This window comes from Corvus cornix, chromosome 13 (genome assembly GCF_000738735.6).
Source record: "Corvus cornix cornix isolate S_Up_H32 chromosome 13, ASM73873v5, whole genome shotgun sequence".
NCBI classification, from domain to species: Eukaryota; Metazoa; Chordata; class Aves; order Passeriformes; family Corvidae; genus Corvus; species Corvus cornix.
The window spans coordinates 12,495,041-12,709,738 of NC_046343.1; the positions used below are offsets into that span (position 1 = coordinate 12,495,041).

General features: G+C 52.1%; 9 protein-coding genes, 2 long non-coding RNA genes and 1 other non-coding gene across 32 annotated transcripts; 7 read left to right on the plus strand and 5 right to left on the minus strand.

Annotated features, from left to right (window-relative positions):
* Positions 1–2,882: 2,882 nt before the first annotated feature.
* On the minus strand, positions 2,883–6,873 carry SMIM33 (small integral membrane protein 33). Of its 2 annotated transcripts, none has more exons than XM_039559799.1 (2): positions 5,194–6,873; positions 2,883–4,708 (listed from the first exon to the last, which is right to left on the minus strand). In XM_039559799.1, exon 2 carries the CDS (start codon positions 4,690–4,692, stop codon positions 4,282–4,284), a length of 411 nt encoding a protein of 136 aa, XP_039415733.1. In that variant the 5' UTR covers positions 4,693–4,708; positions 5,194–6,873; the 3' UTR covers positions 2,883–4,281. The 2 variants fall into 2 exon arrangements, with proteins under 2 accessions (XP_039415733.1, XP_039415732.1); XM_039559798.1 differs by having other exon boundaries at positions 6,115–6,325.
* Positions 4,207–25,376, plus strand: ECSCR (endothelial cell surface expressed chemotaxis and apoptosis regulator). Of its 2 annotated transcripts, XM_019292352.3 has the most exons (12): positions 4,207–4,287; positions 7,459–7,605; positions 16,493–16,534; positions 17,068–17,118; positions 18,463–18,579; positions 19,044–19,097; positions 20,939–21,007; positions 21,545–21,643; positions 22,400–22,498; positions 23,110–23,146; positions 24,102–24,201; positions 24,729–25,376. In XM_019292352.3, the coding sequence occupies exons 1-12, from the start codon at positions 4,245–4,247 to the stop codon at positions 24,735–24,737; spliced, it is 867 nt and encodes a 288-aa protein (XP_019147897.2). In that variant the 5' UTR covers positions 4,207–4,244; the 3' UTR covers positions 24,738–25,376. The 2 variants fall into 2 exon arrangements, with proteins under 2 accessions (XP_019147897.2, XP_019147896.1); XM_019292351.2 differs by lacking the exons at positions 4,207–4,287; positions 24,729–25,376 and adding an exon at positions 7,192–7,366 and having other exon boundaries at positions 20,939–20,986; positions 24,102–24,722.
* Positions 25,377–27,007: 1,631 nt separating this feature from the next.
* DNAJC18 (DnaJ heat shock protein family (Hsp40) member C18) lies at positions 27,008–41,699 on the plus strand. Its single transcript, XM_039559693.1, has 7 exons — positions 27,008–27,126; positions 27,248–27,393; positions 28,745–28,930; positions 31,633–31,745; positions 33,508–33,617; positions 35,462–35,634; positions 39,119–41,699. Exons 1-7 carry the CDS (start codon positions 27,089–27,091, stop codon positions 39,241–39,243), a joined length of 891 nt encoding a protein of 296 aa, XP_039415627.1. The 5' UTR covers positions 27,008–27,088; the 3' UTR covers positions 39,244–41,699.
* Positions 41,700–44,200: 2,501 nt separating this feature from the next.
* PROB1 (proline rich basic protein 1) lies at positions 44,201–50,330 on the plus strand. Its single transcript, XM_039559677.1, is given in 2 exon segments — positions 44,201–46,131; positions 46,134–50,330. Coding segments are annotated over 2 exon segments (4,398 nt in total). The 5' UTR covers positions 44,201–44,993; the 3' UTR covers positions 49,394–50,330.
* Positions 50,325–58,118, plus strand: SLC23A1 (solute carrier family 23 member 1). 9 transcript variants are annotated; one of them, XM_039559683.1, is made up of 18 exons: positions 50,325–50,522; positions 50,809–50,915; positions 51,076–51,180; positions 51,259–51,901; positions 52,355–52,426; positions 52,614–52,718; positions 52,808–52,965; positions 53,040–53,128; positions 53,205–53,272; positions 53,357–53,538; positions 53,639–53,759; positions 53,863–54,019; positions 54,196–54,343; positions 54,439–54,544; positions 54,621–54,750; positions 54,960–55,103; positions 55,246–55,341; positions 55,460–58,118. In XM_039559683.1, the coding sequence occupies exons 4-18, from the start codon at positions 51,692–51,694 to the stop codon at positions 55,705–55,707; spliced, it is 2,034 nt and encodes a 677-aa protein (XP_039415617.1). In that variant the 5' UTR covers positions 50,325–50,522; positions 50,809–50,915; positions 51,076–51,180; positions 51,259–51,691; the 3' UTR covers positions 55,708–58,118. The 9 variants fall into 9 exon arrangements, with proteins under 9 accessions (XP_039415617.1, XP_039415616.1, XP_039415620.1 ...); XM_039559682.1 differs by having other exon boundaries at positions 53,210–53,272; positions 54,196–54,544; XM_039559686.1 differs by lacking the exon at positions 55,460–58,118 and having other exon boundaries at positions 53,210–53,272; positions 55,246–55,336.
* Positions 50,331–51,433, plus strand: MZB1 (marginal zone B and B1 cell specific protein). The gene is made up of 4 exons (XM_039559856.1): positions 50,331–50,522; positions 50,809–50,915; positions 51,076–51,180; positions 51,259–51,433. Exons 1-4 carry the CDS (start codon positions 50,331–50,333, stop codon positions 51,431–51,433), a joined length of 579 nt encoding a protein of 192 aa, XP_039415790.1.
* PAIP2 (poly(A) binding protein interacting protein 2) lies at positions 57,948–66,722 on the minus strand. Of its 2 annotated transcripts, none has more exons than XM_039559688.1 (4): positions 66,600–66,722; positions 62,668–62,827; positions 60,259–60,438; positions 57,948–59,061 (listed from the first exon to the last, which is right to left on the minus strand). In XM_039559688.1, exons 2-4 carry the CDS (start codon positions 62,803–62,805, stop codon positions 58,996–58,998), a joined length of 384 nt encoding a protein of 127 aa, XP_039415622.1. In that variant the 5' UTR covers positions 62,806–62,827; positions 66,600–66,722; the 3' UTR covers positions 57,948–58,995. The 2 variants fall into 2 exon arrangements, with proteins under 2 accessions (XP_039415622.1, XP_039415621.1); XM_039559687.1 differs by having other exon boundaries at positions 62,668–62,833; positions 66,600–66,702.
* A 2,674-nt stretch (positions 66,723–69,396) lies between these two features.
* Positions 69,397–95,593, minus strand: MATR3 (matrin 3). 6 transcript variants are annotated; one of them, XM_039559931.1, is made up of 15 exons: positions 95,138–95,212; positions 86,121–87,203; positions 81,728–81,789; positions 81,082–81,123; positions 80,728–80,831; positions 80,077–80,129; positions 79,466–79,591; positions 78,748–78,873; positions 78,393–78,563; positions 77,009–77,140; positions 75,694–75,737; positions 74,834–75,224; positions 72,837–73,230; positions 72,135–72,256; positions 69,397–70,669 (listed from the first exon to the last, which is right to left on the minus strand). In XM_039559931.1, the coding sequence occupies exons 2-15, from the start codon at positions 87,009–87,011 to the stop codon at positions 70,619–70,621; spliced, it is 2,709 nt and encodes a 902-aa protein (XP_039415865.1). In that variant the 5' UTR covers positions 87,012–87,203; positions 95,138–95,212; the 3' UTR covers positions 69,397–70,618. The 6 variants fall into 6 exon arrangements, with proteins under 6 accessions (XP_039415865.1, XP_039415863.1, XP_039415866.1 ...); XM_039559929.1 differs by lacking the exon at positions 95,138–95,212 and adding an exon at positions 94,775–95,060; XM_039559932.1 differs by lacking the exon at positions 95,138–95,212 and adding an exon at positions 94,966–95,002.
* A 2,537-nt stretch (positions 95,594–98,130) lies between these two features.
* LOC104696052 lies at positions 98,131–99,700 on the minus strand. Of its 2 annotated transcripts, none has more exons than XR_005603090.1 (3): positions 99,590–99,700; positions 99,047–99,292; positions 98,131–98,437 (listed from the first exon to the last, which is right to left on the minus strand). It is a non-coding gene; the product is annotated as an uncharacterized LOC104696052 (long non-coding RNA). The 2 variants fall into 2 exon arrangements; XR_005603091.1 differs by having other exon boundaries at positions 99,042–99,292.
* Positions 98,580–98,782, minus strand: LOC120410772. Its single transcript, XR_005603095.1, has one exon. It is a non-coding gene; the product is annotated as a small nucleolar RNA SNORA74 (small nucleolar RNA).
* A 546-nt stretch (positions 99,701–100,246) lies between the features above and the next one.
* LOC109146077 lies at positions 100,247–111,898 on the plus strand. The gene is made up of 2 exons (XR_002047860.3): positions 100,247–100,925; positions 104,679–111,898. It is a non-coding gene; the product is annotated as an uncharacterized LOC109146077 (long non-coding RNA).
* Positions 111,899–113,107: 1,209 nt separating this feature from the next.
* Positions 113,108–210,378, plus strand: SIL1 (SIL1 nucleotide exchange factor). 4 transcript variants are annotated; one of them, XM_039559898.1, is made up of 10 exons: positions 113,108–113,144; positions 134,432–134,546; positions 138,364–138,499; positions 163,676–163,796; positions 168,422–168,518; positions 170,656–170,847; positions 175,376–175,497; positions 205,574–205,670; positions 207,766–207,930; positions 209,920–210,378. In XM_039559898.1, the coding sequence occupies exons 2-10, from the start codon at positions 134,442–134,444 to the stop codon at positions 210,268–210,270; spliced, it is 1,386 nt and encodes a 461-aa protein (XP_039415832.1). In that variant the 5' UTR covers positions 113,108–113,144; positions 134,432–134,441; the 3' UTR covers positions 210,271–210,378. The 4 variants fall into 4 exon arrangements, with proteins under 4 accessions (XP_039415832.1, XP_010408458.1, XP_019147888.1 ...); XM_010410156.4 differs by lacking the exon at positions 113,108–113,144 and adding an exon at positions 117,268–117,415; XM_019292343.3 differs by lacking the exon at positions 113,108–113,144 and adding an exon at positions 120,133–120,291.
* The last annotated feature ends 4,320 nt before the right edge of the window (positions 210,379–214,698 follow it).

A 214,698-nucleotide genomic window follows, 5' to 3' on the forward strand; every position in this document is an offset into this window, starting at 1 on the left:
CAGGACACCGAGGCCATGGACACAGGATGGACCCTGAGGAGGGATGGGCTCCTCCAGGCTCAGCTCCACCTCAGAGAGGCTGCAAACAGAGATGGAGCAAGCACAGGCACGGCTGCTTCTCACCATTCCCCACGGATTGTGAGGTTTATCCCGCAGCTGGAGCGGGTTCCCTGGGGAATGGGCACGGCCCCGAGGCTGCCAGAGCTGCAGGAGCGTTTGGACAGCGCTGCCTGGGATGCCCAGGGTGGGGTTGCTGGGGTGCCTGTGCAGGGCCAGGAGCTGGGCTGGATGATCCTTGGGGGTCCCAACTCTGGAAATTCTGTGATTCTATGAATTTTCAGCCCTTCAAAGACAGCCTTTGCTCCCCTTGAAGAGTCACTCCCTTTTCAGCAGGACAGCAATCCCTCCCTGAGCATGAGGTGTGTGAGGAGCTGGGTGCAGGCGCCGCTGCACAAGGGAGCCCAGAACCTTCCCCAGCCGCCTGCAGGGACCTGGGAGGCTCCTGGGGCCCTTTCTCAGGAGGAAGGACGTGATTCCCCCTCTCACACCAGGCACAGAGCTCTGCAAGAGGTGGGGGGACCTTCTCTCGGGGGTGTCTGGCTCTCCCTGAGCCCACCTTCTCCGTAAACCCAAGCAGGTGACTCTGGCCGAGGGTGACCTCCACGGGCCACCCGCGCCAGCCTGGCCGGGGCTGCTCCTCCTTCCCCACCCCACGCGTTCCCTGGCTGGTTCCTTGCGGGCTCCTGCAGCTCCCGGGCCGGGGAAGGCGCAGCCCCGGCGGTGTCCGCGCTCTGCAGTTGGGTCCCTCCACCACGAGAGCCCACTGCTGCTCCGCGCTGCGCTCCGCCGCCGTCCCCGCCTGTCCCCGCCGCGGCCCGAGGGTGCTGAGCCCCCCAGCTCTCCCCACACAGGGGATGCGACCCCCCTCACCCTTTCCCCCCGCGCCCCCAGCCCTGCGGGGAGGCTCCGCTGGTGCTGCAGCTGCCTCCCCTCCGTGTTCAGCGGGTGCTCTGAGTGCCTCCCTCAGTTTGGCACACGTTTGGGGTGTTGCCCTCGGTTTTATACGGTTTTAGGGTCGTTGCTCTGGGTGCCTCCCTCAGTTTGGCAGTTTTGGGGTGTTTCCCTCGGTTTTACACGATTTCAGGCAACTCTGCAGCACCACGAGCAGCGTCTCCCCCAAACCCCGCTGTAACCCCCCACTAAACCCTCCCCTGGGGGGGTTATAAAGGTGCCTCCCTTCTGCAGGGCAACACCTTAATTAGGAAGGAAATAAAAGGGGGTGCAGGCGGTCCCTGATCAGGACAGAGGTAATTATTGATGCAGCAGCTCCTGAAAGCTTCCCCAGGCAAAGACCTGGCTTTGAGCAGAGCAGCTCCTGCCTGCCGTGCTCCAGGAGCTGCCCTGCACAGAGGGGACGATAAGGAGAGTTATCGTTGCTCTGTGCTCATAAAAGGATTATTATTAAGGAGGGGAAGAAAGTTACAAGTGAAGTAAATTGGGCCAGGCTGGGTGTTTGAATAGAGAGGAATAATGTTATGGTAATGTCATGCACGGCTCCGCTGCTCCAGGACCCTGACGTGTTTTATAAAGCCCTGTGCTACAAAAAGCAATTCTGTGAGCAGAGAGAGGCAGAGCTGGCCAAAGAGAAACGAGGAGAAGCTGTGAAAATGATGTTTTATTGTGTGGGAGAAAGCAGTGAGTTGAGATCTAACCCTTGATGTCCTTCTGGAGGAGAAAGCTGGCAGCATATTGTCACTCGCTTGTATGATTTAATTTGCTATTCTGAGTCTTGCAGTAATTTCTTTCCTGTGCTCCAGAAGCTTGTATGGAAATTTCTGTTTGCAAACGAAACACAGGGAAGAGCTCCCCAAGGCGGGGGCTTCAGTGCTGGATCTTTCCAGAGACGGTCGTGTCGTGCTGACAGGATGGGAGCACGGGGCGAATCTGGGGACACTGGAGCTCCCTCGGCACCACCATTCACTGCCAGTTTTATCTGATTTTAGTTTGACACCCCGAAACACCTGAACAACAACCCAGGGTGAGTGATGGATCCGGGCCACGGCACACTGTGACATCAATCAGACCTGTACGAGTCCCCAGCGGCTGCAAATCAATGAGTGCCAGCAATAATTACCCATTTTATCTTTCTCTTTATTAATATTTAGACGTTTTTAATCTTTTCTCTCTAAACACGAGGTTTCCCTGCTGTGGGTGTCCTTCAGGAAAGCTCCTGTCCCTCCAATTGAAGGCTTTGTGCTGCTCCCTGAGCTGGAATGACACAGCCACCAAAGCTGGGGGACAACTCTGCTGCCTCACCCTGGGCGGGTGACACCAGCTGATGTCCCCAAGAGGAGGGTGCAGCCTCTCTGGGGCCACAGTGCAGATCTTGTGATGGTCACATGGAGGTTTCTCCAGCTCTTGGTGTGGGTGGCCACAACCCACAGATGTCATTTAAGGAGATTGTGGAATGGTTTCGGTTGGAAAGGACCTTAAAGCTCATCCAGTGCCAGCCCTGCCATGGCAGGGACACCTTCCACTGTCCCAGGCTGCTCCAGCCTGGCCTTGGACACTGCCAGGGATCCAGGGGCAGCCCCAGCTGCTCTGGGCACCCTGTGCCAGGGCCTGCCCACCCTCCCAGGGAGGAATTCTTAATTAGGAGAAGTCCCCAGAGGTGATTATCTCCTCAGGGGTGCTGTTAGGGTTGAACACATTGCAAACGAAGCTCTGTTTTGACATGCAAAGGGGAGCAGGACTCCCTGATTTCCAATGGAATGACAGCCCTTATCTCCTCTAACAGGGCTGTGGGAGAGCTGATAATGCCCTATCACCCCTGGAAAACAAACGGGAACAAAGTCAAAACAGAAAACAACCCTCCCAAAAAGTAATATAAATTATGTTTATTGTGGAGACAAAAGGTTTTCAGCAAGTCCAACCACTACCCAGCCTTAAAGCAAGAAAGGGGCTGGAAATAAGTGAGAGGAGGGATCCTGGGGCATCTGCTATGTTGGGAATACCCCCAGAACCTGGAGGAACAGGTAAAGCCCATCTCTTGTCCGGCTGTGCCCACAGGGATCTGAGAGCAGACACAGACCCAGCTTTTCCAGAGTGGGAGAGGTGGGAGCTGTATTCTGGGACTGTCCATCAGAATAAATCCTTGTGGAGGATCCCAGAGGCTGCTCCAGCCCCAGGCACGGCACACACCGAGGTCCTGCTTCCACCACGGGAGGAGAAACTGGGACTGAAGGGATCCCGGTGCCTCCAGCAGCCGAGAGCCCAGGGCTGGACAGGGACCACGGTCTGACACCCCCAGGAGCCTGCAGAGCTCAGGAGGTTTCACCTCTCCTGCTCCCCCTGTGCCACCTCAACACCACCCCAGTGCAGGTGCCACCGCCACCAGCGCTCCTTGGGACAGCAGCCAGGGATGGGGATAGAGAGGTGGCCACAGTGAGGGTGACCTCAGGTCTCCCCATCCCTTGCACAGAGAGCTGCAGGCTCTGCCCAGAGTCACGTGAGCTTCCCCTCTGGTGCCAACCCATCCAGATGTTCAGCCAGCTGTGATGTGTCATTATCACCTCTCTTGCCTGTGCTGTGTCACCGCTCTTCTCTCACCCACCTCCACTGGGGACAGGACACGTTGTCCCCTGTCACTGGCTCCAGCCAACACGGAATCAGGAGCTGCCTCCTCTGCTCTCCCCTCCTCTGGCTGTTTGCCAGAGGGGCTGAGGGGGCTGGCAGGGACAGGACGATGTTCCAGCCCCCAGCGGGGGAAAAGGGGCTGTGGCATGAGGCAAAGAGCGGCTGGAGAATTCTCTGTGCCGTATCAACAGTGTAATGAGGACACTGCATGTGGAAACATCTTTCATTGGAAAACAATTCCGGGTGATGCAACTTCCAGCTGCTGCCAAGGGCCCGAGCACAGCCCCAGAGCTCCCCAGCTGGGGCAAGGACCAAGGCAGCTCTGCTGGCCACTCCCAGGCAGCGTGGGACAGGTAAAACCAGGGCAGGTAAAACCAGAAGAGATGCTAAAGCTGTCCCACGTAGGCTGAGCTCGGGCTGGGACCCAGCTCCTGCCTGGGGACGGCGGGACCCCTGGGCTGGACTTTGGGGGCCGGTGATGGGTCACTGAAGCTCCTGGCTGAGCATTCCTGGGGCCAGCCACCTCCTGGGGAGATGCAGGTCCCTGTGAGGGCAGCGCTGAGTCCCGGGATACACGAACATCCCAGCCACTACTTTTCCAGTGGGACATGTCCCTTGAGCCCTGCCCAGGTGCCCAGGGCCGTGTCACAGGTAGGTGATCTCGATGACATTGGGCTCAGCACTCCCCTGGGGAAGGTGATGGTTGCAGGAGCAGTGGCAGCTCACGCCAGCCGAGTCCATGCCGGGCAGATCCCAGCCCGGCAGCTTCCTGTGGGAATCCAGCTGCCTCCAGTCCGTGAGGAGCACGCCGCTGTCCATGTGCTGGGGCATGGGCTCGTGGTACAGGGTGATCTGCACCGTGCGCAGCTGGGGCCCGTAGTGCACCACCAGGATGATGAACACGGCCAGCAGCACGAAGAGGGCGACGATCACCGAGATCACGGGCAGCGCGTCCGATCTCTTGGTCACGCTCTTGACGATGGAGACGGGGGTGAAGGCGGCCACGTCCTGCGGCTCGGGCTGTCTCAGCTGGCTGCCGGGCAGCGAGGCGTTCATGGCTCAGCGGGGCCACCTGGGACAGGGACACGGGGAGTGACCACCGAGCCAGCCCGTCCCTGTCCCTATCTCCCGGCCTCGAGCCCGCAGCTCCCGCCTGCACTCGCAGCTGCCAGGGAATGGGATGATCCCATAAGTGTTCCGTCCCTCGGGCTCGCAGCACGGGATCAAATTTGGTGGTTAAGTCTGGGGCTGCAGGATGAGGCGGTGCCCTGCATCCCCGTGTCCTGGGCACCTTCGGCCACCGCACCTGGCTCTTGTGGGGAGCCCTCTGCCCTCCCCTCTCACACCTCAGCCCCACGGTGCTGATCCAGGACCAAACCCCACGGGGACCTCCCAGGGGAACCCAACCCCGTAAGTCGTTCCCCGCCAGAGGCACGACCCCGTGGGAGCCAGCACGGGTGGGAGCCAGCACGGGTGGGAGCCAGCACGGGTGGGAGCAGTGGGCAGTGGGAAAGGAAAGAAGAAAGGAAGGAGAGCCCTGCCAGCCCCACGGGGTACCTGGGCGTCCTTGCTGCCTTAGAATCATCGTCTCCAGCGGCGGGGCTGGGAGCTGCCGGCGGGGCGAGCAGGGCGAGCTGCGGGCTGGTTCCCCGGTGAAGGTGCAGCCAGACTCACCTCGGAAGCTGCCACGTCACGGCCCGGCCCCGCAGCCGCCGGGGCTCCCCCGGGCACACGAGGAAGCGCCGGCTCATCCCGCGGGCACATCCCCCGGCTCAACCCCGGCCCTGCCCGCTGCCACATCAGCGCTGCCGCCCCTGCCCGCGCCCCGCGACCCTCCTGTCCCCCGCTGCGGGACAAGGGCCCTTTTGTCTGGGGACAAGCACCCTCCCCCCTTCGGCTGCAGGAAACCTCCCTCCTGCCACCGGCGGGGCGTGAAAATGTCCTGCGGCGAAGGAACGGCTGTAAAAAATCCCCGCTCTGCCCGTGGGCTCTTTGCAGAGCCCGGCACGGTGAGCCCAGGCCGTGCTCCGGGCTGGAAGGGCCCCGTCCCGAGGGGTGGCACAGCCCGGGGATGATTGTCCCTGCCGGGGGTCCCATTTGCCAGCACGGCTGCGGGGTGAGTCCATGGGGAGCTCCGGATGCTTTGGGCCTCCAGCCCAATGGTTGGACTCGATGATTTTGGAGGCTTTTCCAACCTAAATGATTGCGTGACCTGCCGGGGGTCGCGGGCAGGAGGCAGTGCCAGGTCAGGGCTGGCACATCCCTCCCCCCACCCGCCGGCCGTGGCACAAGGCTGCAGGGATGCCCTCCAGGCACACAGGTACATCGGCCTGGCCCGGGGATGCCGTGTGTCACACCCTCTGCCACTGGGAGTGACCTTGAGCACATCTCAGAGCGGAAAACATGGATCCCCCGGAGTTTTAGCCCTTACAAAGCACATCTTCCCACCCTTCCACCCCACAGCACCACTGCTCTTACCTGCAGGCTCTCAGCAGACAGGCTGGGGTGAATATCTGGGCTCTGTCCTTCCCACACGTGGGGAGGACAGGGTGGGAAATGCCTTTTCCACCACCCAGCCGAGCATCCAGAAGAGATTTAACTGTGTGTGAGAGCTTCTGGGTATTTGCACTCATTTCAGGATTCAGTAAAACCTTAATCTACTGCATAATCTCTGAACATCACATCTGTGCAAGGGACAAAAGGGTGGGGGGGCTGCTGGCAGGGGTTTCTCCCAGCAAAGGCTGCTGTGGAGGCCGTCAGCCTTGGGCCTGGAGGTTCTCCTGGGGGGCTGGAAGGGTTTGAAGAGACCCACGGAATGTGAGGAGCTGTGCCATGCACAGGGATCATTGCCTCCAGTCCTGCTGCTGTCTGCCAGCTGTGGGAAGCAAGGATGCAGTGAAGGAGCAGCTCCTCTGCCTTTTGGCTGAGGCTCTGTGGCTTTTGGGGGGCTGTGGGAAGGGGCTGGGCCAGTCCTTCAGACCAGGAGACAGAATTCCGTGGCTTTGCATCCTGAACACCCACATGGACCCCCGGAGAAGGACACAGGAGCCTTTCCCACATGGGGACACTAAAACCCTTCTCCTCCCCCAAGCACCCACTGACATCCAGCACAGGATAAACCAGAACCTGTGGAGTTCACAGCGTGACAGGCAGGACCTGCACGGACCAGCACAACACAGGGCCACGGCCAAGAAACCGAATGCCTGAACCCCTTGGGCTGCATGGGGGCAGAACCAGCCCGGGTTTCCAGTTCCTCCCCTCCTCAAGGAACTGGGGATGGGGTTGGTCCAAGCCCAGCAGGGTTGTGTGTCCTGCAGGGAGGGAGGCTGTGCTGTCTGAAGAACAGCATCCCAAAGCCACCATCCCAAAGCTGGCATGTCCCGGTGCCCAGACTCGCTGGAGCTGCCCAGGGAGGCCCAGGGTGCAGGGCAGATCCAGCTGCTGGGCTACCCTGGCCCCACAAGGAGCAGTTATTCCCAGATTCCTCATGGATGGATAAGAAACCCCCTCTCAGGTGGTGGGGAGGCTCCTCCAGCAGCTCCTACCCCAGGGAGGCCCAACACAGCCGTCATGTGCGGGGAATGGGACCTGGGGGCACATCCTACCCCACGCAAACCACCTCCCAAAAACCCCAGCAGCACAAGGAAGCCGCTGAGGCCCAGAGCAGGGCATCCCTCCGTGCCGGGAGCCGAGTCCCCAGCAAAGCTCGGTGAGGTTTCCTCTGCCGCCGGTAAGCGATGTCTCACATCCTCCCCGGCCATAATGGGCTGAAAAACACAGTTCCCCTGTGGATTCAGCCCGTTTCCTCCTATTCTTTAACAGGAAGCCGTGTGAGAGTCAGCCCAGGCGGGCGAATCGCTGCTCGCGGTCCCTCCCGGGATGGCCAGAGGCTCCGCGAGCCACAAGCCAGCGCGGAGATGCTGCTCCCGTCCATCCATCCCTTCCTCTGGCTCCTCCTGCTGCTCCCAGGTGAGCTGCTCCACACACCCCGGGGAGCGCGAGGGGGATTTGGGGGGCCCGGCTTCACGGGGGGCTCCCAAGGGAAGCGGGCAGAGGCTGGAAGGTGTGGGAGCTGCCACTGGGAAGCTCAGCCTTTCAGCTCAGGGGTGGCAGGAGTCAGGCTGCTGGGGAAATGTGGCTTTGTCGGGTTTATGGGGTTTGTTTGGCAGTGCTGGAGTACAAAACTTTGTTTCCTGGTTAATGAAAGGAGTGTTTCTGCTGAGGGCTGCGATGCTGAGGCATTTGTAGTAGGTGGCTTTTGTCAAATCAGAGTAAAGGTGGAATGTTTAAATGTATAGGACATTATTTTCCTCAGAAATACTTTTTATTTGCACTTTTTCCTCTCATTAATATAAATACAAAGCCCACGTGCATGGCTCGTGCAGAGCACACCTCGTCCTTGCTGTAATAATTCTGCTGCTTTGGGGTAATTCCGCTTTAACTTCTCTTTCTTGAGTGGAGGTGTGGGATGAAGGAGCTGGTTTCCTGCTCCAAAGAATGACAGGTTGCTTTTCCCTGCATTGTCAGGCACCTCTTGCCTTGCTGACAGCTGTAGTAGCTGGGAGCTGGAACACATCCAAAGGAATATAAAATAATGTGTCTCCAACTCTGAGGTTTTATCATTAAACCATAGAAGTTGCCTCGGGTTACAGCCACTGTGCTGGTAATAATGGGATTTTTAAAAGGCAGAGAATCATAGAATGGTTTGTGGTAGAAAGGAAAGATATCCTCGTTCCATAGAATATAGAAACCAATTCAGTTTGTAGCTGTATAATTCCAAGAAATAAGAGCATGTGGATTGGAAATTTTTCTCTCTTCATTAGAGGGCAACACTGCTGCCTTCAGCAGAGGGGGGATGTGCGCCTGGGATTGGATCAAGGATCAGATCAAGAGGCTTTGAGTGCCTTGGCCACCCTGTGACACTCCTTAGTGCCCACCCAGAATGCTGTCTTCCCTCTTAAAACTCCTTGGGAGGGCTTTTATGGGACAGGAACGCCACAGAGGGGTGAGCCCCCTTCCCTGGCCCGTCTGCACCACGCCGGGATCCACAGAGCGGGACTCCCAGAAGCACTGCCCCGAATTCCAGCTGCCAGCAGGACCTGGCGGCTGCAGCATCAGGTGGGTGGGATGCCACCCTCCATCCCTCAGTCCCAAGAGCATCACTCTGTCCTCTCAAAGCCACCTGGCTAAAACCACCCCCCTCAGTCACAGCACCGTCACACCTCTCCCACCAAACCACCGGCCTTCCCTGGAATGTGTCCTGGCTCCCTCTTCTGCGCTGACCCAACAGCTCCAAAAGGGCTTTTTAATTCCATTTTTAATTTTACAGCAAGTCCCTAAGGTGCTGCAGCCCCTGGGGAAGCTTCTGCACAAGGCAAAGCAGCAGCTTAGCGAGAGGGGCAGAGGGCTCCGTGATGCCGCTGATTTGCCGGCACACAGGCAGCTGGAAAAGGGAATTAGGGGCTCTGGAACAAGGCTGCCTGCCCTGCGGGAGATGGAGGGAACCTTGAGGAGACAGAGAATTAGCTTTGGCTGGACACTACCACCTGCCTGTTCCCATACAGGCCTTTCTTGCTTTTGCTTGGTGCAAATTCAATAATTTATTAATTTATCATTTCCTAAATTAAACTTCTCTGTTCTCAAGGTTATTTCTGAAGGGAAGCTCACATAAGGGAGGCTCAAACTGTTGTTTTGAAATTGCTGAAGCGAGAAGGTCTGGCACATTTCCAATTTGGTTTTCCTCCCCCCAGAAACACTTAGCAGAAAATTTGTCCAAACAAACCTCTTCCTATGGACCGTTCCCATTACAATGGGCAGGCGTTTTCCAGACAAAAGATTTCCACTGAAAAAATTCCCCCTCAAAGCTGATGAAAACCCAGCAGGATTTCCCACTGTTGTTGTTCCATCCACTGCTCTCCTTATCTGTGCCACAGCCTGTGGATGGATAATGCCATGACAAATGTGGGATTTCAAAAACCAGACATGTATTTCAAGATATATTTTTCGATATAATCAAAAAGATGGGGCGCAAGTCAAGGACAGGCACCCAGATTCCAGACTTGCATCCTCAAACCAGGGCATCCCAGGGCAAATTCCTCAGCCAAGGGCGAGGCCAGCCCAGCCCTGACGTGGTGAACAAGGAAGAGAAAGCAGGAGGTGGTTTGGAGAAATGTTTGTTCGCACAACAAACTGCTCCCTTCGGTAACACGAAACCCTCCGGTGCCTCTGCAGATCTGACTGCAGCAGCTTCCAGGAATTATGTCCCATTTACAATAGGTGAGTCAACAACAGGTGTCCTTGGAGGAGGTGCTGCTGGTGTCCCAAAGCAGGAACGCTCCTGCTGGGAAGCCAGGCTGGAGAGGGGAGCTGTGGCTTCTGCAGCACCAGCAAAGGCCCAGCCCCAGCTGGGAGCTCTCCTGGCCCCACTTCCCAGAGGAGCCCACCCACCATGACCTCAACAAGGGAGAAGCTCTCATCTGGGTCCAGAGCAGGCACCAGGATGGTCAGAGGGATGGGGTAGCTCTGCCATGGGGGAAGGCTGCGAGAGCTGGAGGGATTCACCTGGAGAAGAGAAGGCTCCAGGGAGACCTCAGAGCCCCTAAAGAGTGCCTAAAGAGTGCCTAAAGGGGCTCCAGGAGAGCTGGAGAGGGACTGGGGACAAGGGACGGAGGGACAGGACAAGGGGGAATGTCCTTAAGCTGAAGGAGGGCAGCTCTGCAGGTGGGGTCTCACTTGAGCAGGGCAGAGTCCCCCCTCCCCTGCTGCCCACGCTGTGGCAGTGTGAGATATGGGGGAATACATAAAGAGTTACAAAATGTGGGAATAAAACCTGGGTGATATCACCAGGCTCATTCACCCAAAATCTGGACTCAGAGGAATTGTCAGGCCAAGATGCTTTACTTGGCCTGTAGCTGTTGCTTCTGTGAGACTGGAACCTCTTCCAAGCAGGGTTATCCTTCATCTCTCCTGGCACTCAAGCCAGGACACCAAAGAAAAGCAGGTGGAAAGAACAGGGATTATGAGAAATCCCTTAGCCACCAGCCCCTTTCACACCGTGTCTCCTGAACCAGTCCCAGCAAATCACATTCCTGCTTGGTGGTTCATGAGCACCACAGAGCAGCACTCAAATAGACCTGGGGAACCTCAGAATTACTGGAAAGGATAATCAGTTTGGGGAGAAACTTGGAAAGTCTCCTCTGTAAAGTGCTTTGAGCTCTGCTAATAAATAATATTATTAAAAACTTGTAGGTAGGCAAAAAGCACAGGCTGGGCTCCAGCTCCAGTTGAGCCTGGATTGGTGGTGCAGCCATTTTTCATTTGCACTGGGCATAGAGTGATTTCCCCTTCAAAATCCCAGACCCAGCTCCAAACCTGAGGAACAGCACAGCCAGGAGAAGGGCAGGACCCACATCACCAGCACTGCAAACAGCAGGAGCAAACCCAGAGCTCTAAAATAAGCAGGTCAGGAGGAAACTGGGACCAGCAAGCAGCTGGGAGGGTGATGGAGCAGCAGCCTGGTGGAGCAGTGGTGGTGCAGCCAGGAGAAAAGCCATGCTACTTTTCCTTCCAGGAACAGCCCCTTTGCATGGAAAAACCAGCCCTGGGCACCACGGTGGTGCAGCAGAGCCGCTCCCTGCACGCAGCTTCCCCACATTGTTCGTCTCCTGCTGCTTTCTACATCCAAGTGGGTTTTAATTGCCTCCCACTAAGATCTGCTTCCAGACCGGCTCACCAGAGAGGAGCATGGAATGTGATGCTTGGAGAGGATGCCCAGGCCCAGGCCCAGCCCTTGAGGATGGGCAGAGGAAGGCAACGATTAATTTTAATTGCTGATGAGATCCGGGATTAATTCCTGGCTCTCTAAACTTTCCATAACACTTTGACTGAGTCATTACAATTCAGAACCACTTGGCAGTGAGTTGCCAACCCCCCCACACCATTTGGGAGTTAAACACTTGAATACCTCTGTGGATCTGGCCCTGATTTAGGCTGTCAGTTATCCAGCCTGCAGAACAACACTTTTCCTCTCTCTCCTCCACAATTCCCACCCCACGTGTTCTGCTGTGAGACCCTCAAGGCAGAGACACCTTATATAGGCACTTAATAAAACAGGACCTAGGCTTTGGCAGAGCTCTCTGCTTTCCAGGGTTCCTAACAGAGGATTTTTTCCACGTGGAAGTCCTAGGAATTGGGTGCTGCTCACTGCTGCCATGTTTCACCCAGGAGACAGCTGCACCTGTGTTAAGGGGTTGGTATTTTTTTTGTCGTGAGTCATCTGACAGAAGTGCCAATATCTGACTTGAAAAGCCTATTTTTAGGTTTCTGGATCTCTTTTCTGAACACGTTTTCAAGTGCAGGGTGACACTGAGGTACAGCACTGCCCCGTTGCCTCTGCAGGTGGGACATCCCGCCAAAAACTGCCAGGGAAGGGACAAGTGCAGGGTTCCTTATCACTGGGAATAGATGGTCCCTCCCCATCAGCAGTTCTGAATGGACAGGACCAGTCCCTGTGACTCGACACCAGTGCCAGAGGTCCCCCCCAGTGACTCCAGCCCTCTATGAACACAGGCTGAACACCTTGAGCCTGATCTAAACCCTGCTGAAGCCTTTCAAAAAGCTGGCTCAGGTCTCTATAGGAGGCCCTGGCAAAGTTTGGGGGTTTAAAGTCAGTCCCTCTCTTTGGTCAGCACCTGGAAAAACCATGCTTTAGATGTCTACAATTGCCAAAAATAATACCAAAGCAGAAACACCTAAAATTCACCTGTCTTTTGGTTGACATCATCCTCTCTTTGTGCTGAGGAGTGGGGTGAGCTGCTGGCTTTGGGAATATCTCAGTTGCCACAAGAGAAGGCTCCAGATCAGTCTAGACACACCTAACCCCACAGAAAAACAACTGCCAAAACCAGAAATCCAAAATTCTCCTGTTTACCCTTTGGAAAAATAAACCAGAAAGCAGCAAGCACCAAGTGCCAAATGCAGCCGCGGCTCCGACGTGCTCCTCTGCAGCTCCAGTGGGTAACTGGAGCTTTCCCAGGACAGCACGAGCAGAAAGCCGTATTTCCCATGGTAAATCCCTCAGCCAGCTCCGAGTCTCCACCCAGGACTGCACAGCCCAGCTGTAAATCCTTTGCACCCAAACACGCAACAAACGCACTGGCAGTGCCTGCGCTGGTGGAAGGGCTTTGATGTTTATTGCAATTGCAGCTGTACAATGCTGATTATTGCTGCTGTTTGTACAGCCAGGGCTCTCCACGCTGGCAGCAGCGCTGGGAGGGAATGGTTTCCAACTCCAGAATCCCCTGGGATGCCTGCAGGGAGCCGCGACGCGTGGCGCGTTTTGTTCATCCCCATCCTGCTGCCCAGCCCCACAACGGGAGTTCAGCCTCATCCTGCTTTGCACAGATCCATCCCGCTCCTGTGGGATCAGGGATGCTGAGCACCCTCCCCAAAAGAAAACACCCAATGGAACGGGGCTTTTGCTTATTTGAGTTGGCAGGGAAGGCATAACAAGCAGCAGCGGCAGCCAGAAGTCAGAGCCAGGCCTGCTCCACTTTGAAATGAAGTGTGGATGCGTTTAGAGAAGCCAGGGCTGTTTATTCCGGAGCAGAATGCCAGAAGGGGATCTCCATCCCTTGGCCTCTCCACAGCAAGGCCGGGCATTTCTCCACAGCAACACTGCAGAGCAAGGCAAGCATCGGCCCAGCCACAGGAACTCCGGGAACTGAGCACTGGGAAAAAACGGCTTTTTCATCTTTTTTACAATAACCCCATGGTTTAGGTTTGCGAACAGAGAACTTCAGAAGTTCTCCAGTGTGACCCTCAGTGACAGGACAAGCTGCAGTGAAACTGTCCCATGGATGGTCCCATCAGGGATGGCAGAACAGGGCAATGTCACCTCCCTCACCCTCAGCTTCCTCCCATCCCTAGAGGCTCTGTTCAAGCTCTCAGATTTCTCCTCATCTGCACCAAAAATGGTGGAATAAATGGCCAGCTCAGCACCTTCATTCCCCTCTTCCTGTGGCTGAGTGCAGACAGCAGCTCTTTCTCCAGCGATTCTGGGTGCTTCCACATGCCATGACCATGAAAAAGTACCTGTGATCATTTCCATAAATGTGTCACAGCTACTTCTCCCCGTGGGAAAACAAGGCAATGGGTCCTGCAAGGGAGTTTTGGAGAAAGAGGAGCTGTTTGAGTCTGGCAGCTGCTGGAGGATACTGACCCCCCATGATGATCTCAGCACTTTATTTTTTGTGCTGAATGTAGAGAGTATCTTAAGGCATTTGCAAACCAATGTCCAGGATCATCCCCCGTCCTCAAAAGAAGCATCGCCACCTCTTTAGGAAGGGCAAACATGCCTAAAACACTTTTTTCCCCCATTATATTAATTGATTTAGTAGGTGATGGTACAGCTGCCCATAACCCTGTCTCTTGCTGTCCTGATACTCCTGTGACTTGCTCTTCAAAACCCCTAGGGAAGGATATCCCATAAATTCTCCAACACCATCACTCCTGGCACCTCACTATCCTTGTGCTAAGGCAGGTTCCTAGTGCCCAGCCTCCCTTTTCCTTGCTGCACATAAAGGTCCTTGTTTTCTGATCCTGCTCCAAACAGAGATAGGAAACCAGCCAGTCCCTTCCTCTCTGTGTAATCAAAGATCTGCTCCTGTCTCCTCTTCCATGGACTGAACAGGACAGTTTTCCCAGCCTGCTGCCCAGTAAACTAGAAGAGAAAAACATGGAAAAGGTCTGAAAAGTCCGGTCTGATTTTCACAGCCAAACCGTGTGTGGGAATAGACCACATTTTATTATGTATTCACCATGGTTTACACACTTCCTGTCTGGCTGGGATCATTGTCATAAAGCCTCAGACACAAAAGCAATTACGGCTCCAAAGCAATTCCATGAGGAAAATGAGATCAATCAGGAACTTGCTACACCCAGAGGGTGCCGAGGGTGAGCTCTGAGCCAGGCCCTGGGAAACCACACTCAGTGCTGAGAGTCGCCTTCCAGACACCCCTCCCTGCAGGGCCCTCAGCCTCTCCAGGCACCAACAGCTCATGGACCTACCCAAAGTTCATCTACATCACCCCTACAGCTCCTGGTATCAAATCGTGGAATCCCAGGCTGGTTTTGGTTGGGAGGCACCTTAAAGCTCATCTCATTCCACCCCTGCCATGGCAGGGACACCTCCCACTGTCCCAGGTGGCTCCAAGCCCCAATGTCCAACCTGGCCTTGGGCACTGCCAGGGATCCAGGGGCAGCCCCAGCTGCTCTGGGCACCCTGTGCCAGGGCCTCCCCAGCCTCCCAGGGAGGAATTCCTTCCGTATATCCAAACTAAGCCTGCTCTCTTTTGGTTTGAAGCCATTATGGGGTGTTGCAGGCTGGAGATCTGAGACAGGTCAGAGCTACGGCGTTTTAGAATTGCCTGGTCCCCTCCTTGGTGAGAAAAGGGGCCTGGGGAGGAGCTCTCTCACAGCTGGCTCAGGAGAGATGAGAAGCAGCAGCTGAGCTGCATCTGCCCCCAGAGGGCAGGTTCTGGCTGAAAAGGGGCACTGCTGTGCCCTGGCCAGTGCTGCCTGCCTGGACCCTCCCCTGCAGCTCCTGCAAAGGCACTGCTCCCACCACAGACCACTGAGGCATCGTGAGGGGACAGCATGCTGGAGGGATTCAACCTTCCCTGCTGTCCCTTTCTGTCCAAATCCTTTATCTCCCATGGGGCTCTAGTGAGATGGATCACCAGTGGAGTCAGGTTCAGCTGCTTTCTGTACCTGTAGTGTCATTTCTTTCATTAAACTTAACCACAGAGAGCACCAGGGCCACCAGCAATAACCATTTTAAAATCCCAATTAGGATGTGCATTCCAGCAATGACAGACTCAAAGTCACCTTCCCAAAGTTAAACCAGCTGGGTTGGATTTGAGCATTTAAAGTGTATTTACATTTTCCAGGTCTTGTCCTCAAGTGTGGGGCATTTCTTTCTCCCATTTTCAAGGGCAGCATTTTTAATTGGCATCGCATCTAACCCTTGGGGTTGGACTAGATGGCCTTGAAAGTTCCCTTCCGATCCAAAATACTCTGCTCTGTGATTCCATGAGGACAGGACTTTGGGAGCTGGGGCTTTAAGGAAAACATCACAGATGCTGAGAGTAGGAAACATGAGGGATTGGGGCAGGGATGCTTTGCCATGAATCCAAAAGAAAAGCAAACAAATACACCAAAGCAAACAAAGCCACCTTTCAGTTGAGGAACTGGGGACCCAGTGAACACCTACTACCTCGTATGGACCTACAGGGCTACCCTGCCCTACAGGGAAGGCAGCTGTGGTTCCCTCCAGACTCACAGCCACAGGCTTCAGCCAGCTCCCCAGGATACACAGGACAGGAAGGAGAGCCAGTCCCTTCAGCTCCGGGAAGCCTTTACAAACCTCATCCATCCATTCCTTAAGCTCTCAAGGGAACAAAGTGTCCAAATGTGTGTCTTAACTGTTTGAATAGCACCAGGACACAGGTCACACCCTTCTCTGCCAAGGCTGAGCTGAGGCAAACAGCTCCCAGGGAGGGAATGACCCCGTGGATTTCTATGGCCCCCACAAAGGGTTTGGCTCCAGCTGGGGAGGAGGACATTTATCCTGGCTGGATAAACTCCAGTACTAATTTACTCAGAGCCTGATAGCTTTACACTCAGTAAAACTCCTTTGCTACTACTTCTCTGCTAATGCTTTTGGGGGGATCCCATATTTCAAAGTCATTCTGACAGAAGGTGAGGAAAACCCAAGCCACACAAGGAACAGGAGCAGCAGTGCGTTAGTGACCGTCACAGATCCTGCACCACTCACGCTCCTGCTCTTTCCTTTCAGGTCCTACAGCTTCCACAAACTCCTCCAGCCCTGCTGGAACAGGTACCTCTGGCTTGTGATGTTCTTCATGTGTCTGTTTGGATGTGGATGCACGTGGAAATGGGGGTTTGCAAATGGACAGGCCCCAAATGGGACCCTGATTCATAAGTCCCATCTGCTGAGGGATCTTCTCCCAGGATCCTGCCTCTGCCTGCCCCATCCATCACCATTCCCCCCCAGATCTCCAGGGGACATGGAGGGTGCTGTGCCCCAGAGGGTGGCCTGGCTGGGCTCGTTTTGGAAGGGAGCAAGGCTGTGTTCCAGGGAGCCTGGAGAAAGCAGAGGAATTACACCTTACCTTTGCTCCCTGTTTTCCCCAGCTGTTTCCTAGCAGCTAGGGATCCATGGAGCTGCCAAGCTCCCTCTGGTCCCGACAGCCACACTGGTGACAAACCCTCTCCTTGGCATCTCTTGTCCCCCTGACCCTTTCTGCTCTCGTTGGCTACTGTGGCCCCTTTCTGGCCCATCCTTCAACTCTCCCTGTGGGATCTCACCAACCTGGAAAAGTCACCTCCGTGCCTCTGTTTGTGTTCCAGGTCAATCCCAACCAATAGAACACAGCCCTGAAGTGAAGAACCACAGCTCAGGTAACGCTCAGCTGGAGACCGAGGAGAGCGGCTCGGGGACATCCCAGTGTGTAACTGGTCTGACCTCAGCCCGACTGGGCCACCCAGCAGTAGCTGGGGCTGTGCAGAGGACAGTGGTGAGGAGGAAGGAAATTTTGTGGTGTCAGGGCTTCTGATGCAGCCAACTCACCCCACAGGGATCAAGGCACAGGTGTGAGCAAAACCAGGGGGGGAAAAATCACTAAATTGAATAGGGAGAATGAGATGATCATACAATCATGGAATCCCAGAATGGTTTGGGTTGGAAGAGATCTTAAAGCTCATCTCATCCCACCCCCTGCTATGGCAGGGACACCTCCCACTATCCCAGGCTGCTCCAAGCCCCGTCCAACCTGGCTGGTCTTTAAGATCCTTTCCAACCCAAGCCTTTCTATGATTTTGTGACATGTACAGAACACCAATTACACCAGAAATGGTCTCTCCAGCTCCAGATCCACATCTGTTAGTGTCCACTTGGATCTTTGGAGTCAGATCTCTTCCTGCTATGTTTCAGGGAAAAAAAAAATCTAAGCATAGCTACCCTTCCAGAAGGACCCCAAAAATATCAAGGAATAAGATCTCAAAAAGATCTCTGCTCCTGCTTCCAAACCTTGTGGGAAAAAAAGAAACTTAAAAGAAACTTTATCTTAAATTCTAATATTTTAGTGAAGCATTTGGATAAAGGGGGGGAAAAAGCCCACCACACTAACCTTGAAACCATTTCACCATTTTTTCAATTTACTGGAAAGCCAAGAGAAGTCTAGACAAGGAACTTGCCTATAAATTCCCAGCTGGTGATCCACTCTTCCTTGCAGAGGTTTTTTGAAATCTTTTTCCCCCACATCTTGCTCTGGATCAGGTGCAGTTTGGAGCAGCAGGTTGAGGCAGAGGACAGAGCCCCCAGACCACTTCAAGAGCTGAATTATTTGTGCTTGGAGACTCTCAGCGAAATGAAATGTGAAAGTTGGCACTTCAGAGCACAAGGAAATGATCATGTGGGTGCCAGGCAGCTCCCAGCAGCTCAAGTGTCCAGTGACAAAACACCTTCACTTTTCAAAGCAGGGAAGGAAGCAGTGGCAAACCCCTGACTCTCTCCATGTGTTTGCTGAGCTCCACCAGCTCGGCATCTCCCCACAGTGAAAAGAGCAAAAGTGAATTCCAAAGTACAAGAGCTCCTTCACTCTGAGCAGTTGAAGGCTATTTCCATGCTTTCCCTAGCAGATTATTCCTAACTCTCAAGGAATTTGATGATTCTGCAATAGCTGTGCCCTCTCCAGGCTGTTTCTGAGTTGAACTTTTTGAGGTAACGCTACAATTTCCCCACAGAGCCGTCAGTAAAATCAACACCAGTGACCACCCTGAACCTCACCTCTGTGGGTCAAACCACTACACCCAAACCCTCCCCCATCACTACAACAACCCTGACAGCAACCACTGAGCGAGGTAAGGATGGAAAACTCAAATATTTGCTCAGGCAGGACCTGTTTGTGCCTCCCTCCTTACCCAATCCAAACTGCGGGCATCAGAATATTGGGCTAGTCCACACTGTGCTGGTTATTCAGCAATTCTGCAAATATTGAATTTCTCTGAGTCTTTGCTGAAAGAGCAGCTCATTCCAGCTCCCCAGATGGACACAGCCAGGCCAAGCCCATATCAGAAAATCCAGATCATGCTTTATCAAATATTGGAGCAGCCCCAGCCTCCCCAGCCTCCCTCGCCAAGCTCACCTGTCGGGTACACTCTGAGCTGACTCCACACCTTGCTAACCTGGCATCCTGATGTCTGTCTGGAGGGAAAGTATCATGCAAATAAAGATATTTACTCCATAGACACCCAACAGCTCTCCACAGTGGAATCTGTAGTGGCTTCACAAGTTAACTGTCCTCTCCCATGTTTTCTTTATCTAGATGATAAATCCAGCGGAAACAGAAGCACGGCAGCTCCTTCTCCAACACCTCAAGGTACTTTGTCCTTTTGTAGAATAACAATAAGATCAGGTAATTTCATGGCAATCAGTGGCACAGGTTCTCTAAGCACAAGTCTTTTTTTGGAGTTGAGCCACCCAAAACCACATCTGGTGTCCTTATAAGCAGTGATAAAACACAAGAAAAATGCTCTTAACATCCTCTGCTGGGATGAACTTGCACAGCTGAACAATGGATCTATGTTTAGGAGAAGAGAGCCCTTTTAAAATCCTTTTAAATAAATACAATTTTGCTTTTGACAGTTTGCTTAACCCAACCTGTAAGCACAAATTAGAGAATACAGTAAGAGTTTTCTCAGAATAAGGGCAGAATCCAAGTGACTGGAAGACTGGAATCTGACAACTGAGCTGATTCCCCAGTAAAGATTCAGCCTCAAAAACCTGCAATGGTCTAGAAACTGCTCTGCCTCTCCAAGTACCTCTCAGATCTCTAAGACAAGCAAGGTGAGGAACCCGTGGCCAGCTGTGCCCACACAGATGCCCACCCACCATGGTTGTCCCCTGTTAAGCCAGGAGCCCTTTGCTCAGAGCAGATTGCTGTTCATTCCAACCCTGATTTACCACTGGGAAGCCCCACACATCTCTGACTATAGATGCTGATGCTTCCAAAGGCCAGGTCTCCCATTGGGTGAGACCCAACATTTCCCAGGGATGGGGTATCCGTGGCAGGCTCGGCAAACCACAGCTTCTGCCCGTGGCTAGAAGAACAATTTCAGAATGGAACAAAGAATTCGATGACTGGGGAAAAAACTGTACAGCAGCAGACCCTGCTTCTCCAGACTGTTCTGCTCTGTGTGGCTTCTGAAACAGTTAGATTGGTTAGTTCATGCCTTTTCCCCTTTTTCTTCTGGCTTTTGGCAAAATCCCATTCCAAAGCAGGGCTGTTTGCTGTGGGACAGGACCTGGGTTCAGCTGCTGCCCAGGGCAGTGCCAGGAGCTGTGCACAGCTCTCCAGGCACCACATCCCTTTGGCCAGCACTGCTGCTGGGAACGTGCAGATGGGAAAGCAGGGAAGAAGATCCTACTTGACCTACAAATGATCTTCTGAAGCTCTGAACTGCCACTTTTAGTCTCCTGACAGGGCCTGTAGCCGCTCGTTAAGGTCGATGCAGACACTCTGGCTGTTCAACAACAGCCTGGAGGCAGCAAAGGATGTTTTTTCTCAGTACAAGTGAAACACATTTCACACATTGGCTTTACATTTCCTTGCACAGGCACTGGAAGCAGCTGTCACAAACCAAGCAGCTTCACACAAGGCAGTTCATCCCACTGAGAACTAGAGTGCTTGCTTGGACAAACCTCTGTGCTGCCACAGCAGGCCTACATATGGTGTACAAGTTAGCCCACCTCAAATGGGTTTAGTTACTTCTAGATAACCTAGGATAGCAAATCCACTCATTTCAAGCCCAGGGACAAGCCAAATAGTCAATCCACACCCACATTCTGCAACATTTCTTCCCCTACGCAGATTTATTTTAAAGTCTCAATGTTTATGACCTATAGCAAATCTATTGCCTTCCCAGCTCAGTCTTCCAGCCTCCCCTTGCTGTTTCCGCCCCAAATCTGCACCTGGGACTGCAGACCCTAAAGAGGTTACAAAAGGGTATTTGAACTTCAGTTTCCTAGGTTTCCATTTGGACATGGAAAATAGTACAAAGTATGTTTCATGGGAAGCTTTTAGTATGGAGGTGGGAGTATTAATTCCATGTTTCCCCGGCACTACTGTGAATCCATTCTCCTCTCCAGGTGCCCATTAATTCCTTTGGTTCTTAGATGACACTGGAGGTCAAGACTCACATTCTGTGTCTCTCTGTGCAGGTCAGGATCCCGTGAGGAACGAGAGCACCACGACATCAGTGACTCAAGGTGCTTCCTCCTTGCAGAGAGGTGATTCCTGCTCTGTATTTTATATTCCTCTGCACAGCCAGCAGCAAGGCCATCACACTGCTGTCTTCAAGGCAGTGTGGAGAAAGGCCAGTGCGTACCTGAGGCAGGCTGAACATCCCATCCAGCCCTTGAAAAGGCTGTAAAGCTCGGCAGAAGCAGCACTTCAGGGCAACCTCTTGAGCCTGGGAACAGCAGGAAAGGTGCCATTATGTCAAAAGGTTGTAAAAGGAGGGAGACTGGACAAACTTCCCCCTCAAACTCACTGCCAGGGCTGACCTTGACCTTTCCTCACTGGGATCCCAGAAGGAAACCCTGTGGGTGTTCTCAGCTTGTCCATAAAGGGGGCCCCACCACGGCAATGATTCCACACAGGTCTTGCTCACTTTGCTATTAAGATTGATGGACCTGGCCAGGATCCAAACTTGGTCTCTCCAGTGAAGTGCAAGTGAGAGTTAGGTCCTCTAGCATTGCTAGGAATCCTCTTCCCAGCCGTGGAAGAATGACTTTTATGTAAATCTACCTTTCTCCCCTCTGTAGGCACCTCAGAGCCTGTCACCCCAACACCAAACCCCTCCAGCCACTTACCCCAGCCCAGCCCGACAGACGAGAAATCACCGCTGACAGTGGCAGCTTTTGGTAAGGTCTTGTGGCACCTGGGGAGAGGAGGGGGCTCTGTTTCACCAGGCCACGCTGGTTTGGACACCCAACTTCATGAGGCCCTGGCACAGGGTGCCCAGAGCAGCTGTGGCTGCCCCTGGATCCCTGGCAGTGCCCAAGGCCAGGCTGGACATTGAGGCTTGGAGCAGCCTGGGATAGTGGAAGGTGTCCCTGCCCATGGCAGGAGGTGGAACAAGATGAGCTTTAAGGTCCCTTCCAACCCAAACCATTCCGTGATTCCATGATTCTAAGTCCGAGGGATTCTTAGCAGGACAAATTTCCTGTACAAGGAATTGTTTGATTTATTGAGACCTGATGTCAGTATCAAATCTAGAGCTGATTTAAAGTGTCTAAACATGGTTTATGGGACAGATAACATCACCCACAGCTCTAGCTTGTCTCTCCCTGTTACATTACTTATTTATCTGGCTTTACACTTTTGGGATAGGATTTACCAACTGTAGCAGGAACATACTGACTCCTATCAATCCCCAGTGTAATCAGCTGACTTCTGCCTTCCTGGCACTGCCTTATCAATTAAGTATTTATTGACTAAGTATTCAGAGAAGCCCTCTGAGGTTAAAACACAGGAGGATAAAGCTATTTGTTCTAACAACTATTTGCTTCTCTGTCTATTACGTACCATGCTTACATTAATGAAGATATTGATTTCCTACCCAAGTTTTGATGTCAAAGTCTCTCTGCTGCTCAGACAGTTCTTTCCTCCATCCCCAGGTGTCATCAGCTTCGTCGTTATCCTGATAGTGGTGGTCATCATCCTGGTCAGCGTGGTCAGCCTGAGGTTCAAGTGCAACCACTCCAAGGACCCGGAAGGTATTTGTCTGGGGGAATCTGTACTTCCCTAACCAACAAGTCACCAGTTTCCATGTGGATCTGGCAATTCCTAAAAGATGTCTTTGAAAAGCTTACACAGTGGTGGGGAGATTTGGAAGCCAGACTGGAACATGGATTGAGTAGTCAGGAACGCAGCGTGACCTCCTCGCTAGAGCCCCAGCCCAGCCTCATCTGGACATGGCTTCCTGCAGCCAGTCTCAAGCTTCCTGCAGCTCAAATTCCAGGAGGTGGGCAGCTCTACCAGCAAAAATCATGGCGTTTGACAGTCCTTTACCTTAGGAATCCCATTTCCCACAAAGCTGTGCCCACCAGAGGGCAAGGCTGCTCTGCAGCAAGGCAGACACCTTCCTAAAGCCCAGAGGATGCTGGCGACCGAACGGGCAGCAGGGCCGGCAGGTCCTGCCAGTATGTCCCCTTAGCTGAAGGGTTTTCTCTAATCAGCTCCCACGTTCCCCCCACAGTGTCTCCAATCTCATTCAGATTTCATTTACATCCCTGTACAATGTAATTCAGAATAGAGCTGACTTATTTTATGGCTTAGCTGGGATGATTTCTCACCTCCACATCACCAACTGCTTTTCTCCCCCCAGACAAACAGAAACCAGGAACCTCCATGGTGTCAGAGAGGTAAGGCTGCTCACACTACCCACATCTGATGGAGAGAGCCTGATTTATCCCAGAGCTAACTTTAGCAAGGCAAAGCGTCTGCTTTGGTTATTTCAGGTGGAAGGAAGCATGTCAAGACATCTTTGACAGAGAGTTAGAAAAGCAAAATCAGCTTTGATAACACTTCAGCCTCTGATAGAGAAATAGGTAGAAGGTCAATATTAAGGGGCCTCATTTCAAAGCTGCTCTGAGAGAAGACTTATCACCTTCCCAAAGCAGATTGCTTGTCTTTGTCTAGACACAGACTTGAGGTCTAAACTCACGTTTCTGGATCTCAGAGCAGTCTTAGATATCTTCCAAGATGGCCATTACTGTTTCCCACTGCTAGTTTCCTACCAAATAAATAAACCCTGCTTTGGAAACGGATAAGGGACACAGGGAGCAAAGTCTGTAAGTGTTTAGGTGCCAAATTTCCATCAACATCAGTGGTCACGAAATACCCTGAAAGATCATCATCCAAGGGATCTGAAGCCACTGAGGCAAAACATGCCAGAAAATGGGACAGTGCCTAAGGCTCCCTGATCACCAAAGTTATCCAGTCTTCACTGGTCAGGAATGCACATCCCAGCCCTCAGGGTAGGAAAAAAGGGGAATTCCATCTTCCTAAGCCTCGTAACTCACTATGGACGGGCCAGAATCAGGACAGCAGCTCAGTGGGCAGTGGAAACCAAAGCTGGTCTCCTGTACCAGCCTTGGCCTTGCCTGTTTGCCTCCAGCTGTGTGCAAAGAAATTTTGTCCCTGGAGGTGTCCAAGGACCACCTGGACATGGCACTCAGTGCTCTGGTCTGCTTGACAAGGTGGTGATTGCTCAAAGGTTGGACTCGATGGTCTTGGGGGTCTTTTCCAACCTCAGTGATTCTGTGATTCCCTGTCTTGTTTCCCAGAGTAATTAATATCTCCTTCTCTCCTGGGCAGCTGCTCGGCAGACACGAGCCAGAAGGGGAACAGCATCACTCTGATCTCCATGAAGAACATCAACACCAACAACAGCATGAGCTACCCCCCGTCAGAAAAGGTTTCCCTTTTCAGCCTTGCTTATTAGGGAGTCAGCTGGGGATCATTTCTCTGGCTGGATAAGAGCATGCCTTGAGGTATTTCTTTGCTCTTTTATTCCTTCAGAAATATAACAAAAACCAGCTGCCACCAAACTTCTAAAGGTCCAAACTGCTTCCAGTGAGCCCAGTGAAAAGTGTGGGTGCCCATCTCAGGTTTACCTGGGCTGGCTGAGCTCAAGGTGCCAAGTTTACCTCACGCACACAGGTGACATCACCTGTGGCCAGCTGCAAAGCTGGAGGGGTTTGTCATTAAATGAAGAGGTCTGTGAGAAATCGAGGTCTCACCCTCCAGCCCAGCTTACCCACTCCTGCCCCACACATGGTTGAAGCACATCCCCATTGGTGCTCTCAGGTCCATCCTACATGAGGAATTCACATCATTTTTAGTTGTTTTAAAGCTGGGACTGAGTTCAGGAGAACACATTGCTGTACTCCCTTTGCCAGCCCAGCCAGGCTGCTGATGTCCCACGTTTTGTTCTTTTGGCAGGTGCTATGAAGCCAAGAGCCCGGAGCTTGAAGCTGACACGTGACAACCAGCAGTGGCTTTCTAGGTTCTTTATTTTTTTCCTTCGGGGAAAGAGCAAGGGTGGACTTTATATATAAATTATTATGTCCTTTCTGATCAGTACATTTACAGTAGTGTCCTACATAGCTTCCCCACCTGGGGCCTAAGGGCTTTCTCCAGTTACAGCCTGCCACGCTCGGTGGTTGATATCTAACTCTATTTTTGATATGCCTTCAAACACTCAGATAATTCCAGCAGCAAGAAGCACCAAGGCACCATCTACTCCGCTAATAAACCGCTGCCTTACATTAATGGCCTTTATAGTCTGTGCCAGGCAGTCACGGGCTTGTTAATCAGCGTAGCCCCACATCGAGCCAGACCCGTGCGTTGGGAAAGCCTGATCTGAAGCTGAAGGCCTGATGGGACTTAAATGCCCAAGTTCTAGGTCAAATCCCAGCATGACTGCTCCAAGCCCCTTATCCCCGGTGCCCTCATTGTCCCCACAGCAGTGGGATGGTCACATCCACCTACCTCACAGGGTTGTTGTGAGGCCTTGTTAATCCATGTCTGTAAAGCGTTCGGAGAGCCGTGAATTAAAGGCGCTGCTGAAATGCAAATTGCCATCTTAAACACTTTGTTATTATTAATAAGAACGGAGCTTCAGGAAGGGAGATCATTATCTCCCCACATGCTCAAAGACTCAGCTGAAGTGTAAGGAACAAAGTCCCTGCATAGACCAGGGTTTATGTCAGTGTAAAATGAGTGGTCACAAGCAAAATGCTGAGCTGCTTCAGCTCCTGGAGGCTGGCAGCCCAAGTTTGCCAGGAGAGCTTCCATCGTCTCCACCACTGCTTTCCCAGAGCTTCCTGGAAGGCCAGGAGAGCAGCATCGCCTTGTGCAATGCAGGAGGCAGCTGTGCTTTGCAGCTGGCAAGGAAATGTTCAGCAAAATAAATGCAACATTTTCACAGCTCCTGGTAAGAGCCAATGCACTTTCAACCTCTGACACCTGCACCAGGTAGTTCGATAAGTTGTTTTTTAATAAATGAAGCTTTTCTGGTTACATTCATGAAAAGTAAAAATTGTCACTCACCCAGGCTCCACCAGACTGGTGAATTTGCTTAACACAAAATCGCAGGTGATTTGCAATTGGACAAACCCAAACAGCTCCAGTTCCCAGAGACCTGTAACTCCACACATGGAGCACTACAAGTAGATTTTTAGTGAATGCAAAGTTATAACAAATCTCCCTGGATCTTTGAGATCCCATAGGATCTCACTGCTGCTTTCATTTTCCTTCCTTTGACCTCCTTCCCACAGGCCCTTGAGGGTCTTGCATTGAGGGTGGGCAGGCCCTGGCACAGGGTGCCCAGAGCAGCTGTGGCTGCCCCTGGATCCCTGGCAGTGCCCAAGGCCAGGCTGGACATTGGGGCTTGGAGCAGCCTGGGACAGTGGGAGGTGGGATGAGGGGAAACCAACAACAGCAATGCTGAAAGCAACTGGGAAATGTCTTGCAGTGAGGGCCCAGAACTGGACACAGCCCTCGAGGTCCCCCAGCAATGCCAGCACGGGGACGGGCACTGCCCTGATCCTGCTGCCACCCCAGGGATGGGACAGCCCAGGGGCCAGTGGCCTCGTGCCCACCTTGGGCTCATGTTCAGCTGCTGTCACCAGCGCCCCCGAGGCCTTTCCTGATGGGATCTAAAGCTGTTGGAGAGTGTCCAAAGGAGGGAGCCGGGGCTGGGGAAGGGTCTGGAGGGGCCGCCCGAGGAGCGGCTGAGGGCACTGGGCTGGTCCAGCTGCAGCAGAGGAGCTGAGGGCAGAGCTCCCCGGGGCTGCAGCTCCTGCCCAGGGCAGCGCAGGGACAGCTCCGAGCTCTGCTCCTGGGCCAGGGACAGCACCCAGGGAGCGGCTGGAGCTGGGCCAGGGCAGGCTCAGGCTGGAGAGCAGGGAAAGGTTCTTCCCCAGAGGGTGCCGGGCACTGCCCAGGCTCCCCAGGGAATGGGCACGGCCCCGAGGCTGCCAGAGCTGCCAGGGGTGCACAGGGTGGGGTTGCTGGGGTGTCTGTGCAGGCCCAGGAGCTGGAGGGATGAATCCTGGTGGATCCCTTCCTGCCCGGGACATTCCATAATTCCATGACATTCCACAATTCCACGACATTCCGTGATTCCATGACCTCCCACCTCCCGCTGCCCTCAGAACCGCTCATGACGTCACCTCCCCTCGCAATGACGTCACGCCCCCGCCAGCCCCGCCGGGCCCGCTCCCAGCAGCGCCCGCGCACAAGATGGCGGCGCGGGGTGGCGGGCGGTGAGCGAGGGGCGGCGGCGGCCGCGGGCCGACATGACCTACACGGCCGAGCAGCTGGACGGGGTGCGGCGGTGAGCGGCGACGGGGGGCCCGCGGGAGCACGGGGGGCGGCGGGCAGCGGGGCCGGAGGGCCTGGGGAAAGGCGGGGAGCGGGGCCGGGGAGCCCCGGGATAACCCCGTGTGCGCCCTCAGGATCAAGCGGTGCCGGGATTACTACGAGATCCTGGGGGTGAGCCGGGACGCCGGCGAGGAGGAGCTGAAGCGGGCGTACCGCAGGCTGGCCCTCAAGTTCCACCCCGACAAGAACCGCGCACCCGGAGCCACCGAGGCCTTCAAAGGTGAGCGGGCCCGGGGGCACCGTGAGGGGCCGCACCCGGAGCGCCGGTGCAGAGGCGCCCGCCGGCCCACGGAGCCGGGAGGGGCTGCACACACAGCAGCGTCCTCACAGAACCCCGCTGCGGCTCGGCAGGGCTTGCATTTCCGTCTGCAAAATACACGTCTCCCTTAGAAACGATGGGAAATGTATCCCAGGTCGCAGTCCCAGATGCTTTTGAGGAACTTGACAAGGGCCTGGAGGGACAGGACAAGGGGGAATGGCTTCTACGCTGCCAGAGGGCAGGGTTTGATGGGGTATTAGGAAGAAATTCTCCCCTGTGAGGGTGCTGAGGCCCTGGCACAGGGTGCCCAGAGCAGCTGTGGCTGCCCCTGGATCCCTGGCAGTGCCCAAGGCCAGGCTGGACATTGGGGCTTGGAGCAGCCTGGGATGGTGGGAGGTGTCTCTGCCATGGCAGGGGTGGGATGGGATGATCTGTAGGGTTCCTTCCAATCCAAACCATTCTGGGATTCCATGATACTGCAGAAGGTTCAGAACTTGGAACTGACACTGCCCATGCCAGAGTGTGGGATGTTTGTCATCAATAACTGCTCCTTGTGATGAATAAATTTTTATTTATATGTATGGGAATATGAAATTTAATCCAATAGGCTGTGTCCAGAGTTCTCAGTTATGTTGCAGCGTAAACTCAAGCATATTTTCCCTTTCCATGCAGCGCAGCACGAGGAAAACAAGTGATCATTCACAGTCTGTTAAAACAAGGAGCTTCTGAAGGGATGTTCTTTCTTTCTTTGTGTTTGGGTTGTATTTCTCTATGAACTTGTTCTGTCAGAGGCCAAAGAAGAAGATGAGCCAAACAAACACTTCTGAGTGGTTGGATGTGAGGTGTGAAATAGGTGTGCCACACAGCTTCAGGAGCATCTCTGCCAGCAGGAAAAGCTTGGGATAGCCCTCTGCATTTTAATTTGTCCCTGCAGTTATTAACTTTGTGTTAATTGTATGTGGTATATGGAGGTGCACTCGGACCAAACTTGCATTTGGTTTGAGCTGATAAAATGCTCCATTCTCACCCAGTTTCTTGGCTGAAGTGAACTCTCACATCAGTTTTACAAATATTTCAAGTCTCTCCATATACTTGGACACTTTTTTCTTTCTCCTGGCATCAGTGACAGCAGGAAGTGGTTTCCATCACAGGTAGTGCCAGAGCTGTTACACATCTTGCTGTTACAAAAGTAACTTAGTCTTTGGTCAAGCACAAATTTCCTAGGCTTGTTTGGGGATTTTTTGCTACTCCACTTATAAAAGTGGGACATGTGACACTGGAAATGTAACACTGGTTTTAATTCCCTCTCCAGCAATAGGCAATGCTTTTGCAGTTCTGAGCAACCCTGAGAAACGACTCCGCTACGATGAGCTCGGGAGTGACCACGAGCACGTCAGCACTGGCCAGGCCAGGCACTACAATTACTACACAGAATTCGAAGCAGACATCACACCAGAAGAAATATTCAATGTGTTTTTTGGTGGGCATTTCCCTACAGGTCAGTACCTGTCCGCAGGGATTTTGAAGGGCTGTGGACTGACTAACCCCGAGGGAGCAGCTGGAGCTGTGTCAGGGCAGGCTCAGGCTGGATTCTGGGAGAAGTTTCTTTCCCCAGAGGGTGCTGGGCACTGCCCAGGCTCCCCAGGGAATGGGCACGGCCCCGAGGCTGCCAGAGCTCCAGGAGCGTTTGGACAGCGCTGCCAGGGATGCCCGGGGTGGGGTTGTTGGGGGGTCTGTGCAGGGCCAGGAGCTGGGCTGGATGATCCTTGGGGGTCCCTTCCAACTCAGCATATTCTGTGATTCTGTAAATCATGAGGAAGGTCACTTTCCCTTGGGACTGCTCAGGGAGTTGATCATACGTCTGAAAAGAGCAGAAACCTTTTCACATTTGATTTCTGCCTTTCTTTTATTCCCTCCATCATCTGAAGCCAGCAGTGGTATGGGAGCTGAAATAGGGTGTGAATGAGAAGGAATCAGAGGTGTCTTTGGTGATGGTTGAACTCAGTGATCTCAGAGGTCTTTTTCAACATGAACAATTCCTTGATTGGGTTGTACTTGAGGCACCTGACAGCATTCCAGGCCAGCACGGCCCAGCTCCTGGAGCTGTAATCTCAGGGAAACAGGAGCTGCTGTGCCTTGCAGCAGCCTGTGCTGTAATGAAATTACAGCCTGGGAGCTCAGCAAGTGCTGCCTGCCAGGAGAGGATCCAGGATCCAGTGGATGTGCAGGATCCAGTGACACAGCAGTGGAGCTGTACCTGTAGTAGCTCCGTGCATGTCTCAGTCCAGCCTTGGCATTTGGATTTGCAGGAGAAATAGATCCTGCAGGATCAGTGGATTAAAAGGAAATCTGAAAGGTGTGAGGACTTCAAGGGCCTTCTGGCAGCAATGAAAGAATTGCTTTAGCACTCCTGGGAACTTTCCACCTCCAAGCTGTCACGAGAAGTGAGGTGCACACCAGTTACTACAGCCTGAAGACACAGAGACAAGTAGTTAATTACTAAACCTTGCTGTGAGCGGTGCATCTTGCAGCTAAGGGGACCTCAGATTGCTCCCAGGCTTGCACCAGTGGATATGCAAAGTGAGCCAACCCCAGCATGGTGTAATTCCAGCTGGAGTCTGCACGTTTTCCATTTCTGACTGTGCAAGGAATTGCACCTGGATGTGCCTTTTGTGGGACATTACCCTCATGGAATGGGCCTGTGGGGAGCAGGGTGCTTGGAGTTGAGGACAGGAGATTGAGGAACTCTGGGAGGAGTTTGGGTACTGGGCATGGCAGGTTTAACAGGGAGAAAACGGGAATTTTTGGGAAAGCAGCAAAGAGTAAGAAAATAAAAATGCAATTTTGTAGCAGTGGGTGTTGGTAGTAAACAAGAGTTTCCTCACTGGGCTTTTGAGGGCAGGTTTATGGCTTTGTTTTTATGGAGCAGTTTTCCTCTATGGATATTCAATGGAAAAATAGTTAAATTTAAAATGTTAAATGTGATTAAACTCAAAGGAAACTCCACATGGCAGAGTGTTGCAGTTGTAAGGAGGAGAGGCTACAAGTTCTCATAAAAAATAAATGCCCATGGAACAAAAGAAACTGCTGGCAGAAATTCTTGGAGAAACTTAAAATTTGGGAAAACCTTTTTTTTTTAGGCACCCCTATAAAAGCCATTCTTCTTTTCCCACGCTGGCTGCTTCTCTTCACAGCTTGATAAAATCCTGTCTGAGCAATATTGAGGGATAGAAATTAATTTTCTTTTTTCCCAAAAGAAACTTTCCTCCTTGGAGCCAGCCTGGCTTGGCTTGGCTCGCTGTTGGAGCTCTGACTGCACACATGCCTAGAGCTTGGAAAATCTTCGAACAAGCAGTGGAACAGGGGTTTTGACACAATAGCAGAGGTCACCTTTGCCCAGGTTTCTTGCAGAATTCTTTGGGAAACTCAAAAAAGGACAGGATAAGAGTATAAAATAATGTGACATCTTTCCCAGGGCTTAAAAATAGTTTTGCATTTCTGTTGTGATGATAAGCCACAGATTTCAATTCTCTAACACAAAAGACATTCTGAATTTCGAAAGAGGAGAGCACAGCTATTATTAAGATATTCATATGGTGATAAAATCAGATCCTGAGCTTCAAATTGAAGCAGCAAATGCAATTCTTCCCTCATTGTAGATTTTTTAAAAATAAATCAATCGCATTCCATGTGCAAGAAAGAAAATCCTGAATTGTTCTCCTTTTTTACTCTTTTAAAAATCTCTTTCCTTATTATAAAATAATTAAGTGAAATTATTAATGGCTTGAAGGCAGAGGAATTAGAAATGAGGGTAGAAGACCACATTCAGTAATTATGGGAGACCATAATTCATAGCCCAAGCCTGGTGAAGCAAATTCATTTTCCTGCCACAGCCTTGCAAGTGAGTGTGACAAGAACAGCATTAAAATATGAGATACAATCATAAAAATCAGAACATGTTTCTGCAGCTTGATTTAAATTAAGATGGATTGGAGCACAGTACAATTTCTCTGATAGGCTTTTTCGAATAACATTGTGGTGGTGTTTAATTCTGATGTGGTTTGTGCTTTCTAGTCTCAGACCTCCCAGCTGTAATTCAGGCTGTGGAGAATAAACCTGGATAATTAAATAGAAACTGAGGAATCCTGGTGAGTTCCAGCAGCTGGGTGAAACACAGGTCTGTCCTGGTTTCTTTTCCAGGGAATATCCACATGTTCTCCAATGTAACCAGAGATGCTCACTATTACCCACGGAGGCACCGGGCTGAGAGGGCGTGGACACAGGAGCCAGAGGAGGAAGAGCACAGGCCACAGGTAGCCAGCAGGAAGGATCTCCACAGCTTAAATATTTAAATATCTCAGCAGGGTGAGGGATCCTCTTCCAAAGCCAGGACAAACCTTCCCATGCTTGAGTGCTCAGTGTTTATCCTCAAAGGCTGCAGCCGCAGTGGATATTTCCTTTGTCATGAGATTGGCTGTTATTAATCACTGCTGTAGAGATGCATTGTGTTTATAGGATTACAGGCCCTCCAGTTTCTGTCACGGAGGGTTTTGCTGCTGCTTGGTTTTTGCAAGCTCCAATGCTTGGTAATCCAACAACAATTAGTCCAAATGAGGACTGGTAACGGATATGGAAGTACTGGCTTGTGCTCAAGGTGTATTTTAGCACCCAGGGGCTGCACAGGCTTCTTCCAGCTGGGGACAGGATGGGTGTGGGATACATTTCTGCCAACTGAGACCTCCAGATGAGACACAAGGTGTCCTTTGTTGTCAGTGCACATACACACCTGCCACCTGCTTTGGCAAAATCTTCCTCTGGAGACAGTCTGTTAACCTCCAGGGATCATTCTCCAGGGAAGATGAGTTTTTCCTTGTGAGTCTCAGGCTCAGAAAAAAAATCTGGTACAGCTGACAGACAGCTCAGCTGGGGGAAGTGAATCCAGCCCCTCACTGCAGAAAAGACCCTGAGGGGCTGGAGCGTGTCCAGGGCAGGGAATGGAGCTGGGAAGGGGCTGGAGCCCCAGGAGCGGCTGAGGGAGCTGGGAAAGGGGCTCAGGCTGGAGCAAAGGAGGCTCCGGGGGGACCTTGTGGCTCTGCACAAGTCCCTGACAGGAGGGGGCAGCCGGGGGGGTCGGGCTCTGCTGGCAGGGAACAGGGACAGGAGGAGAGGGAACGGCCTCAGGCTGGGCCAGGGCAGGCTCAGGGTGGACAGCAGCAGGAATTTCCCCATGGAAAGGGTGCTCAGGCCTTGGCAGGGGCTGCCCAGGGAGGTTTGGAGTGCCCATCCCCGGAGGTGTCCAAGGAAGGGCTGGAGGTGGCACTCAGTGCTCTGGGCTGGGGACAAGGTGGGCATCGGGCACAGCTGGGACTCGATGGGCTGGGAGGGCTTTTCCAACCTCAGTAATTCTTTGATTCTGTGAATCCCACCTACTACTGCATCAGGAATCCTTGTTGCTATCCCAGGGTAGAGGGCAGTGTCTAAATAGCTGCATGTGATATTTCCCTCTGCATGAGAGAAGGCATTTTAAAAGTCGGTTTAGAACGAAATGGAAGAGCAGAAGGAAAGATCAGTGTTTTCTCTTTGATAATGCTTCCAGTCTTTTGTTCTGCTAAATTAATCCAAACAAAAGCCCCAGTGCTTGCATCCTGTCTGAAGTTACACTGCATGTGAGCTGTTAACCCTTTACTGCTCAACCATTAAATGCAGTGCTGAAGCAGAGGCTGAGATCTACAATGGAGAGCAGATTCAGAGGGTGCAGGAACGCCGTAGGCACACGGGAATTGCAGGCTGGATTCGACACTTGCAGGTACAACAGTGCTGTAGGCACTGTGAGGGAAGGGGCAGAGGAAAAGATAGTGGAAAGGAAATGGTGTTCAAGAGTGTTCTGATATTATTAATAAAGATTATTTAGAAATTACAGTGTCATCCCTCTCAAAATCCCAAAGTCCTTTCTCTTTTTTCTTCTAAGTTTCCATGTAACAAATTGTTGATCTGTGATTGATAGCCTGGCTTCTGTGAACAGATGCCTTTTTCCATCTCTGTATTTTCTTGACTGCTAATCCTTGTACTTTTCAGAATTCATACTCTGCATTTATCCAGTTGATGCCAGTTTTCATCATCATAATTGTGTCAGTTATAACCCAGCTGATGGCCACCAACCCACCCTACAGCTTATTCTACAAATCGTAAGTCCTTTAAAACCACATTTTTCTGCTCTTGCTGTTTGCAGTATGAAGGCAGATGGAAGTTGGGTTTGATAGCAAAATGCATGTTAATGTTTTGCTCTTTGTAGAAAATGTTATCAGTTTGTAAATAAGGAAATACCAACAGCCTGCACTGGTGAGTTCTCCTGAGCACTGTGGGGTTGCCTGTGGGGAGCTTTAGTGCACAAAGAGGGTCAGAAACCTTCCTCAGCTGGTGTGAAATGGCTTTGCACAGTGATACAGGATGGGGAACATGGGTGTAGATCAATCTCTGATCTGCCCAGCCCCCAGAATCTGTGGACCACCCCTGAGGTTCCTCTGGAAAGCAACAAAAAAAAGAAGCCTGTGGTTTGCAGTATAAATCCAAACCTTTAAACCCAAACCTTCTCTGGAGCATGAATTCTACTGGAAGCTCCACAAATTGTTAAAGCCTTGAAATGCCCTGGTTTAACCTCTGTAGCAAAGCAGGGCCCTGGAGGCTGGTGGGCTCTGGGAGCAGAAGGACCCCACCAGAGCTGCTGCACTGGCAGCTTGTGGGGCAGGGGAAAACCCACATGCTCCTGTCACATCTGGTGCTGGAGGTCACATCTGGACCTGGGCTGGCCCTCACTGAGAGAGGAGTGGAATTGGCAGGTCTGGGACAACCAGCAGAGTGCTCCAAACACTCCCCTTGCTCCCTTGTAGGAGTAAAACTGCTCAGGTCCAGCCTTCCCCTCCCCTCCTCTGTCAGAGCAGCCCAACACCCCTCACCATTTTACCACACGATGTCAGAATGAGGCCCTCAGAAAAGAACAGGAGGGTGGATGTTTTTAGGGTGGTTTTTTTTTTCCAGGGAGTGTTTTTGCTATCTGCCAGTCCCATGTGAAACCTCCCACGCTACCCCCACAGCAGCTGAGCTGCTTTTCTTCTCTACCTCCCCTTCTCCTGGTGATGTGAGATAGTCAGGCCTGAGCCTGGTTCAGAGTTAGGCTTAAAACAACTGAACAGCCTAAAAACTAAAAGAAATTGGGGACACCTCTGAGACACAGGGAAAGAGAAGGAAAAGAGGAGTCCAGGAAAAAGGGGCAAACGGGATTCCTTTGAGTAGAGTGTAACCTTTGTGTTTTGGCTGCCTGCCTCTCTCTGTGGGCAGTGATTTGAGCAAAGGCCTGGGTATCTTTGCTCAAATAAGGAAATTCACTCCAGGAGTGTGGTTTAATCCAGTGACTGTGTCAGAGGGGCTGAATCTTCCTACAAGGTATTTTCCAGGCTGTTCCATGCCTCACTGTGCTTACTGATGATTATAAAACCCTGAAGAAAAGTGTAACTAGAATCTCCCCTGCTAAGTTTTATTGCTACTAAAGGATCCAAAACAATGGGAAAATCCGGATCCAATTGCATTGTGCCCGAAGTTTTTATAATCTCTACCTTTGTTATCAATCCCTGTGGGTTTCTGCACCGAGCTTGCCAGAAATCACCAGCAAACAGAATAAAGTGTTTGCAGAGTTCATAGATAAAATTTGCTCTTATATTTTAGAAGGGTCTTGACTGAACTGTTGGGAATGAACACAGTATTTGGAAGGAACTGTGTTGATACCTCTCCATCTGGGATTTTCTCCTGTGGTTTTAGCAGGAGGATGGATTCTCTTTGTACTGCACAGCTTGCTGTCCCTGAGACTTGTAATTTCCTGACTGGATGGTTGAGGGAGCCATAATCCTGCAGAAATGGACTGTACAAACATTGCTGTAAATATCATCCTCTGGAAATGCTAATATGGAGAAACAGCTCTTGATTTCTTGAGGTCTGAACTGCTGAAACATCTGAATTCTCCCTGCTGTTCCCACAGGTCCATAGGCCACGTTGTCAGCAGAGAAACAGAGAACTTGCAGGTGCCTTACTATGTTGATAAAAACTTTGAAAAGAATTATCAAGGAGCAGAACTTCAAGAGCTTGAGAAAACAGTTGAGAAAGATTACATAGACTATATTCAGACCAGCTGCTGGAAGGAGAAACAGCAGAGTAAGTTATTTCTGTCCCACGTGTGTTTCAGAGCTGGGGGGTGGATGTGCTTCACAAAGCTCTGCTGTTTTTAGCCTCAGTTTCCAATCCTTGTAACATCTCAGCCTTGCACTGGTTTAAGGTGTCTCACATCTGCTCTTAACACTGAATTTTCTGTTCTTGAGATCTGTCAAAATACATTTTAAGTGATTCTGAGAGACGAGTGGAAAGTAGACTTCACCATTTGAGACACTTTTTTCCGCTCAGGTTTTATGCTTGAATAACTCTTAGTGATGTTTTAAACATACAACCCACCACATTTATCCAGCCCTGACAGATTGCTAGGCTGAAAAAGATCTTGAGACATCACCTATTCCATGTTTCATTTGCTGGAGCAGAATCAGTTTTGCTTTGACTGGCTCCACAAGAGGTTTCTGTAACTTTTTCCTTAAAATTTCTCCAGGAGAGTCCAGAGCTTGTCCAGGTGCTCTTGGCCCTCTTGCAGTGGGCCGTGTTCCTGGTATCAGTTTTCAGAGCATGTTTCCGTGCTTTGGGTGTTATTTGCATTTTCTATCTTTAGCTGAGTTGGAGATCATGTTTTTCACCATTTTCACGTCTTTCAGACACAAGAATTGAATGCAGAAAGGGAGAACACAGATGTGAGCATTCAAAATCGTTATTCTCACTCAGCCCTGAGTAGATCAGTGGCACAAATAAAGGCATGTTAAGCCCATATTTTATTACTTCTTAATTGCTACTAATCTGGTTCATTGAAGAGACAGCAAATTCCTGCTGCTTGCAGAATGGTAAAAAATAACAAATCAAATTACGAGGAGTAGCTTAGGCTGGGATGTTGTGACTGATTTTATTCACTGATTTTATTGACCTAAAGAACTCATCACCTTCAAATGAGTCAACAGCAAGCAGTGCTGTGTGTAAAGGAAGCTGGAACATGAAGCTGTGAATGTTCAGTAGCAGCAGACAAGCTGCTTTCACACACTGGTGGGGGTTTTAAATTGCTCTGTGCAGAACAGTCCTCAGCACGCTGCTAAAAAGTGCCTTTGCACTTGTTTTCAGTTTCTTGACCAATTGCATCATTGTAGAAACACAGTTTGTCTAAACAAGACTCATTTAATCCTACAGGAATAGTGTTGCTGATTCCAGACTCTTTACAGGTTTTTGATGGGAAGGCTTGTTTTGGCTTATTTTACATAAAAGTTACCAATCCTGCTTTTCAAGAGAAATAAAAAGGTGTAGGCTCTGAATTTAAAAAGGAAAAGAACCCATAATATAAGACCATAAAAATCCTGAAGTTTTTGGTGTGCTTGACTTGGGAACTTTGAGTATCTGTAGCTGGCAAGAGCAGCCTCCAGGGATAACGTGGCTGTTACTACTCATAAATGTAGGCTTGCTACAGGGAGAGGCTTTCTTTCTTACAGAAAAATCTCTTTAATTGACCTCATGCAACTGAAAGTCACCACATTGTCTCTTTCACAGAGACCTGGAGCTGAGGAGAGCCCAGCTCCAAAGAGGGGGACAGGGTTTGTGAGTCTTAGAGAGCCCAGGAGTCAGAGAGGGGAGATGATCCAGCCCGGAATGCCAAGTGCCTGCCAAACAGTGCTCCTCCAGAGCTTTGTACACTTAGGGATTGTGTTAGTCACCAGCTGCAAATACATTTACAGCAGCCACAGTTAGCATAGCCTGAGGACAGCGCTGTCAGTAAAAGTAACCATTTTCTGAGTGCCTCCCATCCAGGCCATAGCTGAGACTGGGCTGACCTTAGGACAGTCACGTTTGTAAAAATAAACTCTGAATACAGGACAGAGTGCTGGGGAAAAGTTCTGCAGATGCTGAGGCCGTTCTTAGTCAGCTGTTGCTGCACAATGTTGGTCCCTTAATCCTTGCTGAAGTGTTGGACTTGGTGTGAGGAGCTTTTTGACAGTTGAATGTCTATTTATAGTACATTTGTTGTGTTTACTGAGGGCACATCTCCCTTGAGCACCAGCAAAATGGACAGAGATGAGTAGTTCAGGAACAGTTTGGTTTTTAAAGTCCTTGATTTTATGACTTGAAAAGTGTTACCTGGTGTCCAACAACCTTAAGGAAAACCTTAAAATAATGGATTGGTTGGTACTTTGTTCAGCCAGTCAGTTTTACAGTGCTGCACCAGACTCCTCAGCAAAGCGGTCTGTGCAAGTTGGCTGTGCTGTGGGTTTGGATCTTCTGAAATCTTTGGCACAGTTAAGTTCAAAAAGCACATCCCAGGTTTTTACAGGAGGTGTTTCAGCTGGGATGCCACAGTTGTAAAGTGAGGCTGCAAAGAGCTCAGGGTCACAAAGAGGCAGCTGAAAACCGAATCAGGATAAGTAGCATAGAACCATGGAATGGTTTGGGTTGGAAGGGACCTTAAGGCTCATCCCATCCCACCCCCCACCTTCCACTATCCCAGGTTGCTCCAAGCCCTGTCCAGCCTGGCCTTGGACACTTGCAGGGATCCAGGGGCAGCCACAGCTGCTCTGGGCACCCTGTGCCAGGGCCTGCCCACCCCACAGGGAAGAATTTCTTCTGTATATCCAATGTAAATATAGTTGGAATTGATATTTTAGAACCTCCTTGAAGAAAAGGCTTCAAAGGAACTAGTCTGTGAAAGACTGAAACCCACAAGGAGCAAATGTGATGGAATGAATGCTGTTGAAAGTGCAGGGAATAATTTTCCCCAATTGGATAAGTGTAAACTGAGATTCTCCACTGCACAACTCCAGGGACTCTGGGCTCAGGGACAATTACCTGAGCCTGTTTTTTGCTGGAGGCTTGACAAAGCTGTGCCCAGCACTGCTTGAGTGGCATTTTGGTTATAAACCTGTAAATGGATTCCTGCTCTAAAATGAACTGTTCCTGCCTGTCAGTTTGTGAAGCTTTTTGGTGAGTGGGAGGAGGGTTAAATAGCTTTAAATTTCAGTGGGACAGGGACAGAGGACGTAAGGCATGAAAGGATCTATTGAAGTTCTTTCCACTCTGAATAATTTTGTAAAATGAGGGGCTTGTAAGGTGTATAAAAGCTCTTTGAAAAATTGAGTGTCATCAGGTAGCCTGTGCTTACGGAGATGTTGACCTTTTCAGAAGTAAATTACTGCTGTTCTCCTCGGTGCATCTAATCCTGCAGCCAAATTATTCTTCAGGGAGAAACCTATATTAAGACTTCCTCAGCTAATCAGCAAAAGAAACTTCTCTGAATTACTGGGGGGAAATAATTTAAACAATGGGATTATTTCAGTTTTATGTGGCTTTTGAGAAGAAGAGGAACAAAATGCAAAGTACCTTTGAGATTGTTAATGAAAGGGCAGGGAGGCCTTCCAGACGAGTCCCTTGGGTAGTTGTTCACCTCCCTGGCTTCAGTACCCACCAAAATTAAAAGTGCTGCAAGGATAACAAAGCACTGAGAAACAGTTCTTTAAAGGAGGCTCACGACTTCATCCTGATACATCTTTTTTTCTTCATCTTTCAGAGTCTGATTTGTCAAATTTGGCCAAGCTCTACAGAGATGAGCGGTTAAAACAGAAAGCAGAGTCCCTGAAACTTGAGCACTGTGAGAAGCTCTCCAGTCTGATCGGGATGCACAAAGGGGGCTGACCAGGACGGGCACGTTCCGTAGTTTTACTTATTGCTGTTTTAACTTATGTTTTTATTTTCCTTCATATGAAAAGGGAAGGAGTCTGTTGTAAAGAGTCTGGACATTGGAGTCCTTCTGCAGGTAGTGCAGAGAGAGGCCATCCCGAGCTGTTTGCTGTAGTATATCCTGTACATTCGATTTGGTTCCAAGGACCAGTGGCACTTTGTAAATGAATTCCCCAGGACGCGCTCTGAGTTCGGAACCCGTCTGCGTGGGCGGTTTGTCCGCCACCCAGGCTGTGTGTGCTTCCCAGGAGAGCAGGCACCTCTCAGCTTCCCGTGTTTCCTCTGGACCTGCAGCTCCCTGGATCCCTGGCAGCGCCGCGCTCGGGGCTGGGGGTCACTCCCGCTGTCCCTCGGGGCTGTGCCACAGAGCTGGGGGGTTGTTGCAGTGCAGGAGGGACAGGTCCCTGCCTCAGGTGAGCCCCTGAGCACATTCCCAGCTCTCCCACTGCCCCAGGGATCATATCCCGTGCTGCTCCAAGGGAGGGCTGTGCCCATCCTGGCACCAACATCGACCAGATGATGGGATTCTGGGAATTGCACCAGTTCCAGTGTCTGGCAGACCGTTGGGAAAGGAGAACTGTGTTCATTCCCTTGTCTGTTTCCAGTGGCATATTTTGAAGCTGGCTACTCCATTCTGGTTTTTATCTGCACACTTCCCCAGCTCTCCCAGGGTCCTGCTTTTTCCGGTACAGTTCTCATGTAGCATATTTTTACTCTGTTGAGCAGCTACGAATGTTTCACTGTAGACATGATAATGCAAAGAAAAAATCCATGTGGCAATGTCCTGTTTTTTCTTGATCTTCCTTTACACAGCCAGGCCTTGAAGGGCAGGCTGAGGCTGGGTCGTCCTCATGAGGAGCAGACCAGTGTTAGACCAGTGTTACTCCAGTTAAGCACTATTAACCCCCTGAGGCAGTCTGGTGTGTGCCCTGCATGGAATGACCTGCTCTTCCAGGGAATACCTGCCCGGGGTGGGGGGCTCACAGACCAGCACTGCTCCCCTCTGACCTTGGCAGTGTGAGTCAGTGAGACATGAGCAAGGCTCTGCTGTTGCCACATTCCTGAAACTGGAGTCACACAGGATGCACAGGTGGCCTTGGCTGAAACCTAGGGAGCAAATGCTCAAAAGCGGGGGAAATGCCAGGATTAAACCTGCCTGTAAAGCTCAGACTGTCCCTGTGCTGGGCACTGATGCAGTGGTGTATGAGTCCTGCTGGATGGAACTGGGAATGCTGGTACCACAGTGTGTCCCCTCCATGTCCCTGTCCCATCCACACAGCCCTGGGAGGTTTGGCAGGAAAGGAAGCTGGGAGCTACAGGAAAAGAAGCTTTTCTGGGGTCTGCCCTGGGATGTGAGGTTTGAGGCCTGGTGTTCCTGCACACAAGCCCTAAACATCCCAGCTCCCATCGCAGGGAGGAGAACATTCCAGGTACAGCAGCAGTGCTGTGGTGGTGTGTCATAAAAGGAAAAAAACAACATAGTGACTCTCTAAGTTGCATTTTTATGCTGACATTTGTGCCCCAATTGTAGGAAATCTTGTAGGAACATGGGGGGATGCTGAGTAGAATTTATTGGGCACTTGGAGCAGGAGGAGCACTGGTGAAAAGGGCATTTTGAGGGGCTTGGTGTGGAACATACTTAGTGCCAGAGTTTAAGGGCAAGAATGGGTGATCATTCTGAGTTGGCTTGCAGAGCAGGCAGCCTTAATTCTGGTATTTCCCAGTTTTGAGCACGAGTGTGTAAAAAAAGTGAAAATAATGTTGCTTTTTATATATAAAATAGCTTGTAGAATATATTAGAAATCTATTTAAGTGTTTGGACTTGGTTCCAGGGTTGGTATCTTCCCTGTCATTCCTGTGTGACTGTAGAGGGATACAGGTAGGGAGACCAAATCCAGTGACTTCCTGGACTCACAATGTCCTGCACAGAGCTTGAACTCCTCCATAGCATTTTGCACTGAAACCAGATTGTACCTTTCATCCAAAGATCTTGAGTACTTGATGGAGGTGGGAGACCTCCTGTGGGAAGCACAATCAGCTAGGAAACGCAGGAGGGAGGTAAAAACATGCCCAAAAGCAATAAGTGTTCTTTGTTCTAACCAGGGAGGGTCAGGGTGCTGGTCCCGGTGTGAGCTGTGAGGGAGGACATGAGGCTTGGGACCTCTGCGGTGACAAACAGGACGAGTTGCGTTTGTACGGTGCTCCACGGGGAAAAGGAGGATCCTCTCTGGAGCCCGTGGTGCGGGAATGCATCGCCGTCCTTCTCCAAGGGGTACTTGCGGTTCTTCTTTGTGGGGCTCTGACGGGAGGAAAGGGTGTTCCTGGGTGCACCGAGCGCTTGAACATGGGTTTGTGTGTGTATATACATTTATTTATTTTTAAATTAAAGATGTGACATCGCTGTGCCTGTCCGTGGTGGTCCGAGCCTGGCCGAAGGCAGGGGGCGGCGGTGCTGGCGCCTGAGGGGGCGGCGGCCGCCATTTGCCGCGGGGCGCGGAACATGGCCGAGGCCTTGGGCTGCCGCCAGCCGCGGGCGCTCCCGGGCCGGGATGGGGATGGGGATGGGGATCGGGACCGGGATCAGGGGCTGAGCGCTCCCCTCAGTCTGAGGAGAGGGAGGGGCTCTGCGGGGCGGGGTCTCTGTGGGGCGGGGCCCGCCTGCCCGGTGGGGCGGGCTCTGCGGGGCGGCCCGCAGGGACGGGGACACCTCGGGACCGGGCTGGGAACGGGGCTTGGAACGGGGCTTGGAACGGAGCGCGGGGCTGGAAAATGGACAGGCGGCTGGGAACAGGGCAGGAGTCTGGGAGCAGAGAGGGGGCTGGGAGCGGGCCTGGCCCCTCACACGGCGCCGTGTGGCCGCGGGCCTCTCCCGCCCCGTCGTGTCCGAGCGCGGCCCCGCACTCTGGGCCGTGGCACCGGGGTGCACAGCCCTGGCACCCGCTCGGGCATCGCCCCTGTGCCACAGCACCAGCGCGGTGCTGCCAGGGGAGCAGGGCAGCCCTGTGACACCCCGGCGGGTCCCTCTGTCACACAGCACCCTGGGGTGTCCCAGTGCCTCAGCTCTGCGGGGCTGCTGCCATGTCCCAGATGCCCAGATCCCTCCTGAACCCCTGAGGCAGCTCTGAAAGTCCCTGCCAACCTGGGCCGGTGTTTCCTGCTCCTCCGGAGTTGCAAAAAGTAGCTCCAGCGTGGGAGAGGCACGTCCTGCTTTCGACAGCCAACAGCAGCCTTCCTCCTCTTCATCCTCCTCCTTCTCCTCGCTGCCCGTGCCAGGCTTGCCAGCACTGAGGTGACCACGCACCGAGCTGGCATGAAATCCAGGTTAATAAGCAAATGCAGTGGTGAGCTGCAGGCAGTATCACGCTGGCTTAAACATAAGTGAGTGTTTAATTAGCAGGTCTGGCTCAGCTGGGGTCCACCCTCTGTTCTGTAACGTGTTTGTGCCCCGCAGGCTGCTCCCACGCACAGCCCGGCCTGCTCTGGGTGCTGGAGATGCTGGTTGGATTTCGTTTGGCAGGAGGACCCCAGGGTCTCTCCACGGCCTCCACACTGAGGGACAAACCCCAGGAGCAGGAGGAGGTGCTGGAGCGTGGCCTGGCTTGGTGGCTGCTGGCTGCAGCCAGGGCAGAGTGACAGCAATGCCCGGCCAGTTCTGCTGCGCTCCCACACCACCCTGAGATGGGTTGTTCATGGCATCCCTGCGATCCCAGAATCACAGACTGCTTTGGGTTGGAAAGAACGCCAAAGCCCATGCCATGGGCAGGGACACCTCCCACTATCCTAGGTTACTCCAAGTCCAGCCTGGCCTTGGACACTGCCAGGGATCCAGGGCCTGCCCACCCTCACAGGGAGGAATTCCTTCCCAATATCCCATCTATCCCTGCCCTCTGGCACTGGGAAGCCATTCCATGTGTCCTGGCACTCCAGCCCTTGTCCCCAGTCCCTCTCCAGCTCTCCTGGAGCCCCTTTGGGCCCTGGAAGGGGCTCTGAGCTCTGCCTGGAGCCTTCTCTTGTCCAGGTGAGCACTCCCAGCTCTCCCAGCCTTTCCCCTGCCTCACTCCAACACTCGTGCTCAGCACAGTCCTTGCTGCTGCTGCTGCATCTGACACCCAGGTCCTGCTGAAGCCACACTGGTCACAGGGACAGCAGCTGCGACAAGTGATACAACACCACCGGAGGCTGCGAGGGTGGCAGGAGAGCAGCACCGGACACCCGGCTGCTGTCCGGCTGCTGTCCGGCTGCTGTCCATCCGCTTCCCGGCACCCGCTGTCGGTGCCACGGGAGGTGGATGGCCCTGGACACACCCTGGAGCTCCACGGAGAAGCAGGGCCGGGCTGCAGCAAGGGCTGTCAGCTCAGGGAGCTGCCCTGGCACTGCAAATCCAGCATCAGGCAGGGACTCCAGGCTCGGAGCCAGCATACAGAACTAATATTCTGTAGAAGCACAGAATCATTTAGGTTGGAAAAGCCTTTTAAAATCATTGAGCCCAACAGTTCCCCCAGTCCTGCCAAGGCTACCCCTAGTCCATGTCACCCCAAGCACCCAATCTACACATTTTTTAAATTCCTCCAGGGATGGTGATTCCACCACTGCGCTGGGCTGTGTGTGCCAGTGCCTGACCACCCTTTCCATGAAGAAAGGGTGGGATTTTAGGATTTGAAATCCCACATACACACTCTTTCTTGCACAAGGCCACCATAGCAGTGAGCACTGCCCATGGCAGGTCCCTTGCAGTCCCTGTGGGCACAAATGCCACCTGCAAGCCCAGCCCAGCTCAGCAGTGAAGGGTTAAGTGCCAGCCCAGCTTTGCGGGAAGCTTTCCTCTCCTCCTTGCCAAGGTTTAAATTTAGTCCCTGCATGAACCCAGAGGACTTGGGCATCGGGTTGCTCCGGGGCTGGCAGTGCTGGGGAGCACCTGCTGCTGCTGCTTCATGGCAAAGATTCCCCCAAAAGCTGGGACTGGGCTGCACCAGCAGCAGTTGGGGTGGGCAAGCTGCAGAGACCCTTGTGCCACCCCAGCCACTGGCTTGGAGTCTCCCCAGAAAAGACACATGGTAGTAGTCCACTGGTCAGCTCCTGTGAGTCCCAGGGGTGCTCCATGCCCGGGTTGATCCCAAGCCTTGAGCTTGCTCCTTACCCCTTAGATTAGGAAGGGAGGAGCTCCTGCTTGGGATAGGGTGGGTTTTGGGGAAAGCCCAGTGTGGGCACACCATTGCTGTGGCACCGGGAAAGGAGCCATGGGTGGGGATGGAGCAGCAGCTCGAGATCCTGCCGTGCCCTCAGCACCGGGGATGGGACATTCCCAGAGGGGTCTGCAGCTCCCCCAGCTCCGGGGCAGCCCAGGGCCGTTCCATGGGATTGCACACCCAGGACGTGTATGGGGTGCGGGGGATGACCTGGGCCCTGTCCTGCGGTTTGGGGAGAGCGGGGCGGGCTGAGGGGGCAGGGATGAGTCGGCGGCCCCCCGGCAGGTCCCCGAGGCTGGGGGCGGCGGTGGCATCCCTGCAATGCGCTTGGCATCGGCTGCCCCGGCTGGCGCTCGCTGAGTCCATGTGATCCGGGGCTTGCTCTGTGCCGCCGCCGGCTCCAGCCGCCGGGACGGCGAGGGAGCCAGAAGGTCGAGCCAGCGGCCCCGGCAGAGCGGCCCCGGCCCCGAGCAGGGCTCCCCGGCACCGGCTGAACCCCCCGGGCTCCCCCCTGCCACGATGCCCCGCGGGAAGAGGGACCCCGTGCTGCTGTCCCCCGCCGAGCCCGCCCGGCCGCGGTGGCGAGGGTCCCGCGCGGGTGGGGACGGCCGGCGGTCCGCGGAGGAGGAGGAGGAGGAGGACGGACACCTCCCGGGGCTCCCCCGCGACGACCCCACCAAGAGCATGTCGAGCTCCTCCGTGTCCTCCTACCACTCCGCCCTGTGCTCGGACGGCACGGAGACCTTCAAGGACTGCCTGGAGTTCCTGGACGAGGAGGGATCGCCCGGCCGGGCTGCCCCGGGGCTCTGGGCTCCGGCGGGGGCCCCCGGCGTCCCCCCGCCGCCCGGCCCCCTCGCCCGCCCGCAGCGGGCTCAGCTGTCCAGCGCGGCTAAGAATAGCCCAGCGCCGGGCCAGGGGGGCAGGATGGGTCCCCTCGGTGGGGACCGGCAGCCTGTGCCGGCCGCGGCCGCCGGCGGGGAGCCGGCCGTGCCCCGGCAGCCCGGGGCGATGCTCGGCGGGGTTCCCAGCGACTCGGACGAGGTGGACGGCGAGGTGCAGGCGCTGACGGCCAGGGCTTTCCGCAGCCTCTCGGGGCTCCCCGGAGCTCGCCTCGACATGTGCAGCTCCCACACCTCCTCCAGCCTCTCCAACTCGCTGTCGGAGGACGGCGGGCGGCCGCGGCGGTGGCCGGCGGGCGCCGGGGAGCCCCGGGGCGCGGCGACAGCTCTGCATGGCAGGGTGGGCTGGCCCTTCCCCTCCGGCGTGGACGGGGAGCTGCTGGGCAAGGAACAGTTCGAGTGCGTGGACGTGGAGCTGGAGAGCGGGGAGGCCAGGAAGGGCCACGGCAAGAAGAGGACGGTGCCCAAGCGCCAGATCCTGCTGAAGAGGAAGGAGAGGAAGGAGACGGGTTTTGGTCCCCGGGGGGACGGCCCAGCACCCCAGCCCCCGGCCAGGAAGGAGCCCCCCAGCAAGGGCAGAGCCATCGGCGAGGACTTCAGGCTCAACTACCAGCAGTTCATGAAGGCGGCCTCCCTGGACGCCGGCACCGACAGGACCCGGGCGGCCTCGTGCCTGGTGAAAAACGTCCTGGCCAAGAAGATGCAGTACGAGCAGCGGATCAAGATGGAGCAGAAGGGGCTGCGGGGCAGCTCGACCTCCTCGGGCCGTCCTCCGCCGGCACCGACCTGCTGGGGGATGGCCTGGAGGGCAAGTCCAGCTCGCTGTCCCGCTCGGACTGCAGCTTCTCGGCCGAGGACCTGCGGGGCAGCGGGATGCCGGTGGCCACGGCGGCCGCGGGGAGCGCCACCACCAGCCATCCCACCAAGGGCGTGGTGCTGAGCGAGGCGACGAGGGAGACTGTCTGCAACCTGAGGAAGACGTTCAACGAGCTCAACCAGAGGATGAAGTACCAGGAGGTGCTGGGGGGCCGCTGGCTGCCCGCGGCCGCTGAGGAGCACACGTCGGAGAGTATCTGCTACCAGCGAGCCCGCGCCTTGTTCGAAGCCCAGCCTGGGGTGGGGAAGGTGCTGGATGTCGCTCCCCGGTTTGCGAGGGCGCCGAGGCCGTGGCCCAGCTTGAAGGAGCGAGCCATCGGCCCCATCCACTCCCAAACCCTCCCCTTCAAGGTCGAGAGCCGGGTGCTCCCCGCCGCCCCGCCGCACCGCCGCTTCGCCTCCTCCCGAGCGCAGGAGGTGAGGACGCTGCCGCAGAGCCAGCCAGAGAAGCCACCAGCAGTGCCCCGCCGGCCGCCCAGCCCCGGCACCCCGGCACCCCGGGGGTCTCCGCCAGCCGCGCCCCCCAAGCCAGAAGAGAAGGGGAAGGGGCGCGTCCCGCAGCCCCGGGACGTGCGCAAGCTGGTGAAGAGCAGCTACAGCCTCAAGTTCGGGACTGCCGGCACCTCCCGCGGCACCGTGGCACCGGCGAGCAGCGGGGAGCCGCCCCCGGCCACCCCTCTGGTCATCCACTGCACCTCGGTCCGTCGGGAGCCAGCTCCGGAGCCGGTGGGTGAGGAGGTGCTGGCAGCCCCCGGCCGAGAGCCATCCCCGGCGTGTGCCGAGGGGCCCGCAAAGCCCCCCGGCAGCCGGGCCGCGCCCTCCCACAGCTCCCCCATCAACATCACGAGGGTCCAGGCCACGCGGAGGGGAGCGGCCCCCACGGAGGAGCCGCCGGCATCGCCCCCCCGCCGGGAGCGGAGCGAGCTCCGGGTGCCACCACGGGCGCCGGTGGCCGCGGGGGTGCCGCACGTGGAGACCCATCTGCACGTCCTGGTGGGCCGGCCGTCCCCGGTGGCCAGGGAGAGCTCCCCGGCCCAGAGCAGCGCGGTGCTGCGGACAGAGAAGACCGTTCTCCTGCCTCCGCCACCGCCGAGCCCCACGGAGGGGAAGGAGGTGCGTGGCCATGGCAGCAGCAGAGCGCTCCACGCTGCCGAGGGGCCGGAGTCGCTGGGGCAGCGGCACAGCAGCGGGGACAGCAGGGACCCCCGAGCCGGTGCCCCGGCCGGCAGCAGCGCCCGCCCGCAGCCTGCGGAGCCGGCAGCGAGAGGCGCGGCAGAGCTCCGCGCCGGCGAGCCGAGGCAGGAGCAGCCCGGCGGCCCGCGGGTGTCGGTAGCCAGCGGGGGGTCTGCCGGTGGCCCCGGCCCCTCCGCCCCGATCCGAGCCGGGGAGGGCAGCGAAGGTCCCTCCGCGCGGCTGCCGGAGCGGAGGGAGGCCTGGGAGCACTCGCCGCAGTGGCCGGCGGCCACGGAGCCCTTGCCGCCTGCTGCCCTGGCCGAGAACTCCAGCTACTTGGCAATCCCCGAGAGAGCCCCCAAATCCACGCTGGTGCCAAAGATGCCCTCGGTCCCCAACCCAGGCAGTGCATCCTTTGGGACTCCCTTTGTCCCCAGCCCGGCCAGCGCCTCTTTTGGGACTCCCTCAGCTCCCAACCCAGCCAGTGCATCCTTTGGGACCTCCATGGTCACCAATGTGACCAACTCACCCTTTGGCTTCCCATCAGCCTCCAGCCTGGCCAGCACATCATTTGGGACCCCCTTGGTTTCCAACCCCAACAAGTCTTTTGGGGCCCCTCTGGTGCCCAACCTGTGCAGCACATCCTTTGGGACCCCTTTGGTCTCCAATCCATCCAGTGCATCCTTTGGGACCCCTTTGGTCCCCAATCCATCCAGTGCATCCTTTGCGTCTCCATTGGTCCCCAATCCACCCAGTGCACCCTTTGGGACCCCTTTGGTCCCAAATCCATCCAGTGCATCCTTTGGGTCTCCAGTGGTCCCAAATCCATCCAGTGCATCCTTTGGGTCTCCATTGGTCCCCAATCCATCCAGTGCATCCTTTGGAACCACTTTGGTCCCCAATCCACCCAGTGCATCCTTTGGGAACCCCTTGGTCCCAAATCCATCCAGTGCATCCTTTGGGTCTCCACTGGTCCCAAATCCACCCAGTGCATCCTTTGGGAACCCCTTGATCCCCAATCCATCCAGTGCATCCTTTGGGTCTCCATTGGTCCCAAATCCATCCAGTGCCTCTTTTGGGAATGCCTGGGTCCCCAATGCATCCAGTGCATCCTTTGGGAACCCCTTGATCCCCAGCCCAGGCAGCTCCTCCTTTGGGTCCCCCTTAGTCACCAACCCAGTCCCCACTTCCCTTGGGCATCCATCAGTCTCCAACATGGCTGGCTCTTTCTTTGGATCCCCCTTTGTCCCCAGCGCAGCCAGCGCTCCCCTGGGAAGTGGTGCCTATCCCCTTCCCGGTGGAGAAGTGCCCTGGAGCAAGCCCAGCCCTGAGCCCCCCCTGCCCCGACCCCCCGAGGGCCCAGCTGCTGTGGAGCCCCCAGCCCAGCCCCGCCTCGAGGATGCTCCTCATTTCCTCAGGAGGACCGATGGCCCCTCACCGAGTGGGAGGAGCAGGCAGAGCCCCCCCAAGCCCTTCTCCGCCTCCCTGCCCCCCCAGAGGAGGATGCTCGTGGATCCCAGCAGCGGGAAGTGCTACTACATGGAGCCGCCGCGGCAGCCCCAGATGAAAACGCTCTACGACCCCGAGACCGGGCAGTACCTGGAGATGCTGGTCCCACCGGTGGCGTCACACACCGGGCTCTACCAGGCACCTTTCAACCCCCTGCTCATGGGGGTCTACGGCCCACCCTACGCACCCTACGGCGGCTTCCCGGGGCTCCCGGCACCGCCGCCCTCCGCGCCCTCGCCGCCGCACCCCGAGCTGCCCGCTGCCGACAACCCCGGCGTGCCCGGGACCTCCGGCTCTGCTCCCAAGGGCGAGGGGCCGTCCCCTGCCGGGGGTCCCGACTGTGGCTACCTGGAGAGCCTGTACTACATCCCCACGGGGATGCGGGCCAGCCCCGGCCCCGAGCAGCCCCCGGCCCGCGCCAGCCCTGCCGCGCCCGAGAAGGGGTCACTGCTCCGGATGTGACGGGATGGACCCGCGCGGATGTCCCTTCCCATGGCCGGGCTTTAGCCCGAAGTCAGCATCACCTGATGAGAGTCCCCTTGCCCACGGCTGAGCTGGCAAAGCGCCGAGGGGTAGCGGGCACTGGCTGGACCTCACTGGCTTCTCATGGAAACAGGGACAAAAAGGGTCTTTTCCAGTGTGAGCACCTGGCAGCCCTGAGGGGGCATGGAGGTCCCCGGCCAGCAAAGGGACCACACAGGCCCCGCTTTCCCCTGTCCTGCCAGTCCCATCTCAAGGATGACTCTGGCTGGTTGGCACAGGGGGGTGATGGCCTGGGCACCCCCAGCCTCCCCCCAGCCACAGCTGCAGCACAGACACCCCAAAAGAGTAATAAAAATGCTGAAACAGCTTTAAATCTGCTTATTCATCCTGTGCTTGTGTGGTCTGTAAAGGGGAGCGAGGAGCTGAGGCATTTAGAACTTGCAGTCCGTCTGTCTGTCTTGGAGTGTCCACCAGATAAATCCCAGTCCCTGTGAGCAGGAAGGGACTCTGCAGTCCTCAGTGAGCCCTGAACCCCAAACCACAGCCACGAGCCCCAAACCACAGCCACGAGCCTCAAACCCTAGTTGTGAACCTCAAATCCCAGCCCGGAGCCCCAGCCCCCGTAGATCCACACCATCCCAGGAAGGATTTAGGCTGAGGAGAAGGGATCAGGCATTACAAGACTGAGTTACAGCAAAAACCTCCCGGAGAGGGGGGCACTCGGTCGGGGACACCCCACACCCCCCCCCCTTCCTGCCGTGACACCCGGGACGGACGGGCCGCCCCAGCCGGATGCAGGTGTGTGCTGGCCGCGCCTCAGCGCCGCTCGCTCGCCCGCCCCGGGGGGTTTATAGCCCGCCCCGAGGGGTTTATAGCCACCCCGCGCCTGCGCCCCGCACTTTCTAAGCGCGGCACGATGCGGCCAGCGCTGGCAGCGTGGCTGGTGCTGAGCCTGCTGGGGGGGGCAGGGGCCCAGGACATGTGTGGGGACCCCCCCGCCACCCCGTCCCACTCGGTCCCTGCGCCCCAGCTCAGCCCCGAGGAGCGGCTCTCGCCCCACATGCCCGAATCTCTGCGCTGCGACGCCTGCCACGCCATCGCCTTCCAGGTGGGGACCGAGGACACGGCGCCCCAAAAGCGGAGTGAGAACCCTTGTGGGGATGTTTCAGCCTGGGGAGATGCTGCCGGCTCCCTTGGGGCACCCCACTGATGGATATTCCTTATTGGCAACTTTAAAAGCCTTTTGGGCTCCTCATGGACCCTCTAACCCACGCAGATGTGCTTCTGCTGCTAGGGCCGCACGGAAGGCTGTGCAGACCCCAGCACCGCTCGGGAGCAGGGTCGTGGGCAGGCTGCCACCCTCACTGCCCGGATTCCGCCTTTTTTCACCCCAGATTGAGGAGCAGCTGAGCAAGGCAGAGGGGAAGGTGGGCAAGAAGGCGCTGAGGGAGTCGGACTACATAGAGGTGCTGGAGAGGAGCTGCTCACAGGACTGGGAGAGGTGAGCGGCGTGTCCATGAAATGGGGGTGTCCCCAGGGGTCAGAATGTCCCCAAGGATGGCGGTGCCCCAGGGATCAGAGTGCCCCCGGAGCTGTCCCCAGGGATAGGGGAGGGGAGTGCCCAGCGACCATTTTCCCTCCAACCCCCCCTCTCCCCGCAGTTACGGGGTGCTGGAGCTGGACGGGGAGAAGCGGCTGTCGGGGCCAGGGCTGCCCAGGCAGCAGCCCCTGAGCGTGATGGTGTCTGGGGGCCCATGGCCGAGCAGGTGAGTCGGGGGTCTGGCGGTGCAGGAGGTCCGGGCACTGTCCCCTCGCCGCCAGGTGACCACCGCGGCTCCTCGCAGGCTCTCCAAGCTGTGCCACGGCTACGTGGGCGAGCGGGGCGAGGCGCAGATCTACGAGGCGCACCGGCGGGGCCCGGCCGTGCTGCGGCAGCTGCTGTGCCACGGGGACAAGGGACCCTGTGCGGGCCGCAAGGACCGCCCGGACCCCCCCAAGGCGCTGCAGAACGAGCTGTAGCCCGGCGCGGTTAATGCTTAATGCCCCGGCGACCTTCGGAGCCGACTTCGTCCCCAGCGGGAGCCGACACGTGCCGGGAGGTGGGCGCCGGGAGCTGGGCGCCTTCCCGGTGTCGCCTGTCACCGATGTCGCCGCTGTCGCTCGACGCCCGTGCCGGCAGCGCGTCCGGGCGAACGGGGAATTACTCTGTAACCCACGGGCTCTAATGTTTCACCACGGCGCTGCTGCGGGCGGCTGCAGCCCCAATTAAAGGAGTTAATGGCTGATCCGTGCCGGGGCTGCGCTCCCTGGTTTCACAACCCCCAGCCAATGGCCGCCCTCCCGCCCGCCGCCCCGGCCTCCGCCACCGCCCGGCCGGTGACTAAAGTCCTTCCCACGGCCATAAAACCCCCCCGAGCAGGGACATCGCCGCCGGGGACGCGTCGCCGGAACATGGGGACCCGCTCAGGAGACCTGGCTCAGCCCCAGGTGAATGCAGGCGCCGTCCCTGTCCCCATCCCTTCCTCGGTGTCATCTCAGGGCGGTGGGGAGGGAGGTGGTGAGCAGGGACGCTGGTCCCAGCGATGGCCAGCTCAGAGTCAGGATGCCCAGATGCTGGTAGTCTGGGGGCTGCGGTGACTCCCGGGACAAAGGGAACACGCTGGAATGCTGCGGCTGGGACTGGCTGTGCCACCGTTCCCAGCACCTGCAGTGGGGATCCCCCTCCACACTTTCCAGGAACAAACTACCACATAGGGACCAGTGGGTTTGGGAGCCCAGACCCCTCCTGGGGTCAGAGTTGGCACCGGGTGGGACTGACCGGACACACATGCTGAGCCATGGCCCGGTGTCACCCGCGTCGCCCAGGGCAGAGCCCAGGCCCTTTCCCGTGGGACACCTGGGTCCACACTGACCCAGCTCCCACCTCGTCCTCACTGCCAGAATGGGAACGTGGCTCTGGCCCCCGCTGGCTCCCCGCAGACCCCTGGGAAGGAGCTGCCTGCGGCGGGCAGGGTGAGTACCGGGGCACCCCGCGGGCAGCGCCGCACCCCAAATCCATCTGTAACGCACCCGCGGATGGAGACCGGCCAGCCGGGACCCCTCCCAGCCCTGAGGGCACAGGGGCTGCCAGGAGGCAGGGTGGGGTGCCCGTCCTTGCACACAGCCCCGGTGAGACAGGCTGAGCTGTGCCCCCACACAGCAGGACCGCGGGGCGGGCACCAGGCCCCCCCGGCCGGAGATGGACATGCTCTACAGGATCGAGGATGTGCCCCCCTGGTACCTCTGCATCCTGCTCGGCTTCCAGGTACAGCCTGGGAAGCGCCAGACCCCAGGTCCCCGCTCCCCGCGGTGTGGGGCACCCCCCAGCCCGGCTGAGCCCCCCTCGCCCCCCAGCACTACCTGACCTGCTTCAGCGGCACCATCGCCGTCCCCTTCCTGCTGGCCGAGAGCCTGTGCGTGGGCAAGGACCAGCTCACCGTCAGCTACCTCATCGGCACCATCTTCACCTGCGTGGGCATCACCACCCTCATCCAGACCACCGTGGGCATCAGGTAGGGCCGCGGCCCCGGCGGGACCCCCTGCCCAGCCCCGGGCCCGGGCGCAGGCATCCCTCTCGTCCCCCCAGGCTGCCCCTCTTCCAGGCGAGCGCGCTGGCTTTCCTTGTCCCCGCCAAGTCCATCCTGGCCCTGGAGAAGTGGCGATGCCCATCTGAAGGTGAGGGCAGGGGGGTGCAGGGGGTGTCTAGCCTCTCGGCGCCCCCCGGGACCACCTCACCCCCCTTCATCCCCAGAGCAGATCTACGGCAACTGGTCACTGCCCCTCAACACGTCCCACATCTGGCAGCCCCGCATGCGAGAGGTACATCCTGCCGCCACCCCCGGGGCACCCAGACTCCCCGGCAGGCTGCTGACGCCCTCTCCTGCACCTCTCCATGCCCTGCAGATCCAGGGGGCCATCATAGTGTCCAGCCTGGTGGAAGTGGTCATCGGGCTGCTGGGGCTCCCCGGGGCACTGCTCAGCTACATCGGGCCGCTGACCGTCACCCCCACCGTGTCCCTCATCGGACTCTCCGTCTTCCAGGCGGCTGGAGACCGGGCTGGCTCCCACTGGGGCATCTCTGTGCTGTATGGCATGGGGACACGGGGCACAGGGGGGCAGGCTGGTCCAGCATGGAGCCAGGAGGATGTCAGGGGCACGAGGGATCCCATCTCTCTCTCCCCCCAGAACCATCTTCCTGATTGTCCTGTTTGCCCAGTACCTGCGGCAGGTCGCCATCTGCCTGCCCGGCTACCGGCGGGGCCACGGCTTTGTCCTGCTCCGCATCCAGATCTTCAAGATGTTCCCGGTAGGGACTGGCTGAGAGCATGCTGGGGCGGCCCCGAGTTCCCCCCTTTATCCGCACGTGGGCTCGGGAGCGATGCGGGAACACCCCGGTGTGTGCCCCGCAGATCATCCTGGCCATCATGGTGGTGTGGCTCATCTGCTACGTGCTGACCCGCACCGGAGTCTTCCCCAGCCAGCCCGGGGAGTACGGGTACAAGGCCAGGACGGACGCCCGGGGCGAGATCCTGTCCGTGGCGCCCTGGTTCCGCGTCCCCTACCCCTGTGAGTGCCTGGCAGCCCCGCGGCGCTCTGGGCCCCCCGATACCCCTTTGCCTTGCTGATGGTGCAGCATCGGCGGGGCAGGGGAGCACCCGGGAGGGCCCAAAGTGGCACCGGTGAGCACCGGGTGGGGGGTCCTGGGTTGTCCCCAGTCCTGATCTGCTCTGCCCCCCGGGCAGGCCAGTGGGGGTTGCCCACGGTGACCTCAGCAGCCGTGCTGGGCATGTTCAGTGCCACACTGGCGGGCATCATCGAGTCCATCGGGGACTATTACTCCTGTGCCCGGCTGGCAGGAGCGCCCCCGCCCCCTGTGCACGCCATCAACAGGTACAGCCAGCTGTTCCCCACTCGCACCGCGGCATCCCTGGAGACCGGTCAGGGATGCTGCAGGAGCGTGGGATTGGGACCGTGTTGTTCCCCAGGGGCATTTTCACCGAGGGCATCTCCTGCATCATCGCGGGGCTGTTGGGAACCGGCAACGGCTCCACGTCCTCCAGCCCCAACATCGGCGTCCTGGGCATCACCAAGGTACCGGGGCCGGGGAGGGTCCCGGCTCGGCCGGGGGTCGCAGGCACCGTCACCTGCTGCCGGTGTCTCTGTGCAGGTGGGGAGCAGGAGGGTGATCCAGTACGGCGCCGGCATCATGCTCGTGCTGGGCACCATCGGCAAGTTCACGGCGCTCTTCGCCTCCCTGCCCGACCCCGTCCTCGGCGGGATGTTCTGCACCTTATTCGGTAACTGTCCCCCCCCAGACCCGGAGCGCTGCTCTCGGCAGCGCTGGGCCACGTCCCCGCAGCCTCGGGGGCTGATGAGCCCAAGGGATGCAGGGCGGGTTTGGGGGGAGCCGGGGCTGCCTCCTCGCACCCTCACCGCGGCTGGGGCAGCCCCCGATGCCCGGCCAGCGTGGGCACCTCCGCCTGCATCGCCGCGTCTCTGCCGGCAGGAATGATCACGGCCGTCGGCCTCTCCAACCTGCAGTTCGTCGACATGAACTCCTCCCGAAACCTCTTCGTGCTGGGCTTTGCCATGTTTTTCGGGCTGACGCTGCCGAATTACCTGGATTCCCACCCCGGGGCCATTAACACAGGTACCGCCCGCCACGAAAAGCCGCGATTTTGGGAGTTTGGGGAGAGAGGAGGGCAGATCGCCCGGCGCTCGTCCGCCCCGGGGCAGCAGCTGGGAAATCCCGCTCCTCACAGCACCCCCGGCTCCGTCCCACGCTGTCGCAGGTGTCCCCGAGCTGGACCAGATCCTGACGGTGCTGCTGACCACGGAGATGTTCGTCGGGGGGACCATTGCCTTCGTCCTGGACAACACCATCCCGGGTAGCTGCAGCACAGGGGCCGGGGAGGGGAAGCCGCGGGGCTGGGACAGATTCCTGTTGATTTAGAGCCGGCAGAGGGGATGGCGGGGTCGGGGGGGTGACACTGGACATCCCCGCAGGGACGCAGGAGGAGCGAGGGCTCGTGCAGTGGAAGGCAGGAGCGCACTCGGACAGCACGAGCAGCGCCAGCCTGAGGAGCTACGACTTTCCCTTGGGGATGGGCGCGGTGCGGAGGAGCCGCTGGCTCAGGAAGGTGCCCATCTGCCCGGTGTTCACCGGGTTCAGGGCCCGGGCGAGCGGCCGGGGCACGGCGGCCGCGGAGGGGCCGGACGGCGCAGACGGGGGCTCGGTGTGCACCAAGGTCTGAGCCAGGGGAGGGTCCCGGGAGGGTCCCGCCCCAGCGCCGGAGGAGCCGAGCCGAGCTCCCGGGGGGCTGTCGGGGTTCGGTAGCACCGGCCAAGGCCAAAGCCAAGGCTTCTGGTGCTCGGCTCGAACGCAGGGCTAGAGAAACACAACGTTTCTCTTGGGGGACATCCCGAGCTCCGGGGTACAGCCTGGGGACCGCCACCCCGTGCCGTGCTCCACCTGAAGCTTTGGCTGGCTGAGACTCGTCCAGCGCTGGCTGAAGCCCGTCAGCCACATCGGAGCCCCGGGGCCACCAGCTCCCAGCCAGGGCCACGGATTTTCACCTGCCCTCGGCTCCGGCAGGGTGACCCAGCGGCTGGCACGGGCTCTGCGTGGGGCAGCGTCCAGACCAGCGTTAGGATGCCTAATTTAAGACTATACATTAAAAATGATAACGTATTCAAGCGCACGTGCCCTGCCAGCATCTCTGCTGCCTCCTGCACCGTTCCCTCGCCCTTTGAGCACCAGAAAGGCGTCAGCACCTTTGACCGTACTCTCTCCTGGGCTGCCAGACACGGAGACACGCTGGATTTCTTCCAGGTGGGCTCTGCCTGGACCCAGGGCTGTGGGAGAGGCAGCTCAGCACAAGCCCTTGGCAAACCCTTCCTGCTCTGGGAGCTCTGGAGCGCTGGCTCTGTCCCGGCCGTGCTGGTGACAGCACCTCATGCTGCTGGGGTGTTCCCAGATGCAGGCACAGAGGGGGCTGACCTCCAACGCAGCAGGGTCAAGCCAGTCCTGGGCCTGGATTTAGCACCGAAGTTGAGCTGAGGCAACACTGCACAACCCCGTGACAGCCCATGGTGGCACTGCCACACACTCACTCCCCAGCCTGAGCAGGGAGAGAAGTGAGAAAATCTGTTAAAAGTGAAGATGAAGGGAAAAAAAAATCCCAACCTAAAATAAACCCCGAGGGATGCAAATACAACCACTCCCACCTCCCACGAGCACCAGCCAGGCTCTGAGGCCTCTCTCCTGCTGCTGTCCTGGTGCTGGTGGCGAGCACGGTGTTGCAGTGTGTGACAGCTCTCCGGCCATCTGTGTTCCCTCCCATTTCTTTGTCCTCCCAGCCCAGCTGCTGGGGCTGGAGCAGGAGTGAGAGGAGGCCTGGGTGCTGTGCAGGTGCTGCTCAGCACCGGGTGCCACCACCTCTGCTGCAGTCACACCCCAAAGCCAGAGGGGCGGGGGCTGCCACGGGCAGCGGCAGCTCCTCCCCAATGAACATCCCAGTGCTACGGGATGCAGGAGAGGGATAAACCCAACGCCAGGAGAGCAGCCCATGGCCAGGCTGGCTGCTCCACACGCTGGCTCCTGGCTGCTGCACTCAGTTGCCACCACCCCGAGGTGACGGTGGCCAGGCCAAAGCTCACGGACAAACTGCAGCCACGCAGGACTCGCTGGTGGAACTCGCACTGCAGATAAAAATCAGCTGTGTGTTATTTGCTGACCTCTTTCTTTAGGCGCTTGAGCCTAAACTCTCCCCAGGCCAGTGGAAATCCTGGACTAGTGTTGGCAGGTCTCGGAAGGCCAGCGCCCAGCACCGAGCCCCGGGTAACTGCATGAGCATTGTGCAGAGCAACAGCAGAAGGGGTTGGTGCTCCCCCAGGGCAGCGGCTGCAGCGAGGTGGTTCTGCCGCTGCGGGAAGGCCCCGCCTCACCCCGCCCGTCCTGCAGAGCCGCAGCTCCGGCTGCTCCCCTTCGCTTTAACCAGATTTTAACAGCGAGGCCAGGCTGTCCTGAGCGGGGCCAGGGGTCGGGCTCGATGCTGGTGGGTCCAACTCAGGACATTCCAGGAAGAAAGAGTGGATGGGCCTGGAGAGGCTGTGGCAGCAGCTTGGTAGTGCCATCAGCTGCTCCCAGGGCTGCCAGCAGGGCCAGGCTGGGAACAGCCACAGGGAGAACGAAGGGAGAGCATGGAGTGGGAGAAGAGGAATAAATTCCCGTCCCTGGAAGTGTCTGAGGCCAGGCTGGACAGGGCTTGGAGCAGCCTGAGACAGTGGAAGGTTGGACAGTGGAATTGGATCGCTGAAGTCTCTTCCAACCCAAAGCAGTCTCTGGTTCCATGAAGGGTCCAGCCACAGCCAGGATCCTGGGCCATCGGGTTCCACAGCCTTCCAGGCTGGCATCCACAGTGCCAGCCCTGTCCTCCACACGCTGCCAAGCGAGTTCCCGTACGAGATGCCCAGTTATGAGACAGCCACCACATCAGTTCTACTATTATTTATTTTTTTAAATATTTTTGAAAAAATATAATTTTTTTACAATATTTTCAACTTAAACACTATTCACACTGAACACGTATGGCAGCTTAACCTACCCAAATATGAAGTTTAAGAAGCCAAAACTGTTCTAGCTTTATTAAAAGAAAAAAAAAAAGAACAACCAAAAACCAAAAGAAACCAAAAAGTTGTTGTGCTGTAGACTATTGTGTAGTGATGATTAAACAAAGCAAGGGAAAAGCACCACTCAAATCACTAATGCTGGGGGTTGCCTGGTTAAATCCAGCTATGGAAAGTGGGATGCTAAGAGTTACATAGGCAGTGCTATGTATGGCGCCCGTTCCTGGAAGAAACTGCGATGGATCTCACATCTCCTCAAACAGCACGGGAAGGGGAAGGTTTCTAACATGATCACACACTGCAAAGGATGGGGAACTGCTTCCTCCCAATCGCTTGGATGTTAGCTCAGTAGCTGAGATCTACGACTCTGTACAGGTCTGTATGATTCGGGTTAAGCTCGCGCCGATTCCCAGGATCGTGATGTTTTGTAAGGGGGGAAATTAACATTAGTAACAACATTGATACCTCAAAGGAAAGTTAGCAAATTTGCATAACAATCAGATCTCTTCACTTTCACTTGGAAGTTAAGGCATTATCAGGTGCAAGCTAGCACCAGTTAACACATCTTTAGTTAAAAACAGACCATTCACCGCAAATTCCAAGTCCTGTTTAAAAAGCAGAGTCTGCAGAAGGTTTTATTAACGTGGTACTTTGTCTCAACTTGACTGGTGCTTCTTACCTCACTGCCTCCTTCACACAGAGCCAGGGCCCAATTATGTTTCCATTAAACTTTTGACAGATTTACTTAATAACAGTCTCAGCACTTTTATTGAGCATGCAAGACTAACAAAACTTTGGCAATGCATAAGTGTAACACAGTGACAAGAAGAGAGAGCTTTTACAATTAAATCTTCTAATACTGGCTTCACAGTGTGGAAATTGTGCTACATCCACCAAAAGAGGGCCCAGTCTACTCAAATGTTTAAGTACTTCACCCCAGGAACAAACTCCTTTGCGTTTGGATTCAGATTACTCTTGACCTGAGGAAGGGAAGAACAGAAATCGAGGTGAATCATTTTTTCAGCTTCCATTTTCAAGCTGAAGACAATTAGAGGCAAAGGTTTATGGATTTAGAGTAACAATCAGGTATACAATAGGCTGCTTACATTTATTAGCGGTCTGTAATCCCTAGAAAAGCCCATTCCTCTGTGCTACTCCCTGAATTACCCAACCTTGCTTAGCTCCACCTGAAGTTTCAGTTGGATGAGGGCTCAGGGAACAAGCAGCAAACCACAGGCATGCAGCAAACACGGCAGCTTCCCCTCATGCTGAAATGGCCTTTTCTCAAGTTGAGCTGTTAAAACGTGCCATGAGGTTTTTAAATTTTGCTTATTTAAGCAAGAGGTGACTTGTTCCAGGAACTTCAGCCACTTCTGGGAATTTCATGAGTATGAGCACTGTACTGATTTTTCACATTCTGTCTGTGACTCCCCTGTCCTCCCCCTTGGCAAACTGCTGCTGCTCAGTGTCCTGCAGTTAGACATGGGAACCAGCACCTTCAAAAGGAGCTCTTTATCACCAAGAAATGGAGGATTAGGCTTTTCTGATCGTCATTGAGTCTGAAACTGCTGCCTGCAGCTGCTTCAGCTTGGAAAAGTCAGGGTCTGCCTCTGAATCTCAGAGCAGTTGTGCGATAGGATGGTGTGGGGTCTGTGCTCTGTACGAGGAACTTTGGATTCTGTGAGGGAAAATAAGCACACTCTGCCCTTTCCTTTGAGCTGAGCTCTGGACAGAAGTCAGATGGCAAAAAGAGGGAAATAATCACAGTTTGGCTGCTTTCCCCTTCCCTAGAATTGCTACAGGGATCTGCTGTGGCTCTCCCAATCCCAACGAGACCTTGGGACAGGGCTCAGACCAGCCCAACGTGTCAGTGCTGGCAGATGCCCAGTGACCCTTTTGCAGCCCCAGCTCCACTCAGTGCCCTTCTTTCATAACATCCCACCCACTCTTGAACGGGTGCCATGCACTGGGAAAGGCTCCATGTGGGTATGAAGAAACCCACCAAATAGGTCACATCCCACGAGGACACATCCCTTCCCACCCACCCTGCCCAGGCAGGCAGAGTTTAACAGGCTCCTTCCTACTGGAAAGGATTTTTCTCTCACCATTAGCAGCAACAAGCCCCAGCCTTGGACAAAGACTCAAGCTTTAGAAATAGGATGAGAAGCTGAACTTACCACCAGATCCTCCAGCGATGAGCTGTCACTGATAACAAGGTCATTGAACTGGTCCTGGATTTGATCCATTGTTTGTGGGAGATCACGGGCTGGAATAAACCATTCATGCTCCTCCTCTTCTTCCAGCATCTCCTGGAAACAGCGCTCAATAAATTCTTCTTCCCACAACTCCTCTTCGATCTGTGCAATGAAAAGAAACTGCTTCAGCAACAAATCTATTGTGAGCTCGTGGGGTTTTCACTCCCAGGTGTGTGCACCCAGCTGACCTTCCCAGCTATCCCACAGCACCCCAGCCCAGCACCACATCCATGCAGCAGCAGGAAGGACATCAGTGCTTTGTCCCAGGGATTGGGGCTGCAGCTGAAAGGGAATGGCAGGAGAACCCCACCAGCCCCAGCTGTTTTGTTTGTAGCTTGTTATGACCTAAAGGAGAAGGAAAATGTTGGTCCCAAGCAAAAATTGCAGCTGTACCAACTAGTCTGGACTGAGCTTGCTGCAAGCATGAGGAAGGGAGCTGTGCCAACACACACAGCCAGGAAACACTCCCCAGGAAAGCGTCCTACGGGACTCCTGGGGAAAGAATAACCACGGCCTGTCACCCGGAACAAGCGGCCTCTCCCTGGCTGCCGGTGTGTGCTCCCCCACTGCGGCTCTCCTCGGGAACCCCACGGGCTCCCAGCAGCTGTCAGGAATGCAGCCCTGCTGTCCTGGGAGCAGGACAAACCAACCCATGCAGAACTGACACGCAGTGCAGAGATTAAAGCAGTTTTCCTTGGTTGTTCAGTAAACAAGCTTTGGAGGGAGTTCATCCTACAAATTTTCCATGTCCTGCATCAGAGTGTTTAAGAGTGGAAAGCAGGGAAACAGAAGCTGGTGTGAATGACTTGCCCAGACACAAGGGAATGGAAAAATGATTCAGGACAGATTTAGAAGTTCACTCAGTGGAAGCTCGAACAAGTTTTCCCATCTATCCTTTGCTCTGAAATCAAACACCTCCTCAATCCTGGAGTGGAAACTCAGTTACCACAAACACCAAATCAAAAACATTAACACCACATATCAGGACTGCTGTGCAACCTGGTCCTTGCCCTTGGGGCAAAACACACCCACCAGCTCACCTGGTGCTCTGGGGAACAGAGACTCATCCCCATGTGCTCCGAGCCACCGCCCAGGCACTCCAGCAGCACCAACGCTGACTCAGTGCTGTCCCAGAGCAGCACTCCAGCCTGGATGGCACCTCCAGGAGGCACTGCCTCCCTCCTGCCAGGGGCACACAGCCACAGGCTCCTGTTACACAGGGCTTGCCTGGCTCCAGGGGCTTGGCTACAGGCCTGTGCCCCTACAGGTGCCTCCATGGCAGCTCCGGGACTACTAAATAACATTTAATTCCCCAAATAGCTGGAAATTAGGACTGCCCGTTTGTATTTTACAGCTCCAGTTTGACTTGCTCAAGCTCCCAGAGGGCTGTGTCTGCAGCAGCAGGTGACCAGGCTCCCTCAGGTGTTTGAGCACGACCCTTCTCCCCTCACACTCCCACCTTTCCTCTGCTCAATGGCATCTGTGCCTGAAAAATCATGGCACAGCTCTCAGCTCCTTCCCAGAGAACTACACCCCCTGTATGCTAACTGTGGTACAGCTCCCAGGGAGAAAGAGTCACCAAACAGGAAACAATGCACGAGAGAACTGAGGTTCTGTGAGCAAACCTGACTCGGAATGAGCTCAGTGCTGCTGGCACCCTGTGGATCCAATGCTGGTGGCTCAGCCTCTGGCACAGCCACAGCTGCTGGAGCACAGGCAGCAGCTGTGGAGTGCACAGAGCAAGCTGGGAATGGGAAAGGAGTGTGGAAAAAGGTGGGCTGTTCCCAGCCTCCGCAGGAGCCGCAGAGAAAAGGGTGACAGATGCAAGGTGGCAGAGGAAGGTAAGGCTTCCTTCCCACCCGATGGAGAAGGGAGCTGTAAGACTCAAGTATTAAAATGAGTGGGCCTGTTACCCAGCAGCTCTGTCACCCTGTGGAGCAGCAGTGCTGTTCCCAAGGCAGGTGTGCACCTGGAATTCCCCAGCTCAGCACCAGGACACTCGGCACGTCCGCACACGAACACCTCCCGGGCCAGCCCTTCCCAAGTGCCACGCACATCTGTCAACTCTCTTTTCTCCCCTCCCACCTGCAGAAGTAGGGAATTAATGGATGCATTAGAACGTGCTGCACTTCCTGTATTTTCCACCAGGACTACAGAAGATGAGCATTTACTGCCAGAGAAAGGGAGACCCGTCTGTTCCCCGGGATCCCTCCAGAGAGCCCATCTAAAACTCCTTCTCCAAAGGATTGTCAGTGTCGGACCCCAGGTCTGTCCCTTCAGCTGGGAAGTGACAAAGCACAGAGGAGACACTGAAAGCAGAGGATGACTTGCCTGCCTGTTGAACTCCTCTTCGTTCTCCATCCACATGTACTCAGCAAAGGGGTTGTCATCCTCGTGGGAGTGCCCGTTGATGATCACATCCTCGCTGATGATGCTGGGGCTGGTACTGCTGCGACTCGGGTCCTTCATGGCTGCCACTCCGATCCCAAACCTGCAACTGAGGAGGGCAGCGATTACAGACGCGCAGATTCCTCATTCCCTGCCTCTGCACAAGCCCAGCCCAAGGGCAGGGAGGCTGCACCTGCATTTGGAGGCCCAAGGCAGCCTTGCCCCGACTGCAGCAGAGCTCTGAGATCACAACAAGGAACAGTATCAGAAGCACCGTTCCCATTGCGTGTGGATTCCAGGGACAAATTAATTTCCCAAACTGAACCTCACCAAAGCCAAGCACCACGGCCAATTAAAAGTGACAGGAAAAAACAGGAAGCACACATACTTGCCAGTAGGAAAATTTTAAGGCAACATTCAAAAGGAGAATTTGTTTTCCAAAGCATTTTTAAGTGTTGTGTGTCACGGCACGAGCCAGGTTTCACAGCCCTTTCCCACTGGGAAACCTTGCAGGGAGCAGAAACCACAAGGAACCGACCCTGCACAGGGCCACCTGGAAATCTGTGTGTTCTGAGGTGAGACAACACTGCTACCCTTCCTGTACCACGCTCGAGTACACAGATCAACACTGAAAAAGCTGAGTATTTGTTGGATACTAACACTGGTAGTATCAATTTTGTTTAAACAGTATGCACGGTGAGGCAACATCTTCCAAAAAATGACCTAAAAAAAACCTGACCAAAAAATCCAAGACTCAAGTCAAATTTGAAGGTTCTTCTCATGTTAAAATTCACAATGAAAGTTGCAGCAGCGAGTGAAAATATTTTTATTATCAAAACAACACTTTAGCTTGTTGTCTGCATATCAAAGAGTGACTTCTTCAGAGAAGAGGGTATCAAAATACAGCCGTGTTGTTATTAGAGTACAAGGGCTTATCACCCAGCACCTCACATCTTCTCTTTGCACAACCAGTTGGTCCGGTTATCTAGGGAATTAATGCAAGTTCTGGTTCTAAACTCTTGATAATACCAGCTAAAAACCTGCCACATCCAAGCGACCAATTAAGAAAGTACAAAGAAGACGGAACCTGCCTGGCTTGCTCTGTTCCAGGTTTTGAAATCAAAGGCAAACCCCAGCATGGAAGTCACTGCAGCTCCCTGGGAAGTGCCACGAATGGGAGCAGATCCCGTGTGTTCCACCACGGGAAAACAGGCTCCTTTTGATGTTCTTACAAAACAAACTAAGGATTACTGGCAGCATTTACATAAAACAGGAAAGGATGCTGCCTTTAACACCCCAATTCAAGCTTGAAACTGCTTTAAAGCCACTTCAGCTGCTCCCAAGCCAACACATGGGATGGAGTACAGGAAATAAAGCCTAAAAAGCCTCATTTCTTTTTTTCCCCCCTCCTTTTTACTGGCATGTATTTTCACCTTCTCTTTTGCGGAGCTAGTCTTGCTATTACTATTTTCCTGAAGGTACCCGCCTCAGCAGTGAGGAACTCAGGCAGCTTCTGCACCAAGGTGACCGTACCAGACAAGTTCAGAAAGGTAAAAACAATTTAAAAAACCAACCCAAACCCAACAAACCAACCCTACTTGTTTGTGTAAAAGCTTGGAAGGTTAATTTGTTGAATCATGGACCGGCTTTCCCATTTCTGAAGCGTTCCTACTGGACAGAAACTCCAGCTTTAGGAGGGAGGGAAGAGAACTCCAGCTTGGACCAAATCAGCTTTGTCCACCACTGCCCAAGGATGATGGGGATGATCTTCCAGAAGGACCCAGGATCAGCCTGAATATCTGAAGCTTATCTGATGAAGCCCTCAGTCCGTTCATGCTTTTCCCACAAGGAAACATGCCAACACTCACTGATCCTGCAGGAATGGTGAGGAAGCCCCAGGCCAGTCCCTCACTTGCAGCACTCCTGATTTCATTTTCTGCAGCTTCCAACAGAACAAATAAACCTTCCCATTTCTCCACTTCAAGACACAGACCAGGTTTCCATGCTCACATGTGGGGATGAGATCAGTCTCGTTTCACCACTAGTGGATACAACCTTTTCAGTCAGGGAATTCTGAGGGGGAGAGCCAAATGCCACTTCAGTCTTGCAAAATGTCCCAATCTAAGCAGGCTGCTGCAGGAAACAAGCCCCAGTGCCAGGCTACACTGCTGCTGGGAATAAAAATAACCCCTTTTCCATCTGGGAGTAGGTGGGAAGCAGAGGAGCTCAAAGCTCCTCACACTAGAAGAGGAAATATAACATTGGCAGTGCTAAGGAACAGAAATCAGGGAGAATTCTGCCACGGTGATACACTGTGAGGGCCTGACCCAAGTTCCTCTGGGATTGTGGTGCGGAGTGGGGGTGATGGAGCAAGCACACTGCAAGTGCATAAGGAAAGGCACTTAAAAAAAAAAAGGATTTTTATCTTAGGAATGAAGTCAGAAATTAAAAATCCTGTAGGAACATGCTTTCAGTTAACCCTGAGTTGTTTTCTGTACGGAGTGTGAAGCTTGTTACTCCAGAACATAACTAAGGCCCATTAATTCACCCATTTCCCTGAATTTTGCTGCAGTTACAGCCATGGAGAGCCCTTGACCGACCATCATTAAAATTCAGAGCTTTGTGACTGAAGAGTCTGCATTTAAAACCTAGTCACGAAAGAAGATTATGCACTGCCTTCTCCGGAGGTGAGGTCAGGCCTAATTCCATGCATCAACCCCAGCTCCTTACCCACGACAGAAAAAGAATGAGGAGAACAATTCAGTTAAAAAATTACAATATTTGCTTTAAGCACCCAAAACCATACACGATGGTTTTGGTGGGAGCTGAAGATTAAGGGAAGGTGTTCTAGAGCAGCTCGTGCAGGAGTCAGTGACTTATCACCCGGTGATTCCTCCTGCGAGTCGGCAGCACCAGCCCAGCTCCTCCTTATCTATCGAGATTAGCACACGGCTCTTATCAACGGAGCTGATTACACCCGTCTAATAATTATACTCGCCTAATAAACAGATTTCTTAATCAAATTCATGCGGGACGCCAGCGCTATCTGATATAAACGCTTCCAAGGGCTGCGCTGGAGGTTACCGAACGCAGCCGCCTCCGTGGCGAGGGGCTAAGGCGGGGGCTGTGCGAGCAGCGCCGCAGCAGGGACGGGCCCCGGCCGGACCCCGCGGCCGGGACCATGTTTCGGTAATAGCGGAGCCGCCGCCGGGGCGGTGTTGTCGGTAACCGCGGGTCCGGTGTTGTCGGTAACCGCGGCCCGGTGTTGTCGGTAACCCCGGGCCCGGTGTTGTCGGTAACCGCGGCCCGGTGTTGTCGGTAACCGCGGCCCGGTGTTGTCGGTAACCCCGGCCCGGTGTTGTCGGTAACCGCGGGTCCGGTGTTGTCGGTAACCGCGGGTCCGGTGTTGTCGGTAACCGCGGGCCCGGTGTTGTCGGTAACCCCGGCCCGGTGTTGTCGGTAACCGCGGCCCGGTGTTGTCGGTAACCGCGGGCCCGGTGTTGTCGGTAACCCCGGCCCGGTGTTGTCGGTAACCCCGGGCCCGGTGTTGTCGGTAACCGCGGGCCCGGTGTTGTCGGTAACCCCGGCCCGGTGTTGTCGGTAACCGCGGCCCGGTGTTGTCGGTAACCGCGGGCCGCGCCGCTCGCTCCCCCCGGCCCCGCGCGGGCGGTAACGCTGCGGGGCCGCCTCCCCCCGCCCCCGCTTTGTTCGGCACCAGCCGCCCCCGCAGGCCCCGGATGGCGCCGCAGACAATACCGAGGGGCGGCCCCGCCGCGGGGGGTGGAGGCCGCGGCCCGGCACCGCCTCAAGGGAGGGGGCGGCGCCCTCGAGCCCCCCGCGGCGGTCCGTGCCCGGGGTCGCCCCCCGCCGCTCACCTGCGGTGCGCAGAGGAGCCGCCGCTCCGCCGTGACCCGCCCGGACCCCACCGGACCCACCGGCCCCGCTCCGCTCCGCCCGCTCCGCGCTCGGCCCGGCCCGCCCCGCTCCGCCACACACCGCCGGACCTGACGTCACTTCCGCCAACGCCAGGCCCCCGCCGGCCCCGCCCCTCTCCCCCGGAAGCGGCTGTGGCAGGCGCGCGCCAGGCCGCAGCACCGGCGGGGGGCGGCGCGCTGCACGCTGGGACACGTAGTCTTTTCCCTCCTCCCGGCGCGCGGCGTGCCGGGAGCTGTAGTCTCGCACGGCACCTGGCAGCCATTTCGCGCGGCGGCGCGGGGCACGCCGGGAAGCGCAGTCCGGCGGGGCGGCCGCCATCTTGTGGCAGCGGCGGGGAGGGGGCGGGGGCCAAGCAGCCGCGGTGCCCACAGAGGGAGCGCTGAACGCCCCCGGGGCTCTGAGAGCGGGCTGCGAACACTCCTCGCTCCCGGGCACCCCCGAGGCTCCCCCAGCCTCCCCTCGGGACAGCGGCTGACCCGGGAGGCGCAGATCCCTTGCCTCGCTGAGGGAGAGGATAACGAAACACTGGGCGAACAACATTCCTGTTCACAAACTGGTGTTTCTGCACGAGGTTCGTGCGTTTTTAAGGCTATCAGGAAATGGGACATAATAGATATTCTTTTCTGGGTACGTGCCGAGGCTTCAGCCCCATTTACTAAATGGGTTCAAAGGGCCATTTTTATTCCCTTTTGCTCCACCTCCCCTTTCCTCAGGGGAAGGTGGAAACGCCTCTCCTGCCCACAGCCGAGCTCCGCTGTGCCCTCATTGTGCCCAGCCCCGCTCCCACTCACAACCTCACAGAGGCACAGAAACCGGACACCGACGGAGTTAAAGCCCTTTGCTCCATGCCAGGAGCAGAATCTGGAGCCACAAGCCCTCCTTGGGCCAGCCGGGAGCAGGCGTGGCACACCGGCGCCTGAACCCGCGAAGGGCCGAGTGCGTGGCTCGACAGGGCTCGGTCTCCCGGCTGAGCCCGGGCTCGGCCGCTGGTGAGGAGTTCCCAGATCGGAGCAGGGGATTCAGGCTCCACCCCAGCAGTGAGCACAGCCCCAGCTCTGAGCTGGGAAGGAGCCTCTGCCCTCGAAGTGCTCACAGAGGAGGTCTGGGAAGCAACGAAGGGAGATGCGAGTATAACAACTGCATTAACGTTTCTCTGCATCCTAAAATTTAGTAAGGGATAATTACTCCCACAGAATTTTCTGGGGGGCGACTGTCCCTTGGGGCATGTGTTTATACTGATTTTATTAGTCACCGTTACCAATGGGTTCCCAAGATGCAAGTTTCCCCACAGTCCAGCACACTGCAAAATACCCCTGCAAGCATCACCCTTAAAAAAACATTATGTACAGACTACTCTTATTTCCACAACAATTTCGAACTGTACAAATGCAGCAGGATTTTCTCATCTCTAACAAAGGCTTCTCTTTCTACTCACTTCCCACAGCAATGGGACAACAGCCTCCAGGTTACTCCTCCCAGGTGAAATTGGTACCCCAAGTGCAGAGCCCAACATTTCACACTCAGCCTTGTGCTCTGGGATTTCCCTCACCCCTACACAGTGCACACAGTTATTCCCAAATAAGCAGCCCATGGCACCAATGTGTGCATCTCGCATCTGTCCTCAAGATCAGGATTTTCTGGCACCTCTTCCTCAGAAATTACCCCAGGGGCTGTATTCTCCCTGACCTTTGCATGGAAACAAAAGACCCTTGGCAAAAGCAGTGGGTTTGATTTAGTTTCTGACATGTAAAAGCATCCTTACACTTACACCTAGGAATACTTTATGTTTAGACACTAAACATGATGTACACGTTTACATGTACACAGGTCAGCACTCACACAAGGTACAGGATCAGCACAGGTATTAGCTAACAAAAGGCTATTTAAAAATTAAATGTAGTATTTCAAGACATTAATCTTAATGCACATTGTAAGGAAACTTAAAATGCTTGGGGACGATGAAGACCTTTGAAACAAATCTCTCAGAGTGAAGGGGCAGCTGCTCTGCAGCCAAGGCCTGGCTGAGGGACTCCGCAGCCTCTCAGTGACAGGCGAGTGACAAATGCCACCCTAACTGGGGCTCCAAGCCCATCCCTGGGACTTAGTTCTGTTCCAAGTGCAGGGCTGCTGCTGCCTGTGATTTCTTTCAGGGGCCTCGAAAAGCTTTAGATTCTATCACAGCCTGACATTTAATCCATTTCCTACAAACCCAAACAACATTTTGCATTCTAATGAGTGTCGTCAGTGCACAGAGCAGGAGCTGCTCTCTGTACAAGGATGAGTCACTGCCTGGTAAGACTTCATTAGGATGTGCTATTTAAACAAACCCTGCACGGGAGCTGCTCCTCAGCACCTCTCCCCTCTCCAGGGGCCCCAGAGAACCTGCTGCCCTCACAGGAGGTGGCTCAAGCTCTGTGAGGGACTGCAGCCCCTTGGGGGAGGGTGCAACACAAAGTCACAGCTGGAAAAACAAGTTCTCAAGGCCTGACTTGCACACAACAGACTGTCCTGTACCTGCTGGGTGTGTCTGCTTAACGACATTATAACTTCATCAACACTCAGCCTCCTGCATCCCAAACCCCTTCCAAGCCCCAAATCCTCACTGGTGGAGGCTCAGCCTGGAAGAATTGGGCCCAGTCTCTTTTATCCGCATGAATGCGATGTGGCTTCAACTTCAGCTTTGATGAGAACACCCCAGAACTCCAGAAATAAAAGTGTCAGCAGAATATACCTACCAGAGTTTTAACAAGTGATATTTTAATTTGTTTGGAAACGCAAGAAGGTTTAGGAAGAGAAAGAAAAGTTAAGCGGGAAGCTGCTGAAGCACAGGTGTTAAAAACATGCACATTTTAAAAAGAGAGCTCGAGTTTTGGTGTGGTGACATGACACAGGATAAAGAGTTCAGCAGACACACTGGTTAACATGCCAAACATCTATAACAAATCACTGTGGCCTAGCTTTGTTTATTGGGAATCACTTTAGTAACCTGAAGTCACAAATAAGCAGTAAATAACAAAAACTACAGATAAACACAGGTTACACATGCAAATTCCTGTTCACATCTCACATGTGCAGGTACATTAAGAGCACAGTTCTAAAGAGTCTTGACAAAACCAGGTTTTAACAAAAAAATGGTGTTAAAATGCAAGTATGAAACTTCCATGTGAAGAATATAAAGATACCTTTGTCCCTTTCAGGACTCCAATGCTGCTTTTGATATACCAGAGATGTACGACAGCGACGAGATTCAAGTAAAAGCAGGAGAGCTCGAGGAAATAATACTGGTCAGAGAATGGGCATTTACTTCTCACTAAAAATACACGGAATAGCTGAATAGGAAAGTCTAGCAAGAGCTTAGGAAAAAAAAATCACAAAGTTGTAAAGCTGACTAATCACTAATTTTCCTATTTGCTATAGATAACAGCAGTGACATTAAAAGAAACTCCAATTCAACATTTAAAAATGCAACTTACATTTAAAGACTTTTCCAAAGTGAAATGCAATGACAGCCTTACACTAAAAATCAAATAGCTGCTAGGCTCAGACCAAAATACGGAATGTTCTAGATAAAATAAAAATACAGTGTTACTTTTCATTTTTTATTCAGAATGGAATTGAGAGACAATTTCTGAAGCTTGAAAGTAGTAAGTTTCATTTAAATGCAGTTTTCTTCTCATGGATGAGCCTTCCACAAGGGTGCAAGGTTTTTTTCTCTGTAATAGCTTGAAGTGTCAAACAAAAAGTTGTTGCCATTCTCACATTAAGAACAAATTGTTGTCATTAACTTAACTGCATATGCTTTTTGCTACAACATTTAACACATGAACAGACCTATAATGCCTACTGTATCTCACTAGAACAAAAAAGAATACAGTAATTCCATCTACTACTTGTACTGCTTTTAAAAAAGATTAACATTAAAAACAAAGCCACGTTTTTCTTACATCCTTCCTTCTTTTTAAGCTTCTTTCTTTTGCCTGTAGTCTTCTGCCATTTTATCCAGAATTTTCTGTTGAAAGAAAGCAGTTATATTTGGGATATATTTAAAGAGTTTCTCACAGGCACACCATAAAGAACAGAACCATAAATCCAATTTCAAAGTTTAAAATCTGTGAACATTAATTGCAATTGCAAAGGTCATAACTAACAAGGCTGGCACTTCTCCCTACCCTGAAGTGGAGTGGAGCTCTCCTTCCAAGCCAAGGGAATTCCTTCCCCTTGTCCCACTTACCTGGGTGGAATGGGCCCTCTACAGAGGCAGAGACACAACATCTCCCCTCCCTGGAGAAGGGTTAATTTGGAAGCTTGATTAATTTGTTATCATTTTGATGACATTTGGTAGCAACATCAATTCACCTATTTAATTCTTCCCGCTCTCCAAGAAAAGGAAACTCCCAGCTCCAGAAGAGCCACTGTGAAACAGAAGCTGCATTCCCCTCTTCCCTCCCCAATTCCAAACCCCACCATTGTCCCACAGTCACCCACGAGCAGCTCACTAATCATTTCTACCATGGAAAAAGCAAAGCAAATCATGTTTCATTACAGTAATACAGTTCACAAATTGGCATTATTTCCCCCCTTCCCTTTTTACATCAAGGCTTTAATGCCCCATAAGCAGGTACCTCAATGGAAAAAAAAAAGAAAAAAAACACTATGGTGATGGATGAGGTGGGTTTTCTTCCTACGAGATCCTGCATGGGAACTGATTTTCTGATCTACTCCTTCACAGTGTTGTTTGTCTGGTGACAATTTTTGTTCTATGTGCCTTCCTGGGCCCTCTGTTTATTTAGGGTTCCCTGTTACTGCAAGAAGGCAAGTGTTTGGAGTCTGAGGTGCCACATTCTCCTCCTCTGTCAAGCCCCTGGGTTTTGCTTTCAGCTCAGGGATCAACCAACTGCCACGAAATGCATTAATGTGACACTGCAGGACCATCAGAATTCCTTTGGGATTGCCCTTTCCTGGAGGTGATGTTTGCAGCTCACAGTATGAGGTTACAGCAGCAGCATTGTCACTCATGCCATGCAATCATGTGATACCTCATCCAGATAGAAACTGTAAAAAATGCTCACAAAATCAGAAGTTGCAAAGGTTTTGTCTTTTTAAACATATAAAAACTTCATCTTAAGCTTTGCTGACTGGTTAAAAACACTCTCTAAGGGACAACTGGAAGGGATCTGGGCCATCTGTTTTTACTCTGCATCGCTACTTCTAAGCCTGGCCTTATTCCAATTGGAATTCCCTCTTTAATCCAAATTTACAAGGTAAAAAAAAATGCTGGAGCCCCTCTTTAAACTGTGTATTCTGCATATTATTTTCACAAGATGAAGTTTTGGAGAGGTCTACCTAGAGTTAAAAGTTATAGAGTAAGCCAATTTCCACTGCCTGAAGGGTAATTTTATTCTCAGTCCAGTCTCGTTGAGCTCTATTCCCCAGAAAGAATCAAGCCATTTAAAATGAACAAGTTTTTGCCTTACCTTCAACTTTTGATAATGAGGAAGGCTGCTGCAATGGGTCTTTTTTGCAACATCTTCATTTGTGTAGAACAGGGAACACAATTTGCAATAAAACCCTGTTTTGGGTACCACATAATTCACACCTAGAGGAGTAAACACCACAAAATAAACTAAGAGATCTACTCTACATCATTTCTTTTAATGTCATATGTCATTTCAGCTAAATCTTAAAACCATAATTCACTTTACATTAAAAGCTGCTTTATCTTTAAAAGTCTCTGTTTTAGTTTAGTCAAGCAGGGGCCTAGTAGCGCAGGCTTTTTTTTTTTTTTTAATTTAAAAAGCAACCTTTCAGATTAAGGGCCCATTTTATTGGTTCCTTCAAAAGAACTCACAATGTTCTGTGATCAGTTTTGGAGTATTTAACATGACTCTGAACTATTACCACTGTTGTGCTTTGTGCTAGCAATTGAATTTGTGTTGCTAGAAGATACCTCTTTCAATTTCTGCCTAAGGAAAGTGTTATGAAAAACGGTATGAAAATAAGGAAAAGAGAAAGAAAATACTCGGTTTAGGGCAGGAGTGAAGAAGGGGGAGGAGGGGGAAGCCCTAAAATGAAAGGCTATGGGGCAATGTATTGCCAAAAATAAAAGTCAGATGAAATGAGAAATGCTACTACAATGCGCAGAGACATTTTGGGAGAAGAAATGGAAACAGCCTTACCAACAGGAATGTTTGGCTGGTATGGCCCAATCCTAAACTCATCTGGGACAAGAGGTTTCTCTTGGACACTCTTTGTTTCCTGCTCGCCCTGGGGGTCTGTGTTTTCCTGGGAATTCTTCTCAGTATCCTGTGCTGTCGCAGCATCAGAACCTTCAACGCTCTCAGCCTTGGCATTCTCTTCGCTTTTAGTTCCGTTTTCTAACGTTTCGTTCTCCTGCTCCGGCTCCTCTATCTTGTCCACCTTGATCTCTGCCAGGCTGTCCTCGTTCTTGCCCGCAGCCTTCACTGCCAGGCCCGACTTGCGGAGCTTCTGGTGGTCCAAGTCCTCCTCGTCGCCCACCTCGTCCAGGGTGACGAAGCCCTCCATGCTCCGCGGGAAGCCGCCCACGTAGCGCTGCGGGGAGAACGGGGCCTCGTGTCAGCTCAGGCTGCAGTGCTCCCCTCAAACTCTCCTAAGCTTCAGAACAGAAATACCTTCTCCAAACTCTTCCTCCAAGACCTGCCTCGCTCACTCAAACTGTTACTCAAGGATGCAGAGGTTTATCCAGATCTTTTTGTACCCCACTGCCCCAGAATCAAGGATTCCATTTCAGAATGATTATTTTTTTTTGCATCAGGAGTGGCCACTGTTTCACCATAGCAACATGATTTCAACTTAAGAACAGAGACAAAAACCACTTAAATCTCTTAAGCTGAAAGTTCTTTTAACATGAGTACCTTAAGTGAAAGTCATTTTGGAGCACACAAATTTTGTTTCTATTTGAGAGCCCCATAAGATCCTTGAATTCATGCCTGACTAGAAGGTAAAACCTTACCAGAACTATTCTGTCCCTGCTAATGGTATGAAAGTTCATTAAAAATAATTAAAAGCTCTTTTCAGCCAGTAGAAAGCTTAGAGCATCCACATATAAAGAACCACCAAAACACAAACAAAACCAAACAAAAACCAACCCAAACCCCACCAACCACCCAAACTGTGAAGGCCTCTTAAAATCCAGGTTTCATTAGAAGAGGGACTGTCTAAATCCTGTATTTTTGGAAGTGTTCCTGCTGATACAGAGGTACCACTATTCCACATACTTAACAGCAATTGCAAGGACTGAAACAGCACTAGCTTTGTGAATGCAGGTCTTCAAGGAATGAAGTTTGGGTCTGAGGCAGTTTATCACAGCCAATGCCCACATGCTAATAAGGAGCACTAAGAAAACCAGGAAATGCCATTTGCCTCGCCAGTATCCATCTCAGCACCATTAACCAGGCTCCTGACAAGGATCCCCCAAAACTGAGATCCATGCACATCTCATTCATTAATTAGGAACATGCCTGACTTTCTTGCAAAACGACATTCCAAGTCAACAAATTACTAAAACTTTGCACACTACTCCATGGAAGTGAGCATGATTAACAAAGCAGGTAGGACATAAAACCCACAAGAGTGTGAGATCATGTGGTGAAAAAAAGGGAATTCACAGCAAGTAGCCTGTGACTGGAAACACCTTGAAACCAATTGTTTTCTTTCTCCAGTGGGAAAGGGGCCCTGGCTAACTGCAGATGGCCCTGCCTGTCTCTCAGTGTAAGGTGTAGCTGTACATACAATTCTGTCCAAGCCCAGATTAGCCTCAAGTCCCCAGTACATTACTTTTTGAACATCATTTCTGGGCTCAAGGGTAACTACAGCCAGTTCTCTGAGAAACTGCTGGGGAGAACACAGTTCCTAGCTAAGTATCAGTCAAAAAAGGGGTGAAGAGAAAAGCAAGCAAATCCCCAGCAAGCAACAAGGGTAGAAGCCCACAAGTCAAAGGCTTCTGTCAAAACAGAACCAGGGATTGATAACTGAATCCATGTGCAAGTTACATCCAGTGAGACCTTCCATTTCCTTCACAGGAAGGTTTAACACCTGTTCCTCTCCAGAAAGGTGGTTTAAAGACCCAAAGAGGGGGGTCTGCAACAGAATGTATATGGGCTTCCCCCACTCAGTACCTCACAGTATGAATTACCTTTTTAAGCTTTTTCTTGGCTGCTGGAGTGGCCGCAACATTCCCCTCAGTTTTTACAGTTGCATCATCAGGTGTGTCCTTTTTTTCCTCAGTAGCCACATCAGCTAAATTGGCAACATCTGCATCCTCTCCTGCTGAGCTGCCACTTTCTAACAGTGCTGCTGCCTCCTCTTCATCCACCAGCAGCTCATCTTCAGACTCCAGAAGTAAACTGGGCTCATCTTGCTCTGCCTGTTCCCCACTTTTGGCACCTGAAGGCTCAGCAGCATCCTCTTGTTTCTCCTCTTTCGCTTTTTCTTCTGCATTGCCACTTTCAGGTTTCTGAGCAGCTTCTGTTTTGGACTTCTTATCACTGGGAGAATCTTTGCTGTCTGGGGAATATGTTCTCTTTCTGTAAAGAACAAAGAACATTGTTGCTTGTAAACCTGGAGAGAGTCCAGAAATTACTAAAGAAAAAGATCATATTTCTTTAGACAAGCCTGGAAACTATTGTGTTTCAGCTCAGAAAATGGAAGGCTGAGGGAAACCCTGAAGGACACCATTCTTCAGACATACAAAAGGCTGCTCCAAGGAGAAATTATCCTTACAAGACAGGACAACTGCTCGTGGGTTTAAATTGCAGGAAGGCAAGGCTAATTAGGGACTGCAAAGGATTTCCTGAGGAGCCTGAAGAGGCTGTGAAATCTCCATCGTTAGAGGAAGAGGGTGGGTAGTATATCATGAACAGTTCATCCCTGGGCACAACAACCAACCATCCGATCTCAAAGCTTGCCTGACTCTTTTGTACTGTTCTTATACTCTGAATAAGGTATTTTCGTATTTCTTTTAAACATCATTATGCTTTAACAATAGGAGATTACCTGGTTTTATCCTTTTTCAGCAGTTCAACTCCTTTGTTTGGAATCTAAAATAAAATTTAAAAAATCTGTGAGTCACAGCAGAGAATGACTTGCACAACTGTTGCAGCATTAATTCAGACCAGAATCCAATCCAGCCAAGTGCTTGCAGTTACATTAACCCCAGGGACTCTACCCATGCCACCCACCAGCTGATCAGTAAACTCTTTATTTTTTCTCAGACAGGACCTGACCAACCTAGAAATCCCTTGCCTTTATTCACAGTAATTACCAGTTATTTGATACAAAACAAATGGGATATCCTGCTCCAGAAAATTCACGTACAATTCCTGGTTTGTAGTGCAGGCACTGGCACAGATCAGTCCTAATCTGTACTCTTCTCTCTATCATTAGTGGAAAACCTTTAGCAGACTCCCACCACTTCACCTGTTTATGAATTACTGGACAGGAAATGTCACTTGTAGGCAGTAACAAGGAAATCTATTCCATCTGCCACTAAGTGCTCAATATGCTGCATTACCACTTAGTGCAACACTAAGATTTCTTCATGCTCCACAACAAAGCTGATTTTTCTAGGAGACAGCCTGACAGTTCAGATTTCTCTTGCTTTTATTATCACAGAACTTTAATATTATCACAGAATATTCTGAGTTGGAAGGCACCCATAAGGATCATCAAGCCCAGCTCTTCAGTGAACGGCCCACACAGGGGTTGAACCCACAACCCTGGCATTATCAGCACCATGCTCCAACCAACTGAGCTCATCTCAGTTTTCTACCTACTGTCCCAGTGTGATCAAGAAAGACTTATAATTGCATGAATATTACCCTGGTGTTATGTAAAAACCCTCCTTCAGTAAACCCTTCCCTCCTTTAAATGAGTGTGCCTCCAAGTTAACAAGGTGGAAAATGGCTGTGAGTTCTAACTTTTTAAAGTCCAAATCACCCAATTATAAAATGCTAAGTAATATGTTTTTGTTTATAATCCAATAACTATCTATTCATGACCCGCAGTGCGCGGTTTTTGACCCAATACCAGAACAGCCAGATTTGTGAAGGAGAAAAGATGAAGAACAAATCCATACCCAAAATCCTCCATATTGTTACACACATATATAATTATATCCCAGAAACCTAAATTCTCTAAGCCCAGGGTTCCAATATCTCCCCCTCTTGTTTAAGCCATGAGCACTGCTTTAGCTGCTTTTTTTAAACCATTGTCTGATACACTGAAGTAGACAAGATACAAGTACCACGATGACTACAACCACCATCGAAACATCTTCAACTACAATTAAAAAAGTAAAAACACTCCCTACCCTTAACACCAGCTTCTTGTACTTTTCAGATAAATCCACTTTCACACATCTGCCTTGGAACCAAAGCGCTTTGTTGGCACAGTGCTCAACCATGGCCAAAGCATCTTCTCTGGTCTCCATCTCGATAAAGGCCTGAAAAGATTACAACACACATTAAAAGGGACTCCGAAACACACAACACTTTTTCAGGCAAAGCTATTTAACTTAAAACACAGCACTTCCAAATACTGAAACAAAATGATGAGGTTTAATTACATCCATCCTCTCCAAACACTTTAACATTTACCCAAGTGCTCTGCAAACCTCAGCTTTTTAATTCAGTAACATCTGTCCCAGAGACAGTTCTGAAATTAAACAGGCATTTAAATAATCTGTCAAAAAAGTCACCATTACCTAAAATATGATTTCAATAAAAACGTATCAGGGCAATGAAACTCTTTATTTAGTGCTTATGTACCTGGGAATTTCAGGGGAGATGTGAAACTACCCCAGTGTTTTATTTTTGTTTTTGAGAGAAGCCTGAAACAGAAAGGCAGCAACTGCTGCTCCTCCAGCTTTGTGAGGAGATCCTCCTGGGAACAAGCCTATGGCACGCTAAGGTTGCTGAATGAGCTTTAAACAAACACATCTGGGTTAGAGTATCCTTGCCAAAAATCTGAAAGCTGTTTCAGCAGCCAACTTGTACAGCAAGGGATTTTGTTTTTCCAGTGAAATAAGGTCAGGGAGGACTTCCTAGGGGTCATGCAATAGTCTAGTAATTTTTCACTTTTCAAGTGTAGTATTAGGGGATTCAGGCACCCATCTCTTTGAAAAAGCAGTGGAACTTCCTATTAACTCAAGGGAGCAATGAACTGGGACAGTAAAGCTTAAAAAAATTAGAGCTAAATAGTTTAAACTCCTGTCTATTTATAGAAATCATGGCCGTGCACATCCAAAGCATTTTACTATACGCATGCAATAGCCTGTCTTCAAACGTTTCTTTTCTAAGCTAGAGCGCCACAGCAGGACTGCTTTTCTTTAGTTTTAAACAATGAAAAATAAAGGTTAAACAAAAGAAACACAACAGTGGAATATATTTGTTAATGTTTCGTAGGTAGTGGTTTTTCACCCTAAGACTCCAAGAAATCTGCATAATCAAATAATTAAGCCTCCATGCTAAAATACCTTTTTCCAGCTGAGGTCTGTTCCTGTTTTTAAAGCAGCACATATTCCAGGGACACTTCACAGGAAGCTCCATAACAACCCCCCACCTAGACAGATCCTGGGTCATTTCCAAACCTCTGCCTCAGCAAAAAGTACACATGTCTCAGCTGAAGGTGTGTAATGTCTTCATTCAGTTAAACTCCCTTCAAAGCCTCCCCCAGGAGAGTTCCCCTGCAGTTACCTGGCTTTTCATTCTCATGAGGATGTAGTTCTTAATCTTCCCGTAGGGCTCAGCCAGTTTGAGCACGGCATTGTCAGAGTATCCTGAGTGGGGCAAGTTGCTCAGGTGGATCACACGACCAAGTTCTGGTTTTGGTGGCTCGGTCTTTTGGTCAGGTTTACCCTCGGGTTTCTAAGATAAAAAGGGAATGACATTTTTTCAAGAACTATATATAAAATATACATGGATGACTATCCCTTGATTAATTTGATGCAACTGAAAAGTACAGAAATTAAGAGTAACTTAAACGCAGCAGCCTCATAGCCCTGACTACCCCAGATTAAAATAAGTGCTAAAAATAGCAGAAGTGTTTTACCTTTATTCTCTTGTATTTCTGTGACAAGTGGACTCTGACTGGTTTACCAAACACCAGGGCAGGTGTTGTTGAGTAATACTCAACTGCAGCCTGGGCATCTTCAGTGGTTGACATTTCAATAAATGCCTGAAATCATACAAAACCAAATTATGTGCTGCTCCTTCGGGAAGCTAATTTTGTTTCAAAATTTCAAGCTCTTCCATTCTGTCTTTTAAAAAGAACTGCATCAGAAATGAAAACTGCTTTTTGATTGCAACATGAACTGACTTGCAGAACTTGGTATGAATTTCAGATACTTTATTGAGGTGCACAAACAGAATTATTTTGTTTGTTTACATTCCACCTAGATTTGGATTCAGAACATTCAACTGCTTCCTGCTTTTTCACTTCTATGGTATTGCCTTTTTCCACACTTCAAAATACGACACACTGTATAATACAAACTAAGACCAAGTAAGTTTTTAGACAGTTTTAGAATAAGAGCAGAATGTGGTGTTGTTGAGAAAGCAATGAACAACCAACAAGGAGGAGATTTTTCAATATTTAAGTGAAAATGCAGTAGTGCAGCATTTCTGGAAACACACTCCTCCTTTCCCACACGACCCTGATGACAAAAGTCCCATCTCAACTTAGTAGCTGAGCAAGTCCTTTTACAAGAACAAAGCCCACCAGAGACACCAGGCAACCCCACCAGCAGTGCCCTGGGAGCCAACCTTACCTCATTGATTTTGTTTAGAATGAGGTGATTTGTAATTATCCCAAAGGGTTCAACGAGCTGAAGCAGCTGATACCTCAAGTTCTTTCCCCTCTGGAAATCCATGATGTGCACAACTCTGCTTGTTTCCTGTTGAAGACAAAGCACATGTACACAGCATGAAAAACCCCTGTACCAGCAAGCCTAGAAAGCTGGAAATGCTCTGCTCTAATGGTTTAACTTTTTATATTTAAAAAAAAAAATTGTATCTATCTTCACTAGTGACCACAACAAGATGCATACAAGAAAGGCACAGAATTTCTAGGGATTTCCAGAGGAAGATGCCTGCCATGCCAAAGTTGCCTTTCCCTAAGTTCATGTCCCAGAGCTTCATCATAAAGAGAAATGTCTAAAGAAGTTCTGTACGGTTTTGGAATAAGTATTTTTTAGAGTACTCAATACCACAAACCCCCAGTCTCATGCCAAAGCTTCAGTACTTCCACACAAATTCTAAAATCTCCCTTCTAAAGACAATCAATTCATTAACAAAACAAACAAACCCCACACCTTAAGAAAGCACAGAAAAATTACACAACAAGAATGTGCATTAAAAAAAGAAGAATTTTAATACTAACCACTCTGCCCTTCTGCATGTGTCTGGGTCCTTGCATATTTCCATTTCCAGCTCCTTTAACAAATTTAAAGAATGAACAAGCTTAGTTCAACCTGTAAGACTGGGATTAACATGTCTCATCAGTTCTTAAAAGATATGTCACTTGTAATACCAAACCAGAATGAGATCAAGTTCTAAAAACTAATCATTTCATTGCAGTCTAAAAAGGCTTTTAATTTATTTCAGAGCTCTTGTAACTTGCTATTCCAATTTACTTCTCAAATTCACTTGAAATAAGGGGGAAAACCACTTAGGACACTGAATTCTTACAAGTTTCACCCACCAAGTTTCCACCAACATGTAGCTACTTGGAAGACAGATAGAAAAACCTCCTAGACAGGAAAAAAATCCAAGTGCTAAACACATCTAGATTAATCTCAGTTAAAAATCACCAGCTGTACGGAGTTGGCAGCTGGCAGAAATGAGAAGTGTGGAAGTCAGTACCAGTCTTTAGTCCCTCCCTGGCCAAAGTATTTCAGTTCTACTGCTCAGAAAAGCATTTTGCTTTGTTGTTTTAAAACACTGGTAACAAATTAAAACAAGAGTAGAAAAACCCAAAAATAAACGTGGAAAGAAGTTAAGCCTGGTAAAGGTAGGTGCCTGTTGATGTTACCTCTGGGCCCAACAGGAGGTCCTCCAAGGTGGAATGGAGGTGGTGGTGGTCCCAAAATTCCCGGTGCAGGGTTTGTAGACTGCTGCAACATAAAAGGATCACCCCTAGAAAGAGGGGAAAACACAATGTCATTTTAAACCAAAAAACTGTGAAGCTTTCATTCACGAAACACCCTAATTTCTGCAGAGCTTCTATGCAGACAACTTAGGCTACTTTTACTCTGCCCTTCAGCTAGAAAACAGAGGGAGGAATCCATCTGAACCAAAGGTGGTGTGCTGTTTCACATAAAATGTTAGGAATGTCCTCTGCTTCAAATAAACAATTATAAATACTTCAAAGTTAATTACTACTTACATTCCATGTCCTGAATCACTGTCAGGATTCCATTCTGGGTATCTTAAAAGAAACAAAATTAAAAGAAAATATAAGAAAAATGCAATGTCCTCTACCTGTGTAACACTTCTCACCCAAGCAGTGATACCTGTAGGTGTAACACAGCTGCAGCACAGGCAACACTCCAGGCCACTGCCAGAGCCATGAAGAGCACTGATAGAAATGCTGCTCTTCAGGACAAACTCCCTACTGTTTGCAGAACTGCTGGTTTTACAACAAAAATGTCCAAGCTGGTATCAGTAACTGCAGTTACAACAGATTCTCAGCTGCTGAGATCCAGCTGTTACATACGCATCAGGATTCCAAAGCTATGAACTAGGATTCCTTTTTGTCCTGAAGATGCTCCAAGTTGTTTTTATTCCCTACAAGGCACAGTATGTTTTCTAAACCTGCTTTGTGCAACATAACCGTTACTTAAACTCAGGGAACACCCTGAGCTGGAAGGGACCCACAAGGATCATCCAGTCCAACTCCTGGCCCTGCACAGGACCCCCAACAATCCCAGCCTGTGCCTGAGTGCCGTCCCAGCGCTCCATGAGCTGTGGCAGGGCCGGTGCTGTGCCCAGGCTGAGCCCTCCTCCCCAGTTACTGTACTTCCAGTTCATACATTTCGAGCAGCAGCTGACAGCGGCGGCTGTGAGTCGCTCCATTGATGTGATGGTTCCACTCCTGCAGCAAAGTAAACAAGTCACAATTAGCAGCCACACATCAAGTCCTTTCTGCAGAGTCATGGCCTACAGGCAGTATCTTCTCTTCTAAGCTGGAGTTTTGCAGATCCATAGATAATGGCATCTGTTTGTGGTGCTTTGAAGAGACACTGACACTGGACCTACCTCTTCCCTCCTAACCTGAGTGAAAAGGCATCTGAGGGGAACAGGGCTCGCTCCTGCCTCAGAGTGCAAAGCTCCCTGGAAAACTACAGCCCAGGCACAGAGTGCCACGGCAGCCTTTGGAACTGAAGGCTGAGTGTTTGCTTGTCTTCAGGCATTTCAGAATTTCCTCCACTCTCTGCTTCATTCCTCAGACTTCTCGAGATTAATATGAAGTAAACACTCCAATTTTTAGAACCGTAAAGAGGCCAAGAAATTGCACGGAATTCAGAAAGGAAAGACTAAAAGAAAGTGCATAGCTAGGACAAACTACAAGTACACAGGTGAAATATAAAATATATGACCACTCGAGGGGAATTACCAAGGAAAAAAGTAGATCTAAATCAAGATGGTACAAAGGAGAAATAATGAAATTAAACCAAATCAGCCATATGAAACTTGTCCTGGTTCTGGTTTTAGCACTAGAAAGGAATGAGGGATTTCTACTTTTTCTCTGCAGACTGTTTTAACTACAAAGGGAGTTATTTATTTTAGTGCCTGATCTCTGCATCTTTACATTCTTGCAAGTAAGAGCACAAGCCTGTGCTTTATTCCCATTTGGGAACTGACAGAACGTCTGGAGTTTCCCTGCTGCACATCTGGGAGCCACAGCCTGACCTTCACGCTGCTGCTCCTCAGGGAGGAAAGGGACCCGCAGAGATAAACAGGGGGGACAGTAACTCAAGAACCTTGGGGCTGAAGGCTTTTTCTTATCAGCCATGTTTTCAACTATGAACACAAAGTGCAGTGGCAACTGCTTTATGTGGCTCTTCTTAAATGTCTGTTTCTGCTCAGCACCCACCAAGGATTTTTTCCTAATTCCTTATATCTCTCCACATTTTTGGTCTCTGCCACACTGCAGCCATCCTTCTGGGTACAATGAGACATTCCCAAGGCTCACTGTAGCATTCTCATATGTTAAATGCCTACCCTGCACTTCCCACAATGGAGAAAAACCTGGATTTAAGGTCTCTCATAAAGTACTACAATATTACTCCATGATGCTTCTGACAAGGAGCAAGATTAAATCATCCCCTTTATCAAGATGTAAAATGAGAGCACCACTTTTTCTTGTTAACTGCACAAGATGTAGGCTCTGCGACTATAAATAGGCTGCCAATTAGGATGAAAAATACCCACCAAAAAAAAAAAAATCTATGAACCATTCAATATGAAGTTTCTTTAGTTCAACACTTTCTAACAAGTGTTAGCAGTACACTCTAGAAAACAGTCCTTTAAACCCCAAACCCCTCTAGATTTGGGTGCACAGTCAGTAAAGCCTCGGTGGCTGGTTCTGCCAGACATAACATGCTTTGAATCTGTCTCAACACAATTTAAAATTATTCTAAACTGGTGCAGAAGTTACCTGCAAACTATAGGCAAAGACTGGGAGATTTAATTCTCATTCAAATGCTTTTAAGTTGGCAAAAAAGGGGGATGTGACTTATAACTTCAGATTTTTTTTCTCCCCCAGGGAACAACGGTAGCTCATCTACATTAACTTTTTATTACACAATTCTTAATCTGAATTCCCTTTGCTGCCTGCATCCATGTGGAAGTCTCCCTTCCCCAAGGTTTTGGGGCACCAGGTTATTTGTATTTACAGAAATTCATTAACACAAAGGCCCCAAGTTAAGCAAAAGAAAACCTGAACTGAGTTTCTGAAAACCCAGATTCCCCTTTGGCTCAGTCAATTGCACGCAAGAGGACATGCTGTTCCTCAGAAAATTAGGCCACACTCAAGCACCTAATTTTAGCCAGCCCTCTCTCAGGGCCACAGCCAGGCTCTCCCTCTGAGATGTACCAGGTTCAAGTGTTCAACCTCCAAATTCATCTGCTCGGGTTGCATCAACCTTTGTCTCTGGCAGGAAAACAATCCCTCCACGTCTAACACCTCATTCCCTGATAAAGGGATCAGGATTGACCAAACGCCTGAAGTAACTGGGGCACAATTTACTCCACAGACAGAAAATAAACTCAGTCCTAAAATATATACACATCAAATTACAGAAGCAATTAAGAACATCACTAAAATAAAAAAAAACCAAGAAGACTAATCTGCCAATTTAAGTTACACTAAGGCTTCCATTTAAACACCTTGCTTCCATTTAAAATACACACACGGCTTGATCAAACACTTAAAAAAATCTCTGATGTTTTTATTTGGAGGTGGGAATGAGATTTTTTTACTACAGTAATAAATTTACATAGTCCCAGCTATGAAAAGCATTCCCTTTCTGCTTTCCATAAATTTCGGCTCAAATCACATTACTTTAAAAGTTATGTTTTACTTGATTTGATTTTGTGGGAGACACAAATAAGGAATTCTGTAATGGTTGGGTATGCAAAGCAGAGGAAAGAAGGAGAGAAAGAGAAAAATTCTTGTGGTGACATGGTTTCTGAAATTAGAAACAGAGCCCCAACTTGGGTCATAAGAACCAGACGATCTAATCACAAATATTTTATAGTGTACTAGCAGTTTTAAAGTCAAAGCATATTCCTAAAAAAAAAAAAAAAAAAAAAGTTTTACATGTTACAGAAGAGGTCAGCCACTTAGGTTATATGCTGTTAAAAGAATTTGGTATTTCTCATACCTGGAAAGGTATTTCCATGTGGATATCCTTTCATTAGATCTGCACTCCAAAGCACACTAAGAGCCTTTAAAATAAAGAGCTAAAAAGACCCCTACTTACAGGATTACTGGTTGTCATCTTCAAGGGCCTCAGAAGTTAATGTTCTCAATCTAACCAACTGAAGTCCTTTTACAGAACTGAGCATGGCAGCTAAACTGTTAACACTTAAAACTTTTGTGAACAAAAATGTCAAATACAGGAGACAAGAAACCTGGATTACTGTGAGTATTTTATATAAAAAGTAATTAAAGCAACACAAGTTCATAAACTGTCAGATCAGGTGGAGCCATACTGCGTGTGCTCTAAAAGTGGTTTGATCCTTTCCTTGCAGGGACAGAATCATTCTTGTGTTTCAAAAAGATCAGATGTACAGAACAGCACTTTTTGAGAGGTAACTGTAAAGAAATGGTTAGTAACAGCAATTCCACATTGTATCAATTTTACAGTAATAGCATGTATTACGCTTTCAGTTGAAGGCCTTCAAGCTAATTAGCCACTAATTGTGACAAGAGGGGCACTGTATTAGCCAATTAGCCAATTAAATTGCCTAGTATACTGGAAATCAGCAAGATGAGTACATTGGAAAAGCTGAAAGTGAGAAGGCTCTGAAAATACCATCCGAATCAACAGGCCATTTTGAGTAACCTGCTTCCTTTGCAGAGCTGCACTAGTCATGGATAACTAAGAGGGAAGTCTCAGCATCACCGAACACACCCGAAGATCCACTCTACTTGTGAGCCAAGTAAAGAACACTACTAGGAACACAGAGCAGGATACTGCAACAGCAGACTGATTGCTCGGAGAGCCTACAGGGATAGATGCAACATGTGACAATAAAAAGTGAGTCTGAAGTGTTCTAAGAAAGTTGTGAAAAAAGGAGAAAAATGACGACAAATTTCAGCCATAGTATGAGATAGAGTGTTAAAGTGAAATTAAAAAGGCAAGAATGAGCTAATCTAAAACGTGGTTTTTAACTTTTGCAAATAAGTTCCAGGGCTCTACATTAACTCTTTCCCTCTGGACAGGGAAAAAGCAGAACTGTGCAAGAATGCATCTTAACTACATATAAATCAGCAATCAAGACAGATGTGGAGGAGAGCTGAAACTAGGTTCCGGAAGGGCACAGTAGATACACTGCAAAAAAACCCCAAACCAACAAAAAAATACCAAAACCCACCCCAAAACTGCTTGAATGCCAGATGTTTGTGGTTAAGAGAACATGTAGATGTAAAATATAAACAAGATATCCCAGTAGATGATAGCTGTTTGACTTGAAGTTAAGCAGTCTGGGCAAATAAAATACATTAATGTAAAGCCCTGGTTTACAATGTTTGTCAATAATTACCTTGCAAATAAACCAAGTGACTTTTTCACTCTCAAACCAACTTTCAGATCATTTCAAAAGCAACCAGGCCATAGAAATAATTAAAGAAATAGGTAAAAACAGAACAGATACTACAACGTAAAGGAAAATAGAAGTATCTGGTGCATAACTCACCTTATTAGAATGAACTGGCATATCACATATAGAGCACAGATGGGGATAACCCTTCGGTAAGAATCCATGGAAGTCTTCAATATTGCTATTTGGAGGAGCACCTCTCTTTTTCTCAAAGAGAGATCTCTCAGGACCAGGACCACGACCCATTCTGTCATACTCACTGTCAAATTTATGATAGTTATGCGAAGTCTCACCATAAAAAGATTCATCCCTACACCTTTCTCCATCTCTCAATCTGTCATCTTCATAATCCATTCTGTCATAATAACCAGATTCTTGAGAACGACTTCCATGGTCATAGTCAACCACTGGGTTGAGACTAGGACCACGATCATCAAAGCTATCTCTTCTAAAATGCCTTTTTTCTTCCCAATCATCCCTAGGTACTCTGTATGGTGGTTCCCGTGTGGATGATCTGCCATCTCTACCATAACCTTCTTCAGCTCTCCTCCTTTTAAGTTGTAGAAGGATCTGAGGCAAGTTTTCAGGAGTGATCTTGTCCTCGGGATAGCGACTCAGTTCATCTAAGTCTCTAGCAGACAGACCAAAGCTGGCCAAAATGTTTGTGGCCTGGTCTGCATCTCCACGGTGCTGAGAAGACAAAGGGAGCGGACCTCTACTTCCAATGTTAAATATAGACTGCAAATTATGGGAAGAGGTACTACCAGAAGACAGTGCACTATGAGATCCTTGTTGGTTCAATGAAGAACTCATTCCAAGATTCATTAAGCTAGCAAGGCGTGCAGTACCCTGGTTCATCCTTCCAAGAGATGCTGGCATATTTAAAGACTGGGTAGCAGCAGCAAGAAGGCCTATTCCTGCAGAGAGGTCACGCCCATGACCTTGTGAATCCCTACTCAGAGATGACTGCTGGAATGACTTGGACATTGTAGAACTAGAGCTTGTCTACTTTATGGATCAAAAAATATTCTTTTTTTTTTTTAGGTTTTTTTTTAAGATGGCTGCAAAGAGAGCTCACACTAGAAAGCTAGGCAAACTTCACTTCAAAAACGGTAACGCCAAGAAAGAGGATCAATAATGACTGCAGATCTTCTTCAAGCTGAGAAACACCAGACAATTCTGTAGAAAAACAAGCAGTTTTAGTCATAAATCCCTTTAAACAGATGCAGTTTTAAACTTATGCATCATGTTGATCTAAAAAACATTAAAGATCTCAATCTTACAAGGCTTTTATCACATAACAGATTCAAGAGGTACCCAGAACCTACATATATTATTGCAGATAAAAATACAGTAGTGTTTCCTATACATACTACTCTTCTTCCACAAAAAGCTACTTTCACACTGAAGAAAAGTGAATTTCAGAAGTTTGCGATGTCTGAGAGCATCTATAAAGTTTACTGACATGTAAGCCTTGATCTCTGGTTAATGGCTTTGTTCATACCCTACATTACTGTGCTGTGTCTGTGAGAAGAACACAAAAAACTTAGGCCCACAGAATCCAAGATGACTTTGGCATATAACACATATTTGAAAATGAAACCTGTACCACCACAGAACAGGACGAAAGGAAGTTAAAAGTAACTGAAGTTTGGGCAAAAAGTTTCTGCTATAAGATCTGTAAATAAGACCAAACATAATATTCAATCTTTATGCAGTAAAATTCCAATTACTGATGTGAAGACAGATGTGAACAAGAAAAACAAGTTTTACATTTTGCAGGAAGTAAACAAGACCTCTTGTTCCAATTGCAGTTACACTGCTAGCAGCATTTCGGAAGGGATTCTTTACTCTGTTACATGGCAGCTGTGACACCAGCCTGTACTCTCAGACCTCAAACTAAACAAGGTCAGGCTTAGTGCTGGGATGGGAGACCCAAGGAAAAACCTGCTCCTGCAGGAAGAGAAACCAGTGAGTCAGGAGATGGCACAACATCCCAGCAGCCCTGTCTCATACCAGCACTGCCTGGCTGGGGCTGGCACTGATACCATGACCACTTGTGGGAGTTAAAGATCCTAAAACACTGCTCACAAGAGAGACATGACTCTTTGGCATCCCATTAAAATACTAACCTAGCAGTCAAATATTTGGTTCAACTGCATTTACATGAAGTTTAAACTAAACAGTGTATCAATATCCACAGCATGCTGCAATGAATATATTTCATAAAATGTTCTTTTAGTGCAGAGCAGAAATAAACTGTAATACTTCACCCCATCCTCCTCCAGCCTTGGGACAGATACACAAAGTTTAAAGCAATGCAACACATGGGAAAATATTCTAGCAGGAATCATCTGTTCTTGGGTCCCCAACGCCTCAAAGCCCTCTCCGACGTCGGCAGAGCAGTTCTGCTTCTCCAGCACTGCCACTGAGGAGCACATCAAACACAAAATCACTTGGAAAAGAAACAGGCACAGACTGCACAGCTGCAAACGAAGTCAGCTCCCAAGAGAACAGGTACATTTGGGGAGGAATGGAAAGGACAAAATGAAAGCAAGGACTTTTCCTTGAAGAGACCAGTTCTGCAGAAGGCAATGGCTCTTGTACTGGAAACAGAAGGAAAAAGTCAAGGTTAGGAATAGGTCTCTATCCCCACTGCCTGCTCAATCCACAGCCTGTCCCAACAGTGCACCAAGCTGAATAGCACTTGGGTTTTCTTTCTCAGTAGCAGCATGTTACAAAATTAGCACTTATGTAAAAAATTAATGGATTCCCTGAAAAATACACAAAACACACATAACTCACGCAACTCTACCTTTGCAAAGTAACTCCTTTATACAGTTTGCTACGTACTTTGTTATCAGTGCATCTGAACTGTTATCAGTGCATCATATCAGTGCACTGATGCATCTGTTATCAGTGCATCATTTCAGCTATGTTTTTAAGATTCACATACGCTGGAGTCATTTAAAGGAAGCTTAACTGTGTGACATTTGTTAAGAATAAGAGATTGAGAAACATGGGGATAAAAATTAAGTTTGAAAGTTCTGAGGCAGAAGACAGAAAAACACTGTAGAAAGCTTCAGAGGAAAACAGTAACACAAGAACACAGGGGAAGCATACCAGGCAAATTCTAAGGGAGATGTCCCAGAGAAAGGGGCCACACTGGAGGACACCTGAACAGAAAGCATTGAAAAACCGTATTGTAAAAATCAAGACTCTTTTGAGTTCAAACAGAGAGGAACTCTAATATTCACCTGGGTATCATGCTTTTATCTTACACTCATTCAGTATTCTTCAAAGCACTTTTATGACAATTTTACAAGTTAATCCTTACTCACTCCATTTTTACACCTAAATTTCCTCCTAGTTCATTCACACACTTTCAGAATGGTTTGAAGCTGAACTTACTGGGTTCTTCATGAAATCAAGTATTCCAGAGGGCTTTCTGAGCCTGACCCTGCAGCGATTCAAAAGACACCCCTGCAGTCAGGACAGGCTCACTGTGTTCTGCTCTTAGTGCAAGGACCCACACTATTCAAGTTTCCACTAGATCAGGAAAGTTCTCCACTTTTCAGGAACACCCTTTCTCTTTGAACAAATGGTCCCTAATCCTCTTGTCACAGCTGTCAGCTGGCAGTTCATTGTGTGCTGCTCTGGAGAGATTAGCAGGGAACAAACCCCATGGCACCAAGGCCTGGCAGGACCAGGGCTACAGGGACCGATGGTGCCATGCTGAGACCCCACACCAGAGCCTTTACAGAACCACACCAGGCTCCTGCAACTGCAAATACCCAGGGAAGGGGCAAAGGGAAAAATAAAAATAGGAAAGATGGGAGAAAAGGCAAGACAAAGACACAGAGAGAGACAATCTTATGGAAAAGCATGAAGTGGGACAGTAAGACAAGTGTATGATGAAGACACAGCACAAGCTGGCAGTTGGTGCTAAGTCAGGAAATGCCCCACACTCAATCAGGTATTTGAGTATTTAAATAAACAAGTTTGAATATCCTCAAAAAACCACTTTTATCACACCACTCATCTTGCAATGGCTGCTGCACTCCACTCCTAACCAACCCCATCCTTTAAGACCCGATGAAGACAATGGAACGAGGTGGGGGAAGAACTCTACCATCACACCAGAGGATGTTTAACTTCCACATGGTCAGGTTTAACAAGATCCTAAGGCAGCACTTCCTGTGCTGATTGCTCCGGAGAGGTTCCACAGCAGTATCTGATAGAGACAGGTTCCCACGGAGCAGGGCCAACTTCTGAGAGAGGGTGCCATCAACTGAGTCACAGCAACAAGACGGGTAGGACTGAACAGAGCTGCCTCGAGAGCCAGACACGAGTTAGTTGAAAGTGTTATGCTAACTGTTCTCCATGTAATTTCAGCTACACTGGGAACAGACAGGCTTTCAGATACACCTTTTTTTAAGATCTGTGGACAGAAATTTGGCCATATTAAGATTTGAAAATATATAATATAAAGCAATCTTGAAATAAGTTGAAAGTCAAAATGCTATTAGATTTCCAGACAAATGCAGACAATGAAAACAATTTTTATCTACAAGTTGCAAAAGAGTTTTCTATAAAGGCAGACAACAAAAATAAGGAATTTGAATCCTACAGAGTACAGTTATCAGAGCCCAAAACAAGGCTGATTTTCAAACACTATAGAAGGTTTTTCTTTTAGTGTAAAACTTAACGTATCTTTTCAATAAAGCTTACAAAACTCTTGCTCCAATATTGTTTTGACCTGAGAACGGTTTAATTCAGTGAATTCTTGGAATATATTGATCATGCTGAACACAATAACCTCAGCTTGTCACCTTTTACAGAACACCAATAGACTGAAAATAAGTCCTCAGCTCCCTATTCCTTCTGCCACTCTCAGGGGGTTTTAACCTATGCACAGTTGTTGTAATTTTAATGTTAATCTTGCTCTTAGAACAACTCATCTTTTACCCATTCCTCTTCCACTATGTACAGAAAAAAGTCTTAAAAATGAAAAATAACTGTTTTCCCTTTCTAGTCAGTTTCACTTTCACTTCAAAACACATTGAATTAAAACAAATAAATTCAGTTATGGTAAAAACATGAAATTATCTACAAGCTGAAAAGGACACCCTCATTTTGTAAGAACACAATGCTTTTGCAGACCATATACCCTTGGGAAAAAAGTCTCATACAAGTTTTTGGAAGTCTGCCCTTTGGATAAAGAGCTATAGGTCTTCCTTCTCACTTACACATCATACTCGGTGTGGCAATCCCTTCTGCCATGGAAGAATTCTTATGCTTCTTGGCAAAACTGGCTCCAGCACATCATGGCAAAAAGGGTTATTGAGGAAGAAATCTGGAATTTTGATAGGCAGCCCCCCACGCTGCTCTGAGAATTAATGGTAGTAAAAACAAGAACTTGCAAGGAAATTAGAAGCAGATGTTATCTAGTTGCTGAATGACCAAGTACAATGGATTTCACATCTAAGGGATTAACTTTTGGACAATACAGAAAAGGCCACTGTCTTTCCAAAGGCAAAGGAGGAATTGTCCAGCAACCTTAGAGAAAATGCAGGTTCTCGCTCATTTCAGGTCACAGTATTCAGAGTTGTTATTTAATGTTGCTGTTTCACATGCAAGAAAAGCACTCATTCAAGCCATCTCAAAGGTCACGGCCTCAGAAACTTCAGGAGCACCTGGCACACTGGATGTACACTTTTTCTGGGCACAGATTAGCCAGTCTGTTTCAGGCACAACAACTGGAGGAGTTTCAGTTCTTAGGATTATGTTTAGCTTCATCCCAGGGACTTCCTTGATCAGAGGAGCACAAAATAATCTGAGAGCTGAAGTGACTGTAACAGAGGATTGCTTCAGAACAGAGAAGTGTGACATCTTAACAGGCATATTTACCAATGGGGAATTAAAATGACTGGCTTAGCAATCAAGAATCTTAAAAGAACTTACAGTTTTCAACATCTGAATGCAGAAAGGAGCACTAAAAGAGACTGGTTTCCTATTTCTGCTCATTATATAATTTAATATATTCAACCAGCCCTCTTTTGTAAGAAGTGCACTTAAAAAGTGCATTTATTCCTTTACAGGAACAGAAGTGGGGGGAAAAAAAAATCCAAGGAACAGCAGAGAAAGAAGGCAAAACCCATGTATTTTTGGAAAGGGAAAGAAGTAACACCCAGAAACAACAGGTAACTGCTGTCACTGTGGTAACCACGTCACAAACACATGATCACCTCTATGGCTTCCAGCCATTTCCTTCTACTGCTTTCAATCCCACTCTGACACCTTCAGAGCCCCCACTCTCCAGTAAGATATATACACACAGATTCCTGCAGCTACAAAAAGCTCCATGGAGCCATTAACAGAGGGGCTCTGCCAAAACCAGTCTCCGTGGAACACTGTGGGATCTCAGCTGGAAGCTCTGGTAACACAACTGTGTGTCCACGCACAACGAGGGTACAATCCTCCTCCATTCCCACCAGGTGTGGGGACCAACAGCCCCTCAGGCACCAAAATTCTGACTCCAACCACAGAACATATCACAATATTTTATAAACAGGTCATAGAGAAAATGATCCAAACCCACACCAAATTTTACCTTTAAAAAAAAAAAAGCCCAAAAAAACAAACCAAAAACCCCACACAGAACAGTTCTGTGTTCTGATCTGGAAAACTCAATTTCTGCCTGTCTCCTGGCATGTCCAGGGCTGGGATAAAATCCTGTTCTTTCCCAGCTGAATTCCTGCACGAGGCTGCAAGAAGTATTCTAGAGGCAGAGAAAAATCAAGGAACTGTTTCACTGGTTCACTGCTCAAAATAAAAACCCTTTTGTTGAAATTTTGACTGCACAATATGGTACTTAAGCACTCACAAACTAAATTAGTTCAGAAATATCATGAAGTATTTGCTTTTGTTTTCAAGACTTGTTGACTCAGAGAGCTGATGAAGAAAGGAACCAGCACTGAGGCTACAACAAATCATAAATTAACAAACTGAATGGAAATAATTTCGTTGCAACTCTGCTTGCAAAAGCTTCTCCCCCAGATCTGCTGAGGCACCCAGAAGCCTGTCGAGTATTACATTACAAAGTACCTTTGTATTCACCAAATCTCTCAGCAGACATGTGCAAGTCCCAGCAAAAGGCAGCACACAGCATTTCCCAATTTCTCACCAAATCAGTCCTGAATAAACCAGGTGGCTATAATATAACAGTTGTATGGAACTTCAGTCTGGAGCCCCAAAGACCGACTCTTCTTTCTCCCCTCTTCAACTGATTTTCAGTTTTTATCTTCAGGAATGTGGATATTCACATTTTAAGGACACATTTAGAAATTTCTCTGGGGTTTTTTCCCCCCACCATTTAGTTCCAAGATGTATGTAACATCAAGTGCACAATGCACAAGTACAAACACTGGTTTATCACCTCACAAGCATGTCCAAGGCCTGAGTGCCAGTATCCTCACTCAGAATTCAGGAATGAATCATTTTGGGAAGGTTTTTTTTTATAGAATTCAAGACAGAAGCTCACTAATTTCTTGGGAATACAATAAAAATGTTAGTATGTTCCACTGTATTTAAAAAAAAGCAATTTATCATTTTAGCACGTTGAAAACTTAAATACATTAATATGTTTTTTATAAGTATGAAAAGATCAGATCACTGGATCAACAGATTCTTTGTAAAGAAGTTTCTGAAAATGCACCCTTTTCTTCTCCCCATGAAAACTACACAGACTGCTTTAAGAAACTCACGCTTTTGACCAGAGCTGCTCCCTACTTATCTGACTCCAGGAAGTCAGGACCACCTACAGTTCAGAAGGTTCTGAAGAATTTAATGCAGAGTAAAAAGAAAAAAGGTCCTTCAGCAGTTTGAACCACTATCAGATACTTTTTTCCCAAAGGTCTGCATCGTGGAAAGAAAAACAGCCACACACTTGGAATCTGAGGGATGGTTCAGCTTTCTTTCAACAGCGTAAATGCCTCATTTATCATTTAACAAAGCAGTTTTTCAGGCTCTCAGACACTTCTTTTCAACTTCTGCTTGTTTTCAGAATAGGTGAACTTTGTATCTCGTTACTTTGACTCTGGAAGAAGAGTACGTACATTAAAAAAACTGAACATTATCAATCCACCACAGGAAGAAAAAAAAAACCCGCAGCTGGATTTGTAACCACAGCCTGAATTATAAGAAAGTGAAACTGAGTAGAAAGAGGAATCAAACGGCTGGCTGCACTGTCAGGAATCTTGTTGCTCAATTCATTAACTCCTAACGCCAGATAAACATCAAAACCAGCAGTTTTTGACTCTAAGGGCCTTCAGAGAGTTAAGGAAGGAGGGAGGAACAACGCCGCCTGCGAGGCCGCGGCTGGGCCAGCAGCGCTGGCAGGGCGCTCGGGCAGCTCGAGGCTGCGGGAAGCGCAGCTGGAGCCGGGTCACGGCTGCAGTGCCGAGGGGCCGAGCAGGAGCCGCTGTCCCCGGGCCCGGGGGGCGGCGGTGGGGAGGGGGAGTCGGGGCTTTGTTCGGGCCCGGCGCGCCCGCAGTACCGGCTGGCGGCGGGAGGGGGCGCCCCGGGGGCCGCGGCACCGGCCGGGCCGGGCCTGCGCGTGACCGCCGCGCGCCCGCCCGCGCCCCCGCCCGCCGCGCGCTCCTGCCTCACCCCCCCTCACCCCTCACGGCGGAGCGGCCGCCGCCGGACCCCGAGATGGCGGCGGGCCGGGAGCGCGGCGCCGCTCCTACCTGCGGGCCGGCGGGGACGGAGCGCGGCGGCGGTGGCGCCTCCCGCTCGGTGCGGCGCCAGCGGCGGGGGGAAGGGGACGGACGAACGGCGGGACTGAGGGAGGGAGAGAGGGACTGAGGCGGCTGCGCGAGCTCCGCGCGCGCCTCGCCGCGCTCGCGAGAGCACGCCCGCCCGCTGCCCGCCCGCTCACGTGCCCGGCGGCGGCCGCCCCTCTCGGCTCCGGTATCGCCGGTGAGTCCGCGCCGCTCCCACCGCTGGCCGGGACCGCCCGCCCCGCCCGCCGAGAGGGATGTGGGGTGTGGGATGGGGACGGGGAGGAGGCGCCGCCGGCACGGCTCTCGCGAGAGGTGGGGGCCGCTCACCCTGCTCTCGCGAGAGCGCCGCTGCACCGCGCGCCGCCAGCCCGCCGCCCGCGCCCCGCTCATTGTCCGCGCTCCCGCGGGGCAGCATGGGATGGCGCGGGGGGCGGGGCGCGGCGGCGGCCGCGCCCCCTGGCGGGAGGGGTGCGGGCTCCGCGACCGCGGGTTCGCGTCTCCCCTCAGCCTCCGCCGGGGAGCTGCACCGCCGGCAGCGCTGCTGCGGGGTGTGTCCTGCGTATCCACGGTATCCGGAGTATCCAGGGTGTCCAGGATATCCGGGGTGTCCGGGATATCCAGAGTATCCTCTGCTCCCCAGCGCCGTTCCCTGTGTCCCAGGGCACACTCACGGGCACCCAGCCCCGCCCTGCCCAAGGCCGCTCTCCTCAGCACAGCGCAGGTGTCACCATGGCTAAAATATTCAAAACTGGGCTCTCGCTGGCTGTGAGACTCGTTAGAAGATTCTGGTAGAAAGGCCCTGCGGTCGATGTGCGAGGCTGTGCTGCTCCTCTGATCCCACATTGCCACCTGGTGCTGGATGAGGAGTGGTCCCTGTGCTGCGGCCCGCCTGACACCCAGGGCTGTCACCAAGTACTCGTGCAACCCGGCAAGTACTATTCGTTATTTGGTTTTCTTTCATAGTCAACATCTTTCTTCCCTATTTAATTTTGTGCCTAAAGAACCAGTCTCTCCATCAGCCTGGAAGCTGCTGTGTTCCAGCAGCTTTACGAAGGCGAGGGTTTGTATGTGAATTAAGGGAAAGCTCCAGGGGAAAGGAAAAATCTGCCTGTACAATTCATCACAGGCTGATTTTTCTTCTCTAGATGTGGCTGGAGAGCACAATGAAACAATAACACATAAGGTATTTTTAAAAAATGGAAGTGGTACACTATACATGTTGAAATAATATGGAAGTGCTCAGAGAACAATCACAAGAAATCCAGCTCTTAACAAGCTCAGGGTAAAAAACAATTAAGTGCTCAAAAACAAGCTCATAAATCTCAGTTAACAATCCCCCAGTGCTGTGGTGCTGCAGAGCAGTAAAACCAGAGCAAATGTAAAGCAATCCAGCCACTTTTGCCTGGTAAAACTCAAATATAGATTGCAAAATGTATGGTGCTCCTAAACAGAACCATAAATCATGCTGACGTTTCCCGAGTGTGAATGCAGGTCCTGCTCCATTTCCCAGCTTTATTTCACCGCCAGTCTTGGACTTCATGGGTTCTCACCCAATTCCCTTTGCTGTCCTTCGCTCGAGGCACCAAAGTGGGGCCAAGGTGAATCATTTTGACCTTTATTGATCGCCTTTGTGCTGCACAGTGCTGGCTGTCCCCTTCCTGCCAGAGGTGACACCCCGAGCTCCAGACCCCCGAGCCTGTGCTTGTGCTGACTACTTTAGGACATCCCTATTTTTTATTTTCCAGTTGTGCACAAAGCTGGAAGCTGGACCTGCCCCAGCACCCAGAACCCCCCTGCGCTGGGCTGAGCCCCAGCGTGGGCAGCAGGGCAGGGGGGATTCTGCCCCTGTGCCCCCTCAGGTGAGAGCCCACCTGCAGAGCTGCCCCAGCCCTGGGGCCCAGCACAGGAAGGGCCTGGAGCTGCTGCAGCCAGGCCAGAGGAGGCTCCAGGATGATCCGAGGGATGGAGCAGCTCTGCTGGGAGGAAAGGCTGCGAGAGCTGGCATTGTTGAGCCTGGAGAGAAGCTTTGGGGTGACCTCACTGGGGCCTTGCAGGGCCTGAAGGAGCTACGGAAAAGTTGGAGAGAGACCATTTCCAAGGGCTGGAGGGACAGGACATGGATGGGATAATGGGAAAAAATTCTTAGCTGTGAAGATGGTGAGACCCTGGCACAGGGTGCCCAGAGCAGCTGGGGCTGGCCCTGGATCCCTGGCAGTGCCCAAGGCCAGGCTGGACACTGGGGCTTGGAGCAGCCTGGGACAGTGGGAGGTGTCCCTGCCCGTGGCAGGGGGTGGGATGGGATGAAATTTTAAGGTCCCTTGCAACCCAAGCCATTCTGGAATTCTGTGATTTGGGAAAAAAAATGAGACGCTGAGCTGCAGGGCCTCAGCAGAGCTCTCATGGTGAGGCATTCACTGAGCAGAGCCGCTCTGAGGGGAGAATTGCCACTGCCAACAGACTTTCTTCCCTGTCCTGCCTTTTCTGAGTCTTGGGTTCAGCCCTGAGGTAAGTGTCATAGAGCTTTGTTGCAGAGACCTTTTTTTGAGGAAATAAGCCTGACAACTTGTATTTGTTGTCCATATGGCACATGCTTTATGTGGCTGACAGAGCCGCTTTTGGAAATACCTGGTCCAGCAGCAGAGCCCCCTTACACAGTGAGTGTTCCTTGGCTGCCAGCAGGACCCCCCACCATGAGGGCAACAGGCACCCAGCCCCGTGGCACTCATCTGGGAAAGAGGAAGATTGCTGGGCACAACATAAATGCACAGGGAAACCCTTGATTAGTTTTGCAGGTAGGATTTGTTCCTACAGAAACAGAGAAACTCATAGGCTTCAACCAGGAAAAGACTTTCTCCCGATAATGTTGAGTATTTTAACAAGTATTTCCACGTGCTGTATAAAAACTCTGCATTCAAAGCTCAGGATAGTCAGGTGGCAGAAGGGCTCATGGCTAAACAAGCAGTGTCAGGTACATTTATGGAGTTTGGATTATTTCACAAGCACAGGGGTCCCAAGAAGACTGCACAGAATCCAAAGGGATCTAAATCTCATCTTGGAGAGCAAAACACTCCTTTTGTTCCCACTTTTGCATTTAAACACCACTGTTGTCTGAATCCCTGAGGGTCATCTTGCCCCTCCCCACCAGTTTAGATGTATTTTACATATTCATTAGCCTTTTCCAACCTTTTGTGGGCTCAGTTCCCCCCAGGCCCAGGGATGAGAGCTGGTGCCTCACTCACTCCAGTCTCCCACAAGAATTCAACACCACTCAAATCCTGCTGCACCCAACAGCCTTGTAAGATAATGAAAAAGAAACTGAGCAAGCTTAAATATAAATGTTTAATTGAGGTCATACAAAAATGTATTTTAAACAAGCAGTGAGAGGAGATTAACAATAAATTGTACATGTAATTCTTGTTATACCTTGCCCCCCAAACCACCTTTGGTGTTTCCAATTCCTACAGCCAGATCCTGGAAACAAGTCCTTCTCCAGCTGCCCTGTTTAAACTGTGGGCTCCAGGTTTCCATCTTCCCAATACCTTTCAAACAAGGATCTTCAAAGCAGCATCGACAGCTTTTCTCCTGACCACTCCTGCTGCTCCAGCAAGCCCCACGCCAACCACTTGCCTGCAATAAAAACCCAGTAAAGACAGTTAAAAGGAGGTCCCCTATTCAACCTGTAGCACTGACCAGTTAATTACATAATATCCATTTTTATGTGAAAGATGCACATGAAAATATCTGCAGCAGATTTTTTCATTTTATGTGTGTTGTCTGCATCCAATCTAGGCTCTAACTCCACGGGCAGGAGTTACTCCACTCTCGGGCATGCAGAGCGCTGCCAAAACCTGGCACCACCGAGCGCCAGGACGGCCCCACTGGTGCCAGGAGGACTCGGCAGCACCTTTCTCTCCCAGCAGCATAACACTGGCACAGGCACCGAGCAGCCACGGGCAGCTGACTACTGCTGGGAGAAAGAAAACAAAACTGGGGGCTTTACAGGGCAGAAAAACGTGATCTTCTAGTGATCATCTTTCTAGTGATGCCTCCTCTCACCAAGGCTTCATCCAGCAAGAGGAACAGATAAGCTAAACCTATCCCTGGATAAACCATATTGTTTCCACCCCGAGGACCTGAGGCTAACACAGGAGCCAGCAGAGGCCTTTCAGTTAATTTAAGACAGCAAAACAAACATTTTTGCTCATTTCCCCTGGTTGGCTCATGGTCACACCTCACCCAGGTTGCTCCAGAGCTTTTGCTGTGCCTCTCAGGCAGGCTGTCCCTTCCCATCTCCTCTCCGCAGGCTCCAGTGCCCTCCCGGCGATGCCTCGTTTGGGGGATGCCTCGTTTGGTTGTCCCAGCACAGCACGGCTCGGGGGTTTCGCACACGGCGGTGTCGGGTCCCCTCAGGGCTGCTCCTTCGGGCGGCTCCCGGCCACCCACAGCTCCGGGTCACCTCGATCCCCCCCATCGCCTGAAGACCTACAGAGAGGACAGCAGAAATATCGCAAATAATCCATTAATTCAATCTGTATTCATAAAGCTCAACAGCAGCGGCCTGGCTTGTGGGAGAGGAAAAAAAAAGCAGCAAACCGAGCAAAAGGTTGAGGAATTAGTGCTGAACGGCACAGCCGAGCAACACCCCCAGTCCCGGGGCACCGCGGGCTGCAGAAACAAGTAAATAAAAAAAATGGGAGTATTTCAGGTGGTGCTTTCCGTCGCCGGAGCCCCGGTCTGCAGCCCCATTGCCGCCGCCACCCCACCCCTGTCCCCCCTCACCTCATGGCGGCGGCCCCTCATGGCGGCGAGCCGAGGGAGCCCGGCCCGGCCACAGCCGCTCCTCCTCCTCACGGCGGCGGAGGCAGAGAAGGACCGAGCCCTCCCGCGCTGCCGGGGTGATTCCACAGGCACCGCCCCGCTCGCTTCGGCCGCTCCCCCGGGGCGGGGAAAACTCCTCGGTAATCAGTCACAGAGCGCTTTGGGCTGGGAGGGGTTTTAGAGATCATCTCGTTCCACCCCCTGCCATGGCAGGGACACCTCCCACTGTCCCAGGCTGCTCCCAGCCCCAATGTCCAACCTGGCCTGGGGCACTGCCAGGGATCCAGGGGCAGCCACAGCTGCTCTGGGCACCCTGTGCCAGGGCCTGCCCACCCTCCCAGGGAGGAATTCCTTCCCAATATCCCATCCATCCCTGCCCTCTGGCACTGGGAAGCCATTCCCTGTGTCCTGGCCCTCCATGCCTTGTCCCCAGTCCCTCTCCAGCTCTCCTGGAGCCCCTTTAGGCCCTGGAAGGGGTTCTGAGCTCTCCCTGGAGCCTTCTCCTCTCCAGGTCAGCACCCCCAGCTCTCCCAGCCTGGTTCCAGAGCAGAGGGGCTCCAGCCCTCAGAGCCTCTGTGTGCCCTCCTCTGGACTCGCTCCGATAGCCCCAGGTCCTTCTGATGCTGGGCCCCAAGGGCTGGAGCAGCTCTGCAGGGGGGTCTCACAAGGGCAAAGTAGAGGGGGACAATCCCCTCCCTCACCTGCTGCCCACTCCTCTGTGCAGCCCCGCACATGGGGGTTTCTGGGCTGCCGCTGCACATTGTTGGTTCATGTCCAGCTTTTCATCCACGAGAACCTCCAAGTCCTTCTCTGCTGGTCAATGAGCTCTTCTCCCAGTCTGTGCTCATGCCTGGGATTGCCCTGACCTGGGTGCAGCACCTCGAAGAGTGCTAAATCTCCTAAAAGAGGAAAAGGCAGTGTTGAGGCCATGGCTGCCCCATCTCTGCTGTGTGGGAGCCAAGCAAGGCTGGTGTCACTCATAGTGCAGTGCGGGTACAAACACCTGCAACGTGTCATCATCACGGTCCCCAGCCAGGACAGACACCGAGGGGACAAAAGTTCTTTTCACCAGAGCCTGAACCTGCTTGGCTGTGGGCCTGGAGGTGCCCACCACGGTAAATGATGATGTACATCCACAAATCTTTTCTTCCATAGATTCACCGAATTTTCTTCCTCTTCCCACAGTACTACTCTGTCTTTTTCTCCACTGACTGATGGTGTGGCTAAATGGTGTTGAGCCAAAATCTGATCAGTATGGAAGGATCACAGTACCAACCCTGCAGTGCCAGAGCTGGAGGTGAGTGGTGACATAGGGCAGGCAGTGAGCCCTGGGCATGGGTGTGCTCGGGGCTAAGGTGACAGTAAAGGATCTCTCTTGCTGCCACAGGAGCTGCAGACATCGCCTACAGGGGGGAGATGTCCCATCCCAGGCTTGTAGCACACGTATTTTGAAGCATTACAGCTCCATGCCAGTGCAAATCTCTTGAATGGATGCACTGTGCCAACAGACAGTGCTCGTGTCCTGGTTTAACCCATCCTGCTACTTTATGGGAACAAAATCACTCAGATGTGATTCCTCCTTTATGCTGTAACTGAGCATTCACTCAACAGGGGTTACCCAGGCTTCTTGAACCTGTTGAGTTGCTTTGAGCACAAGCTGCATGACTGTGCTGGGATGCAGGGAGCTCAGGGGAGGCTGTGTCAAGACTAGAGGAGCTCTCCTGAATGCTGGCTGGGCTTTTGTTTTGTAGTAACTCATATCTCTAATCTGGCTTGGAACAAAGCATCTCAGTCCCTTCAGCCCCCGCCAGAACACTTGCAGGAGAAAAGGAGGATCTGTTTAGTTGCCACCAAGCCAAGATGAACAACAGGGATTGGCTGCAGCTGATGCAGAGAGCACATTCCTGTGACAGAAAAGGGCTTCACTCCCATGGCAGAACCACTGTGTTTCATTTGGTTTGACACTGTTTTCACCCAAAGTTCACAAATGATGTGCAGGCCTTTGTTTGAGCCCCCCTCCGAGGCCAGCAAGCAGAGGAAAAGCTGTGCACACAGAGGGAATCTGCTGGGAAGTGAGAGGCTGGTCCTGGCACTGAGAGTTGCTGAGTTCTGGTATTTGGCATTCAGGAAGCTTTTGAAGTATCTCCCTGATCCTGCTGAAAATGTCTTATTAAAAGAGACAAATCATATTCATTTGGGCCCCATGCTGCACTAATGAAATAAACAGCTTCCAAACTGAAGCTGTGGCTTAGGGTCTTGGCAGAGCCATCATCCATTCCTGTCTGTGGGCACGTGCCCTTGGCCATGGGCAGTGAGAGCTCCAGGAACAAGAGCCTGAAGTGCTCTGTGTCTGCTCTTACCTGTCCCTCCACCAGACAGCTTTTCCTGTGCTGCACTGGGCATAGCTGGCAAACCTGTTCCTCAGCAGGTTCATCACCGACAGGGGAAGCACTGAACTCCTCCTGCTGCTCAGCACCAGCCTCTCTCCCTGCATGCAGCCGTGCCCTGGGCACAACAAGCCCAGAGCTGCCTGGGATGAGGCAGGATCAGGCTGAGCCAGGGAGGAGCACCCCACATCCAGGAAGAATAGCTGCCTGCCTTGGGCTGAAAATAGACCATGAAGCATTTGAAGAAGACAGAGCTGAAGTGGATGATTGCCTGAGGCAAGACACAGCTCCAGCTGAGCTCGTCCCTAAGCTCTGGGAGCATAAGCACATGAAGATCATGGGGGAGGGATGCCAGGCTTTCTGGAAAGGCCTGGAAATGTCTCACTGGAGCACAAAGCCCAGAGAAAAACTTCCTTTGAATGGATCCTAAGTGAGGGAGGTCACAGTTACACTGCTGTGCCTGGACATGGATACACAGAGCACTGAGCTGATGTTAAGGAATCCAGTGGAGGCCAGGGAAGTTGTGGAATTGTGCTTCTCCCAGCGAGGCACTTGGCAGCACCACAACTTTTTTTCTGCATATTTCAGGGCTGGATTTTTTGCTGCTGGCAGCTGTTTCTGAGCTGACACTTCTGCCTCGTGTGCCTGAAGTGGGACACATCAGGGGCAAGCAGAGAGGCAGCTCACTGGCCATCTGCTTCCCGTGAGCTGGTGCTTGAGTTCAGTTTTCCCAGCTCCACAGATCCTGTGTTTCCTGCACAGGCTCTCCATGACCCTACGTGTGCGTCTCAGCATTGAGGTTGGTGTGGATGCTCACAGCTGAGGTGATCTTGCTGAATTCCCCAGCTTCAATCCAGGAAGAAAAGTACCTTTACTGCTTGGATATGGCACCTTGAGCCAGAGGTCCTTCCCCTGCAGCTATTGGCATAGGTGGGACTCTGTCCCTCTGTTCTGAGAAGGAAATTCCCTCAGCACCCAAGGAGAGACATAGGTCAGATTCTTCAGCCTGGAATAAACTGCTTTCATAGCCACATAATCCACCTAGAGAGAGAAATGTTGATGGAATGAACCATTTGCACTCTCTCCAAGCAAGAATAGCCCGGGACTTTTCAATTGGAGGCAGATTTTCTCTTAGCCCCTGACTTGTGCTGGAGTGTGATGGGCTTCCTGTCCATCCAAACCAGAGGCACTCATCACATCCAAGGTGGACATTGACCTATTGGAGTGAGTTCAAAGGAGGCACCAGGATGATCAGAGGCATGGGGCAGATGATCAGAGGAAAGGCTGAGAGAATTGGGATTGTTCAGCCTGGAGAAGAGAAGCTTTGGGGTGACCAAATTGTGGCCTTCCACTACCAAAAAAGATGGAGAGAGACAATTTCCAAGGGATGCAGTGCCAGGACACAGGGAATGGCTTCCCAGTGCCAGAGGGCAGGGCTGGATGGGAGATTGGGAAGGAATTGTTCCCTGGGAGGGTGGGCAGGCCCTGGCACAGGGTGCCCAGAGCAGCTGTGGCTGCCCCTGGATCCCTGGCAGTGCCCAAGGCCAGGCTGGACACTGGGGCTTGGAGCAACCTGGGACAGTGGAAGGTGTCCCTGCCCATGGCAAGGGGAGGAATAAAATTATTTTTATGGTCTCTTCTAACGGAACTCATTCTGTAATTCCATGATGTCCTCTGACTCCACAGAGGGGCCATTTCCACTTCCCCACTGCCATCACAAGATGGCATTCCAGACCTAAAAGCTGAGCTGGCTCAGCTGATACTTGGAGATCTTTTCCAGACCCTGGGGTGTCCAACCCCAGAAGAAGCTGTGGATTTAACCCTGCCTGCTGAGCTCCGCTGCCAGGTCTCAGCCCCAGCACCGCCTTTTAATCACATCCCTTAATGCCAGGGCTGTGCTTTAATCACCTGCATTGAAACGCTGCTGCCGTTACTCCCTAACCTCTGAGCCATCTAATTGCACTGAGTTAAGCCAGTTATAGTTTTGACAGTGAATGGCATGCAGAGCACTTTAATCTTGACCTGCACCACCTCCAGCTCTTGCAGGACCTCCTCTGCCCCCGAGGAGACACTGCTAATCAGACCAAGCCATGAAGTAGTTTAAGACATGGACAAAGGGAGCCAAAGGCGAATCATGAGCGAAATGAATCTGACTCATTTTGTTACAAAGCACTGACGAAGGTAGAACTGCCTTTTCTTCGCCTGAGAATGATTTGGGAGAGTAGTGAGAAGTCTTTCAATGATTTATAACTTCAAAATAATAACAAAAAAAAGAGAAAAATCATTCTTCTTAGATAAATTTTTAAAAGAAAGCTTATTTTGAGTTAGGAGCATAAAGCCCTGGTGCAGTGTGTTATCCCTTTTGTGTCCCCTGTGCCCTCGTGGGGACAGGGCCTGCCCAGAGCCCCCTGCCCACCCACAGCACAACCTGCAGCCAACAGCCAGGGCTCAGTGTAAGGAGCTTCCAGATCACTGACACCCCCCACCTACAGGACAGGAGCCCCACTGAAGCTCAGCCCTGGAACTTCCCTCCTCCTGTGAGGGATGCTGCAGGAGCACCTTGCTCCTGGTCAGACCCTTGGCTCCTGGAAGGACCCTCAGACACACATTGTAGCCATGCCTCTGGCTGTATTTCCCAGATTAACTTTGGATCCATTTTGTAGCTGTGCCTCCAGCCCTGTCCTTGGCTCATCTCTGGCTCCTGGGTCGTCTGGGCTCTGGACTGGGGCCACTGCAAGCTGCACCTGAGATGGTGACCCTGTGACCAGCACCTGGCTGTGCTCAGACCTGGTGGGACTCTGCCTGCTGTTGGGGACAGTATCTCTGCTGAGGTCATCTTGGCTCCCCTTCCCTTAGGGAACTGCTGACCCGTCCTGCTCTGCTGGACTCACCATTTTGTTGTAAGAGAGTGAGTACACGCCCTGTTCACCTGCACATCAGCCTGCTCCTCTGTGACCCTCCCTGGGTGCCAGTGGGAGCTGCTGTCCTGCTGCGCTATTCCGTGGCTATGTCAGGAGACGAAGGCGCAGGGCTGGGATAACACGAGGCTTGCTGCTCCCACGTGTGAGTGGGTGCTCCAGGCTTCATCCACCAGTTGCTCCCTGCAAGAAGAACCCATGATCCAACCATCTCCTTCCCTAGCCAAGGGCCTGCAGCCTCCCACCGGGGCTTGGTACGTGCCATGTCCTGGGTGACCGCTCTGCCAGCACAGCTCCCCAGGGATGGCAGCGGGGCAGGATCTGCTGCTCAGCTGTCTCGGAGGCTGAGGCTGGATGTGTCCCTCTGGGCAGCTCAAGAAAAGGCTGCTCAGCCTGTTCCCTTCATGGAGCTGGAGAGCAACCTTGCTTGGTCTGGAGGATAGAGCAGTCAGAAAAGGTTACATAACCCCCAATCAATCTGCCAGAGGGGTGGCTGCACCAGCAGCAAGAGCAGTGCCACTCGGGATGTGGCTGGGCAGGAGCATGCCCTGCCTGCTGGGACCCTGCTGTGGGATCCTGCCTCCCCCGGGCCTGCAGGCCCTCTCCCCACTTCCCTCCTTCCACACCCGCCCGAGTCTCCTGTCCCTGTCAGAGCCTGGTCTTTTTGTTGTTCAAAATGCACTTGGGCAGTTCGAGGAGCCCGTGCAGCTCCCTCTGTTCTGGGCTGAAACTGCTGCACAGCAATTTCTTTTCCCATTTCATCTCTGGCAGAGCCCTTGAGCTTTGCTCCCTTCCTCTTCCACCCTCCTTTCCTCCCTGGCTGAGCTTCTCCCTGGCCCAGTCTCCTTCCCTGCTGTCCCTTTCTGCTCCCAGCTCCTATTTAACTCCCATTTTTTCTGTCCTCTCCCTCCTTTAGTACTCCCACCCAGAAGACAGATCACAAACCACAAGCTCTGCTGTTCATCTTACAGATCCTAAACCACTTTCTCAGCGTGATAAATGTGGCCTGCTAGTCCTGTGGAGAGGATCCCCTAGGATGCAAACCGCTGCTGGGATCTGTGGCAACCCCATGGCATCAAGCCACACGGTCAAACATACAAGGGGTGTTGCAGCTGCCTTGCCCCGAGTGTGGGCACCACTACCTGCTCCCCTTAGGAATTCAGTCCTGCACAAGGCCCGCCAAACACACCTGTGTCCTTCCAGTGCCCCACCAGGTCTCTTGGCAGCAAGGAATTGGCTTTAATTCTGTGAGTTTTATAAAGCCTGACTCAAATCTCTGGGATTTTAGGCAGTGCTAACACCCAGAGCGGGGTGGTGTGAGCACAGCCCTGGGGTCAGGTGCTGGGGACAAGATGGGTCAAGAAAAGCACCAACCCAGCGTTTTAGAGCAGAGCTAACTAGGAACAGCTTATTCCATTAGGAAAAAAGGAAAAAAAAAAAAAAATCATTCTTAATTAGGACAGAAACCCCCAGATAGGCTTTTTAAAAGAAAATGCCTAAAATACCATTTTTGCTTTGATTTGAAGACTATTTTTTGCTCTTCAGACTGTAAGATAAAACACATTTGAATTGATGATGCATTTCACAGCAAAAATACGTCCCTTTTCATCTTCAAAATGCTGAAATGAGTTGTTACAAAATTTTCAACGTTTACCCTCTTTCTTAAAAACCAAAATTTTTAATTTAGATGAAATGTCTTATTTTTTTTTTCTAATGGAAACTCTTGATTACATTTTTTCCCAACAGCTCTAGTTAGAATTAACAATTACAGCTGATTCTTGGCGGGGTGATAAACAGCTGGACTGTGCAGCCCTCTCTGCTCTGGGACTTCCAAACAAGCCCCAGCCCTGGCAGTTTAGCCCTCTGCAACATTTTAGACTTGTCTAGTCACTGGAATTTATTTTTCTTTCCTTTTTTTCCCCACCCTTTCTCCTCTGAGGGTTAGTTTTTACCAGTGCAGCATCTCTAACAGTCAGGGAACTTCACAGTGAGTTGAGATCGCATTGATTTCTCGAGGAAGAAGCTGCATACTAATTTTTCCTATTTTTCTCCCTTGAGGAACACAGGTAGCAGCTCCAGGAAGGCAGCTGGGTTTGTAGATATTTTGTTCACCTGCTGGCTGACAGGAAAGTCTGAGGTCTGTGGGACCATCCTGGGACACGAGGAGACTTTGGCTGGTCTGGTGCAATGCTGGCGTTGCTGGGAAAGCACCTGGGATTGAAGCAGAACAGGTTAAGGCTGAGAAAAGCATTAGGTGAGGATCAGGGGGTGGATCAGTCCATGCCTTAGCATGCTATGCTGCCAGTGCTTCCCTCTGCATTCAGGATGATCCTCACCCCCCCCAGCTCTCTGGGGGCAAGGGAAGGAACGCTGGAGCAGTGTGAATGGAGAGGAAGGGACTGTGGTGGAGGTGAAGGGAAGATGTCAGAGTCTGCTCTTAAACCCCCAAACCCTCTGTTCCAGGCACCCAGGCAGGTTTGTCCAGCCTTTGCAGGCAAACTCCAGAGAGCCAAGAGGCCCTGGGGCACCCTCCTTCATGAAGGCAGCGTCCCCAGTGCCCACTGTGGCTCCTGGGCTGCTGTGTCCAGTGCTTTTCATCGCTGCTCATCCCCGTGCTGGCTCCACGCTGTTAAGGGCTGATCTTCCCTCCCTGGAAACAAGCCCATGGCTTCAGCCTGTCCCACCTCACTCCTCCCACTCCCCTGCCAAACAGTTATTGCCTTCTTGGACAAACCTGAGAGAGTATTAAGCGAGAGGGAGGTTTTCATACACAAATGTCCCTGTGATTAATGGATTAAGAGATTCTGTGCAAATTAAAGCCTTTCTTCATGCTTCACACAATGAGCTCTTCAGCTGCTGCTCTTTCCCTTTGAGTCCTTTACAGAAATTCCTGTGGGCCTTGCTTGCCCCATCCCTTTTGCTGCTGTTTTCTCCCCACAGTGACCCAGGGATGTGGCTGACACTCATTTTCCCCAAAGCCTTCACCCCGCTGAGTCCTGGGCAGACCCTGCTGCTCCTGAGCCAGCGCTGTGGAGAGGAGGATGCTGTGAGCACAGCTTGTTTATACACAAAACCGACCCAGGAGAGGGGCTGTAAATGCCACTTTATTTCCGCATTTATCATTGCAGCTCAGATGGATGAGGAACCCAATGGAAAGTTTAGATGAAACAGAGAAGAAATGAAAAAGTGTTGGCAAGCGCCAGCTCAGCTGAGAGACTGGCAGCCTCAAGGGCTTCCAGAAGGAAAAAGACTTTCAATTACTGCACTGCTGCTCCATAACATCCTGCCACCCCAGGAGGGGTGGGGCAGCTGGGGAGCCCTGCCCTCCTGTGATCCCACCCCAGGGAGATGGACCTGAGACCCCAAAGCAGCATGTTTGGTCTTGTTGATATTTTACAGGGCTGATTTCTTCCCGGACGCTGGTACCAGGAGCAGCAGCAGAGTGTGGATGTGGAGGCTCCATAAGTATCTCCAGGTGATGGAGATACTTATGACTGTGGTCACCCGTGCCATGGTGGAAAGGAGCCACAAGGGCTTTGCCAGACACCTTCAGAACATCCAGTGCTGGGTGTTGGTGATGGATGATGATTTAAAGCCCGTTTTTGCAGGGAATAATGGCTCAAAACCATCCCCTGTCCCTTAATGATACAACACTGCTGAGATGGATGGTCTCCTTGTTTCCACCTCTGGGGAGGTGTTTTATTAATTGTCCCTGCCCTTGCTCCTGAGCCCACATGTGCTGTGATGTGGAGGTGCTTCAAATACAGCGAAGAGGAGGTGGCAGCCGAGATGTGAGTCCAGAGAGGCAGGGATGGGTGCTGCCCATGGGCTTTTCCAGATCTGAATCCTTCAGCCCTGGGAGGGACTGACTGCCCCCAGGCCAAGGGAGTCTGGTTCTGCTGAGGAATAACCAGGACTCTGTGTCTGTGACCAGGGTCTGTTCCATAGGGAGGAGGCAGGGGATTGAACTGTCCCCTTGCTGCCTGCATGGCCCTCTATGCTGGTGACTTTATTTTTCACCCAAGTCCCTGCTTGGGCATCCATAAAGGCCCCTGCCCAGGTCATTTGGGGTGACGGCTTCTAGAAAGGGTCCGTGGGGTTGCTGTCCCTGCCTGGTCACAGCTGAGCTGGTGGCACTGAAAACTTGAGGTTCCCTTCACAGCCCTTCTGTACCTACAGGTCCCTGAGCTCTCACTAGAGGCTTTATTCTCCTCCCTGCTTCCCACTCATTTGTGCCTGGCTCCGGAGCAAAGCGCTGGGAATTGATCACTGTGTCACTTTTGCTAATTTAATCCAAGGCCGGTATCAGGCAGGAGCGAGCGGGGGAAGCTGCGGGGGGCAAAGCACTTGGTGGTGATGAACGGTGCCGTTAATAACCCGGAATGAAACGCTGCAGTCACCTGGCACCGCCGCCTCTCGATCCAGGCACAGCCCTCCCTCTGTCCTGCAGCTGAAGTCCCACGAGGGCAGAGCTGTCCCGTGGATACGGCCCAGTGGGAGAAGAACCATCAGGGGTTGTCACTCAGCGGGATCCTGGCCCCGAGCTGTGCCACGGCTGCACGGGCAGCAGCTCACCCGTAAACCTCGTGCTTCACCCCTGCTGGCACAGCCCTTCCAAGAGCAGGGATGGCCCCTGGGCTCATTGCATCCTGCTTACCACTCCGGAGCCCCCAAGGGACTGATGGCAAAAGCCCTTGCAAGAGTAATTTTTTTGGCAGTGAATGAAATAGGATTTGTGCTGGTGGTGATAAGAGGCTGCAAGTTGGAGCCATCTGATCGTTGTGGCAATCCTGGAGTGGCTGATGCTGACATGGCAGAACAGGTCCTGCAATAGCCTTCATCTCCCAGCACACAAAATGGGCGAGGAAAAGCATTTTTAAAAGGGACTGGGGTAACTCCACAGCTGTGGTGCCATCCTATCTCAAGCCCAGGGTTCCCCTCTGGCCTCTCTGGAGTCACATGTACTGCAAAAACCCTCTGGTCTGAACTCGGGCTGGGTCATGACTCACTTCTTGGGCTGTAAAAATGCATTTCATTGTGCCAGCGTGGAAAGTGGCCGTGGGCAGCTCTCCAGCAGCGGTGAGGCTGGCTGGGGCAGGCTGTTCAACAATTACACCCGCTGGAGCCCAAATTCCATCTCATATTTTGCTACAGCACAACAAAAAAGGTTGAGAGGAAAAGTGTTTCTGGCCACAAATCCATCTATTTTGCTGCAAATGGGGAGTGCAAAGCCTGGACCTGCCACCTGGAAATGTGACCTCAGGAGTCTCCTGCAGCCTGTGGAGTCTGCTTCATATCCAGGAGAGACACCTCTCGTGCTGGTCCTGGCATCCTTCCAGAGGGAAAAGGGCAACTGAACCCTCTGAATGTCTCTGCCTTGCTGTGTTAAACAGCATCCATGGCTTTTCTCTGGGTCTGCCTCCAACCAAAACTACCTGCAGGCACTTTTAGTATGAAAAAATCACTAAAAAACTAAGAGTTACCTGTCAAGGGGCAGCACTGTGAGGCTTCGCAGCGATGGCACCTTGTCACTTAATTTTGCTTTTGGACTTAAATGTCCACTTATGTGTCTGGGGGTGTTTAGCATCAGTCATGTAATTTAATTCGTGACCAAATTTGGGACACATTGCCACAACTGAACTACTGGAGAAGCCAGACAGCCTTGAGGAGAGGAGCCTGGTGGCTCCAGATGAGCATGTGGCAGTCCTGGGCACAAACCCACACACCTTTTCCTGAAGAAAATCTGAATTCCTTAAAAGACGGGGTTTAACCAGGAGGGATCAATTCATGAAGTGCAGTTGCCCTGTTGTCACTGTGGTCCAGGACAGAGCGGTGCTGTGGGACCGGGAGAGGGGCTCTGTGCTCGTTAACGCCCTGGGGACTAACGAAGCCCAGGAGCAGCTGCCAACAGAGCCAGCTGAAGGATTCCTGCTGCCTCCCACCAAGGCGGCCCGTGATTCATCAATTACCTATCTGCTTAGTCCTTTTCTCCGTCCTTTTACAATCTAAATAGCACATTTTATAGTCGCTGCTAAGTGATGTGATCAACATCAATTACCTACTAAAAGAGAATCAAGTCTTGATTTAAAATTAAGTGCTGCATTTTCCCATGTTCTTTATATGTAGCCAACAGAATAATTGCAGTGACATAAAAGCTAATTACACAACTCCACAATTAGGCCTCCCTCCTAGTGCTGTGATTGTCTTTAAGTATACTGATGAAAAATTACTCCCAGTCCCAAATTACTCTCTCACACACCCATCTTCCCTAATACCTTTGGAAAAAGCCGTCCACCCCATTAGACCAAAGAGAGGAACTCGAGATGCAGAAGGCGTACATGCAGAGTTTATTTTCCTATCTCTTTGATGTGGGAGTGGTTTCAGATGTGGGATTCAGCTGGGATTGCCCAGGGATGCAGCAGTGCTCCTCTCTGGATGGACTGAGCATCTCAGTGAGGCTTCCCAAACTGCCTGGTGGCTGCTGTGCCAGCACCCTGAGACAACCAGGGAGAAAATCCTCTTCCCAGTATCCCAGCTGACATTTTGCTCCTGGGCTGCAAGCAAAGAGACCAGTCCCGCCTGGCTGTCAGCCTTGGGCTTGGTGTCTGGAGGGGTTTTATTGCTGTGCCTGAAAGAGGGGGGATCACCTGGCTTCAGAGAGGTGGGGGATCATCCCCTTAGTGCTGTTCCACCTGGCAGAAAGAACGGGTAGAGCTGGATCCAGCTCACCTGCCCCACTGGTGAGGGTTTGGGCAGAGCCGGTGCCATGTCCTGAGCTGTGGCAATGCTGCTCCAGGAGCAGAGAGGACCCAGAGCCCAAAAGAAGGCAGAGGCTGGAGTACAGCAGTGCTTTCACCCATCCAAAGGCCAGGAGTTACACCCAGCCAGCAATCACGTAGCTGCCTGAGAGACCATAAGCCCCAACAAAAATCATAAACATCAATAAAGCTCTGGTGCACTCCTGATGGGCTTTGAGGGATTTGATTCCAGATTATGTTTTTGAGATGTTTACAACCAACCTGGAAAGACTGAAAATATTCAATTACTGGCAAGGAGAGCTGAGATTTGCTTACAGTCAATCTCCTGCCTCCAGGACCTCTGTGGGTGCCAGCAGTGAAACACAGAGCACGGGTGCGTGGAGCCATGGGGACACTGGCCCAGGGACAGGTCCCCCTGCTGTCACTGAGCATCTTTCACAGGATAATTATGCATTGCAGGTTTAATTTTGGGGCTGGCAGGGTGGTTTTGGCTGCTGTGCAGAGGATCCCATGGCCTGTTCCTCAGCCACAGCCCAGCCCTTGCCAGGGAGGGCTGCACAGCTCGTGGCTGTTGATTTTCCATCATTTCTGCAATGCCATCACTCAGTCGCAGTCGGGAGAGGAGTGGGAAATGCTCTGGCAGGATTTTAATCAGCAGAATGAGTGAACAAGGTGAAGGGACCAGTGAGCTCACACCTGTGGCAACCCGGCATTCCCTGTGCCTTCTCTGACTTTCTCACCTCATTTCAGCATCAGCCAGGGGTGCCAAGGCTGAGAATTTACACCCTTGAATTTACCTGAAACCTCACTACCTTCCTCAACACCTGTGAAAAATAAAGGAGGTGATGAAGTAGCCTGCAGCAGGGATGATGTGATGTGCAAGGCCAGCATTCCCTCCTGACCCCCAGCACCCATCCCAGGTATCCCCACCTTGTCCCCAGCCCAGAGCACCGAGTGCCACCTCCAGGCCTTCCCTGGACACCTCCAGGGACGGGCACTCCAAACCTGCCCCTGCCAAGGCCTGACCACCCTTTCCATGGGGAAATTCCTGCTGCTGTCCAACCTAACACGATGCGGAGAGGGGCCCCTCGCCAGCCAGTCCCGTCAGTCCCTTCCTGAGGGACAGATCCTGCAGGGCGGGGCTGCTGCCCACTGCCCGTTCGTTCCCACAGCCAGGGAGGTTCCTGCCCGCCCAGCGCAGCCCCGGCTCCCGAGGCCCGAGCCGGAACACGGCTCAGCCCGGCCGGGGACACGGCGGGGCCGGGGCAGCGCCGCCGCCGCCGCCTCACGGAGCAGGGCGGGCCCGGGCGGGGCCGCGGACGGAGCTGATTGGGCGGGGCGGGGCCGGGGGCGGGGCCAGGGCCAGGAGCAGGGCCAAGGCCGGAGCTGATTGGGCGGGGCGGGGCCGGGGGCGGGGCGGCTGGGGCGGGCGGAGCGTGCGCAGTGCGGAGCGGTGAGTCGGGTGGGGGGGTCCGGGAGGGCGGCGCTGCCGCGGCCCCGTGAGGGCCGGGCCGCAGCTCCGGGTCCGGGACGCGGGGTCCGGGACACAGCCCTGGTCCCGGCCGCAGTCCTGGTCCTGGCCGGGTGGGCACGGCGCCGCTGCTTCCTCTGCGCTGCTCTCGCTCAAGCGGAGGCGGCGGTGAGGCCTTGCTGGCGTGGGCGCTGCCCGCCGCCCCTCTTCGCGTCAGAGCCGTGAGAAACGGCGTGTGCCCGGCCCCGGGGGCTCGGGCAGGGCTGGCGGGACAGGCCGCTGCTGCGGCTGGAGTGTAGCAGCCGTGACCGAAAACGCGGGCCCTGTGACGCCCACTTAGGGGCACAATGGGGGCAGGACAGGGATCCCTTACACTGAGGGGTTTTAAACATAAGTATTTACACGTAAGTTTCTCCCGAGGGGCCCAGTTTGGATCCTACCGGGAGCACTCGGCCGGGCTGGGTGACCTCTGGCCTGCTGTGTGCCTAGGCAGCTGCAGAATAAAAATGTGCTGGAACCACTGGAATAGCTCTGGGATACTAAAATGGATTTTTCTTCAAGGTGTGTGCTCTGTAACACGAGGCCAGAATTTTAAAACTGCTGCAATTATTTTGGTGCGAGCCTGCATATGGCTCTCTGGCTGGAGAACTGGTAAAATGACACGTTGCACAAGGCCAGGAAGGGAACGCTGAGCAAATGGGATTTTGTATATAAACACTGTTTGGAATGTTGCCTTGAAATGTTTTAAGTTCAGTGGTTGACTAACACTTGCATTGGGAGTGATCTTTGACAGAGCACTGACGCTGCCCGCCTTCGGGAGGGTCCGGGTTTACACCAACAAGTTCTGTAGATAAAATTTCTTAGGGCCAAGTTATTTATTCTGCAGTGTTTTTCTGCTAGAACTAACCCAGTCCAAGTGTGGCGCAGAGGCAGAGCTGCCTGCACCGGTACTGTTCAGCTTGCCTGCCAAAGGAGGATAATCTGCAGAGGCATTTCTGTGGTGGAGCTGTCTGTGGGAGAGGCTGCTCCGTGCACAGCCCCGGCAGGCACCTTTTAAGTGTAGATAAGTCTCCAGAGGACGTTAGAAGACGATGACACCCTGTCATTTACCCAACGTGCTGCCGCAGTGTTCCTGCTCCCTGTGATCTTTTGAATTCATTTGTTCTCAGGGAGTAGCATTGTTAAGGGATGGACTTCTATTTTTCTCTCTTTTCTTTCCCCCAACCCTGCCTTAAAATGACCCAGTCTGGTCCACGTTGTTTTTCAGCAGCCTCTAGGGAATTTCTGTGGTGGAAGTACCCAAAATATTGTCCCAGAAACTTTTTTTGTAGAAGTCCAGCTACCAGAGATGAGAGCAGTGTTGCGAGTTCTGGAGGCTGCTGTCTGTGCAACCATGAATTTACTGAATTTGAAGGGATACAAATATGATTCTTTGGAAGAAGTCAGCTGGAAACAATTCCTAATGAATTGTCAGAATAGCTTTTGAACCCACAGCGTTGTCCCCGTGTCCTGAAGCAGCACAAGAGCAGTGCTGGTGCTACTGCCACCACCTTCTCCCTTTTTACAGTGGAGAATTTCTTCAGCCTGAGCAATAAAACACCTGGAAAACTCCAGCACCCCCAAACCTGTCTCTGCTCCTGCTTGGGCTGGGCAGGTGTGGTTGAAAGCACAGCAGCCATACCTTGAGACTTTGCAAGGCAGTGGATTATTGGGATAAATTTAGGGATAATAGTCAGCCTCTCTGTGTGCTAATCCTCTGTGCTACTGACTCCCTCCGTGGCTTTTATAACCCACCTCAGCTCTTACCACTCAGCGTTCTCCTCTGAGAAATAGCGTTCAACTCGGGCTCGTGAGGGAGGTGAATCAGCTTTAATTAAGATTTGTCGGGCGCTTTGTTGATAAGTTCTCAGTAGCTAGTTGCTATTTTTTATGAACACGCAGATATTCTTAGCACCTGAAGTGAGAAGTGACACAACACTGGGGATCTCTGGGAAGCAGCCCTGCGAAGAGAGACGGCGCCTGCTCACCGAGGCTTTGTCAAATCCATTCTGGCTGCGGTTCATGAGGCAGCTCAGCAGAACCCCAAATCCCTCTGAGTCTTTGGGAAATCTGAAATGTTCCTGAGAGTTAAACCCTGCTTTTGCGTGAGATCTGTAGCTCTTGTGCCCTTGTTGCATTTCTCCCAAACTGCTGGTGGGGTTTGGTGCAGCTGTCTACTGGTGGCATCAGCTGCTGTCGCCTGCTTTGTAACACCTTGTGGCAATGACTTCGATGGCTTTCAACAACTGTCCCCTCAAATTAAGGTGTCTGGGGTAGGGGGGGCTGCGTGATGGCCCTTATGGGCTTCAGGCAGTTGCAGAGGTCGGTGGGGCTGTGTGGGGTGAGAGGGGAGGAGGGAAGCTGGGAAGCCATGCCCTTCCCCAGGGCAGCATCCCATTCCCTGCTGGCATCTCTGCTGCAGCGGTGAGGTGGCAAATGAAGCTTGAAGAGCTTCGTTTGTGAAAGATACCGAAGGCGAGAATGGGAGCAGTTACGGTGGTGCTCGGTCTGTGCTGTGTGTGGGTGCCCCTCAGCAGGATGAGGATTGTATTTTGGGGAAGAGAAGGCTGTTCATTTGGCTTTGTCACTGCTGTAGGAGTAGCCAGATGGAGGATGATAAAATGAAATACAGGGCTGGAACAGCCTCCTTGTCCATGGCCCTGTCCTGAGCCAGGTGAGAGATACTCGGCTCCAGGCTGGACAGTGGTGGATGGTAGTGCAGATCTGGACAGGGCCCAGTTCCCTCTGGGCCTTGATGGAATCCCAGTCTCAGAGAGCCTGACAGCTCATCTAACTTGCCCTTGCAGCAAACTGAGTAGCCAGTTTGTCTCTTTCCTTCGTAGAATGGGGAGCATTTATTTATAAGGCTGGTTGTCCTTATAAATAAAACCTGTTAAAGTCTGAGAGCTGGTACCAGCCCTGGAGAGAGCAGGGATGGAGAAACCCCTCCACAGCTGGTATGGGGCAGCGTGTTTTGTACTGCTGACTGCTCTACTGGTTGCCCAGACCCTCTGGTTTGTCTGTGACTAGAGGTGATCCCCAGCACAGAGCCCAGAACTGGGTATTTTATGTTCCTAGATCACAGAGTGATGTTTAGCTCTTTGGAGCTGTGGTGTCACAGCGCTGGCACATTTAGTCTGGTCCCCAGTTTTCCCCAGCATTCCCTCTGTCTGAAGAGCTTTCCCCTGGTCTCTATTTGTGTGCTTGATCTCTGTTTGTGCTGTTTCCAGGTGCGGTTCTTTGCATTGTTTTCCTTGCTTTTCTTTCTATTGATTTGTGGGTGTTTTGGGAACTTTTCTTCAGTTTATCAATTCCGATCATGACCTCCAGAGTGCTTTCAGCTCTTAACTCTGGGCATCCTTTCAGGTTTTATGTAAGTGCTTTCTCTTTTGTTGTTCAGGCCATTAATGGAAAGGATGAACAGAAGCAGACCTGGGCTGAGCTCCCAGGGTCCATACACAAGGATTTCTCCTGTGCTGACAGGGAATTGCTGATAGCTACCCCTCAAGTGCGTGGGGTTGAGTTGCTTTGGTTGGTCTTTTTTTTCTTAGTTAGTTATGAGCACTGGGCCTCATTAAGGTGAGCTCGCCCAGACCCAGCTCCTCTGGCTTTTGAAAGCATCAGATGGATAGAGTGAAAAGCCTGCTTTGTGCTGGTCAGAGGTGTGATGGGCAGGTCTCTGTAGTGGGGGATTTGTGCTCTCTTTCTGAAGGCTTAGGTGATTTTTAAGGGCTTTCATGAACTTCATTTACCTGGGGCTTCTTGCCGACGCTTGCTGGGACTGGCACAGCTCCTCAGCAATCCTCAGCCCTGCTTTCCACTCAGAGCTGCCTGAGCAGTGGGGTGTGCATGGGGCAAAGTTGTGTCCAGCATCTCCTGCTCCCCTTTGTTTCCCCATGGGTCTCTCCTTAGTGAGAGTTGGGCTTGTCTGTTTGTGACTAAGGTAGCAAAAGTACATTTTTCTCCTCAAGCAATTCCAAGTTCCTTGTGTGGTTACTCTTCTCTGGAAAAAACAAAATTACTTGCTCTGGAGAAATTAATGACACTCATTTTTATTCCTAAATAGTGTGTCACTGTGGGAGTGGTTGCAGGATACCTCATTGCACCAGGGCTCTGCTGTCACCTCAGTGCCAACTGCTTAAGGAAGAGGATTTGCTTGAGCTGAAATAGATTTCACTGGAGCAAACATCACTGCCCAAGCAGGACTGAGTTCTGTGAGTACTGAGCTGCTGGGCACAGCTGTCTGAAGTTTAAGAATGGGTCCTTTTCTGAGGTGCTCTTCCACACACTGTTCCATCTTTCTTTGCACATTGGTGTAACTGTGGGGTGAAATTTGGCCTCCACTGAATCTAAGGACAACACGGGATTCCTCTGTGGTGTTCACTTCTTCCTCCTCTCCAGGCTGGTAACTTGTGGTACCCAGCTGTTCCCTCCAGCTGTGCTTCAGGGACACCCTCAACAGGATGGAGACACGGTGCCCTCTTTGTTCTCCTGTATTGGTCCATGGCTGATGGTAGAGTCATAGAATAATGGAATATTCTCAGTTGGAAGGCACCCACAAGCATCACTGAGTACAACTCAGTGGGTGCCCTGACCAAAGTTCAGTTCCAGGGGAGAAAATTCAGTCTCCCTAAAACATTCCTGTGGCTTCTGTTGGATTCTTCCTCACTTTTCTCCAGGGGGCTGCGTGCTGTAGTTAAATATGGATAGAAAGGTTGTGTTCCACTCTGGATTACAGCTGAATCTCAGTGGTGGATAAATTGCATCCTGAGTCTAGTTTGCAAAGCCCTTTGGGCTTCATGGGCTGCAAGAAGCTGTATTTTATTCTAGATGTGTGTTTGCTGATAATTCTATAGGATTTGCAGACAGCAGGTTGTAAGAGCCCTGATTATACTGGTTCACTGTGCAGTCAGACTCTGCCCAAATAATTCAAGTGCCTGCTGCAGAGAGAGGGAAAGGAAGATGGAAGGATGATTTAGAAATCTCTGGAGTAGATGGGAAGAAGATGCATATGTTGATCTGAAGGAGATACCAAGCCACGTATATGCCTTTAAACATCTAAATGAAAGTCAGGAGTTTTTTAATGGTTGTCTACTTTAAACCCAAATAATTCCTTTAACGAGAGGTTTTAAAGGTTTAACTTAATTTTAGAATTTTTATTTCAAGCATACTTCCATAAAATTAACTTTTTGAATGCAGAATGCTTTAATGTCTTCCGTGTTGGTGCTCATTTGCAAGAAATCTGCACAGTTATTTCTTATGTACCAGTTAAATCTATCAGCCAACAGATGTCAAGTGTAGCAAAAATGCTATAATAATATTATGGTCTAATAATAGTTATAATGATTCTAATTACCTGGTGCAGCTTTAGAGAGAGGCAGATTCAGAAATTGGTGCAAAGGAGGTGTTTAACCTTGAACTGCAGAAACAGGGCACTTCCAGAGGTGCCTGTGCTGTGCCCCCTCTTCCCTGTCAGACATCCCCACTCCCTTTATTTCCTCCAGCAAGCTGGGAGCAGCAGTCTGGTCTGTTTTAAATGATCAGACCTCATTCTGGCTGTGTTCAGAAGAGGAGAGGAGTGCTGGTGAGCTGAGGATGAGCACGTTTCCTGGAATACCTGGGAGTGTGAAGCCTGCTCAGTTTTAACCTCTGTCTGCCCTGCCCTTGGCACGCTCCCACTGCCTGATGATTGTGGCACTCGCAGATCGCTCCCGCCTCGCCTCGGGATGGCTGCGGAGCCTCAGCAATCTCCATCCTTTGTGCAAGCTGGTTTGTGCTGCTTTTAGGTGTCACGGGAGCCTTTGCCACAGCCTGGGAAGCACAAAGCCAGAATCTCCTGATGGGAGAGCGTTTGGGGGTGTGCAGGTGAGCGGCTGTGTGCTGCTGATCCCCGTGGAGGCTTCGGGGTGGGGGTGAGGAGAGCACTGGGCTGGCGCCCGAGTGCTGTGCTTGCCGTGCCTTCGCCAGTCTGGCCCCACAGAGCCTGGTCAGTCTCCTTCCCCAGCTGCTCCATGTGCCAGCTCTCTTACATCACTCCCAATGCCCCTTGACCACCATATTTTTCCTTCAGGAAGGATCCTGGGCTGCATTTTCTGTATTCCTGTGCTTTTTGCCTGATGTTGCTGTGTGCTGTTAGTGCTGTGGGGTCCCAGTGCTCGTTGTTGCTGCAAGACCGATACGGCAACGTGTAATAGATCCCCTCTTGCCACAGCTGCTCGTTTTAATCCTGTGACATGCAGGCGTGAGCAGTCTCTGGTTCACAGAGCAGGAGCCTTTCCACAGAGGAAGCTCTGCGTAGGCTGGAAGTTGACAGCTTTCAATAATTATATGCTGAACCTTCTTCCTATAAATAATAGATACACAGGCTGATGAGAACTACAGGAACTTGTCTCTCAGTTGCTGCTCCCTGGCATGGACAGCAGCTGGGAATCTTCTACTGTTTTCCTGTAAAATGGATCCAGAGGTGCCCTTGCAAGGTTTTCTTAATTTCCAGCCTGCTTGTAGGCTGACACGCTCTGCTTCTCTGGAAAGCCCTGCCTGCCAACACCTGCAGCACACCTTACCCCAGGGCTTGTGCTGATGAGAGCTCTGAACCTCGGGGAGGTTCAGCCTTTCCCTCGGGGAGGTTCAGCCTTTCCCTCGGGGAGGTTCAGCCTTTCCCTCGGGGAGGTTCAGCCTTTCCTTTGGGGAGGTTCAGCCTTTCTTTTGGGGAGGTTTGCCTTCTTGCTGGAGTCAGTGTGTGTGTTGGTGCATCACCATGGAGATGAGGCCACAGGAGCTGCAGGGCACAGCCTTTTCCAGGCTCGCATGAAGAAGGATGCGGTAATGGGCTCCGCTTATTTAGGGAAAATGATTTCTTGGAGTAAATAAATTGTCAGAGAACACTTGGCATCACCCCAGGTGCTATTAAGGAAAAGATCTCTTGAAGCCAGAGCTGCGAGGCTCGCACAATGTTCACTTGCTTTGAACACTCTGCTTTGGGGTGTTCCACGTCAGGCGTTGCCGCTGTGCCCAGCGCTGACTCACTGACCCGCTTGTGCTCCTGCTCACCCCGAGATAACAAAGCTCCTGTTGCTTTTCTCCTCCCTGGGTATGTATTTCTCATCCTGCCACAACAGCACCTTCCTGCATCCCTTTCCTTGGCCACTGAGTGTCCAGGCTTTCACTGCTTCCACTGGTTACAAGGCTTCACTTGCCGTGACTGCTGCTGCTTTGGCCGGGTTTCCAGAGGACGTGGAGGGTGTGTGGCTGCACTGAGCTCTGCTCCGTGCAGAAACACCTCTCTGCGTTGACAGATTGTGCCAGCACACCCCAAAACCCTGTCTGCTCGTGCTGACACTCTTGGGGGGTTGGGGACACTGCCCTTTCCACGTGCCTGGCCCTGGCACACTCTTTCCTTGTCTAGTTTCTGGTACACAGAACCCTCCCAACACGGTGTGGAAGAGCCCTGTGGCACCTCGCTGCCTCATCGCCTCCACGTCTCATCCTAGACTTCATCTGTAAACATCTCTTTGCCCTTGCTAAAAACTCTGTCTCTTAATTTCTCTCTGCAGGAGTATTATTTAATTTGTAACAGTTTTAGGACGTTATTTGAAAAATCCGATATGAAGCTGTATTTCATTTACTGTAATGATCCACTAATGCAGGCATATTTCAAAGGCAGGCGATGCAGTACTGTGGGGTTTAATTAAATTTTGTTTTTCAAGTAAGCATCAATAGACAGACAATAACAAATGGTGGACAATATGCATACAGAACAAAGTTTTCTTCATTTTCCTTTTGAAGACTGTGGAAGTGAAAATGTATAGCCCTTAAAATGGACCTGGCCTGCTCACAACTGCTGCTTTAGTGTCGTTAACTCACTTCAGGGGGAGTTTTTTTTCTTGCTCTGCCTTAATTAATTTTCTTGCTCTCTTCCTGCCCAAAAAATAAACTGTTACACTGTGGAAAATTTCCAGCAGGAGCCATGGGTGATCTAAGTGCTTCTGCAAGTTCTGGAAGTAGTTTGGAATACCATGTTGTTACCTAATATGTGATGGCTCCTCCAGATGGGCCCTCCTCAGGGTGACAGAACAGAAGGGCTGGGTGTGAGGTTCCTGTGTCTGGGAACTGGACATGGCATGTGCCAACCTTGGAAAGGGAGGGAAAGATGGTGGTGCTGCCTGCAGCATGGTTGTACTCAGCAATCAGCAAGTGTCTCTGGAATGCATTTTGTTCCTTTTCTCCCAGCGAGTGTGGGGTAATGAAGTACACAGTGTATGTGGGGAGGCTCAGGAAGGGTGTTCCACGTCAGCAGGAGGCTTCTGGGAATCATCCCAGTACTCACAGCGTGGCACTTGGGCACGTGTTCTTGGGGTAAAGGAATTCATCAGTGGTGCTGTAAATGGGCTCCTTTGTTCAGATTTGAGGAGCAGGGTGAGATGGGATGGCTGAGGCAGATTTGGTTTTCTCCACGTGTCTGGAGAATTTCCCGTTGTTTAGGAACAGAACCAGAGTTTGCTGAGGAACCCGGTGCAGCTGCTTTGGACTCCCACAGCATTCCAGCCCTTTGATTCTCTCTGAAATCTCTCACAGTCAGAGAGCTGAAAAAAGCATGAATTTTTCAGAGGAAGTTTCCATTCAGAGATGTGAGTTCAAGCCATGTCCTGGGTTGATGCCTGAAGCTTTGCCTGCTTAACCTGCCTTCAAAGGCTAGGGCCAAGGGCTGTGCACTGCTCTCCACCACTGAGCTGGGCTGGGTCACAGTCCAGAGAGCTGTTGGCTGGAAACTGGAGTATGCAAAGGCTGGGAATCTGTGGGGACCTGACTCCTGATGTCTGCGCAGCTGTAAGTGCCTGAAAAGCATCGCTGTAAATGACAGACTTGTGTCTGTAACCTCCTCCTCCTCCCCGGGATCTCGGTGTAACACTTCCCGCGTTCCAGGAACAGCCTGTGTTTTGCTCCTTGCTGGAAGCAGCGCCGCGAGTCCTTTACAGCTCTCCTGGTGCCTGGGGCGCCTGAGTGTTGTGTTCTGAGAGGCTCCTGGGAACAATGATCCTGGCCAAGGCTCCAGGATGGGGTCCTGTGCTCCATGCCAGTCCGTGTGGCTGGAGAGGAGTCCTGGTACAGATAGGAAGGTGTCTAAATATAACTCGTCATCAGGCATCGGATGCTCTTTAAATAAACTGGAAAAACCCCACACAGCTGAGGTTTGTACTGGCCCTGCTGATGCCAGGGGGAATGCCCCGTGCCTGATTCCTTGTTCTTCCCTTGTTCCTTGCTTTAGGCTGCCAGATTTCCCGTTTTCTCACTTCATTTTGTTGATAGGCAGTGTCGAGGTTCTGCTGCTGGAGTTTGGGGCAGGAGGTTGCTTTCTGGTGACTTGAAGCAACATCTCCAGCTTCTCCTGTCCTTTCTTTGGATCTCCTGCCTTTCTCTCTGTGGCTGCTCTCACTTTGCCATAAACTAACCTCCTTCCAGCCAGGAACCTCAGGCCTCTTGCAGACTCACTTTTATGGGGCCATTATCCATCTTCTATAGGAGGAGTGGCTTTCCTGGCTATGGCAGGGCTCAGGTGGCTGCTCCCAGACGGAGCCCACTGGAGCATCTGGAGCCAGCGGCTGAGCCCTGGGCTGAGGGATGTGCCCTCTGTGCAGACCAGGGAGTGCTTGAGCTTGGTCTTTGCAGGAGCAGGTGAGTGATTTGAGATCCTCACAGTACTGCTGGCATAATTTATTCCTGCAGATGTGCCCAGAGCAGTTTTAGGGGTTTTTTCTGCCCAGCAGAATCACAGAGAAGGACATGTCCAGGTCGTGTTCTTTAGTGGTTCTTGTAGGACTGTGCAGCAAACGGGACCTGCGAGGGGCCTCAACACAAGGGCACAAGCCCAAAACATGGGAAACTGCAGTGGTGCTTGGGAATGAACAAAAGAAAAGGGCTCTAGGACTATTTAAAAGAAAAAATGAGTAATCTGTAATTCAGTTTTGAGGGAATTCTTGTAGCAAGGGAGCATGTGCTGGCTGGGAGGGAGGAAGCGCTTGCTCAGACAAGTGATAATCCATTGCAGCACATTCCAGACACTTGACAGATATTGGCCTTCCTCAGGCCTCGCTGGGATGAGCGAGGTGCAGCACCACTGGATGAGGAATGTGGAGTTTCTGGACTATACAGAGTGATAATTTAAACACCAAATCCTTGCTCAGCATGGGTACTGCTGCTGGCTGCCTGGCCTGGGGTGCTGCACGGGAGCTGATGGTGCGCTGTGAGAAGTGTGCTGGGCTCCGCGAGCACTCGGGGCTGACGCCGGCCGGCTCGCTTTCTTGGATTTCTGCTTCGGAGTTTGGCAGCCGTCTGCTTCAGGGAGCACAGTGGCCTCATAAGAGTTTATTTGATCTGACACATGACAAATTGTTTCTGCTGGCGGCTACTTGAGGCGCAGTCTGTTCGCTGGCAGCCGTGGCTCTGCGGGCACTGGGAAGTGGAGGAAGGCAGGCCTGCCTCCTCCTCTTAGGGAACATCACACAGGGAGCGTTGCTGTAACCTCCCTGCCATCCCAGCCTCCCTTTTGCTGGTGGATAATTGTGCTGTTGGCACGGATTATTAATGATGTTTGTGTGCTGGGTGTGTCTGCAGGTGCTGGTTGTGGCTCCTGCGGCGTGCTGGCTGCGGGGCAGAGGAGAGCCTGTGTTCTGGAACCAGACCCACTTGCCATTAAAAATGCTTTGTTAAGTTGCTTTTTTTAGGACACCCTTTTAGCTCTGCAATGAGGAGCAGAATATTACATTCCTCAGCAGAATAAAAAGTACATGTCCCCTGTGAGATAGTGTAAATACATTTTATCTGTTCTATTACCTGCAGTTTTCTGAATATGTCCCCTAAGCATTTTAATCTTGTTTTCCAGAGTTGTCTCAGAGTGAGGAATCGCTCCTATTTGCAACTTTGGGAATGATTACTTGTTCATTAATTTCTTCCCTTTCCTGCTGTCCATCTATTATTGCTTCCAGGAGAAAAAAGCCTCTCTGTAAATCTCGCCCACAACAGGGCTGAGTGCCTGATTAGACAGAGAGTTATGTGTGCTGGGAACGTGTTCCTGAGAGCTCATCCTGGAGCTGTGGATGGAGCCCTGGGCGTGCTCTGGCTCCTCTGTCCCCGTTCAACGCCCTTGGGCACGCAGAGCCCGCCAGGAGCCCGAGCTGGCTCCCTGCTCCTGGCCCTGGGATGCCCAGCAGGCAGCACGTGCCAGGCCAGCCGGGCACACCTGGAGCACACCTGGAGCACACCTGGAGCACGGTGCCGCGGCAGGAGGCTGGAGGTCAGGGCAGCTCCAGCACCCGAGCAGGGCTTTGCTCCTGCCGCGCTTTGCCTGCAGTGCCGGGCTGCGGTTACGAAACGGGAACGAGACGGGACAATGAGGAGCAGTTGCTGCTGCCACGCTTTTGTCCAGCAGCTAAAAAGCCCGTTCAGAAGGTTCTGTGGAAGCGTTGTTTGCTTTGGTCTTTTTTTGCTCTTTCTTTAAGTACAGACTTAAAAGAGCTGGAGACTGGAGGCCACTGTAATTATTATTTCTTCCTGAATAGCACAATAAGTGTGCCATTTGTTCCATAAATGACAGGGTCCTTGCCTCGGAAAACATATGCGGCCTGTTCCCACTGCTGTTCCCTTTGACATGTGAGTAACTGCCCCTGCCTGCCTCTGGGTGCGTGGAGATTTCTCACTCCTTCATTGGGGTCGGTGCCAAAACTTGTCTTGACATGTGACGTGTGTGGTCACTGGAAGTCACTGTGGAGGCTGTCACTGAAACAGCCTGGATTCACAGAGCAGCTTCATTTAGATGGCAGCTGATGGAGGAACTCTGCAGAATAGTTGGGGATGAAATCTGTGTGCAGGAGGGGACAGCTGAGGTCTGTGGTTGTGGATTCAAATATGCTGCTAGCAAGAATTTTTCTTGCTTCTTTCCAGTCCCGTGAGATATTTTTCTCTCTCACAGAAGATATTTGTAGAGTTGTATAAACTATGAACACCTGCGACCTTGCAAAACCTTTGTTTATAGTACAGAAAATAGAAAAATATTTTGACAATGGACGTTTTAGGATTTTAGCCAATCACATCAAGGGGTGGATGATCCTGATCCTTTGACCAATTAGACTGTGCAGAAAAAAGTCTATAAAAGAGTTGTAAAATAATTAAATAAGGGAATCTTGCTGCACAATTCCTGCCTGCTGGATCTCTGTTCTCCCTACCACTGTGGGATACTGTGACATGTGGTCATCAAGTGAGAAGCTCAGACATGCACAGACAGGGTCTGGCAGACCTGTGGTGGATGTGCCATGTCCCCACCTGCCGTGGCACCACCAGGATGCAGAGGCAGCTGCTCAGGATGTTCTGGTGTCCCACAGCAGAGAGGAAGGTGCTGCAGATGCATCTTTGATCAGAGCTGAGGGTGTGCACAGTAACAGCCTGCTGCTCACTTCGAGCTCTTGGCTTTGCCAGTCATCTTACAGCAAACACCAAGACACGGAGAGTGAAAATCTGTGTCCTTTGGCTGCTGCTTGGGTGTTTGCAGAGCCAGCAGATGCAGTGGCAGCCGGGACTGTCAAAGGAAGAACCCTTTGTGGACCAGTGCTGCTCAGCTATTGAGATATGCCAGTCCATGAAGTGGCTCTTTATAGGGTATCTCACCAAAAGGAGTTTCCTTTTGAGTGTCTGCATCTCCTGCTGTTGGTCTGAGCTCCAGATGAGAAGCAGTGCACTGACTGGAAGCTGCTGTGGTTACAAACAGAGTAACTGTCCCTTGGAAGAGAAAATTGTGGAGGAAACCCACTCAGTTCTGGTCACATCTCTGTTCTCCTCCTTCCCCAGTGCAGGTTTTAGACTGGTGTGGCTGAGAGGCAGTGGGATGGAGTTAAGGTACTGCTTCGAGTGAACCCCACAGCTCTGAGGAGCAGGGAGTGTGGTTGTGGAGCTCAGGGGGGACCTGTGGACCGGCAGCTTTACTCCCTCCTTCGTTCTCTCTCCATAACCTGTCAGTTCAACTATCCATGGGGCAGCTGAGCCTCCCCTGCGGTGGCTGCTGTGATTCCAGCGGCACGCGCGGGGTCCCGTGGCGGCGCAGGCATGCGCAGGAGTGCTGTTTCATAACCTCTGCTGGCATTCATGACACGTTCAGAGACAGGTTCTCCACTTAGTCAACGTTTTCTGAGGATTTAGGGCTGAGGAGCTCTTTGAAGCACCGATGCAGCTTGTTCTGCCATGACAAGGTGGAGATGAACGCTGGCGTGGCTTCCATTCCCCAAGGAAAATGCTCTTTTGCATGGATCGCAAGCTGTGGCTCTGCTGCTGTTTGGGGAGACCAGAGGAATCTCAGAGCCAGGCGCTCTGTGCCACATCAAAGCCTTCCCGTCTGAAGCTGCGGTGCTGGGGAGCTCCAGCTCCATGTCCTTCGTGTTTGGGCAGCAGAAGGAAAGAAGATCCCTGAACCAGGAGTCACTTGAGGGATCAAAGCTCTGCTTAGCAGAGGCTGACGAGGCAAAAAGCCAGGATGGCAGCAGGAAGGACACAAAGCCTGCGGAAGATCTGGGCCACCTGATAACAGACCTCCAGAGGGGCCTGTGAGACCTTCTGCTCTGCTGGAGGAGCGGGGCCAGCATCTCCCCCCGAGGAGGCAGGCCTGCAGTGTCCTGGGCTTGACTGGAGCCATTCTGTTGTGCCTGAGGGATTGTTTAATTAAAAAGAATGCTGCACCATCACATTTCAACTGTTTTCTCCATACATTGCTGTAAGTAACATCTAAAATAGCTCTAAAAGGCAACAAACCATTCCCCAAAGTAGGGGTGGCAGACGAAGAACAGGAGAGGGAAGGAATTATGTTCTCTTTCAGCTTTCTGTGTCTGTGCATTTGCTTCTGCATTTGCAGCCCTTGGGGCTCTTTTTAATTTAAATTTCCTTAGGAAAAGCCCTGCTGAAGGAATGCTGCCTGCAGTGGCTGGCTGTTCTGCTTTGGCTTTGGCCTGGAGAAACTTTGATGGTTGGGGAGCAAGACTAGCTTTTCAGTCTTTGTGGGAAATGCTGGGGCCTTATTCCAGGTCCTTGTGCCAGTCTGGCAGCTCCCGAGTGGGTTTGACCCACGAGGTGGATCCCACTGGGAGCTTGCCACAGAACTGGAAGCACGTGGGAGCCCAGCCAGGGCTGGACATCCAACCAGGCACCCCATGCAATTAATCCACAGGCTGCTATGCCATGTTATTCCTGGCCACGTATCCTGAGCACGCAGGGGGCAAGCCCCACGCTTGCTGCCCGTGTGCCATCCTGCTCCCTGCTGCTCCCTGTCCCCCGGGTTGTCACGGGGAGTCAGAGCTGTCACCACTGCCTGGCGCTCTGTGGAGAGGTGAGAAAATGCATTTTTCATAAACCTCACAGCTCACCGCTCCTGGCAGATCGATAGGGCAGCTGGAGCAGTCCTTGGCGTGCCCGCTGCCGGGGCACCTCTGTGCCACGTGCTCTGCAGGGAGCGGCAGGGCGGTCCTTGGCTTGGCAATCCCCATGGGAAACCTCCAGGCTGAGCTGGGGCTGGCAGGGAGGGTCCTGGCTGGGACAGGCTGAGATAGGGCCATGGGGATGGATAGTTGTACTGGGCTGGCGGTGTGGTGCTGCTGTGGGAGTCGTGTGCCGGTCCATCACCGCTGGGTTTCTGTAACACTGAGCAGGAATTTTGCATGGTTTCTTAACCTCTTAATTGAGCCTCTTTATAGGGAAGCCAGCATTTGACAGGGGAAGGAGGTTGTTATGCCCTGTGAGAGCCACGGGTGAACAGCAGGAACTTGGGAAACACAAAAAGCTGTTTCCAGAGAGGCTGGGAATAAGCCAGTTAAATCCCTGGCAATTCGTGGGCCCAGCTGAAGTGGGACATCAGGGTTCTCTGGGACCTGGTTAGTGCAGCATGTGCTTTCTTTCCTGTTAGATTCTCCAAGCTTGGGAAAGCAGAGGGGGTAAAAAACCACACTGAATGCTGGCAGACTCCTGGGTTAGTGTGAGCAAGGTGTCACCTTGCAAATAGAAACTGATGAAAAAGGTAGATCTGAGTGGGGGGAGAAAACATCACTTATTCTATGTGCTGTGCATGGGAAATTGCAGCAAGGAATAGGAGAAAGGCAGGAGGAGAGGTGTTTTCGACTGGGCTTTGGGGTGGTGGGGAGGTGAGGAGGAAGGGGAAAGCTGTTTCAGGCGGTTGAGGTCAGACAGCTTTCAGAAAGATGTTTGTCCTGAAGGTCCCTGTGCATCTCTCATCTCCTGGCAAGTCCTAAAGTCTTAAATTGGTGCAAATCAGCACCAGCGCTCTGGTGGGGACTCGAAGGTCCCTGCCAGTCCCAGAGCTCTGTGGAGCGGGAGTGTCATGTGGAGTGCAGACAGCCACAGAGCCCTGCGAGAGCAGCTGCCAGAAATCCAGATAGATGCACTGCTTATAAATAATAAATGATAAATTCAGCCTCTGATCTCCGAGGCACGCTCTGCTTCTGTACACTCCATCCTGGCAGAGAAGATCCCCCATCCCGCACTCAGCGCTCTCTCTCTGGCGTGGAGGCTCTGGGGGGTGCTGGGGATGCACGGGCTGCAGCTCCTGGAACTGGGGTCGTGCTGAGCCCCGGTGGAGCGTGGCCCCTTCTGCCACCAGCACTAATGAGCGTGGCCCCTGGTGCCACGGTTGCTAACGAGGGTGGGGAGGGCGAGGGCAGCCTTGCTCAGGCTTCAAACCACCGAAGTACAAAGCTGTGCTCCTGCCCTCTGGGGAGCAGCGTTTTGTGTGAATGCTGCTTGCTGAACGAGTTAATTAAGTCAATTTAAATGATAGACTGAACGATGCTTAGTGTTAAACTCTGCGACTTGTATAAGCAGCAGGGTCAGGGCTGCTGTGGCCGGGTAGAAGGGGCGATTCTGGCTTTATCCAAGCGATGCACAGCAACCCCCTCCTCTGCTCTTGGGGGAGCTGTGGCAGTGCCGGTGAAGCTGCCGGTGCCGAGAGCTGCCCGTGCCGTGCCCGGGCACCGCTGCGCTGTCTCCTGCTGCTGGACACATCCCTGTCCTGCTCCCGCTTGCGCCGGCACCTGGCAGGGCTGTCGGAGCTGCGTTGGGTGGTGTCATGGCCAAGCTGCTGCTCGAGGGGCTGATGTGAGCTGATGGATGCACAGGGAGCCTGGAGGGGTTATTAATATTTATTGTTGTTATTTGTTAGCAGCAGTTACAAAGGTGGCACCACTGCTCGGTAGATGCCGGGCTCTGTAAACACGTGTTTGTGCCGTGGTGATCCTGCTCCTCCCGCCCTGTGCCCATGCCACAATTCCCTCCTGTGTGCTGGGCCCAGTTTGGAGCGAGGCTTCTGCTGCAGGTGGGAGCAGGACCTGCTGCCTGTGCTCAGGATGGGCCCAGCCAGCCCAGTTTATTCCTGTAAACCTCAAAGCGTGGCTTCCTTGCTGCGTGGGTCCTCTGTAGGCAGCAAGAAGGTGTTCCCACAACTTTTCCCTTTGTGTAGGAGTGTTTTTAACATGCCAGAGCAGAGTCCTGGTAGGAGTAAATGATGAGGAGCAAGCAAGAAGAATAAATGGGGTTTTTTTAAGTGATTTCATAAGTGACATGAATGGAATGGTCTGCATGGCAGCTACACCCTCTCCACTGAGATCCTGGACGCGTGAGGGTGCTTGCAATCGAGTGCTGCTGCTCGCTGGGCTGTCTTTTACCTGTCTGGGGCTTCATGCCCAGGTGGGACCCTCTGGCAGGGCTTGGGGCTCTCACTGTAGTGGGCTCCTCTGTGGGGCTGGAGGCACAGGGGTGCTTTCCTGAGGACAGGATGCCTGGAAGAGCAGAGCTGCTGAGATCATCCCAGGCATGCCAGTGTAGCTGTGCAGTCATCGAGCAGGAAGGACAGCTGGCCACAGGGTGCTCCTGAGGAGCACCAGCAAACATGAGTGCTCCTCACAGACCTGGGGACCCTCTTGCTCAGAGGAGGATGATTTCAGGTCAGGTCAGCTAAATTTCCTTCTCTTTCTCCATAGCACTGCACATCACTTAGCCTGTCACGATGGGCTCAGCCGTGGATGCCACCCATTAAAAGGACATTGTGTGTGAAGGGGATCTCAGCTCGCTGTGATTGCACTCTGTGTCCTGAGAGCCCTCTCCAATCCCTCAGCTCCTGGGCACAGCTGGCTGGAGAACACTCCCTGAGCTGCTGTTGCCCAGGAAACTTTCCCTTCAGCCGCAGAGGCTGTGAGTGCCGGCACGTCTTTGTGCCATGGTTCAGCTGGAGAGTGCTTGGGCCGTGTTCCTCGAGGTTTTCCATCCTTGGCTGGCTCTGCCCTGCACTCAGCGAGGGAGCTCTGGCAGTGGTTTGTGCTGGGAGACACACGATGTGCTGGTGGTGCTCCCATCAGCGCCGGCCATCTCGGCGAGGGGTGGCTGGATGGAAACCTGGCCTGAACTAGTTAATCTGCAGGCAGTTTTGCAAGGCTGTAATACCCATCCTGCTCCCTCAGTTCATCCCTAGATGGGAACAAGGATTAGCTTATTGGTATTGTTTATTCTTAGAGATAATTGGTATTTTTGTATGAGCACTGGTGTGGCAGCAGGACCAGGGCAGTGTCCATCCCCTGTGCTGGCCCTCCTGAGGCACCTCCAATCTTGTGTTTGGTTCTGAGCTCCCATGGAAAGAAAAACATTGAGGGGCTGGAGCATATCCAGGGAAGGGAATGGAGCTGGGGAAGGGGCTGGAGAGTCAGTGCTGTGAGGAACAGCTGGGGGGGCTCAGCCTGGAGAAAAGGAGGCTCAGGGGGACCTTCTCCGGGAGGGGGCAGCCAGGTTGGAGTTGGGCTCTGCTCCTAGGGGACAAAGGACAAGACAAGAGGAAATGGCCTCCAGCTGTGCCAGGGGAGGGTCAGCTTGGACATCAGGAGGAATTTTTCCATGGAAAAGCCATTGGAACTACCCAGGGAGATTTGGAGTGCCCATCCCTGGAGGTGTCCAAGGAAGGGCTGGAGGTGGGACTCAGTGCTCTGGGCTGGGGACAAGGTGGGGATCAGGCACAGCTTGGACTCAGTAGCCTTGGAGGTCTCTTCCAACGTAAATGATTCAGTCATTCTGCGTCCATTTGGCTGCAAAGCCAGAGCCTGATGACCGGGCTGAGGAGCTCCAGGATGTCTGTGTGCTCTCCTGGAGCAGCAGATCAGAATTCAGATGAGGCTTCAGATGGATGTGTTGGAGTGGCACAGGACAGGCAGCGTGGGCTCTGTGCCGGGACATGAGAACGTGGAGCGCTGGCAGCAGCAGGAGGCATTAATGAAATCCTCTCCTGTCGCTGGCTGCCTTTGAGCTGTCACCTGTGACTGCAGGAGCTGTGTTCCCGGGGCTGTGCAGGCTCCCTGATGCACAGCTCGAGCAATCAGTGGAAATGTCCCTGCTAATGGGCAGCACAACTCCGGGGCTGTTGTTTCTGCCGCCGCTGGTGCAGACAGGGATTTCTGGAGCTGTGGAGCAGAACCTCCCAGCCAGCAATGTCTCCTCCTCTGACAGGAGGATTACACACAGGAATGGAGACTTTTTGGAGTCTGACCCTTTGCTCTTTTCCTAGTACTTGGTTTGCTTTGACAAAAGAGGATTATTAGGAAAAAAATCAGCCCCTCCACTCTGCATAAGGGGAATCTGTGGCCTTCCTGATGCGGTTTTGGTGCTGCCCAGCTGCTGTACATGAGTGCTTCTGGATCCCCAGAGATGCCCTCAAATCCAAGCAAACATTCCCTGTGCAGGTGGGGTCACCATGACCACCCTTCCTGCTTTGCAGGCTGCAAGGGTTGTTTCTGAAAATGCATTGTTTGCACAGAACATTCCATGTGGAAATCCTCCCGTGCCCTCTGCGTGCGTCTGTCTGTAACGAGGTGTCAGCCTGTGCAGGCTTCTCTCCAGGAGCTTCAGAGCCCCGTGTTGCACATGTTGGCTCCTCCTGCCTACCTGGGACCGAAGCACGCTGCTAATTGTTGTGCAGATGTCATCTGCCAGGCAGGCAGGAGGCTGGAGGCTTGGAAGAGGCTGTGCTGTCATTTGCTACCAGCCTCCTCGGTACACGTGAGCTCTATTTTTATTGGGAGTGTGCGTTTGCTTTCAGCCACTGCTTTGTTGAATGTCTTTTTTTTTTTTTTTTTTTTTTCTTTTTATTTCCAGGCTTGCAGATAAAGTTTGAGGGATACATCTATTTTTCATTATTCCAGTTTTGCTGTTTGTTTCATAACTGACAAAAACCCAACCAAACCTAAAAACCTGTTTCCTGTGCGAAAAGCAGCAGTTTGTTCTGAGGTGAGAGGGAAATGTGTGGTCACCCTGAGACTGAGGTCGTGACTGTGGCACTGTCCAGAAGGACATAAAGATCTTCTGGGAGCAGATGGAGTTTGAGCCTGTGCATTGTGCTCTGGGAGTTCCAGCTCAGGAGCCTGGGTGTTGGCTGTAGCCTGGTTTTGCTTGGCCACGTCCCAGGAGAGAGATGGAGGCTCTGGCCACAGGTTGTCTGTGCCTGTCTTATGGAAACAGGGACCTTTTCTTCTACTCCAGTTCAGGTTAATAGGGGCTTGTGGGTCCTTGAGGTGGTTCTTTGACCCTTCAGAAAAGAGGAGACACTGAAGGAGGAAATGGGAGGTGATGCTTTCCTGCCTTGTGTGAGTTAAGCAGGGGAACTCATTGCTCAGGGATGCTGTGGGTGTCAGAAATCCAGATCTGCTCCAAAACCAATTAATGGGGAAAATCCAGTTGATGTGGTGGAGATGGCTCAGAGGTAGAGGCTGCTGTTGAGGAAGACCCTGGCTCAGGAGTTTTTGGAAGATGCAGAAGTATATCAGATGTATTGTTATCTCTGCTCCCTGCTCTGTCCCTCTCCTGTCCACCACTGACCAGTGTGATGTGGTGGGCTGTCTTTTTTTTTTTTCCTGGCAAAAACCAAGCAGGAAGAGGAGGAAGTAACATAATGAAGTGGAGAGCCAAGGTACCAGTGAAGGGGTGGAAGGAGAGGAGCCTTCCCTCCATGTCCCTGAAGGCTTCTGGGGGCAGAGGCTCTTTGGTGGCAGGAGCTGGTGTTGGGTGCTCCTGAGAGCAGGTTTTCTGCTTTGTGGGACAGAAAGTGGTTGCTTCAAGGAAGGAGAACTCTGTGGTGTGCTGTGCCATCCTGATGGACAGCAGAGAGAAAGCAAGATATTTCAGACTGCATGTATGGGAGGAAATTCTTTAAAACCTGGATAGGAGTAGGAGCAGACTTGATGGAGGGATGAGTAATGAAGGAGTGTTTGAACGGAACTAATCAGTCCCATCTTCTTTCAAAAGACCTCATTTAGTTTAATTTAGCAGCGTGTAAATTTAGAGCCAATCAAAGGAAATACTTGTGCAGCCTGTGTGCTGGCAGGCTGCTCCACTCCCTACCCCAGCAGCGAGCTGAAGGCTGTAGGTGGATCCAGAGCCTCGTGTGGCGAGGCAGTGGGGGCACACGTGTGCGTGGTTACACACGTAGGGTGGGCACACGAGCTCCGTGCCTGGGCACTGGCACCCACAACAGCAGAACCCTGCATTTTTCCCCCTCTCTTGTTCAGCAGGAGCTCTGTGGTCGGTCAGGGTGGCTCTGTGCCGTGGCACTGCTCCCTGGTCCCCTTGAGCGTGGTCAGAGCCAGCTCCTGTCCCCACGGCTCGGGTGAGCCGCTGCTCTGAGCAGCAGGGAAAGCCTTGTGCTGTAGGAACCACCAAGCAAACCTTGTTGACCTCTGCAAAATGTTGTTTTCCTCAAGAAAAACCTACATATGGATTAGATAAACCCCTGATCCTTGGACAGCTGGTCGTTTTGTTTAATTTGAATTACGGCAGCTACTTCTGTGCTTAAAAAGAGGCATAAAAAGCCTTTACGGGATTGTACTGCTTTTTATTTTTCCCTGTAGTTGTCATCCATGGCACTAACACAATGATTTTAAACAAGTCTTGCAGGTCTCCTCATATTTTCCAGGAGAGATTTTATCCCCTGCAGGGTCAGTATAAGGTACTTTGCATTACCTGTCACAAACCCCATTAGCAGTAAGACCGGCTGCCCCCCACGAGCCCCGTGTGCTCACACCTCGAGGTGTTGTGCTTCCTGTGGTGTCGCACCCCTGATCCCATGCTGTGTTGCAAAGTGTTGTGTAAAGAGTCCTGAAACCTGTGAAAATGGAAAAAAAACACTGTTGGGTTTGTTTTCCTTTGCATTCCAGGCTGGTGGCAATGTCTCGCTGGGCCGCTCTCCTCTCCCCCGCTGCCAGCGTCAGCCTGCTGGTGCTGCTGCTGTCTGTGCTCTTCTCCTGGTCCAGCCTGAGCGACAGAGTTCCCGTAAGTTTTGGCTGCTCCAGCTGGGAGCCCTGCTCACTAAGGGCTGTCCAGCCACCAGGGTCTCTGCTGGGGTGACAGCCTTTCCTCATCCCCCTCCAGAGCCAGGGAGGTGAGACCTCTTCTCAACAGCAGGACTTCAACAACAGCGTTTCAGAAGGGCTTCTTAAGACTGTCTGCCTCACCCCAGGAAATCCAGAATGTGCTCAATCCAGAGGGTTTCCAGCAGGAACAGTGCCACTGGGGCAGCTCTCTTGTTGGCTTAGATGTTTTATTTGGAGTTGTCACACGTGCTCCCCTGGCAAGAGGCAGAGCCAATTGTGTGTTCTAGGGGCAAGCAGAGGGGAAGGGGTGGCCTCAGTAGATTCCTGGCTGTGCATCTGTTGAGTCACCACAGGTGAGTCAGGCTTAGGAGAGCATCCTTTCAGGTCCCTGGGTCCCACCTGCATGGATTTTGCTGCTTGCAGTGGTTTTTGGCAGCTGCAGATGAGGCGAGTGGGGTCTGTCTGCCCCTTAGCACAGGTACAGGTGTGCAGAACTCCCTGGGATGGATCCTGCTGCAGAGCCCTTGGTGCCAGGCCCACAGAAAACTTCCTTGAGGAAGCTTGAGCAGTAGAGGATGGTGGCTTTTTGTCTAATAAAGGGATCCCAGCCACGCTGGCACAGGGGACCACCAGACTCCATGTGCCTGGACCCTCCTGCCTTTGCACTGCACCTTGCTGGGCTGCTGGTTTGGGATGCAGCTGTCTGGGGGCTGCACTGTCACCCAGAGCCAATCCAAGGACAGATCATGGTATAAGCACTGTAAGGTCAGTGCCTTGGGCCCACCTGGAGCCATGTAGTGACTTTTGTATCAGCACTGGGATGGCAGCAGGACCAGGGCAGTGCCCGTCCCCTGTGCTGGCCCTGCTGAGGGACCTCAAGGGCTGTGTCCAGTTCTGGGCCCTCATGGCCAGAGAGACCCTGAGGGGCTGGAGCGTGTCCAGGGCAGGGAAGGGAGCTGGGAAGGGGCTGGAGCCCCAGGAGCGGCTGAGGGAGCTGGGAAAGGGGCTCAGGCTGGAGCAAAGGAGGCTCAGGGGGGACCTTGTGGCTCTGCACAAGTCCCTGACAGGAGGGGGCAGCCGGGGGGGTCGGGCTCTGCTGGCAGGGAACAGGGACAGGAGGAGAGGGAACGGCCTCAGGCTGGGCCAGGGCAGGCTCAGGGTGGACATCAGCAGGAATTTCCCCATGGAAAGGGTGCTCAGGCCTTGGCAGGGGCTGCCCAGGGAGGTTTGGAGTGCCCATCCCTGGAGGTGTCCAAGGAAGGGCTGGAGGTGGCACTTGGTGCTCTGGGCTGGGGACAAGGTGGGGACCAGGCACAGCTGGGACTCGGTGGGCTGGGAGGGCTTTTCCAATCTGTGATTCTGTGAAGCATGAGATAATACACCTTTATTTCAGGGAGGGAGGGGAGGAAGGAGGCTGGAGGTAGAGCCCAGTCATCCCAGCTGGAGACTGAGCACTGGGACAGCCTCCCAGTCACAGGTGTGGGAATGGGCAGCAGCCCGAGGTCCAGGCTGGATTAATGGGGTTACTCTCCCATCACCTTTTCCTGCACTCCCCTCCAAAGGCTCCACAGCAGTCACATCCCTCATGTAGCACAAGCAGGCTGCAGAGTGTCCCAGACCCTCCCTGCTCAGGCTTTTGACCTTCCTGCCCTTCGTTTCAGACTGATGAAACAAGGACGCCTTTTGCCTTTAAGGAAATGCCCACTGTTCTTTAGGAAACCTCTTTCTCCTGCTTGAATTATGAAAAGAAACCAAAAAGAATTCGACTGATTTCTGTGTAAATGAAGAATCGCTTGTGTGGTGCTGCCCATTTTTGCTAGAAATGCTAATGAAAATGGGGTACTGCAGAGCAACTGTGGCCAGGCAGTGACAGCAACACTTAAATGAACCAAGTCACATCCTTTTCTCCTTACTGAGCATTTAAACCCCAGCACTTTTCCTAAGCAGAGCCGGTAAACATCAGCTGTCTCCATTATGTGTTTGAACAGATCCAGCACTGGGCGGCCTGGTGGTAAATTTACAATAGCCTGTATCACTAACTCCCTCTTGGATAATCACAGAGCTGTGGAAATAAGCTAAGTAATAACTGCTCCACTCACTCCTTTTTAGTCCTGTTGAGTCTTGGCTCGGAAAATGTTAACATTGATTTTCATCTGCACAACCTGGGTTTTTATGGCTGTGATTGTTCCTGAGCTTTAACCATTTGCTATAATTTGAACAATCCCAAGCCCCTGCTGCACTCAGCAAAAGCAGGAGTTAAGATCTGGTTTCTCATGCATTTCTGAAAGGGCAGTCCCTTTCGACAGCTAAAATGAAAACATTCTGTAGGTTTGTCAGCCATCTTTGTGTGCTGCCACAGTCGTGGAATCGTGGAATTGTTTAGGTTGGGAGAGACCTTCATGATCATTGAGCACAACCATTAACCCAGCACTGCCAAGGCCACCACCAGCCCGTGTCCCCGAGTGCCACATCCACGCTGTCATTGCTACTGGAGGTGTTTTGATGAGGTCGACATTTCTGTTGCTTAGAAATACTCTTTTAGGCTGGAAATGGACATTTATATGCATAGCATCCAAATTCTGAAATAAAATGTGCATGCATTTTTTCCCAAAGAGTGGAAGAACTGAAGGCAGAACGCGTCCCAAAATTTACAATTAACCTCTGAATTTACTTATGTTTTTCCCTGTGAAAACATCCTAAGGATTGATATCCAAACACTTCATGAAGTGAGCTGTAACTCTTTTCTGATTGCCAACAATTAGGACTAATCATTTGTGTAGGGTGGTTATCTCAAATTCTTCAGTGGTGACTGAACTGGTGATCTCAGAAGCTGAAAATATTCCCTTCAGCGGGCACTGAGCAGTCGGGATGATGAACCTGGACCAGTTCATCTGTTCCTGTTCGAACCAGAACAGCACAGACCCAGGAGTCAGTGCCTGGTGTGGGAGCACAGGTCGTTACTATGCACTCTCCAGAGTTTTATGTGACTCCCACCATCTCCCTGGGGAGGCTTTCCATTTTCCCTCGCAGCAAGGATTTTTTTCCCTGCTGTTCTTCCCTGTTCTTCCCTTGGTGTAATGTCGAACCACTTGTGCTGGCTGCTGTCCCACACCTCTGCCATCCTCGTGCTGCACTTGCCATGGAGGTGGTGATTAAATCCCTGCCTCATTGTTTTAAAAGACTTGGAGAACACTGGGAGCGGGTGGAGAAGAGGATCCTCACATTTGTATCATGTGGGCAACTCGGTGTGTTTTTTCCCCGTGTCCTATTTTGGAAATAGCTGAACTATTTTAGCTGAAATCTTCTCCAAGCCTGAAATAAGTGCATTTAAGAAAAAAAAAAAAAAAAAACAACAAACCAACCAACAAGCCTTGAGGCGTTCCACTCGTGTGGAAAATTTCAGCTGAAAAAGTTAAAAGTTTGACATATTTTTAGGGAAGGGAAAATGGGGTCTTACAACGTTACACAACCCTAATAATAGCCAGGGCTCCTGCATCTGACTGAAATACAGGTGAGGCTCTGTGGAAGCTGGATTGAAACCTGCAACCTGCTCTGGAATAGGAAATAAGCTGCATTGCTTTGTTCAGCACAAATGTCATGCTAGTTATGCATGTTTAACCTTTAATATACTTTAAATCTAAATTTAACCATGTGGAAAGAATCTCGGATGTCAAAAAAAAAAAATCTGCTGGCGAGGGAAAAAATTTTGTATTCTCAGCCAGCACTAAATTACCCAGATGCAATTGCTAATGAGCTGAATCTCTTCTCTCCAAAAGGAGTTTGCCCTTACGAAAATAGAAGAGAGCGACATAAAAGATGACAGTGGGAACGAGCCGGTGACAGAGGATGACGCTGATCCTGAAGACCTGGAAGTGTTTTACCCCACAGATCAGTGGCAAACCCTGCGCCCAGGTAACTGCTGCTGGCTAATTATAGCATCCCTCTGGAACCCCACCTGTCAGCACTGACAGGAGCCGTGCAGACTCTCCAACACCTGCTTGTTCCCATGACAATGTGTGCTTTTGCTGATGTTCAGATAAAGACAGGAGGACTCGGTGACCCCGCGCAGGGACTGGAGGCCAAGGGAAAAGCGTCCCACAAGGGGAGCAGTTGCTCAAGTGCTTTCAGGTCACTGGGGCAGGAGGAGTGGGCTGCCAGCTCTATAGTGGGTGGGGGGCTGTCTCTCACTGGCTCCACAGCCCTTTTTCTCTTCATTTGTCAAGGGATGGGTTTTATAACATTTGCTGGCACGTGGATTCCCAGGTCTGCTGTGCTCCGGTGTGGAGCTGCTCAGTGGCAAGCTGATTAGGAGCTGTCACTGGAGCACTGCACAGCTTTTTAACAATGGGCTTTCTGTTCCTTGGCTGTTTGAAAGCCAGCTTTTATTTCTATCTGTGCAAACCACAAAAAAATCTCTTCCTTTTCTTTGGGTTGGTGTCTTTCATTAGACGTGCCTGCGACTCTGTGGTGAGAGGAGCCCAGTGGAGCGGCTTGGCCTCTGTGTGCTGGGAAGGCTCTGGAGGGGCCAAACCCATTCAAACACACACAGATGCATGTGTGCATACATATTTCAACAATTAGCCTGTCTCTGGGGTCCTGGACGAGCTGTTTAATCCACTTGTGCCTTGGTGTCCTCCTGTATATGCAGGTGTAATACCTTCCCACCTCACAAGGGTGAACTAAGTAGTAATTAATTTTTGTAAAGTGCTCTGAATTTAAGAGCTTTATCCTGTGCTTGGTGTTATCATTGAATGAATAAGTATGGGTTCCATTTGTCTTGCAATTTCTGCCAGATATAGCGGAATGACTTTTCCAAATGTACATCTTTGTATAACATAAATGGCTACAAAAGCCCCTACGTTCCACAGAGCCGCAGTATATACTTATATTCCATTTCTGTACCATTATGTATGGCAGGCGTGTGGTGTCCCTGCTCATTATTCAGCCTGGCAGCTCCCCACCAGCTTTGTTGGAGCAGAACATGTACATACTTGCAATCATCAGAAACCTCATTGCAGGGTTTGTTCACAAGCACCTTCGCCACTGCCCAGGTGCCTTATTCCGCTTCATTTCTGTAGGTATTCCATGTTGGGCACATGCAGTGAAGGGCTTGGGGAAGTGGGGAGCTTCTCAGTCTTCACAGAGGAGAGCGATTGTGGTTACTCTTGCAGAGACTGAAGCGGTGTCCTGCCTCATGCTCTAACTGCTGCAGATCCCAGCGTTGGGGACGTGGCACAAAGAGCAGCCTGCTTTGGTTTCTGTCTCCTGGGGGCTCCTCTGAAGTCAAATCTCTGTGGGCTGGCACTCACACTTTCAGCACGTGTGTTACCCAAGGCTGGGGACCCCCAAGGACGAGCTCGTCCCTGCAGGCCCTGGCCTCAAGGCTTTCCCAGTTGTGAGCATAGCTCAGTGCTGGGCAGGGAGCTGAGCCTGGCACGAGGGAAGCTGCTGATATGGCTGCACAAGGATGCACCCTTTGGCCCTTCAGCAGAGCCCTGCACCTTGGCAGTGTGTCTAATCCACTGGTCTGCATCTTCCCGTGTTTTCCGATGTGGTTGCACTCACTGGCAGCCCAGCAGAGCCTGGCTGGGCTGGCTGGGCTGTGCTCAGGAGTTTGCCTTCTGCTGCCCATCTCTCCAGGACACCCCCACTCCCTCTCCCGTTGTATCCCTGTGGCAAACTGGGCCAGTCTCTCTGGGGGAAGCAAATGTTTTAAATAAATTTGGATTTCAGTCCTGAGCATGGGGAGGGAGCTTGGAGTTGCGTTTCCTTCGTCTCCCTCCTGCTTCAACTTGTTCTGTTGTGAGCTCACGCAGGATTTTTGTGCTTCTCTACAATGGTGCAGCATCTCATCTTTTATAGATGTATTCCCAGTTTTCCTCTGCTGAGTTTCTAGTTCCCTGTTGCTAATTGCATCAATCCACATTTCCGCCGAGACTGCAGCAGTGTCATCAACCTGTAACCTGTCAAATCCCCCCCCAATTCAATTGTTATTGTATCTGTAACGCTTTGGGCGCTTGTTCCTCGCTGTCTACAGTGTGAGCTGGATTTTGATCAAGTGCTTTCTTGCACTTTGAGCACGCTTCAAGCTGCTGGAGGTAGCTGGATGCAGACAGAGAGATACAGTTGCCCTAAGAGCTGTACCGCCCGTAATCTGGAAGCAAGATCAGTTGTCTCTTCTGCCAGGCAGCCGGAGCTGACGGCTCTGGAAAGGTTGGTGAAACTTCCCAAAGTCCTTTAACACTTTGTTAGGCATTGCTTCTTTCTCACTTGGCACTAAATAATGCACCAGGTGCAGCGGGCTCAGCCTGATGGGAGACGTGTGCTTCGGAAAGGCTTCCAGCACCTCTGCTACTGGACTGTTCTGGCATCATCTGGGGGGCTTTTCCTTCTGTCTGTGGTTGGAGTCCACAGGAACCTGCAGGTTTTTTGGGGTTTAGTGAGTGGGATTGCAGTGTCCTCTGAATGAAGGTTCACACCCCTGCTCAGACTCCTCGTGGCCAGGTAACTGCTCCACCGCAGTCACAGAATTTGTTTGAAGTTGTGCTTCCTCTGCTGTCTCTTTCCTTTCAGAATACACTTTCTCCAGGTGATAGTACCCTTGGGAGCTGGGACCTCTCTGGAGAAAGCTGGCAGAGGTGACTTGCTTTTGTTGCTGTGTGCATTAAACCTCTGCCAGGCTCATGGAGGTGAGTCTGTCTGCACACAGAAGCATCTGCTGCCTCTCAAGGTGATCCTACCTGATGGTTGTGGCAACCAGAAGCTGATCCTCAGTCCTTGGGATGGCACAGATGAATGGAAGTGTTCAAAAAAGGTGTAGATGTGGTGCTTAGGGACATGGCAGTGCTGGGTTAATGGTTGGACTTGACCTGAGAGGTCTTTTCTAACCTTCCATGATTCTGTGGTGGCTTTTTCCATCAATTTGACAGTTTTCTTGGAGGTTCTGTGTATAACAGCATTTCCTTCACCTTTCTGGTGTCCTCAAATCTGCCATGCAGCATCCCAGAGTACACAAATGTTTGTTTCCTGGGAATTACCTACTTTTGTTATTTGGGCACCAAATTTCCCAGTATTTTGTTTAGTGATCCTGATGATGATTGAAGGTTGGATTGCTCTGTCCATCTAGTCCTATCACTGAGCAGCAGATTTTCCACCCAGCATTACGGTGGGAAATTTTCCACTCAGCAGTGGCTCCTCTGGGAAGGCTTTGCTGTGAAGATTCAGAAAAAGGATACAAGAGGCAAGGGTTTAATTGGGAAAGGAAAAGAGGGTTAATTACCCCCCAGCAGTGGTGAGTGGAGAGCTGGAGCTGCACAGGGCCTCTGCTCTGCCCACCCCTGTGGCAGCAGCACTTTCTTGCTCCCTGATGTGGCAGAAAGCCTCTGGCAGGTTTTCCAGCTGACAGTTGGGAGTTAATGAGTCCAGTTTCCAATCCAGATGGACAAGTGAGAACCTCCGCTGCCCAAAAGATCAACATATTTACAGTTTGCTCTGCAGACAGCCAGCAGTGGGGCAGAGAGGCTGCCTTTGCTCCAGAGCAGCTCCTTGCAGACTGGAGAGATGGAACAAAGCCTGGCACTGGCAACTGGCATGGTGCAGCATGGATTTCTCTGGGGTTTGGATGGAATGTCTCAGGGCAGAGCAGGGAGCTTGGCTGGCCTGCACCTTCAGCCACGGTTAAAGCTCTGCAGGCAGAGCTGAACCTGCAGTGACTCCCCAGTGTTTGTGCTGCCCAGGGTCATTTTCTGAAGTGCCCGATTTTATCACATTAGAAACTAAGGAGCCATAGCTGCTGCTGTTGATCAGGCTGCCAGAGTGAAGCTGATGTGAACGTGCTGTTGGTGCTGCTTCTGCAAAGATGAAACGGTCTTATGTTCAGTGGGGAGCCAGGGATAGCATTGCTTGGCATTTAAATATCCATGGCTGCAGCTTCCAAGGATCCTCAGGCTATCTTTGCTGATCCTACTTGTCACGGGCCTTCTCCCATCTCATTTGCTGCACAAACAAGGTTTCACACCTATGGAAACACAGTTCTCAAGGCAGCCACGTTGGTGTTTCCAGAGGCTGCTGTGAAGGACTTGCTTTGGTTTTGGAAAGAACAGGACTCAGCACGGGGAATAACTCGGTCCAGTCTCATTGCCAGTCTCTCTCTTCCAGGAGATTTCGGTGGCCAAATGAGCCAGCGCTGCTTTAAGCTGAGAAGAGGTTTGTAAAGCTGGGAGAGAGAGGAAGAAGGCAGGAGCAATGCCTTTGCCTCAGGAGTCCTGTGCCTGGCCTGTCCCACAGCCCGTGGTGGGGCTGTGGTGGCTGCTGAGGGTCCCCTCCCACCTTGTCTGTGGGTATCTTGCTCCTGCTGCTCACTGGGATGTCCTGAGCTGCAGCAGCTCTTGCTAATTGCTTTGCTGAATTAATGACTGTCCAAACCATTGGCTTCTCACTGACCTGGACCTGACTCAGACAGTGGTGGACAGGTCTCTGAAATATTTCTGGCAGCATGGTCAAGAGAGGGCTGTGAAATGCAGGGTGAAACCACCAGGGTATGCTCGTTTTTGCAGAGTTTGATGTGTCTAATCCAGGAAATAGGAGCCTCATCAGATCAGCACAGATTTGCATGTAGAGGGAAGGCAAACGGAATTTTAAAAACCTTATCTATACTAGATGAAATGCTTCTTACTAGATGAAATGCTTCTTCTACGGGTTTCTTTATAAAATGACTTGTTACTGATGTGCAGAGGGGAAAAATCTCGACTGTGGAGTTGTTATGATTTTGTCTGGCCGGCAACAGGAGAGCTGGAGGGTGATTCCAGCAGGTAGGAAAGGCCTGGCTGACTTGAGAGCAAATCTTCAGTGTTTGGAAGCTGAGTTATGGTCTCTGGTAGCTCTCCCTCTGCTTGTTTTCAATCTGACCTCTTGCACAGGAGGCTTTTCATATCCTAAATGTATCTTGTGCCCGTCCTTTTTAATGCCAGCTGCCTTCATGGGCTCCTCTCTCAGCTTCCTCACCCTCGTGGGCTTTCCTTTGCCTCTCACCTCCACATCACAGGAAGCACAGAGTCCCTATCCCTGGCTTGTGCCTAATTCCAAGTCCATGGCAGAAGTGCCAGGGCCGAAGCCCCAGGTGCAGCTCCTGCCTCGGGTGTGGGGCAGTGCCAGGCAGATGTGTCACACCAAGCATGTCCTCTGCCTTGGTCCTGGGCTGGGTGAGAGGGATAGTGGTGTTTCCCTGCCTGCTGTTGGTAAAAGGACAGGGCTGGGGCTCAGGAGATGCTCGGACAGGGAGCAGGCAGGTGGTTCCCAGCCCTCTGCTCGAGCAGGGAGTGTTTGAAGGATGCCAGCTCTGGACAGGGCGACACTGCACGAGTGTCCTTCCCCGTGCCTCAGCCGAGGGCAGTGCTGTTCCCCAGGGCAGCCCCCTCACAGGAGTGGGAGGGACACCGAGGTGCCACTCACTGGGACACCTCGAGTGTGGCCAGGTACAGTCCCACCCACAGGCTTGTTCCCTGTGTTTTCTATCTGCTTTTCCTTCACCTGGGAGGTTTGGCAGTCAGTGTTTTCCCAGCACATCCATGAGGGTATTGGTTTCAGTGTTTCTGTAATGAATTGGTTTTTCCCCCCAAATGCAGGTAAAACTTGTCTTCGGTCATTTCCAGAAGCTCCAGGATCCCGGCAGCACTGGTGTGGTGAGAAAAAGCCCTACACATACTGCTTGGGTTGCTCCGGTTTAGGAGCAAAGTGGGGTTGGGGTGAGTTTTTGGGGTGGGTTTTTGGCATGTCAGGTCAGTCCTGTCCCTTACTGGCCGTGAGGTTACTGGTTTCATTAAACAAACTGGTTACAAAAGTCTTTTGCAGTGACGCTCGTTCTGCCAAAAACTAATTGTGCTTCTGAGCAGCCAGAATAAGTCTGCAGCTTCTGTAACCCACAGCCACGGGCTAGGCTGTGGGGCATTGCCAAAACAAGGGTGCAGTGCTGTGTGTTCATGAGCCGAGCCATGACTGCCGCTAGTGGTTTGTGGAATTCCGAGCTCTGCAGGGTATTCCAGGTGATCTGGAGTGGTCATAAACCAGGGGATGAGGTGCTGAGAGTCAAGCAGTGGTTTCAGTGCAACATGAGGAGGTTAAGCTGCAGCTTTCAGAATCATTTCAGACTTAGCTTTAATGATGCTCAGGCTGGTGCTGGTACAGTAGCAGTAGACATCAGCAGTGGGAATCATTCCCGTAGTTAAATTTACATTGTTTGGTGGGGGAAAAGTGCTTTGAAAGAAGAGAGATTGTTTCCCAGAGAAGACATCTCTCATTCCTTCCTTTTATCTCCTCCCTGCCAAGCTGGGGATGCTGTGAGCGTGTGAGCTGCTGAGAGGTGCTTAAATGTGTGCTGGGTGATGAGGAATCTCTTGCTCTGGTTTTTATGTGCAAGCAGGCTGTATTTTCTGCTATAACTCAAATAACCTTCGCACGGCTGTTTAGAAGGATGAACCTCATTAAAGAAGAGGTATTTAATAACAGGCCTATTTTTATCTCTGTCTTTATCTAACAGTCTGCACATTTATTTCAAGCTTGTAACAGTGCTTTGGAAGAAAAATGTTTTCCCTCCTCTAAAATGTTTTGGCAGTTCCTCCAGCCTTGGTTATCTTGGATTTCCAATTTGGCTATCATCCCTCGTCCTTCCAAAGCCAGCAAGCCACACCAGGCCCACGGCTCTGACAGTTTCCTTGGGTATTATGGGAATGTGGTTTCAAAACGTGGGACTTGGGTGCCAGGGTCACTGAAACGGTTCCGAAGGTTTGATCAAATATAATCACAGCAACTCCCTCAGGCTTCAAATGTGTGATCTTGTGTGGGACAAGCATTCCAGGCATTGCAGTGTTTGCTGCAGGATATGATTGACCACACGCTCTGGGAGAGGTCGGCAGCTCTGGGGGTCAGACATTCCTGCAGAGTTTTGTTTTTTTTTTTTTCCTCAATTTGCAACTTTATTCTGTAATTTCATAAATTAAACCCTGATCCATAGATATCTTGCAGACACTGTGTTTTCAGCCCACTCTCCTGTTTTGCTGTCATTTGCTGGTGGTGATGGAGGCAGCTGCCCCAGCCCTGAGGGGATGCACCATCTTTCCAGCTCCTTCCACATCCATCCCTTTGGCAGTGCTGGCTCTGTATTCAGACTCCCTGCCCTGACTGAAGGTTTCCTGGAGTAGAAGTGCCTGGCAGCCCGTGGCCAGGATCACCATTTCTGAGCCCTTTTCCCAGGATACACGCGGCCATATGCTCCAGGAGCTGCTGGATTTGGGCCCTGGGATGTGTGTGGCATTTGTTACAAAAGAACTTGGCTCTGGAAGCTAATCTCTGTTTTTTCCTTCCTGTTCAGTCTGGATCATGTACATTGCTAAACCATGGTTTAGCAGCATTATCTTTTTCCATAATTAGGGAGTATTTTCCATGGTCTTGCTCAGGCCCTTCCTCCCTGCAGTTTCCCCCATGGACTAAGGCCTGACTTACTGAAACTTCCACAAAACTGATTCTGGGTGGCCAAGGACAAGGTCAGAGGGATTCCAGGCAGTCAGCACAGTCAGATGGCTCCTGTGAGGAATATTTCCCCTGGTCCTTCACAGCTCATGCCTGCAAATTGTGCTCTTGCTCAGATGGGGCTCCAGCTTTTTTTTCCTAAGTAAGTTACTCAATTTTTCGTACATTTATTTACAGGGTCACACAAGCAACAGGTCTGCATTTTCCACAGATCCTTCCAGAGCCATGTGCTGTGCCTGCTCCATTCTGGTGTGAAAGCACCTTGCTCCTCTGAGGAAAACTCCGAATATCCATCCAGCTGTCTTGATTGAGCGAGACATTTTCTCTGAACCCTGCCCTCTGTTCATTTTAGAATCTGCAGGGAATTCGGGACATAAATTAAAAAGCTATTTGATGTTCCTTGAGGTCTAGAAGCTGGTTTTGCATTTGCTCTTACTTGAACGCACACTGAGACAAATGGCTCTGCTTTACTGAAGCTGCTTCCTTTAGCATCCTGAGGAAGCTTCTGAGTTAAAAAATAAATATGGCTCTGTTCTTCCAGCTCTGCTTTACCAGCAAAAGCTTGGGAAAGAAATGTAATCTCCTTGGGTCTGTCCTGATGTTCTGTAGAACTAATTCCCATTTATTGGAAGAACTCTTCCATGCTAGATTCACGTTTAATTTTTTATTACGTGTTTACATTTTGGAAGGAGTAAATGTGGTGGTGTTGGAAATTCTAATGAGGGATAACATTTCTGATTCAAAAGATCTTTCTTCAGTCCAGAGATTCTTTTTCCTCTCTCCTGATTTTTCTGCCTGCTCCTTAAGACTGCAGGAAGTTTTGCTTGGGTCATTCACTTGCAACAGGATGTTATCTGAATACAGAGTTAATGTATGCAGCCTGTCACTTGGAATTGCTGCTGTTCTGCTGCTGGAAAGCTCCCAGGGTTGCAAAGCCCTTGCAAGTGGCAATAACAGCAATGTGCCTGTGATCCTGCAAAGTGAGAGAAGGAACATGGAGCTGCAAGTCTCTCCCATCACTGCAGGGTGTGAATAAATAGCTCTAATCAACAATTTACATGTTAGCCCCAGACCAGGTTTTATTTTTAGGATGTGTCATTCAGCCCAAGTGAAATCTCTGCATTTCGGGCTGGTGCTGTTTCTAAAAGCACCTCTAAGTGATCACCAAGGCTGTATTTTAAGCTGCATTTGCATTTTGATAGAATCTGCTGCTTTTCTTATCTGAAACAAAGCCCACCTGATCTTCATTAATTACACTATCATTCCACCTGCTAACCAGGGTGCTACTAATTACAGTTATCTCCCTGTTCTCCACCAGATAGTACGCAAAAAATTGTTATCCCTGGCTGTATCTGGATTAGCTGGAGCTGTAAGGAGGTGGCACATGGTGATGGGTTTTACAGGTGTAGTGAAGGTATTTATAGACTGTCTGAGGTAAAGCTGGAGGAGTGGCTGCTGTCCTGTTGGCTGTGCTGCTCTTCCAAGACACCTCCATGGCAAAACATACAGAAAACATGGTTTAAACATAGAAAAATCTGGTTACTGCAGGGTCACTGGAGCAGGTCAACTCCATGTGAGAGGTGGTGGAGTCCTGGGAGACATTCCAGGTGTTCAGACCCTCCTGAACACAGGCCTAGGGCTGGAGGTGACACTGCTTGAGCAGGGGTTGATCCCAGAGGTGTTTCCAGCCTCAGCTATCAGGGACTGTCTGGCAGTGCCTTTTTAAAGACAGAAGATCTCATGGTGGCTTCACAGAGAGCTGCAAACCCTGGTGGCGGTGCTGACTGCTCCCCCACTAATATCAGCTGCAGTCTGAACGGGGCAAACACAGAAAGGGGCAGCAGAAAGTGATGTCTGAGCTGCTGGGGAGTTGTGGGTCCAGAGGGCTGGAGCCAGGAGCCAGAGGCCGCAGAGAAGGCACCCTGTGGGAGCAGAGCCTTCACTGGAAGAGATGTCAAGAGGCTTTTCACTTGACTCCTGTTTCATCATCTTTCCACACACTGATCTCTTCAGATGCTCTCTAAACCTTTGGATTACTTTCTGAAGGGGAAAGGACTTGTCCTGGAGGAGGAGCAGAGCCAGGCTGCCCAGGAGAGCTTGTACCTGTCAGCTGGCAAGAGAGGAGGAGACCCAGGGCTCCTCCAGAGCAGGCTGTGGTCAGAGGTGTGAACACTGGATGAGGAGATGTACACACCCTCCTCCATCCACTGCGAGCGTCCTCAGGTCAGACACCTGCACTGCCTGTTTGTACTGTTTGCTATACCTGATACACTTCCATATGTGAGTTTGGGGGTTTTTGTTGTCTTTTTTTTTTATCCTGAAGAGGACTAGAGATGGTTCATGTGATTTCTTCTGTGTCCTCTGCAGTGCAGGTGATGCAGACAGGGATGGGGCAATAGCACCTTTCCACTTGTCAAGTTTCCATCCACACCCAAGGCGCTGCCTGAAGCTCAAAGGTGATTTTCTTGCAGGTTTAGGACTGGCACACTGACAGGGAGAACAAGAAGCTCAGTGGAGAACATGCTCAAGAAAGATTGTATCCATGGTCTAACAGCTAAATCTGGAGCCATGGAAGCACACACTGCAGTGGTACTGGAGCTGGGAATGCTGAATGGGGAGGTTTCCTGCAGCTCTGGCACGAGGAACCAGGGGTCCTCTGGTTCTCCCTGAGGGCCTCTGGTGCTCTGTGGTCCTCCATGAGGGCCTCTGGTTCTCCATGTTTCTCCACAAGGGTGTCCTGATGCCTGGAACAGAGCTTGCTGTGACAGCAGGCAGGAGTTTGCTGCTGGGGCTGCTCTGCTGGCAGGGCCGTGGTGTTCCCAGGAGGGCAGGGCAGGGATGCTCGGCCCTGCTCGCCGTGCTCCTGTCCCAGCAGGTCCCTGTGCGTGAAGGCACCGTCCTACAACAGCTGCTCCTCCTCTGCATCACTTCCAGGGACAAAACTCCCGTCCTGCTGCGTGGCAGGGAGCCAGCCTTGAGGAGCCAGCACAGAGGGGACAGGCTGGGCAGCACTGGTTTAATCGTTTATCCCTGCTCGTGCCACTGAAGCTGTGTGCTGGGTGGAGATGTGTGTGTTTGGGGCAGGGCTGGCCCGGCCATTCGCTTGTCAGGGTTTGCAACACTGGCAGCTGGGGAGAAAAGTGTTATTAAGTGTAACGTGGCACCTTGGATACGGAAGCATGGGGAGACAATAACTACAGCCTTCTGTAATGCCATTTTATCGTGTCACTCTTCAGAATTTATTGAGAGTTAGTTGCAGCCATGCCTGCAGCTTCCCGTGCTTGAATCAGTAAATCGTGTTCATTATCTCTGGCGCTCGCTTTGACCTGCTGTGTTTTGCAAGGGAGGAGACACTGGAGGCGTGGGGACACCCCGGTGCTGTCTTTGCCAGCCGTTTCCTTGGTGCAAATCCAGCTTCTCTGGGGTTTGCTGTGACAGCCCAGGCAGTGCTCGGCTGCGTGGATGGACCCCAAGTGTGACGCGGTGGTTGATGAGAGCGCTGAGGGACTCAGGCACTGAGGACCTGCCAAAACCACCACGGTTCCACGGGGAACAGGGAAGGAGCTGGGTGAGGAGGGATGCCATGGGCACCTTGGAGCACGTTGGCACATTTGTCACCCCACTGGGGGACCACTCCAGCATCGGGGCAGTCTTGGACATGCTGAGGATGCTGGAGGTGGCAAAGGGTTCATAAGAGCTTCCTGAACTGCAGGCAGGGAGTTGCCACACCCCTGTTTGGTGTCCCCTTGCTGTGGCTGTCCCCATGGGTTGGCTGTTGGCAGCTCGCTCCTGAGAATGGCACCAGCATTTTCAAATGAAAACGCAAATGAAACTGTGCTCTTTTCTCCCACTTTTTGTCAGGACAAATCCCAGCAGCAGCATGTTTGTGTACCTTCACTCCCATCCTCAGCATTTTGGTCCAGGATGGAGGAAAACAAGTTCAAGCCCAACCCTCTGATAATTTATTATGTTCCTTGTGCTTAAGGGCAAAATTTAAGTTGCCAAAAGCAGATGTTTGCATGCTCTTTTTTTAGCTCTCAAAGTACTTTCTGTGTGCTTGATTGATGGACGTCCCTGTTACATTAATAGCTGGGCTTTGCAGAAAGCTGTTATTACCAGGAGAATCTGGTGTGGGTTTCAGTTTTTCTTCTTGCATTGAAAATCCATTATTAATCCTGAAACCCTAACAAATGTCTTTTCGAGGAAAAAAAAAAGGCTTCAGTTCAGGCATTTTGCTTTGCTTTCTCAGGCTTCTTCTGAACTGTCTTCACTGAGGTGCTTTTAAAATCAATATTGCAAGCGTTCTTTATATTTTACTGGGTGGTTGAGGGTTTCTGCATCTTGCTATTGATTTCTGATTGTACAGCAGGACATTTAGGTGCACACAGGTTGCTCTGTGATGGGTAACTTCATATATGTCTTCCTAATCATCACTGAGTTGGCTTTCTGCATGTTCCCTCTTGCTGGATGCTGCTGCTGATCCTGGAAGGCACCAGGAGAGCTCTGAGGGCAATCCTGAGAAACCAAACTTGTGACCATTCATTTAATTTGGGTTTGGTTTTCAATCAGACACAGGGGTCATGTGAGGCTTGTGAGGTCTCCTCTTTTGTGTTGTCTTTGCAGAGTTTGTCTGCCCTGGCTTCTCAGGCAGCTTCGTGTTTTGCATCGTAGGAGCATAACAAGTTGTCCTGGCTTTGTGTGGGGTGTTCATAATGCACCTTCAGCTTCGAGCACTGACCTTGTCCCTTGGGTCAGCTCTGCTGGCAGATCTCAGCATTTCCGAGGTGCAGAGCCATTGCATCCCAGAATGGTTTGGGTTGGAAGGGGCCTCAAAGCTCATCCAATTCCAATCCCCTGCCATGGGCAGGGACACCTTCCACTGTCCCAGGCTGCTCCAAGCCTTGTCCAGCCTGGCCTTGGACACTTCCAGGGGCAGTCACAGCTGCTCTGGGCACCCTCCCAGGGAACAATTCCTTCCCAATATCCCATCCCTGCCCTCTGGCAGTGGGAAGCCATTCCCTGTGTCCTGTCCCTCCAGGCCCTTGTAAAAGTCCAAGTCTCAATGAAGTAATACAGAAGCACAGACTGCATTTGTAGCTGCTGTAAAGTTGGATTTACAGCCAGAGGCTCTTGGAGCACATCAGCACTGATGGCACAATCTGTGTGAGAGCCTGTTGGCACCGGAGGAGCCTGTGAGGAGTGGCACGACTGTGGCCAGCACGGGTGCTCCAGAGTGCTTCCATGGCTCCAGGTGGGCTGTACCAGGGGAAGAGCCCTGTGTGTGCACACTCCTTCCCAGCCCTCCCTGCACTGGCAGGGCTCCACGGCTGCCAGGGGCTTTGGCTGTACCGACAGGCACTCTGCAGTGGTCTGGGTGTACACAGTCTCTGCTGGCTGGATTGGGCAGATTGCTCAGCAGCCTTACCCTGAACAGGGCCCTGGACCTTCAGACATGGAGGCTGCACTTGGCTTCTAAGGAATTGGTTGTTGTGGTTTGTCCATCTGTGCTGGGGACCAGAGCGAAGAGCTGGCAGAGGAGCCGGGCCCGTGTCCCCGGGAGCAGCAGGACAGGGTGCTGGGAGCCGCTGGCACAGGGCACGGCAGCCCAGCCCGCCCTGCCGAGCCGGGAAGGGACGGGGCTGGCATGCATAACAATGGGCAGGCTCTGACCTTGCCGCTGGAACTCACTTAGCAATTCTGTTGATGTTCTGGAAACGAAAATATAATTCAGGCCACCTTCTCCTCCAAGCTGACCCTGAGAATCTGGGAGAAGAGCTACGGAATAATTAGGGGCCTTTTTTTTTCTTTTCTTTTTGCTAGAGTTACTGCTCAGTGTTGAACTGTGCTCTAAAGTGTCATTAGTTCCCTTGAACTTACTGGTCTGAGTGTACTTTGCATGAATATAATTACGTAAATTGCAGTCTCATTAATCACCGGGGGCTGCGGTGCATCCCTGTCAAGCTGTTTTGTGGGTGGCTTGGCTGGGGGGAACCCCTGGCCAGGGATGGAGGCTGTGGCTGGAGCACTCTCCCTCTGCTCCAGTGCCTGGTTTAGTTGTGCTCTGTGTGTGTCTCACCCTGTGGGATCTGGAGCGTTTGCCAGCACTGCCATGATTTCAGGGAGCAGCCTTGCTGCGGAGGAGGAGGAGAAAAGGGAAAGGTGGGTTTGTCCCAAGGGAGTTTTGCTGGACCACATCCCTGCTGCCAGCGCTCTGATTTGGGTCTGTGGGGTCCCAAAGTGCAGAGCCCAGACTCGTGGCTTTGCAGTGAATACCCAGAGCCCGAGCTCTGGTGCAGGGTCTGCTGCAGGGCTGTTTGATGATGCTGTGGCTCTGTCTCCGTGGCAGAGCCCTCAGCCTTCCTGGCAATGTAAATTCTCCTGGCTGCGTGCTAAAATTACACTGAGTTATTGATTTATCTTTGAGAGGATTTCCTTCCCAAGGGACATTTCTGGCTGTTGTAGTGATTTAGTTCTTCTGCAAGTGCAGAATCCATAGCAGAGCAGAGCCACCCTCCTGCCCTCGAGTCTGCAGCTCAGGGTCGCGCTCCCTCAGGCTTCCTCTGCAAGCTGATTTCTGTTCCGAGGCTGGGACAAGGTTACACGGCTGTTATTTCCCTCTAACGACTGCGAATAAAAGGGCATTTTCAGCTTTTCACTGCAGAAGCTGCAAGTCTGGGACAAGCCTTTGTGCCATGGCACCAGCACTATCTTGGGCATGTCTCAAACCCAGCTCCAAGGCTGGCACGTGGGATGTGTGAAGTCATGCCAGCGTTAATACACTTGGGCTCCTGGGAATGTTTTAGTGCCTCAAAGTGGAGTGTGATGGGAGCAGGATCATGCTAACACTTCTTTCCTAAAGCTGCAGGGTACAGTCTCTCTTTTCCTTGCTTTCTACTGACTCACCATGGAGCATCTCTAAAAACCAGGCCAGGCAAGTTCCAGCTGGTGGTCCTGAGGAGGCAAAGCCAGTCCTCTTCTTCTACCACCAGTTTTCTCCCCTTGGCCCTGAAATCCCACCCCACTAGTTGTGGCTCAGCTGGTGAGCACCATCAGTAGAAGGAGCTGACCCTTCAGGACACGGCCAAATGTTTCACCTACTGCGTGGCTGGAAAATGCCCAGCTCTGTGTCCTTGGGTGCCATTTGAAGTTCGTCCCTGTGGGTTCCTGTATCTAACCCCACAGTGGATTTGGCAGCGATCTCAGCTGCACACTGATAAAATGTGAGGCTGCTCATGCATGTGGTGTTATAAAACAGCATCCACCAATTAGGCCCAGGGAGAACGTCAATTTATTTTCCTGCAAACCAAGTGTGGCACAGCTCTTTCCTTTCTCAGTGATCTATCTGTGAGATAAAACACGTCCTTAGTGTCTATCTTAAATACTGCAGTGTTGACAAGTTCTCTTGACAGAAATTAGGCTAATGTCCCTTACGGCTGCGTTAGCTGTAGAAACAAGGCTTTAAATTGAAGCTTCGCAAAGCACTATTCCAACGCGCTCTCCAAGGCATCTTCTTATTCCAGCTTTTATTATCCAAATTTGTTCTCACTCTCGCTTGGCAGCGGGGCTGGCAGGCGGCTCTTTCTGATCCATGCCGCTCGTCTCGCAGCCAGGCGGGTCGGATCAGGCACCTCCCAGGGCTCAGCTGGGGAATGTGGGCCAAGCGTCTGCGGACCCGGGTGCCCTTGGCGCTGGGGGATGCTCCGGGCTCCGGGAGACACCGGTGCCGGGCTGTGGCTGCGGCCATGGGTGAGAGGAGCCAGCTGACACACATCGAGCAGAGATGGGATGCAAGGCAATAAACTGCACGCCCTGCCAGCAGCACAGCGTGTCCTGAAACGCTCCCGGTGGGAGCTGGAGCTGGGAGAAGGGAGTTTGTGTTGTACGTGTCTTATCTTTTCAGTTTCAGCACTGGCTGAGTTACAGACTCAGAAGTGGGGGACAGGAAGAGAGAATGCTGAGACCTGGTCATGAACACCCCTTCTTGAGCTTCCCAGCCTTCCCCTGGAAAAGAGTTTCCTTTTTTGCTCCTTTACTCTCCTCAAATGGCACAGTCTTAGCCTTCAACTCCTCGTTTCCAACCACAGATTAACCATGGCCAGTTTAGGCCTCCTGATTCTCACACTGGTGTTGGTCCTGATGGATTATCCCTCCCTATTGTGTCAATTTCTGTGCCTCCACATTTCCAGGTTCTTTGGTGGCCATCTCATGAGTCCCCGAGAGACGAGGAGAGGCTCTCTGAGAGTGACAGATGGGAGAGACACGACAGTTGATGATGTTCTGGAGGTGCTAATCTCCATCATAGTAAAGAAGCCAGTGGTGCCTCTCTCAAAAAGCTATTAGATGCCTAAAATTCCACAAAATTAATATCATCCTCAGCTCCTTTTGTCAGGTTCTCAATTCTCCTGGTCACCTGCCTTGTCCTTCTTTGCCTATGTCCTGCATTGATCTTATCTGAACCTTCAGCCTTCAGCATCCCAGGTGGGCTTTTTGGAGTAACAAATAGACCTGAGGGATGACAATTATTGAATGGATTGTAGCATTGTCTTGGGGATAAATAATGTAGTGAGCTGGAGAGGGATTAAAACTGGCTTTTGTAAATAAGCTTCTCACGGATGTTGACTTGGGGACCTGGTGAGACAAAGGTCGCTGCAGTGTCTCTGCAGCCAGGTGTGCCATCTGAGAGATGAGATATCAGAGTGCAGCTGGATACCTTTGGTCTCTCTGTTTCTTCTGCTCGGACCTTTGTGGGATTAAACTCTCTAAACTGCTTCAGTTCACAGACTTCAAGCCCAGTATCAGAAGAAAAAATAAATCAAGTGCCTCGTATTGAATCCTGAGCACATGGCTGCTGCTGTACCCAGGGCTGTGGTAACGTGCTGCAGTGCCTGGCTTGAAGCTGGGGAGAAGGGTTTGCTGAGAGAGTGAAAACATGCTGTGCCCACTTTACAGAAGGGCAACCCTTCTTCTTCCCTCCCTGTGGTTATTCTTTTCCTGGCGTGTTTGCTGCTGTTGCACTGCAAGGGAGGTGGGAGGGCAGAGCCCTTGTTGCAAGGAGCTCTTCGCCGCAGGAAGCATTTCCCTATTGGAGCAGCAGCAGCAGATGCATCAACAGATGCTGCAGCAGGGCCTGCATCAGAGGCACTGTATTTCCCTCATGAGCCCTCCTGTCACCCCTTCCTTCCCTGAGATCCCTCCTCCCCAGGCACCTCGCTGGCCTCTGCCTTCGCTTCCATCACTTCGAGACTTCCCAGGAGGTGCCAGGCACCTCGTGGGAGGGACGTGTGTGCCCCGTGTGTGACAGCCGCCCCTCCCGTCCTCGTGCTTCCCCTGCCACGAGAGGGGCGAGGTTTGGTGTGTGTTCAGCAGGCAGCTGGCTCGGCTCTGGGCACGAGGCTGGGCTACGTGTGCCATCATCATCGCCTTGGCTGCCAGCGAGGGTGGGCGGGAGTCACACGGACCCACTCTGGCACTGCCAGCCAGGGTCCTGCCTGTCCCCAGGGGCTCACCTGCCCCTCCCTCCTTCCCTCCCTCTGTCCTGCTGCAGGAGCCAGAGGCGAAGCCAAGAGGATTTGGCAGGCGGCGTGAGGAGCGAGCCCAGCCCTCATGGGCTGCCACCGGTTTGATAACAGCGTTCAGAGCGCTCGGCACGAGCCGATCCGTTGGGAGAACATAAATCCCAGTGCCACGGGAGAGCCCTGGCTCAGGGAAAAGTGGCAGTTGTGAGCACCGTCCAACCCAATGTCCAAACTGAACAGTGCTTTCACATCTCTAATCACGGGTTACTTAGTGGAGAGCCCCTTCCTTGTGAGGCTTTGTTGTCCTCTAGCTGTGGATTGAATCATGGGAGGAGGGGTTGGATGCTGGCATCATTTTAAAAATGTTTTCATTCTATTTGCTGAGGGGAACAAATTACAGAGAAGACCTCTCAGCACTGGGACAAAAGAGTGGCTCTAAAACCCCTTTCAGCCAAACAAATGTTTGAGCTGAAGGCCTGATGGATGGGGCTTAAAGACATGGTTATTGCAGCAAGGCTGGCATTAAAAATCACAGGGTGCCAGAAAGTTCTCCCAAGGGCTATTGTGGGGGTGTGACTCCCTGTAGTCCTGGTTGTGAGGAGCCCTTAACACCTGAGTGCACCCAGTGAGCTCTGTGGCATCAGCCACAGGAGAGCAGCAGCACAGCAAGCACCAGTAGGTCACTTCTCTCTTGCTAAATGAGAAACTGGAATGGGATCAGCCCTTTTGGGGTGGCATCACTGCCCATGGTGGGGGGGTTGGAACTGGATGACTCTGAGAGTCCCAACCCAAACCATTCCATAATTCTTTCCCTGCCCCCTGTTCAAGTGGGGTTCAAGTCCAGCAGAAAGCAGTGCTGCTGCTTTGGGACCTGTGAGTGTGGGCAGGAACACACGTGGTGTTGGGATGTACCAGAATAAGGTGACTTTGGGGCTTTCCCAGGAAGGGCTTTGCTGCCAGCAGCAGTGCTGGGTGTTGAACAGGGGACAGATTCACCCTTGGCAAGCTTGAAAGCATTTCAGATGGCTTCTGTCCCTGCTCCACTGCAGCATGGAGCAAAATCAGTGTTGGAGAAGATGTCATACTTAGACATCCCCGTTTTGACAGGTCGATTTCCAGGATATTTATTAACATAGCTTGGAGTGTCACAGAAAGGTTTGTCAGATCAACCAACCAACTCAATTGTCTTACATGAGACTTCCTCGATTTTGTTGAGGTGCTTTTAACTGTTCATTCAGGCTCTGAACAATTCATCCCATCTGGGCCTTTCTGGGGGACCCTGTGCGAGCTGCTGCCACAAACTGGACATCTGTGGCTTGGGAGCCAGGCCCTGCCTGCTCCGTGTGTCTGGATGCTCTGGGAGGCAGAAGGAAGCAGCAGTGCGAGTCATTTGCTCACGCTGTAAGGACAAAACTCCTCTCTTATGGTTCCTCTACAATCCCAGGAAGAGAAGGACATCTCTGTCCTTGTCAGCCCTCTATGCAGCAGGATCTTTGTCCTTGTCGGGGGCGGTGATCAGACAAAGCAGCAGCGACGAAACCAGGCTGGCACCACCAGGACTGGTCACTCACAGGCAGCACAGCTCCTTCAGGCCGAGCTGGGCAGTGCGTGGGACAGGTGGCACGATGGCACTGGGCATGGTGGATCACCCCAGGGCTTCATCCTGCATCCCATCCCCTGCAGAGGCTGCAAGCTCATGCTTAAGGGGCAGTTATGAGCATGGACAGCATACAGGGATTTTATAAAAGAGTTTTCTCTGTAATTATTTGCAGTAGGTAACAGAGGCCCTGCTGTTACTGGTGATCTGAGGAACCAAGAGGCAGTGACGAGGCTGGTGCTTCTGTGAGGAGATGCTGTGCTCAACAGGCAGCTGTGGCTTCCCAGCAGTACAGTGGGAATAAGAGCTGCACAGGGAGTCATCTGTAAAGCATTTCTTCAGCGTCACAGGAGTGTGTACTTGGAATGGGCACGCAGGTGTCTGAGCTTCCTCACTGCCACAGGTGGGGAGTGCTGGGGCTCTGGGGCAGCTGCTGGGGGAGCTTCCAGGCCTGGTGCTGTGAAACCTCTCCACCAGCTATCGGGAGGAGGTGGCATAGAGCATATTAATGACATCTTCCAGTGTCACTTAACTGGGAGGGGCAGGGAGTGCCAGACAGTGAACTAATGCAAAAGGCTGTAGCTGACTGAAAACGGACAGAAAGAAATAAAATGAGATTCAGGCTCTGGGCCTCTTCTTCCCATCAGTAATCCATCTCTTCCTTACCTGTGTCTGCTACACATCTTCCTTTTGTGTGTAAAATGTTCTGTTTTGAAGTAACAAGCAATCCAGAGAGTGGTAGGACTTGCCTTTGTAGGAAAGAAAGGGGAAAAAAAAGGAGGCAGGCTTTGCTGCTTCCTTGCTCAGCAGCTCTAACCAGAGAGTCTGGGCTCAGGGTGTGAGCTGAGCCCCCCAGACCTAGGCCTGGCTCCTCTGTTTCCCTCGGAGCACCCTGGTGCAGCCAGCGTGCCCTGGTGTGGGACATCCCATCCACCCAGGCACAGCTGGAGTCAGGCACGGTGTCCCCTGTGTGCCACCAGCATGTGATGCCCTCAGCCAGTTCCCCAGCACTGGCACTGGTGGCTCCTGGAGCTGGTGATGCAGCTGTGGGGAGCTCTGCTGCTCCCTGGGATTTGTGTCCTGGTAGATTTTAATCATTATTTTATTAAGGGAGAAGGTGCGGTGCCATCAGACAACTCATTGTGGATGCTCCGTCAATGTGATGATTCCAATACTGCAGCACTGCCGGTGTGTTTTGCTAGAACATTCACATATTGATTCCAGATTCCTTTGTTGCCTGGACTAGACAGAAAGTCCCTTTACCCTCACTCCCTTCATGGAGAGAAACAAAGAGAAAAGGAAGGTAGATGTTATCTGAGAAAAGGAAGGTGAATGTTATCTGAGAAAAGGAAGGTAGGTGTTATCTGAGGCTTGCTCACATACCAAGGTAATTTTTGAGAGCTGCAGAGCCACTTACTGACTCATAGCTGGGGCTTATTTTCAAACCCTTGATAGATTTTTGAGCTCTTTTACAATGGCAAACAAGGATGCTCACTTGGGGATCTGCCTCAGCGAGCTGGATCACCTTTGTTCTGCTTGCACCAGCCTTCCCAGGGGACCTTCCTTTGCCATGGGGACAGAGTGGTGCTGCAGGGGGAGGGTCTCACGTCCCTCTTGGGCTCCTCTTGCTGGGCAGTCAATGGCTGGCAGCTCAGGGGTCCAAGGGGTGGGATGGGATGGGATGGGATGGGATGGGATGGGATGGGATGGGATGGGGAAGCCACTGCCAGGAGCGCAGTGAATTATTTCACAAGCTCGGTGGGAGGTTTGCAGGTCAGTGTATGATGTACAACTTCCCTGGTTATGTTTGATGCCTGCCTGTTGCTGTGCAGGGAGTTGGGGCTCAGCCCTGTCACTGTGCTGAAACCCAAACCCACTGGTGGCCAGCAGGACATGGAATGATGCGCTGGAAAGGAGCCGGGCAGGATGAGTAAGACCCTTCTCCTTTAGTGAGGAAACACAGCTGGTCATTTGGTTGGTCTAGAAAAAGAGAGATGGGCTTCTCTGGATATCACTGCGAGCTGCATATTCCACACAGCAGCCCTCTGCTTTCAGTAATGTGTACAGCATGCCTGGTCCTCCCTCAGTTGTGAGCCTGGTGGAAGCATGTCCCGTTTTCCATTTGTTTATATATTTATCATCTTGTTTTCAGCCTCTGCAAAGCTTGATGTAAGCATATAGCCTGGGAAACATACACAGAGCAGAGTAACAGATAGTTGTGATTTGGTTACAAGGCAATAATTTAAGTGGACAGGTTTAGCTGATAACATAAAGCACACGAGAGAAATCGCTTTGGTTTATAAATGTCAGCAGAGCCCCTGTGAGTGAGCTGCTGCCTGGTGCTGCTGCTCCAGCCAATATATTATAGGGAGATATAAACAGGTGTCTGAAAAAATCTGGCTGACCAAGATTAAAAGAATGGGGCTATAAATGAAAGTCTTCCTCGGCGTCTCTTTAAGCAACTTTATGGACAGAGCACATCCAATAAAAGGAGTGCTAATGCTCGGAGGGAGCCTCAGGCACGTGGCAGCACCCAGGGGTGGGGAGGGTTTGTGGGGACAGCAGTGTCAGTCAGAGCTGGCATGGGAGACCAAAGCCTGTCCTGGTGCTTCTGCAGCTGATAAAGGGATTAAATCAAGAACAGGAATAACACCATCCCTGCAGTGTTGCCACAGGATCAGTGTCTCCTGCTTGGAAAATAAACGCTGTCGCTCTGCTTTGACATTTATTCCCAATAAAGACCTTGTCATTTGTGCAGTGACAAGGGTTTCTATCCTCCTTTACCTGTTGGACACTGTCTTTTTGGCTGTGAGGCAGCTGAGTGATTGAGGGGCAGGTGGGTGGCACATCCCCAGCAGGGGCACTGGGTGCTCCGCTCAGACCCTGGGGCTTTCTCTTGATCCGTCATCCCCAGGCGATGCAATAACACCTGCACAAACTGAGAGCAGGTTCAGATTGGATATTAGTGAGGAATTGCTCCCTGGGAGGGTGGGCAGGCCCTGGCACAGGGTGCCCAGAGCAGCTGGGGCTGCCCCTGGATCCCTGGCAGTGTCCAAGGCCAGGCTGGACATTGGGGCTTGGAGCACCCTGGGATGGTGGAAGGTGTCCCTGCCCAGGGCAGGGGGTGGCACTGGATGGGCTTTGAGGTTCCTTTCCACCCAAACCATCCTGTGATTCTGTGATTCTATGATTCTGTGAGTTTATTTTTAATTTATTTTAATTTATTTTAGTTGTGGTTAAAAAAATCCCAAGTGTGGGATATTTTTTAAGTGGTAAGGAGTACAAACCAGTTGTGAGGGTGGGAGTTTGCTGCTTCCCCCTCCACAGCTGTAGCCCTTCTGGCAGGTTGGTGGAGGGGATTTCACAGCTATTTCTACTCACTGGGTAGTTGATTTAGAGCTGGGAAATTAATTAGAATGGAAACTCTTCCTTCCCTTTATGAGGAGCAAGGGATGAGGTCTAGCAGCTGTAGGATTTGCAGCTCTCAGGGAAGTGGGACCATTCAGTAACACATCTATGCAGTGCCTACCTGTGGATACACATATTTTATTTGTCTAAGGTGTCAAGGAGAAAAAAATGTTACAAAATGGCTTAAATATAAACGTGTTTTTATATTTTTTTAATTGAGTTTCATTTCCCAAATGTAACTTAATGCAAACAATAAGTAAAAAATTAATTTCTCTCGGGAAAAAGCTATTAACAGAATGATTCTGTTTTAGCAGCATGTGAAGCTGTGTAATTGCTTACATATGTATTGCTCCAGTGTGTGCTCCCAGTTGTTGAATAGTATCAAATTATAGGAATCAAAGAGAATCAACTATTTTTAAGGGAAATGTCTAGAAGCTACATATTGAAACATGATTAAAATTCAGGATTTCCAGCTTACTCGTCTAAATCAGCAATTTTAATCACATTATTCAAGTCAACCCACCCTCAAACACACTTTCTACTTCAAAATACCCCAAACTAAATAAGACAGAAGACCTTCCTTGAACAGCTGTAATATTTTTAAGTGACAGTGTCAATCTTTTTGTTGAAAGCAGAGATGGTTTTTATGGTTTATTTATTAAAGCACCGTGTTTGTCCTGCTGTGCCATGAACCTGGGCTGCTGTGTGGAGCGGCGAGGAGAAATCCCCGGAGCGCCAAGAGCTGCTTAAACACATCAAGGCTGCAAGTTTTGCTCCGGGGTTCGGATGCTCCTGCCCAAATCTCGTTTAGTGTGCAGAGCAGGAGCAGGAAGGGTTTGTGTCTTGGCTGATGCAGCCTCTGTAACTTGGCTCTGCTGGGTGTGGAGCTCGTGTGCACCAGCTCCGGGTTTGGTTTTATTGAGCGCTCGCTGAGAACAGACACGGGAGGGCTGCGCCCCCCAGCCCTTCTGGAGCCTGCTCCCGTGCTTTCCCTGTGGATGATCCTCTCAAGCAAAGCCCAGCCACCTCCTTCCTCTCCCCTGGCAGCCGGGAGGCTGATGTGGCCGGGTGCAGCGGGAGCACGGCAGCGGAGCAGCCGTGCTGTGCTCTGGCGGGGGCTATTCCTGGCTGTGTGACAGCCAGAGCTGCTGCAGCCACTGCTGGGGCTGGAACCCCGCTGGCCCAGCGCTGGTGACACGGCCAGGAAAGCCACTGGCTTTGGGGGGAAGCACCCAGCTCGCCCCTCGCTTTGCCCCTGAGCACGTTTGTGTCTGCTGAGGAGGGGATTGTCCTCCTGCCTCCGTGTCCTTGGCACGCGATGGCATTTGATCCTACAACAGCTTGGCTTGGAAGGGACCTTAAAGCTCATCTTGTTCCACCTCCCTGCCGTGGGCAGGGACATCTTCCACTAGAGCAGGTTATCATTTGCTGTGTTTTCCTTGCTGGCAGAGCCCTGTCTCAGTGTCTCCTGAACCAGGGACAGGAGATGTGGTGTTGCCCTTTTCATGGAGATCCTACAAACTCCTTTCTGACCAGCACGTCCCAGCTCCACCACCAGCGAGGGGCACAGCTCGGCGATGGAACCCAATTCCTGCAGAGCCCGCCTTCTCAGCGTGGGAGGATGCCCCCACAGACAGACAGAGATTAAAGGTCCCATCTATCACAAGTTAAAGGAGCGGGAGGAGGTTGGCATCTGTGCATGGAAAGCATTCCAAGCATGGAGGAGGCACATCTAACCTGCCCTCCCATTGTTTAGGATGAGGGGATAAACGCATCTGTCCTCTCACATATCCAACCAATGCAACTTCCATTGGGCAGGACTGATGGGCAGAAAGAGGCTCTACCAGAAAAGCAAACCTTGTTTAAATAGGAGATCCTCCAAGATGGATTTTCCTGGTTTCTCTGAATGTGTTTATACCTGCTGGATGGCTACAGGCTTTGAAATGTTTCTGTCTGAATGGTGACAAACATCCCAGTCTTATGTAGGAAGCAGCAGGTCCTTTGATCAGGGAAATGTCTCTTTGAACAGGGAGGGATCAATCCACTTGTTCCTGAGACCAGAGCTTTTTGTCTTTGAGTGCATGTATTTGTTGTACAAAATAATTACCCTTGTCTTCACTTCCCTTTGGCAGGAGATGCTCCCTGTCTCCTGCATGCTGTTATTCTGTCCCAGGCATCTTTTTAGGTAAAAGGAGAGAGAGAAAGGAAAGGCTGCATAGGGAATCCTCCTCAGGAGGGAAGAGGGTGAGCAGCTGTGGTCTGTCTGTCCATCTGTGAGCAGCTCTGGAGCTGCTCAGCTGCAGCCTTGCTGTCCTGGGCAGGCAGATTTCCCGCATTAAGAGGAGAAGAAGTAGTGCCATCAAGAAGTAGCAACCAAATATTGCCTCCTCTCCAAGCCAGTGCTGGGCTGGCCATCGAGATGTGCTCGTGGAGAACTGTGACCAAGGAAAACCACTCTGAATTTCCTATCTTTTCTGCATTTAAAACTGAAGCTTAATGTATTCTGTGCATTTTTGTTGGCAGATAGTAGTGATCATAAATTCCTTTTAATACAGTATTTCCACACCACCACAGCCTTGATGTGCAGCGTACCTGGCTGTACTCTGCAGGATGCTTTGATTTCCCTTTGGCAGCCGCATTTTTATTCTGTCTGCCCCAATCAGCAACCAATTCCCCTTTCTCCACGTAGCCTCCAGATCCACTCCTGATGAGGAGTTTTAGTGCTCTCCTAGGAACTGGGCTGCAAGGGAGGAAGGAACCAGTGTCTGCTGGGCTCAGGGTTCCACCTCCACTGTGGATCCGAGCCAGCCTGGCAGCCCAGGGACACCTTTGGTGGCTCGGGGTGGCATTTCTGGAGGGTAAAGCAGCACTTTAGGGGCTCCGCTGGAGGGGAGGGGGGTCGGTGGTGGATATCCCACTCCTCACTGTGTGGGATGAAGGTTTTCTCCCCTTCTCTCAGGGAGGAGCGTGTGCCTTCAGCTCCCAGTTCCTCCCAAAGCTGGAACTGGGCACGCGCTCTGAAATAACAGTGACCTTTGTTTGTAGGTCAGGCCGTTCCTGCAGGGTCACACGTGCGGCTGAACCTGCAGACAGGAGAGAGAGAAGCCAAGCTCCCAGACAGCGAAAACGGGGAAAGTGACGCGAGAGGAGAGAGGAGGAGGAAAAGGTACAGACATGCAAGGCATCGGGTTGGGTGGGCTGTGGGCTTCATGCCCTTTATTAGAGGCCAGGTTCCCTGGTGCACTCAATTACTGTCTCTTCCTGAGACTTAATTGCTGGGTTAGGAGCTCAGCAGTGCTGAAAGCAGAGCCCTGTCCTTTGTGCTCCCTTCGGGATGGTGCTGGAAGTACCCTGAGTGCACCTTCAGAGGCACCTTCGTGGCTTCTCATGCCATGACACCGAAACTAAATTGGCAACGTGGCTTCTTTGAATAACATTTAGTCCTTTGAAATATCTGCAGCAACTGGTCTGAAATGGCTTTCTGAGCCCACTCCCTGGGAACAGCTGTGAGGGGCTGAGGGCTGGCCTGAGCAGCCCCAGAGCCTCACCTGCGCGCCAGGCACTGCCACACTCCCCGGAGCTCACACCACCTTCCCTGCACCCGCCTTTTAAACGTGCTTTAACCGCCAGCTGCCGCTGACTTTCCCCTCGGAAGCCTCGGAACAAAGGCTGCTTTAGTTCCTATGGGGAGTTTCTGTCCTGAAGCGCGGGCGGGGGGGGTGGTTTCCCACTGCCACCCGCCCTGGGGCTGCTCGGGGAGCGCGGGGCTTTGGGGGGCGGGGGCTGAGCTCGGGGCCCTGCTGGGCCCACAGCCCCCGGCACCAGCACCCCCCGCCCAGCACAGCCTGCGCTGCCCCTCCAGGCATCCCCCAGTGGGGCACAGGGGCCAGTGGCTGCTGCCAGCAGCAGGAATCCGGGCGGAGCGACGATCCCCTCACTTGGCTTTTGTCTCTTGGACAATCCGGGCACAGGGCGATGAAGTGCCCGGGGGAAAGCAAAGACCGGAGCCTTTGGAGGCTCCAAGCCTTAAACATCAGCCCCTGCAGCACCCCAGATCCATTTCCTGCAATTCCCGAGGCTGTCACGGCCTTCAGAGCACGAGCGGCGATTTCTCCTCCCTGGGGCCCGATGCCGGCTCTCGGCCCAGGAGTGCCGGTGGCTCCAGCAGGAAGGGGGGCAGAAGGTTTCCTGCCTGCTGTGGTGCCATCGCTGCAGGGGCTGCTCCTGTCAGAGCCCCCTCTCTGCTGGTGACACCTTTGCTCTTGGGGCCACCAGCAGGGCCCAGTGCCGGCAGCGGCGTCAGTGGGATCCCCTGTGCACAGGGACCCCCAGCCCCAGGGTGGCCGTGCCAGCACCCCCAGGCACCTCCAGCCCTGGAAACCTGGAGCAAGCAGAAGCCACAACAATTCTCAAAGGCTGCCAGTGCCCAAAGGAATTGCAAAGAGAAGCGGGCTTTTTAAAATAAACAGTGTTTAATAGAAGATCAACAACAGAACATCTTTCATTATAAACATCCTTGTAACAACAACAATCTATAGAACGTATTTACATGGGAGCCTATAGAGTGAACAATCTTCAAAACGTATTTACAGGAAACTTCTAACATCTAGAACATATTTACAGGAAACTTCTAACGTCCAGAACGTATTTACATGTCTGTGGCCAGAGTCTTTGTCACTCGTGGTATAAAGGAGGCAGCAGGGGCACTGAGGGCTGTTCTCTGGGCCCCCAGGCTGGCACACACTGGCAGAGCAGGACTCCCCTGAGCACTGAGCCTGGCTGGGGCTGGGAGATGGGCCCCAAGCACTGTGATAGGGCTGGCGTGGCCCAAAGCAAGTGCAGGGTGGGCTGGAGGTGGTGCTTGTCCCCCCTGGGCACTGTGTCCCTGAGCGGGGCCGGCCAGCCCAGCCCCAGCCTGGCGGCAGGGGACCCACTCTGCCTGTGGGCAGTGCATGGTGAACATCTGCCTGTCCTGCTGCTGGAGAGTCTGTCTTCATCCGAGGATCATGGGCTGCTCCTTCTCTTTCTCATTGACCTTCCCGTCCTTGGTGTTGTCCTGCACATCAACTTCCATGTCCTCGATGTCATCCTCCATGTCAACCTCCATGTCCTCGATGTCGTCCTGCACATCCACCTCCATGTCCTCGATGTCATCCTCCTTGTCCACATCCATATCCTCAACAGACTCTTCCATATCCACCTCCATCCTTTCTTCTGTATCCACCACCACGTCCACTTCCATGTCCTCCACGGTGTCTCTGGCACTCTGCATCAGGGAGCACAACCTCTCAGTGGGGTCCCTGTCCCACACCATCCCCACAGGGCTGCAGTCCACCCTGCTCGGTCAGGGGGTGTCCAGCTCCCTGGAATGGCACTGTACCTTTGCTGGGACAGGAGTGGACATCCTGCTGCGATTGGTGCTTCAGTGCAGGCAGGAGAAGTCCAGGCAGCAGGAACAGCTCAGCACTGCTGACGTAGCGAAGAGCGAGTGACAACTGACCACTGGCAACGGGTGGATTGTCCACTGTGTTCGTTTCTAGGTCCTGGACGTTCCATGTGGAACAGTCTGTGATGTCACAGAAGTTTCAGGGCCACTCCACGGTGGGACATGGGGATCATAGAATGATCAAATCCTTGAATGGTTTGGCTTGGAAGGGAGCCTGAAGATCATCTGCTTCCAACCTGAACAACCTCGCACCTGAGCAGGTTGCTCTGGAGCTTGTCCAGCCTGGCCTTGGATGTTCCCAGGGATGGGGCATCCACAGCCTCTCTGCACAGCCTGTGCCAGGCACCACCACCCTCGTAGTAAAGAACTTCTTCCCAGCGTCAAATCTATTCCAGCTCTCATTTGCATCCCGTTACTCCTTGTCCTGTCCCTACAGTTCCTGAGGAAGAGTCGCTCTCCCGCTTGCCTGTAGCCCCTTTGCACACTCAGCCTTTCCCCACAAGGGAGGTGCTCCAGTGCCCTCAGCAACTTCATGGCCCCCTCTGGCACTCAGCAGCTTCCCTGGGAACAACAGGGGCATCAGCCATGGGGGGGTGTCCAACAACCCATGGAAGGCACTGGCCTTGGGATTGCCTGGGAGCTCTGCGCTTCCCACAGTTCTGGAGAGAGGAGGAGGACATGAGCAGGAGCAGTGCAGGGAGCCTGAATGCCAAAGAAGGAAAGCTGATGATCCTGGGTGCCTGTGCAGTGTTTGTGGAGGCTTTAATGATGCCCCTGGTATCTCTTCCAGGGCTGTGGGGATGTTTCTGGTGGAGGAAGTCCAGAGGAACATTTCACCAATGTGTAGAAAATGATCTTGGGTAGAGGTAGAGCTTGAATTCTCTCGGGAAGGAGATGGTTCCGTTTCAGGAAAGGGCAGCTGAGCAAACTGCTGAGCTCGGGGCCCTGTTGGTGCTCCTGGGGGTGCCGGCACGGCTGCCCCGGGCTGGGGGTCCCTGTGCACAGGGGGTCCCACTGGTGCCAGTCCCAGCACTGGGCCCTGCTCGTGTTGCTGGGCTGGGGCAGAGCAGTGTCCCCAAGAGCAAAGCAGAGGGGGGTTGGACATGAGTGGCCCCTGCAGCGATGCCACCAAAGCCTGCTCAGTGACTCCTGCTCAGGCCATGGAGATGCTCTTTAGCTTCACAATGCCTCAGCAGCTGCATTTCCTTTTTTTCTGTGCAAGAGTGATTGTGGCCCAGATCAACACTTCTTGAACCAAGAAGAAAGGTATAAAGATCAACACGACGTGTTTTTTAGAATTTCTGTGCAATTTCTGTGTGGATTTACCCTTGCCCTGACTCTCTGTACAGTGCTCATCGGACCTTCAGCTGAAATCTCCAGGTTAAAGCTTGTAAGGCCTAGGCAATGGTTCAGTGGCCCAGGGGTGCTTTCTGTATTGCTACGAGGTATCAATTAATCAGCTGCTTTTATTGTGGTAGGACTTGAGATTTTGGGTCAGCAGGCTGATTGCAGAGCCCTTGACTGTCAGGGTTGTTGCCTCTCGGAGGCGTAGCGACCTGGTTCAGGAAGGGCACGACGACCACCTCAGGTCGTTCGGACCATCAGCTCACAGACACCAGTGTGGTGGATGGCAAATGGCCTTTCTTCATGGGTTACATGGGGTTCAATAACCTGGGTTTGCCGCGTCACTTCCTTCTGCTCACGTATTACCTGTAGAGGGGAGGGGTTCTACCTGTCGCGCACAAGGCGCTATCTTCCGAACGCCTGTCCCTAATCACCTACACCCCAGATCCATTTCCTGCAATTCCCGAGGCTGTCACGGCCTTCAGAGCACGAGCGGCGATTTCTCCTCCCTGGGGCCCGATGCCGGCTCTCAGCCCAGGAGTGCCGGTGGCTCCAGCAGGAAGGGGGGCAGAAGGTTTCCTGCCTGCTGTGGTGCCATCGCTGCAGGGGCTGCTCCTGTCAGAGCCCCCTCTCTGCTGGTGACACCTTTGCTCTTGGGGCCACCAGCAGGGCCCAGTGCCGGCAGCGGCGTCAGTGGGACCCCCTGTGCACAGGGGTGCTTTCTGTATTGCTACGTGGTATCAATTAATCAGTTGCTTTTATTGTGGTAGGACTTGAGATTTTGGGTCAACAGGCTGATTGCAGAGGCCTTGACTGTCAGGGTGAGCTGTCTGCAAACCCCACGCAGAATACAGCACTCAGACCAATCTTTTCTTGAGCATGGTGGGTTTTTCATTCCTTTCATCCTGCCCTTGGCCATTGCTCGAATGTCACAGTGAAAACAGAATAGAGGCAGTTGTTCACTCATAACATGTTCTGGTTTGTTTGGTCTCTTCTGCAAGGCTGGGCAAGGTCGACGTCGATGCAAATTCATTCACATCTGAGGAGCTCAAAAAGGCCTTGGCTAAAATGAAGGAAAGTGAGAAGGCCGAAAGGAAGGTGAGTTTCCTGTTTCTAAAGCAATGCACAGTGCAGGGCTGGGAACACACCCTGTTAAACACTGCAGAAATACAGTGGTTAAAATGATTGCTTGGAAAACACTGTGCAAACGAATCTTGTGCTGAATATGGACCTAAAATACCTTTGCTAACCCGTTAGCATAGTGTTCCCTGGCTTTTCTGTAGGAGTCTATGATTCTGTGAATGGTTTGGGTTGGAAAGGACCTTAAAGCCCACCTCATGCCACCCCCTGCGGTGGGCAGAGACACCTTCCACTATCCCAGGTTGCTTCTAGCCCCATCCAACCTGGCCTTGAGCACTTCCCAGGGTTGGGGCAGCCACAGCTGCTCTGAACAGTGTAATTTATCTGTTCCACTACTGCTCAATTCACAAAATGTCTGCAGGCCCCAAAGGGGGCTTGATTGCAGCTGATGGTATTTACAAAGGGAGTTACATTCCCTTTCACTGCCCTCCTTGCTTTCTGTTTCCAGCCTCATGCCCTGGATAGCAAAACCCAAATGGCCATGGTGAAGCAGGGGCTGAAGTTTCCTTACACAAGCTCCAAGTTGTCCATTTAGTTACAAACAATCCTCAACCCAAAGTAAATAGGTAGGATGATGTGTGACTCAGCAGGTGCATCACAGCCTCTTTCCCCTCTCCCCCTCAGCAGTGTTTCCTCAACCCTCTCTCCTCCTGCTGCTCTGGTGTTGGCTCAGTCAAAGGAAAACTGAAAGAGGAGTCAAGGCCCTGAAGTTTTGCTGTCGCAGAAAGGCTTCTTCTCCCCTTATGTGGTAGCAGGGCATGGTTTCATTTGCCGTGCGATTATCTCCATAGCAGCATTGCAGATTGATTGCAGGGCTGCTGGAAATGAGGATCATTGAAATGCAAAAATTAGTGATCCTCTATTAGGTGAAAATAAGCCATATTTTAAAATCCCCTGTTAGAATACCTTTAGTCCCAGCAACTGGGCTAAAAGCAGCTACATCTAACGGACCTAAAGTGTTCCATCTGCAGTCCCTCCTGCAGAGAGCAAATCCATCCTTGAAGGATCCGTGTCAGAGGAAATGGAGTTACACTGAGCCTGTGCCCCTCTGTGCTGCGGCAAAGGCAGCTCGGGTGCTTGGGGTGGGCGTGGTGCTGGGTGTGGTACCTGTGGTAATTAATGAGTACATGGACGGAGCTTTCACCTCCATTGCTCACTTGGTTTTCCCCTGGCTTTTTTTCTCCTGTCCTTGGGGCAGCCCATCTCCAGCCTGGCCTCTCTGCTTCTTGTGTCCCCTGCAGCAGCAGGCTCTGTCCCCAGTGCCACCAGTGCTGATGTTCCTGCGCCTCTGGGGCCGTCTCGGATCTCTGACAAATCCTTTCCTTCTCACCACATGTTTTGTGTCAGCTCTCTCGGTTCACGGCAGCCCTTGGGATGCTGTTACTGCGAGGGAGATGAGCCATGCTCAGGACAGGCTGTGTCCTGGACAAGCCTCGTGGCACAGCACTGCAGCTGCCCCCAGCTTATCACTGCTCCTCCTGCTTCCCTTTCTGACACCTTCTGTCCCCACACCTTTCCCTGGGAGATAGAGCCATCCTGGAATGTGTTCAGTGCCTGGAATGGTGAAAACATCTTTGTCTGTGTCCGAGATCTCCTTGGAGTCACTGGGCACTTCGGGCTGGGTGGGATCACTGGAGCTCTCCAGCATCATGTCCATTCCAGGGAGGTTCAGCTGTAAGATCAGGGAGGTGGCTCAGGGCTTTTTGCAGTCAGGTTTTGAGAACATCCACTTGCAGACAAACAGAGAACTGCAGTGCTGCTGCCTGTGGGCTTGATGTTCAGCTGGAAGGATGTGGGAAATAGAAATGGTGCACAAATGGTGTTTAGACATAGAAGTGGTGCACAAATGGTGTCCAGATGTAGAAGTGGTGTACAAGCCCTACTGCTCACTCGTACTGTGGGTATCTCACAGGTAACTGGGTTTCCCAGAAGGACCCTCCAGCCCTGCCCCTGCATTTCTGATGCACAGCAGTAAATTCATTGGCACAGACAGCCAGGTTCCCTTTGTAAATTTGGGGTGGCGTTCCTTTCTGTGTCTGTCTTGTCTCTCTTCATCTCCCATCTTCATCTCTGGTTTCCTCCTCCTGTTTTCAAGGCCCGAGAGGAAGAGGTGAGGAAGAAGTTCCGGCCCATAAAGCAGCTGAAGGAGGAGTTTGAAAAGCTGAACATGAAGATGGAAACAGATTATGAAATTATGGTTAAATTAATAAGCAAACTCAACAGCTCTGCCTCCACACTGGATGAAAAAGTAGCAGCGCTTTATGATCTCGAATATTATGTTCACCAGGTAACAAGAATGCATCAGTAACTGCCGTGTAAAATCCAGGGGATACGGTGTCGTAAACGGGGTTTTATTTTTCTTATCGGTATCAGGTAATACAAATTGCTTAATTACCATAATCCTGGGACAATACCAGACAGCAGAGGGCTAGTGCAGGCTTATTTTATATCCAGGTTTGAATTAATCACTTGTCGTGCCAGGAGCCAGCAGTATCCTAGGGGTTGCCTGATTTGTTGTCTGTTCTCAGGCTGGTTTTCTTATCCTCTCTTTTTCCTCTTTCATCTGCTTCATGTTACAAAATGGGGTTTTAGCTGCCATTTTTGGGTAGGTAGAGTGGTGGGTGCTAAGAAAATAATTATTTTCTCACTGCTTCCATGGAAAGCTGCCATGGTTGAGGGTAGGTGCCCTTACATCAGTTCACAGATAATGTCTTTGTACCAGGGAAGGTGACAGCCACCCCAAACCCCCTCTTTGTCTTGGTGTGAGTAAGCAGTGGCGTGTAGAGCCTCGCTGTGCTCATTAGCTCTGTGTGAGGGTAAACATATTTCCTGGCATCTTGCTTCCTCGGGTTTGTGCTCACACCTTTCCCCCCTCCCTCTGATCTCTCTTGCTCTGCTTTCAGCTCACACATTCCTAGCTCCCCTTGGATGCAGCTGCAGGCACCAGAGCTCTTCTCCCCTGGGCTTGGTGCCTTCCTCAGTGCCACCCCTGGGAGGGTGTCTGGGCATCCAGCCTCTGCTCTGCCTTGTGGGAAAAGACTTGGCTCCTCTCTCCCCAGTGGCTGGGAGGGTCTGGAGTGCGCTGGGAGAGTTTCCAGCGTCACGTTGTCATTTCAGAGGGCAAATGGGACAACTCTTGGGAGGTGCCAGTGCAAGCCCTTTCACTGGAACAGCACTTGTTAAACCAAAGGTGGTATTTTGGAGGCAGGTAGCTGAAGTGTTGCTGCTGACAGAGGGAGTCCATGTGCCAGCTGATAGAAGTGTTATTTCCAAGGCTCTTTGTCTTGAATTTCCACTCTAAATCTCTGTTGTGGGCATGCAGAGGCTGCCTTGCTGTTTGTTCTCCCTGCTTTTGTGTCACTGACGGCATCTGTGTGACTCAGAGAATAAGTGTGAACAATGGGCGCCCAAAGAGCTTCATATTTATACTCAGGGCTAATCTTGCCTGATTAAGGGTGCCAGAGCATCAGGCCAGTGTGCTAAAAAGCAACTCCCAAACACCCTGGGATGCTTTGGATTCCAGCATAACGGTCTGGACTATTCCAGCAGAAAATCCCTGCAGCACAGGATAGGGCAAACAATTTCAGAATGGCGAGAGAAGCAGGGGCTGGAGCATCAAAGGGAAGCACATCCAGCATCAAAGGGGTCAGGGAGGGGGAATGGCAGGAGGCTGGCAGGAGCACAGAGGCTCCTTTGTGTGCCGATCACAGCGCTGCTCTGTGCCCGCGCTGTCGGGGCAGATGGCTGGGCAGCACCTTCTCGTCAGGCAGGAAGCTGATAAGAAATATGACTTGTCTCTAAGCCAGCATGGCTTTTCCTCCTCTTTCTTCTTCCAGTCAGTTGAATACGTCCAGAGCATTATCTCTGCTTGGGACTGCCTTTAGCAGCACTGGCTTAATGTAATTACTGAACAGCAGCCAAAGGACGCTTGTGCCGCATAACCCTGGAAGGGCTGAACTGTCAGGACTCCTCTGCAGCGAGTCACAGCCGTGCTGTGCCATGGGAGCAGGGAATCCTTGCAGGTGTGGGTGGCCCAGGCCACATGTGGCACCACTTTGCTGGTCCCACCTTCCCCAGCCTCCCTCAGAGCAGTACCGTGCCATGGCTTTTCACAACTCCTTGGCTCCCGGCCATCGTGCTGCTGCCTCTGGGGCACGGGGTGCCCTGTTGAGTGGAAAATGCCATGCCCTGGGGGGTGTACAAGCAAAGGCTGCTCCCTGCTCTGTGTCCTGGTGGTGAGCACCCTGAAGCAGTGGGGTGTGAGGCAGCTCATGCTTCGGAGCGTGCCAGGGGGAGCGGAGCAGGAGCTGTGGCCAGTGCCGAGCCCGGGGAGATGCTCTCTCCTGCTTCTGAAGAGTCAGCCCAAGGGCTCTGTGTTTGCTCAGCTTTTGGTTGCCAGCTCTGGTTTGCCTCTCCTCAGTCACGATTCAGCTTGGCATGTTTGGGAGCCCGTCTCGGAGATGGAGCAGGAGGGTTTGGCTTGCTGGGTTATCTGTAACGCATAAAACCCAAATGCAAATGTGAAGAGGGCAGAGCATAACTCATAAACAGCATTCACGGTGCTTGCACAGCAGTGTGCGGAGCCAAGACCCGTTCTCAGGCATTGCAGGCTCTTTCTCTCAATTATTTACTCTCCTTATCTTCCTCTCTCCTCTCCTCTGACATGCTACACCGTCTCTCTCTGCTAATTTCCTCTCCATCGCGTACGGTTGACATGCTGCTTTCCCTTGCTCTTGTTTTCTAATATTTTCTCTCTCACTTTCCCTCCCTATTTTCTTTCTCCTCCAATTCAAACCTGCTCCCTGAATAACTGCTGTCATATTTGCTCTTCTCCCATCTCTCTCCTTGCCTGCTTTGCCTGTGTACTTTACTCAAGAGCTCTTTTGATCTTTGGTTTTTCTTCTGTGCCGATTTCAGTGGACTGAAGTGAGGTAGGAGCTGCTGCCTCACAGCATCCGCTGCTCCCCAGAGAGGTTAATACCTTCAAGTTGTTAAGTTTGGGGATTTTGTTGGTTTTAAAACGGTGAGTGAGGGAAGGAGCTCTCACGACAGACTCTGGTTAAAAAAGATAAACAGATCTTGAGAAAAAGCTTTACAGCATAATTTATGTTCTGCAGCTGAGGTGTCTCACTGACGCTGGGGTGGCACGAAGGACTCTGGTGCTGCTGAGGTCCCAGCAATGGCTGGTTTTACCACACCAGGTGCTGGATGCAAATTCCTGCCTGTCCATACATCCCCTCTCGTGCAGAAGTCAACGTCCCATTCCAGCACTAAACCAGTTTTTACAGAGGCTGAGTAATAAAAGGACCCACTGGCAGCTGAAATTGGGTTGCTGCATAGATTTCTTTGTAGACAGAGATGGGTCTGCAGAAAAGTGAGCGATCTGGCAGGCCTGGTTTATAGGGACAGTTAAAAGAACAGCATCTGAAAGGATACAAAAGCTGCTGCAAATCCTGAATCAGCCCCAGCAGACCTGCAGAGAGCAGCTTTGCAGAGGGACAGCAAGCGGTGGGTATTGTCCCATTGGGGAGCAGAGACGAGCTGGAGCTCCCCAGGTCCTGCTTTGGTTGGTGACGACAGACCCATAGGACACAAAGCTTCTTCCTTCTCCTGGGTACCTGAAATATCTGACTTTGGGCCAGTTTTGATGAAGGTACATGGTTGAGATAAATATAACACCGAGCATGAAGTCATTGACTAGAAGAGTGTCCCACATGCCCTGCATGGCTTGTGGTGTTTGTCCTGTCCCACCCCATCGGGGGGTCGGTCTGCCCTGCTGATAACTCATTTTTATATTCTGTTTCCATCTGCCAACGATTGCTGTTGTCTCCCTGTCTTTCAGAGAGGAGAAATGTCAAATTTCTAAACCTGATTTTTCTGTGCAGGCAGTTCTGAGCATTCATCAGATCCCCTTTTAAACTGAAAAAAAAATCATTGAATACCAAAATGCATCGATTTGACTTTGGACTGAATTTTGTACTTGAAGTACCTTGTGCTGTTTCTCTAAATTTTGTCTGTGAGCACTCAGAGCCTTTTCTGATCTCCTCTCCAAGAGCAGATGCCCGCTGGGACTGTGCCTGGCTAGCCCCTGATCCAGTTAGAGCCAGGGGCTTATGAATCCCCACTAATGTGTAAACTTTTCTCTACTGGCAGTTAATCCATTATTGTTTGCTTAGAAAGGTCATTGTGGGGCTGCTCCATGGGGAAGCTCCTGGCTGACCCCTCCAGGCAAGGACTGGCTTTTTCTTGCCTTGTCCCTATGAAGTTGTTGATGGAACTCATGGAGAAGTCCCAGAACTGCCCACGCTCCTCACTCCGATGCCACCTGTGTACCCTGTTGGTGCTGACAGGCTCCTAAACATCCTTGACTCCTGGTGCTACAATTACAGCATTAATTAATTGCACTTGCAAAGCATGCAATTCCCTGGGTCCCCAGTAAAGGCCTGCTCAGGTGGGAGCGAAGAGCTGGAGTTTTCTGACATCAGCAGATGTACTGAGATTTTGACACCACCTGCATTACCGAAATACGTGTCAAGAGTAGTTTTGATAGCTATAATCAAAGTATTGGAGTTTCCAGTGATGCCTTCTGTATGTGGCAATATCCTCCCACTGTGCCTGTGCAGCCATGGCATCGCTGCTCCTGGGCAGGGCTCTGCAGAGTTCAGCCAAAGCTGTTCCCTCCGAATTTTTAATTCCGTTTAAAACTCTGTGCTGGTTAGAGCAGGAGGGAGGGGATGCTGTGGGTGTGAAGGGAGGTGTTCTCTAAGGGCTGGGGGTTCGTGCTGACAGGACCTGCTCTCTCCCTGCTGTCCCAGGTGGACAATGCCAAGGATTTCCTGTCCATGGGTGGGCTCCGGCTGGTGATCGAGGGGCTCAACAGCAGCGAGGCCGCGCTGAAGGAACACGCTGCCTTCGTCCTGGGAGCTGCCCTGTCCAGGTGAGACCTGCCCTCAGCTGGGCTCTGTGCCTCTCTTCACTTCTCTTGGTTTATTTCTGATAGCACAGACTGAAAGCTGTGCTGTGACACGCCACAAAGTCCACTCCCCCAAAACTGTCTTGTCCCCTGTCTAGCTCTTGCAACCCCCATTACCCCTTCTCCTCAGTCTGTCCTCATCTTGCTCATTGGACATATCCAGAAGTAATTTGTGTCAAATCTAGGATTGTTTCTTGATTTCCCTGGGCTCCCTGCTTGTACAAAGTCCAAGGGGGGAATAATTCTGCTTCTCTCCCCTTCCCCAGCCCTCTCTGGGGGAAGATGTGAAGGGGGATGCAGTGACGAGCACCCCAGCGAGCACCTTTGTCCCTCCTCTTCCTTGCTCTTGGGCTGCTCCAGGATGGCAAAATGCTGATTTGAGCAGCTCCCATGGTCTTTGGAGCAGAGTTTGGGCCCCATAGACATGTGCCTCTGACATCCAAGAGGTGTTGATTAGATGCAGGGTCAGGAATAGGGTCAGCAGCCAGAATCCAGAGGAGACTGGCCTGCAGGATGTTTGAGATTCACGGGAAGGAGCCCGGTCTGCCTCATGCTGGGGCATCGTGTGTAGTGCTACAGGAGGTGCCCTGTGGGCTCCATGGGTTTTCTTGGTGCCCCTTTTGGATTTATGGGGTTTGGGACTTTGCAGGGGATGTGTTGTACATTCAGAGGTGCAGAGGCTTTAGAAATGCATTGGATGGACTCAAACTTCAGGATCAGCAGTGCAGAGTGAAAATTGAAGGTCAGGACTGTTTTATCTGCATATTTCTACACCTAAAAATACAGTCACCTTCTCCAGCATCATAAATTATTTATGGCTTAGTCTAACACATGGTCCACGGACCTGCATTTATTTGGCAATCTTGTGTACAATGCAGTTGGCCCTCAGCATGTGCGAAGTGATGGGGCCTCGTGGATAGGAGCAGGTACCCAGACTGGCACCAGGAAAGGATCCAGCTTCTAGTCTGAAACAGAGCCTGACTTAGTGATGACAGGAGGATACATCAGAAACACAACCTGCTCTTCATATTCTGGTGTATCTTAATCCTTGAAACAATACTGGAGTGGTTTGCTCAGGTTCTTTACGTAGATTCTTAATTACATGTCCCATACAGAGAAGATCATGCAGAGGGTGTGGAAATATTTGCAAGTAACTAGTGAAATGACAGGGGCTGTTAAAGAGCTTCTCACAGATGTACCTGACATGACATGGTCCAGACTCCAAAAATTCACTGTCTCACGGTACATGAGAGTGTAGCAGTGGCCACGAGAGTCATGCTTTTGTGTAGTATTCCTCACTCAAGTGCAAAAACCTTCTTTGGACCTCTCATCTGATATGACAACATTAAACTGCTGCTTTGCAAACTTGTGGGCCTTTTTTCTTTGAAGGACATTCTGGCAGATGGTAATTTGGAGTGGTTTGGATGATACATTGTCTCAGAGCTCTGTTCCAAAATAGGAGGGATATTATGCCTTGGTTTAAGTTTGCTTTTTTTCCCCTTGCTGTGCTTAAGCTTTCTCAGTAGACACCTACATGCCAACTTGTCTGCTGTGTGCTCACTGCTTAATTCGTTTGTTCATACATTTTCTCAGCTTACTCCATGCTCCAGTTAAACTGTCGGGGGCATTTCAGGTACTTCACACAGCATTTTGTGTTTTTCTGAGGGCTTGTTGTTTATTTCCTTCACTCGTGGTTGTTCCTGGGAGCCTTGGCGAGGTGGTAGGGCTTTCCAGTAAATTCCCAGAGGTGTCACAGCTCGCTGGGCTGCAGGGACATGATCTGCCCTGTGCTTGTGTGCCTGGGGCTGGTGTCAGGTCCTGTGCTGGATGCTGAGCCTGGGAAGAGGCAATGGTCTGCTGCTCACCCAGTGGGTCTGTGGCCACCTCCCAGGTCTCTTTGGCTGGGCTGGCTCAGGCCAGCAGTTTCAAGCCAGGCAAACATTCCCAGAGAGAAATCAGGGCATGGTGATAGCAGCTCCAGAGCCTGGCATGGTGGGTCAGTAACTCCTGGCACAGCTCAGTCTGGAAGAGGGAGTTTGGCTTTGTCTGTCAACATGTGTTTAACACAGGAGGAAACCACTGGACACAGAATGATTCCAGATATGCTTGGGTCACATCCAGAACTTTTCAGCTCTCAAAAATACCCAGATCTTCTCTAGATTTGCATTGTCCTCAACTCCATTCAGGTAGTGAAGCAGGTAAGGGGTGGAGCAAGCAGCTGCAGCACCCAGGTCCTGCCTGCACATGGTCCTGCCAGGACCTGGCCCGGAGCTCTGGCTGTGCTGAAAGCCCATTGGAATAAAAGGGTTTTCCAGGGGATCAGCATCTTGAGCCAACAGGCCAGGTGGCTGGCCAAGACTTGAATCAGCAAAGGCAGGAGGAGGAGAAGGCACAACAGGGCCAGCTCAGGATTTCTCCTTCCTGATACTGCTCCTATTTATTTGGCTTAAAGCAGACTTGAAAAGCAGCCATAGCACAGCAGGATTTGGACCTGGGGGCACAAGGTCCTGGGGTGCAGCTGCCAGGATCTGACCTCCTGGCATCCATCTGCCTCTGTGAGCCTCTGCCACAGGAGAGGCAGATTTCTTCACCTGATGGGGAGGAAATCAAGGTTTCATCTCATGTTTCTCTTATATGTCCTTCAGTTCAGGCATTTGGGTTTTAATCGCTGAGTCTGTGACCAAATCAAACATTGTTCCATCTGGTGGAGTTCTCTGAGCAGTGCCCTTATTGCAAGTCTAAAACCTCATCACAGCCTTACTGTTTTTAAGCCTTTAACAAAATGTTTTCCATTCAGCAGTTTGCAAAAGTAAACTTCATTTGAACAATCCTCAAGTGCTCTGATTGCAAATAAAAGTTAAATGCACTAACAAAAATGATTGCTAGGCATGTGGGGTTGTACATTTAGGTATCCATAATTCACTAACAGTATATGCCAATACACAGCATTATCTGGATTTCCAGTGATTGCATTAGCATAAAAGCATGTTAGCATTTATCCTGTGGTACTAACATTTAAATATATATAAGTGTGAAATATTAAGATCCAGCATTTTGGAGGCAAGTGAAACTACTGTCTGTAAAATGTTCCTGCATATTTTGAAGGTACACTCCAGTATGTTCGGATGACAATCAGCATTCGCACCATTGGGTCCAAACATTACAAAAATGTCAATGTTTTATGCAAAGAGGAGCTATATTAAGCTAAAAAAGATTGCTGATGAGAGAAGTGTCTTCTGATGTCCTCTGAGCTATTTACAGGCAGCATCTCCCTTTGTTCGTGGCACAGCCAGGCCTCTGTGCAATCTGCATCTCCATATTTCACAAGACTGGAAATGTTAGCCAGAAAGGATTATGCTTGTGATTAAAACCTCCATTTTTGAAAACTTTACCTACAGGAAACGTTTTTCCACACCAATAATTCGAACATTTTAGTATTTTGTAATGAAAGGATTTTTGTAATCCGTTTAGAAGGGGAATAATAATTTATGTTGAATGCCTTCTTGAAGCTTTATCCCAAATGCTGCCCGTGCGCTTAGGGGTGAGTTGGAGGTGAGCATGGAGAGAAGTTAAGCAGTGGGACCTTCAAGGCAAAGGGAAGCAGTTTGTGTTTCATGGGGACAAGGCAGAAGGCTCAGAAGGTGAGATTTTGGCCTGGCCAAAGTGGGGAACTGGGAGGGCAGCCACTTGTGCAGCTGCAGTGAGAGACTCGTGGCACTTTGGCCAGACCTTTAAAACCCCACCCAACCACGTGGCCGGGGACAGGGATGTCCCACTGATGGTCCGAGCTGGCGTTTGCCATATGTCCTAGAAGGGCCTGGGACAGGCCCAGCACAGCCTCTGGCCACAAGCCCAGCACTGCTGGGGTCTCACTGTTCCCTTTTGGCCCTGAGTGCTAAAGGACTTGGTAAAGGCTTGGGAGTAAACTCATCACAGGTGATAACTGAAGCATCATCCTGCAGCAGCACATGAGTTTTCTATGGATTGTCTTGGCTGCTTCCCAGAGATTAAACCCCTTAAAGGATGACCGTGTGCACCCTGAATATCCCATTCACCATTATTTGTGTTACCCAGCTCCCAGGCTCGTTCAGAGCTTGCCCCACTTTGGTAAAGCCAGGAGGGGCATAAAACGTGTTTGCCTCTCAAGAGAAGCCTGAAAGAAGCTCCCTGAGTGATGGGCTCTATTTCCCCTTGTTGTGCTGGGGTGTCTGACAGAGCTCAACATCGTGGGGTCCACCTGGTTTTGGTTCTGCTTTTCCATTGTCTTTTCTGAGGGAAGAGGGATGTGGGAATTCTGTCTCCTTGCTCTGTCCATCAGTCCCTTGGTGGTGTCCATTCTCCCAGGGCTCACGACTTCCCTGCTCTGTTGGAGAAGCAGCAGCTCCTTCAGGATGCCTCTGTCAAGAGGAAAGAGCTTCCACCAGATTTAAGGGGTTTGAGTTAGGTCCAGCTGTGCACTGAAACTGGTTGGTGCTCACTGGTGTTAAATAACACAGAGGCCCAAGCAATAAACCCAGGAAAAGTAAAATTAAAGACCTTGCTTCGATGCTGTCTTGTAAGGACATAAGAATTTCTGTGTGGAGAAATAAATCTGGTTAGCTTAACAAGCACTGTCCCTACCCTTTTATTTCCAATCCATCTTCATCCCTTCCTCCTCCAGCTTCTCCTTTTACGTCCTGCAGTATTTGCCCATCTCTTTATCCACTTTGCCTGATTTTTTCAGTGGCCCTGTTTGCCCACACCATGTGTTTGCCATCTCCCAGTTGCAGCAATTCCAGCTCCACTCCTTGACTGCTTATAATTTCTTGCTTTGTAGATTGTCTCCTCTATCTTTATTTGAACTCCTGACTTGTGTGGAGTTATCAGCCTCACTGCACTTAATTTCAAATTAATTTGATTGGGTCACCTCAATTTTTTTTCTGTAATGATAATGAACTCAACCTATTTAGCCTTTCCCCATTATGAATAACCTTAACAAAAACTGCAGTGCAGTATAAATGGGTGTTTCATCATTGTGGTTAATTACACAGAAGAATAAATCCCTAAACATTTTTCAGCCTCTGAAATCTAACAAGAAAGTGTAATTAACATTTAAAGAGTAAACTGCCATCCTTGTGCTCTCAGGAAGACAAGGAGGGAAAAGTCTAGAATCCAAGGTTTGCTCCTGGGTTTTTTGGGAGAAATTTTTGGGGAAATGCTGATGGCTGGAAGTGGCAGAGGGTGGGTCAGGTCCTTGTCTTGTTCCAGATGTGTTTTCCCCAGGTGCCTGCAGCTCTGGAGAGTTGACAAGGTGGGATGGGCATCTTGGCCTCAGCCCAAGGGACTGGTTTTAGGCTGAGGACATTGTCCTTTCTGTAAAACATGGGAATTCTGGAGTGAATTCTCTGCGTTGGGCTGGTGCTGGGAGGATGCTGTGACTGAAATGGGAGTGTTTGGCCTCACATCACATGTGGGCAGTGAGCTCCCACACGGCTCCCCCAGCTCCACTGGGTTCTCCCAGTCATCCTGGGGCTCAGGTAGGTGAACTTGTCCTCCTGTGTCCTTCACACAGCGATGGGTGCTCCCACAGCCTGCAGGCTCTCATCAGTCCACAGCTGCTGATGTTCTGAGAGCTGTGGGAGGTGTCCTGCCCTGCAAACATAGCCCCACAGAACAGCCAGTGCTGCCCAGGGCTGTGACAGGGGTGGGGAGCACCAGGAAGCTGCTCCAGCAGAGCTTTAGCAGGGAGGGAAAGACTCATCACAGCCCGCTCATGCATTATATAAAACATGTTGTTTCTGTCTCATTGTGTTTAGTAAATGGTCTCTGCTAAAGCCTTTGAGTTATTTTGGTGGTTTCCATTTAAAATACATGTTCAGGCTGGTTACCTAATCACTTTCTGCCAAAAAAACCAGCCCAAACTTGCTGTTTGCCAGTGCAGACCTGGTTCTGTAGCTGGACACAACATGTTTTCCTCTGTCTCTTCAGCTACTATTAATTCATCCTTCTTGCTCTGTACAACTCCCTGGCAGGAGGGTGGAGCCAGGCAGGGCTTGGTCTCTTCTCCCAAGCAACGAGGAGCAATAGGACGTGAGGAAACAGTCTCCAGTTCTGCCAGCAGAGGTTTCGATTAGGGAAGTGTTTTTCACTGGAAGGGTTATGAAGCACTGGAGCAATCCTGGAGGGGTTTGAAAGCCGTGCCGATGTGGCACTTAGGGACATGATTTAGCAGTGGACACGGTAGTGTGAGATTAATGGTTGGACTTGATGATCCTGGATGCCTTTTCCAGCCTAAATGATTCTGTGATTCTGTGTTTTCTGTTTATCCTTTTTACTACAACCTGAGCACTCTCTGCTAATGGCTTCACAAGCTTCAAAGATTTCCCTCCCTAACCACCTACATTATTTTCCTGACCTGCTGTGACTATCCCAGGTCTTGGCGTGTTCTCTGCATTCCCTCCAAACAATAGGTGCAAAACACTCACAGAGAGGAGGCGTCTGCATCTGCTCTTTGATCAGGGTGTGCAGGAGGCTGTGGCAGCCCACTGATGTGTGTTTCAGAAGGCAGGTTGAGAAAGTGCATTGAACAGAACACAGAAGGGAAGAATGGGAGATGAACAATGGGAGTGGGAAATGCAGGATCCACCCTCAGTGAGGACCTGCTCGCAGCAGGGTTTGGGGTGGACAGCACTGACCCTTACAATTGCAGCCATTGTCTGAGCCCCATCTCTTCCTCTGTAGGTCCTGCTGTGTGCACCCTCCTACCCCTTCCTGACCGTGGCTTTTGTTGGATTTTGTTGTGCCAGCAGGCTGTACACAGCGAGCATGCAGAGCCAGCTTTGGGGCTGCATGGCAGAACTGGGCTGTCAGAGGGGTGCTGGGGGCCTGCCCTTGCCTCTCGTGGCCTCTCTTCTGGATTTAGCTGTATTTGCTCCCTCACTCCTCTGCTTGTGCCAAGGAGAGGCCAGCAGAGCTTTCGTAGGAGGCAAAATAACACAAACCAGCAACTGCAGGCTCCCGTGGCATCCAGGAATGGCCCTTGGCTGTCCTGACTGAAGAGGGACCAAGCCACGGCAGGGAACTTGCTTCCAGGCTGGCATCTTCCAGCCTACCTGTTCTCTTGATACAGTGCTTTGATAAGCTTTCTCTCATCTGTCTATTCATGTGCTTAAAGATTCATTGAAACAGGTGATTATTCATCCATGAAGACAGTTCCTCAGGCCTTCACCAGATTGCTGCCAACCTCAGCTGCTTCGAGGCTCTCCAGGTGTTTGAACGGGATGATGACAGAAAACAACAGCTTACTGGAAATTATCTCCTTCTGAAGGAACTCGTCATTACTGTTAACTACTTGCTCTTCCCTCAGGTGCAGACATTCTGTTCTTCTTGTGAGCTGGGTTTTGATGTCCCTTTATTTTAGATGATCTTTTTTCCACTTGAAAGGAGATGTCCATCAGAGGCCCTCGGAGCGGCCTGGCGTGTTTTGGAAGGGGATGACTCACTGGCTTGGCTGCCTGAGCAGCCGTGCAGCCCTCTGAGCCCTGCTGCTCAGGGCAGCTGTCTGTGGCCATCCCACATCCCCAGGGAGCTGGGCCAGTGGCAGCCCCCTCCCCGAGGGCAGCTCAGAGTCCCCACTCGAGCTGGAGAAACGCCTCGCAGCTGCTTCCCACCGAGTCTCGGCCCCTTGATGCCACTGTGGGAGCCCTGAATAGATAGGAAAACTAATTTGCTGCTCAGAGCATCAATAGATGTACGTCACTTGTCCTTTCTGCTGCATTTAATGAGTTTTTCCAAGGTACTGCAGCCAGTTCCAGAAGGCTGCCATCAAAGGATCTTCGTTTCCATCAGAAGCCTCATGCCCCTCAGCGCTCTGCACTCCTCACGTCTCACATGTCTCTTATGAATTCAACGTGGAGCTTGTCTTATAATTCCTTGCAACCATCCTTTCCAGACTTCTCTCCTTTTTTTTCTGAACGCCTTGAAAACAGGGGGTGGGAGAGAGGAAGGGCTCTTCCTGCAGTGAGGTGGTGGTAGCTGGAGCCCAGGCGAAATGTGGGTCATGCTAAACGTCCTGTCACTGCTGCTCTCCACAGTCGTGACTCACTCAGTTATTCCCTCCTGGTGCTTGGCTGTACCTGTTCCCTTCTGTTAATCATCCTGGAGCTGGCTTTGGGCATCCCTGCCTGCGTCAGCCTCGGCTGTCACCGTGTGGGACAACATCTCCACGTGGGTGAGGAGGGAGGGGACACGCTGGTGCTGCCAGACTGACAGCCAGGGGATGATGGGCGCAGCCCTGCAGTGGCAGTTCCAAGGGACAGGTCATTAATCCTTAGCTGATCTGCTGAGATCAATAATTAGGGCTGTTGCTTTGTATAAACCACCAGATCAACACAGGAATTGCGTTATTGAAGTGGACGTGCAGGCCTGGCTGGCTGGAAGGCCCCCCTGGCTGGATTGCAGAGGAAGGAGCACAAAACCCAGGTGCTAACAGTGTGCTGACATGTAAATGAGGTTTCCCTAAGCCTTGAGCAGCTCAAACCTGCCATACGCGATGAACCACAAGGGTTCTTAGGTTTTATCTGTTTCTGTCAGTGCAACAGGGAGGGTTGGAGAAAGTTTCTGGATTCTGGTCCATGCCTGGTGCAGCAGGGTGGCTGCTGCCAGCATCCCTCTGCTCAGAGGCTGCACATGGGAGCCTGTGTGAGCTCCTCTGCATGTTCCTCCTCTCCTTGTGGAAGCAGGTTATGTCATATTTCCATACACACTCTGTCATAAAAGCCCCTAAATATGATTTTAGTTTGTTTACACGTCTTGCAATGAGCAGGAACTCACCTGAGTTGTTTTCCAAATTAATACCCCGCTGCTTTTACTTAACAAGGTCTTTTTCCAAGCTGAGAACAGTAACGACTCTGAGATTTCTTTTTTAAAAATGCATTTTCTTCTCAGGTACTTCATATTGAAATCCATCTTAATTTCGGTTCAGCTAGTGTGTGAAAACACACGGTGAGGCATTATTAGTCCCTGAAGGAATAAAGACAGATGGAGCCCAAAATGGAATTGGCTTTATGATTAATTGAAACCTTCAAGAGTGCAGTGGAGTCAGGGCTTGGTCCTACCCTGGCAGCACCTGGGGATCCATTCAGCTGGCATGAAGAGCTGGGGGGAGACATACAGATGTCACCTGGCAGAGCCAGCCCCGAGCTGTCCCCTCCCGGTGGGACTTGGGGCTGGAGGAGGGCGGGGTTGGCCCAGGTGTGGGTCGGGGTGAGGAGGGGACGGTGGCGTCGGGGTCCTTGCGTGGGATGACGTCCCTGGGTAATGAGCTGCTATTTCTGCCTCGAGCCTCCCACAGCTGTGCACGATGGCTCTCGTGTCACTGCAGAGCTGAGCGGGGAGGAGGGGAGCGTTTTGAGGCGTGCTCCAAAAACCTTGGAAATGGGAATGTAGAGGTGTGGCAGAGGCATGGGGTTTGGGCTCTGCTCTGAGTTCCTGCTCCATGCGTGACCTGCACAGTTTCCTCAGGTTTCCCATCCTTGCCTGTGAGAGGGAAGGGAGTAATGGAGAAATACCAGGTGGTCTTACGCATGGTGGCTTCAGAATTAGTGCATATTTCTGGGGTCTGTAGCCACAGACATTTACAGCATTTTTTGCTGGAAAGGAGGAAGAAAAGGTGTTGCAGAAAGGAGAGTTCCCCATTGTGTTTTGGGAGCAAGTCCTCCCTGTGCAAACTGGCTTTATTGCTCATGGTGGTGCTTTCATGGTCAGCAAGTCCTGAGCAGCTCTGGAGCTGGGGAGATGCAGCAAGTGAAGGCAAAGTTGCTTTGCAAAGGCAAATCCAGATCAGCTATGGAGCTGTGTCAGCACATCCACTCAGAGAGGGCAGGAAGGGGATGGTCAAGGGCAGCAGTGGCAGCCCCAGGAGATTCCCAGTTTCCCACCTGGTGCTCACTGCTGGTCTGGCCTCTGTGCACGGGTTGTGCTGCCGGGGGGCACTTGCCAAAGAGAGGGCTGTGGGTGCCTCCCCCTGAGGCAGCTCAGTGAGAATAATTTAAGGAAGGACTTGGTGTGGGAAGTTGAAGTTGGCTGTGGGGATCATGGTTTAGGGTATGGACGTGGCTGGGGGCCCATGACTGTGTGTGCTGGGCAGGTGTGTGTGCACTGAACTGGTCTTGCTGGGGCAAACTGGATGACAAGTGGCATCCGTGGGTCCCTTGCTGGGAGGAAGGTACAGGGGACACATCTCCCAGGCGCAGCCAGGACAGTCTTTTTACAGGCACCAGCACCCCTTCCCGTGCTGCAGTGGCAGCACTCCCAGTTAAGAAGGTGACTGGGACCTTGCTAAATATCCTGAGCAGTGGGAGCACTGCTGGAAATGAGCTGATCCTGCAGATCTGTGGGGAGCTGAGCTAACTCCTAGAACATGATGCTCAACACCTCACCAGACATCCAGTGTTCACCCACTCCGACAAGTGCAGTTTGATTTTTGTTATCCCTGAGCCCTCCTAGGATGGCAGTGAGTTTGCTGAGGTGTGTTCTGTACAGTGAGGAAGGCTCTGTGACTGAGCTCTCTCTGCAGGACCTGGCCAGAAGTCATGGAGAGATACTATAAGGCTGCTGTGGGTTTTCTTTTCTTTCCCTGGGGACTCTGGGGATTGCACATCAGTGGATTGTGGATTAGTGAATCAGGAATTAGAAATGCATTTTTCATTCTTATGTTACACACTAATGAACTGACAAATTTAATTTCTTTAAATCCAGCTATTTCAGCTGGAATTGACAAAGTCGTCTTCTGTCTCTTCTGGTACCTCGAGAACAGCTGAATCCTGATCTCTCTGGGGTCACATCATCCACAGTCACTTCTTTGTCTTTAGCCTGTGGCTGTTCCAGAAGTGCAGTGTGCTCTCCAGGAAGAGCCCGTCCCTCCTGGGTGGTTGCTGAGCGGAGCAGGGGGTGCGTGCCCGAGCGCACATCTGCCTGTGCCAGGGCAAGGAGGGGAGCTCAGCCCTGGAGAGCTGGGCTGGCAGCAGCCTGGGGGCTCCAGCTTGGCTGTCTGAGTCCACTGGTAGCAACTGAGGTGTCTCTCCCAGGCAGGCACCCTGTTAAACCCAGCGCCATGGCCCTGTCGAGTGCCTCCATGGCACAGCACAGAGTGTTTGCCCAGCTCCAGCTGTGAGGTGTGCTTGGCTTACATCTAGAATCAGAATATCCTGAGTTTAAGGGACTCACTGAGATCACCAATCCAGCTCCTGGGCCTGCACAGACACCCCAGTAACCCCACCCTGTGCACCCCTGGCAGCTCTGGCAGCCTCGGGGCCGTGCCCATTCCCTGGGGAGCCTGGGCAGTGCCCGGCACCCTCTGGGGAAGAACCTTTCCCTGCTCTCCAGCCTGAGCCTGCCCTGGCCCAGCTGCAGCCGCTCCCTGGGTGCTGTCCCTGGCCCAGGAGCAGAGCTCGGAGCTGTCCCTGCGCTGCCCTGGGCAGGAGCTGCAGCCCCGGGGAGCTCTGCCCTCAGCTCCTCTGCTGCAGCTGGACCAGCCCAGTGCCCTCAGCCGCTCCTCGGGTGGCCCCTCCAGACCCTTCCCCAGCCCCGGCTCCCTCCTTTGGACACTCTGGAGCAGCTTTGGATCCCTCTGATGTTGTGGCACCCAAAACTGTCTCAGAACTCAAGGTGAGGCCACTCCAGTGCAGAACAGAGCAGGACAATCCCTCCCCACTTGCCTGGCTGGCGATGCTGGGTCTGATGCCCCCCAAAAATGATGAAAGAAAAATCTAATAGATTTTTTTCCCCTTGCGCTCGTTCCTGTGAATGCAGCTGAGATCTTCCCCTGCTCTTTTGCATCCCTCTGTGGGGAGGATCCTGGTTCCTTGGGCAGCTCCCTCCACTGTCACAGGCTGGGATTTGGGTGACACTGTTGCTGGGGGCTGCACAGGCTGCAGTGGGCTCCATGTGCCTCTCCTCCAGCTGCACCGTTCTCCAGGTCTGAGGTGGCACCTTCCCTAGCCAAACCCTGTGCCAGGGACAGCAGAGAGCAGAAAAAGGCATTTCTGTCGTTAAAAGCCTAACGGCCTGCGCTGTGGGGCCCCGGCGGTGGGGGAAGAGCAGCTCCATCATTACCCAGTCACTCTTCAGAGCTTTCAATGAGAGCTAAACAAAACGGCCCTGGCTTTCCAGAGCAGGCTTTATTCCTGCTCTCTGTGATGCTGAAAGTGGGTCTGAAAGGCGGCCGCCTCTCACCACGAACCCCGGCAGAGCCGTGGGCCGGCCCCCGCCGGCAGAGCCCTCCCGCTGCCGGGGCAGGAGCAGAGCCCAGGACATCCGTCACTCCCCGTGACTGATGAACGGGTTTGGGGCCGTGCCTATAATATCTTGATTAACAATTAACGTGATGGAATTGGGAAATACATCTCGTTCCTCACCCCAAGCTGACAGGTGAGGATGGATATATGTTGCCTGGTTGATTGCTGTGCCTTGTTAGAGCCTATTTAGGGTTGATTGAAAAGCAGAGGCTTTGTGTGAGGAGAGACCTTTAATCTCCTGGCAGAGCCAAGTGCGTTTCCCATCAGGAAGCATTCCTTCTCTGCTGCTTATCTCTAACCCCTGCTTTAAACCTGAGCCTGGTAGAGACCAAAAGAAAGGCAGGATCAAAACAAAAATAATTGGGATCGTTGGCTTCCGTGGGCAGTCAGAACCCGTTATTCCTACTTATCAGCTAGTTATTCCTATATAACTCTTGCAAGAGACAATTCAGCAGTTGCAGCATCTCCTTGATGAAAAGCACTCCAATGAAATAACCATGGCAACAGTTGCTGAGGGCCAGCGTGGCGAGGGATGGGGATGTGCTCTCCAAAGGACACCGGGCCCAACTTCCCCAACAAATGGCACTGCCGAGCACCAGGGAGCTGATGCTCGGAGAGCTCTGTGTGCTGGCTCTCATCCTGCTGGGGTCCCAGCTGGGCTGGGCTTGCAGGCTGCCCCAGTGGACCCAGTTACAAGTCACGCTTCATTAATGGTGGGCATCTTCCCCTCCAGATGGAAGGGGAGCTCGTAACCTGAAAGCTGAGGGGGAATCATGAGGACCCTTAATCAGGAAGGAAAGGCCAAGGAGGGGACCTTGGGGAGTGGCACCACCTGTGATCCCAAAGCCATAGGGGATTTCCCAGGGTTTGGGCACCCTGGGAAAGGCTGCATCCCTCTGCTGTCCCTCTGACCTTCACCCAGCCTGGTTGGTGCCAGAGACTGGTATGGATAATAAACACATGACGTCTAATTTCACAGCAGCTTCTTTTTCAGCCAACTCCAGGACTGTGTTTGACACTCTACAGGAGAGGTGACAGAGGGTGGTGTTGCAGGTTGAGGAGTTTGGGTGTTTGCCTTGAAGAGCTGGCCCTTGGTGCATGGCAGGAGCCTGCAGAGCCTGGACTGAGCCTGGAGAGTTTGTGGCAAGGGTCCTTCACCCCTGGCTCATGCTCTCCCCTTGCCCAGGGGTCTTCTAAGTGCTCACTGTTAGGACCACCCATGCCATAATGCTCTCCAAATGCTCTGGTCATAATCCTGGCTGGGGAGCACCTTAGCTTATGGGATGAGGGCCTCTCAAGTAGCTTTGTGGGCACGGTGGTATTTTTGTTAGGCACTATTTTCTCGCTGTTGTCTTATTTAATTGGACGTTCATAAGCCTGAAAAGTAAAAGAAGGAAACTCTAATGTTCACCAGAAGAAAAGAGGAGTCTGCTGAAAAGCAGCATTTGTACAGAGTTCTGAGAAAAGGGCAGTAAATACTCCACCTCTGCTTAATAACAATAATAGGGAGGCTAAGTATCTCTAAAAATATAAAATAACGTGGGCCTATTCGGAATAGTCAACATCCTTATCAGCCTGCTACCATCTCTGCAAACAAGTTTTGCTAGAGATTCTGGGCATGATTTTCAATGGCTCAGAGCAGCTGTAGCTTCTTTGACTTCAGTGAAAAGTCTGAGTGCTTGGCACGGCGGCAAACCAAGCCTCTTCCTTTCTGCTTCAAATTGGGGCTTGATTCTAAGTGAGATGAATTTTCTCCTCCTGATAATTCTGTGCATCTGAAGTGATTACAGCTCCGCGTGAGTGCTCTTTTAGGAGATTTGAATGCAGCGTTTTCTTCCGTCTTAAAAAGGTTCCTTCAAGCCTTATGATGCTGGGGGGGGGGGGGGAATAAATCCTGGTGGAAGCCGTTACATCTTCCTATGCAGATTAAAACTTGTATTTTTATAAAACACACAAGGGGGCTAAATCGGAAAACTTCTGCTGAGGCGAGCGGGTTTTGGCTGGTGGGAACGTGCTGCCAAATTCTTATCTGGCGATGGGGAGGCAGAGCAGGGAGTGGTATTATTTGGAGTTCTTAGAGAGTGAGCCTTAATGTTTGCTTAACTCCACTAAAAATAGACGCCACCCTCTTTTCCTAATAGGCGGCATTTGTCACACTTGATTCATTTCCTCTCCCAAACTGAGTTCCTTCATGAATATTCATCTCTACTCCCCAGGAATCTGCCTGTCCTCAGAAGTTGTACTCGCGGCGGCCGTGCCGTAACAATGCGAGCCAACCTTCCAGGGCTCCCGAATACCTGGCCCGATCCAGCAAAATCGCTGGTATCAACAGCTCTCATTGATTCCTGCTTTCTCTCTGAGCCCTGATTGCTCGTTATCCCTCTCGATGAGACCCTTAACGAGCCTCCCGTTCCTGTTGTCATAGCAGCACCGCATCGCCCGGTGTAGCAGAGTCTCTGTGGCTGCTAATTGTGTGATGGGAGGATCAGTTTGGCAGTTTTTCTAGTGGGGATTAGGCCAGAAGGTCCCTTCTGGACTGTGATGAATGCGGCTTCCTTCAGAAGACACTAAAAGTTGGTAGTTAGAGGAGATTTCTGACGAGGGAAGCTTTCCATAGCAGAGAGGGAGAGCAGTCCTCACAGAGCTCTTCCATTCATGCTCTGCCACTGCTTTAAGCAGGAGGAAGCCAACCAGAAATGCCAAAGGAGAATGTAAAACGGTTGATTCCTCACTAAAGAAGTCTGACAGTGCCTCAGACCTTCTAAACTCAGGGGTCCAGAGCATGTGGAAGGTCCCTGCTACTGTCATTTGCTGCTGGAATGGGAGAAATCTGCTCCTGCCTGGTGAGTGTTGAGAAAGCAGAGCCCTGAGTTGGTGCTGAAGGGACGTGAGGCCAGCAGAGCTGCTGAGCCACCAGTTCTGAAGCCCTTAGCCAAAGATGCATGAGAAGGTGTGCGTGGGAAGGGCTTCTGTAGGATGTGGTGATAGCTGTGTTTCACTCAGGGACCAAGGAGAAGACTCAAGGCATTGGTTTTGGGGGCACTAGTGTGGGTGCCAGGCCAGTTTGCTGTGAGAGGGGTGCTGGCAGTCACCCACCCTGCGTGGTGCCCCCCAGCACATGGGGCTGCAGGTTTGCTCCCTGCCAGTCACTCCGGCCTCACTCCTTTGCTCACTGTGCCGGCATCTTTCAACCTTGCTAATTATTAAAGCAATTCAGGGACCAGAACTGATGGAATCTCAGCAGGGCGCTGTCTGCCAGGCCTCTGAGGACCACTGTGCAGGCAGACTTCTGTTGGCAGTGGGATCTTTACCATCAAACAATCCCAGAATCCCAGAATGGTTCAGGTTGGAAGGGACCACAGTGATCATCACAATGGTCATCCCACCTCCCTGCCCCAGCAGGGCCATGGCAGAGCCCAGGGCACAGCAGTGTGCCCACACAGCTCTGCAATGTCCCCAGCGAGGGACACTGCACAGCCTCTCTGCACAATCTGCTCGGGGCCGGGCCCTGCCCAGGGCAGCAGTTCTGCCTCCTAGGCGGGGGAATTGCTGCGCTCAGGCCCTGCCCGGTGCTCTGGGACCATTGCTCAGCACCACCAAGGAGATTTTCATCCATGTGCTGGAAGAGTTTTATAGGGGTTGCTCTGGCACTGTGGGTGAGAAATGTGCGCAGCAGAAGGAATGATCTCATCTCACCTTTTGCCCTGCAAGCCCAGGAGCAGCTGTGTTGTGGCCACGGTTGGTTAAAGAGGGCACAAGAGGCAGAGGGGCATTTGCTGCTCGACCCTGAGGAGTGATTTATCAGCCAGGATGCTGTTATTAGCTGGTAGGACCTGTGCAAGGCTCAGCATCCCTGTCCTGGCATGGAACAGCAGCACAGGGTTTGCCTGGAGCAGGAGGGCCAGTGCTTGTGTCATCCCCAGGGATGGTGTCTCATCTGCTGGCTCGATGCTGGCTCAGCACCGAGGCAGGAAGGGCTGGCTGCAAACAATTGACTGTGCCCACATGCCAAGGGATGGGGATCAGCTGTGCCTGTTCCCAGAGCCCTACTCTTGGAATGCAGAGGGCAGATTTGTCCCCCGTGCCTCTCACTGGGTTTATCCCACAGTGCTGAAGTGTGGCCAGAATAATCCGTGACCTAAACGTAGGCATGAGTGGTGTTTTTAGAGAATGAAAAGAGAAAAAATAAATCCTCACCCACCTCAATCTCTCCCCCAAAATTAAAAACTCCCTTGGCCAAGCCCTGCAAATGAGTTTTTGTTGTTTGTGCAGTGAGGAGCCAGATTTTTAAAGGCTGGCTTTCAATTTTACAGCCGTTTATTATAGGCATGAATAATTGCTGGCATGGTGCTACCACTGCTGTTGTTTGCTCTTAAGGTTGGGCCAATTACATATGTAAGCCCTTGATTTACAAGCAAAAGCAGAACTAAAGTAGCTTTGTGGCCTACATTTCAAGAATGAGTGATATGTCCACGGTCAGCTGTAGGTTCCCAAATTTGTGCTGTGAAACACAGAGGTCTGTGGCCATAAATGTGCGGGCCCAGACTGTCCAAGGCATTGTGTGGCACGTGCTGCCACAGCACAGCATGAAGGACATAAACAGGGAACAGCGTTTGAGGCCCGGGAACCTGCCCAGATTCATCCCATGGCAGGAGTGCTGAAAGATGGTGCTGCATTTGGGGAATTCACAGTGGACACACACAAAAGAGAGAACTGGAACTGAATGTAACGGTTCTGCAAGATGGACTTAAAGCCTGTCCAAGTCCTGTTTTCCAACATGAGAATTGGTCTGTCTCCAACTCCTGCTGTCCAGTCAGCCCTCCTGGGAGAGGAGAACCACAGAATCCCAGAATAGTTCGGGTGGAATCATCCAGTGCCACCCCCTGCCACGGGCAGGGACACCTTCCATTGTCCCAGGCTGCTCCAAGTCCCGTCCAACCTGGTCTTGGACATTTCCAGGGCTGGGGCAGCCACAGCTGCTCTGGGCACCCTGTGCCAGGGTCTCATTTTCTTCCCAATGTCCCATCCAACCCTGCCCCTGTCACTGTGAAGCCACTCCCTCTTGTCCTGTCACTCCAGGCCTTTGTCCAAAGTCCCTTTCCAGTTCTCCTGGAGCCCTTCTAGGCACTGGAAGGGGCTCTAAGGTTTCCTCAGAGCATTCTGAGGATGCCACCCCACCTCTTTCAGCCTGTCTCCGGAGCAGGGGTGAATCTGTGGAATAGCTGCTATCCATTGCTGAACTCAAAAATGGCTGATTGAGATCAAATGGAGGATTTTTTCTTGCTTTTGCACAGTAGGCAGAGAATGGGGAGGAGGTAGGTCAGTGTGACGACGATTCTCCATGGGGTGATGGTTTGCAGACATCACCCACAAGTGCTGTGACCTGGACTCTGCATTGCCCAGCATGGGGAAGGTGTCACCCTGCTGTGCTGGTGCCACTCGGTGCCATCAGCTGTGCGGTGAGGTGGGGAGCCAGCCCAGCGTGAGGGAGGATGAGGAGCCGTGCTCATCCTCCCTGGACGGGCAGCGGGCCGGTGTCCTTGCTGCTGGGGCAGCAGGAAGGGAAGGATGTGAGTAAGGGCTGGAGCAGGCAGGATGTTTGTGGACGCTGATGTCATTGTCACAAATCAGTCGCGGGTGTTGTCAGTGGGAGGCAGCGGCAGCTCCGCTCGGCAAGAGGCCAGTGTGTCACACGCCAGGGCTGGCCAGGGGAGCGTGATGCACTCACGTCCTTACTCACCAACACAGCGGGTGACTCCTCAGCCCCCTCCCGCGGGGTCTGTGTGCTCGGCTGGAGGCCGTGGCCAGCTCCCTGGGGTGCACGGCCGGGCTCAGTCTGGCTGCTGCTGCTGGACCTCGGCAGGAGATGCTCTGCAGCAGCTCAGCGCAGGCTGCTCCCACGTGGATGCACCGACATCCATCTGGGCAGGAAGCATTGGTGTAGGACCAGTGATTTCTGAAGTGATTTCCTTGAGCTTCTGAAGGCAGAGGCAGCACCCGGTCCCCCCAGGGCTGGCAGACCCTGTGGTGTGCACCCTGACCCCGGCAGACCCAGAGGGCAGCAGAGCCGTGGGGAGGCAGAGCCAGATTTGTTTACAAGGCCGGGCTTTTACATCCCAGCCAGTACTGGCAAGCCCTGGCTCCTCCTGCGCCTTCGCAGCACATGTGTGAACTCCTGGTTGTGTCACCTTCCCGTCCTCTCCTAGAGAAGTCTAGCAGTGGGAAGTGATCATCACAACTCACATTTGCCTGGCGTATGTCTTTCCACAGTTCCAGAGCGTGGAATGAATTGAACCCGCTGCCTCCTTCACCTTCACATTCAAGCTGTTCCCGGATCCGGGCGGCTCAGCTTCCGCAGCCACGCTCTGCTCTCGGAGCTTTCTGCTGCCCTGGTGATGAAGCCCTTCTCTCCTGCCTTGCAGAACCTGCCTGGATGCTCCCTCTTGCAGAGATGTTGTTCATCTCATGATCTTTTGGGCTTTTCCTAACCCTTTCGTTGCCAGTCTGGGGCTCTCTGTCCACTCCCTCCTCCACTGTGGCACAGGAGGGCTTTTTTCCTTTGCCTTCAGGGTCATTAAATCTTAATTAGCACATTGGCTTTCTTTGTCAAGGTATCCGCTCTCTCCATCCATCAGTGATGTAGGGCACACTGCTGACATTCTCTCTTCCTGCATAATTATCTTATTCCACTGCATCTTTTATGCAGAATCTTCCCTTCTGAAAGTACTCCTCTCCCTGCTCCCACTCTTCCTGAGCACCCAGTTCAGCTCTGGTACCTGCCATGGCTTTGTTTCCTGTACCTGCATAGGAATTCTTTGCATTATTCCCATACTTTATTAACTACCTTGATCATTTTGGCTCTTTGGGAACTTGATTCAGGCATTCGTAGGTATTTCATTCACCCTCTCTCTGAAGATGGGATCTGTGTCACCCAGCTTCAGTCTTCCTACATGGGTGTCCACCTGAGCTGGCTATCCAGGCTCCCTCTCCATCCAGGGACAGGGACTCCTCCAACTGGCACATCATTCCAGCTAAGGCAGGAGTCAAAGGCAGCCCCATCCCCCATGAGAAAAATCATCTTTTCTGCTCTCTGCTGCTGACCTTGAATTCCTCAGATGCTTTTCAGAACAGATGCAGCCCCCTTTAGAGTGACCCCCAAAGCGCTGGGCATTGGATTTGCCTTTCTGGGTTGGCCAGGGCAAGTTCCGTGGAAGAACAGACACAGGGTCTCCAGGGACGTGCAGACCACAGGTCAGAACATGCTACTGAGGGAGCCCAGGCAGCTTTTATGGGCTGGATGTCTTAATTGTAGCTGTCTGATGTTAACAGAGATGAATCTGACACTTGGAAAGGTTTTGGGAAATGTTTTCTTCATAAATTGTATTTAGAAAATGTGGAGGTATATAGTGAATGTTTTAAAACCAACAGCAACAGTAATAACAGTAATTATAGGTGGGCACAATTTTCTTTTATCTTTTAACTGAAGTTGCTAGAAAAATGACTGCTGTGCTGATACTTGGCAGGGACACTGATGTGAGTACCCACTTGTTTCTGAAAAATGCTGTGGGATTTTTAATGACCATCAGCAGCACAACCTTGATTTTTAAATGTCATCCTAAATGTAGCAGTTACAGCCTCCTCTGCCATGGCATGTGGGTGGGTGAGTGAGTAGGGATGAATCAGAAAGCAGAAAGAATTGCTGGTGCTTTCTGTGACTCCCAAGTTTTCCTCGAGGGCTTCCCACCCAGGAACTGGCTGGAATTGTCCGTGGGTTGTGTTGCAGTCCCTGGTCCCGTGGCATTTCCTGCTGTTGCTCTCCCCTCTATTAATGCTTGATTGAGTCGCTTGATGCAGAGTTCATCAAGTTTCTTCAGGAGCTGGTATTCCACAGGTCGTCCTCTCTGTTTATCGAAACCAGATAAATAAAAAAAGCGTTTCCTAGCTTTTGCAGATGCAGCTTTTCCATTCTCTCCCTGGCTGGAAACATTCCCCAGGCTTCGCTTTTGGAGCTGAGATCTGTGCTTGGCATTTGCAAGATGGTGATTTGCTTTTGTAAATGGAGCAAAGTCTTGGTTTCGAGTCATGACTCAGTGAAACAAATCTACTTTTATCGACTAAAACGATTGTAATGGCACCATTAAACCCGGTGGGACTGGGAAGAGTCAGAGTGACACTGCAGTGGGGGGGAGTCTCCCTGTGATCCAGCATCTTCCCTGGCCTGCCAAGGAGTGGGACTGGCCGGGATGAGGCTCGTAAGCGATGAGGGGATCGGTGTTTAAGGAGCAGCACCTCCCGCCGTGGCAGCCGGGGCTGCTCCGGGGCACGGCCGGCAGCCAAGCGGGTGGGAGCTGATGGAAGGCTGTGCCTGGAGCAGCGCTCTGCCTTCCCGGCTACGGGAGGAGCGCGGAGCTGCGAGCAGATGGCAGGGTTAAAATAGGACAGGGCTGCGCCGAGCTGCTGCTGCAAGGGAGAGGAGTGAAATGCCTGTTCTCACACTTCGCTTTGTGTCTCGGGGAAGAGCTGCACGGTGCCTGCGCTCCGCTGGCATTCCCAACAGGAACGCGCCAGGCACAGGCTTCCTCGGGTTTTTGATATTATTAGCACTTGTCTTAAAGAAAAATCAGCTCAAATGAGCAAGCAAACAAATAAAGCGAGTAACAATGGAGGGGCTCAGCCTCAGGCCCCCTTTAGCATCTCTCAGGATGATTAGTGGGATGTGTCACATCGGCACCGGAGAGCTGGAGCGTTCCGAGCCGAGGCTCTCTTCTTGTGGTGCTTTCAGACAGCTTTTTGCAGTATTTTCATCTCACCTAAGGCGTGTGAATAGGTTTTGTTGAAATATCTGAGTGACTTGGCATGCCTGGAATGATGCCCAGAGTGGTTCAGCAGACTGGTGGGGAGGCTTCTGTGCAAAGTTGCCCCACTGTGGGGTCTGAGAGGCTTGTTGAGGGTCCTGCAGCAGCAGCAAAGAGCTGGGAAGGACCTTTGGTGTTCTGCCACCAACCTGGGCCACTTCAGGTCCGGAGCCGGGAGGGCGGAGGCGTGCAGAGAACAGGAATGTGAGGAAGAGGAGGAGCAGGGAGGCAGGAGCCACACACTCGCACCCTGACGTGGCTGCCGACGCTCCTGGGAGCACTTCAGTCTCCCCGTCTATAAATCAGGGGGTGCTTTGAAGGCTCTGTGATGAACAACACGGGATGAGCTCGAGGCTGTGGTATTAATCCTGCACAATTGTTCTTGCTTCTTGCTGTGTCGGGATTTTTTTAAAAAGAAATGAACACAATTTTTGAGGGCTCTGGCTAAAATGGCACAGAAATAAATGAGTTCTGCTCACACTCAGAGAGCATCTCCTCATTTTTATTAATGTAGCCTCTGATGAAGCACGGCCCATCCCTTGGCACCGATCCATGTCTGACCTACAGTAAATACCAGGCTTTCAGGAACCCATGGGGAGTGTTTTGTAAGTGTGGCACATAGAGCCATAAGGTTGATTTACCCTCAAAAACAAAGCATCAGTTTGGGTGATTGAGCACTGGGGGGATTTCCTGGGATGCCTTTCTCTGTGCATCTGTGGAGCGCTTGCCTGTACCTACCTGGAAGGATGAGTCATTCACCACGCTGAGCTGGAAGAGAGCTCACACCGTTCTGTGACCACTGCAGGTGGGACACGAGCCACCCAGTCCTGCCCTGGTGTCACAGAGGGGTGACAAACCCTCAGAGTGGCCTGCACGGCCCATCCTTCACCATCAGAACGGAGAAGTCGGGCTGACCTTGACAGTGCTGATGGGGGGATGGCAACGCCCCGAAAATCCCCAAACCTTTGCTTTTTATCATAAAATAGTCTGTGGGTTGTTGATTAAACCCACGGAAGCTGAGCTGTCATCCGAGGCTCTTGAAGCTGCACCCGCCGTGTGCGCTGGTGTCTGTGGGAGCTCCAGGTGCAAATCCCCCCTAGACCAGCCCAGTGAGGGCTCAGTGACAGCGCTGGTGTCCTGGAGCCAGGGGCTCGTGCTGGCACTGAAATACAGCTCAGAGCTGGCAAAGCCAAGGGTCAGGAGAAGAGAAGGGTTCTGAGGGTGTCCTTGGAGGCCCCACTCCTGCTGCAGCACTGGGATTCCTGCCTGGCTCCCTTTGGGGCTGTGTGTGATCTCCTACCTGCTTTTGTGGGACCATTTTTTCCTACAGCTATAAATAGAGCCAGTCAGTTTGTTGTTTGTGTGTGTTCAGCAGAACAATCTGGTGTGATTGGTTTTGTTCTGGCACCTGAGATTTTACTGCCAGAGTTGGTATTCATTCTACTCTGCTCCCTAGAGAGGGGAGGAAGAGGAGGGGACTCAACTCAGTCCCTGTGTTCCCATTGCTTTCTCCGGTGCTTTGGGAAACTCCTGGATTTTGTTGACCCACACAAGTGCCCCAGCTCCTGCATCCCACATCTGCACTGCTGGGTCCCAGCTGCAGGGGCTTTCTGCAGCCCTGCGAGGTGTCTTGCTGCAGCAGATTTGTTATTCTGTATTTTTATTTAATTACTTACTTTTACAGCTCTTTGTATAAATCTAATTATCCATCTGTTACGCTGCGTTAGGGCACCGCAGCTCCTCGGATTTTTTCCTGTTCTAAACACTACCCTTGCCCTTCCTGGGCTCAGGTGAGCTGGGTCTCCTCCCTGCAGGGCTCCCAGTGGCTCCTGACCATGCCACACTCCTCACTTCCAGCTCAGTGTTGTGACTGCCAAGGGCCAGGTGCTGGCACGAGGTAATTCCCACTTCCATGGTGCGGCTGAGAGCAGAGTTTTCCCAGTTAAACCCGATGTCACTGTGTTCCCAGGGAGCCTGGGGCTTCTCTGTAATGGGATGTTACAGCCTCCTGCTTTCAGAGGGGATGCTGGAGGGCTCATAAGAAGCTCGGCTCTCTCTTGCCTGGGACCCAGATACGTGGCTGGAAGCCAAGCCAAGGTTCCCCCAGCTTTTCCCAGGTGCCCTCCATGCTGCTCCCGCGTCTCTGGGATGATTCATGCTCCCTCCGTTTGAGTATCGCATCAGCCCGTCAGAATCACCGAGTCACGTACTCAGCTCCAATTTATCCTCTGCACTTCTGTTCTCCTCTTAGCAACAAACACTCCATAACCTAATTGCTCGTTAAAGGCCGTGCTGTGTCCCTGTAATCCAGGATGTCACCGGCAGCCGTGTTGCTCTCCCAGGGACGCCGCTGCTCCCCCGCTACGGCGACGAGCGCCTGGCTTGGTAGAAAGTGGGAAGGCAGCATCGCATTGAAGTGGAGATTTTCATCTTCTTGGGGATTTTTTTATATCTCTCCTATATTCTGGGCTTTTGAACATCTAACATCGCTTTTATGCTTCACATCTTTCATATGAAATTGTTGTATTGTGTTGCCTATTGAAACCTAGTTTTCCTTTTGTCAGGTTTTCCCCCCTCGCCCCTGCTTTCTTCTCCGCTGTATTTTCATCGGTGTAACTACTTAGGGCTCCATTTTTCTGGGTGGTTTTTAATTTCCTTAAGTCATAGCTCTGAAGGCCTTTGTCTGTGATAAACTCAGGTCTGAGCTGGTGCTCGGAGAAGAGGATTTTTAGGCCAGTTCTTCTGCATGCAGCCCTTGGGGCTCTGGGGGTGACTGTGCCTCATCCCTCCTCCTTCTCACTCCAAATAGTCACAGGCAGCCTTGGTGGCGTTGGGGTAATTTTATTATTATCCTGTATCTCATACTGTGCATGCAAATGTCCTTTCCCAGAGTTTGGGACCGTGCAGTGTGGGAAGCCTCAGTTAAATACGTGGTTTGTAAGGGATTCACCCACCCTGTGCCTAAGGGTCATTTGCTGGCAGAGCCAAGGGGTCGTTTCGGAGGGTGAGGGGCCTGCAGGGCTGTTGATACCGAGTTGTCCCAGTTATCCTCCTCTTAAGAAGGAAGACAGGAAGTTTGGAAGGAGATGTGGATACCTGGGAGGTCATGGATTCGGAGCCATCTGGCTGACTGCAGCTGCTCCATGGTCATTTCCCACAGGGAGAGTTCATAGCCAGAGCTTGGAGTGCAGGAGGAAACCATGTTCTCCTTAAGTGTCACTTCTCACTTGAGCTGTTTCAATGCTTTTATTTTTTTATTCTTAAACCTGCAGTCTGAAATTCAGTCGTGCAAGTATTAACGAGCTGCTGATCACCCTGCCTCTCTCTTCTGCCCTTGTTCAGCATCTCAGATTTACAGCTCTAGTTCAGGCTGGAATTACTGACATTGTAATGATCTGTTTTATCTCTCTATCTATTATTTGTCAAATAATTTTAACATGACTGTGCTTACAAGAGCTGTCAGAAATCCTCCAAACACAGCGAAGGATGAAGAAGTCATTGGCCTTTTCAAGTGTGACCCTGGTTGTGTTGCTTTGTTTCCAGGACTCACAGAAATGACCTTTTCCATTGCCTGTCAAACTGTGACCCAGGTGTGAGGGTTTGAGAGCCCCAGGAGCCAGACAAGGCACATTTCGGTCCTGTTGGTTCGCTCTTGTTTTCTCCATTAACAGATTTTGGACTGTGGAGGGGAAGGGAAAAAGGGGGAGGGCAAGGTAAGGAATGCTGCCTCGCTGCCTGTCTCTGATCCTCAGGTTATAGCACAGGCTAAATAGACTACACTAAATTTTTTAGGCTGTTTCAGAGACTTACAGACTTTGATCCCAGGCTTTGATTTCCCACGTGGCACCACAGAGCGCTGGTTCTGAGCAGAGCAGAGACCCATTAAGCCCCGTCTAGCCCGGTGATTATCATGCCTTTGCACCAGCACCAGGGCTTTCATCAGAGCACAACCCTGCAGCCTCGGCTCCCGGTGCCTGGGGAGATGCCAGGGCAGGAGAGGTGCTGTGCCAGCACCTGGGCAGGGGTGGCCCCTCCATCCCACTCCCCTGCACACCTCTGCTTGGTCCTTCCCCACGTGGCTTCAGCAGGATGTCCAGGAGAGGAGGTGACCCTTTCTTTCCTAAGGTCTCATGCAGTTTCTGCAACAAGCAGGCCATGAAATAAATATTCTGTGTGTGTGTCCTTGTCAGAGCAGGAGAGACGAGGGCATTTGCCTGCCTGCCCTGCTCTGTGCTTCCAAGTCCCTGGGTCCCTCTGCACCACTTGGCTTGCTTGCTTTTTTTTTTTTTTTAATTTAAATCTAATTTTGCTGCCTTATTGTAAGTTCCCACCTAACTCCAGAGCTGCTGTCGCCTCAGGGCTGTGTTGCTGCTTTTCAGTCTTCCCACACCCATCGCATGTGCAGTCTGCAAAAACTTTGAGAAGTCTCTCCTAAATTTGTGCACTTAGGGTTGTCCTAGGAGGAGTGGAATGAGGGTATCTCTTAACAGAGAGTGCTCTTCAAAAATCCCTTCATCTGCAAAGTGGGAGCTGCTTCCATGCCATGGGTTGCCAGTGAAAATGGCAGAGAAGCCCATGCTGGATTTTCAATCCACCGTACTTGTGCTGCTCCACAGCATTCCCAAACCAGCATCCAGGGATAAAGGGCAGCCATGGCAGGAGCAGGTCCCTACCAGCCAGGTGCTGGGGAAGTGGGGGGCATGCAGAGGCTGTCTGGGGGGCTCTGACCCCAGCTTGTGAGACCATCTCTCTTCCAGGACACCTCCATCCTGCTTGGGGATCCTCTGGCCAGTCATCCACATCCTGAGCCTTGCTGATTCCACAAAGAGATTTAATGGAAGAAAAAACAGGAGGAAGGGCACAAGCATCCTGACCCGGCAGCTTGGGGAAGGTGCTGGGTCCCATCTTTGCTTTCACCCCCTGCCCAAGGCAGGCCTGCTGCTGACCAGGCTCTGCATCAGCTTCCTTTTGGTTTCACTCCAATAGCTGATCCCAGTTTAATTCCTCTGCTCCCCTCTCCCTGAGCTGTTGAGGCTCACGTTGCTCTGGCAAAGCAGCTGTGACTGTAATAATGTCCAGCCCCTCGTGGGAAGTGGTGATTCCAGCACAGGGAGGTGTGAAGGGGCAGACAAGGTTCTCTCCAGTGCACAGGACAGGCTCAGGAGGAGGTTTGCTGGTGGCTTTCCCTCCCCTGCTTTTGTGTTTCCCCTGTCCAGCAAAGGTCACCCTCCCCAGCCACTGAGAGGGAAGTGCTGGGCTGAAGAACTGGCACAGTAAAGCTGTGCTTACACAGTCACAACCCCGGAGCCAGGGAAGGGGGGATCCATCTCCAGGATCCACACGGAGAGGGGCTGATGGCCCCTGCCTGGAGCTGCTCAGAGGGGCTCTCCCAGTCTGGGATGGGTGGCACATGTCTCAGGAAGTTCAGGAACTCCCACCACAGGACACATCCCACCTCTCAAGGGACAGAGCTTCCTCAGGAGCTGCTCAGGGATGATGGTGAGGGCACCTGTGGGCAGTAGTGAATCCTGCTGGTCTTCCCAAGATCTTCATCCCTGCTCCACACCTCTTGGCCAGCGTGAACACAGCACGTGCCCCTTAACCTCAGCCTGTCCCAGTGCCTGGGCAGTTTCTTGCATGGATCAGTCCCAGTGGGCCTCTACCCAGCCTTGTTTGCTACTCTTTAGCCACAGACTGAGAGAGGTGGGTGTGATGGATGTGGGCAGCACAGCTGGGAGGCACAAGGACCTCAGATGTGCAGTGAGGGCCACATCTGGAGGGGATGTGCTGTGACCCCACAGCCAGGCTGGGTCCCCCCAGGACAAACTGGGGCTGTTTAGCACACAGGGGTCTCTTTTGGGAAGCTGCACGGGGCTTGTGTCGAGTCCCTGTAGCCCTGTGGCTGTTCCTGACCCAGGAGAGGGGCTGATTAATCTCATCAGTGGAGCACACCCAAATCTGTGCCATCACTGCAGCATTATGGGATGTCACCATAGGCTGGGCCCTTGGCCCAGCCTCAGACTCCCGTTGCAGTGAATTTTGTTGCAGGTGCCACCATCCTGTCTGCATGAGCAGATTAGCACGGCTGAATTTCCCATGCGAGCGCTCCACACTCTGTCTCATTGTGTTTATTTTGTTCAGGCTGCTTTTCCCTGGGCTTGACAGTGTAATTTGTACAGATCTGTGCTGAGTTTTCCAAACCTTCAAATGAGCTTTTTTGTTAGCTTGAAGCCAGGGCCGTTGATAGCAGAGACAGAGCAACAGGAGCACCAAGAAGTGAGCGGCACACCCAGCAGCCAGGAAGGCTCCCTCACCTCCAGAGCTGCTCCTTTGCAAAAGCTCCATGGTTCAGAGATTTTAATTAGATCAAATCCTCCAGGTGACCAGTCAAGCATTAAAGGCATACCAATTTCTCAGTTGTGTCTCTTGCTGTAAGAGACAAAGAAGCTTGGATATCCCACGTGTGCCGTTTTCCTTGAACGGCACCAGGAGGTCTCCAGCCCAGGGGATTGTCCTTTCAGTGCAGTGCCTTTCTGCAAAGTGCCTTCCTGCAAGCTGCTTCTGCACTTGCTCTGGTCTCCATTGCCCAGAGGGACTTGCATGTGAAATTGGATCAGATTTTTGGACCACTTTGTCAGGGCCATGGCTGTGGCTGCAGGTTTGCTGGAGATGAATGAGAGCCCCAGTTGTGAGCTGGGGGAGATGGCCTTGGGCCCAGGAGTGGCCTGGGGACAGCTGCAGTTTTAGGGCTGGTGCTGTTTGCCTCTGTTGACTCCCCAAATCAGTGTCCAGCCCAGGCCATTCAGAGATGCCATCCATGGGTCGTTGCACAATGTATTGGGGTGGAAAATCGCATCCTGTTTTTGAAGAGGAGACTCCTTTGCATGTCCTGGCATGGGGAGGTTGGGGATGGACTCATGGTGGTAAATGTGTCAGGTCCCACCCAACGCAGGCACTGCAGAAGCTGGTTTGCTCCCAGGGATGCTGCAGGGCTGCACATGTGGGGCTGAGAACTGTGCTGTGAAAGTCTCATCTGCAGGAGGATCCTGGAGCTCCTGGGTTGGTTCTTTCTCCCTCCTGCCCTCTCTGGGCAGGGCACAGATGCCCCCACCTCAGCAGGGTGCCTGTGCCATGGCTCTGCCTGGATGTCTGCTGCAGCAAGCGGCTGAGGAAGGGGAAATCAAAGGTTTTCTTGCCCTGAGGTCAGGCTGGTAATGCCAGCTGGGGAGCCCATACCAGATCTGCTGCCTCTGTGCCACGGGTGGCTCCTTGTGGTGCAAGCAGCACAGCGTGGGTGGAGCAGGGAGGGCACACTGGCTGCGAGAGATGAGTGTGGTGCTTTGCTGTGTCTCTGGGAGCCCTGGGTTTAACTCCAAGCTGCTCCTTGCCCAGCTCCATTTGTCTCTGGTTTTGTTTATGACCCTACCTGCCTCTGTCTCTCTCATTTCATGGAGGGGCTTGGCCATGGCTGCTCCAGCAGCTCCCTGGGAGCACTGAGAGCTGTGGGTGCTGTGCTGTAGCAGGGTGGGTGACCCTTGTCTGGCACGGTGCAATTGCTGCTTCAGAGCTGAGCAAAGGCTCAAGTGCTGGAGCTGTTCCTGGAGCGTGAGAGACCTGGGATCAGACCCAGGATCAGGGATCAGACAGCGGGCACACTGTGCTCTGACTGTGAAAGCCCTGCCAAGGAGGGAGCCTGGAGCATCTCCACCACCTTCCAAGATGCATCAGAAGTGGGCTTGCAATGCGTCAGCGTGGATGGGGGCAATGGTCTGTCTGTCTGTCTGTCTGTGTGTCCCTGGGCAGCTGCTGACACCCTGACCTGAGGTTTCAGTCTGTCCTTGCAGGCAGAAGGGTGGATTCAGCCAGTGTAGTCCTTGGAGAGGAGCTCTTGCTGTGAGAGGTGTGTGGGTGGTTCGCAGCAAGCGAGGAGAGGGGGAAGCAGGAACTGGAATGCAAAGGCTGCTAAGGAGTGGATGTGGTGTGAAGTGAGAGGATTCATGGGGCAGGGAGCCACAGGGGAGGGCTCCTTGCCAGGGGAGGCCAGGTGGGATGGGGGGTGTGGTGGGAAGGCCCAGGTGATCCAGTGTGCCCTCCCCACCCCGACTGCCTTCATTTCAGGTGTGTTTGAGGTGGCTGCAGGGTTTGTACATTTCCATAACCATGAGCCAGGTTTGGTGGGAGCTGCGGGATTTTGGTTTGGGATCAGGCTGGATTGACCCTTGCTCATGTCCACTGTGGGGTGGAAATTTAGAATAGAATAGAAATAGAATAGAAATAGAATAGAAATAGAACCACTGAAGCTGGAAAAGCCCTCCCAGCCCATCGAGTCCCAGCTGTGCCTGGTCTTCACCTTGTCCCCAGCCCAGAGCACCGAGTGCCACCTCCAGCCCTTCCTTGGGCACCTCCAGGGATGGGCACTCCAAACCTCCCCTGGGCAGCCCCTGCCAAGGCCTGAGCACCCTTTCCATGGGGAAATTCCTGCTGCTGTCCACCCTGAGCCTGCCCTGGCCCAGCCTGAGGCCGTTCCCTCTCCTCCTGTCCCTGTTCCCTGCCAGCAGAGCCCGACCCCCCCGGCTGCCCCCTCCTGTCAGGGACTTGTGCAGAGCCACAAGGTCCCCCCTGAGCCTCCTTTGCTCCAGCCTGAGCCCCTTTCCCAGCTCCCTCAGCTGCTCCTGGGGCTCCAGCCCCTTCCCAGCTCCATTCCCTGCCCTGGACACGCTCCAGCCCCTCCAGGTCTTTCTTGAAGTGAGGGCCCAGAACTGGACAGAGCCCTTGAGGTGCCGCAGCAGGGCCAGCACAGGGGATGGGCACTGCCCTGGTGACCACTGCTGGTAAAGCCAGACCAGGGTCCCTCCCACCCTGCCACGCCACACTCTGTTGGTGACCTGCCTTTTGCTTTCATCCCTGCAGCAACCCCAAAGTGCAGATCGAGGCCATCGAGGGGGGTGCCCTGCAGAAGCTCCTGGTTATCCTGGCCACGGAACAACCCCTGGCTGTCAGGAAGAAGGTGAGGAGTGGGGCTGCACCTCTGGGCAAAGCTGGGTTTGTGCTGAGCTCCATGTAAACACCCTCAGGACATCACTGACGTCTGGAGAGTGTGGGACCCCCGCTGCTCCCCACACCGGGTGGGCTTCACTCCCAGGGGAGCAGGAGAGGGGCCCTGGGGGCCAGGCCACCCCAGCAGCACTGGCTGGTGCCCACACTCCCCTGGCTCTGTGGTCTCTCCCAGTGCCAGCAGTGGCACATACGGTGGCTCTGCCAGCCCGCGGGGACAGGGCGCGGTGCCACAGCTCCTGGGGGGCACAGGCCAGGGTCCCCATGGCAGCCCGCGCATCCCAGGCTGACAAACACGGGAGCTGACGTTTGGAAGGAGCTAATTGCTGCAGCCAGCCCCGTGTCCTGCCTTTGGCAGAGGCTTTGGAGCAAGGAGCAGCACCAAGAGCCCCCAGCCAAATGTGCAGCGCTGTCCATCGGGCTGGGGGCTTCCTCGCCCCCTCCCTCCCTCTTTCCCTCCCTCCCTGCTGTATTCCCTGGAGCATGAGATCCCATTACCCTCGCTTTAGTGTGTGATGCCACCTCTGTAACACCACCTGGCTGCTCCCAAACCCCCAGCCCTGTTTTCCACGGGGATCTCCTGCACGAGGGGTCCAGCAGGGTGGGGGGACCACTGGCTCTTCCATTCGCCTCTAACGAGCTCCCTAAAATATGTTCCCCTTTAGCCCTGGTAAGAGTCCCCCAGCAAGTGAAAGGCACAGGAGAGGCTGTGGAACCCCATTGCATTTGGCCATGGATGTGAGGTGATCCCACGGGATGCTCTGTGCTCAGAAACTCCTCCCAGGAGTGCCTGTGCCTCAACCCAGCACTCCTTTTGGGGTGGGGAGGGATGGCCGGGCATGCAGGGGCTCTCACAGCATCACTGTGAACCAGAATAATTCTTTCCAGTGAACCTGAATGCCTCGTGCTGGCAGTCCCTGGAGAAGCGAGAGGGGTGGGCTCAGTATTGTCCACGTTCACACACAGCTGTACAAGACCCTCCAAGGGCTGAACCCCCTTTTCCAGGAGGACAGAGGCTTTAATTTCCAGCTCCCGTGCTGTGTGCAGTCTCCTGTGTCTCCAGACCAAGGACAGGCCGGTGCCCCGGCCCCTTCCCGCACAGGGAGCAGCCCTGGGCTCCGCTCCGGTGGTTCTTCCGCACCGCTGCTCACACGGCAGCGAGGCCAAAAGTGCACTTCTTCCCTCCGCCGTCCTTTGGCCTACGATTAAAAAGGGAGACAGCAGCATCTCAAATTCACCAGCGGCAACTCGGAAAATGGAAAATAGAAACAAATGGGGCCGGGGAAGACATGGCTGTCAGCTCGGATCTGTCCGGCAGAGCGGGCCAGGCCCGGCCCCTGTGCGAGGAGCCCGCTCGGCTCCTGGCAGGCGCCCGACGAGCAGCGCATCCCCTGCCCCGGGCGGGCCCCGCTGCCCCTGTGCCACCACGGCTGTCAGAGCCAGACAGTGCGAGAGGCAGCGGGGCTGGGGTGGCCCCTAATTGCCTCCTCGGCTCCAAGCCAAGGCCCCGGGGCACCCGTGGGAGCTGGGCTCCGGCTGTTGGTGTGTGGGGCTGCACCCTGACAGGGCCTGGGCTGGGCTGGGTGCTGGGGAATGCCATGGCCTTGCCCTCTGACTGTGGAGGTTTAGGGACATCAGCCAGGTGTCCCACATCACCTCGCAGGGATCAGGCTCTGCTGAGTGCTGCTGGACCCCCCTCACCCCATCCCGTGGCCGGGCTCTGTGCCTGCGTGGGGGTGAACAGGGAGAAGGGATGGTGTTGGGTCTGCCAGGGGCTGGCCATGGGCCCCTCTGTGACAGCCCAGACTGGGGTTTGGATGGAAGTACCCAGGTCTGGGCAGCCTCACAGTGCTGGGGAGGGTTGGGATTGCAAAGGGGACTGCTGGAGATGCCCCTCAGCAAGGAAAGGTTGGAATGCATTTTCTGTGGAGCTCCGCACAGATGGGCTGGAGCGTGTTTCTGCTGTCCCCACGGGGTGCCATGAAGAGGAGCTGTGCCACATGTGATGGCCATGGCCACTGTGCTGATTGCCCTCTCCTCTCCACCAGGCTCTCTTCGCCCTGTCCTCCATGCTGAGACACTTCCCCTATGCCCAGCAGCAGTTCCTCAAGCTGGGTGGCCTCCAGGTGCTCAGGAGCCTGTTCCGGCAGAAGGGGATGGAGACCCTCCATGTCCGTGTGGTGACACTGCTCTACGACCTCATCATGGAGAAGGTGAGAGCTGGGATGGCACCTGGCACTCCCCACCTTCACCCCCAAACCAGCCAAGGCTGAACATCCTCACAGGTCGAGGATGAGGAGGAGCCAGCCCAGCATCAGTGGGGATGAGTCCCCTACAGCCCCTGGCTGACACCACACGAGTGCCTGGGGGAGCTGAAATCTTCGTTTGCCTTCAAGCCACTGCCACCATTTCCTCCCGAGGGTGTTTGAGCAGCAGGACACCAAGGACACGAGTAGGGAATGCAGGCCCTGGGCTGTGGTGTCCAGCTGAGGCCAGGGGACAAGGCCAGCCTGCCCTGCCGAGAGCCCTTTGCCTGCTGCACGTCCCTCGCTGGAGCGCAGCCCGCCACGTTCCGTGTTTTATTTTCAAATACCCTGGATTACTGCTGTAAATGTCAGTTTAAAGCCTGTCTTTCCTCGCCATGGCTTGTTGTTCAGTCTGTGCATTTCCCTGACTCCAGAGAATGGGAATTAAATCCACTCTGGCTCAGTTTATGGCCAATTTGCCCTGCGGATTATGGCTGCTCTAATACCTGGGTTGCAGGCACGGCAGAGCAGCACCTCTCTGTTAAATCAGTTATTTTCCAAGAGACTTTGTAAAGGTGCAAATTATTTTAGCAGGTCTGAAATCTTACCAGGTGCTGACTCTAACATGATCCTGTCAGCTCCATGGGAAAGGAGCAGACATGGGCATTCTGACTCAAGCCATTCCTGTTTGATCCTGCTGCCCATTTTCCAGCTGCCCCCTCCAGCAGCCCCATCTGTTCCCAGCTCCGTGGGTCTGGGGCAGGCACAGCCCTCCAGTTTCTCGGGTTTATGTTAAAACAATGATTTTTAGCTGCTCTTTGGATTGGGAATGCTGAACCCTGGGTGCTGGGGGGCTGCTCTGAGCTGGGGTGGCAGGTTTGGGGTGGGATGGGTGACTGTCAGATGGGTTGGTTTGGAATCATAAACCACCCTGGCAGTGCTCTCAGTGCAAACAGGAGTCGCTGGGGCTCTGAACGGCTCCTTCTGCCACATTCCTTCCTTTTCACCCCAAATCCTGCCTGCACTTCAGCAGGCAGCTCTCCAAGAGGACCAGGAGAGTGGAGGTCTCCTTGGTGTAGTCCCTCCATGTCCCCACTGTGTCATTCCTGTCAGTCCTTGTCACCAGGCTCTCACAGCAGTGCCCAGGGCCTGGCAGAGCCCACTGTCACTGGTAACCAGGGAACACGCTACTGACCCCCTCAGGGAGCCACAGCATTGTCCCAAGGCTTCTGGCAGCTCCTGTCCTGCTGGCTGCCCCATCCCGTCCCCAGGGCTGGATTTCTGCCCAGCAGTCCCACAGGAGCCCTCGGCACAGAGCCCTGCCTTACACGGACATCGTGGTTGTCACAGGGGCCAGCACCGGGCCAGCAGGAGCCCTGGGGGAATGGAGCCTGTCTGGGAATTCCATGCTGTCAACAGCCCCTCCACCATCTGAGCCCCAGAAGGTGTTGGGGAGTTTCCCTTCCTCCCCCTGGCCCCAGTGCTGCTCTATGCAGGTCCCTCTCACTGTAAGGGATCCAGCCCCCTGCAGAATTCCAGTACTGGGTTTTCTGGACCAGGCTGGGAGGGGAAGGTCTGGCTGTGGCTGGAGGAGACTGAGATCCCCATCTCCAGGAGGAGCAGCACAGAGCCAAGTGATGATGTTCATTAGGTGCTGCAGGCACCTGTCCAGCAGCAAAAAGCATCAGACCAGAGACTTTATAAGTCCTGCTGAGCTTCCTGCCCCTTCAGCCCCTCCCAGGCTGTGTGACACAGAAACCCCCAGTCACTGGCAGTTTTCCAGGGTGGACAACCAGCCCCTGTGGCCAGGGAGCCAGGACACAAACTCAGTCTGGTCTTCTGTGGCAAGTCCCCATCCAAGGCAGGTGGTACAGGCGTGCATCCTCTACTGTGTCACCTCCTGGAGCAGTTCCTCTCTGACAGGGACATTAATCTGTGTTCCACCACTTCCCACAGATGCTGCTTGAGGACTCCCAGCACGGAGAGCAGATGGAGGAGAAGATCCAGCAGTACCAGCAGGTCAGGCTGGTGCCGGCGGTGCTGGAGCAGGGCTGGTGCACCCTGGTGCCCAATCTGCTGGCCATGCCCGAGCACGACACCCGCGAGAAGGTCCTCAAGCTGGTGGGGGTCCTGATGGCCTTCTGCAGGGAGCACTACCGGGGGGACCCCGCCCTGGGCACCGCGCTCAGCCTCCTGCGCAGCGAGTACGAGGAGCTGGCGGCCCAGGAGCAGCGGGAAGGGGACAAGGACGGCTACTTCAGGGAGCTCCTCGGCTCTATAAACACCATCATCCAGGAACTGAGGTGAAACCGTACGTTCAGTCCAATTCCAGGGAATTCAGGGTGGCAGCGTGAGTTTGGCTGGCAGTGGTGTAGGTGCACTTTGGAATAAACTGCTGGACTAAACGAGATCCCAGCGCTGTGTGCCAACAACTTCATTCTTAAAACACCTTGGGGTGGGGGGCACGTCCTGTTTTCATGGGATACTGCTGGAAAAATGGAGGTGTACTGTGGAGGGAACAAGGTGGGAGCTCAGCTGGGGAATTTGGGATCTGCAGAAAGGGAACAAGCAGTGTTCTCATGGGGGGCTGTGTTTGTGCTGCTCCCACCCTTCATTGGTTCTTCCTACAGCAGCAGCAACACTGTGAAATATCAAAAAAGCCCTGCAGACAAAGTTCACAGCCTTGAGAGGTGATGGCAGCCACGTGCTGGCCACTGCCATGGGTGGTGTCCAGCAGCTTTCCTGCCAACCCCCTTTGGGGAGAAGCAGCTTTTCCTCCCCAGGCTTTGCCCAGCAGCACAGAGAGGTGAAGGCAGTGGGAGGTGGGAACACAGAGAACACCTGTCTTCCAGCACAGCCAGGGGGGGATGTTTGAATCCCAGCCTTCCCTCCAGGCCTGGCAGAGCCTGGCTGGTCCCTTCCATCCCCAGCCCTTGCAGGGCTCTGCCACCACCGGGGATGGGCACAAATGCCACCAGATCCATCCCCCCATGGCCCTGCAGTCACCGGGCTGGTTCAGGGCCACCAGCCCTTCTTTGTGCTCAAATATTTGTGGCTCCTGTGTACAACGTCACTTGTCACTGTTAAGTAGCAGGGCTAATTATAACTATTGATTCTGTTTTGATCTTTCTCTTTTCGGGGTTTGTTCAGGCTGTTTTGTGGCATTAAATATTTTTTTTCTATTTTTATCTGAAATGCATGTCCCATCCAGCCCTGCCAAGGCTTTGCTTTGCTTTGTAGGTTTTAAAGAAATATATCTATTTCTGATGTTAACAGCCAAGACAAGCATGGGAAGGGGCTTTTCTGCTGGAAACCTGAACCTCTGGAGCAATGCCAGGTGAAGCAGGGATCAAGCAGAACTGGGGGGGGATCAGCACAGGGATTTCTCAGGCCCTGCCTGGCCTTGTCACTGTCTCACAGCTGGATTTAAGGTGGGGATTGTCTAACACCTCCTTAGGGGCTGAGCCAGGGAGAAAACCACCAGCAGCCCTCCCTGTCCAACCCCAAAGCCAAAATCCCACTCGCTTCTCCTAAAAGTCTTAAAGCCGACAAGTTTTTGAGCAGGGGCTCACTGGGGACGCCTGGGCTGGCCCTGGGGGTGGAGGGTGCCCGTGGGGCTCCGGGGCAGCTCGGGAGGGAGCAGGTGGTGTCTCCTGGTCAGTGCCACTCGGTGCCCAGCCCTGGAATAGCCCCTGTGGCCTGGGATGGCAGCAGGACGTGCCTGTGCCCGCGGGAGAGTCCCAGTGACCCTCCCAGCTGTTTCCCTCACACCACCACAGTGACACAGCCACGGACGTGGAGCACTGAAAGGAGGCCAAAAAATGTTAACAAATAACCATTTCCTGGCAGTGCTGCTCCCGAGGCACCCGGCACTGGCAGGGCACTCGTGGGGCAAAGGCTGTGTGAGGTCCTGGGGCAGCGCTGACACTCAGGGGCCCCACACCCACACTCTGTGTCCCCCTGCCCAAAGGGCACCGGGCTCTGCAGGGGGATCAGGAGCCCCCCTGTCCAGGGCACCCCATCACCTGCTGGGGTTTGCTGGAGTCACCCCAAACCCTGGAGCTCAGCAGCCCCCAAACCCTGGGGCCGAGGTGATTTGGGGGTTTGCTCTGGGGGGGTTCGGCCCTTGCCCCCGTGGGGGTGTGCTCCGGGTTCCTTTGCTGTGCTTGGGTGAGGCAGGGCCTTGGCATCGGGGTGTGGCTGCCAAAGGCCATTCCAGCTCTTGCCCAGAGCAGCTTCTCGTGGCCAGGGGGGCTCACAGGGCACCCCAGCCCAGCTCCTTCTGTATTAGAGAGACCCCTCCCCACCGCATGCCCCAGCCACCGGACCCCCTCCCTCTGCAGGTCTAGGAGGTGGGATAAGCACTTCCATCCTTAATTTTGGAGCTAACAGGGCCCCCCCATTCCTCCAGCTTCCAGAGGGGGTCAGGTGTTAAATGCTGGAGTCACACAGGTGGCCAGGCCAGGAACAGCTCCAGCTCCTTCCCCTCGCACCCACAAGAGCATCAGGAGGTCAGCCTGAGCTCCCCAAACCCTGGCACCCTTTGGGCAGGGCGGGGGTCGGCAGAGCCCCCGGGCTGTGTCTCCCTGGGACACTCCCCAGCCTCCAACCAACACCCTCAGCACAAGCAGCGGCTGATGTGCCTTAATGGATTTTTCCTTTTCTCACCATTTGTTGGGGTTTTGAATGCACTCGCCCCTCCCCGCCCTCTCTGCTCTCTCCTCAAATCCCGTGTTTGAGGTTTGGCTGCCGTGGCCTGGTTTGGACCCAGCACCTGCCTTAGGAAAGAGCCCTGGGTGCCTCGCTCCCCTCTCCTGTCCCCCCGCTCCCCGGCGCATCCCAAAGGCGGTGGGAGCAGGGAGAGCTCGGGGTGGGAAAGGCGCTCATTAACGGGCATTAAATCGTGGCACGGAACCTTCACACACAATTAAAGCGGCATAAATTCAACGTGGCTCCATTCACCGCGGAATTGAATTAAGAGCACTTGAAATCTGGAATAAGACTATCTCCTGAGGATTTAATGTGGTTTCACTAATACACTTTAGAAGATAATGTGGGTTCATCTTCCTGAGATCCCTGCACTGCCAGGTCTGCCGGGCTCTGGCGCGGCCTCAGCGGAGCTGCTGTCCCACTGCACTGCAAAAAAACCCCCAAATCGCTTCAAATCACTGCAAAAAAAACCCAAACCTCTCCAGCAACTACTCTGGTGTGTTTCAGGCGATGCCTGGGGAGCAGCCGTGGGGAGCTGGCGGGCAGGGAAATCCCCCAGCGCTTCCCAAGCCACGGTGGGTCCCCCCATCCCGTCCCCGTGGAGGGCAGGGAATTGGGAAGGTGGGGTTTGGCTCCTCGCTCACCGCCGGGGGAGGCGGCTGAAGCAGCCCCAGAGCTCTCCCCGCCCGCTCTCTCCTCCCGAGCCGAGCATCATCCTCAGCAGCCACAGCGACGGCACGAGCCCTTCCCAGCGCTTAATTACATGGAGCAGTAATTACTGTAATTCTCTCCAATTGGCTCCCTAATAAAGTCACAGCTTCGCTGGCGGCCGGACCCCCTCGCTGAGCCGCTGCCCCAGCGCCGCTTTCACACGCAGGGCTGGAATTCCCTGACACAGCGGGATCGGTGCCTTTGGGTTTGGAACGCCGGACCCAGCAGGGTGTGGGGTTGGTGCTGAAGAGCCCGGAGGCGCTGCCGGGGCACCAGGAGCCGGCGCTGCCGGGGCTGGGTTCGCTGCGGGATGAGGAGCTGCCCTGCCCTGCCCTGCCCTGCCCTGCCCTGCCCTGCCCCGCTGCAGCCCCAGGAGCTGCTGCTCCCCAGCCCCGGCTCCAGGGTCCCCCTGGGCTGCAGAGCAGCAGCAGCAGCGCCGGTGTCACCACCACGTCCCCCTAGAGCTACTGAAACTGGGGTTTCATGACACTAAATCCCCCCCTCTGCTGTGGGGAGAGGGGTTTGCTCCCCCCCAGCCGCTGCACTCCTGAACAGAGCAATTAAATAAATTACACCGATAATGATTCACCTCGATGCCCTCCTCCTTCTCCAAACCCAAACGCAATTCCCACAGGAGCAGTGCTTGGGTACAAAAGAAATGTGAGTTGAGGTTTTTTGGCCTCGTGTCCCCATCGTGTTCCTGCTGCTCCTGCACCTCCTGGGGTTGTAGCTCTCACCAGGGGAACCACATTTTAATTTCTTGCTGACTTGATGCCCAGTGTTTGTAGCATAAATTAAACTAACCTGTATTTAAAAGCTAAATACGTGTAAATTGGTCTGTACATCTTAATATAGGGGTTGTTTTTTAAAGCTCATTAATAGATTGTATGGGGGGAGGCATTGGATGTACTCCCTGAACAGCCCAAGGAATGTCACCTCTAAGACAATACAGGAGAATAAAACCCCATATTGTATAAATTCCGTTAATAATGATCTATAAAAGATCTACAGCCTCTCTGTTCTGTTAACCCCCAAATGGCAGTGGAGGAGCACAGCTCCCCCTCCGAGCCTGTTTGCATGTTCAGGCTGTATGAAAATAGCCTATAATTCCACTGTTTAACAGCTGTACTCAAGAGGCTAAAATGCTTGAAAACACAATACATTTGGCAAAAATATCCCCACAACTATTTAGCTTAATTCTGATCAGCATTACAGTAACATGACAGCAATAACCTTAATACAGTAAATTATGAGCTGATTGAGATAAATAAAATTCTAACATTCCAGTGCCAAGGCTCAGCTCTAAAATGGAGC

Coding starts and splice junctions, on each gene's coding strand:
- MATR3 (XM_039559931.1), bottom strand. CDS start 87,011: ATGTCCAAGTCATTCCAGCAGTCATCTCTGAGTAGGGATTCACAAGGT. Junction 75,738..77,008: donor ACAAGAAGCTGGTGTTAAGG/GTAGGGAGTGTT, acceptor ATTTTATTTTAG/ATTCCAAACAAAGGAGTTGA. Junction 75,225..75,693: donor CTGAAAAAGGATAAAACCAG/GTAATCTCCTAT, acceptor TGTTCTTTACAG/AAAGAGAACATATTCCCCAG.
- PAIP2 (XM_039559688.1), bottom strand. CDS start 62,805: ATGAAGGACCCGAGTCGCAGCAGTACCAGCCCCAGCATCATCAGCGAG. Junction 60,439..62,667: donor AAGAGGAGTTCAACAGGCAG/GCAAGTCATCCT, acceptor TTCATTGCACAG/ATCGAAGAGGAGTTGTGGGA. Junction 59,062..60,258: donor CATCGCTGGAGGATCTGGTG/GTAAGTTCAGCT, acceptor TCCCTTCCTCAG/GTCAAGAGTAATCTGAATCC.
- SLC23A1 (XM_039559678.1), top strand. CDS start 51,692: ATGGCTGATCCGTGCCGGGGCTGCGCTCCCTGGTTTCACAACCCCCAG. Junction 51,902..52,354: donor GAGACCTGGCTCAGCCCCAG/GTGAATGCAGGC, acceptor CCTCACTGCCAG/AATGGGAACGTGGCTCTGGC. Junction 52,966..53,039: donor CAGACCACCGTGGGCATCAG/GTAGGGCCGCGG, acceptor TCGTCCCCCCAG/GCTGCCCCTCTTCCAGGCGA.
- SIL1 (XM_019292343.3), top strand. CDS start 120,152: ATGTTCACTTGCTTTGAACACTCTGCTTTGGGGTGTTCCACGTCAGGC. Junction 120,292..134,431: donor GTTGCTTTTCTCCTCCCTGG/GTATGTATTTCT, acceptor TTTGCATTCCAG/GCTGGTGGCAATGTCTCGCT. Junction 163,797..168,421: donor GGAGAGAGGAGGAGGAAAAG/GTACAGACATGC, acceptor CTCTTCTGCAAG/GCTGGGCAAGGTCGACGTCG.
- DNAJC18 (XM_039559693.1), top strand. CDS start 27,089: ATGACCTACACGGCCGAGCAGCTGGACGGGGTGCGGCG. Junction 31,746..33,507: donor AGGAAGAGCACAGGCCACAG/GTAGCCAGCAGG, acceptor TGTACTTTTCAG/AATTCATACTCTGCATTTAT. Junction 33,618..35,461: donor TACAGCTTATTCTACAAATC/GTAAGTCCTTTA, acceptor CTGTTCCCACAG/GTCCATAGGCCACGTTGTCA.
- MZB1 (XM_039559856.1), top strand. CDS start 50,331: ATGCGGCCAGCGCTGGCAGCGTGGCTGGTGCTGAGCCTGCTGGGGGGG. Junction 50,916..51,075: donor TGCTCACAGGACTGGGAGAG/GTGAGCGGCGTG, acceptor CTCTCCCCGCAG/TTACGGGGTGCTGGAGCTGG. Junction 51,181..51,258: donor GGGGGCCCATGGCCGAGCAG/GTGAGTCGGGGG, acceptor GGCTCCTCGCAG/GCTCTCCAAGCTGTGCCACG.
- ECSCR (XM_019292351.2), top strand. CDS start 7,207: ATGTGCGGGGAATGGGACCTGGGGGCACATCCTACCCCACGCAAACCA. Junction 17,119..18,462: donor AGTGAAGAACCACAGCTCAG/GTAACGCTCAGC, acceptor ATTTCCCCACAG/AGCCGTCAGTAAAATCAACA. Junction 21,644..22,399: donor GCTGACAGTGGCAGCTTTTG/GTAAGGTCTTGT, acceptor CTCCATCCCCAG/GTGTCATCAGCTTCGTCGTT.
- SMIM33 (XM_039559799.1), bottom strand. CDS start 4,692: ATGAACGCCTCGCTGCCCGGCAGCCAGCTGAGACAGCCCGAGCCGCAG.